The sequence below is a fragment of the Ochotona princeps genome, chromosome 14, assembly GCF_030435755.1.
Source record: "Ochotona princeps isolate mOchPri1 chromosome 14, mOchPri1.hap1, whole genome shotgun sequence".
In the NCBI taxonomy this organism is placed as follows: domain Eukaryota; kingdom Metazoa; phylum Chordata; class Mammalia; order Lagomorpha; family Ochotonidae; genus Ochotona; species Ochotona princeps.
In genome coordinates this window covers 58,417,071-58,705,428 of record NC_080845.1, presented here as the reverse complement: position 1 = coordinate 58,705,428, position 288,358 = coordinate 58,417,071, and the positions used below count along the sequence as shown (strand labels likewise).

The window sequence follows — 288,358 nt, the reverse complement described above, 5'->3', positions numbered from 1 at the left end:
GCTTGAGGCATGAATGAATAGGAATTTTAGTCCATTAAATAAAAATTTTAAAGTAAGTTAAAAAGTAAGCAGAGAGAGAGAAAGAGAGATCTTTCACCCACTGATTCACTCCTCAAATGATTGCAATAGCTGGGGCTATACTAAGCTGAAGCAAGAAGCATGGAACTCCATCTTGGAGTCCCACATAAGCAGCAGGAGTCCAGTTACATGGGCCTTCACCTCCTGCTGTCCCAGCTGAACCAGCAAGGAAGTTGAACAAAATGGAGCAGTTGGGATCTGAACTGGTAAGATGATGGAATTGAAAGCAGCAGCTTAACCCACCACATGCCAGACCTTCTTATTATTTTTCCCCTACCTTGTCTCTAGACTTGTTAAATCTTCTTTTTCCTTATGGTGGAAGATTTTGTTAACAATTTGCAATAATTCTTTTATAGCACAGACATTTACAGCTATACATTTCTAAGTACTTGTTTATATTTATTTCATAAGTGTGAACGTCTTTGTGTTGATTCAGTTGAAAGTATTTTCCAATTTCCCTTTTGATTTACCGTTTGACACCCACATCCCACATCATGCTACGTGTGTTGGATTCCTCAGCTGGCCCCTAACATCACTCCCTGACAATGCAGATACTGGAAGGCACCAGTGATGGTTCGAGAACAGGCTGCAATGTGGGAGGCATGGATCTCATTCTCAGCTCCCAGCTTCAGCCCTGGCCATTACATGCAATTGGTTGAGTGACGTGTTGAATACAAACACTGTGAGAGTGTGCGTGTGTATGTGTGTACGCGTGCACACACGCACACTCCTCAAACAAAAATCTTACTGATAGTTGTATTTATGAAGATCATTTTGTTTCTTCTTTTGTATATGCCTCCTGTTATTATTGCTAATTCCATCTTTGTACCTAAATAGCAGTAAGCTAATGATCTATAGAAACATTACTGCCTTGTAATTCTAATCCCTCCCCACTTTCTACCATATTTTTTATTTTTGTAAACATCTCTTTGAGTTATAAACCCAGAAATAATTATTGTGTGATTAATGTTTTACAATCTCTGTGATTTCTCCAGCCCAGTCAGCTTCGTCTTCACACACTTCCTTGGTGCTACTATGGGAAAACACGTGAAAACACATAGCCTATACACTACATTTCTATATGATATAGACATAACCATACATGGTATAATTATTATTGTATGGAACCAGAAATATACACACTTATGCTATTTTATAATTATGCAAGTACTTTTACCAGTACCTTTTGTTTGCTCATGTGCTTCAGAATTAAAGTTCAGAGATACTCAATTCAAAATATATACATATATGTATATTTATTTGCTTTACTTGAAAGTCAGAATTACGGAGAGAGTTGGGAAAGGGACAATGAGAGATCTTTTATTCCCTGGTTCACCCTCCAAATGGCTGCAGCAGCTAGAGTTGGGCTGATCCAAAGCTGGGAGCCGAGAGCTTTTTGGATCTCCCACGTGGGTGCAGGGCACTCAAGGCCTTGGGCCCTGCACCACAGCTTCCCCAAGCCGTTAGCAGGGAGCTGGATCAGAAGTGGAGCAGCTGGGATTAGAACACATGCCCATTTGGGATGCAGGTGTCACAGACAGAGGATCCGCCTAGACTGAAAGTTACCTGATTTAAACCTGAAGAACTTCTTTTGACTTTCTTGTAAGATAAAATCTGCTAGCAACAACTTCTTTCTTTTTTTCAGTCTTGGAAATTTTTTCTCTTCTTTTATTTCTAAGTAGTCACTTTACCAAACACAAATTTTTTTTTTGAAGATTTATTTATTTTTATTGGAGAGGCAGATACACAGAGAGGAACAGAGACAGAGAGGAAGATCTTCTGTCTGATGATTCACCCCATTCCCCTCTCTCCCAAGCAGTAGCAACGGCCAGAGCCCAGCAGATCCAAAGCCAGGAGCCAGGAGCTTCCTCTGGACCTCCCACATGGGTGCAGGGTCCCAAGGCTTTGAGCCGTCCTCGACTGCTTTCCCAGGCCACAAGCAGGGAGCTGGATGGAAAATGAGCAGTCGGGACACAAACTGGTGTCCTTATGGGATATTGAAGTTGGCTGGTGGAGGATTAGCCAGTTGAGCCATTTGTACTGACCCTTGAAAGTTAGATTTTACACTGGAAAATTTTAAAATCTTTAAATCCAAAGATTTATGCTTTCACTATGTTAATGTTTCTCATTCATGTTTGATTTCTTCCTCTACAGAGAGGGTAAAGTGTTTGGGAGTGTTTTTCCTTGAGAACTGTTAACATATTGTGCCCTGTCCTTGGACATTTATTCTTCCTGCAGAGAACTCAACACTGAGTCTTAAGGGGTTTGCCTTTGTAAGTTTTGAATCATTTTTCTCTTGCTACATTTAACATTTTCTCTATGTTTTTGAAATCCAACATTTCTATTGTGATGTGTCTGTGATTATCTGTATGGATTTAAGCATTTTTGAATCTGTAGTTTCCTGAAGATGTAGATTATTGGTGTTGTGTGTGTGTGTGTGTGTGTGTGTGTGTGTTGTATTATTTGGATTTATTTGAAAGTCAGAGTTGCAGAGAAGGAGAGCAGAGAGCGAGAGAGCAGAGCACAAGAACTCTTCCATCCCCTGGTGTACTCCTAAGTGGTTGCAATGGCTGATGATGCCTCAGGCAGCATCCGGGAGCCAGGAGCTTCTTCCAGGTCTCCCACATGAGTGGCAGGGACCCAAACACTTGGGTCATTTTCCATTGCTTTTCCCAGACCTTTGGGAGGGTGTTGGATTGGAAGTAGAGCAGCCAGGACATGAACTAATTTCCACATGCAATGCCAGCATTTTAAGTCACTTCTTTGTTCACTATACCATAAATTACTGTTTGTTTGGGTTTTTTTTCTAGTGTATTTGAAAGCCCTCAGGAATTCATGTCTTGAAAACAACCTCCTCCCCTCCCTCCCTCTCTTTCTCTCTGTCTCGTTCTCTCACCTCCACATCTCCCTCTCTCTCTTTCTCGCCGTGTGTATGTTGTAGTACTCCTACAATGCATTTGTTGGTACACTTCTTGATGTCCCACAGTTCTCTTAGATTTTCTTCGTTTTTTCTCCTTGTTTGTTCTTTGGTTTCAGAATAACTTTGATCTATCTTGAAGCTTACTTGCTCCTCATATACTACTGAACCTATCCCCTGACTCTCTATTTTGACTACTACACTTTTCAACAACAGAATCTCCATTCTGCTCTTTGTTTATAATATGCACATTTTATTCATATCCTCTTTTTCATGTAGAATTGCTGTGATACCTTCTTGACCCTTTAATAATGGTTTTGTTTAGTTTCGTAAGTGTAAGTATAATGTCTACCTTGGCATCTTTTATGATAAATCTAACATCACTCTCACAGGTAGTTTTCGCTGCCTACTTTCGTTTCAATGTGTGAGTCACACATTCCAGTGTGTGTATGCCTTTTAATATTTTGATTGGAAACAGAACACTTTGTCTAATACATTGCAGCAACTCTGGGTAGTGCTGATCCTCCAGGGCCTGTCAGTGCTGTTTGCTTGTTTATGTGACTTGATGTATTATTTCAGTGATGTTATAACACTACTGCCTCCTCCCTGAACACACACAGTATTAAGCCTCTGATGTTGCTCTTCAGGGAGTTTCAGCTTTGAGTATGCTAATAGTCACCCTGCGGTGACAGTGGTTTTGCTAGGGCTGGCTTCCTCTGATCACACTCAGCTGATTTCTAGCTGACAGGTTTGTTAATAACTCCCTGGGGCACAAGATGCTCTGCAAACTAATCCATTTGAACTCTCCTTTGAAGGAAGAGTTTCCAAGGTCACTGTTTTATGTGCTGGTACCAAGAGGGCTCTTCCCACCTGTGCGTTTACCTGTTTCCTCTTGAAAAGGAGTGGAGCTATGGTTCAGCCTGGCTCTTGAACCTTTTCCTCGTTCTCTATCACCATAATTCTCATGGTTCCGGGCAGCACTGTTAAACTTCTCCTCCACCTGTTGCAAATGAAGGCAGCTTCTTGGGGAAGAGATTAGGAGATAATCTGTTTTATGGCCTGCTTCTCCTTTCCAGGCGAGAGTTCTCCAAAGCTGAGAGAGCGGGCAGTGCTACTCTTCCAGTGGTATCCTTGCTCTAAGATGCTTGGACTGGACAGAGGGTGAGGAGGAAATCATTCTTGACTCACCTCTGCTGATGTGGAGCAGCAGCCTGTGAGCAGGGGCAAGAATGAGCTGGCTTCAGATATTCTTAACATGCTTCACGCCAAATACAGCCTCTGCTCCACCAGTTGCAGCGAGATGAGGTGAGAGCCCTCATCTCCTAGTGGCACTTACCCAGAGCTTAGGAAGGGGCCAAGTGAGCAGCAGAGGAACAAGCAGAAACATTCAAATCACTGAATTGATTGTGGTGATGATATAATAGGTTTACCCAATATGTTGAAATGTAACAAAAACGTATGTCACCCATGGTAGGTCAATAACACCTCAACAAAAGTTGGTCAAAGTGGTTCTAATGTAAGGAGGTAGTATGGGAAAATCTCATATTACAAAATGAAGGGGAAAGAAAAACAAGGAACTAGGTCAGATGTTTTCCAGTCCTATCTCTAGATAGGAATCAAGGCAGAATGCCTGACAGAGTATGGCATTCCTTGCACCTGCCATGCTGTTTGCTGAGTAAACGTTTCTTCATCCCCTGGAAAGTTTACTTTCATCCCAGTCATTGCTTCCTGGCTCAGTTTCTCAGTAACTTAACACTCTCCAGCCCAATCAGAGTAAACACCCTTCCATCACAACAGGAAGTCCTACTGCTGGAGGACCGTGAATCATTCAGCGCATTTTCCTTACGTTGCCTCAACCATAATAATGAAGAGTGCTGACCCATCACACAGAAACAGAGATGGCAATCACACTTAGTTCCTTAAATTCTTTCCTATCTGCTCATCTCAAAATGCAGGTAACAGGTTCCATACCCCTTCTGTATGCTGTTTTATTATTATTACTATTGTGAAACATTACCAAGCAACCATTGATTTGACAGGAAATCCTATTAACCAATAAGTATTCTAAGATTTGCCTCCTACTAGATTTTCGTTCTACATTCTTGTAACTTTCTCAGCTGGATGGGCCTAATGCCCAGCCCCATTATCATAATAGCCATCATTTCAGATCATTTCAGGAACACCACGCATATCACACATATTTGACATGCATCAGCAGCAAACCTCACAGCTGCCCTCACACATATTAATTATTCACCATTTTACAGATGTGAAAACTGATGGCCAGAGAGATTACATGGATTGCTCTAAGCCTCTCAGTGAGTAACAAGTTTCCATCTGACTCCCTAAACCTGTGTCATTCTTGTCTGATCTCTGACCATCAGGTTTTCTCTTGCTGTTGCCCTAGTCCAGAGCTTTTCTTCTCTTCCTTTCACAGTCTCTAAATTCTACTCCTATCTTCTAAACAAATCCTTTTCCAACAGCCCCGAGCTCCAGCTCATCCAAGGATACCTCGCCAATTCCTTGACCGTGAAGAGACAGCAAGGAACAAGCAGAAAAGGGTGAAGAGAGCTAGACAGGAGGGTCCCCAAATAAAGTCATTAGAAACATAACAAGGAGCAAAAGGATGGAGAGAACACTTTAAGAAAAAGAAAACGAAAATTTTCTTCCCCTGCCTTTTAAAATGCTGCAACCTGATCTCATTTTCAAGAGCAGGTGTGGACTGCAAGGTATGGAGAAGATTCTCCTTCGTCCACAAGTGTTACCAGCAGGACCAAGTCCAGGTTTTGTAGGGCACCTTCTGATCTGCTTAACTTCTTCCTCATATATTTCCAGAGTTTCTAATTTCTGTGAATTTTATTAAATAAGCTAAAAATAATTTATAGCATGTCTATCACAATTTCAGAACATGATCTTCATCTACAAGCATGTGATTCACAACACTAGATAAAACCCACTCTCCACCAGCTCATTTCAGAAGACAGCGTGATGGTTTATTTTAGTCATCAGCTTGACTGCATTAGGGATTCCTACAAACTTGGAAAAATTATTAGGATGCCTCTATGAATGGCTCTCAGATGAGACAAATACGTGAATCTTAATGGATCCATTGGGAAAACCTGACCTCCATGTGGGCAGAAACCATCAACTAACTGAAGACCTAGGAAGAATAAACACGAAAGTATGATTGGCCTGTTTCTGAGAGCTGAGAAATTCCTGTCTCTTGCCTTGGGCATCAGAACTCTAGGGGACTCCAGCAGCCCATAGAAAAGTAAAGCAATTTCCTAGAAACCTTCACATATTTGTATAGACACGCCCTTGGATTCTGTCTCTATAGGACCTGGGCTAACACAAACAGAATCCAATAGGGCCTCAGAACCTGAGCAAGGTTGAACAAGTGTCTCTGCTCTATGCTTGTCCTCTCATCTAGGCCAGTAGGGGATATGGAGTGCCTCATCAGAGGACGGAAAGTAGAAAAGGTTGGGCAAGTCTCCAGGACAAGCTTTGTATCCGATGTCTGGGTCTGTGGATGCACATTGAGGTGGGTTTGGTCAGCCAATAAGCCTTGAAGAGATTTTGCAGTCTTGGTTTAATGAAGCCAACAGTGTCTCAGAACTATCAAGCCCACTCAAGTAATACCCGGGGAACATTCTCTCCACTTCTGGGTCTCTAAAGCATCACCAAATGACTGTCCCCCATCTCTAGGTGCTGATGTAGTTTGGCAGCAAGGAGCAGCTCCCTCCTCTTTCCCCTCTACAGACACAGGAAGAAAAAAAAAAGAACTGAAACATTTGTCCCACCCACCTTCCTCCATACCTCAATCTTCCCCAACTGATTCAGAGGCCCACATGGGCATGCATCCATCTCAACCATATAAACAGCATTAAAAATAAAAATTAAAAAAAGTGCTTTTAAATGGAAATAAATTAACTATGCCCTATTATTTCTTTTAGGTAGCAAACTATTTAGGGACATGAGCATTCTTGAAAATGGTTTTATCTCCCAAATCTGAAGGAAGTCAACAAAACTCTCTAGAAATGATGGTGGTGTTTTATGCCTTGCTTGTGGTGACGGTTGCACAGCTGCATGCAATTGTCTTCACATTGTACACTCCAGGTCTGTGCCTGGCACTGCCATAAATTCTACCTCATTATGGTGGATTTGAAGAAAGAAGGAAGGAGAGAGGGGAAAAGAGAGGAAGGGGAAAATAAACCAGATAAGAAAATGTGTGTGTAAACTCTACTGTGGCAGACATCCTAGTTCCTGTTTGAAGTGCTTCCATGAGTGAACCATACAGGGATTCAGCAGCACTGGCAGCTGCAAATGCCACCTGACTCTTGCCTGTGGCCCAGCAGGTGGCGAAGCAGTTACTATGAGAAAGCAATGACGTCCGTCTGCCCAGAGAAGATGATGCTGTTGCTACTTAGTGGAAATGGCAGGAGGAGATCTAGGATGCAGGCAATTCAGTGGACCTCTCTCTTTCAGTGCTTTTGTGTTAGTATTGGTGCCAGACAAGCCGCTGCAGCCAATTGGACTTTGAGAGAAAGTGGGTAGAGGGGGTATATTGTGCTGGACAGGAAAAGTAAAGATGCCCAGGTGAGAACCAGTCAAAATCTGCTTTTTAAGAAATCTTTTAGAGACCTAGCATTACGACCCAATGCTAAAACCCTCACTTTGCAACTGCTGGGATCGCATATAAACTTGGAAGAAGCTCCTGGCTTCAAATTGGTTCAGCTCCAGGCAATGCAGTCATTTGGGGAGTGAACTAGGGGCTGGAACATCTTTCTGTCTCTCTAAGTGAATAATACCTGCAAGATGACTCACTTGCACAGAGTGTAGAATAAAAATGGCAAGGATCTTCCCACAATCTTCCTGGTGCCTTTTTTCTATTCTGGTATAAACTTGTTCTGTGTTGTTCAATGTCTCCATTCTTGCTTCCACTCCTCCATCCTTGTGAGTCAGCACTTCCTTGGGAGTCAGCTAAGCAAGGGATGTGTCCCCCTGAGGACTTTCCCAATCTCTCTCCTACACCTGCAGAAGCTATAACTTGAGACAGTATTAGAGAATGCTTCAAACCTGTGTCTTTCAAAATACCATTTTTCATGGTGGTGTGTTATAAAATGGCACAGGCTGTGGCACTCACATAAGCATTGGCATGGAGCCATGTGTTTCGAGGCTACATGACACACTTTGCAAAGAATTCCTAGACTGCTTGTTGACTATTTCATGTAGGTGGACAACACAGTCATACCACTGCCGCATCTTCTGTTTGTGCATGTAAGATCTACGTGTTTCCCACGTGGAGGACCCAAGCGAAGCTCCAGGCTCCTGGCTTCAGCCTGGCCAGCCCCAGACATGTCAGCCATTTGAGGAGTGAACTGGCAGACGAAAGATTCTTTCTCTGTCTCTCTTCTCTCTCTCTCTCCATAACACTGTCTTTCAAATAAATGAAAAATAAAAATCTCTTTTAAAAAGATCTGCGCATCTTATGACAAGTAAATTCTGAAAACGGCTGATAGGAGAAGGGAGGGAGGGGAAAAACAAGAGGGAGGAAGAGAGAGGGCGTGAGGGAGGAACAATCCTCTATGGTGTAGCTTCTTTCTATTTTGCAATTCTTAAATATTCATGTATATTTAATTTCATAAACACATTAGAGGAAGCATTGACCATAGGCTATTCAACTAGAAAAAGATGAATGTGAATATGTAATAGCAGGCCAACTAATTTAAATAAAAGTACCAAGTGGAAACTCTGAGCATATAATAAAGCATGTGGCAAAATGACACTTTTTTGTGTTATTTCATCATCTGGTAGCTAGTTCCAGAGGATAATTGGTAAAATGTTCAGTAGTCGGTTGTTAAGGGGAAAGAAAGCCTGCTGTTTCATTTAAGTGGAGAGAGTAGGAAAATGAGAAAGAGAGGAGAGAGAGAAGAAGAAGAAAAGAGAAGAGAATAAGGGAGAGGAGAAAGGGGCAAAGGGAAGGGGAGGGGAGGGAAGAGGAGGGGAGGGCAGGCGAGGGGAGGGGAGGGAAGGGGAGGGGAGGGGAGGCGAGGGGAGGGGAGGGGAGAGAAGGGACACAGAAAAAGTCATACACATAAGCTAATTTTACCTCATCAGCTATTTTATTGAAGAACTAAGATGAACTCGGCACTCCTCTGCCTAACAGTTCCAGCCCCCCTAGCAGAATACACCACAAGGGGCTGATTGCCAGACATGCTCCTGGAAGACCAGTGTGGCATTTTCACAGTGCTTTCTGAATAACTTCTTTTCTTTCTAAAGAAAACTGAAAAACCAGATGAAAAAAGTTTGATTTCCTTAATTTAAGATGATATGATGTTATGTATAACATGTTATGTTTTGAATGTTATATTTTGTGTATAAACTAAAATTGAAGTATAGGTGAGGTGGTCACAGAAGGTGGCTGGGAACTCGCATTTATCTTTAACATATTGGTTACTCATTACTATGTCAATTAATTCCATAATGATGTAAATTTTTGCTGATGGTATGTTGGAGCTTTCAATTGACTGGGATGATACTCTGCTGGCTCTGTCTTCAGACCAGAGAGGGTATACCTAAGAAGCCGTTGAACTTGACTGGACAATAAGATGCTGGACTCTATGTTTGGTATACGCTTGCAATGGGGGAATCTCAACTGAACTTGAGCTGTGGTTATGCAACAAGGTGGAGGAATCCACCATGGTGGGAGGGTTTGGGGAGGGGTGGGAGAACCCAAGTATCTATGTAACTGTGTCACATAATACAATGTAATTACTGAAGTTAAATAATAAATAATTAAAAAAAAAGAAAAAAAGAAAAAAGTTTGATTTCCTTAAGACTGCCTCTCAGTCTCTGTTTATAACATCAAACACTATTGTTCATGATTGTTTATGGTTCCTGTTCACACTCAGTTCAGAGGAGCTTGATGAACTTGGATATTCTGCGTGAATACCATAAGCTTCATCCCCAGGTTCTGCAAAGTCAGTGACCTACTAAGCAGAGGGGGAGTGGGAGGGTGTGGTTTTTTTTTTTACTATTTATTTATTTTTTATTGGAAAGCCAGAAACACAGAGAGGAGGAGAGACAGAGAAGATCTTGCATCCAATCATTCACTCCTGAAGTGACCGCAATGGCCGGTGCTGCGCTGATCCAAAGCCAGGAACTTCTTTCAGGTCTCCCACACGGGTGCAGGGTCCCAAAGTCTTAGACCATTCTCAACTGCCTTCCCAGGCCACAAGCAGGGAGCTGGATGAAAAGCAGGGCCACCAGGATTAGAACCGGCATCCATATGGGATCCTGGTGCATGCAAGGTGAGGACTTTAGCCACTAGGCTACAGTGCCAGACCTTGTTTGTTCTCCTTAGAAAACCTCATTGGTGTCCAAAAAAAAAAAGGCTTCTGTTTCTGTCTTCTCTTGAGATCCAGCAGAAAGAAAGCAAAGAAACCAACTTCTTCCTGCCTTGTCAAAATCTTACTATTCTGGGTACCAAGTAATTCTCTTGGCTACCCTGGTATCCCAGTATCTTTGTGAAATCCCTTGGATTTTGCACCCCACAGGTCATGTTCTCGTTCACCTCACAGTTGAGCTCAGCCTCCCTGGTGATGACACTCCAGATTTGACACATCATCTGCTTCTCACATCAAAAGGAGTTGTATGCTGTGTGATAACAATTAGCATAGGGAGCATGTATTCTGCATCGCTGACTGGCTAACCTTATAAACAAAAGAGGTTGATTTCGCTCACAGTTTTGAACATTGAAACTCCAATCAGTGAAGGATCAACTCCGGCAAGGCCTATAGCAGATAGCAGGAATCAGACTGAACGCAGGGGAGATCCCATTTCAGAGCAGGTAGACGGAGAGCTAAGCTAGGTCAGGCTCAGACCCTTGTCACAGCTCACACTAGGGAGCTTGTGCTCTCATGACCTGCTGGTGGGTCTCACCTCCTAAGGCTCCATTGGCTCCCAGAGCACCACTCAGGGAACCTCATCTCCTACACATCCAAACCACAGCAGGTAGACTGCATGGGCAAACATTCAGGTAGCCTACTTGGAAGTGGGTATGATGCCAGCTAAGCCTCTTATGGCAATCCAGCCCAGCTGGCACTTGGTGAGACCCTTAGCAGAGGCCAGAGAAGCAATAGCCCACTCCTGACCCACAGGTAGTGTGGGACAATAACCAAGTGTCGAATTAAGCTGCTCCATTCAGGGCGATTCATTCAAGTGTAGACAATACAACAGTCTCCAGGATGTTTCTTGGGAGGATCTCTCTTCCCATCTTATCATCAGGAAATGTGATACTCAGCAGGTGCAAGATGCCAAGGAGGTGATGCTGGCCTCAGGCTTCCCTTCACTGTGTCATTCCCAAGTGACTCTCCCTGTTAGGGTGTTAAATATGCCTACTCATATTTCATAGGTGATAGGCTCATCTTGTTCAAGTGCTTTTCCAGGAAAAAAACATAAGAGGCAATTCCTGAACCTTATGGTTCCAAAGCACCTGAATTCATCCTTCATACTCGCTTGAATTCTGATTCGAAATAAAGTTCTGGGTAACAAATGATTTTTGCCTTAAAACATCGAACATCTTATTTGATTTTAAGAAGTCTGATGTCACTTTGAATCACATCCCTTCAAAGAGGATATTCTTTTCTCCCTTACATTTTGCATTGAGAATTTCTAGAAATTTCTTTTTTCCGTGGTGCTCAGAAATCTATTGAGGATGTGTTCCACATGGGATCATTTCCCATTCACCACACTCTGGGATCCACAAGTCTTTCAGCCTCAGGACTCATACCCCACAGCCTAAGGATCTGCTTCAGTTACATTTCTTTATCTATAGATATGTATCATTATATTCTGTTGAATTTCTCTCTATATTCTTTCTGAAAATTCTATAGATTGATTTTCCGTATCTCTTTGATTCCCAAATGTTTTTCTTCTTTTTACTCTTAGTCTCATTTGATGCTGTCCAAACCTAGAGAAACTTTTTAAAAACAATAGTCCTTCTGTGTTTTGTCACATTTTAACAGCATTTTGCACTTGTTATCTTGATTCGGCATTTTCTAAATCTCTTTAAATTTGTAATCGAGGAGAGTCTAAATGTTTCCTTCATTTCTCTTTGCATTCCACTGTCCATTTTTCTCTTGTTTATCTTAGCTGTATCCATTTTTAAAGTTTTGTTTATATATTTGAAAGGCAGAGTGACTGAGAGGGAGGAACAGAGAAAGGACAGAGAGTGGGGAGGGAGAGACTCTTCCATCTTCTGATTCACTCCTTAAGTGCCTACCACAGCCGGGATTGGCAAAGAGTGAAATCAGGAGCCAGGAGCTCTATTTGGCTCTCACCCACAGGTGGCAGGGACCCAAGAGCACATGCCACAATCTGCTGCTTCCCAGGCCTAAGGAGGAAGCTGGCCTGGAAGTAGGAGGGGAGTCAGTGCCCAGCATTCCAAGCAGCAGCTTAGCCTACAGCATCACAGCCGCTGCCCTGGCCCTGCTCATTTTGTGAGCACTGGGCTCTTTTCAATTCCCAGTTGATCTTTGATTTCTGGTTTCCAGTTAAGCCAGACCACCAGGGTGGCTGCTGTGGTCTTCTGTGTTGTTGAGTACATTCACCTGTTTGTCACGAGCATCAACACGGAATGGGAATTCTTGTTAGGTGCTCTGGCCAGGAGGGACATCACAGAGCACATGGACCAGCAAACTTTATGGTGAGTAAGCAGATAAGTACGCAGCCTCCAGACTGTCAAGCTTGTAAATGGCACAATGAGAAAGGTTCAGAGCACAAAGTCTCACACAAGAATGCAACACATTTCCCCCCAAGGTGCCTAAGCATAATTTCTTTAAAATATAGTCTTCCATTCTTTTCCAGGAATTAGCACCCTCTCTGGTTTTATTCTTGCCGATGAAAAATAAGTTAGAGCCAATACTGTGGGGCAGCTTGTTAAATCATGGCTTGAAATACCAGTATTCCCTAAGGACCAGTTCCAAGTCCCAGTTGTTCCACTTCTGATCCAGCTCCCTGCCAATATATCTGGAAGACAATGAAAGATAATCCAAGTACTTGAACTCCTGCTGATGACATGGGAGACTTGATGCAGTTCCAGAACAATTTTAGGGATTCTCAAAACCAAACTCTGACTGTAAGAAGCATGGCTCTCTTAGGCTTTTGTCATCCAACTCCAAACCATTTCTACTGATTTGGCTACGTGATCCTGAGCCACTAAATGGACACCTAAGGATTGGAGGAGGAAGAAAACAGTCTCTCAGCCTCTTCCTCCTGAATGATGTGATCTGTTTCACTAAATGCAGATCACTGAAGTTTTTCCAACACATGGCTCAGAAATACTACAACCAGCTGGCCTGGAGCCCCTGTTTGGAAATCTAGGTTCCAAATATACGCGATTCCTCCTTGGAGATCCTAAGCTCTAATAGGTTTAAATTCTTTCCTTTATTTCCTTGGTCCTGTGGTACAGGCTGTTTCTTGCCAAGGCTATTTCTAGGATACTGAGACTTCTCTTTACATCCTTTCAGGTACTTGGCAACCATGTATAGTTCTACAAGACAGGCCTACATGATCTTTTAAATACCATTGTGGGGCCCTGATGAAAGAAGCAATGGGACAAAGACTCAAGTAGCATTGCCTCTAAAGTGTGGAAGTGGAAGAAGTGAAACAGTAGACTAACTGAGCTATGAATTTTCAAGCCACACGTATTACTGATTTCAGATATTTTACTTGATGTACAGAACTGAAATGGTGGGTCATGTGACTCAAATAGACAGAAAGTTGTGAATCAAAGCCAGGAGGCAGCATGTTGTCTGGAAGGGACTTCAGGAGCTTAGGAGCATGAGGGTCCCTGGATAGTGAATTTTGGCCTGGTAAAGTGAAGAAGAGGAATACGGAGAGGTGCTTTTAGCCTATGAACAGAATTCACTGCTGGAGCAGGCCAGGAAATGATTAAGCCACAGCTATGGAGTTACAGTGGAGATGGAAATGAAGATGTTTATTTTATTTTATGTTTCTTAAGATTTGTTTTTTTTTAATTTGAAAGGAAGATTTATAGGAAAGGGGAGAAAAAGAGAGACAGAGAGGGGCAGGGGGAGGGACACTGAGGTCTTCCATCTGCTGGCTCACTACCCAAATGACTGCAATGGCCAGAGCTCAGCTGATCCTAAGCCAGGAGTCAGTAGCTTCTTCTGGATCTCCTACATGTGTTCTGGGTCCCAAGAATTGGAGCCATTAGCCACTGCTTTCTCAGGCCATGTGCAGGGAGCTGAAGCGGAAGTGGAGTAGCCAGAACTGGAACCAGTGCCCCTATGGGATTTGGTCAGTGCAGGGAGAGGATTTGCCTGACAAGAAGCCAACTTTTTTTAAACAAACAAGAAAAGATTTATTTATTTGAAAGCTAGAGTTAGAGAGACGTCTTCCACCTGCTTGCCACTTCCCAAGTGACCACAATGGCTGCAACTGGGCAGGTCTGAAGTCAAGAGCCAGGAGCTTCTTCTGAGTCTCCCACGTGGGGCAGATCACTTTTTGAGGTGTATTAATAAGGAATTGGATCAAAAGTGGGGCAGCTGAGACTAGAACTGGTACCCATATGTGATAATGGTGCCAGCTATACCACAGTACTGGCCTTGGGGGATGAGGGTCGGGGAACATATGAAGATTTCTAAAGACAAGGAGATGGTTCTACATATCTATTGCTGCATACTGAGTAGTAAAAAATGAACAACCAATTTATTATATTTCATAGTTTTGTGCATCAAGAATCAAGAGACGGGTGGGCATTTGGTGCAGTCACTAAGCCATCACTTAGGACACCCGTACCCTTCCATGGAGCTCCTGGGTTCAAGTCCCAACTTTGCTCTCCGTTCTGGCTTCCTGCTTAGAGACACCTGGGAAGGCGGTGGCAACGGCTCAAGTACTTGGGTTCCTGCTACCCAGCTGCGGGACCCACTTTGAATTTCCAGCTTCTTGTTTGCATATGATCCAGCCCCTGATGTTGTGGGTAGTTGGGAAGGAACCAATAAATAAGAGCTCCTTTACATATGGAAATGAAAATTAAAAAAAAAATATTCAAGCAGGATTAGTGGACAGTCCCTCTGTTCCATGTGTCAGTGGCTTAATCATTCTCCAAATGTAACTGATCTAGACTGAATGCATGGGACAGCATCTTTCATGTGCTTGTTGCCTTGTTTTGCAATGGCTGTGCTCATTTGGGCCCCTCTTGCTCTCTACAGTCCCAGAGCCCCATGTATTGTCTCCTCCAAGTTAGGCACACAGGAGAGTTCCAAGCCATCAGACACCAAGGCAAAAGACACAGTCCTGTTTAAGCTCAGTGCTGGCCCTGGCATCACATCATCTCCTCTGCACTTGATGGCTCAGGGCAGTCATAGAACATTCCACATTCTAGAAGGAGGGGAAACAGAAAACAGTTTTTGATGGGAAGGATACCAAAGAATGGTTGTCTTTAGTCTACCACAGACATTCCATAAGACATTAGCTCTCCCAGATAAAGGGTGGAAGGCACTAGACCAAGGACTCAGCAGGCAAAGTTGGCAACAAATGAAAGGGAGTAAGCCAAAGCCACATTGAGTGCAGAGTGGTGAACCTGGTGGCACAACCTCTGTGGTTCACCAATGCTTGGATCTGTGGTCACCTACAGTACAACTTTTAGTGCTAGGAGGCTGACTTCTGCGAATTGGATTTCACAGATGGCCCCATTGCTTGGATTATGGATACAAGTGAGATTCTTCCTAGTGTATGTCCTAGTCACCAAAGCAGGGAAGGTGCAATCAAATGATACTGGCAAACAAGGTTATAGGGAAAGGGGACTTCTGCGCCTGAGCTATGCAGGCCCACCTCAGCCTCATGCATGTGAAAGGCCCGTTGCAGCCATGGCTTTGCTCAGACTCCACATTGCCAATTCCTAAAGCCCAGAAACATGGAGGTGGAGAGGCACGTGCAGCAACCCTAGCAGCCAGAGCTTCCTGATTCCAGCCATGCCGGTGTCTCCTTCTGCTCAGCATTTACAGAAGTGACATCCTGCTGGCCACTCTCATAATCACTGTCGCATTTCCCACCAGCAGGTAGTTCTGAGAATTTGCGGAATAATTTCTAAAGACACACTCCAAAACTTGCTCCTCCTGTAGCTTAAAGTTCTTGGAATTTCCCTCACCAAGTACTGAAGAATCAGCCTAGGAAGAAGGGCTGTGGCTCAAGGGTCAAGAAGAATCACACACCATCATGTGCCCCTTAATGATGGAGTGATTCTGAGAACTGCTTGTTAGGTGACATTGTCATTGTGTGAATGTTACACAGGGCACTTGCAGAGTCCCTCAAAGCAGTCTCTTAATGCAGTCAAGTTGTGGTTAATAGAAGATGGATGAGGCTCTTGCCAGCATAATTCAACAGAATGCTTTGCAGTTTTTTTCTTTTATAAGTGGAAGGAGAACATTCTAAAATAATGATAAAAGTATAGTACAGAAAATACATAGCAGTCAACAGTCATTTATTATCGTGATCAAATATCTACAATTGTGTGTGCTAAGCTTGTATCCCATTGGCAACATGTAGGTGTGTTCACGTCAGAGTCGCCACCCACACATGGGTAATGTGTCCTATGATAGGAGTTTTTAGCTTTATTACAATCTTGTGGGGCCACTCTCATTTATGTGGTCTGTCATTGATCAGAACGTCACTGAACGGCTCAGGACTGTACCATATTCCCCCTGTACCATTTGGGCATGAGAGAACAAAGAGTTCCTATTTAAATGCAAAGCTTCTGGTAAGAACCACATTGTTCTTAACAAACCAACCCTCCAGCAAATAACAACTGAAGCATAACAGAAACTTCGTACAAAATATGAAAGCCGCTACTGAGAATCAGCAGTTACTGGAAGGCAGATCCTTGGAACTAGGGGTCAGAACTGGGTGTGTTCCCATTTGTTCTGATGTCAGTCTGAGTATAATACTTCAGGTATACAACGGACTGGATAAAATTCTAATCAAAGAAGTCTATAGCTTCATAAGCTTTCAAAACAAGAAGACAGACTTCAGAAATCACAGCAGCTAGGGCAAAGGGGGAACCCGAGGAAAGGAGAAAATCACAGTGGGGTGACTATAACAGGTTACATATTAACCTGTTATGCATTCTATGAATAACTAGAAGAGAGGAAGTGGAAAGCTCCAAACATAAAGGAAAGAAAAGGAAATGGAAATGCTAATTACTCTGATTAGATCAGCACACTGACTTTGATGGCTTTTGAGTCTACACCCATGAACCACCACTCCACTGAAACTATAGCCCCTTTCTGGGTCCAGCCCATATCCAAACACCAGTTCCAGTCCCAGCTACTCCATTTCTGATCCAGCTTCATGTTGGTCTTCATGTTGAGGGGAATGCACAGTAACAGAAAGGAAGTATAGCTCCTGCACTCTAGCTTGCATAAGTCAACTTTCTGTGACTACGACTAAATACCAGAGGCAGCCTAACCTCATAAAGAGAAAAGGTGTTTTCAGCTCACGGTTTTGGGAATTCAAGTCTAAAGAGCAGGAGACATCATCAACTGGGTGTCTAATTAAGATGGAGGATGGCAATAGCAGGGCACAGGTAGAGGAAGGACTACATGCTGAGCTAAGAAGCCAACTGGGAAGCTGGGCCCCTTGAACAACCTGAAGACTCTGACTAGAACCCACCTCCCAAACAGGACTTTTTGGTTAAGTCTAAAGGTCTGAATGAGCTCAGGAGTCAAGTCACATCCAAGCCATAAGATAGTTCAACTACTACTTCTGCTCAGGCTATACACATTGATTCCAAACATCCTTCAGGCCATGGTTGTCTCCGACTATGTTTCTGAGCCACCCTAGCACGTCACATACAACCCTGCTCTCTCTCTCTTTTCTCTTTCTTCTGGTAAAATTCAAAACCTAAAGCCCACAACAGCAGCCCAGTGTTATTCTCTACACTGGGGAGAGGGTGACGCCATGGTGCAAAGTGAGCATTGGAGTCCAACTAGGGTTAGTAGGGAGCGTGGTGAATGAGTCAGTAGAGCAGCCTTCGTGAAGCAGGAGGAGCCTTTCCCGGCCCTGGTGCTCAAGCGGATCTGGTGCAGGAGTTGGAGCACAGGTAAAGAAAAGAGTCCCTATAAGGAAGGGCAAGTGTTGTAAACTGAGTTGTCCTTGAAATGTTTGTGTTGAAGCCATCCTTCTTGGTACCACAGACTGTGCTGCAGTTGTGTGCCTAGAGAGAGGCAAGTTCCTATTGTGTCTGAGAGGAAATGTCCTCCAGTCAGCCAGGGGAGAAAGGGCGGTGGGTACAGGAGGCAGGGTTGGATCTCTTGTCAATCTTGCCTAGAAAACCCTATGAGAAAGGACTGTGAGCATCCTAAGTCACAGCCTACAGAAGAATGGCAGGAGAACCAGGACCAGATGTTGGTTGCCACGGGATTTCTCACCTCAAGGAGGGAGTCAGAAACTCCAAGATTTCCCCCAGGGCCCTATCAGAGAAAGAACCCTAGAGTTAAGTGACTCATTTAATGCCACAGCAGGGTAATACCACAGAATTAATGTCCCATTGGGTCAAGTTTAAGTTCCACACATGGCAAAAGAGAATATAGTAGCTCCTCTCCTGGAAGATGAGATTAGGTCTGGCAGAAATTCTAACAGTCTATCAGGTGGAAGTATGTGTCTTTGTCTCAGAAAGGATATTCTGATTTCTGGAAGGAATATCCTAAGAGTATGAATAATTAGGAAAGTCATGGGACCTGATCAAGGTCTCCAAGGGCAGGGAAAAATTGCCATTCCTCTCCCAAACCCACTACACACCGATATGAAGTAAAGTACAGATGTCAAGAGGAGGCCAAAGTTGAACTGTATTTATATTTGTCAAATCTAATGAGGGTTTTTATTTGTAGATTATAGGAAAATAGACTAGTGGAGCACAGAGGCCACCCAGTCATTTACTAGGTGGATGCTCTTGTGAGAGAAAGCCAAAGAATTCTTTCTGGGAGGAAGAAGTAACTAGAGAAGTGACATCTGCTCAGGAGAAGGTGGTCCCATGGCCAGCTCTTCCCAGATTTGAGCAAGCATCTGAGTCCTGCCCAGAAAAATTAAAGAGAGTTCTGGAAGGTTTCATGAGTCTGCAAGGATGGTGTTCCTCAGGGTCAAAACCAAAGCATTGGCTGATGGGGAAGCAAGGATCCTTGTCCCATAATTTGTGTCAAAACGTTCCAGGAGATACTGAAGGATCTGGGCCATGGAACGGATGAGAGAAGGGATACTGAATGTGGTAGCTTAGTAATAAGAGTCTCAACCTGTGACAAGGGATCATGCTGATGTACTGGAAGCACTGGGGTGTACATTTTTAACTATAAAGTAGAGATTGATTAAAGTATTGTCAAAAAACATTCTAACAAATAGATCATGCCTGATTTCATCTGGCCATAAAGAAGCATTGTGGCTGCATGTGGGCAAAAAGGGAATGTGGCCCCAGGAAACCTGACAGGCTTTGGAAGATGTGGACACTGGCACCGGGCTCATCAAGGCCCTGCCTGCATTTAGGTGGAGAGCCAAGACAGGGTTAGCAGAATTAATGACTGTCTGCTGAAATGGGAGTTCTTTCATTTGGCAAATCAATAATTACAATCACACTGGGGAAATTAAGCAGAGAAAATTATATCACATCAATGTTGCTACCAGATTCATGCCAACAGATAACAAATCAGGAATTCCCCAGTGGTTATAAATACACCACACACACTGCACACTTGCAAAGGAATGTGAATATGCACAGGATTGGCTTGTACCAACTAGAACATGTGTGCAAACTGATTGCACAAGGGTGGCTGCTGTAACAGCAACAGAAGCCATGAGATTTTCAGCAATGTGTGTTTAGGGGGGGTTGTGTTTTCATGTGTGTGCATCAGGGGTTTCCAGGGAAAGCATTCCTCTACACTCTCTCCAAGAATTCAAAGCACTGCATGGAAAAGCTGGAAGAGAGGAGCTGGAAGGTTCCAAACAGAAAGAAAAGTGAAGCAAACAGAAATGCCAATTGCTAGGTTTGATCCAATTATACCGCAGCACTGTACTCCATAAAAACGAACAAGTGTTATCCAGGAATCAAAAGGCTGTTTTTGAATTTCAGAAATGTTATTTAATGCGTAAAATGAGCAATGAACAATTCTGGAAATGTGAAGCCAGCTTTAAAGACTGATTCACATAGCTGGGCAGAAGCACTCCTGGCCACAGACCCCCTGTGTCCATCTGTTCCCTCCCTGCTGCTGCTGGCCCTCTGGTCCTCCATGACTCTTTTGTTGTGCCAACTCCTGCCCTCTAGACTCCAGTCAACTTCACTCATGGACAGTTTTGAGCCCTAATGGTGAAGTTAAAGCTGAGGAATAAATATTCTCGTACATTCTGGACACATTCAACTAGCTGAAAATTACCTCTCTAGTTATTACCCCTCTATGCCACATTTATATATTTTTATTTTTATTTTTTTTACTTATCTAACAGAACAGAGCAGGAGAGTTTCCATTCATTCATTCACTCCTCAAATCCCTGCGATGACTGGGGCAGAGCTAGTGTGAAAGCAACAGCCAAGGACACAATCCAACCCTCCCGCCTGCTTGGCTTGGCCCTTGAGTCATCACCACTGCCTTCCTGGTATGCATTCACAGACTGCTGGATTTGGGACTGGAGCCATGACTTGAGCCCAGGCACTCTGATGAGAAAGCTGAGAGCATTGCAGTTAGCATCCTGACAACCCCTCTGCCAAATACCTTCCCTGTATATTTTAAACTATTCGTATACTTATTTCTGCTGTTCATGCGCTAATTTCATAGGAAAAAGGGACAAACTGGGAGAGACTCTTAGTCCGTTTTCAGTTGCTCCAACAAAATATCTGAGGTTCAGAACTTAACAAAAAACAAGTTAAAAGCCTTCAGAAAAGAAAAATCCCAGTTGGAAAGCCCACCTGGCTGGCTTCTAGTGAGACACTCATGGTTATGGCATCACAGTGTCAAGAGCATGTGCAGAAGGGAGAGTGTCCTTGGCCAGACAAGAGCCAAGAAGCTGGAGAGCAGGAGGGATTAGCTTCACTCTTCCATAGCAACTCGCTCTTGGGAGAAGTAGTCAGAGAACTACTTCAGACCCTTCTCGAGGAAGAGTCCCCAGTGATCTTCCCTCTTCCTGCTGGGCCCCACCCCCTCCCAACATCATCACACTGGAGCTAAAACATACAACGTGTGACCCCTTTAGGGAGCAAATCACATTCAAATCACAGCAGAGAGGTGAGGGTTGTTCACAAGGTGACATGTTGCTGAGTTGGGGGACATGGTGCATACCAGTGCTTTGGACACCAGCTGCACCCCATTCCCCAACCTCTTCCTGTTCCTGCTTCCTCCATGCCCTGCTTGCTCAATCTGTGTCCCCTGCATACCCTCCACAGGTGACCACCGATGCATGAAGATTCGGTGAGGGTTTCTCCATCTGCATCTCCATATACTTTTACGGAGTTTGTACCAGAATTAGAAGCATGCTGGGTTCTGGGGCGGAACTTACATTGACAGCCTTGAGCAAAATGGAAGGATGTAGGAAATTAACGTTTGGTGCACAAGGGTGGAAACAGGCTGTAGTCAACTCAGTTATGTCAGCCAAGAGAGTGTACCCAATCCCATGCTTTCTTCTTTCCTCACCTGGCTGTCAAATGGACTTCAAACCATCAGGCCTGTGAGATAATGAGCCAGCTAGGCATGTGGGAAAGCCCCCTGACCCGCACACAAGCATGATGTATGGAAACCAAAACTTCTCTAGAAGAAGCACAAGAGGAGAGAACCACCAGTGTCCAGAACTTCCTGCAGGCATGCAATTAGGAAGACAACATTAAGAAGTCAGGCAAGGCAGCAGAGTGACCCCAAAGAACTGCACTAGTGAAAAATTTTCAATAGACTTGTGTTTTGCTGAGCTGATTATGGAACTTTGGGACCAGAACTGGACAGGCTCATGAAACAGAGGTATCCCTGGGACACGTTTCTCTCCAGATACAAACAGAGCAGTTACTTAGATCTCCAAAAACCCCATGCAGAAATCTGTCTTCATTGTGAGGTATTGCAAGGGGGGCACAGCACTCAGTCCAACCATTGTGTTTGGAGGTGGGGTCTTTGGGAGTTAATGACATCATGAGGATGGAGACCCTTCTAGTGCATGCTCTTTTACTGATCCACTCTGTGGTGGTACTGGTTATTTTTGCTTGACCCAACAGGAAAGCCTTCACCGGATACCACACTGATGTGTGTGTTATATATGTGTGTGTGGACTTCCAGACCACAACTAAACTCCTGTTCTTCCTATGCCTCCCAGGCTGCGCTATCGGTCAGAGTAACAGAAATCAGAATAAGACAGGAGTATCGTGTTCCTGCTTCGTTTTCCATGGGTTGCAATCTGCTGCTGAAGGAGCAAATGTAGCTTCCTTCCTGCTTGCTACCAGCACAGAGGGTACTGCCCACCCTTTGAGAGGTACAGCAACAAATGCAGCTTCCTTCCTGCTTGCTACCAGCACAGAGGGTACTGCCCACCCTTTGAGAGGTACAGCTGCAGGATCTCGGTTCTGTCAAGTGAAGAGCAGACCATTTTATACCCGGACCTCACTCGGTCTGCTCCATCATTCTGTAGACACACATCTCTGATTTTGAAACCATCCTCCTTAAAGGAAAGTCCTCATCCTACCCACATCCAAATCCTTGGAATCTCCTCAAAATCCCTCCCAGGGTGGATCTACTTGCCAACTACCCTTCTAAGTTTTCTTGAATTGGTTAGATTAATTGTCCTCCATTGGCAAGTTTTCTTTTCCTGAACAATGAGCTTCTGCCCCAAAAATTTCATCAGTGATCTGTAGTCAGCATGTCAACCTTAGGTTCCACCATCCCCTTACTCTTCCCCTACACAAATCACCAGTGTAGAAACATTGTGGCCTTGAGGAACCCAGGCTGCCTGAGATGTTATGAACTGCATCTGCCAAGGCTTTATTTCCAGGCTAATCAAGTAGATCAACTAAGATCTCCTGGACACCAGGCTCCAAGTGTCAGCAGTTTGCAAAGTCCTGAGTTTTCATCTTTTTTTTCTCCTTTTTTAAGCTGAGCCCCCTCGTGTGGAGTCTTTTCAAGAAAGGCCAAAGTATATTAAAGAGAGGGTGGGGACACTGAGCTGGTATGTTTGAGCCAGCTGACACATGATGCAATCTTCCAAAGGTTCAGGTGACTGCACTTCCGTATGGAGAGAGGTCCAACAACTAGCAAAAATACAAGAGCTCGTGCATGGCACAAGTTAGGTGAAATGGGACATTTTTGGACCCAAAGCAACCCCACAAAAGCAGAAGAAAATCATGTCTTTAGAGTCTCCCCAAATTCCCTTTTAATCTTCTACTCCTGTTATTACATTTTTATGTAACAGTTAGTTTATCACAAAACAACGGAGGAAGGAGAAAGAAGCAAAAAAGGTTGAGCATCTGTTACGTTAGAGTAAAAAAGCATCATAAACAACAGATGTTCTGCAGCATCACCTGGCAGAGGCTACAGGGAACCTCAAGCCACTCAGCATTGTCACAGAGTGGTGGTGCAGAGACAGCTGCAGATCACCCAGGGATGGGAGTCTGGGGACATATTGCAATAGGGGAACAGAGGGCATGGTTGACAGTTATAGAATGACTTCAGGGGGCTTACAAGGACTTGGCTTTTCAGGTAAGACAGGGTGATTTAGAAAGGAAAACCCACAGATCATGTCCAGGTCATGCCAAGGCATCTTCCCACATGGGACACCTGGGTTGGGCTGGGTGGCATTGCCCGCTGCTTGCTGCTGCACACAAAAGCTGGAGCAGGGCAGGGTGGGGTAGAGGGAAAAACCTGGCAGGGCTAGGCTATAGTACCCACAGGTGAGTGTCAGGGTAGTGGGTGGACCATGGCAGGCTGGGCTACAGCACCCACCAGAACGTGAGAACCAGAGCTGGGGGGCTGATTTTGTAGAGGGTTTGTGGGTTCATCTCTGTGGGAGTTCAACACCTACCATTTGCACGAGAGCTGGGGTTGGTGACGGGCTATGCCAGGCATGACTATAGAATTCACACTCACAGGAGCCAGAGCTGGGCCAGTCTCAACATCAGCTGGCACACACAAAAACTGGGTCTGAGGGTGGGCCAGGCTGGACTAGGCTATAGCATCTGTTGGCACATGCAAAGGCCAGGACTGAGGATGGATCATGACAGATTGGACCACAGCATTTGCCAGCACGTGTGAGATTCAGGGCTGGGATCTGGTCTGGTTGGGAAACCTGGAGAATTGCCCTGCTAGACTGTAGCTCCCACTGGTCAGCATGACAGCAGGAGGTCGGGTCAGGCAAAGTAGGCATGTGTATGGGATGGATCTGGGGCTAAATTAGGCAGGACTAAGCCACAGCACCTACTGGCACACATGAGAACCAGGACAGAGTGTGTGCCACATCTTAGGCTACAGAACCCTCTGGTTCACATGAGGGCAACGCTTTGGGGCATGCCAGGCAGGGTTAGGCCATAGCACCCACTGGCAAGAGCTAGGACAGACAAGGTAAGGCTGCAGAACCAGTCAGTTTGCATGAGAGATGGGGCTGTAGGTGGAACTGACCATGCAGCTGCATTTACCAGCATGTGCACTGGTTGGTGCAGGTGATAGACCAAACCTAACTGGCAGTAGCTGGCACACAAATGTCAAGTCTTAGGACACCCCAGGCAAGGTTTCTTGGGGGACTCCCAAGTTAGGCCACTGAACTCAAACCTGGCCTCAGGGAAAATCCCAAGACATGTGGTGCAACTTTGGAGTGCATTTATTGGGACTGAACTCCCACAGATGCTGACACCCGTGCACATACACAGATACACATGAAAGACACAAGAGCCAGCTCCTCTGAGCCAACAGAGGATGCCTGGTACCTTATCAGAAGATGGAAAGCAGAACAGGTTAAACAATTTTCCTGGCAAGGTTTGCAGCAAATTTCTAGGTCTGTGGCTACTCAGAAGTAGGTCTGGTCAGTCAATAGGGTCAAGACTGATTTTCTCAACCCTGCTGCAATGATGCTGACAATGTCTCCGAAGTCACACGACCACTCAAGTAACACCCTCAGAACATTGCTCACCACATCACATTCCCTATGGTGACATTAAGTGCTTGTCTTCACCTCAGGCACCCCATCCTAATGACACATTTACCTTACTCAGCTTCCTCCACACTTCAACTCTCTCCACCCTAATCAGAGGCCCACATGTGTATGCATCTTTGTCAACTATGTGAACCATATTAAAAATAAAATTTTAAAAAGGAACAGAAAGATCAAAGAATACACATATTATGGAAAAATAATGGATTTCAAATATTTTCAAATCCTTATAAGTTTACTTACAAATCCTCATATGTATTTATTTACTTCTGCTTACATTTGTCTGAATTTGTTTTATTTGAGAGGGAGAGAAAGAAAAAGAAAGAGTGCTCTTATCCGCTGGTTTACTCGCCAAATTCCTACAATGGCAGAAAAGGGCTGGGAATGAAGCCAGGAGCAGAGAATGGCCTCCCAGTATCCCACAGAGGCCGCAGAAGCTCAGCTGCTGGGGACATTACAGCTGTCGCCCAAGGCTTGCATTGGTAGGAAGCCTAGAGTCAGACCCTGGAGCCAGAAATCAAACCCTCGTGGTCTGACAAGGGAGCAGGCAGTTTAAATACAAAGCTTAATACATAATCCCTGTACTTACACTGAGCATTAATTCTTAAATATTACTTTCTATGATAAAGATATTACTGAACCCATCTTACAAATGGAGAATGTATAGTTCAGATTTGTAGTAACTTTTTAAAGATGCTGTATCTTCTACTACATAGAGATAGGGTTAGAATGTAGATCAATCTGACTTCAGAAAGACACTGGTTTGAGATATGAATTAATTCATCTGAGAAAGAGTAAAATCTAACCTTGAGCCCTGAACTCTGACAAGCTCCATGGGGCTAGAGGAGACAGTTCATGTACCGTCATGTGGAACTTACAATTTAGCTGAGGAGAGAAAATTAGTAAACATGAATGAATCAGCATGAACCCAAGTTGGTGTATAATTAGGAATTAAATTACATGGGACGTGGTAAAGGGCTCTAGGAGTTAGAGAGGAGCGTCAATGAAACTGGACTCATGATGATACTCAGAAGTGAGTTAAGATTCTATCAGCAGAAACAATAGGAGTGAGTTTCTGGTTCCAGGCAAAATGGAGTAAAAACATTCTATCCAATCCATCCTGCTCATTATAACTGAAATCTCTGATGGAAATTTAAGATGCAAATATCAGAAGATTTCAAAACATGTAGAAAAGAGATGGCCTAGGGACCTCAAGACTTCAAAGAGAACTTGATAGTGAGTTCCTTAGCAGGGAACCGGGGTAGTGCGCAGCTTCTTATATACTCTGACCTGACTATGACACTAGCTTGCAACCCATGATTACCAACAGGAAAGGCCTCCCCAAAAAATCCCCAAGGAAAGTTTCTTATCTGTAGTCAAAGACTAGAATCGAAGTATCCCTGGAAAATGGAACCACAGTGCCTTTTATCTGCTCTAATCAGGCAGACACTGAAAAGAAGTCACATCTTCCCCTAGCCGAACTAGGCCTGTGGAGGCTTTGTGGGTTGTCCAGCATTCCCTTTTCCCTGCCCGAGCAAAAGATGCCTCCCTCTCCCTCACCTCCAGGTGCTGTGGAGTTGACAGAGGAGAGTTCTGTTGGTCATTTCAAGGGAGTACGTATCAGCACACTCTGTCCATCAGCAAAGGCATGGGCACCTACACCTGTGGCTGAGCCCCAGAACCAACGGTGAAGAGCCAAGCTGATGCTTCCCCACTCTAAGAACTGCATTCTCCCATTTTTTTTCATTACTATAGCAAACCACTTGAAATTGGGAACATTATAAAGAAATAAGGTATACTGAAGTCCCAAAACGCAACTGGTGGCCCTATTTGTTCAGTGTCAGGTACAAATATGATGGTGGATACTGCTGTAGCTAGAGTGCAAGAACAACCGTATAGTGAGACAAGAAGCCGGAAAGTGGGAGAAGGAACCTTTAGCAACAACCCATTCTCATGGGAACTCACCGAGGTCCCCTGAGAGCCATATTAACACCTCACATGACCACATTAACATCTTTACACCGGGTCTTATCTGCATGGTTCTACTACCTCAACACATCACACTGAGGAACAAGTTTCACGTGAGGGACAATTTCCAAATCATAGCAAGGAACACATGCCAGGTGGAGTCATTTCAACACTTCCCAACAGACACAGTGGCCCCAGACTAGGATGTGGAGCACTGTCAAATACCCTGTCTTGGGGCCCAGCGCGTTAGCCTAGCGGCTAAAGTCCTTGCCTTGAACGTGCTGGGATCCTATATGGGCACCGATTCTAATCCCGGCAGCTCCTCTTCCCATCCAGCTCCCTGCTTGTGGCCTGGGAAAGCAGTCGAGGACAGCCCAAAGCCTTTGGTCCCTGCACCCGTGTGGGAGATCCGGAGGAGGTTCCTGGCTCCTGCCTGCAGATCGACGCAGCACCAGCCATTGTGGTCTTTTGGAGAGTGAATCATTGGATATAAGATCTTTTTCTCTGTCTCACCTCCTCTCTGTATATCTGACTTTGCAATAAAATAAATAGATCTCGGGTAGTCTAACTCTATAACTCTAACAAGACAGATGTCAACAGTTTAGGTGAACAGTTTTAGGAGGGGTGTGCAGAGAAATCTTCAATACCCCAGGGAAGAGTAACTAATCTTTGTGTCCCACCCAGTGAGGTATAAGTACATCATCGCTGACCATTTCCTATCTGATTCTAAGCTTTCCTTGTGTTCTCTGTCTATCTATTCTAGATTGTTTGTTTGTTTGTTTGTTTGTTTTGAGGGGTTGTTGGAGCGATCCTGATGGTCACTAGCCAGGTTCAGCAAAATCATGCTTCAACGCTATAAACTGCTAAATACTGAGATTAAAATAGAAATGAGACAGCTGAATAGTGATCTATAGCCATTTTAAGGTGTATAGAACCCGGTTGTATATAAACTAATAATTGAAATGTCAATGAAGAAGTCACAGGATGTGGTTCAGAACTTGCATTCTTTTTTTTCTCATTTAAAATTTATTTTTTTAACATATATTTTTATTGCATTTCCTTTTTTAAAAAATTAATTACATTGCATTATGTGATACATTTTTTATGCACTGCATTCTTTTTTTCTTTTTTTTTTTTAACATATTGGTTACTCAATACCATGTCAATTAATTCCATAATTTTATAAATTGTTACCGATGTCATATCCGGGCTTTTAATTGATCAGGATGATACTCTGCCAGCTCTACCTTCAGACCAGAAATGGTCTCTCCAAGAAACCGTTGAACTTATCTGGACAATAAGATGCTGGACTTTATGCTTGGTAGATGCTTGCAATGAAAGAATCTCAACTGAATTTGAGCTGTGGTTATGCAACAAGGTGGAGGAATCCACCATGGGGGGGGGTTGGGGAGGGGTTGGGGGGAATCCCAGTGCCTATAAATCTGTCCCACATAATGCAATGCAATCAATAAAAAGAAAAAAAAAAGAAGAGAAGACCAGAATTATGCATTTCTATGAAACACAGAATGAGACAAAAATAAACAAAATGCAATCATTTTATACTAAAAAAAATATCTTTAATAAAAATACCCTGTCCTGCAGTAAGTGGACAACAACAAAAAGATGGAACATGATAAGGGGAAACCACAGAGAAAAGGAACTAATGAATGATATAGTGTGATCTGGGGATGAAATCCTATTCATAACCCTCAAGCAGACCACACGTGAAATGACTTTAAAACGTGAACTGTCTAAGTAAGGAATGCTGCTCAGGCTCCAAATTCCCTCCAGGAAGCACACAAATGGATAGCCTAGAACAGCACTGTAAACACTTGAAGTTACATTGTCATTTCAACCCCATCCCACAGAACTGACCTGGGATGGGCTTTCCAAATACAAACAGATTGGCTGCCTGACTAAATGGAAAACTTAAATGGGAACCAAAGTCCCATAGCATAATACCCAGACTGTAGAATGTAACCCATGTTTACATATCATACCTCAAACCTCAACTTGAATAAGAAATGACCAGAAACAAACAGTAAGACAACACTGATGATAAAAGATCAATATTTGAAAGCAGTGATCAGAAAAATACTTCCAGAATGCAATCACACTCTACAAACTATCAGAAAAATAAAATCTCAGAAAATGCAAGGTGTAAGAAAGATTCAAGTGGGAAATTGAAAACAGAATAACTAAATGTTAAGTCTGATTGGATAGGCTTACTAGCAGAAAGAGGTATCAGCAGAAAGAATAAGTAGGTGGAAGTATATATATCATTAGAAATTATCTAACCAATGAGAGAAAGTGGAGTGAAAAACTAAATCGGAACTCAGAGCTTTGAGACAATAACTAAGTCTAACTTTCGTGCCATGGAATTTCCAGAAGTGTAAGGTTAAAAAAATCTTTGAAAAAGTAGTTCATTAGATTCCTAGACTTGATGGAAAATCTGATCCAAAAATTCAACGAATTGGAGAAACTTTAATTAAAATAAATCCAAAGAAATCCATATCCAAATACATCATAGTCAATTTTTCAAAATATAAGACAGTGTCTTAAAAGCACCCAGAGATCATGAAACATGTCGTGAATCATCATGATTTGAATATGTCTGAATTAAAAATAAAATAGAGGAAATCAGAACATTTTCAAAATCAGGCAGACACTGCAAAAAAAAATAATAAAAAACTGCAGGACAATACCCATGATGAACATGGGTGGCTGGGAACTCGCATTTACTTTTAACATATTGGTTACTCATTACTATGTCAATTAATTTCATAATGATGTAAATTTTTGCTGATGGTATGTTGGAGCTTTCAATTGACTGGGATGATACTCTGCTGGCTCTGTCTTCAGACCAGAGAGGGTATACCTAAGAAGCCGTTGAACTTGACTGGACAATAAGATGCTGGACTCTATGTTTGGTATACGCTTGCAATGGGGAAATCTCAACTGAACTTGAGCTGTGGTTATGCAACAAGATGGAGGAATCCACCATGGTGGGAGGGTTTGGGGAGGGGTGGGGAGAACCCAAGTATCTATGTAACTGTGTCACATAATACAATGTAATTAATGAAGTTAAATAATAAATAATTAAAAAAAAACATACATATAATAAAATACTTGCAAACTGCATTTCACAGTATATGAAAGGAGCCCATATCCTGACCAAGTGGGAATGGTCCCAGCAATACAAGATGGTCCAACATGACAAATGAGTTAGTGTGACACACATTTCCAAAAGGAAAGAGAAACCACACTGCCATCTCCGAGGAAGCAGAAAAAGCACTCGATCGAAATTCAGCATCAGTGCATGCTTAAAACTCTCAGCTAAACAGATGTGAAAGCTTTTTAACTCAATACAGTAAGGGTCATATATAGAAAGCCCATAGCTAATAAAATAAGCAACCAGGGAAAAGCTAAAACATTTCCCTGAGTCTGGAACAAAGCAAGGATGACCACTGTCACCACTTCTCTCAACGTAGTATTGGCAACTCTCACCAGGGAAAATTGGCCAGGGAAAAACAAATCTAATTTAAGAAGTTAAATTGCTTCTGTCTGCAGATGACACGATCATAATCTGCTAGAACTAATAAATGAATTCACTAAAGTTATAGGATACGCAATCAATATGTGAAGATTAATAATGTTCCTATTCACAATGAAATGTAAATGAAGGGAATCAAGAAAATGATCATATTCATAATAGCAACAAAAAGAATAAGACACACAAGAATAATCTGAATCAAAGATGTAAAAAATTCCTGCATTAAGAATTACAAAACATTGATGAAGCAATGTAAAGACAGCATAGACAAGTGGGAAGACATGCCCTGTTCATGAATTGAAAGAGATGAAATTGTTAAAATGTATATATATCGAAAGCAACCTACAGATTAAATGAACACTATTAAAATCCCAGTGGGGCCCAGTGTGGTAGCATAGTGACCAAACTCTTTACCTTGAATGTGCCAGAATCCTATATGGACACCTGTTCTAATCCCGGCGGCCGTGCTTCCCATCCAGCTCCCTGCCTGTGGCCTGGGAAAGCAGAAAAAGATGGCCCAAAGATTTAGGACCCTTCACCTGCATGGGAAAACTGGAAGAGGCTCCTGGCTCCTGGCTTCAGATAAGCTCAGCTCCGGATGTTGCAGTCACTTGGGGAGTGAATCATCACACAGAAGATCTTCCTCTCTGTCTCTCCTCCTCCTATCTGTATATCTGCCTTTAAAAGAAAAAAATCCCAGTGACTTCAACAAAAATGAAAAAAGCCCTAAAATTCTTATGAAAACCCTAAAATCCCCAACCATTAGTGAATGATCATATAAAATTCTTTCATTGGGCCCGGCGGCGTGGCCTAGCGGCTAAAGTCCTCGCCTTGAAAGCCCCGGGATCCCATATGGGCGCCGGTTCTAATCCTGGCAGCTCCACTTCCCATCCAGCTCCCTGCTTGTGGCCTGGGAAAGCAGTCGAGGACGGCCCAAAGCCTTGGGACCCTGCACCTGTGTGGGAGACCTGGAAGAGGTTCCTGGTTCCCGGCTTCGGATCGGCGCGCACTGGCCCATTGCGGCTCACTTGGGGAGTGAATCATTGGACGGAAGATCATCCTCTCTGTCTCTCCTCCTCTGTGTATATCTGACTTTGTAATAAAATGAATAAATCTTTAGAAAAAAATTCCTTCAAATAAAAATAGAATTGCTCTTTTTAAAAAATTATTTCTTTTTATTGGAAAGACAGAACAGATTTAAGGAGAGAAGAAAGAGAAAGATCTTCCATCTGCTGCACTGAGCCGATGTGAAGCCAGGGGCTTCTTCCAGGTCTCCCATGCAGGTGAAGGATCCCAAGGCTTTGGGCCATCCTCCACTGCCCTCCCAGGACACAACCGGGTAGCTGGAAGAGAAGTAGAGCAGCTGGGACACAAACTGGGGCCCATACAGGACATCAGCACATTCAAGACAAGGATTTACCGCTGGGCCATTGTGCCAGGCCCCAAAATAGAATTCTTATGTGATGTTTCAGTTTTACTAAGTATGTATTTAAAGAAAATTAAATCAAGATTTTGAATAATATGACTACAATTAAGAATACATTATTACATACTTGAAGTTTGCTAAGGTAAATCTTCAATGTTCCTAGTTAAAAGAAAACTGAGAATATTAATATGTTAATTTGCTTATTTCCATATGTAAATAAATACATACAATAGCACCAAATTATATACCTTAAATATATACAAAACTTGATTGTAGAATATGCATCAATTACAAATATTGGCAAAAATTAAAATTTACTGCTATAAATAGTTCGAAAGAACAAAAATATTTTTTAAAAAATCACATAATCTAGATTGATTATGAGAATCCATTAACATAAAATGGTAGCATGATGTTCAAGGGCTGAAGCAAAAGAACAGTAAACCTATTATCATATTCCCTTAAGATTATTTTAAGATTATCATAAGATAAACTTACATTAAGATAGTCTTGGATAAAATAAGGCTTAGGGAATTTGTGGTAAACAGACATAATCTAAAAGACTTACCAGAGAAAGAAAGGCTACAAGTAGAAAAGTTAAAAAAAATAAACACCAACAGAAAAATAAATATTCTGTTAAAATTAATGGGTTTTTCTTCTTAACGTAAAATTATGTTTGATGATATAAAACAAGAAATTGTATTATTATGTGATATGATTCTTAATGGCTGAGAAGTAGTATCTGAGAACATTGTCTTATAAGATGCAGCTAAATTAGGGTCTTAAATGTTGATTAGGTTTTACATTTCACTCAAAGTGGTAAAACATTGATAATAGGAGAGTACGCTATATGTTAGTATGGATATTTTAATCCCTAGAGTAGATATACACATTACACAAATATAAACATTAAAAACTATTGGTGAACCATGCTGAAATACTAAAAATGTTCACATCACTCAAAGAAAGTTAGAAAAGGAGAAATAGTGTAGTGAAAACCAGAGAAAACACACAGAGAATCCAGAATATCCAACCTAAATTCCAACCTAGCATAATTCCTCTAAATGCAAATGGTCTAAACTTCTTAAGTAGAAGGCAAAGATTTTTGATGATGGATTAAGTTCAAAAGTCTGCCAGCAATCTGCTATCTACAACAAACTTGTTTCAAACATGGCTACATAGGTACATTAAAAGAAAAGGTAACGATGCCTACCCTGCCAATACTAATAGAAGTAGAGGTGTGTGTGTTTGTGTCACACCAAGTAGCAATCAAAGCAATTAAAGTTATCTGGTGTTACAAAGGGTGTTACATAATAATACAAGAGCTACTTACCAAGAAAATACAACCATTCTAAAACAAGAGTTTCACAGCACATGAATCAAATAATCCTGAAAACAGAAATGGACAAGTCCACGCTGGTGTGGTGTTACAGCAGGCTGCAAAGGCAGTATCCCATATGGACTCGATTTTGTGTCCCAGCTGCTCCACTGCTGATCCAGGTCTCCGCTTATGGTCTGGGAAAGTAGCAGAGGATGAACCAAGTGCTTGGACTCTTGCACCCATATGAGAGACTTGGGGGAAGCTTCTAGATCGCAGCTTCAGATTAGCTCTGCTCTGGCCATTGCAGCCTTTTGGGGAGTGCAACAATAGAAGGAACATCTCTGTCTCTCCTCTCTTTGTGATAATCTGCCTTTCAAATAAAAGTAAGCAAGTCTTTAAAAAAAAAAAAGAGCTGGACAAATCCACAGTTGCAAGTGGGAGCTTCAATACAGCTTCAATACCTGTTACTAAGAGATACAATATCTAGACAAAATCATCAAGGCTATAAAATAATTGAATAATGATCAACTAATGAGATCTAATATATATCCTGGGCCACAGAATAAAATTAAACACACTTAGAAAAAAACCAAGGGCAGGAGTTTAGCATAGTAGTTAAGCGTGTTTGAGCAGCCTGTACTTCATAGCACAGACCTGGTTCAAACCTTCGATTCTCCGTTTCCCATTCAGCTTCCTGCTACTGTGCATTCTGGTGAAGCAGTGAATGATGCTCCAAGTGCCTGCGCCCCTGTTACATGTTGGAAAGAACCAGACTGAATTCTGAGCTCCTATTTTTGACTTGGCCTGCCCTTGGTTATTGTGGGTGTTTAGGGAGTGAGCCAAGTAATGGAAGATCTGCCTGTGTTTCTGTCTCCTTGCATCTCTAGGCCTTTAAATTAAATGAAAATAAGTAAAGAAGAAATATAAAAGAGAAATTCTTTTGACAGAGGGTTAAGAGGAAGGAAGGAAGGAAGGAAGGGAAAAAAGGAAGCAGAGGGGGCATCTTTGGGATCTGAGATTGTTGGTGAAAGTTTTCAAAAATGTACAGCAATAACAGCATTAGTTCTACATCATCTTTTCTAGGAGACAGAAAAGAAAACCTCCCAATTAATTTTTAAAGACCAACATCACAAAAGCTAGAGAAATTTTTAAAAAAGAAGAAGACAACCTTCCAATGTCCCTTGGGGTGGTGGCACAAAAATCTCCAACAAAATATTTTTGCATTTATAAGTAGTTCATGTAAGTGGATAGAGAAATAATATATAGTAAAAGGATAATATATTATAACCAAATGATTTTTCCAGGCATGCAATGTTACTTTCATGTTTAAAAATCAATAAATACAATGTGCCATATCAAATAAGTACGGAACAAAAATCATGGGTTTTGTAAGATTTATTTTATTTATTTGAAAGTGTGAGTTACAGAGAGGGGAAGATAAAGAGAAATCATCCATCTACTGGTTCACTCACCAAATTGCCACAATGGCCAGGACCAGCTGGGTCAAAGCACAGTGTCAGAAGCTCCAGCCAGGTGTCCTCTGTGGGTGCAGGGTCCCTCAGACTTGGGCATCTTCCTTTGCTTTCTCAGGTGCATTAATAACAAACTGTATTGTAAACAGAGCAGCTGAATCTGGAACCAGTGCCTATATAGGATACTGGCATTGCAGTTGTACACTTAATCTGTTATGCCACAAAGTAGGCTGCACAAGTCATGGGTTTTTCTAAAAAGCACCTAACTTCAACATCTATGCATGCAAGTAGCAGCTTGGTTAATTTAAAAGTTAATGCTTTCTTTCTAAGACTAGGAATGAAATGAAGATGTGTATCTTTATCGCTTCTGTTTTCTGTAATGCCAACGTCCTAGTTAATGAAATAAAGCAAGAAAAGGAAATAAATAGCATACAGATTAGGAAAAAGCAAACAAACTGTTCCTGTTGACATGTAACATGATTGTCAACATAGAAAGTCTGAAGGAGACTTCCCCTAAATCTCTTAAAAACTAATAAGCATGTTTAGCAATAGGGAAGGATAGAAAACCAATGCAAAAATCAGCCAGATGACTATTTATCAGTAATCACTTTTTGGAAACTGAAATTTAACACACAGTTCAATTTACAACCATGGCAAAATGTGAAATACTTTATCATAAGTTTCACAAAGCAAATACACAAGCTGTGTGCAGGCAAGCACAAAATGCAATGAAAGAAATCAGAGTCAGTCATGATGGCTTTCCCCTTTGTTTCTCCCCTTACCCTAGGAACAACAAGAAGAAACAGCAAATTTGGAATCTTTCAATTCACCCAGTTTTCCCTAAACCTTGATTCTTCCCAGCATAATCAACCATGTAGTCATGATTTTAAAAAGATAAATAAATGAAATAAATAATTTTTTTAAAAAAAAGAAAGAAATCAGAGTCGATCTCCATCCAGTGAGTCACTCACGGTGCTTACAAACGGAAAGACTTGAAGCGGTCAAGATGCTGCTGCTCCACAAACTGACCTGTAGTTTTAGTTCAATTATTAGCAAACTCCAAGCAGTATGCTTTGCTAGATTTTGCTAGGCCAATTCAAAATTTATGTGAAAAGACAAAGCAAAGCCTTGAGCAGTTCAAACAATTTTGAAAAAGAGCCTAGTTTGGAGGAATTACACTATCCCATTTAAGACAATCCACAGCTCCATCAGTTAAGATGATACGGACAGAAAGATGGATACATAAAGCAGTGAGACAGAAAGGAGTCCTAACACAGACCCACACGGGCAAAACCAACAGAATTTTTGACAAAGATGCAAAGTGGGAAGGGTTTTCCCAATAAATGGTATTGACACCACTGAGCATTCTTACAGTCAAGAAAAATGAACCTCAGTGTGACTTCACATATTAGGAATAAATTAACTCAAATGTTAATTTATTAAAGAGATACGAAGTAGAATCAGTGATACAAAATAAAATGTAAAAAAAATATGGAAGGAACTATAACCTACAGATAGAACACACACGATCAGAAGTCCAATTCATTTAAAAATGACAGCATGAAAACTTTAAATGTTTGCTCTGTGAACGACAGCACCAAGACAATGAAAAAGGAGATCTGTATTCCTCTGAGGACAATGAATTCATCTACAGTGTAGACAGCTGGGTGTCCACAGCTCATGAGTTTAGCTCTCTTCCTAACGTGGGCAAAGGTGTATTAATCTTACTCTCGGTTCTTGTTTTATACAAAGACAAGGATTCTAAGTGTAAGGTGATGAAAGTTAGTTACAATAAAATCTACTCAAAAGCTGAGAAGTGAACATCCATGCATGTGTGAGCTTGGGTTGTCCCACATGAAGAAATACCTGCTCTGAGTAGGCTAGAAGATTGCCCAAAGGGAGGGAAGAGAGAGGCTGTTTGGGCAGCACTTTCAGCCATGGTGCCCAGAGAGAGAGAGAGAGAGAGAGAGAGATAGAGAGAGAGAGAGAGAGAGACCACTCCCCCTAGTGTCAGGCCTCCTTTACGAGGTAAGGGGTGGTGGCTCTGCAGACATGAAGCCACCTGGGAATTATATGACATCTCCATGAGTTCCGTGTGGAGTTCAATGCCCATAGTTGCATCACATTCTGCTCCCCCACCTATCCTGAGTCCCAGATGAAGCCAGTGCATCTTGGAAACATGGGCATTTTGATTGACAAGTAGGAGGATGGATTTTCATTGGAGGTGGGGCAACTTGCCGGTAGTTCCACCTTGCTGCGACGCTGACTGCTTATTTACTGCACATCACTCAAACCCTTTTGAATAGATGATCTGCTGTTCTCCCACCCCAGAAAGGAAACCAGGAGCTGGAATGTCAGGAATCGTCACACACTAGGGATGGGGGCAGGGTTTTTGGTTGGTTTGTTTCCCCTCCATCCACATACCATGTCTTCAAACCATTCAGGAGGCTGCTTAGGAGTAGGAGACCAAGGGGATGTGATGTTCACACCAGGATCCCCTTAAGAATAGACAGGAACACTGTTGATCACTCCACCAGTACAAGGGGCATGAGCAGGATTACTGGGACAAACATAGATACAGACCAGCTCTCGCAATTAGCACCTGTTCTGACAAGGTGTGGCTACCGCTGATGTCATCATTCTGCTGGTGGCAAAAAGCCAGTGTTCTCCAGCTTCAGGAACCAAGAACCAGCTCCTCTCCACTCCTGAGCTGCTCTTGTCTGAGCAGTGGGGCTCTTTGCACCTGTGGAAAGAATAACAGTGTCCTTGTCATTCCAGACGGTAAGCAAACAGCGCGTGCTAAGGGTGGAAAGCAAGTGGGATTGCATCAGACTCTGAAGAGTTGCTGTTTTCAGGTACTGGGTGGGGCTGGACACCTGCTGCCCAACCCAGCAGGACAGCTAAGGAGCCCTCGGGAGGAATTAGCAGATGACGCACAGCCCTGGGGTAATACGGGATGATGATGGAGCACTAGAGCTCCAGAGAATTTGCAGACAGGAGGGGATTTGTTAGCTTCACAAGAGACACAGGCTGTGTCAAAACCTACCTGCAGGGCTGGTACCCAGACCCAGGCCAGCCTGCCTAATGATGTCAGTGGTAGTGGAGTGAGAGTGGACAGTGTAGCGGGGGCTCCCCACCAGGCAGGGGCTGCTGCATGAAAGAGGCTTAGCAACAGGTAACACACACAGGAGCAGCCTTTTCCTGCCCTGTTTGTTGATCACGACTCCCCAACAATGAGACAGCCCCCCTCGAACCTTCTCCCTGGTCACGGGACCATTTTCTGTCTGGTACACGTTCTCACCCTACGCCTGAGGACCAAAGTTCCTTTCCCAGAGAGTGTCCAATGGCAACAATTTCCAAACCATAAACTCACTGCCATCAGTAGGAAACAATGATGGATTAAAAATGCTATCTGCCCTCCTTGGCTGCAGATCCAACTGTGGGTGGAAAAATCCAGAAACAAACAAAATATTTCCTCTGTAATAGACATGTGCAGACTTTTTTCTTGTCACGGCTCCCTAAACAAAACCATCCAACCAGTGACATGGCATTGACATTATGGGTAATCCAGAGATTACTTGGAGCGCACAGGATCGGAGCTGAAGTAGCCAGGACTCAAACCAGTGCCCATACAGCATGCTGGGATCACAGCTCGTGATGTAGCTGGTTAAACTACTGCCTGTGATCCCAGCATGCTGTATGGGCACTGGTTTGAGTCCTGGCTACTTCAGCTCCGATCCAGCTCTCTGACAATGGTTTGGGAAAAGTAGCAGAAGATGGCCCAAGTTTTGGACCCTTGCACCTACATGGCATCTCAAAGAAGGCTTTTCCAGTTCAAGTTTCCTAACACTGGGAAAGGCACACTCCCTTGTCACTCATCTGCAGTTCTGGTCATTGACCTTCTGTGGATTAAGCCACTGAAAAGGCAAGCGGGAGGAGAAGGGAGTAATGCTATTGTGTGGGCAAACAGGTGACCAAAGTTCATAGGAAACAGCGTTAACCTCTGGGGCGTGGCCAGCCCACGCGTCCGCTCTGAGCAGAAGGAGGTGAGGATGACGGGCCGCGCCCACTCCCACCCTAGCAGCACCTGGTAGTTTGACTTCTGCAGAGCTACCCCAGGAAGTTTATGGTCTCTTTCGGGTGAGAACGTTCTTTATTGACGTTCCGAACACACGAGAAGTACTCGGCTTAGCATTAAGTCCCTGGTGGAGTAACAGATGTCTTTATACTTTAATTCCTGTGCATTCAATGAATATTCATATGCATCAGAATAGACCAGTTTGGCTCCAACGGGACTCTGCGATGTCTCTGTCAACAAACAGAAAGAGGCTCAATTGTGCCAAAAGTTTAAGGACTCTGTTAACACACGCTAACCAAAGCCCTCCTTCAGCTGAGAGTGGAAGAGCGAAACAGCTTTGCTATGACCAAGAAGGTGGCCAAGGCACACCTCTCTGTTGCACTCAGGGAAGAAATCACACATTTTGCTGCACACCAAGAACATGATGTGAAAGTGGTGGCCAGATTCTTTGGACCTTCTGACAGGATAAGGCCTGCAGGGGATCTCAGGAAGGCTCTGCCTGGTACTTTGTGGTGAAGACTTGGCCCAAGAGCAAAGCATAGCAGACTGAATGGACGGGAGAAACACATACAGTGAAAACTTTCCATACATCTGTTCAACACATTTGGAGTCTTATACCATGTCCCCTCAAATTAGCTTTCGAACGCTCCAGACCCCAAAGCTGTTTCTTCGCCTGGGCCACAGAGTCAAGATCTACTGATTTCGTGCCAATGTGTGTGTTCTCTGAATGGCTTTGAGAATCAATCACTCAACCTCAATTTGAACCATGCTCCTTGATGTGGACCAGCTTTGCAAGTTAGTCCATCTGTTAACGATTTATTTGGAAAACAGAACAAAATTCAACTTGAATTGTGTTGGCTAATTACTACATCGGTCATTATTTTCATAGTATGGTTAATAGGAAAGGGACTTCCAAAAGTTCATGGAAAATGAATCAAAACTCTATTTTGGTATAAAAACTTTTAAAATTAGTTAACAGTTTTTTATCTATACATTTTTATCTATACATTTTTCATGAACTTGTCCAATATTCCTCATAGGAGTGAATCAGAAACTTTCGTACACAAAAATAAATGCATCTCTTATTTCCAGTTTTCAAGAACTTTAAAAAGTACCTTGTATGTTCCAGCCAAACTCAACAATTTTCAGATGTTCCAACACAACAAATTCTCAAAACCAGAGAAATGCTTTCACAGTTCAACTGAACTGTCAAAACCTCATTTCCAGACTTTAGACAAACTTAAAGAGCTCATGTGAATTATGATCATGTATAATGTTATCAGATTTTATATATGATGCACCATGTGCTGTATTGCTATGACTTAGAACTACATGGTGTGTGTGATATATTGTGTTTTATGGCTGTTATATGTAACAGATTATATTTCATATTACAGGATTGGGCAAACCTTATCTTAAAGGGAAAGAGTAGACAGTTTAGGTCAAAAGGCTGTACAGTCCATATTGCAACTTCCCAACTTGTAGCAAAAGTAGACAATATGTAAATGAGTGGGCATGGGTTGAATCATGGGTTTATATTGGACTCATGGGTCATAATTTGCCAGTCCCTGATACACATCATTTGCAAGATATCACACTCCGTTATACACCACACATTATACGATATGGCTACACACTGAAATTTAGAAGGGTTTTGAATGTGTAGACCTGAGAGTCCTTGTATAGCAGGGACTTGAGGAGGCATCTGAGATAGTGAAGACAGTAATAGCTATAGAATCCAAACAGTGACATTGCATCTGAACGTACTTGAAAATGGATATTGAAAGCCTGGTTGGACCTGTTGACACTTACGTTACAAGTCAGCAGGCACTACATTCTGGGTCCTTAGGGAATTGAGTCCTGGCTCCTCTTGGCAGGAGCTGCTGTCTCAGCCCGGGGGCCCACACACACTCCATGCAATGTTTCTGTTTCCATCACCTCCCGCACTGGGTTTCTCAGCAACCCAATAGACAAAGGCTCCACTACATCCTGTGCGTAGGTAGCATTGTTGACATTTAATGGGACCTTTTCACTTCTAAAGCTTCCTCGTTGTGACAAAACAGTCTTCCTTGATCTTTTTTAATTAGAAAGATTTCATCTACTGATTTGCTTGCCCAAATGCTCACCATGGTCCCTGGCTGGGGCTGAAACTGGGAGCTGGAAACTCAATCCAGGTCTCCCAGGTAGGTGGGAGCCTTTACTGCTGTCTCCTGGATATGCACTGACAAGAAGCTCGAACTGAGATCCAGCACCAGGAATGGAAGGCAGGGCACTATGATATGGGCCATAGGCATGTCAACTCTCGCTGCAAACCTAGTTCTCAGGCCTCCTTGATTGTCAGTTGTTTTTCACGAGATGGAGGTCCCAGGGTGTTCCGGTCCCTCGGAGATTTCTCATTAGATGGTACTGTAAAAATTTGCTATACTCTGGTACTTCTATAGGGTTCCATGGACTTCATAGGTGAATTTCCTGGTCCAACATTGAATCTCACAACCCCAAAAGTGAAGAAAGTATATATACAAGTGTACATGAAGGGGAAATGTCACCATCAGTACGTTTGTTATAATAAGGGTAAGCAGGGGGAAGTGAGGAAAGACAGACAACATGAAAAACAAGAGCAGATTCTGGGAAACCTTTGACTCCGGCTCAGTTTAAAGGATGATGGGAAGCTTGGAAGAAAAATGAGCACGGAGGGTGACAGAACTGGCATCCAGGGAGACTGTCCAAGATTACAAAACAAAGCGTAATAGAAGCAAATATGAAACTCCCTACATGGACCCAAGATGAAAATGGCACAGAAAGAAAAAGAAAATGGCACAGATAAGACCAAAGATATGAAAACAGGGAAAAGCAAAAACAGTCACCCAGAGCCAATGTGCCTGTGGAGACTTTTAATGAAACTGCCACCTCTACATTCATGACGGTGGTGCCTACGTATGCACACACACCCTCCAAACTCCTGTTCCCTGTCATGGCCCATTTGTAGGGCTCCTCCAGGGCTTCAAGTGCTTCTTACCCACGGAGATTATGGCAATGCCACAAACCATGTGCAAAACAGAGAGCAGAAACAGGTCCAATATACAAGAGCAAGTGTAGGGTCCAGTGTTTCTCAAAGCAGCAGCTAAAATATAGTGGAAGCACAGACCATGACAAAATCCCAAGGAGCCAAGTGAATGAAGGCTGGGATGGGCTGACAGCACAGGTTAGCTGCTGTTGATTGAGCTGAATCAGCTCTACCATCTCTTCCAGTTCCAAGCCCTATAATATGTAAGCTAAAACTGCAGCCCCACACAGGTCGACTTCATCAGAAAATTTAGGACACAGAATCTAAATCATCTTAATTCCTTATCCACATACTGAAGATAGATCCTGCCTGCAGCCCCTCCTGCAGTGAAGGCAACAGTCACCACATTTGATGATCTACTCTGGACTTAGAGAAAGACAGGGAGCAATGAAAGCTCTTGGGTTACATCACTGGCTCCACAGCACCCTCCCTCTACGGGTTAAGGAGCTCCCCACCCTGATATCATCCTTAGATTAATCTTTCCATCTGCTTCTCTGCACCCTCTTCACCCCCACCCCAAAGGCGCCAAGAATCGGTGTGCTCTGGAAAGTCCCAGCCAAGTTGTAAAACTGGCAGACACCTCAATTTCCTCATGTCTAAGAGGAAGCAAATACCCCTGCCTCTTCCACCTCCTCTGTTTGTTAGGGAGATCATGTGGTTTAACATAAGTAAAACCGTTTCAAAAACTGTTTAGCAGCTACTTAGTAAAAGCTTCTAAGTCGCATATGTCTCCATACTAGTGCACTTCCCAAACATGACCTTCTAATTCCCCCAAAATCTCCTATATTAAAATATCATTCATCTTTGACATACGAGGAAACTGAGTCACAGAACTTATAAAAATGGCAGCAACAGGATTTAAATGCAGCTCTTTAGCACCAAACCCTGTGTTCATTTTGCACTTTTCACACTGCCTGCCTGCTTCACTATCATTATTATCACCTTTGTACGAAGCAGGGAAGGCTTTCTGGAGAAAGCTGGATGAACAGACCCAGGCTGCAGCACTCAAATGTGGAGCTCTTCTGTCTTCAGGGAAACCTGCCCAAGCACTGAGGGGGTGAGGGCTGCATGATCACAGCACATGGGCTGCTGTGAGAGATAGAGACACACATACTCCCCTTCAAGCTGAAGGCAGGCTGGGTGTCAGAATGGTAAAACATCATCTTGACAGTTGTAAAAGGCTGGAAGGATTTAATTACACTGATGTGTATCTGCTGGAAGCGTTCCCAGACATGCACGCACTCCATCAGCATTCTGCAGCCAAATTAATCAACAGATTGTTATCAAGACACAAATCTGCTTGCGAAGATATTTTTGTGAAGTTGAATTCCACAAAGAGAAACACTTGTTAATGTAAAAGAAAGATGTAAAAATACAGGAGACCCTGAAGGCTTGGCAGTCCCCAGAATCACTGCAAAAGAAGATTAATCATTTCAACTACGTGTGAATTCTGGAATCTCAGGATTAGGGTCAGATTCTTTTCCACCTGTGGAGGCTGTTGTAGCACAGACCTAGGGCAGTGTTGACTGAGTCTGCCATGCTGCTCTGGGAATCATCATTCTAAATGCTGCCAATATGGATGGCATTTTTATGAAACACAAGAAACAAGGTGGAGACTCTAGTTGGCAGTCACTGTCTCGGGGAAAGGTTTGGTGACCCCACCGGTCACACGGGGGTCATTCCCTTCTTTCCCACCACCATCCAAGGAAGTGATCTAGTTAGACTCACTTGATAAGGAGGTCACTTCACATTCCCTCTAACGTCCTTCAAACCCGAGGGGTTGGTCAAACAACACTGCCCTTTACTGCGTCCATCCTTCTACCCCTGTGTATTTTTTTAAGAAAATTTAAGTTTCAGTTTTTTGAAAGGCAAATTTACAGAAACAGAGAGGGAAAGAGAGAGACGATGCATTCCCTGGTTACTCCCCAAAGAGTCACAATGCCTGGGGCGGGCTGAAGGCAGGAGTGAGGAGCTTCATCCGGATCACCCACATAGCTGCAGAGACCCAAGCGCTTGTGCCATCTCCTGCTGCTTTCCCAGGCACATTAGTGGGGAGCTGGATTTGAAATGACGCCAGTGTTGGCAGTAGTGGTTTAACTAGTTATGCCGTAACACCAGCTCATTGTCTCTGTCTCTTAAACCAGGTAAATATGCTCTATTACTTTGGAAATATCAAAGCAATGAAGGTTCTATAGAATTGTGTCATAAAAAAAACACAAAATAGAAAGAATCATATATGCCTGTAATGATATGTAAATTAGCTCCTTGGCCTAATTTAGATTTTATTTTATTGTATTTGTAATGTTACCTATTTTGATTCTTTCTTGGTGTTTTCTCCCCTTCTCAAATTCTCTTTAACTGGAGACTTTTGACCTATTCCTAAGTGTGTTTTATTATAAACAATGTAGTGCTGTTTAACACTTTGAAAAGTATTTACTTGAGAGGCAAAGAGAGAGGAGGAGAGAAAAATCTTCCATCCCTAAATGGCCACAATGGCTGGAGCTGAGCCGATCTGAAACCAGGAACCAAAAGACTCTTCTGGGTCTCCCACATGAGTGCAAGGTTCCAAGACTTGGGCCGTACTCCACTGCTTTCCCAGGACATAAGTAGGGAGGTAGCTGGATGAGAAGTGGAGCAGCTGGGCACGAATCAGTGCCCATATCAGATGTTGGCACAGGTAAGCAGAGGATTAAACAGTTGAGGTAACACACCAATCCACATGTTTTAAATTATCTAATTATTTCAGATATATATATATCTGATATATATACACATATATTTTTATATATGTATATAGCTAAGTGGTAGATAGAGATATGATAGATAGATAGATAGATAGATAGATAGATAGATAGATAGATAGAATGATAGACAGAATGATATGGAGAAAGAGAACTCCAATCCACTGGTCACTCCCCAAATCCCCTCAATAATCATGGTTGAACCAGACCAAAGCTTAAAGCTAGGAATTCGGGTTCCCACATGAGCAGCAGGACCCAAGTACTGGGTCATCTTTGCTGTCTCTCTGAGTGCGCATTAACAGTCAGGTCAGCTGGATTCATACAAAGACACCCAGATATGAGATGCAGGAGCCCAAGTGCTGTCATAACTGCTAGGCCAGCTGCCTGCCTGCCCCTGCTCATTTTAAATCCTCTCTAGATGACTTGCAATAACAACACAGTGTAAACAGTTTTTGGAAAACTCAGTACACATTTAGTGTACAAATAATGTTTTCCCAAGCTGCATTTGGCTGAATCCATGGCTTTGGAACCTGCAGACATGGGGACTATGTGTTTATACACATGTTTTACTGCCAATTTTTATGATAGAAGTTTAAATTACAGCCTCATTTCTTAAAATTCAAGCTTCACTTAAATTGCTACCACTCTATATTTGTAAGTGTCTGTAGAATATGTAACTTGGCTTTGCTATGGTTTTAATCTGCACAATATCGTAGTATCTGGATACACCACATTGTGTGTATCCAAGCAACTGCTGAGCAAAGGGTATTAAGATGGTTTGGATTCTGGACAATTAGAAACAATGCTGCAATTAGCTTCCTCCTCCATGTGTGTTGACACTCTTGCCAGAGAAGTTCTACGGGATGAACTTCCAGACTTCACTGCATCCAAAGGCCACGGTGTTTATATTTACAGCTATTGCCAGATTGCCAACCAAATAGTAGCGCTGCCCATGAACTTGCCTCAGAAGCTGCACATAGGCTCAGCCACCTTGATAACTGTTGTATGACATCTCAAGGTTTTCATTTCATTGATTATTGTGAACTGAGTTTCTTCTCCTTTATTGTTTGACATTTTCATTTCTTCTTGTCTATTTCCTTGGTCTATTTTTAATGCACATTCTTTTCCTCATTAGTAGGCACATTTAATGTATTATTCATCACTGTGTTCTAAATATATGTTCCAAATTTGTCATGGGTCTTGTTTTAATTATGGTGTAACTTGCAGAATAAAAATTCACTTATCAATCTCTTATCTTTTCCTTTAGGCATCTGAATTGTATATCATGCTTAGAAAGATTCTTTCCACCTGAATATACTAAAAACATTCTACAATCTATGCCACTAATACTTGGAATTTTAGTTCTCGAATCCTTCTGTAGCTTTCTTGTGTTTGACTTGATGTAGAGATCTACCTTGTTTTATTTCTGCTTCCCATTTTTCCAATTAAATCATCCATGCTTTTCCACATTTGAAATGCCGCTTTGGTCACATCCGAAATTTACATATTTAATCATTTGAATTTTGGACTCTGTTTTGTAACATTCACTCATTGGTTTCTATCATTACCAAGCTTATAGTATTAATATGCTATTTTGAAACTTTTAAACATCGCTGCTCATGAGAAGTTGCAGAAATGGTCCAGAAACGTCCCTGGGCCTATCTCCAGTTTCTCCAAATGGTCACTTACATCATACATCATCCAAGTATAAGATCAAAGCAAGAAAACATCGTACATGGTATGTGTGTGGTTCAGTGTCATTTTGTGTAAGTTTAATCATTATCCCCATCTATACTAACCCCAATGCTAACTTCTGGAAACTACTAACGCGTTTGCCAGCTCCATAATTTTTTATTTCGAGAATACTGTATGTGTGAAATCATACAACATGTTCCCTTTTGACAATTACTTTCACTTGTTATAATACGGCTGTTAAGATCCATTTGAGTACAACATGTATTTACAGTGTGTATATAGTATATATATCCACAATTCTCTTTTTCTTTGCTAAGTAGTATCTCATGAACATCATACCATAGCTTGCTTTACCCTTTTGTTCATTGAGAACACTGTGATTGTCTCTCACCATTTGACTAACACAAATGAATCTCTGAACAGTGGCTTGTAAGTCTCTGTGAGGACAGGACACAGGTGTTCTGAGCTCAGGTGACAGGTGGCAGGCATAGGGTACATTTCACACTTCGTGTTTTTAAGAAGCTGATAAATTACTCTCCAGACTGTCATTTTATACTCACGACAGTGTATGAGAGATCCACTTTCCTGTTTGGTCACTAGCACTTAGACTCCTCATAATTTTTATGTTTTTGTCAGCCTAGTAAATATATAGTGATGTCCCAGTGTAACATTGAATGTTTTTCAAGTGCCTATTTGCCAACTGCGCATCCTCTTGCCTTTTCTCCATCTCCTGATTGCTTTGTTTTGCTTTTAATAGCGGTTTCTGATCACCTCCCTTTTTATTCTAGCTGTGAGCTCTGTCATATATTTGATTTAAAGATATTTTATTGCAGCTTGGTTTTCCTTTCCATTTTCTAGAAGAGTCTTTAACAGAACAAGTTTTGACTTTTGACTAAGCCTAATTTAGCAACCTTTTCTTCCTTTGGAACGTGCTTTTGGTGTTGTAACTAAAAATGCTTCATCAAGCCCTTATAGGTCCAAAAGATTTTCAACCTCACCTTTTCTCCTAAAATGAAGTTAGTTTCTAAATCTTTGATCCACCTTGAGTGAAATTTTGCATGTGATGTGATGTTTAGGTCACCTTTATTTTTTCTTCTCTTTTGCCTGTGGACATCTAAATGCAGAAAAGTTTATCTTTTTTCCATACAGTCACTTTCTCTCAATTCCATCAAAATGCAATTGACTCTACTTCTGGATTTACATGTGGATCCATGATTCCAGTCTGCTGATCTTTGTGTGTTTCAATTTCCTAGTCCAATATAGCATTAACCCCGGAAGTAACCAAGTTAGTGATTGCTCTCACTTTATTCTTCTTCCTCAGAGTCGTTTTAGATATCCTAGTTCATCTGTCCTTCCATATACACTTTAGAATAATCTTGTCTATATCTAGAAAATAATCCTTCTAGGATTCTACAGAAATCGTGTTAAGTCTGTATATCAATTTGGGAAGAACTGACATCCTTATTACATACAGTCTCCCAATCTATGAACCCAGACTATTTATCTACTAGCTTGGGTCTTCCATCAGTATTTGATAGCATTCAGTACATAAGTTTACTTAGAGTCACAGCCCAATGTTTTATTAGTCTTGGAATCATTGTAAAGCATGTAGGACTTTAAATTTTGGCTTCAACACATTCATCACTAGGGAATAGACGTGAACTGACTACCGTATGCCTATCTTATGTCCAACAGCCTGGCTTAACTTGTGTATTAGTTTTTACTGTTGGCTTTTCTCTTTTGTCTGTTTGGTTTTGCATTTTTCCCTGGGATTTTCTATGTAGACCACATTCTCATTTGCAAAGAAGAGCAGCTAGGTGTCTTCTGATCTACATTATTTGCGTTTCCTCTTTTTGTTTAGTATAGGGCCTACAACTCCCAATATTATGTTTGATGCAGAATGGAAAAAGACATGTTTGTCTTGTTTCCAGTCATAGATGACATTCAAAATTCTTTGCATCAAAATAGTCATATTATTTAATTACAGTTTCCATGAACTTTTAAAAAGTTATCATGCTAGCTGTTAGTTTTTGGTAATGTCTTTTGTCAAGTTGAGAAAATTTGAGGCATTTTCTGGGCATATTTGAAATAATGAATGAGTATGAAATTTTTCAAAGCTTTTTCCTCATCAGTGGATATGAGCATGAGATTTTCTTCCTTCTTTAACTTGAAAACATAGTGGATTTGATTGACTTGTTATTATTGAACAAGCCTTCCACACTTTGGACATGGTATCTAATTTTCGATGAGTTCTATTCATTAATATTTCATCTAGAAATTTTGCATCACCATGAGAATATTTGCTACAATTATCCCCTCTCTTCCTTTCTCCCTCCCTGCCATCTGCACTTCCTCCTCCTCCACTTTCTTCTGCTGCTTCTTTGTTTTTTCCATACTGCCAGTGTCTGGTTTGGATAACAGGGTAATACCAGTTTCATAGAATAAAACGAAAGTATTCTTTCTCCTCTGCTTTCTGGAAAATCTGGCATAGTATTGATAATAATTCTTCTTTAAACAGTTGATAAAATTCTCCATAAATAATGACTATATCTAGGCATCAGCACATTGGTGTAGCATGCTAATCCTCTGCCTACAACACATGCATACCATATGGGTGCCAAGAAAAGTGCTGGCTGCTCTACTTCCAATCCAGTTCCCTACTTGTAGCCTGGGAAAGCAGTGAAGAATGATTCAAGCCCTTGGAACTCTGGACCAAATTCAGAGACCCAAAATAAATTCCTGGCTCCCAGCTTTAGATCAGCCAGTCTCTGGTTCTTTTGGCCATTTGGGGAGTGAACCAGCAGATGGAAGGTCTTTGTTTCTCTCTCTCTCTCTCTCTCTCTGTGTGTTTCTCCTCCCCTGCCCTCTGTAACTCTGACTTTCAAGTAAAATAAGCCTTTAAAATTTTTTGTCTGGGCCTAGAGATTTCTTTTTTGAAGGCATATAATTACAAACTCAATTGTATTGCTTTTTTAATGGAAATTTAAACATTCCTTTTAGGGGAACTGTAACAGTTAATTTTAAAAAATGTATCTTATGTATTGGTTTGGCAGGAAGAATAACAAGGGGTGGAGGAGAGGAAAACAGCTCTTCATCTGCTAGTTAACTCCCCAAATGGCCACAAAGGCCCAGGCCGAAGACAGGAGCTGGAAGCTCCACCAAGGTCTCCTATATGGGTGTCAGGGGCCCAAGCACTTCAGCTGCCATCTGTTGCCTTCCTAGGTGCTATAGTAGGGAGCTGGATGGGAGACAAGGTAGGCACAATTTTAACCAGCAGTGGTCTTACATGGGATGCCAGCATTCAAGTGCCAATTTAATGTGCTGTGCAAACAACGTTGGCCCCAGGAATTTACACCTTGTGGCAACAACCCATTCCATCATGGTAGTCTTATATATTTACATGGAGCTGTTCATGGTATCCCCTTGTTGTCTGTCTTTCTCATGTCTGCAGGATCTGCCATGATGGTCTCCATTTCATGTTTAACATCAGCATACTTTGTGCCTTGTTTTTTTGATTTTTACCTTGTCAAAAGCAGTCTTCTACTTTATTAGCTTTCTGTATTGATTTTCTGTTTACAATTTCATTGATTTCTGTTTCATACCACTTTCTAGTTATCTGCATTCTGTCTCAGATAATTTTCCAGTTATCTTTCTTTTGTTGATTTCTGGTGTAATCTTACGATGGTCAGAACACGTACTCAATATGAGTGCAACTATTTCAATTCATCTGTGCTTACTTTATGGCTTAAAAGTGATCCTTCTTGGTACATAGTCTGTGTGATGCTGAAAACAATGTTCCTCCTGTTGTTGGACGAAACACTCTGTAAACATCAACTGGCTCCTCTTGGCTGATGGCATTACTGAGTTCTTTTGTGTTGTTACCCTTTACTGTTTTTTTTTTCAATCATTGAAGAAGTATTGATTTTTAAACTTTATTTGATAGACAGCAAGCTCATCTGTCTATCAAGCTCACTTTGCAAATGCCAACCATGTACTTGATTCAAAATGAAGCCGGGAGCTGAGAACCCAGTGCAGGACTCCCAAGTGGGTATCAGAGGCCCAAGCGCTTGACCCATCACCTGCTGCCTTTCCGGGTGTGCATTTGCAGGAAGTTGCAAGATAACTGGGACCTGAACCAGGCACTCCAATATGGGATGTAGGTGTCCTAAGCAGTATCTTACCCCACACGCCTGCCCCACTGTTACTTTGCAGGTAATTTTCATAGGCATTACATTAATGAGGGCTAGTTTTTAAATCATGGCAAGTGCGTATTATTATAAAACTGTGCATAAATGTCAAGGTATTTTGCAATAAGTGTATCTTTTGATTTACTTTCCCACAGAATTTTAAATTTAATGTGTTTATTTCTTTATTTCAGATGAGGGAGTGAGACAGACAGACAGCAGCATTCCCATCTGCTCATTGACTCTCCAAATGTCTGTAAGTGCTGGGATTGGACTGAGCTGATGCTGGAAGTTGCAAATACAGTCCAGGTCTTTCAACTTCAAGAGCCTTCATTGCTGCCTCTCAGGATTTGCATTAGCAGAAGCTGTAGTCAGGAGCAGGTCCAGTTATTGAAACCAGGCAGTCTGATATGGGATGAATATCTCTTAACCAGTGTCTTTTCCACTAAACCAGTTGCTTTCCCCATCCACCAACGACTTCTAAATATCCTCTTTGTGCACAGTTTAGCAAAGTCTACTGGTTCTTCTAGTTAAAGTGAAATGCAGACACTTATGTGTCTTTACACCCCTTAACATCCAAACTTTAGAATATAATTGTTTTCAATATTGTCTTTAAATGCATTGAGGACCACATTCTACAGTGTTATGATTTTATTTCAGCCACCAAATATAATTTAGAAACTCAAAAAGAAAGGGGAAAGTCTATTGTCTTTCTGTATTTTCACTCTTATCATGTTTTTACTTCCTTCCTGAGGCTCTGAGATTCTTCATCTTTCAGTTCAGAAAATTCCCACTAGCCATTCTTTTCAGGGAGGTCTTCTGGCAACAAGCCCTCTACTTTCCTCCATCTGAAACCAAAAGAACTCCACATTAATTCCTGAAAAAAATATCTTTGCTGCATTTAGAGTTATGAACTGCAAAGAGTTTTCTTTTAGCTCATTGAAAAAATGTTGTGTGACTTGCTGTGGGTCTCCGTTCTAAAAAGAAATGCAGTCATTCAAATGTCCCATGGAGGGATGCGTCATTTCCCCAAGACGTTGTCTTTTTGTGTTTTCACCTTTGATTCTGCTGTGCCCTTGAGTGAGTTTCCTTGGATCCATCATGTTGGCACTTGTTCATTGGCCCCACTTCTCCCTCTCTGCCTTCCCTGTCACTCTACAATGTCAGTTGTGGCCCATTGTTGGGCTCCTGAGGATAGAAATTGAGGCTCCCTACTCAACTTCCCATGAGTGTGGAGGTAGAAACACAGGCTCTTCTGCAGTGTTTGCTGGGTTAAGGAAGGAATTGAAAGTTTCCTGTACCGCTGGACCGCTCCTTTCCTGCCCCTCCATCCTGAGGGTGTAGGCTCTCAGAGGAAATTTCTGTCCAATGTTTCTGGAATGTCCAGCTGAAGGTACAGAACATGCAGGAGACTGCACACCTGAGAATTCACCGCCCAGTCATTCCTTGGGTCCCAGGGCCCAAAGCAGTCTGACTCGTTCTCTGCCGATGACCATACTCTAATATTTTTCTCTTGTACAGTTTCTACAGTGTTCAGCTGTACTTACTGGAAGTAAAATGGAAACGTGCACCTACTCTATTGCTCAGAATTAGAAATCTGTGCAGCACATTTCACCTCTGATAAGAAAAAGATACCACTATCTGCGGCTAGTGCAATGGTCCGACTGGCTAATCCTCCACCTGCCAGCACCCACGTAGGCACCTGTTTGTGTTCTCACTGCTCCGCTTCCTATCCAGCTCCCTGTTTGTGGCTTGGGAAAACAGCTGAGGATGGCCCAAAGCCTTGGGACCCTGCAACTGGAAGAAGCTCCTGGCTCCACGCTTCAGATCAGCTGTAGCAACCACTTGGGGAGTGAACCAGCAGATGGGAGCTCTTTCTCTGTTCTCGGTCTCTCTCTCTCTCTATTATTCGGCCTTCCCAACAAAAATAAAATAAATCTTTTTTTTAAAGAAACTGATACTTTTCAAAACCATGTTGACTGTTTTTGTTTTTTTCTTTTAAGAATGCTTGGGCTTAAAATTACTAGTCTCTTTCATCATTCCCATAGGGAATACATTAAACAAGAGGTAACTCATGTCACAACCAAGTTGCAAATAATCCCTGGTCTCACGTCAGAGATGAAAGTTCTCAAGGAAACCCTTCAGCCTTGGGTCCCAGTGAAGAGTTCAAGCACAGAGGCCTTGCATTTCACACATCGTCAAGTTCTGCCTCCAGCTGCCTCCACCAGCTGATTGGGGTGATGGACTGAGGCGGGCACTGTGCTTGCTAGTACATATAGGAACCTGGTGTGGGAACACCTCAAAGTTTCTTTGGAGATCCCTTCAGTTGAAATGGAGGAATCAGAACATTAACCAAGAAAAGATGGAAGATGGAGTAGATCAATCAACCACCTCAGCTATATGTTGGCAGCGAAACACTGGACAAGGGGAGACTCTATGATGGACTATGTCAATCAGTGGACTCTGCACCAGTCTCATCGTACCTGGATTGTGGCTGATGATATGTTGGAGCTTTTAATTGATCGGGATGATACTCTGCTGGCTCTGTCTTCAGACCAGAGAGGGTATACCTAAGAAGCCGTTGAACTTGACTGGACAAAAAGATGCTGGACTCTATGTTTGGTATATGCGGCTCTGTCTTCAGACCAGAGAGGGTATACCTAAGAAGCCGTTGAACTTGACTGGACAATAAGATGCTGGACTCTATGTTTGGTATATGCTTGCAATGAGGGAATCCCGACTGAACTTGAACTGTGGTTATGCAACAAGGTGGAAGAACGCACCATGGGGGGGGGGAGGGTTTGGGGAGGGGTGAGAAGAATCCCAGTACCTATGAAACTGTGTCACATAATACAATGTAATTAATGAATAGATTTTAAAAAAAATACAGAGAAGCAGAGAAACATTTTTACAAATGGAGCAAACTGGAACTTCCTGATTGCAGTACATGTCTGTGTTTGTTTTCCCCCAGTAACAGAAATATAGCAAATCTCTCAACACAGAAAGTTATCCTGCACTTCCTGGGCTCCCAGGAGCAATGTTTTCTTTCACTTGCCTTTTCTACAATAATGTGACAGCAGGAAGAAGGAGGTGGTGGTATTAAAACAAGCAACTATGACTGCAAGTTGCAGAAGGCACAGTTTTGGACAGACATCAGAATCAAGAATTTCTGGCCTGGAGAGAAACGTTTATGGAAGAGAGTTATGATGTGACGTAAGCCACAGCAAAATTGGAAAAAGGAGATGTATTTCAGGCAAGGTATGCTTTTTAAATCCAATAAAGAACATGCAGGCTTTGTAAGTAGCAACCTCCTTCTGGTCACAAGTACCATCCATGGACTTGGCTGGATCACTGTTCCTCTCTCCTCCACACTCAGTCTCAGGCATCCAGGACTGTTAGGAACCTGCACACAAGTGCTGTGCAACCCCTGGCTGGGGCGCTGCACACCAACATGTAATATGGCCCAGCTTCACCATGGCTAATTCTGTCTCTTTTTGTTTAAAGATCAAATGCAAGCATGCCAAGAAGAGTTTTCTTTTTCCCTTACTGGAAGCAGATAAAAGGACATGCTAGGGTGCTGGGGAGGCATCTCTTGTGATTCAATTACTCTGAGCCGGGGACAATGGGCTTTCTTCTGAAGGAGTACATTGCGTACAGAAAGGCATTCACTTACTGGTAAAGGCATTTAATGAAATGTGACTGGTCAAGCTCCCTAAGCTTCAAGAGAACATTTGCTAGTTTTTCAAATTCAGACTTCTTTTTGCATCAGCATTCTGCGGAAAGACATTTGCGTAATAGAGTGTTCTGGGTTGAACTGTATCTTCCCGCACCCTCTTTCCAAACCCATGCACTGAAGTCCTAGACCCTGACGCCTCAGAATAGGACTCTTCAGAAGACAGAAAGGTGCTGTGCGAAGCTCATGATTGTGAGGATGCAACAAACCCAACATGACTGGCAGCCTATTGCTAGACAAGATGAAAGGCCTGACATACACACACGTGGGGACACATGAAAAAGACAACATCTAAAAGCCAAGGAGAGAGGAACTTACCCTGCCAAACCCTGACCTTAGACCACAATAGCACAGATGTGTTGTTGCGGCCATCATGTCTGTGACGTTTCTTTAGCAACCAGAACTAATACATGGAGCTCTAGCCCCTTGATGACGCAGCTGCAAATACTTGGCTGGATGAATCTAAGTGAAAGACAAATGAGCTGGAAAGCAGCCATTTGGGCAGCCTCAGCTCAGACAGCACGGAGAAGTGACCATACTAAGCCACTTCACCGCTGCTGTGCTTAAAACACTTGGAGGACACCTCCTGTGCTGGAGGGTGAATTCCATCTCCTGCTGCTGGTTCTCAGAGCCTGAGGCACCTCCCTGCTTCTTTCTGCAGACTCATCCTCTTGTACACTATGACTACCGTCACCCACTTATTTTCCCACAGGTCCTCCATGGTTGGTCCTGTTTGTACCTTGCACCCTGCCTAATACAGTCCCAAACCAAGCCCTGCAGGAGGCCTTGCTACTTTCTATCCTTTCTGGGGACCAGACAGCTAGCCTACCTCTTCTTGTCCCTAGATCCAAGTACCTTCTCGTAACATGTCTCCTACAACTGTGCTTGTTTGGCTCACTGCCCCTATTGATGCTATAAGCTGCAGAAAGAGCCTCCGGAGACGGGGTGAGCGTGCTGCGTTGCTTGCTTCTAGCAGTTGCCTGGCTCTGCATTAAAGTCACACCTACAACATGTTTGATGAATAGGAAAACATGGGCCAGGAGTGTCTGCATGCAAGCAGAAACGCCATGAAGTCAAATGTTTTTACGTTCTACCCTGTAACTATACTGCCCCACCCTGGAGTTTTAAGATAATTTCTTGTCATGCCAAAATAGGCATCTAGGAAAGGTCTCTTGAAGTGAAATGACATATAGTTTTTTCTCTGAAGGTGCAGTCATTTTAGTCTATGAAACAAACTAGCAATGAATAGATGAACGGGGGGCGGGCAGAAGCTTACACATTGACCAACAGACAGAAACCGAGGGAGTCATGCACAAAGTGTGAGACTCAGAAAAAGGACCAGCCAACAAAATTTAAGCAGCATTTTAAAGCAAAAGAGTTTTTTGAAAAATCAAGCTTAGAGCTGCTAGGGAGGACAGGGATGAAGAAGTGGAGGATGTCCAATGAAACTGTTAAATGTGGGCCCGGCATGATAGCGTAATGGCTAAGTCCTCGCCTTGCACATGCTGGGATCTTATATGGGCACTGTTTCTAATCCCGGCAGCTCCATTTCCCATCCAGCTCCCTGCTTGTGGCCTGGGAAGCAGTCAAGGATGGCCCAAAGCCTTGGGACCCTGCACCCATGTGGGAGACCTGGAGGAAGTTTCTGGCTCCTGGCTTCGGATCAGCGCAGCACCAGCCGTTGCAGTCACTTGAGGAGTGAATCATCGGACGGAAGATCTTCCTCTCTGTCTCTCCTCCTCTCTATATATCTGCCTTTTCAATAAAAATAAATAAATCTTTTTTTAAAAAAAAAGAAACTGTTAAATACATCTTGACAACAGGATGCTGGACTTTACCATTGTCTATACCTACGGTGTCATGATATACTTACCTAACAGAATGATGGAGTTGTGACTGTTGCTGAAGGACTATACTATTGTAATAATTTAGGGGGAAATAACAGAGGGGATTGGTGGGGAGTGGAGGGGTAAATCCCTGTGCCTGTGGAACCATATCATGGAAACTAAAAAATAAACAGCACAACAAAGTGATGTTACAAGTTATGGAAGAGTGAGGGGAGAAAAACACAGTGAAGCCAGGCTGTCGTTTATGCATACACAGGCACAGGCATGAGGAAAGTGCTTGTGGCCAAGGCACTGGCCCTCCAGGCTCCCCAGCAGAGGCCCCTTCCTGGGCAGCGAGGGGCATCTTAGATATAACAGCTTCTGCCTGTGCCTGCTCTTTGCCTCTCTAACAGAAGCCAATCTCCCACCCTCCACCCCCAAGAGGCACCGCTTTCCAGAACTATTTCTGCGTCTGCAGCCTCTTAGAATAACTACCCTGAAATACTATAAAAATGGTACATTTTGGAGTGGCCTATTTTGGGGTCCCTCGGGAGAAATGAGGTCCGTATATCCTTTGGGTTGCATTACTAAACTCAGCTGAAATTTTAAACCGTCAACATTCACCAAGCACTTTCTAATTATGAACTGAACGCTTGTCACGCAGTCCCTCTAATGTGCCTCATCAGTAGCATGTTTACTGAGGCAAAAACAGGCTCCATGAAAAAGGGGTGCTAGGACCCCGATTCTGTGACGGAAGTGACTTGGAGTTTGCCTGTGGCAGAGCCTGCAGGTGTAGAACGTGTCTGAAGGGGAACAGACGCTGCAGACGTTGGGTCCAGTGAGCAAGACGCCAGCTAAAAAGCCCGCAGCCTGAATTAGAGTGCTTGGATTGGACTCCCTGCTCTGGCTCCCGGAAGGCAAGTGCTGATGACTCAAGTGTGTATTTGTGAGGGATCTGTATGGACTTTCTACCTCCCAGCTTTGGCTTGGACTAGCCCCAGCTATTGCAGGCATATGAGGGTTAGCCAATGGACAGAAGCACGCTCTCTCTCTCTCCTCAAATTCCACAACAACAACAACAAACACGGCTGTACACACACACACACACACACACACACACACACAAAGGTTTAAAGTCATCTCAACATCATCTAGATGATTTGGCAACTAAGTTATAAATAGCCAGTAGTTTGGGTCCTCGCCTTGCACGTGTTGGAGCCCCATATGGGAGCCAGCCCTAATCTCGACAGCTCCACTTCCCATCCAGCTCCCTGCTTGTGGCCTGGGAAAGCAGTCGAGGACAGCCCAAAGCCTTAGGACCCTGCACCTGATGGGAGACCTGGAGGAAGTTCCTGGCTCCTGGCTTCAGATCAGCACAGCACCGACCATTCTGGTCATTTGGAGAGTGGAGTGAATCACTGGATAGAAGATCTTTTTCTCTGTCTCTCCTCCTCTTGGTATATCTGACATTGCAATAAAATAAATAAATCTTTTTTTTTAAAGATTTTTGTATTGAAAGGTGGATATATAGAGAGGAGGAGAAACAGAGAGAAAGATCTTCCGTACGATGGCTCACTCCCCAAGTGACTGCAATGGCTGGAGCTGAGCCAATCCGAAGCCAGGAGCCAGAAGCTCTTCTGGGTCTTCCACGCGGGTGCAGGGTCCCAAGGCTTTGGGCCATCCTCGACTGCTTCCCAGGCCACAAGCAGGGAGCTGGATGGGAAACGGGGCCGCTGGGATTAGAACCGGCGCCCATATGGGATCCCAGGCGTGCAAGGCGAGAACTTTAATCACTATGCTATCACGCCGGGCCAAAATAAATAAATTTTTAAAAATAAATAAATAGCAGTGGTCTCATATGTTAGTAATTAACGCAAAGTATATCTCCTATATGTTTGATGAAGACTTCATGGCAGGAGGCCTTTAACTTCCCATCTAGCAAGCTAATCACAAAGTTCTGCCTCGATAAATATCTCTTCAGCATGCAAATGACAACCTGTGGTTTTCTAACAAGGAAAATTAGTGTCATTCAATTCGTAGTGTCTCATTCAATATTTCATTATGACCCTGTGTTAGCTTCTGGCATACATATGGATCTCATGAAAGAAAGACTGTCTCCTGCTAAATTTCTAAATTTACTAGAACTGACTAACTGAGGTTATGTGATGCTGAAGAGCCAGTGAATGAGTCTTCCTTGAGGCCCACGTGTCCTGAACTGCAGGATCAGGAAAGGGGAGGTCACTGGCTTTCATTTGCTCTTGGCAAGCAGGCACTGCCTAGGGCGTTTCCCCCTAAAAGCCTTTTGGCCATGCTGAAGTCACCTTGCCCACAGAAACCAGAGTTTGAACTTGTTAAGCTGGGAGCTGGCATGGTGGTTCAACAGAGTAATCCTCCACCTACAAGTATTGGCATCCCATACGGGTACCAGTTCGTGTCCTGGTTGCTCCACTTCCTTACCAGTTCCTGGGAAAGTAGCAGAGGATAGCTCAAGTTCATGGGACCCTGCAATCATGTGGGAGACACGGAAGAAACTCCTGGATTCTACCTTTGGGTCAGCTCAGCACCTGCTGTTGTGGTTATTTGGGGAGTAAACCAGCAGAGGGAAAATCTTCCTCTCAGTCGCTCTTCTTTGTAAATCTTCCTTTCCAGTAAAAACCAATAAATCTTTAAAAAATATCTTGTCATTCTGACGTTGATGTACAATAGAACAATCTGCTTGGCTTATCATGTGTAGTTGGCTCCCATTGCACGGACTTTTCCTAGGTTGGGCCTTTCAAATGCCATCGAAACGACCTACATCAGCAGGGTGTTATGCTGCTCAGACCACCTGCCCTTACTTCTACAGCAAACAGCAGCCCCCCTCTGCACCTGCCCGCAACAGCAGGAACAGCGCGGTTCCCCAGCTCACACTCTTCAAATGCCCTGCTCATTCTAATGGCGGAGAAAACCGAGAACAAGCAACAGCCGCCAGAGAACTCCAAGCAAATGTTGGCCCTCTGAGGGCTTGATGGTGGCAAAAGGGGCTGGCTTAGGAACCTGGTGAGAGCAGCCTCCGGGGAAGAAGCCAAAGCCAGAGCTGCTCCAACCCCGGCTCTCTTGGGAAGAGTTGGACTAAGGGGGCCCTGCTTCCTCCTCTTCGCGAGTCGCATAATAATAGCACCGCCCAAGAGGATGCTGGAAGATGAAAGCTGTGAAGGTAGTCACGGACGTCGCCGAGTGCGCCAGTTCCCTTCCTGGCGTACCCTTCTTCCCCAGGCAGAGAGCAGATCGGGACATGAAAAGCCTTTCAGTTTTTCCTATTTTCCTCCCAGTGATTAGCGCGGAAGGCTCTAAATCGCTATTAGAAATTAAGCATGTGCAAGCACTTCTCTTCATGCTCAATAATTCACAGATGAAGAATCGGCCATAATGCGACCACCCATCTGTGTTAATCGTGAGAAAACACGCTCGGCGCAGAGCTGAGGACGCCGGGAGTAAACACGCACAGGCGTGAGGCGCAGAGGCAAAGCCGGCGCGACAGGAGCTCGAGCGCCGCCTCCAGCCCGCAAAGGCACCAACTAAGCCCGGGGAGGGAAATGCCTCCTTAAGTCCCCTGAGTCGCTTTCCTTGTGACTTAAAACAACACACTTGGATTGTCTCTGATTTCCTGGCTCTATGGAGTCCTGTGGGTAGGGTCTCACAGGATGGATTCAGGATGTTCCCAAGGGTTGGCAGGTCCCCTTCGGGCTTCTCTGGGGAAGGTCCCTTGGGGGTCGAGGGTCAATGATACAGAGGGTTGTGTCCCTATGTCTGTGGGATGAGTGGCAGAGAAGGGAACTGGGGTGCAGACAGCAAGAGCCCAGTGTAACAGACCCTGGGCGTGGGAGTGGCATCCCTTCAGGCGCTCAAGCAAGCCTCAGATCCTGCCCTCACCCACAGATGGTGCAGGTGATACGACACAATGAGTCCTGGGATGTGGGGAGGGTAAAGGAAGCCAGTTTTTTATCACATCTAATTTCTGAAACAGACCATGAGAAAAGGGAAAAACTGAGCAATTGTTTTCCAACTGTACCTTATTTCAGTAGAACTAATCCAAGATGCGCTATACATCTCGCCCAAAACATTCCCCTGTCTCCAAGAAACTGAGTACCTTGTTACTGTGTTTGGCTGGCTACTGAGGGGCACCCTCTCACATTAGTCCATGAGATAAAGGCTGGTCCCCAAAATGGCCCCACTGGGAACTGGTGGAATTCTTAGGCACTGAGACCTCTTGACAGGGTCATTAGGTCGCTGGGGGTGTGACTTCGAAAGGTAGTTTCTGTGGGACCTCTCAAATGGACTGTTATGATAGTACTTGACCTTATCGACTCTGCTTTCTCCCTCACCATGGGGTCTTCCCTGCAGACACGCTCCTGTATCCACTCGGTGAGCCCCCACGCCCAAGCCAAAGCCTGAATCATTCTGTTTGAACTTGTTAACAAGCCTCTCTTTGCTTTATAAGTATACTGTCTCTGGCTTTTCACTGTAGCAACAACAACAATACTAATACAATTACTGGGGAATTCAGAAGTTCACCTAGTTAGACATGATTACATGCCCAGTTAAATGTTAGGGAGTTCTAAGAGCAGGCATTTGGCACGGAGGTTAAGATGTTGCTTGAAATACCTGCATTGCATATTGGAGATCTGGGTTCAAATCCAGTTCCACAACTGATTTCAATTTCCAGCAGGTGATGTCTCAGGTATTTGGGTCCCTGCCACCCATACAGGAATCTGGTATGAGTTCTGTGTTCCTGGCTTTGGCCTGACCCAACTCCAGCTATTCCAAATATTTGAGATTGTTGCACTGAGTGATGGCATCTCTCAATCTCTCTCTCATTACTGTCTCCTTCTCTCTTTCTGGCTTTCAAACAATTTTAGAAAAATGAAATAAACATGTATCATGTCATTCATAATGATATATACATGACAAATACTGGAATTTTAAGACTTATGATTCCATATTTTACATAGTAAGAAAATTCTAATTTTGTAGATAAATATAAACTGTTTATCAATCAAATATTTGCTTCTTGGAAGGTGAGCCTGCACTATCACAGTTCCTCCTGAGCTTGCTGCCAGGCGTGAGAGCCAACAGCTCTGCCTATGTGGCCTCATATGCACCAGTCCCTTGTGAGGTCCTGCTGTCCTTCCCATCTGCTTTCTTCCCAGCTCTCCAAAGGCCTGAATTAGAAGGATGGTTGCAGTGGGAGAAGAAGGAATTGTTTGGGAATTCTGCCAATGGAATCAGAGAGAGAGAACCATCTCCTGGTTCATTCCCTAAGGCGCTGCAGTGACTGAGGCTGGGCCACGCTGAAGGCAAGCACCTAGAACTCCATCAGACTCTCCCAGGGGCACGGCTGGGACCTGAGCATCCGGGCCATCTTCTACTTGTTTCCTAAGTGCATTAGCATGAAACTGGATCAAGACCTGTAACGGCTGCAGCTCACAAGCACACTCAGTGAGAGAAGGATGCCAGTCAGATCATCAACACAGAGTGTACCACTTACTCCCCTTGGGCCAAGCTTATATCTGAATTCTCTCAGTTCGTCTGCTTGACTTCCTTGGATATATCCCCCTGGGAACAACAGAGTGGCCAGCGGCTCTGTCGTCCACTCATCGGCCCCTCGGTGCCAGCTCATCCTGGGCCAAGGCTTAGAAAGTCATCCACATGCTTGAAGGCTCTAGGCTGTGTTTCTAGCACAAAGCTCTAGCAGGAACATCAAAGGTTTGTTGCCATCTCCAACCGACTACCAACAGACATCCCTCTATGCCTGGCTTCCCTGGGGGGAGAGGTGGGGAATGGAAAATACTTGGGGAGTGTAAGAGCTGGGAAAATCAGAGATATGGATGCAAGGTGTTTTATCTGCTTTGATTGTTGTCCGTGATTAGGGAGCAAGGAGGGAGAGAATGAAGGCAGAGCACTCCCGTTCCCTGGCTGATTCCCTCAATGCCAGCAGCAGCTCAAGGCTGGGTCAGGGGAAACCACAAGTGGCAAGAGACGGGGGAAACCACAAGTGGCAAGAGACAGGTTACTTGGGCCATCAGTGCTGTTCTCCAGGGTCTGCATTAATAAGAAACTGGCGTCAGGAGTCAAGGCAGGGAATTCAACCCAGTGGTTCTGGTGTGTGACATGGGCATCTTAATCACCAGGCAAAGTGCCTGCCCCTGTTCTCCATTACAATGAACAAAACAGCTGGAGTTGGGTATTTTATAACAATGAATGTATTCTTGGCTGACAACTCCAGAGAACAGAAAGTCCAAGAGGGGAAAATGTGTCAGCTCCGCTCTTTCTTACAGTCTCCAATGTCCTCCTTCGAGTCCCAACCTCCTTGCCTCCCAAAGGCCCCATCTCCCATATCAGTGGGATAGGAATGCAGGAATGAACAGAGTATCTCAAGAGGGGGCTGCTGAAAAACCACCTATGCTGTTTCTTTCCCTCCCCCTGTCTCCCATCCTGGGATGCTCTCCACCACCTTGAACTTCTGGCAGCAAGTTGGCCATGACCAGAGGCAACCCCTTGCCCTGGGGTTAGAACTGTGAGCCAAAGTGCACATCTCTTCAATGTAACTTCCCTACTCCAAAAAAGAATGAGTCCTCTTGGCCCCAAATGAGTGAGGAACGTCTTGTCTGTAGCTCCAGCAGCCAATCCAGGCTTTCAAGGCAGAAACCCTCACAGAAAGTTCTGGAAATTCCACACTTCCTGCGCCCAGCTCAGGGACCCCAAGATAGATGGCAGGTCCCTTTTGGCTTCTTCAGTTGCCTCAATTCCTTCTCAGAAAACAGAACCTGCACATACCAGCCGATGCTCCGCCAAGCAGTACTTTTCCTCCAGTTTCTGCTTTTATTATTTCCACTCTCTAGACTACCCTTGTTTTACTGCTTCAGCAAGGCCAACTTTTAAAAAATTCCACCATGGGATCCTCCCATCACCCCCTGAAATAGCTTTAGAAAATTGGAGCAGTTACACTTAAAACTAGATTTCAAAAACCTGAGAACTAAAGATAATAATAATTCTCACGGTGTGGGGGAGATACTTGTTTTAAGTCTTTGCTTATCGGGGGGGGGACTTTTTTTTTAAAAGATTTATTTATTTTTATTACAAAGTCAGATACACAGAGAGGAGGAGAGACAGAGAGGAAGATCCTCCATTCGGTGATTCACTCCCCAAGTGAGCACAACGGCCAGTGCTGTGCCGATCCAAAGCCAGGAGCCAGGAACTTCCTCCAGGTCTCCCACATGTGAGTGCAGGGTCCCAAGGCTTTGGGCCGTCTTTGACTGCTTTCCCAGGCCACAAGCAGGGAGCTGGATGGGAAGTGGAGCTGCCAGGATTAGAACCGGCACCCATATGGGATCCCGGGGCTTTCAAGGGGAGGACTTTAGCCGCTAGGCCATGCCACCGGGCCCTGGGGGGGACTTTTTAATCTAAGATATTCATCCATCCTCAGTATGCAAGTTCACCCTTTTCTTAGGTTTCCTCCCTTTGGGACGTTGTGTTTGGCCAGTCTTGCCTTCTAAAATTATCTTTTTGGAGCAGGTTGTGCGATGCCTGGGTGATGCCCAGCGCCAGCTGCTGATTTCGGCTTTGTGCTAACTGCAGGTCCTGGAGACAGCAGTTGACGACCCAAATGACTGAGCCCTTGCCACTCACGTGGGAGACCCAGACTGGATTCAGTCCTCTGGCAAGTGATTGCATTTGGGGGAGCACTCTGCCTCTCTGTCTTCCAAGTATAAAATAAATAAGCCAACAACAACAAGAAAACGTATTTATAAATTAAATTATAAATAATTAATAATTATGAATAAAATTACTAAATCCCTAAAAGGTTCCTCCTCTCTAGAATATTGTGGTTAATGAGATCTTTATTACTTGGGGCATACTGAGACAAAATTATGAAGCATCATAATAAATGTTACAATAAACTTAACGGAGTGTGATATATGGCATTTTAATAGCATACTCTTTCCATCTGGGTTCTTCAAAAACTATTTTGCCTCATTTTTCAAAGGCTCCCTACTTTGAAGGTAAAATTCCATTTTTAGCGAGTGTGTGGGTTTCCAGCTAAATTAACATTAGGTAATTGGCAAAGGGAAAATAAATTAGGTCCAGATCTCCTGAAATACAAAGTGAAACCAGCCAGGGTAACCCCACTGGGGACCTGGAGATGAAGCTCAGTGATGGAAACATCTCGGCTTTAGGAGCCTCAGGGACTGCCCCACAGCCCCTGCAGGAGCTTCAGTTGGACGTGGCCGTGAGTCAAGCTGAGTGACACCATCACCCCAGGTCAAGTCCTGATGGGAGCTGTGCCCACAGGGGCGACACACGACAGGAGCACAGTGAAAAAATCTCTGCTCCCCGGCAGCCAGAGACTCCAGGTCTCCCTGTGTCTCATGCCAGCAAGGAGTTCCTAGATGCCCCACGCAGATCTGTGCCATGTCCCAGTCCACAAAACCAACCATTGTCCTGTTTGCCAGGACCACACACTCCCAGGTGGAACTGGCAAGTGATACTGCAGACAGCCTGCCCGTGAGTGGCACATGCACCATGCACCATGCACCATGCACCATGCACCATGCACCCACTCCTGTCGCCACTCCCAGATGCCAAAATGTCTCTGCTTCTCCCTGAATGACACTTGGGGTTGCCTGATTCTCCTGGGACTCAGTTTCCCCAGCTGAGATGAGGGCGCAGTGCCGCCTCCCTGTGGGGTTTGAGGACTCCCTCAGTGCTTGCTGTGTGTTCCTGTTCACTGGCGCACACCAGACCTACTTGATCCTTCCTCTGGTGGTGCTAGAGACGGGAAAGACAGGTCAAACCTGGGCAGTCGCACGCAGGCTAGAGATGAGCCCTTTTTGAAATACTTATTGGACATTGGTATGACTACTTAGATATTCTGCCTATTTTCAAAAATTGGCATTGTGTCTCATTTTTGCTGTTGAGTTGGGCAAGTTCTACATTTGAATATAAACCTCTTAATAGACACATGGTTTGCAAATATTTCCTCTCATTCTATAGTAATCCTTTCACTGTTTCCTTTACTCTGTAGAAATTTTTTCATTTATTATAATCCCATTTGTTTATTTTGCATTGTGTTGCCTCTGATTTTTTTGTGCCATATCCAAAAATTCCTTAAGAAAATCAATGTCAAGACAATTTTTCTACATTTTTCTTCTAGGAGTTTTATGGTTCCAGGTTTTGCATTTAGAATATCAATGTACCTTGAGTTGATTTTAGGACATGGTGTAATAATACAATAGTCTGATTTAATTTTTCTGCAGATGTATGTAAAGTTTTTAGCACCTACATTAGAGAGAGTATTTTATCCCTATTATGTATTCTGGCACCCTTGTCAAAATTGGTCTATTGCATATGCATGAGTTCATTTCTGGACTCTTCGTTATACTCTAGTGGACTACATTTGTGGGTCTTGTCTTTCTGCCAGTGTAATACTGCTTGGAATCTATATTACAAAGTTCTTATTCAAGAATGTTTTGGTTATTTTAGGCATGTTGTGGTTCTGTATATTTTTCCCCATTTCTGTGAAAAATGCTATTGGAACTTGAATAAGGATTTTCTATGAGTCTTCAGATCATTTTGTGTAATGTAGACATTTTAACAATGTTGGTATCTCCAGTCAGTGTTATATTTTTGATCTGTCTTCTTTAATTTTTTAAGGTTTATTTTATAGAAGGGCAGACAGCAAGGAAGATTTTCCATCCGCTGATTCATTCCCCAAGTGATCTAAATGGCTGGAACGGACTCCTTTTGCAGCCAGGAGCCAAGAACTTCTTCCTGGTCTCCCACATGGGTGCAGGATCCCAAGACCTTGGGCCAGCCTCTACTGCTTTCCAGGCCACAAGCAGGGAACTGGATGGGAAGTGGAACAACTGGACATGAACTGGTGCCCATATAGGATCCTGGTTCATGCAAGACAAGGATTTGGTCACTAGGCTACTGTGCCAGACCCTGCAATTTCTTTAGTAAATGCCAATTATTCAGGATACAAATTTCTCACCTCATTAATTACATTTACTCATAAATAGTTAGTGCTTTTAATGCTATTGTAGAAGAATTTACTTTCTTAGTTTTTTTTTTCAAATACTTTTAGTGTGTAGGCACACAACTGACTTTTGTATGTTAACTTTGAATCCTGCAACTTGCTTGAACTCACCTTCTGTTTCCTTTTCTTGCCTAATTGCTCTGGCTGCAATTTCTAGCACCATTTTGAACAGCAGTGGTAACAACAATACTCTTGGAAAGAAGCTTCCAACTATTCAGCATTGAATACAACATTAGCTGTGAGCTTGTTATTTCTACTTTCATGATGTTTAAGTAAATTCCTTCTATGCCTAATTTTCTTCATTGTCCTTAAGATTTCTGTCCTTCATTCTGTTCGTGTATACTACATCTATCAATTTGCATATATTGCACCATCCTTGAAAAATACGAATGAATCCCAATGAATTATAGTGTGTGATCCTTTCAATGCACTATTAAATTAAAGTTGCTAGTATTTTCTTGAAGATTTTTTTAATCTATGTTTGTCAGATACATTGGCACATAGGTTTGGTGCGTCTGTGTGTATCTTCTGTTGCTTTTTGTTGTTTGTTGTTTTCTTACTGTGTTCTTATCTGGGTTTAGTATGGAGATAATGCTGAAATATAAAGTCAATTTAAAAGTATTTCCTCCTCTACAACCTTTTTGGAAAGTTTTGACAGGGTTTGGCATGAGTTATTTAAATATTTTATGAAAGTATTCATCCATGAAACCATCTGTTTTGGGGCTTTTCTGCAATAGAAGACATTCTCTTGTTTCAACAGTATTCTTAGTTGCTATTGATTTTGTTTTGTTTTTTCATGCTTAAGTTTTAGTAGGTGATAAGAGAATATTTAAAAAATATTCCAATACTGGACCCAGCATGGTAGCCTAGTGGCTAAAGTCCCTGCCTTGCATGTGCCAGGATACCTTATGGGCGCCGGTTCTAATCCCGGCAGCTCCACTTCCCATCCAGCTCCCTGCTTGTGGCCTGGGAAAGCAGTCGAGGATGGCCCAAAGCCTTTGGACCCTGCACTCACATGGAAGACCCGGTAGAGGCTCCGGGCTCCTGGGTTTGGATTGGCACGGTTCTAGCCCATTGTGGATGCTTGGGGAGTGAATCAGTGGACAGAAGATCTTCCTCTCTGTCTCTCCTCCACATTGTATATATGACTTTCCAATAAAACCAATAAACCTTAAAAAAATATATTCTAGTGCTTTGATCCTCCCTACACACATAGTTTTTGCTATTAAGGTCAACTTCATATAATTTTATACTGTGTATCCTTTAATTTATTCAAGTATAGCTATACTTAATAATTTTGTGCAGTGCTTGATATAACTAAAAATGTAATTAAACTATAGATTTATTTTGGCACATTTTGCAATCTATGCATTGTTTTTTCATAAAGGGCATTTTTCACTACTCATATGCCTGAATCTGAAAAATTTATTTACAATAAAATAAAGTTTTCATTTTGTGTTCCAAGGAAATATGTCTAAGACGTTATCCATTTCTCTTTGATTACACATTTTTGGCATAAAATTTTTATCTGTATATATCTATATCTATGTATATATATAATTTTTCATGATACAGTTCCGTAGGCACAGGGATTCCACCTTCCATCCCCCCTCCACTATTTTCCACCATATTACTACAGCAGTATAGTCCTTCAACAATAGCCACAAGCCCAACATTCCGCTATCTAAGTTTATTATGGCATTGTAGTCACAGACCATGGTAGAAAGACTAGTATACTATTGTCAAGTCATATTTAACAATTTTATTGAGAGTCCTCTTTTTATTCAGGAGTAGAGATGCATAGTGCAAACTATCTTCTCTTCCTGGTATCTTGACATACAACCATTTGTAGTGGTCTCTCTGGCTCTTCGCGTTTTAGTGGTATCAGTTGTTAATGCCTCCTCTTTTTAAAAGTATTTATTTGAGTTCTCTCTTTTTCCTGGGAGCTCTGGCTAAAGATTTGACAATTTTATCTTTTTGAAAAATCAATTTAGTTATGTTGATCTTTTCAATTATTAATCTAATCTCTAACTGATGTTGTTCTATATTATTGATTCCCTTTAATATTATGGCTAATTGGGGTTTTTTTTAGGTCTTTGAGGGCTATAAAGTTAGATGGTTTAAAGTCTTTACTTTTCTTAATGGAGGGATTTATGCCATGGATTTTCCTCTTAGAACTGCTTTACCTGCATCTCATCCACTTCAGCATGTTGTATTTCTATTTCTATTATTTCAAATTAATCTTTTTTTGTTTCTCTTTTGAGTTATTCTTTGACCCACTGGTTACTTAAGAGAGCATCGTTACATTTTGTATATTTGTATAGTTTCCATTTTTGTATTACTGATTTCCAGTTTCCTAACAAAACGCACATAGAGTACACTGAATTTCAGTCTTATTCAGTGTGTTGAGACTTGTTCTATGGCCTAATAGAAGATTGACCTTAGCAATGTAGAGGTTATTATTGTGGGGTAGAATGTTCTATAGATGTCTGTTAGGTCAATTCAGTTTATAAAGTCTTATTAATGTTCACTGTTTATTGATTCTCTGGTTGACTTACTCATAGTTGGAAGTTGAGGTGCTTTTTTTAAGATTTATTTTTGATTTTATTGCAAAATCAGATATATAGAGAGAAGGAGAGACAGAGAGGAAGATCTTCTGTCTGATGATTCACTCCCCAAGTGACCACAATGGCTGGGGCTGAGCCAATCCAAACCCAGGAGCCAGAAGCCTCTTCCGGGTCTCCCACGTGGGTGCAGGGTCCCAAGGCTTTGGGGTGTCCTCGACTGCTTTCTCAGTCCATAAGCAGGAAACTGGATGGGAAGTGGGGCCACAGGAATTAGAACCGTATAGAATCCCAGCATGTTCAAGGCAAGGACTTCAGCCGCTAGGTTATCATGCTGGGCACAAAAGTGGGGTTTTAAAGTCCTGCACTATTGTTACTTCATTTTCACCCTTCAGTCATGTTGAACTGTTCTATATGTTTATATGCCAAATGCTGAGTGCACTTCTGTGCAGCTGAAAACTGAATTCTAATCTTCTTCCCTACTGCACCAGTTACCATTGATTGAAATCTGTCTCCACCGCTTTCACCACTGGTGGCTTTGGCAGCAGATCAATGTAAATCCCAGGTAGCACCAACACCCAGCCTGCACTCCTACTGGCAATCCTACTTTGCAATCTAAATGAGGACTACTACAGAGATGTTTCACTTGCTGGGGAAGTTACCTGGAAAATCTCCATACTTTACTTGAATGTCATTTACACTGGGTTTTTCCTTTTTTTAAAAGTTTTCTTTTTTTTTAAGATGTATTCATTTTTATTGCAAAGTCAGATATACAGAGAGGAAGAGAGACAGAGAGAAAAATCTTCCATCTGATGATTTACTCCCTTAAGTGGCCACAACAGCTGGAGCTGTGCCGATCAGAACCCATTAGCTTCTTCCAGGTCTCCCACATGAGTGCAGGATCCCAAGGCTTTGGGTCATTCTCGACTGCCTTCCCAGGCCACAAGCAGGGAGCTGGATGGGAAGCAGGGCCACTGGGATTAGAACTGGCACCCATATAGGATCCTGACTGTGGAAGTGGAGGACTTTAGTCACTAGGCTACCATACCTGGCCTGCTTCATTTTCTTTTTATTTGAAGAGCAGAGTTACAAAGAGTTCTTCCATTCTTTGGTTGACACCCAATGGCTACAATAGCTAGAGCTGAGATGATCCAGAGCCAGGAGCCAGGAGTTTCAACCAGGTCTCCCAAGTGGGTGCAGGTGCTCAAGGACGTGAGTCATCTGCCACTGCTTTCCCAGGCATCAGCAGGGAGCTGAATCAGAAGCAGAACAGCCAGATATGAACCAGCACTCATGGGATGCTGGTGCCACAGGCAGAGGCTTAGCCTGTCTATTTTGCCATGGAAACAGACCCCAAGTTTATTTTTGTAAAGATTTATTTATTTATTTGAAATGTAGAGAAGATAGAGAGAGGAGAGATGGAGAGAGAGACTATCTGCTGGTTCACTCTAAATGGCCATAAAAGGCACATGTGGCCCAGGCTAAAGCCAGAGTCCAGAATTCCATTCCTCAGGGGTGACAGGGACCCAGGCAGCTGGGCCACCTTCTGCTGCTTTCACAGGTGCGTTAGTAGGGAGCTGGATTGAAAGCAGAGTGGCCAGAACTCAAAATGGTGCTCTGATATGGGATGCTGGAATAAAGCAGGTGGTTTACGCACTGTGTCACAGCACCAGTGCTCAGGCTTATTTTCAACAGTGCACGCAGGATGAACATGCAGTGAGCATGGCCCAGTTCTCATCTAGGCATTTGAACTCAAACCATAACAAAGATCTGTAGCCGCAATGTCTTGTGTGTGACCCTTCGTGTCTTGGCTACACTTGAGGCCAACTGAGAGGAGAAGAGGGAGTTTGTGGTGAGTACAAAACTTTGTTCCCCTTGTCTTGATGTGTTGGTATAGAGCTTGGAGAATTCCGTGTGGCTTACAGAAAAGCAAGGCGGTCTCACAAAAGGTGGAACACAGAGACAGGAAATGGTGAGCCCAACCACGATGACACAACGAAGATGAGGTGGAAGACTGCCACGGCCATCACCCGTCCAACGTGCTGCCGGGCCAGATGTGCTGTGCCCCAGCTTTGTGCTTAAGAATGCTCCCTGTCACATTACAACCACAAAGATGGAGAAACAGTCCAGATGCTCGAAAACCCTACAGGCAAATTGTATTTATGAAAAGTCCATTTTGAGGATTTTAAGAGGAGAAAAGCAGTTAGTGAACAAGGAACTGTGGTCCTTGAAGCAAAAGGAGGCGTGTGTGTGCATGTATATATGGAATGTGCATGCTTCATGTGTACATGACAGTATTTATGATTATATGTATATGGAGCTGGCATGTGTGTGCATGTGGTATATTTGTGGGTTTTGTGTGCTGTGTGTGGTATTGTGAAACGCAATGTATATTTAGCGTGTGGTGTGTCCATAGTGTGTGTATGTGTGAATATGTGTGGTGTTCGTGTTTGGTATATGGTTTGTGCACAGTAAACTGTGTGGTGTATGAGAGATGTGTGTGCATGGTACATGGTATGTGTATGTATGAGTTTGCTTGCGCATATGAGTACATATGGTATTGAGTATGTATGTATGCATGGTGTGTACTGCGTATGTGAGTGTATGTGTTATGTGCATGCAAGGTTGTGTGTAAGCGGGTAGGGTGTGTGGTGTGTGGCACGCTCTGGCTCTGGCAGATGTGCGGGCGAAGCAGAAGCACCCCAGGCTGTTCCTTCTCTTGATTTCATCCTCCCGTTTTCTGGGACACATCCTTAAAACGCATCTTAGGGAGGACCAGGGTGAGATCAGTGTCCTGAATCCTGGCCGCCTCCTCTCCTGACCTGGACTGCAGAGTGTTCAGACACAGGTCGGCAGCTCTGGGAACACGGCACTGCAACCCAGTCCGAACTGAAACACCCCGCTCCACAAATCCACAGCCTGAACGTCACTAACCCACTGTCCAGTCCACAGTTCCTTATGGACCTCCCGCCCTACGAAGGGAGGATCTGAGCCAAGGGTCCCCATTTCCAACCATGCACCTTCCCAGGTGGCAGGAACCCCACCCCCATCCCTAACCATGCTCTGGGCTCCCTCCCCGGGCATCTCAGCACCCATACTTCCCCACTGACTTATCTTGGTGCCCTCTGTAAGTTTGTACCCCTGCTGCTCTGACTTTCATTTTGCCTAGAAGCTAACATCATTTTTAGGGGCAGGAGAGAGAGAACTCGGTGAATGAATGAGCTTTCCAGTGGCATCTCCCAGAGTCCCTTCTCTTTAATCTGGAGAAGTGTGAACTGATGGCGTCAGGAAACCCTCCCCCGCCAAGGGCTGGGAACTTCTGCATTGAAGAGCAATTCACACTCCGGAGCACCTCATTTTGCAACACTAGTCCAGCACGTCCCTCTCTCCCATGCTGACAGCCTCACGAAGTGGAACCTTGCTTTGCGTGAATGAAGTTCCTAAGCAGTATGTGTGATCTATGCCTTTTATGCACATTTCTTTCTACTTGAAGGAGCGGGGTAGGACGGGGGAAGCCATTGCTGGGCTCAGGAACAGAAACAACTTTGAGGACACTTATCTAGATGATTCTCAAAAATGACATGTTTTCTAGAGACATATCTGGTAATCAAATGAAGAGGCCTCCAAGACTAATTAAACTGCTCACTCAGGCCAAAGAGTCTCCCTGAACTGACTAAATTTTCTTCAACGAACTGAGCATCACGATGTTGTAGACTGTATGAAGAACTTCCAAAAGTTCATGGGTGGGGCTAGCATTACTGTGCATACAGCAGGGCCAAGCAGGGCTGGGGTGCCAGTATCCCAAATTGGAGTGACAGTTACTGTGCTAAATGCTCCACTTTTGATCCAGCTCCCTGTGACAGGTGCATGGACCCTTGGCAGCTGTCTTGGCCTGGTGCAGTCCTGGCTGATGTGGCCACTGGGGTAGTGAACCAGCAGATAGATCTCTCTCTCTCTCTCTCTGTCTCTCTCTCTCTTTCATTGTGTCTTTCAAATAAATAAGCCCTTTTTCTCAAAAACAAACAGCACTATAAGTTTACTTTGTTGCAACAAATGCATAGTTTTTCCCCTCAATTTGTCTTTTCAAGGACTATATAGATTTCAAAACATTTTTGCACCAAGTGAAGTTGCCTTTTAACCCCCATGCCCTGCGTGTGTCTATGGAGTGCTTGTTGTATCCACTTAGCAAGCTGAGACTGGCATCTGTCATCCAAATTAATCTAATAATTTCACATTGGATCAGCTTGGAGAATATCTGGTGGGGATTTCCACAGCCCAATCTTAATGTTGCCTGTTGGCATTTGGGAGAGAGCATTTCACTCCCAATTAAGCCCATAAGTGGATTCAAAACAGAGCTTTCCCAATAAACACGCTAGTTCTCTTGTACATATTGGGAAGAGATTTTTTTTAACTTGCTGAATTATTCTAGCCAAAAAAAATATTATCTAAGGGACAATCAGGTTAATGACATTTATTCAAAGACTACAATATGTGCAGTGAATTTGCATGTTGATAACCCCTCCCCCAACATAAAGCCAGCCCTTATCAGGTCATTTCCTCTCATAAAATAAACATGACCAGTTGCATCTTATGGGAAAGAAACTTAATGTTGGAGTTATGCTAATGAAATCCACACTGAACACTATTTTAAGCAACTAGAAGTTCATGCTTATTGGATCATAGGCAAAACTTGAACATTTACCATGAATGTAAAGGAAAGAAGAGGGTAAAAGCATTGTTGGCCATCGGTCTTGCAGGGCTAGATTCCACAGCCGCATGTCAGACCCCACCAGAGAGGAACGGCGGCAGTGAGCTGTCCCTACATTTCTGTTGGCAGGAGCCTGTGGACACCATGGACAGGCTAAATCTCGAAGGGGAGGATAGGACAGACAATATTCAGACCATTTTCCAAGAAGTTTGAAGCAGTATGTGCTTTTCACAGAGCCATGTGCTTTGTGTGCGCATTATACAGCAGAGCCATGTAGGTCACAGGTGGTTCTCTAGACCCAAACAGAGAGGGGCAACAGGCAGGTGCAGGTGGGGAAGAGGATAGGGGACAGGTGAGGAGAGGTCAACTGTAGATGGGTAAAAGCTAGACAGAAGTAGGGAGGATACACGTATATAGGGAGAGCAGGTGGGAGTGTGGGAAGAACAGGTAGGTGCAAGGTCAGGAAGGGGTGGGGGGAGAGGAACATGGGTGAGAAGAAGGCAGGTGAAGTGGAGAGGGGAGAGCATCCTTGGAGACAAGCAGCAGATCTTTGGATTTTTGGAGAGGACAGCGTCTGTTGGGGCTCAGAAGACAGAGCGGTGAAGGATCTACTGTGAACCCCCAGTGACGAGGATCCCTCCGGCCATCTCCTGCACTTACTTGGCTCCTCATCCTGCATGCTCTCCCAAGGCCAGCTAGAGAAAGCGGCATCCCTCACCCCCAAGCCTTGCCCTAGTACCTGCCGCAAAAGCCTCCAAATATCCAACAATGTGCCCCCACCTCTCTGAATAAGAGTGAGTCCCAGGGGAGTTCTCTAATCTGCCAGGTCTGATAGTAAGATCCCAGGACGCCAATTCCAGAGGGTGTCCTGCACCCCCAGTACTGGGAGGAAAGAACGCCGCACAGAGAAGCCAGACCGAAGTTACTGTATTACCTCCTCTACCCCAACACCTACCTGTCTCTTACCATTGCATCCATCCTCTTCGTCATATTCCTTTTCTTTTTTCTCTCTTTTTAAGAAATGTATTTATTTTATGATGCAACTCCACAAGCTTAGGGATTTCCCCTCCCCTTTCCCAAACTCTCCCTTCCCACACTCTGATTTCCCCTATAATTTTACAAGAGTGTACACCTTCAAAAACAGTCATAAGTCCATCATATTGCTATTTTTCAGTGTATCCTGACATTGTAGGTATAGACAATGGTAGAATGTCCAGCATCCTATTGTCAAGATGTATGTAACAGTTTCACTGGGAGTCCATCTTTGATTTGGGAGTAGAGATACATACTGTTATGTGTCTTCACTTCCCGATATGTCAGGCTCTATCATACAGATCCTCTAGATAACTATAGACACATGCATGCTTACCTATATACCTATTGATACTGTATTTTACATGAAGGTTGCCTTATATCAGAGAACATAGGACATCTGTCCTTTTGCGATTGGCTTATTTCACTTAGCATAATGGTCCCTAGTTGGGACCATTTCGTTGCAAATGGTAGCATTTCATTGTTTTTAAAGGCTGAGTAGTATTCCATGGAGTAGATGTACCACAGTTACTTTATCCACTCCTCTTTCCACAGGCATCTGGTTTGTCTCCATATCTTCACCATTGCAGATTTTGCTGCTGTAAATATATAAAAGATCCCTTTCTCATATGCATATTTCTTACTTTTGGGGGGGGTATATTCCCAAAAGTGGGATAGCTAGGTCATATGGCAGGTCAATTTTCAGTTCTCTTAATATTCTTCATACTAACAATAGTGGTTGTACTAGCCTGCACCCCCACCGACAGTGAAGGAAGGTATCTTTCTCTGCACATCCACCTGCCTCTTGTCATTGCATCCACTTTTTTGGTCAAATTCTATTTCTACACTGCTGTTGCTGCTTGATGCAACTTAAAGAAAAAGAAAAGAAAAAAAGAATCATTCCAGTGCTGTTGCTGTAAGGCTGAGGGTTAAGCCATCCTCTATGTCACTGGCATCCTACATTAGAGCACCATTGTGAGTCCTGGGCCTCTGCTAATGCTGCTGGGAAAGCAGCAGCAGGTGACCAAGTGTTTGAGTTCCTCCCACCTACATGGGAAACTCTGATGGAGTGCCTTGTCATTGGCTTTAGTGTGGCCTAGCCCTGGGTACTGTACCAATCTGGGGAGGGAATCAGCAGATATAAGCATTCCTCCTCTCTCTCTCTCTCTCTCTCTCTCTCTCTCTTTCTCTCTCTCTTTCTCTTCCTCTCCCACCCTCCCTTCCCGCCTCTCTTTTTGCTCTGCCTTTCTACTAAATAAATCAATCTTTTTTTAAATGAATGATTGCCATTTATATTCTTTTTTTTTAAGATTTATTTTTATTACAAAGTTAGATATACAGAGAGGAGAAGAGACAGAGAGGAAGATCTTCCTTCCAATGATTCACTCCCCAAGTGAGCCGCAACGGGCTGGTGCTGCGCCGATCTGAATCCAGGAGCCAGGAACCTCTTCCAGGTCTCCCACATGGGTGCAGTGTCCCAATACATTGGGCCGTCCTCGACTGCTTTCCCAGGCCACAAGCAGGGAGCTGGATGGGAAGTGGAGCGGCCGGGATTAGAACCGGCGCCCATATAGGATCCCCGCATGTTCAAGGCGAGGACTGTAGCCGCTAGGTCACCGCGCCGGGCCCTGTAATGGATCTTGTTTAACGTATTTCATATAGAAAGTGAGGAAGGCATCTTGTGTTTATTAGCACAGAACACAGCCCACAGCAAGTGCCAGACAAACATTCCTTGAATTACCATCTGAACATGTAAATGAAGGGCCTTCAGTGAGAATTAACCAATAATTTACAGGATTTGCTCTACAACTTAAATCCTTTCATGTAAGTGACATTTTCCTTTGGATAGTCTTAAAAGTAGATGATCCTCAGTCCCAGTGTGGTAAAATAGTGGCTAAAACCCTTGCCTTGTACACACCAGGATCCCATATGGGCATTGGCAACCCGGCTTCCCATCCAGCTCCCTGCTTGTGGCCTGGGAAAGCAGTCAAGGACGGCCCAGAGGTTTGGGACCTTGCACTCATGTGGGAGACCTGGAAGAAGCTTCTGGCTCCTGGCTTCTTATCAGCTCAGCTCCAACCATTGTGGCTGCTTGGGGAGTGAACCAGTGGACAGAAGACCTTCTTCTCTGTCTTTCCTCCTCTCTGTATATCTGACTGTCCAATTAAAAATAAATAAACCTTTTTTAAAAACCACGTAGATGATTTTTGCTTTACCCCCACTAATTAGACTTCATAGATGTAGGTAAATAGACAGATGGTTGATAGATACATGTATTATAGATGTCAGATGATAGGAATATAATAGATAGGTTATAGATGCTGAACAGATGACAGCCAGAAGGGAGAGTTCACAGTCTGGGACTGACAGGTGCAAAAATCTTTCTGAGGGGATGGCTGTGTTCTCAAGTTACAGTTGGCATGAAGACTGAACATTTCTCAAATGTATTCCAGATCCTTGGTGAGAGGTATTTGAAAAAAAATTTTTTTTTGTTGTTTTATTTACTTGAAAGAATAACAGAGAAGGCAGGAAAAAGAGAGAGAGAGATCTTACATCTTGTGGTTCATTCCTCAAATGACTGAAACAGCAGGGATTGGGGTCTGGCTGAATTTAAGAGGCCAAAACTCCATCTGGGTCTTCCCTGTGTGTGACAGGGACCCACCTGCGTGGGCCATCTTCTGCTGCCTTCCCAGGCGCATTAGCAAGGAGCGTGATGGGAAGCCAAGTAGCCTGGACTTGGCTTGGTGCTCAGATATGGGATGCTGGCATTGTAGCAGCTGTGCCACAACACCAGCCCAACTTAGTGCGAATTTTATGTAAATACGTAATGGCAGAAGAAAGCTATGAAGACATCAGTGCTGACCATGTCTTTTGTAACACAGCCAGTGACCAAGGACCCCAACCAGTCAAGACGGCCACCTACAGGGATAGGACTCAGAACCGGCAGCTTGCTAAAAATGCCATGCAGGATTCTGGGCTAAGTGAGAGGGTGCAGCGAGCAGAAGTCAAACCGAATTGTGGCCAGACTGGCAAAGGCCTTTCCTTGCATCTCTGAGGGCCAACTCTCCCTGCCCTGTGATGGTCACCCAGGCTGTGAGTGCAGGTGAATGGAGGGCCCTGGTGGACGCTGCAGCCTTGACAGTGGTGGTCAGGGGGCAATAGTATCTTAGTTTCTTGGCCCCTGTAGTGTAATTTGAATGAGCTCAATGTGATGATGATTTTTTTTTTTTTTTGAGACAGAGGTGCTCCTATTTATTTATTTATTATAATCTTACTTAGTTGATTAGGGTACAAAGGGTCAAGGGCTACAGGAAAGTGGGTAAGACCATTGTTTCCACACTAATATCATCATTTCCCCCCGCCCCCGTATCTGGGGTCAGGCGAGAAACAAAGGGAGAAGCCCCACCCAGCCTCCCACCCATCATAGGTTCCCGATGTGGGGCATGCTTTGAGGATCCTGCTCATGCAGTTTTGGTAGTGCAACAGGTCTGAATTGCTGCCAGTCTTGCTGTTCCAATCACAATGAAATCTCTTCAGAATCCACTGGCTGACATAGTCTCTTCATGGTTGGGGCTCTGAGATCAGCAGTTCAGTTGGAGGGATCTCCAAAGAAATTTCCTCTGAGGTGATCCCAGACCTGATTCTTGTATGCGCTTCCCAGTACAGGGTCTGGCACCGTCCGTCGCCACAATCAGCTTATGCACATGCTGGTCATGGCAATTGCTGGGTCAGTTCTGTTTCCAGCCCTGTCTTCTATGAGAACCGATGGGTGGTGCAGTCCAGCCCAATCCTGCCCACTTCATACTCAGCCCTCATGCAAACCAGTGGGAGTTGCAGCCTAGTTGGGGCGACTTCCCATAACCCCCACCAAGCCTGCCCCCTACCCCGGTTCCCAAGCATGCAAGTATGTACCGCAGACTTGTTCATTCTGTCCCATTTAGCTCTTGTACATGTCAACGGGCATTGAAGTCTAGTTCAACCCAACCAACCCTACTATCCAGCCCATATACATACTGGAGGGTGCCTTTCTGTCTAGCCACTCCTTCCCCTGTCCTGGTTTTCGTGCTTTCAGTGGGAGTGGTAACCCAAGAGGGAGGTGCCCATTATTTCCCTACTAGGCCATTCCAATTCCTGTATTATGCACTCTCCAGGTGATTCTGGAGTTTAACTTGACAGATTTAGTCCCCAGTGCCAGCTCTGCCATCTGATGCTGCGGCCAAGCCCAACCAACCCTCACCCACTCTAATTTTTGCTTGCACCAGTTAGAATAGTCAGCCCAACCTGACTTTTCCCTGATCTAGCTCTCATGAGGCCCACAGGTATTGTAGCCCTCCCTGCCTGGTCTGGTCTGTGCCCATCCCACCTCACATTCTCCAATGGGAGTGGTTGTCTAGCAGGGAAGCCCAAATTCCCCCTGCCGGCTTTGCTCCCTCCCTCCCTGGTTCTCACGTGTGCTGTTTGGGTGCTGTGGCCACATCTGGTATGGCTCACCCCACCTTGGCATTCTGTAATGTGCACTGGTTTGTGTCACGACCCACACTCTATTCTGGTGCTTGGATTCGTCAGCAGGTGAGTGGACTAGTTCAGCCTGGTCTGCCCCTCACCTATGCCAAATGTATGCTGGTGAGTATCTTTCTCTGGCCTGGACTGAGTTGCTCCCTATCGTGGTTCTTGTGCTCACCTCAGTGACTGTGTCCTGACAGAGGAGTTTCTCAAGCTCCTCCATCAGAACCTATCCCTGTGCCAGATCTTGCATGTACTGATGGGCACAGCCCTCATTGCTGGCCTTCAATCCATTTTGGTACTTATTGTTGGATGTTTCAGCCCAGCCAAGGCTTGTCCATACCCAGACACTGCTCACACATGGCTCAGCAGCGGCAGAGACCCAGCCTAGTCCGTCCTACATCTACCCAGGTTCTCCAGAGCACCAGATGGTGCTGGCGTCTAGCCCGGTTAGGTGCACCCAGACCCAGTTCACACTTGTGCCAAGGGAGATTCTAGCCATATCCAGACCAGAATGCATGCCTCACTCCGACTGCTGCATCCTCCCGTGGGAATCCCAACCCAGCAAGGGTGTACTCTCATAGCTCCCCAACCGTGTCTATTCCCAGTCCTAGATTACAAACATGCCAGTGGTTACTCTGACCCAGTTGGCCCAGCCCCTCACCTGTCTCAACCTTTGCCTTCAATGCTGTGGCCTAGCATCCCTGGCTCATGCATACCAGTTGATGTAAGAGCCTAGTTTGGCATGAACTGTGCTCCATCCTGATTTCTGTTCTTCCTTGTGAGTTGAGGTTTGCTCAGCTCTGCCCAGTTTGCCCCCTTCCAGTTGCAGCTCAGCCCATCCTATTTAGGATGCACTTTCAGGTGCTGCTGCCTTGACCTGCCCAGACTGTTGTCGGTTCCTTTACCCATAAGTGATGGCAGGTTCCATGGTCACACCTAGCTTAGCCCATCACCACCCCAGCCCGCAAGCTAACCAGTGGGACTTATATTTCCACAGGATTGGGCCCACACTTCCCTGACAGAATCTACCCCCAGACCTGGTTCTCTCACCTGCTGGTTAGGGTATTGACCCTGCCAAGTGTGACCCATCCACTGTTCCACCACCCTGTCAGGTACTGGTACCTAACCCTGCCAGACAGGGCCCCATCCATAGCTTTGGTGTGGACTGGTGTGTGGCAGTTAGTGATGCTCTGTGCTAACAGCTCATCTCAAGTTTCCCATTTGGGCTGGTGAATCAGTCTGACCCAAATAAATCTTATAGATTCTCCCCTCCAAACCACCAGGTCTCAGTCCCCACACTTAGCAGAAAGTTCCATGACCCTGTTGCTGGGAATTCCACCATGAGGATTCCACCATGAGAAGGAGGTGATCACCATATAAAAATGCAGGGAAGGGGGGCAGACAAAAAAAACCCTAAAAAAATGAGAGTCATGTTGAGCAGCCAGAGAAGGCCAAGGATGGACAGACAGTGCTGGCCATGCCCTGTGGAGCAGACAGGACTGCTCAGCCTGGAGAAGGCCCTGAGGTAAGTGGAGGGCATCCTCCTTCCTCCCTGGGTGTCTGTCACCTGTCCAGACATGTTCCCACCTGCTCCCTGCCCTGTATTTGCGCAGGGCCCATGGGAAGTGACCCCAGACCCAGGGGCCTGGGTTCACTCAGCACCGTTGCCATCCTGGGGTTAATGTAGTGGCCATCCTCTAGGAGGAGGATGTTCCAGAGGAACAGTTGCCTCTGCCTGGCTCTGCCCGCCCTCCCTCCTCGCCAGCCAGGGCTTTCCCCTGGGCAATTAATTTACCTCTCTGCTTCCGGACATCATCTTGCACCAAAAACTCCGAAAGCAAATGAGAGTGCAAAGCAGCAAGCATGACTTAAAGATGCTGATTTGGCTTTTTCAAGTCAAGCCTTAGTGTTCATCCTCGTGTTCCCTGGCTCCTTTCCTGGGCAGTTATAGGTGCACAGCTGGGGGACACATCACAGCATGTCATGGTAGCATTCTGTACTGGCAGAGCCTATGGAAAACACTAAGAGAGCTCAATGGGCCAACAGCTTACACTCCACACCTCACACTGCAACAAGTCCACTTCTAAGGCCGATGCTGTGGCTTAGTAGGTAAAGACACCAGCATTCCATGTGGACTCCGATTCATGTCTCAGCTACTCCCTTTCTGATCTAGATACTTTCTAATATATCTGAGGAGAATAGCAAAAGATGGAACAATTACCTGGGCCCTACTACCCACATGGAAGTCCTAGATGAAGCTCCTGGGCTCTGGCTTCAGCCTGACTCAGCGCTACCCATTTCAGCCACCTGGGGAGTAAACTGGCAGATAGAAGACTTTCTGTGTCTCTCTCGTTTTCTGTGTGGCTCTTTGGGATAAATAAATAAATCTTTTTTTAAAAAAAGATAAGAACACTTCTAGGAATGTTCCCAAAAGACACATGTCTGCCTGTTATGAAACATGTGTGTTTTGTACTAACAGTGCTTGCGACAGCAGTGGAGAGAAGCCAGGCCATGGTTGGCTTAAACCATGCGTGGTGTATCCCCACCAAGGAACATTATGGAACCCAGAGCTCCCATCCAATGATGAGTTGAGATGGCCAGGAAGCACCGCTCAGTGACAAAAGCCAGGCCACAAATCACCTGAAGCCAAGGCGACATTTGTGTGAAAACATTGGGTGTTCCAGAGGGACCCGTATTTACTTGCACACACCCAAGGGAAGCCAGAGACAGCGACAATGAGCTGAAATGTGCCAGTGGACCAAGGACGGCTGGACTTCCACTCAGTGTCCTAGAGCCTCAGGAACGGGTGGACTATTTGATAATTAGCTGAAGATCAACTGGAAGGGAATCCAGTGCTGGACACCCCTGGTGGTCCCTGTCTGAACGTCTGCACGCTGGGCTTCAGGTGCTTTGCAGCCAGCATTGGGCAAAGCCAACTCCAGCTTCTCTCTCTCCCTCAGTAATTGCTGTATGTCAGGAGCAAGTCAGTGAGTTAAGAGCAGGCAGGAAGTGTGGTGGGCAAGGATGAGGTTGTTTAAGAGTGATGGGACGGGCCCAGCGGCGTGGCCTAGCGGCTAAAGTCCTCGCCTTGAATGCCCCGGGATCCCATATGGGCGCCGGTTCTAATCCCGGCAGCTCCACTTCCCATCCAGCTCCCTGCTTGTGGCCTGGGAAAGCAGTCGAGGACGGCCCAATGCCTTGGGACCCTGCACCCGCGTGGGAGACCCGGAAGAGGTTCCAGGTTCCTGGCTTCAGATCGGCGCAGCACCGGCTGTTGCGGCTCACTTGGGGAGAGAATCATCGGATGGAAGATCTTCCTCTCTGTCTCTCCTCCTCTCTGTATATCTGACTTTGTAATAAACTGAATAAATCTTTAAAAAAAAAAAAAACAGTGATGGGGATGGGAGAGGAAGAGTTCACCCTAGAGTCCATGTGTGCCAGGCTTCAGCGGCTAATGCAGACACACCACTTGGGAGCAAGCTGCCTTTGACACCAACCCTGTTTTCGAAGTTCATCTCAAAAAGATTCTAGGGGCTGGAGATATGATATCGTACCTCTGACTGTGATGCCAGCATTCCACATGGATGCCAGTTTGAGTCCCATCTGCTTTATTTCCAATTCAGCTTATGGCCTGGAAAATGAGCAGATGCTGACCCGATTCTTAAGGCCCTGTGCCCATATGGGAGCCTTGCACGAAGCTCCAGGCTTTGTATCAGTGCAACTTTGGCTATCACGGGAGTGAACCAGTGAGTGGAAGATCTCCCTGTCTCTACTTTTCTCAGTAAGTCTGCTTTTCAAATAATAAATAAATAAATCATAAAAAGTGGTTTGAAATCTTCCAGTAAGAAACATGCACACAGAACTTAGTCTTGTGTGAAAATTGTTTCAAATGCAGTTAGAAAACCAGCAAGTGTCCAAAAATGGCTAGCAACACTGAATGGCAAAGTTGGGATAAACCTCTTATGGAAGCACTACGGGCTTTTCCTCAGGTGGCTAGAAGCTGCTGTGGTTAAGGAGGTTTAGTTTCATCCCCTAAATTAGTACCGAAAGCCAGATTCAGTGTTCTCATCGACTGGTTTTCACGACGATCATTAATCAGAAAACATAAGGATTGCAAAAGGCATCTGCGGCTTCCTGGGATTAGATTAAAACTCAATGACCTAGAGGCACACCTGGAGTCGCGGTTAGGGCTCTGCATGAGTCCTGGCTCCACTTTCAACTCCAGTCTTCTGGTAATGTGCGCCCTGGGAACCAGCAGGCACTAGCTTGAGTAGTTGGGTCCTTGTGGCCCACACGGGAGACTCATTGCATCTCTGACTCCCAGCTTTGTCCTGACTTAGGCCCAGGTGTTAAGGGCATTTGGGCAGAGAAGTAGCACACAGATCTTTGTGTCTGCTTTTCACTAAGTGAATAAAACAAACAAGCAAACTTAAATTCCTCAATTCCATGGGACTCAGAAGCTGTGAAAGCCCCAGTTCTGTGGTGTGAAGGGGGACAGATGTGCTATGAGTGACATTTACCTGAAACATGCAACTTTGCTTCTCATGGATTGTTCTGGAGCATCTAGAATGTCTCAGGCAAAGTCACGGGCTCCAATTGCAGGGGTTTTAGAAACTCAATCATCTTCTAAGGATGCACCACAGTTGTACCATGAGAACAAGCACTGACAAACAGATGTTATATTTAGCCAAAAAAAGAAATCCCCCAAACCCAAGTCTCCACTGCATTAAAAACACCTTGCAGGGTTTTTCTGCATGACCCCAGCAGTGGCAGCCCTGCGGTGGTGCGCTCCATGGCCAAGAGCACCGCATTCTCACTGGGGCCCAGCCCCGGGCAGGTGAAGCCACGGAGAATGGCCGTCCTGATGTTGTCTGTGGGGAAGGCAGCCAAAGCACTATTTCCCATTTTTCACTCTCAGATCACAACACAGCAGTTAAACCACCAGGTGGACCAAATTAGAGATGAATTGAAGTTCCTCTTTCACATCAGTGGAAATGAGAAGTCACGCCATTGATGCCTGAGCTCCTTCCATATGTAAACTGGGCCACACGGGCTGGGACAGGGTCTCAGGGTCTCCGAGGCAGGCTCCGAACCCCTGCCCCAGGCACATGACTTCAGCATGCCCGTAGAAGCATAGATTCTCCGTGAATGGATGAGTTAGTCTGTGAGCGGTGCCCTGCTGAGTGAGTGGTGGCGGGGACAGGACACCCTGCTTAAGCACACATCTTGTATTGCAGGAAGCTGCCCTGGCACTGGAGCATTCTCACACCTTCCTTATCCCCAGAGAAAGATGTCCTTATCTCTGAAGACAGAAAAATCCCAACAAGTGGGTTTAGCCATATCCTTAAGTCATTACCATCTGGTCACACATCTTTATTCAACCACCTTTCTGCACCTACCTGCTTTTCATCAAACTTAGCAGCCAAATGGGCACTTTTGGGGCTGGTGCTGCGGCACAGGCCGCTAAGTTGCAGCCTAAGACACTAACATGCTCTATCTGGAGTGTAGTTGTGTCTTGGCTGGTCTGCTCCTAATCCAGCTCCCAGATACCGTTCCTGGAAAACCATCTAAGAATGACCTAATCCCTGGCTCTTGGTCATCTGGGGACTGACGCAGCAGCTGAAAGCTCCTTCCCTCTGTCTATCACTCTGCCTTTTAAACAAACACATACACCTTTGGTAAATGTGTCAGCTTCCCTGCTTCTTTGGGTTTTCATTTGCAAAGGTTTCCGTAATACAAAACTTATTAAATCATTGCAATGCTTTCCCCTGGCTTATTTCACACAGAGGCTCAGCCACAGCCCTTTGCAGTAAGTGAGCAATGATAGCTGTTTCAAGAATAAATCTCAAGTTCAAGGTGCCAGATAGGGTCAGCTTGGTGACTACTGTGGTTTACTTCGGAGGTGGCTTAAGTGTGTCTCCCAAAAGGTCACCGGTTGTTAAGCTTGAGCCCTAAGTGTGACAGGCTTGAGGTGATAAGGCCAAGAGAGCATCGTTAGGTCATTGGGGGCCTTCGGAAGGGATGCGTGTACAAAGTGGCGTAAAACAGCAAGTGCAGCTCCTACACGGCCTGCCATGACGTCCCTCTCAGAGCCAAGCTCACGCTGACGCTAACCCCTGCTCATTCAGCACTGCTGTTCTGTACTGAGTGCCCAACTTCGGCCTGGCACCTAAGATCCACTCCAGCCATGGGGCCTGACCATTAAAAGCATGCCTCTGCTTGGCTAGGTTCTCACCCCGACTCAGCACAGGTCACACAACCCCAGGGGTCCCACAGGTCTCCCCATAGTGCAAGTACCTCAACAGGGTGTTTCACTTTGTGTAGTGACGCCAGTGCGTGGTATTCATCACCTTTCAGGCTGGGCTGCTCCGCTGCAAAATGTGTCTGAAGAGGCCAAAGTGCTCTGTCTTGAGTTGAGGTCACCAGCAACTTAGACACCTGCTAGAGATGCACGTCTGGGACCCCCCCCTCCCCATCCCACTCCAGCCCTGCTGAATCACGCAGGAGCAGGGAGGGCAGTACTGCTTCTGCCAGGCCCTGTGAGAGGTGCTGACACAGGTTAACTACCTGCCGCTCTGCCTGGCAAACTTACTGTCAGCCTTACCTGGCCATATTCCAGCAAACATGGAATACCAGGGGGAAAGATGCTGGCTGGGTTGGCCAGGGCCATTTTCTGGCTGGCACAAGGACCTTTAAGCCTCACTCAGGTCATGGCTGTAGGGGTGGCCCCTCCTCCAGCCTGGCTGGCTATAGTGCAGATGAATTCAGGCAGCCACAGGGTGTGGTCTCCCTCCCCACCCCTTAGCCTTGTTCTCGGGCCATGGAAAGCACCAGGATCCAGGTTCAAACATGTCAGGGGTCCTCGGGACTTTAAGAAGGGGTGTGTACCAAGTTCAAAGTCAGCTTCACATCCATAGTGAGTTCACACTTGCAATCTTCGCAAGGTGAAACAAGGGAACACATTTCCATCATTTGCTCTGTCACTAGGGCGCCCAGATGAGCAGGGAGTCACGTGGATGCTCAGTGAACCTCCTGAATACATCTCTGTCCCCGGGCGACGTCTTGGCGTCGCCCAGCCAGCTGCTAGGACGGCCTCGTGGCCCCACAACCCGCCAGAGACGACTGAATGTTTTGTTTCACTTTATTGGCCGTGCCAGCTGTGGGGTTTACAAACAGGATGGAGGAATGGCACAGGGTACTGACAGCGCACCTGTGGGGCTTGTGTCCAGGCTCTGAAATGAACGGACCTCACTTACATGTGGTGCTGAGACAAAACAAGCATCCCAACACGGAGAGTGTAAACAGTTAAATTACTCAGTCATTATCATAGAGCAAAACATTTCCGTGAAAAATGGCATACAAAGGAAAACAACATATAAATTACATTGCAGGTCTGTACACGATTCTTAAAAAAAAAAAAACAATAACAACAGTGTGTTCTATACAATATTGCTTCCTCTAAACCCAAGAAACACTTTTCCCTTGATTTCCAGCAAAGTGGGCAAAACAGATATAGTATAATTAAAACCCTTTCACAAAAATACAAAACGGTGTCAGTTTCTTTGAAGGCACATTGTCTTCTTCCTACGGGGATGGCTCCTTTCTCTCTCGGGAGCCTAGCAGGTGGCAGTGTCCTGTTCCCGATCATCTTTGGCAGCTGAGGGGAGACTGTTGTGGGCAAGGAGGCAGGCAGCAGAGAAGCCAGCAGGTTCGGTGCCGAGACTCAGAGGGCCAGGCATCTGCTGGCTGCTCTAAGCAGGCCCATTGGCCCAGTCTCAGAATATTCAATCCATACACAATATGGAGTGAAGATGCCACTCATCATCTTGCAAAGCATTTGCTGCTCAGACCCAAGAAGCTGCCAGGTTCAACACAAGTGGTGGTGGTGGTATGGACGAGTACCACGCAGCCTGCTTCCCAAGAGGTCCAAGGCCGGCCCCTGGCCTGGCGTAAGCATGACCTGCTGATTGAAACGGTCTCCAGACAAGCACGGCCACAGCAGCTCAGAGGGGACAGGAAAGGACGGGTGCAGTTCACACCGTCCAGCCTGCACGCCAGCCCACAGTTCTTGGGCTTGGGACTGCTGCGTCTGGTCTTCCCAGAGGCAGACGAGGTCTCCGTCAGGGCCCCTTCAGGCTTCCAGCTGGACCTGGGCTTCGTCCATCTGCACAGTGTCGTTGTCTCCCAGGAGCTCAGTCTCTGGGACAGAGCCTTCCTCCTCCTCCTCCTCAGCCTCCAGCACGGGGCTCTGGGCCACATCTTCTGGAACATTCTGTGTGTCCTCCGTGCCCTCTGAGAGCAGGGCCGCTCTGTCAGCCACAGATGTGTTGGAGGGGGCTGTGGTGACATAGCCTGTGCTGGTGGAGCCGCTGCCACTGTGGTGTGAGCTGGGCTTGGGGACCATCTGTGGGGGCACTTGCTGTGGTGCCATCTGCATGGGAATCTGAACTGGGTAGAAGTTGGGCAGGTAGGCGCCATAGGCGGGCACGGGCTGGTAGCCATTGACAGGGATGTAGAGCTGGGGCGGGGGCACCATGGGTCTGATCTGGCCCTTCATGGGGATGAGCTGGGGCTGCGGGAAGGGCTGGGCTTTCTGCTTGGGCCCCAGGTAGCGAGCGTTGCTCACGTTGCTTACGGGGCTGGTGCTCAGAGAGCTGGTCTGTGTGGTGTTGCTGGCCCCCGAGGTCTGCGCCGAGCTGTGGTAGCCGGAGACATTGCCCCAGGCACGCAGCCGGCTGTGGATGTCCTTGAAACGGGGCCTCCGGCTGGGGAACTCATTCCAACACTCAATCATGAGGGCGTACACCCAGGCCGGGCAGTCATCTGGGCAGGGCAGCACCTGCCGGTTCCGAATCATCTCCACCACGTCCTGGTTAGAGTAGCCGCAGTAAGGCTGCAGGCCGTAGCTGAAGACTTCCCACAGGACCACGCCGTAGGACCAGATATCCGAGTCAACAGAGAACTTGCCGTACATGATGGCCTCAGGGGACATCCAGCGGATGGGCAGCAGCGAGTTGCCCATCAGTTTGTAGTAGTCGGCGGAGTACACCTCGCGGAAGAGGCCCAAGTCTGAGATCTTCACAGCCAGTTTGTCGTACACGAGCACATTGCGAGTGGCCAGGTCCTTGTGCACCACGTGATGGCTGGACAGATACTCCATGCCCGCGGCGATCTGTGCCACGACATGCACAAAGTCGGGGGGCTCCAAGGCAGACTTGACCGTGCGGTCATCGTCGGTGCTGCCCACGTCCGAGTGCGGTGAGCGCATTACCAAGAACTCATGCAGGTCGCCGTGCGGGCAGTAGTTGAAGATCATGCTTAAGGGCTGCTCCTTGGTCACCACACCCAGCAGGCAGACCACATTGGGGTGCTGCAGCCGCGCCCGCAGCATGGCTTCCAGCCGGAACTCCTCCCGCAGCGGCCCCTCTGCCTTGTCCTTCAGTGTCTTGATGGCCACTGCCTGGGTCTGCTCCCCTGGGGTGGCCCCGAACAGGTGGCCCTTGTACACCTTGCCGAAACGGTCCTCGCCCAGTTCCTCCATGAACCTCACTGTGGACAAGCTGATCTCCTTGAGTTTGGCCTGCAGAGAATGAAAAGCCACAATGAAGCCTTTGTCAATCACGACACTGGGACAGGAGCGGGGCAGTGGGAGGCCCAGGGGCCTCGTGTGCCATCCCTGGGACGGAATTACAGGGAACCCACTGGCCTTGTCATTCCTCCCATCATATGCAGCTCTGATAAAGCTTACACAGGCACTGAGGCTTAAAGGCTGCCTCCCATCTGGAACGTTCCAGGAGTCCCAACTAGGCTAAAAATCCACCCCCATCAGAATGTAGCCAAGATCCCTGGAGACTTCCTCCCTATGTCATGCTTGCATACAGCCAAGCCTGGGAGCCAGCTGTTCTAAGAGTCACTCTGGCCTGTGGCCCTTCACTGCCTTATTGCATGAGCCTACATCACAGACAGCATTCTGATGTACCTGCCCTGTAGTGCCTTACCCACAACACATTGCCTTGCCCCATTTAGTCATTTGTCCCCTAGCCTCCTCCCTGCTTGACTCAGTTCTCAGCCACATGCAGAGGTCACAGCACACACTCTGGACCTCAGCCACACCTGTTTCCGAGTGGTCACCCGGGCCTTCTCTCCTGGAGCCCCTGACTGGCCTGCTCCCCCTTGGCATGCGGGTAGGTGCTGCACCCTTGCTGGTCAGGCCCTTCCCACAGCACATAGGCCACTCTTCCCTGGTCCAGGAGCCCAGGGAGCGAGTCTCTGTGCCCATCCCAGGAGACTCTCGAAAGCCACATGGGAATGACATTGCACCAAGGCCTGCAAGGAACTCAAACACTCTTGTACAGATGCTTTGCGCCTCGTTTTCTGCCATATTTCAGTGTGCCATAAAACCCTATTGTTTGAGAATTCTTACACCAGGGCCATCCTTCCCTCCACCTACTTTAAAGTTTTTCCCTAAAGAACTACACAAAACATACCCAGGCTGACCGGAAACCAGCCCTAGAGAGCAAGTCCCAGGCCCTCAGATGGGAGGGTCGTCCTGCTGGGGGCAGGGATGAGCACGCCTGCCTGCCATTCACTCTGGAAGGACACCCGCCCAGGTATCTTTTAGCAGAGCCACTACAAGGCCAAGGGCAGCTGAAAAAGATTCATGTGTTTCTCAGGGAGGAAACAAAGAGAGTTGGGGTCACAGGGCAGCAAGCGCTTCCCTAGAACACGCCAGGCGGGGCACCTGCTTGTGCTGGTTGATGAGGGGCATCTCCATGTCCTGGCTGGGCGAGGCCATCAGCTGGCGGCGCTGTGGGGCGGATGTGGAAGCCTTCTGCTTATTCCGGCACATGCAGACCAGAAAGAAGAGGCAGGCGATGACCAACGGGATGGCGATGCTCGGGACCAGGATGTACAGGATGCCCATCTTGCTGCTGTCCCGGGGACCTGTGGCAGTGAGATGCAGACTCGTGAATTTTCAGAAAACACTGCCCCACTGATTCCTTCTGCCATCCTCAAGTTCTGCACCTGCCCCCTCCGCACCTCCATCTCAAGTCTCAAAGCGCAGGTGGGGATAGGACACAACACACAATGGGACCCAGTGGTGTCCCGACCCTTAACAAAGGTTAACGCACCAAGAGTATACACCCTACTGCAGACAGGTGCAACACAACCCCAAACTGGAACATGTCAGAAGACACAGCATCCAGACACTATGGGAAAATGAGTGTTCTGGCGCCAGTGTTGTGGTGCAGAGCGCTGCACTGCTGCCAGTGAAGCTGGCATTCCGTATCAGAGGCTCAGGCCTTGCTGCTCTGCTTCTGATCCAGCCCCCTGCTAGCGTCCCTGGGAAAGTAGGGCAAGATGGCTCAAGAGCTTGGCCCATCAACAGAGGATTGGATAAGAAAGCTATGGTTCATCTACTCCATGGAATACTACTCAGCTATTAAAAAAAACAAAATGCAGTTCTTTGTGGCCAAATGGGCCAAACTGGAAACCATAATGCTAAGGGAAATGAGCCAATCCCAAAAGGTTAAATACCACATGTTTGCCTTAATTTGATATGATGTTATGTATAACAAGTTATGTTATGAATGTTATATGTTGTGTATAAACCAAAATTGAAATGTCAATGAGGTGGTCACAGAAGGTGGATAAGAAATCGCATTTACTTTTACCATATTGGTTACTCATTACTATGTCAATTAATTCCATAATGATGTAAATTTTTGCTGATGGTATGTTGGAGCTTTTAATTGATTGGGATGATACTCTGCTGGCTCTGTCTTCAGACCAGAGAGGGTATACCTAAGAAGCCGTTGAACTTGACTAGACAATAAGATGCTGGACTCTATGTTTGGTATATGCTTGCAATGGGGGAATCTCAACTGAACTTGAACTGTGGTTATGCAACAAGGTGGAGGAATCCACCATGGTGGGAGGGTTTGGGGAGGGGTGGGGAGAATCCCAGTACCTATGAAACTGTGTCACATAATACAATGTAATTAATGAATTTAAAATAAAATTAAAAAAAAAAAAAAAAAAAAAAAGAGCTTGGGCCCCTGCCACGCATGGGGGAGCTCCTGGCTTCTGGCTTTGGATTGGTCCAGTCCTGGCTGTTGTGGCCATTTGGGCAGTGAACCAGTGAATGGAAGATCTTTCTGTCTGTGTGTCTTTCATTCTGCTTTTCAAGCAGTTAAACCTTAAAGAACGCGTTGATCTGTCTTCCCAGCTCCTGACAAGCAGGTGTGATGCAGCGGCGAGACCCAACCCCTGTCCTTGGGTAGCGAACCTTGCTGCAGAGATTAGAAAAACTGTTTTTCCTTGTGGGACATTTCAGTGTTTCCCACCACATTTCCATATAATGACAACACGTTCTTTCAAGAAAATTTAAAACATACTGGATGTTAAGAAACACTGGTGCTGCGAATATTCAGTAACAGGGAGCCAGGCAGGATTCTTGAGCAGCGAGATGCACCAACGCTCCAGCTTCCAGCCCTGGCTCCTTTAGCTTCGGAAGAGTGAAAAGCAACGCTCTGTCTCCCTCTGCAGGATGCATGGGGAAGCACATGAGCCATCCTGGGGAAGCAGGCTACCCCCACTCGGAAGCCACTTCATCGGAGGAGCAGGTGACATTTCAGGAGTTGACCCCAGGCCTAGGCCCCAGGAGGGGCCACTTTCCCATGTCCCTTGGGAACCAAACACAAGAGCTGTTTTTTTTTAACCCCAGGTCCTGCTGGCCTTGGTACGCTGCTGTCTGGAAGCACACAAGGAACTTCTGGGCAGCGTGCCCTCTAAGCGTACATGGCTCTAGTGCCCCCTTGGCGGAAGTACACATCCACTGTGCCAGACCGAGTCTGCCTCCTCTATGCCCTCTCCATCCCCACTCCGGTAAGCGCACCGGATATAGCCACGTGCGAAACAGCGCCACCAGCAGCTTTCCCCAGAGTTTTTCCCCAGCAGTTTCCCCAGCAGTTTCCCCAGATGTGGCTCTTAGCTCCAAATAATGCCACATCTGGAGCTGCAGGGAAATGACACATACCAGCTGGAGCACCCCTGCAGGGAGAAGGTGGGCGGGGGGGGGGGGCTGCAAAACCCTGGGAAGAGGAGTCAGGTGCGTAGGAAGCTGTGCCTGCCCCACCTGCTCTGGCCTGACCCCACCGCAGCCCACTGCCTCCACTCTCAGCCCAGCCGTGGGCATCTGCTGACAGTAGCTGGTGAGCCACCCAGGACATAGCTGCTAGGTTCTCAGCATCCCCTCCACTCCCTGGCACCTGTGACATGGCAGGGCACTTGGGAGGAACAGGCGAGGGCTCAGCATATGTTCTCACTCTACCAAGCCTGGGGGTGGGCAGTGAGATGTGAGGTGAAGCTCCGAGGACCGTGTTTCACCCACAGTGGGCAGCCCTGGGCGATGTTCGAGGAAGAATAAGGTGCTCACTGGACAGCCCAGGGCACAGGCAAAGGATCAAAACACAAACCAGTCACCGTGGGGTGGCCAATCGGTACCCACATAATGACTAACACACCTTTGAGGACCAAGTATGGCTATATCTAAAACAAGCAACCACAGCAGGGAGATGGGATGGCCAATGTCCTGCTCCGCGCTGCACCGGGATGTGCCTGGAGCTGCAGTCTCAGGTCGCCCGCCAGGACAGGACATATGCATCACAAGTACACACAACACTCAATGCTTAAAAAAAGAGAGAGAATACATACTACACGAGGGTACGTCACACAGTTCCATGCGTACGTTTTTATTCTGCGTAAAGCACCAGGGGCCTTCCATCTGGCCTCCGGGGTTCCGGCAGTAGGCGTGGCCCCCTCCGAGCTCTGGGAAGTCGGTGCTGGACAGGTGGTGGCTGTGGGGGTGCTGCAGGGCCCAAGGCTGGCACTGGTGCCCTGACTTGGTGGTGCTGGCAGTTCCTCTGTAGTCGGCCCCTGAGCCGTTGTAACATTGATGGTCTGAGAGAAAAAGAGAGAGAGAGGTGTTGGGAAACCCTCCAAAACTGGGGAAAATGGCCCCGCTCGCTCTGGAGGTTCAGGGCTCATCATCCTTCAACAACTTTAGAAATGAACAACGAAATCCCAGTGCCCACATGGCACCTGAGCTGAACAATCTAAAAGGCCGTGTGACTTTGTATCACTCCCAACAGAGGCAGCGCTGAGTCATGCCTTCATAAAAGCCCAGGATATGGGAAAAGAAGCCTGTCCCACGTTGACTCCAGGGGCAGCTGCAGGCACAGCTTGGGATGTCCAGGGCCCACCTGCCTGTGTAGAGTCCGCTCCCTCCCACCCCAGAGCCAGGGCGGGCACTCACAGTGGCCCAGCCTCTCGGCAGGAATGCCAATGCGCATGCAGTTGGCAGCGTCGGGGCTGTCGGGCAGCGGCAGGGCCTCGCACTTGGGCAGCTGCAGGCGCATGAGGATGAGCGGGTTGGAGCGCGCGATGGTGTACTCCTGGCGGCACAGGTCGCTCTCCAGCACCTCACACTCGTCGCGGCACAGCTCCCGCGGCTTGGGCGCCCGCGAGCGCGCGTCGCACAGCGGGAACACAAAATGGCAGAAGGATGGGATGGCGAACTGTGAGCACTGGTCCGACAGGTGCGTGGACGTGCCGATCATGGTGAAGGCCGCTAAGGGGATGAGAAAGGCATGTGTGAGGGGTCCCTGACCTCACCCGCAGCCCCCAGTACCATACAGGGCGGCAGGAAGGAGGTGTCCTATCACCCCACCTCACTTCAGTACATCCTGTCATCTGCCTCCACCCAGGACTGTGCCCTAGGAGTCCCCGGCAGCCCTGTACCCAACTCCAAGTCCCCAGTGCCAGCTGAGCTCTCTAACCTACAGACAGCCCATTCTGCAGCCCAGCCCCATACCTGCATCCTATCCTTGCCACACATCTTGCACTGCCAGCTGTGAGCTCCAACAGTTTCCTGGTGATCCAACGCTGCCCACACCGAACCTTTCTATTCTGAACCCCCACACCCTGATGCCCCATTCACATCCATACATCCAGCACCCACAATTTCCAAATTCTCTTTCTCCTTCCCCCCTTTCCCTGAACCCCAACCCCTTTGCTCCTCGCCAGAGACCCTCCGCCAGCTGTCCTCACACTGCCCTGGAAAAAGTCCTCTGGAGAGGCCCTAGGGTGCCCACCCACCAGCTGCCTTGATTTCAGCCGACTCTGGAAACTCCTGAGTTTGTGGATTCCCTTGCACACAACAGAAGCAGAACAAGCCCTCAGCTGCCCCAGAACAGGAACATCCCCATGTCTCCCGCCAGCTTCCCTTCCTACGGATGAGCTTTGAGTTGGTTCTGCCAGCAAGCCAGTCTGCAGCGTCTCGAGCTGCCAACATCCGGGAGGAAAGCAGGACCAGAGCAGCCCCATGGCTCAGCCCAGGCGTGTGCGGGGGCACAGGCAAGCGGGCCACGCAGGGCAGGAGAAAGGGCCACTGAAATTCTCACCCTGACAGGCGGCTGGAAGGAAGTGGAAGACAGGGCGGGTTCTCAACTGGACATGCACCATGGAGCAGAGGGAGGAGGAGGAGGGCGAGAGTGCTGTGACAGAGAGCCGTGGCAGGAGGAGCTGCTACAGCCAGTGGTCAGCTTGCTTCTTAAGGTCAGAGGCCAGAGGACGGAGAGCGCTGCCAACACCCCAGCTGGCAGGAAGGAGGAGCACAAGAACAGGCTGGGCCACTGCACAGGACAGTGCCAACCAAGGAGGGCATTGGTCATCTCTGGGCCCACTATCCCACTTTTGCTGGTCAAAGACCTCTGCCTGCACACCACGCCCAAGCGTATCCTCCAACAGAGGCAGAAATCTGAGATTTTCATCTAGGCGTGCAGTTTTCCCAAGTCTCCACTTGCTGGGTTAGGTATGGCCGGCAGGTGGCGCTGCTGGCGCCCTTTTCTTCCTGGGAAACACCCAGGAGCTCAGCTGCCCTGTCCTGTCCTGAACTTCATGATATTCAGTTATGTGATGTTTCTGGGCCTCCTCTCTTATCTGTACAACAATGTGCTGAGATGTTACACCTGGAGTCCTCACGGAGCCTATCAAACAGCCCCAAATGTCACATGGTTGCAGTGGCTAGGTGCAGGGGGCACTGCTCAGCCTGTGTCCTGGCACCATCTTCACGTTGACTTCACTGCTCTGGGTCCATTTGTCAATGTCAAGATTGAGGAACAGAGAAGGTACGACATAGCAGTGGTAAGGCAGGCCATCACATAGGTCGCCCAAGACCCCAGGTGGGGAAAGCCAGATCGGTCCTTCTTCCTACACCCCTGCTCCTTGATGGCTGAACTGGTCAGAGCTGGACCAGGACAAGGTTAGGAGCCAGGAACATCTTGTGGGTCTCCCAGGTAAATGACAGGCACCCAATAGGTGGCCACGTTCCAGTGTCTCTCCCAGGCCATGATCAGGGAGCTGAAGTGGAAGTGGGGCAGCCAGGAGTTGACTCAGCATCCATTTGGGATGTTGGTGCTACTGGCAGTGGCTTTACCACCTACACCAAAACACTGACTCCTGTGTTCTTTGATGAAGCAAGCAGTGTCTGCAGCAAGGCTGAACGTTGCGCCCCTAACTCACTTCCATCCTGTAGGGTGTGGATGCAGGCATAGCAGCGCTTCCCTTCCATGCTGGGAAACAGAACTGTTTCCCATTAGGGCTGTTTGTTTTTAAATTTTTGCATAGATGTAACGAGATACCTTGGGGTTGGGGCCCAAGTCTAAACATGAAATGCATGCGTGTTTTATGTACAGCCTACACACACAACCTGAAAGTCATTTCACGCCATATTTTAAACCACTTTGTGCATGAAACAAAGTCTGCAAACGCTGAACCCTCAGAGGTCAGGAGTGGAATTTGTCCATGCAGCACCACGTCCACACTTACGAAGCTTCAGATTTTCGTGGCTTGCAGACCTTGGAAAGTGACGTCAGGGAGGCTGGGCCTGCACTGGGCGAGCAGGTGTGATGTTCCTTGCACACACGTCCCTGCATTTTGGAGTCAAAAAGCTTTGGCAAGTACTGCTTCCAATGGCACAGAAAGCCTCTTTCCAGTGAGAGATACTAACATTTTCAAAAAGAACGTGTCCATTAGACCAGGATGGGGCCTTTGGTTCCTCTGCATCTCACTCACGCCTTTCCAGTTCACTGTGGCCATGTGCCCTGGCCACAGGGGCCAACCATAACTGTGTCTGCATTCTTTACACACTGGAACAGCCAGGATTCAGACACACAGTGAGTTCCTGCCCTGTGCCCTCGTCTCTCCCTTAACAGGGCTGGCTTTGCTTCCAGGACCACCTCTCCCATGGGACAACGCAGCAAGTCCTGACATCAGAGACCGTTGGTGATTCTAGTGGACTGCAAAGGCCATGAGCTCCCAGGACAGCCCCATCAGAGAGACGTGCGGGATCGTGTGTGTGTGTGTGTGTGTGTGTGTGTGTGTGTGTCCATGGGAAAGTAGAGCTACAAGAAGGAAGGCTTTGTAAGACTCTGTCCATATGCATGGTCTTCCTTCTTTAGGGCAACTCCAGCAGAAGTGATGTGTTACAGGCTGTTAGCCCGCATGTCCTAAAAAAGCTGAGGATGAGCGCCAACTACCAACATGGGTTTGTGTCTCCAGTGACCTGTCCTGTTTCTCAGACCCCCGGGGGCACCTGGAGATGTGACTCTGCTGTCTGGAAACTGAGGACTAATACGGTCATGTTCCTGGCAACGTCTTGTCCACCAATGGAGAAGTGGCTTCTCCAGAAAGCCACTCCCCCAAAGAGCTAGCATTAGGCCTCTGAACTTTAGCACGTGACATGGCGCAGAGTGAGGAGGTGCAGAACACAAGAGAAGTCAGGTACAGGAAGAATGACTGACCTAGGACAGGAGGCCCAGTGATGCAGTGAGGAACATGGCTGCTTTGGTCAAATGGAGAATGTAGCCTGCATTTCTCGATTTAAACACATGAGCTGTGGGCACTTGAGGCCACACGGGACAGCAATGAGAACCGCCTGTGGAAGCCAGTCTCTGTCTATGACAAGAGGGCTCAAGGACAGACTTGCTGGGCACTAACCGATGAACACACAGATGTAGCGCCAAGTGTCTGCTTGTGTGCGTACCGTCCCACGGAAGGGCCCGCCTCTTACCTGTGATTCGGTTTTCAATCTCTCCCTGCATCTGCAGAGAGTCCACATAAATGGTCCTGTTCCCGATGAAGCGCGCACAGGCGATGCCCCGGTAAGGCTGGCAGAAGCCGTCCTCGTGGTAGTCATCCCTGGACAAACACAGGCTGTGAGTACACTGGGCCACGGCCAAGAGCTCTTCTCAACCCGCCAACTCTGACTACCAACAGGAGCTGAAACTCTGAAACCTATCCAAAATCCTGCATACAGACGTTTGCAGTAGCTCTGACAAACCATCACTGACAAACCTGCAGGAACTGCCGTACCCCTCCACGGGTTCACGCGTAAACCTTGGTGTGGCCCTGCTCTGCAGCCCTCGTAGAAATGACAGCATGTGACAAAAAGAGATGGGTGAGACTCAGACGCACTGCCAAGTGAAGAACACCAGGCTGAAAGGTGACCAGCTGCAGGAGGCTAACTCTGGACACAGGAAATGCATCAACAGGTGCAGGAGTCCAGGGAGGGACAGGTCCAACCCAGAGCATTGTTGTGGCAATGACGATGAGGTGGTGGGTGCACATGACCACACGTGGATCCAAACCCACAGATCCTAACGGAAATCACTAACTATGTGTGAGAGGCTTGCCAACTGCACCCAAGACGAGGCCAGTGGAACAGGGAGGACTGGGCAGCAGGGCATGAGAGTTGCCTGTGCCTTCCACTCAGTCTGGCAATCTGAAAGTACTCTAACAGGAAAGTCTGTTTCTTTTTTTTTTTTTAATACAACTTGTATTTTGAGGGGAGTATGGGTTAGGCCCGAGGGTGGCCAGCTGACAAGCACATGCAGACACAGTACTTGTGTCAACGCACAAGACACAGACGTCAAACCCTGAACACTCCGGTCTGGCCCTGAGCTACCCCGGATGCCTGAGAGTGCCCCTCTGCCAACTGTCCCTGTTGCTACCCAAGGCTTTCAGGCACGCCATGACCAGCCAGATGGTGTGCTCCATTATGAAAACACAGGAGAGAACTCCGAAGAGAAAAGCAGTAAGTATAGTGGCCTCAAAGGCACTGCAGGCACACGCTACGGCCCAGAGCCCTCCCAGAATCTGCAAGCGCGGAAACATGATTACACACATGACATGTGATCTCAAGGCTGCTGTGCGGACGGCCAGAGCCGTCTGCCTTTCAGCCCCAAGAGGGAGGCCCCAGGTGGCAGCATGCTCTCTCCTTGGCCTGCACTGCAACTTTCCCAGTCCAGCAAGGACAGTCTGCACTGAGGTGAACGGGACTGTCTCCACCACCTCCCCGGGTCAGAGGCCATGCCAGCTTCTTTTCTGCACCATCTGTGAAATCCACCTTGTGAGAACCCCAGTGCATTTGAACGTGACCCTCAGGATCCTGCAAGTGCAGTCTAGGCAGCTTGCTATTTGGGGATGCCCAAATCCTGGGCAGAATTTGGTAGCTCGTTTTCTACCAACTCTGGAACTGAGTCTATAAGCCTGAGAACACGTATCTTCCTCCCTATGTGAATTCAGACCATCCCCAGATGAGACCTGCATTGTGCTCAAGTTACCCAATGGGATTTGATCTCAGAAGGGCTGGGGCTGGACAATGGCAGGAGTTGGCAGCAGATACAAGCTCCCTCCTCCAGCCACCTCTGGCTGCACCCTCCCCCTCCTCAGGTGTCACCAGGAGTGGCATGCCCTTCTCTCATCCTCAGTAGCCATCCTTCCTTTGTGTCAAGAGCTCCTTAAACACAGTCTGGACAGGTCAGTGTTTGTGCTCACAACGCCACCCCAGCCCATCACCTCTATCGTCTTGCTACATGGCTGGGCTAACATCAGCTATGTCCGAGCAGGCTAGTCAGTTCGGTCCTTTGGGGACCCATAAGAATAACCTCTCCACCAGAGGCAAGGCCAGAAAGGCTGGACCCTGACTGTGGGCCTCAGGTACACACAGGGTGGGGTGGAGGAGACTACAGAGGAGCAGGAAGGGGAGCAGGGAAGCACCACACCTCCTGCAGGTGCATCCGTGTCTCTGGGCCTCCAGCTTCTCCTGAATTTCTTCTGAACTTTGACAAAACAGCTGGGAATTACCTCTGAAAATCAAACAGAATTTTTTTTTTCCTTTAACTGGCACATTTTGAGACATCTGAAGAGTCCCAGAGCTGGAGAACATCTGTGACATGAGTCACTGGGAGAGGCCAAGGAAGAGGCCAAGACAGAATCTGGCATATACAAAAATGCCCTCAGCCACACAAGCGAAACGGACCGACTCCCACATGGTCATCATCAACATCATGGAAACTCAACTCGAGCGTCTTCTGCCCTCCGAGTGCTGCAGGCACAGGTCCGGGGTCTCAGGACTCGAGGAGGAAGAACCGCCCACACCGAGAAGTTACTGTCCAGGAGGGGAGAGAGGCGACTATGATACTGAGTTAAAGAAAGCACCTAGAAGAGACTGGAAGGTGGGGAGGAATCAGAGGAAGGACCCCTCCCTGCTGTGACAGTGCTCCTCACATGGGCCTGAGAAGACGGTGTGCAGGTCCACAGCCCTCTCCGACAGGGAACATGGGGGTGTCATCAACAGATAGTCACACGATACGAAACAAGGGAGGAATCCATGGGCACACACGATACGAAACAAGGGCTCTCATGCAGTTGAAAAATTCAAATCCAGATAAAGATTGTGTCAGAAGTTAGCATTTTTCCCCATTTATTTTTGTTAAAAAGTAGTAAAACTATTTCCCAAACTATTATTTTGCTTTAAAGATTTATTTTTATTGGAAGGTCTGATATACAAAGAGGAGGAAAGACAGAGAGGAAGATCTTCCATTTACTGATTCACTCCCCAAGCAACCAAAACGGCCAGAGCTATGCTGATCTGAAGCAAGGAACCTGGAGCCTCTTCCAGGTCTCCCATGTGGGTGCAGGGTCCCAAGTCCTTGGGCCATCCTGGATTGCTTTCCCAGGCCACAAGCAGGGAGCTGGATGGGAAGTGGGGCCACCAGGATTAGAACCAATGCCCATATGGGATCCCGGCGCGTGCAAGGCAAGGACTTTAGCTGCTAGGCTACCACACAGGGCCCTCTCTAACTATTCTTAGCAGGGGAAGGCCTGGTGGCTTGAGTGAAGCAGAGGGAACTAAATCTTTCCTTGGCAGGAGACAGAGCAAGAGGACCAAGAACAAATCAAGCACATTTCCATCCAGCCAAAAACTAAGCTTCTAGAAACTAGAGGTGCTGTCATAGAGGTGTCTCGTATGCTGCCATTACAAACCTCAGCGCTCTGTACAAAGAGAACATCTACAGTACGAGCCACAATGTCCAGGATATAATAAAAATTACCAGACAGGCAAAGAAACAGGAAACTACAGCGTGTGACCCAGATGTTAACGCAGCAGGCCAGGAGTGTCAAAGACTGGAGTAAACAAAACATGGCGAGAGTGAAAGGAAGACTCGGGGGTAGGGGGATTGTAGCAGAGCTGGGAACGCTAAACTAAGAACCAAATGGAAAGCTCGGAAGTGAAACAGACCCCGTCTGGAATGAAACACCCATGAAATGGTATTGACAACAGATTGGATAAATGGGGCAGGGGGGAAAGGATCTGTGAATCTGAAGACTGGTCAAGAGAAAATTTCCAAGAAGCAGCGAAGGCAGATTAAAAAAAAAAAAATCATCGAAGCTTTAGTGACTTGCTAGAAAGTTGGATCAGGGAATCTCAGTTTCCCAGAATCGAGATTAGAGGGGGAGAGAACCAGGAAAATGGCTGAAGAAAATGGCTGTTTTCCATACCATTTGCAAATAAGGTTAAGACAACAGTCACACAATGAGTAAGGAATGTTAGTGAATTAAAAAAAGGACAGGACAAATGCAACAGAAGCCGCGCCTATGCACACCATAGTCAACCTGCTGGAAACGGACACGCAGAAAAGGTGCAAGATAAGAAGAAATACGGCTGACCTCCTGTAGGAATCAAAGCGTAACAGAAGACACGAAATGACAGCTCCACGCCGCCAGAGAAAACTGCCAACTGGAATTCTACGTTAGTAAAAACATCTTTCATATGAAAAGGCCATATTAAATATAAAGTCTTGGTTGAGAGGTACTAAGACATGGTTAGATGGAAGGGGTTCTGGTGCTCTCCAGGGCTCACAGCCCATTGCTAGCTCATGAAGAACTAGAAGAGAGGTGCTCCAAGACTCCAAATGCAATTACAAGCAGATTGCAACGCTCGGTACTCTGATTTGATCAGCAAACACTGTGTACATTTACCGAAATACCACACCGAACCTCCTAACCGTACAATCATTGTTAACAATATGTTAATAGTTAAGGGGATGCTAACTAACCCAGTTTAATCATTACACATTTTATATACATATCGAACTCTCACACTGTTTCCCCATTATATAGGTATAATTATGTACACACACAAAAAAAGGCATTCTGTTAAAATACACTTAATATCAGGGCCTGAAAACTAGGTGGACAAAAATACACAGAGAATGGAATCGAAAATTCCACAATTCTAATTGGAAATTTTTAATATCTGTCCCCAAGCAATCAACGGAAGCATGGAAGAGAAGTCAGCAAAGCAAGAGGAGGACAGACACCCACCAGCCACCACTCTGACCTCACGGGCACCTGCAAAACAACACTGCCAATACAGGCAGGACACACATCCTCAGTGCCCATGGGATGCTCGTCGGAACGGGCTGAGTGCCCAGCCACCAAACACAGCACAACACATGAAAATAACGGGAACCGTACATCTCTGACCACATGACACTAGCTTAGAAATCTACAGGGTCAGTGATGTGGCTCAGGGCATTAAACTGCTTATTACAGGGACAGCATCCCATCACAGAGTGTTGGTTCAAGTCCTGGCCACTCCACTGCGGAGCAAGCTCCCTGCTAATGTGCCTAGAATGGCCCGAGGACTCGGGTCTTTGCCGTCGATGTGGGAGACCTGGACAGGGTCCCTGCTCCTTGCTTCAACATGAGCCAGGCTGGGCTGTGTGGACATGTGTGGAGTGACAATACTTCTCTGCCTGCCTCCTCTCCCTCTAGTCATCACGCTTTTCAAATATATTATTTTTTTTCAAAAAGGAAATCCATAACAAAAGGATATTTAGAAACTGGTCAACTATTTAGAATTAAGTAACATCCATTTGAATAACCTACAGGTTCAAGAAGAAAATGTAAAATATAATTACATGGTATTTTAAATTGACCATGAAAAGCATAACACACAAACCCTGAGAACATCAGATACCGAGAAATCTGTGGCAAGCAGCCAAAAATTGTAATGAAAGAGGAATTTATAGCTTTATATTCTTAAACTAGAAAACACATCTGGAGTAGTTAGAAAGACAAGCCAATCAAGCCTGAAGTAAGGAAAGGAAAAGAGCAAAGATGTAAGAAAATCTCAATAAGCTAAAAGATGTTACAGTAGAAACATGAATAACACCAAAACCCCACTCTTCAAAAACTTAATATAATTGCTGACATGTAGAAAAATTAATAAGAAAAACACACATTATCGATATCAGGAATGCACAAGGGAATATCGCAAAGACTCCATGGGTGCTAAAAGATAATAGAAATACCCACAGTGGACACGTAAACACAGATCCAATGACTGAAAATAATAACAGGTCCCTTGCAAGACATGAAACTTGAAGCGGCATTTAAAAAAACGGGGGGGGGGGTTTCTAAAATAAAGTTCTAACTCAAATAAGAGGAACTGGTGAATGCCATCAAATATCCAAGGGCAAAATACCATTAATTTTTGCAGAAAATAAAGGACACCTCTAACTCCGTTTATGGGCCAGCATAGCTCTGATGGCAATATCTAACAAGACCTTCACAAGACCAGCATGTCCCATGATCAAAGAAGCGGCATCCTCCTCAAAACTTAGCAGACAGAATCCAGAAGAAGGAGCATGCCGACTGCTGTTTTTTAAATGCATAATGGACCACATGGAGTTAGCTTCAGGAATACAGGGTCACTTAAGTATTCAAAAGTAATTACTGAAAACTGAGACAGAGGAAGGACAGAACTATCTGTTGCTACACAAAGAGCAGCTGACAGAAGTCAATATTCATTCATTATGAAGATTGTAAAGAAAGTAGTGAGAAAGCTCAATTTAATGCAGAGACCTACGATGAATACTTCCATTTCCCCCCAAAAGTGGAAACAAAACAGATGCCACCTCCTGCTGTTTATCCAAGATTGCTATGGGAACCCTAACCACCACACTGAAGGAAACGGCAAGGGGATGAGTTGACACAACAATAGAAGACACCGGCTGATGAATGATGGAGGGTGACAGTCAGATGCCGGATAGAGCAATGACATTCAGTTTAGAAAGGAAGAAATAAAACCGTCTTTACTCACAGATGGTACCACAATTTACACAGGAAATGCTAAGAAGAAAAAGAAAGTTCTGAGAAACATGCATATTTAAGAACTATTGAGCCAAATATTGATTTAGAAAGGCCACAGAAAAGGCCAAAATATAAGAACTATATTTCTACTGGTGAGCAACAATTAGCAAAGGAAACTTTGAAAATATATAATTTGCAGTTCCATTAAAATGCATGAAAGACCAGTCAAGTTCAGAGACAAAACGTAGAACACTGGTTTACCAAGGCTGGGAGAATGCAAAAATGGGGAGTTAGTATTAACAACGTTCTGAAGGTGAGAAAGGTTCTGGCGATGTTCGAAGAATAAAGTGATACACTTAGAAACACTACTGCACTAGGCATCTGAGAATGTTTAAAATACTTAGAAATAAGCATAAAGGGTACACAAGACTTCCACATTTAAAACACTGCAGAAAGAAATAAAAATAAACCCTAATTACATAGACATACATACCGTATTCTTAGATTGGAACACACCAGAGTTTTGAGATGAGATGTCTTCCAAAGTGCAATACCACCCCCACCAAAAATGCTATAAGATTTCTCCATAAATTACTTTTAATTACTAAAAGAAAAAAAAATAACTGTCATGAGAAAGTGGGTTTTAATCAAATGAGTAAACTTAATATCACTGTTATGGGGTAACTGAAATCTTGGACTTCAGAATGTAATACTCCCAGAAGGAAACTGAGGTATTATTTCAGTCCAAAACGCAATGCCAGAGTATAATCACATGTTTAGACGAATCTTAAGCATAGCTACCCTCCATTTATGAAAAAATTCCAAACTCACAAAATGTCAAGGAACTAACTGTTTTAGATCAAAGGAGACCACACCACCATGGTTGGGGTCCTCTAGGGGGGAAGGGAGAGAGGACTAAAGAATATTATCAGAACAACCAAAGAAACTACAGTAAGAATGTAAGACATATATCCTCAATGTGAAGCTGTTGTTACATGAGAGAAAATAAACTTATCTTAGGCAACACACGTGGAAAAATCACAGGGCCACAGGATGTCATGACTGTAAACAGCTCTCGAGTGATTGAGAAATGGTTTCTAATATGCATAAAGGAGTTACAAATCAATTCTGCAAGCAGACAAAATCCATCAATAGGAATAAAGAGGATTCGGGATTACTTTTTGCTGTTAGTGATCTTTTTCATAAGCTTATCATTACAAAATCAGAAGTTTAACAAACTTTCAGTAGGCACTCTCACAGGAACTGACAAAGTTGATTCTTCGATTCACGTGCATGAAAAGGCATTAGAACAGCCAAAACATTAAGAAAAAAAGAACAAAGATGGAAGACTTACATCACCCAACTGTCAGACTCCACTCAGTGTAAGGAGTACCAGGGTGCAGGAAGAGATCAGTGGGACACGACAGAGAACCTCAGCATACCAAGTGATCAACCAAGGGGTCTGATTGAGGGGGCAGGAAAGTATTGTCAAAATGAAATCAGAACAACTGGATATTTGCACGGAAGTAAAAATGAAGTCAAACCCATAACTCACACTAGCCACACGAATGATTTCTGGGATGGATCACAGACTAAAACATGAAACCCAGTTTATAACACTTCCAGAAACAAACATAAGAGAAAATCACTGTAACACTGGGGCTGGTAAGGCTCTCACAGACATGATGCACAAAAGAAAAAATGATATCTAGAACTTATCAAAATGAAAATTCTCTGCCCATCAAGAATCAATACTAAAAAGACACAAAGGTACACCATAGGCTACAAGAACATGTACGCTTGACAAAGGACCCACACACACACAACATATTTTTAAAGCTCCTGTAACTCAAAAACACAAACCACATACACACTCACACACTGGAAAAAATACTAAGAGTGGTTCTGAAGGGGTGATCTCCTTTTCAGTGGTCAAGAAAATACAAACTAAACCATGTGGCCAATTCTAAGGCCAGGTCTGTGTAAGGTGACCAGAGGCTGAGAAAGCTTGTTGATCTGAAGGTAGAAGTTCACTGGCAAGCCAATCTTCTTCTCCCATGCGGTGCTCAGGTAGCTGGTAAGCCAGACCTTCCCCTTCTGAAGGTCCCTGTTTCCCTGGGTGACTCTGCCAGCTGGTGTGCGCAAAGCTCTCCTTGCGTAACAGGGCATGTGAGCTGAAGCGCTGCAAATGGGGCTCAAAAGAAAAGGCTTGGTGGCAGCTCTGACCGTGTTGCTGCAAAGTTGGTACTGTCGCTATTTGCAGTTGTAAATACAGATGTCCCTCAGCCTCTGCTTGGGGTATATCCTGATAAATCCATCATAAGTAGAAAATGCATTGAACCCCTATAACCTTATAGCCTTAGCCTGGCCAACCTTAGGTTGTACTGAAAACTCTTACATTAGCCTGTGGTTGTGCAATATCATCTAAGACATAGCTTCTTTATAATACAAGGGTTGAATATTTATGTGGTGTATTGAGTAATACAATGAACACACAAAGCAGAGAGATGACTGTATACACTGTCATGCAGCCGAGAAATCCTATACAGAACCTTAGTGAGTCAGGACCATTCATCTGTGTCATAATACTTGTGTGGTCTGAATTAAGGAGATGTGTGGGTTTATTAATCTCTAATGACTTGGTCAGTGAATGTTTATTTGGTCATTTATTGCTTGTTTCATGTAATCTTAAAATTGATTACATGTCTATATTTTACTCCAGCTCTGCACATAGAGGATTTAAAGAAAGTTCCAGAAAATGGGATCTATTGTAAGAAAGATGTCATTGAGAAAAGCCTAGGTCTGCTTTCCTCCTCCTTTTAGGTCTACTCGAGTTGAACTTGATCAGATCAGCGTCTAACTACTTTAACATCAACGCATATGTCAGCCTTCTGTCTGGGAGAGTTCGGGTATCAACAGAAATGCAGCTGAAGTCAGCTTTAATTATCAGCTTGGTGGTTGGCAGGTTCAAGTTTTTCTGATGGTGCCGTTTTTACTGTAATTAGGATAAAGTTGGAACCAGACTACGATAATTCCCTCAAAATAGCAATGGAAGAACTGGGAGGAGGAAGACAGCCAAGCTATGTTCTGACACGCCCAGTGTGAGTCATCCATTTTGAGATACTCATTAAGGGGTGAGTGTGTGGGTCTGGAGATGAGGAGTTAAGTCAGACCTAGAAGTGGAGCTTCCAGATCACGAGTACCCAGGTGCAGAATGGTGATCTTCAGCGTGAACTGATGTTTGTCAAGTCAAAAACAGGAATGTTCAGGATACAGCCCCAAGAAAGGTGTTCTTCCAGGAACCAATAGATAACGACAGAAATTTGTCCCAGGGAACAGTGTTTTTTTCTTAAAGCAACTGTTTGTTTGCAGCATGCAGTGCATGCATGCACATGCGGGCCAGGAAACTGGTCCAAGACAACAGGAAAGATGGATGAAGGGCTTGGGAGCACCCCCATCCTGCCCTGCTACCCCACAGGCATTAATGTGGGTGGATCCACAATCAGGAAAATGAGCCAATTTTTAAAAGAGTAGGAAAAAAAACACCCACATATGAAGTGTGAGCCACGTAGCCTAGCAAGAATCCCCTGGCATGACCCAAACTGCCACCTGAGTAAGCTGTAATAACCCCTGTCTTTGAACCTACATCTGCAGTGGAACCTCCTTTTCTTAAAGCTTTTGTTCTCAATACACACACCCTCCTTTCCCCCAACGTAGCAGCAGTGGAACAAGAAGTCAGGCTCTAAACACAGTAAATCCCTTAGCCTGCACCGCGCCAACACACACGACCGAGGCTGGGTGCCCAGCAGGTGCCCACATGTGTGAGCTTGTGTGGGCAGGGGCCCAGAGAAAACAGGGATAAGTAAGCGGAGCCACACACACTCCTGCTTCGGGCTCTGGTGCTGTGTACAGGAAACCAAGCCAAGTCACAGTCTCAAAGCCACACATAATGGACAGGACATGCTGGTGCGTCAACAGTGACTCAATGGGAACCGTTATCTGTTTTCTAAGGAAACAGCCCCAGAGAGAAATCATGGGAAAAGCTAAGGTGGTTCAAGCCACAAATGCAATGAATTTGTGGATTACTGCTACAAATTCATGGATTAAATTCCAGAGATCGCATAAACAACCTCTAGAAAGGAGGCGGCAGAAGGTCAGTCTATTCAAACACGGTCAGTCAACTAGGAAGAGAAAAACCAGAGCCGCAGAAACAGGATCCCTACTGCATGGGGCCCTGCCTGCTAAGTGGCTGCTCAAAGAATGTTCTGGTGCAAAAACGTCTTCTGCTAGGAAGTAGGGTGAGAGTCACCACAGGTAGAGGTGAAGTAGAAGAAAATGGGACATACTGGTCAAGGGCACAACAGTTCAATCAGGCAGGAGGAATAGAACAAAAAAGAAAATCTACTGCATAGAACTATCTACTTGCAAATCATGAACATAGATTAAAGGGTGTGTCACTAAATGACATATAAGTGTGGCGATACCTATGTTAGCCTTCCTGATAAAGCTATAGGAAAGTGCACAACAGGACTCAAGAAGTTTACAGGAAACTGGAATTAAACATTTTTTTGAATTACAAACTCCGTTTCTTACTAGAAGCTCCATCAAGTTCAAGACACTTTTGCAACCGAGCCCAATCCTTATAGAACTGAAGGTCCTGGAAATCTAACCGTGTCTGTGATGTCTATTGTTACATAGGAAAATGGGAGACCATATATATATATATTATATATATATATATATATATTATATATATACACATAGACATATATATATTTAAGATCAGAAAACACAAAGAAATCAGAAAAATCCAAGTCAGGGCTCTGAGGCACAGAAACTCTCACAAAATTGCCTTTGTTGGATGAAAAAGAACACTCATGGTGCAAAAGGATTCTCTGGAGAATCTTTCTTGGGAGTTGCTCTTGCTGAAGCTTTGAGCTTCTGAAAGCACCCTCCAGGCAAGCTACATGCCATCGTTTCTTGGCTCCCCAGAAAGTCAACAAACAAAATACCTTGGGCATCAACCAAAACTGTGTCCAGGATCTTTATTCCTGACAGGTTTGCATATGCTACGACCAGACCTCTCCCCCTCTTGATAACCACTGCTTTGGTCGTGTTCAGTCTTCAGGAGATCCCGCTGGCAAAGCCATGCTTCATGCTTGACATGCTGCTGACAATTCTTTTGAATGAATGGTTCAGGCTATCAGCACCATTAGTTTACAATTTACGTTGAGTGCACTGCTCCTGTTTGTGGCTACAGGATCAACAATGTTAGCACTAAGCGGAAAGTCTGATTGTGCATTCACACTGTGCAACCTGACCCAGTTGGAATATTGTTTCCACTGTCAATTGCTGATAGTCTTCAATTAGGGCACGAACAAGACATTTTCCTCATAGGCTAGTTCAATACTATGGGCTTTCTCTTTAGCATATCCTTGTCTTCAAACACATTATCTTGTCACTATCCCCATAACCTTTTCATCACACATCAGTGATTTACTCATTTGCCACTTAAGCTTTATCATTGATTTGCTGTTTATTCCTGTTTCAATTTTAGGAGAATTTATATAGCACCGATAGGGGATCTTTTCAAAAGAATGTTTTATCCTTTTCTTTGTGCCTCAACATACATCCTGTTTACACAGGCTGTTACAAGTCAGCACAATTTTATTTAACTGCAAAACTACTTTGAAATGCATGCAATTTTTTCACATATTTTCCTGGAACTCTTGAAGACATTTCCTACAGTCAATATGTGGAGGCTGCACTGTGGTGTAGTGAGTTAATCCACCACTTGGGACACTTGTTTTGATCTAGCTCTCTGCTAATGTGCCTGGACCATGGCTCCAACACCTGGGACCCTGTCGCCTGTGTGGGAGACCTTGATGCAATTTTGAGCTCTGGGTTTGGCCTGGCCCAGCCATTGTTGTTGTGGTATTTGGGAAAGTGAATCCTCATCATTCTGCTTTACAAATAAATAAACAAATAGATGTTCTTACAGAAAACAAAAACTGTTACGAGGAGTATTTATATACTCTCACTACAAAAATGGTAAGCATGTGAGATAATACATATATGTTCTTTCCCAATTAAGCTATTCTTCTACATATAAATCATGTTACAATAAATATCATAAATGGACATTTTGGATAACAAAATACCATATGCACAGCAGTGGTCTCATTGGTCTTAATGGAGTTGGAAAGTGTCTACTGCCTGGTGATATAGCACAACGCCTTTCTTGTTGGTACTGATGCTGATGTAAGCAAACCCACTGCTAGTCATATAAAAGTATAGCACACAGCATGTGGTAAGGATAATAAATGCTGCACTATTAGTGTATTTATTTTACCATACTTTAAATCATTATTTTACAGTATATTTCTTCTGCTTGCTAACACATACACACACACCAAGAATGCTTACACGGACAGGCATCTGACCTAGCTGTTAAATTCCTAATGGCTCCTATCAGAGTACTTGGTTCAAGTCCCAGCTCTGTTCCCAATTGCAGCATCCTGCTAAGGTTGACCCTGCGAGGTAGAAGTGATGGCTCAAAGTGCTTGGTCTCCTGCCATCTACCTGGCGGAGCTGGACGAAGGTCTGGTCTCCTGGCTTTGGTCTGGCCCTGTCCTTATTGTTGTAGGAATCTAGGTACTGAACTAGTAGATGGAGACTGAACTGACACTTTCTCTCTCTGCTTTTCAAGTAGATTAAAAATAGAAATAATCAACTTTTAAAAATCACTTGAGTTGGTGCATGTACACAAGAATAGCTAAATTTAAAAATAACTGGTGACATCAAACGCTGGCAAATCCAACTCTGCTTTTAGACCAGAGATGGTCTCCCCAAGAAACTGTTGAATTGATCTGGACAATAAGATGCTGGACTCTATGCATGGTACATGCTTACAATGAAGGAAACAAGACTGGATTTGAACTGTAATACTGCAATAAGGTGGAGTCATCCACCATGGGGGGAGGGCACGGGGAGGGGTTGGGGGAACCTCAGAGCCTGTGAAACAGTGTCATAAAATGAAATGTAATAGAAAAAAATGTTGGCAAATCAGGTTGGCAAGTACTGCTTGTGGAAGAACGAGGACTTGGAATTTTCATATAAAATTAGGCAAGAAAACTCCATCCCAGTATTGCCAGTTAGGTGACACAGAAGTAAAAGCAGATGTCCACCAAACACCTGAATGAGAATATCCACAGCAGCTTTGCTCACAACGTTTGGAAGTTAGTGTGGTGTTCGTCAGCAGCAGACTGGATAATCCACTATACGGTTCATATGATGGAATACTATTCAGCAATCAATGTCTACTGACCCTGGTACCACTTAAAGTGAGCCTCAAAAGCATCACGTCAAGACAGGGAAGCTGCATTTAAGTGGCAGCAATGCACTACAGGATTTCATTTCTATGACATTCTACAACAGGTCAAACTGGTCCATGGTGCAAAACACTCTGAATAGGGATACCAGAATGGGAGGGGAGTTGTCTAGGAAGTAACATGGTGGAATTTTCTGGCATCATGCATGTCCTCTGCCTGGCTGGAGGATGAGAGTGCAGACATTTACACAGTTTCTGGACATTATCTGTAGCACGCTTAATATCTGTGAATTTCATTGTATGAAATTTTATCCCAGAAAGAAGAAGCAAGTTAAAAAAACAGATGCGAAACTCTAGTTAATGAGATTCATGATGAAGTATTTCAGGATAAATGTAAAACTATAGCTGCAATCTACTAAGACATGAACAAAAAATGAGAGATGGATTGATCGACAGACAGATGGGAAGACAAGTGATAAACTTACACAGTAAAGTGAAATGAGAGGATTGGCTGTTCCCCCATAAAATTCCGTCTACTTCCTAATTTGATTGCAGTTTTCTACAGAAAAATGTTATAAAAGCAATGCCTTAAAACATGAAGAAACTGTCTCTTAATAGAAAAATTTAGCCTTGGTCTTAAGATCTTAATTCTCACAGAGTTACTTAAAAATTTCATTCCAATTAAAATAGCATAATTTCTCAATGAAACCATGTTTTTTTTTTTAACAAGACACAGCATGCAAAACTCATGGATTACTAGAAAACATAAAAGCTTAATTTCTGCATGGCCAAAAAAAGGACTTCAATAATTACTAAGAAACGAACAAGACAAAGTGGGGACACGGAGGCAAAGGTGACACGGAGGTAATTGACAAAGAGGACACATGAGGCCAAGACCCTGTACCAGTACGCCCAGCCTGGTCAACAGAGGGAAGACATGGAAGCAAACATCCACGGGTGTGACACAAACTAACCTCGCTACAAGTCAACCCACGGGAGCCAAGGAGAGACAGTGCTGCTGGTGCTGTGGCACAAGAGTCACCTGTGAGCATCCCTTTGACAGGACTGACTATGTAGAGCCAATCCTGGGACCCTGCGTGTTTTCCACTTCACACTGCATGCTAGAGAAATTCATGCACAGGGCTCAGAGCAGTGAAGACATTAACAGAACCAAGGAGAAAGAAAGTCCAGGACATTTAAAACATACCAGAAGATCTCCAAGAATGTCGCAAATACTATCACTGAGCATGTTCAAAAGTAAATCAAAGCGAAGATAGAGGAGGGAAAAAAAAAGGTGGAAGCTGGGATTGAAACGATGAGTTTACAAAGTGGGCACCGCACTCAGTAGTCCACGTACCATCTCACAGTGCCTCAGTTTGACTCTTGGCTCTAACTTCTAATTCCGGCTTCCTGTAAACGTGCATTCTTGGAGTGGCAGAAATCACCCAAGTCCCTGCCACCAGGGAGGAGACCTGGCTGAACTCACCAATTCTGCTTGGGCCTGCACCTGGTGCCATGGTGTGGCGGTGGAGGGAGGCACTTGGGAAGTGAACCAATAGATGAGAGCTCTATCATGAATTTCAAAGTTATTTTTGCCCCCAAATAAACTCATACTTTAAATTCCATTTTCTTTACATTCTTATTTTCCATTTGACACTTTTGCAGGTACAGGGCTTCTTCACCCTCCCCTCCCCAGTGTGCCCTGTATTCTACGATAATCCAGTCGTTCAGCTGTAGTTTTGACTTCAGTGCTCTGCTCTTTGCGTGTGTCATGACACTGTAGGTATGAGCAAGGGAAGAGAGTCTAGTATTTTGCTGGCTGGGTATATTTAGCGGTTTTATTGGGGGACTACTTCTGTTGAGGGGTAGAGATACATACTGTGGATCTTTGATTCCTGGAACTTTGGTCTCCAATACATCCTTTGTTTGTGTGATTATAAGTATGTACTTATTTATCTTCATATATTTCATGTTGTATTTTTTTAAAGATTGATTTTATTTTTATTGGAAAGTCAGATATACAGAGAGGAAGATCTTCCACCTGATGATTCACTTCTCAAGTGGCTACAACTGCTGGAGTTGAGCCAATCTGAAGCCAGGAGACAGGAGCTTTGTCCAGGTCTCCTGCATGGGTGCAGGGTGCAAAGGTGTTGGACCATCCTCGACTGCTTTCCCAGGCCAAGCAGGGAGCTGGATGGGAAGCGAGGCTGCTGGAACACGAACTGGTGCCCATATGGGATCCTGGCGTGTGCAACGCAAGGACTTTAGCCACTAGGCTACTGCACTGGGCACTCATGTTGTATTGTGGATGAACGATGTCTTATATCAAAGCGAACATATGATATTTGTCCTTTCTGGATTGGCTTATTTCACTGAGCATAACGGGTCTCTAGTTGGGAACACTTTGCTGCAACTAATTTTTCCACAAACTTTTAAAAAGTGTCTTTTAATTCATTTATTAACACTTGTACGGATTTGAAAAGGAGACGTGGAGAGAGAGAGAGACAGAAACACTTCCACATGCCAGTTCACTCAGCAAACACCCACAACAACCACGGCCGAGCCAGGTGAGGCGATGGGTCTCCTGCACAGCTGAGAGTGACTTGAGTGCTTGCATGGGCTTTGGCTACCTATCAGGATACACAAGAGCCCAGGACACCAGCTTCCTATCCAGCTTCCTGCTAATGTGCCCAGGAAAGCAGGAGATGGCTCAGGTGTTTGGGCCCCAGCCCCCCCAGAGGAAGCTCCTTGCTCCTGGCATCAGCCTGCCCCAGCCCAGGCACCTGAGGCCATCAGGGCAGTAAACAGGATGGATGTTTTCTCTCCATCTCTCCCTCACGCTCTCTGTTAACTCTGACTTGCAAATCAATAAAGTAATTTTGAAAAAAGCAGAACCGTAGCCATCAGAAAAGGAGAATGGATACTTACTGGAAGTTATGATTTGGGCTGTGTGTCGGACCTAGAAAAGATACAACAACAACAACAACAAAATAGCTGTTAATATTCCATGACATGGAAGACAACTCTTCAAATCAAATCAATAGTAAACAAGGCTGCGTGCCAGGAATTCATCTGGGGAAGGGGGTGGCTCAGAGCCCAGGCTCTGTCCCTGCTCGCGATGCTGGAGGCACTGTTGGGAGTCTTTGCTGCCCATTCTGTCTGTATCTCTTTCTCCTCATCCATATGCGCAGAATTTGTTTTACGAATCAGTGATTAGACAGTGCAGCCTTGGATACCCAGCTCAGAGCTTCCATTGCCTGGAACTTTCTTATGGGAGGAATGAAAGAGTCACATTCCTTTTCCGCCATTGAACTCCTCTGCCACATAGGACAAGCACAAAGTCCAGAACCGTCCCCATGCTGCATCAACTCCTCCATCCTCCAGCTGGGCCAGGTATACACAGGGCAGACAGGAGTTTACAGAGAACTACAAGTTGGCTTGGTCCTGCACAGGTGTGTCCACAAGACCAACCACAAGCCACTGTACCTGGCATCTGGGAGTAGAGTCCGCCTCCCCATCCATACACCTGACTTCCTGAAAAACAAATGACATTCCCCTGCTCACCTGTGTGTCTGGGGTTACTGTCTCTACCCCACGATTACAGCCTGTTCCTTCTATGCTTATCTTCTCCTATGACTAGTAATCAGGTAAGTCAAGTCGGGACTGGGCGCATGTGGGGTGGGGGTTTCACAATCTCCTTCCATGCGGATCTGGGTATGCTCTCCCTGTTTCAACTCACCGAGGCGCACGTACAGGACCCCCGTGGCGGTAATGGTCTTCACCCCGTTGGTGGCCACGCACTGGTAGTAGCCCGTATCAGTGGTGTCCAGGTCCTGGATGCGAAGCCGAGAGCCGTATTCCGTCTTGCGGATGATGATGCGTCGTGGTTCCTGCACCACGGGGGCGTCATTCTTCAGCCATCGCACATTGGGGGGCGGGTTCCCTACCACCTTGCAGTGCAGAATCGCTGTCTGGCCTTGGACGATGGTGATGTTGTTGACGGGCTCCAGGAAATTCAGAAAGTAACCTGTCAGGAAGAGGGCCACAAAAGAGAGTCAGCCAGGGTGGGAGGGAAGGCTGCCTGGGGACCCTTTGATGTGCGACTCGGGCAGGAGACTTCAATTGTTCCTCACGTACACGCACACATGAGGACAGTTGATTCTTGAGAATCACAGCCGTTGCGCCACATCCTAGCTTGCTACAGTGAACAGCCAATTGGTGAATACCGACAATTCATCCCACGGGAAACACCGAGTTAGGGCTACTCTGGCCCCATCGCCTCAGGGATGAAGACACAACATGTATTATGTGTGTCCCTGTTTGAAGATACTACACTAAATATACAAGGATACTTTCAAAAGTTCAGGGATAATAAATCGTAAAAAGCTGAAATCTGGAGCGGGCCATCCGGCGTAGTGGCTGAGATGGCTGCTTCCTATAGGGTGTTTGGCTTTGAGTCCCAGCTCCATTCCCAATCCAGCCTCCTGTTACACAGGAAGACAGCAGAACATAGATTAACGGATCAGGTCCCTGCCATCTGCACTGAGCTCCTGGCTCTCAGCTTTGGCCCGGCCCAGGACTGGCTGTTGCAAGCATCTGGGTGGTGAATCAGTAGAATCACTAGAGGAGGTTCTTTCTGTCTCTGTCTCTCTCGTCAAATACATAGTAAAAAATAAACTTGAAGTCCATGCATCATTCTTCACAACGTACATTTCCCACGTATGTTGTGAAGAGCCCTCTGAAACCCAGCTCACAAGGGCAGTGTCAGTCACACTCAGGGAGGCCCCCCACACCTGCAGCTTCTATGGAAGGCACACCACAGCCTTTGTGCACTCAGGATCACAGACGGCACTTCAGCACTTCTCCTGGCAGAGGCAGGGGTGGGGTGTTTTAAAAGAGAAATCACCAACAAAATCACAAAAGTGGGACACATAAGCAAAGAGCACTCATTCCAAGCAGGAGTTGACCCTTGAAAGTTGAGTGTGGCCTTGTTCTACCCACTCTGCGGATGGGCACATGGGGGACTCCAAACATTCACTGCTTTGGGCATGTCAGTCAAACACCACGAAATCATGAGTATTGATTTGTGGCTTACAGCTAGATATTAACTATACCGGGTGAACTTGCAACTATACAGATAATGAGATGGAACTGTACTTGTCCTTCCAAACACTACATTGAGCCAGGACTGGGCACTATAACATAAATTCCACACCTGATGAAGTACAAAGCCACAACAACCAAAATACAAGAAGAAAATGCGTGGCAAAACATGGACACCCCCAAGCATGTATGCATGTGTGCACTAGTCAGACAGCTATTAGAATTCTGTGCAGTTGTATTTGTGTAACAGAAACTTTGTAGTTTGATGTACTTAATTTCAGGTTCTCATCAAGTCCTTTGGTCCTCAGGTCGGTATGTAGCAACACCTCTATCTAGAAGATCATTTTGTGTGGTATTATGACAGCCTCCACAGGGCACCTTTAATTATCACTGCTTTGCTCTTATCACATTGGTATCTTTATGCTTTATGATTGACATTATATATGAGTTTTATAACAGGCACACGGTTTTACCTGGCAATTTGTGAATCTCTGTATTAATCTATGAGCTTTTTAACTGGAAAGTTAATTTTAATGTTTTATGTTTCCTTCCCTATTTTCTATCAATTATTATTACTTTTTATATTTGTTTCTCCCCCTCCGGCTTGAGAAGTTACTTTTAGTGGTTACCTTAGCTACTTTTTTTTTTTTTTTTTATATAATCCATTTTATTGTATTGTTGTTGACAATCTTTACATAGTTAACTATAGTTGAAGGAAAATCAAGAAAGAGAAGGAAAAAAAAAAAAAAAAAAAAAAAGGTTCAGGGGGATAGGGAGGTGGGCCCGGCGGCGTGGCCTAGCGGCTAAAGTCCTCGCCTTGAAAGCCCCGGGATCCCATATGGGCGCCGGTTCTAATCCCGGCAGCTCCACTTCCCATCCAGCTCCCTGCTTGTGGCCTGGGAAAGCAGTCGAGGACGGCCCAAAGCTTTGGGACACTGCACCCGCGTGGGAGACCCAAAGAGGTTCCAGGTTCCCGGCTTTGGATCGGCGCGCATCGGCCCGTTGCGGCTCACTTGGGGAGTGGATCATCGGACGGAAGATCTTCCTCTCTGTCTCTCCTCCTCTGTGTATATCTGGCTGTAATAAAAAATGAATAAATCTTTAAAAAAAAAAAAAAAAATTCTAACCTTAGCTACTTTTTATGGAAAATATTTCCAACTTGATAAGGACTCCCAAATGCAAGAATCTTGAATTTCTGTTTGTTGCAATCACACAGAGAGAGAGTCTTCTGAATGAACACTGTCCAGTTCTTAGCTGCACTGCACGGTCAATCCTCAATGGCCACTGTTGCTACATTTCACCTTCACAGTTTATTTAGATGTCATTTACCAAGTTCTTTCCTCACCAACACTTCCTGCTCCTTCTTCAACTAAGTTCATCCCGAATCAAACTCATTTCTTAAGTAAAAGACGGAGATTTTAAACACTCGGGCCTGACCTAAAAATACCTACAGCTAAAACAAAAAAATAGCATTTTTATACTCCAATAATGATCTCTCAGAAAGTAAATCAAGAAATTCCATCCTCAAAAGCTACTACAAGAAAAAATTAAATATTTAGGAATAAATTTAGCCCAAGAAGTAAAATATCTCTACAATGAAAATTATAAAACTTGAATGAAGGAAACCCTTAAGAACATTTAAAAAAAAGAAGAAGAAAAGCTATTCCTTGCCCACAAATGGTAAGAATTAATATTAATGTCTACTTTACCTAAAGGAATCCATAGATTCAATGCAGTCCCTATGAAAATGCCAATGATATTATTTACAGAATCCTATAAAAAAAGAATTCTAAAGTTGATATGGAAGCACAAACTACCCAGAATAGACAAAGCAACCCTGAGCAAAAAGAATCAAACTGAAGACACCACAATACTTAATATCAAGGCGTACTACAGATACTACAGAGCTCTAGTAAAGAGAGGGACTGCACACATAGGGAGAACAAGATTGGATCCCTATCACCACAGAATCACAAAAATCAATGCAATAGCCCCGACCACCACAGTCACTCAAGCAGATGGAATCTCTTTCTCTCCTTGTGTAACTTTTTCAAATAAATAATAAGTAAATATTTTTAAAATCTCAGCTACTCAAACAATCCAACACCAAAAAAAAACTCAACCTGTTATGAAATGAGAAAAATGACTTCAATGAACTATTCCCAAAAGAAGAAATACAAACAGCCAACAAATCCACAGAAATATGTGTGTACGTGTATACACTTATGTATGTTCAGTATCACAAGCCATAAGGCAAATGCAAATGAAAAATCCACAATGAATTATCACCTCAACCTAGACAGAATGGCTAAAATCCAAAAGACAGAGAGAGAAGCAAATCTTGGCAAGGATGTAAAGAAAGGGCAACATTTATATACTGTTGGTTGGAATATAACAATGCAGCCACTATAGAAAGGGTATGGTGTTTTCTCAAGACTGCCATATGATCCAGCAATCCCACTCCAAGGTATAAACTCAGAAAACATGAACTTCTGACACCAAAGGGATGCCTGAACCATTGTGTTTACAGCATCGCTGTTCACAGTGGATGACACATGGAATCAACCACATTCCTGTCAGCAGCTAAACAGATCAAGAAAACACAATATTCATACACAACGGAATATAATTCAGCTGTAAATAAAAATCATTTGAAGCAAAATGATTGCAACTAGAGGACATCATCTTCAATCTGAACATAGAGTGCTGATTACTAGAGATTGAGAGAGGTAGGAGGAATTTAAAAACAAGGATTTGGGATTTAAAAGGAATGTAGATGTAGTTCACTAACCGAGACAAAATGCTAATGTGAAATGCTAATTAGGAAAATGGAGCAAGGGTATATAGTTATTCATGGAGTACTACCTCATAATTTTTTTGTATTATAAATAATAATAAATTAAAAAATTAAAAGATCTGTGGCTTTCACACTTGAATGCTAGTTTAGTTGGGTATAGAATTCTAGACTGGAAGTTACACTGTGGTCCTCTGGCTTTTGTGGTTATTACGGGAAAGTCCTGCCAGTTGTCGATCTTATGCAGGCAATATGAACTTGCCCTCTTGGTCTGTTTTAGTATTTTCCCTGTCTTTGTCGTGACATCATCAGCTGTGAATGAGATCTGTGCCTTGCTTCCAGCAATTTTGTAAAATTTCCTCAGAGTGTCTTGCAAGGTGTTTCCTCTCCTCTGTTCTCCTGAAAATCTCCTTCTAGATATATGCTGGTCTTCTCTCCAGAAGTCCTCCGTGCTCTTTGCCTAAGTTTTCATTCTCTGGCCCCCCTCGTGTTCAGCCGTGCACCCCTTACTCTGTAACCTGTCCGTCAAGCATCTCATTTCCCAGACTCCCTTCCACAGGCATCACTGGCTTTTTCTCTGTGCAATTTCTGCATCCTCTTGGATCTTTAACCTTCAAGCTTTGCTTTTCATTGACCCTCTACTCCTCTCCTAGTGATCTGTGTAATTTCTCATTGTCAAGCTAGTTTTTTTCTGGGAATTTCTGGAAGACTGGGTTCCTGCCACAGGCAGTACCAAATTTTGTTTTTAGCTTTCTGGCTTGGGATTTCCCACCACATGCTGATAATGCAAATCCTGTCTCCAGGGATGTGAATCCAAACTTGACTTTTCATGGGAAATCTCTCTAGGCTTCCTACTGCAAGCCTGGGTGGAAGCAATTTTATCTCCTGTGTGCTCTGTCTCTTATGTCTCCTTACTTTGTTTGGAAGTCTCACCTACAATGCATCAGTCCCATAGAACCTACTGGTTTGGCGCTGCAACTCCAGGCTCTGGCAGTGAAGCTGGGTCAAGGACCCATCACAGAGACGATACTTCACAGAACTTAGGTTAGGGTTCAGGAAGTGTATACTCCTTATTTTTCCCTAAAGCTGAGCATGATTTTATGATAACCCCTTACTTCCCCTGAGTGAAGGAAATGTACAATTCCAAATGCAATCATAATTTTAAAGTATTTATTTCATGGTATTTCAATCACTGTTCTACTATTATACATTCTCTTTCTCTCTTTCTTTTGAAGTTTCATTTATTTGAAAGCCAGAGCGCGAAAGAGACGTTCTGCCTGTACTCATCTACTCCCCCCAAAACCTACAATAGTCACGGATGGGTCAGGCGGAAGCCAGTAGTTTGGAACTCAGTCTGGGTCTCCCACACATTTGGCAGAGACCCTGAGTACTTGAGCTATCATCTGCTGCCTTTTATGGTGTGAATCACCAGGCAGCTGCACTCAGAACCCCAGGCACTCCAACATGGCACGTGGGTGTCCCAGTAGGTATCTTAAGCACTGTAGCGCATGCCTAACCCTTGAACACTGTCTTGACCATAGAATCCGTCTTCCAGCAGCTGGTCTGATAAAGCACTGGAGGACCTGATATTTGAATCAGCCCTTTGGCTGTCATGTCCACATCTGGTTGCTCTTCTCTTTGCGCTGGAGCCTACATGGGGAGCCACACCTGTGCTGCACCAGCTTTCACGGACAGTGAGTGTATGCCCACATCATCTTCAGGACCCACCTCTCTCTCAGACACACCTTCCTTGAGGACCCAGGAAAAGCAGGCTACGCTCCCAGGTTGCAGACTGAGTGGGTGACTTTAACTGTCCTCTGCCATCGCAGCCAAGCTATCACTTACAATGCTGCTTGCCTTTATTCCCAGCAACTCGGTACTTCTCCATCTCTCTTGCCAGTTCATGTACACAATTACATCTGCTCTAAATACTTTGCTGAGCACACGTGTACAATTTACGAAGGACGGTTGTCAGCCTGATTTGATCCACTGTGTTCTCTGCCATCCCTGCCCCAGACGCCAAAAATGGAAGCTAGCAAGAGCTCGGCAGAGCAAGCACAATCCGCCTTTTCTCCCTGGGTGTTTAATTTACAGCAGTCATTTAACCTCTCTTGGCTTCCTTTCCCTCCTGCGCAAAATATGGGGTTTGTACTAACCATTTTCTGAGCTCCCCACTGGCTCACACACACACAAAATTCCTTTGGAGCTGCCTGAACTGCTCCAGACACAATTTAACGAGCTAAAAGGAGCCAGGCACGGCTGACCGAGCATTCGGGTAAGTTGGACGCAGCCAGCACTTTGCACAGTGGTACAAAGTGGAGAACAGTAGTCTGCCCTTTTAATTTATCCAAGTGAGCTACATTTCACAATCACAGTGCAACTGTAACAAAGGTGCAAGGGGTTCGAGTCTCCAGTACCCAGGCAGCGCCACGCAGTCCTAAGTTTTGGCTGGCGGTGCCAAGTGCACAGCATTCAAAGGCCTGAAGGTCAGAGCAGAATCCTTCACCCTGCTTCACAGTCACAGGTTCATCAATGATCAATGATTTGAATTCCAACTCACCCTCCCAACACGGTCAACTGACTTCAGGGTTTGAGCAAGGTTGGGCCACACTAGTGGGCTTTGAAGGGAGGCAGAGAAAGCCCATGTGCCAGGATCATGAGGTCACAATGCTTTGACAGGTGGGAAAGAAAACAGACACATTTCATGGGAGGGTGAAAAAGGAGACCCAGAGAACTGTATTGGGGGAGGAACTATAACAGATCAGTCAGTTTGTGGCACCAAGCAGGGGACACTTCACTTGCACTCTCCTGCTGAGCTGCCCCGTGGGCTGCAGGCAGCACCTCAGTCCTGCCTCCCCTTCCTGCCCTATGCCCAAGCATGCCCAGTTCTGTGGGGTGGCACAACCTTCCTGACCATCAATCATTCCATTTCAGTGAAGCCTTGGGAACCCAGGTCTTCTTGGTGTTGACTGGCTTATCTCCCTGCTCCCCATCCTCTGCCCCTCTCCTGACCAGCCCTTGTCTACTCAGAGGGCACAGGCAATGAGCCCCAGGGTGGGCAGGGACCTGGCCTCTTTCTCCCCCACTCCACTGCTGAGGTTGCCCACACAGGAGCCAAACTACACTACATTCCCTAAAAACACCACCAAGTCCCCCTCGTGGCTATCTGATAAACCACAGTGATACTTCTCTGTCTACTCGCTGTTGTTTAAATGAGGAGACTCTCTAGGAGCATGTTCAGTCCATCCCACAGCAAGGACACACTCTTCGGTGTTCTGTGCCTGGGACCACAGGATGTGGACAGAGTACATCTCACACTCTGATCTGTATCCTGGGAGTATATTCTAGAGTGTACCCCTCCATCCCCATTCAAGCACATGGATACCAAGATGAAGGCTGTCTGGAGCTCACTCAGGCCACACAACTAGCCACACACAACCTTCCCGGAAGCACCAGAAGACTGACCTTCACTGTGCCCATCTTGAAGGTTAGGAACTCACGCTCTCAATCACAGAGCTAGACTTAGAGCTGCCAATGTGGCCAGGAATCTTTGTCCACCCTCTGCGAGGTTAGACTTGGGGATCTGCAGTCTAGATGAAACCTACAGGACACTGTGACACACACACACACACACATACACACACACATACCCCAAGAACTTCAGAATAAACCAGAAACACACGTAGCATATTTGCCAATTAGTTTGCATGGCCAACATGAACTGATAAACGGACACTCAGTAAACAGAACAACAAGGGCTGTTTCTGTGGCCACACAACAGACTGCTTTTCGCATGGCTCCACGCCAACGCCTGTTACACACGGGAGGGTAGCTTGGTAAATAGCAGGCAAGCAGGGCAGAGGCACTGCGCTCTGGCCATTTAGCACCCACTGGCCATCACCTGCAGGAGCTCTCCCTCGGGCTTCCACATGGGCCAGGAGCAGTTCTTCTCCCTGGCCAAGAGACACAGCAGCTGTGTCTATGTTGGCCAAGCCAGAACACAGGAGGCCACCGGAGAAACAGGAATAGCATCACCCCGCCCGGTGCTGAGAAATTCTCCCCACGTCCCACAACATTCCAAAGAACTGATTTTACAAAACCGGGCTATATTCCACAGGCAGTTAAAACAGTCTTGGAACAAAAGAGCAAGTGGTTTGTAGGCCAAACATAAGCTTTGTAAGTAATTGAATGATAGTCGTTAAACATGTATGTATACACATTGCATGTTGAACATAACAGGGAACAAACAAGCTCACCAAACACCCATTCACTGGTGAACCCAGGGCTACAGCCAGAGTCCTGAAGCCAGCATCAGTCCTAACAACACCTTGGCATACGGATATGACCCTTTGCATTCATTCTCTCTCTCTCTCTCTCTCTCTCTCTATCTCTCTCGCCCTCTCTTCTCTCTCTCGCCCCCCCTCTCTCACTCTTCTCTCTCCACTACCAACTATAGTCATTTTTCAGTGTCTGTGGGGGTTGCTTCCAAAGCTTCCTGCAGACACCACAATCCCTGGGCATCAAGTTCCTTATAGACAATGGAGCAGGGTTGGTCTTTCACCCGTAGGCATCTACATTACTTATAACACTCAGCACAATTCAAGTCTACATCATACTGTTTAGGGAATAACAAGAACAAAACTGTGTTCGAGTTTAGTACCGACACAGTGCTTTTTCCCAAATATTTTCAATCCCAAGTGTATTGAACCCGCAGATGTGAAACTCACAGGCGCAGACGTTTGAATGCACATGCTAAACACCGGCCCAGTCTTTATAATCTGTTCTACGATTCTGTTTGCTGAGGCCCAAGTATTAAGCTGTCCAGTTACTGACGGTCAGCCAGGTCATCTGGTCAGTGGAAATGTCCTTGATTTTACAGCTGTATGCATATCACACATGGTAACTGGGTCACAGAAATTGCTATGGCAGTGCCTTCAGTTGCTAATTCTTTGTATATTTGATTTCAGCCATATGCGGCCAACCCGTGACACTCTCAACAGTGCTTTGAACAGAAAGTGCAGGGATCAGGAGTCTGGTGTTGCCAGGCAATTCCTTCCACTTCCCAAGGGTGAAAGGAAGTAAGTTTACATCCCTTTGGGACAAGAGATATCACTCAAAAAAGCAGTCAAGTCACTCCACAGAGATAGAGGTTAGAGAGGGAAAGAGAGCGGCTTGAAGGACTTTGAATTCTTGTCCCCAAAGGGTGCTGGGATCCTGGTGCTTACAGACTGGCAGATCCACCAATAATCATGACTGTGACCTTCACATATGGCAGGTCAGCAGGCACCGCTTTTGGGTGCTTACCGTGTGCAAAGCCAGGCCTTGCACCCCAGCCACAGGCAGGTGGTGAACATCCATCTTGGGTCTGGGCCCAAGCAGAACGACGCTCAAAACCTGGCCCCAGGCATGCTGCAGCCACAATGCATTCAAGCCTGTGTTCTGGCCAAGCCCAGGTCAGAAGTGCGGCACCCACCACATGGCCATGCATTCTGGGCTTTTTCACTTTCAGAAGGTTGCATGCATGTGTACACACACACACACACACACACATACTATTTCTGCAGTCAGTGTTGCTGTGCCCTGAGAAGGCCAAGGCAAGCTTCCAACCCCTGATTGAAACTCTCCTAGGTACCAGGAATGCACTGAAGCACACATGGTTTTTAACCCAAGCACTTTTGAGTCAACAAACGCAGAAAGCAATCAGACCCCAAGTAAACAACTCTTTAGTGAGCATCCTATTTTAAGCTTGACTTACTACTCACATTCTCCAAAAGGGAGGTCACAGAACACTACCCAAGGCATCGAATCAGATTCAGAAGTGTCTGGAGCTGCTGAAGGGCTGGGAATAAAAACACCCACTGAACTGCAGTCTACAGCCATTGTTTCACCTCCACAGGCAAATGCACCTTCCTAGAGAATCATAATGAACACTGTAGCCATGCCTACCTCATTGGGCTTATTCAGGATCACGCCATTAAAAGATCACCTGTCACTCACCACTTTCTGTCCCAGGCCCTCTTGCACAAGGAAGCCCATGTGCTCCACCTGGGTCACAAGTCTGTATTTCCCCAAGGGATATCAAAGTTCATGAAAAGCCAACATGGGATGGATCAATTAATCTGGTCCTTCTGCTTCTCCTTCATCACACCCCACAGCTGCCAGAGCCAACTCCTCACAGCATGGGTCCCAGCCTCAGGCCTCTTGACTTCAACAACCGGTAACAAACACAGGCTTCTCCAGGGACCCAAAGAGCCGTGAGTACCTTAGACCGGGGGCTATGAGGCTGGACCATTCTACATCTATGTTGCCTCTCATGGAATACTCTAGCTAGCATGATATTAGGCCTGAATTCTTTAATTTTGAAGCACTTAAAGAACCACGCACGGCTGAGCAGCACAGTGCTAGCCCCTGCAGAGCTCCGACCCCTACCACCAGCCCTCCAGGTCCTGCCTGTCTAGCTCAGACCTTTGCACAGCCTGGGACACACTTTCTTCTCACCTTCACCAATGTCTTCTCCAGATTTCAGCAGAACACTCTGTTCCCCTTCCTCCTCTGGCTCCCTGCCAAGCATGCCTCTTCCTGCTGGCTATTTATTCACCAGGGATTCAAATTTTATAATAACTTGGCTCTCCCCAGTCCTGCAAACCCCACAAGGACAGTCCCCTCCGACTGTCACTGCATCCTAGGATCTCACACAGACTCCAGTACAGGGGCAGCCAGTGGGCCATTGCACTGTGCGCTGGAACAGATGTTAGGATTGTAAACATCCAAACTGTCTGCCCATCTCAGTGCTACTAGCTTTGGAGGCTGACATTTTAAAGGTAGTCACCTGTTGTATTAGAGAATGCTTAAACTGAGCATAATCAATTCCTTTAAGAAACCACTGTGGATCTGAACATTTTTTCCACAAGAAAGGCAGTGGCAGTTCTGACAGTTGGGGGTTATGTCAACATCTCTCTCCCTCTACTGCCTACCATAAATTGAAGCCCTAACCCCCAGGGTCATGGTGTTTGTAGGTGGGGCCTATGGAAGGTGATTAGGGTTAGAGGAGGTCTTGATTAGGATGAGGCCCTATTTATAAGAACACAATGGAAGATCATGTTGTTGCCCTGCAAGAATGCAGTGAGAAGGTGCTGTCTGCCGGCCTGGAGGAGAACCTCACTACAGCCCGACCACTCCTGACTACACCAGCATCTTGATCTGGAGCATGCATTCTCCAGGACAGGGAAAACCAACATCTGTTGCTTTAGCCGATCAGCCTGTGGGTTCTGTTGGGCAGCTGAGCTGATTGAGACCATCTAAAGCGACACAGTGACAGTGTGCAAGGTGGAAAAGGAACCGCTTGCTCAAGGCTGAGCACCTTGTGCTGTCAACTCCACAAATCTCTGAAGCCCGTGGCATGCACCAACTGAGCCAAGCTCTGATGGCAGAACCCCTGGGAAAGGCTGCAGCAATGGGGCAGAAGAACCTGCTCCTTGGTGTGCCAGAGTGGAGGTGGTGTTAGCCCACCTCTGCGCCATGTCAAGAAAAGTAGGTCGAGGAGCAGACATCTGCCAGCAGACCTTTGTGATCAAGACAGGAATGCAGCCCCTAAGGCTCCTTTCAGGTTCCCTGAGCATCCCAAAGCCCCTTTCACCCAGTACCATCTGCCCATACACCAGCTCCCTGCTCTTTCACCTCCCACCTGCCAGCTTCCCACCAGTCCCTAAAGACCCTAGGAATCAAACCAACAGAGGACTCCAGGTAGGCATGGCACACACCCATCAACAGAGGGAACATGGAATTAAGGCACCTTTCTCACCCCCACTCCCCACCCCCTTAAGGTCCACGGCCCAGTCGGGAGGACTATCAGCAAAATCAACTGTGTGCATGTCTATAGGCCCTTGTGAACACACTAGATAGGCATTGCCCTTTCACACTAACCTTTCAGAGTTGGCATAGGGCCATCCTGGCCCTCCAGTGGTCCCAAAGGGTCAACTGGATCCGGCACCTCCAATTCACCTGGGGAAAGAACAGAGGACACAGAGTAAAGCCAAAGTTTTACTTCAGGGGACTCCCATTTGTTTCTCAGGCGAAGCCCACGGTTTTCTAGCAAAACTGCCTGCTGTTTATAGCAAATACAGAGGGAAAAAAACATCACAGAAACTTCTAGTGGACTCGTATGGTGTCAAATTGGATAGAACAGTATAAAAGAGACGTTCAGCCCAAAAATGTACTTCAAACAGTTCATAGGAAATACAGTCAGTAGGTGTTTAGTTCAACACATAAAATATTGAAAACCACAATACACATTCTCCATGGACTTTTGGAAGACCCCTTGCTTCCAAACACAACAGATGCAGGTGTCTCAATGCAGGGACAGGTCCAGGAATCCTGAATTAATCTTGAGTGTCATCAAAAGAAGGGAAAGAGTCGTTAACTACAGCTCTTCTGCAGCTGGCTCCAACTGCTGGCCTCTAGGATGAGGCCCCACTCATTAAAGAATAAATTTGGAACTGGAAAACTTCTTAAGAAACTTATTCTCCCAAAGCCGGCAGTAGCAGCCAAGTGTGGATCCACCTCATCACCGTCAAACACACTTGCTCATCTTTACACAATAGCAATCCATTCTCCCCACAGCCCAGATGTGCACAACTATCCACTCCATGGGGACGGTGAAATAAGTCAGCCGGAGCAACACACCCCAGAACACCCAAACACCAAGAGCAAGCACAGATGGTGGTTTGCTCCAGGCTGAACACTCAGCTTTAAATAGGGCACAAAGTCATGCCACCCTCTGTTCCCAAGTCACAGGAAAAGATGGGCAAGGAAGGCTGACTACCCAGGAAACTGCCTGGGGTCTTCACACGAGCCCCTCCGTATCCTCACCAACCCCTTTCTCATTGATTCCTGTGTCCAGAGTTTCCAAGGATCTTGCCCCGATATGGTCCCATGGATGGGTAGAGGTGGGCAACTGGGAATGGTGAAGTCAGGGATGATGGAACAAGACCTACCCTGCATGAATCTGGTTCATGACATCAAAAGACCATTAGCGGGGTGCATAAACAACAGAATATTACTCAGCCTTACCAGGGAAGAAAACAGGCCAGTGCTGTTGGTGCATTGTGAACTGAGGCTTGCCATGCGTGCATCCCACATATTAGACAGCCAATCTGAATTCCCAGGGAAGGCTGACAATGTTGCCACCAAAACTGGTATGGGCCTGGCACGACACATAGTTAGTTAAGCCACTGCTTGTGGTGCCTGCATCCCTACAGAAGCAATGGTTCCAGTCCTGACTTCATCTGTGTTTTTGATAGAGTTTCCTGCTAATGTACTCCGGAGGCACTGAATGACGGCCCAATTCCTTGGCTTCCTGGCACCCTCATGGGATACCCAGATGGAGTTCTAAGTCCTGGCTTTGTCCTGGTGCAACCTGATTGTTGTGAATATCTGGGGGGTGAACCAGAAGATGGAAGACTCCCCTCCTCTCTGTGTAGCTTTCAAATAAACAAATATATTTAAAAACTCATCCAGAGAGCTGCCTAAACCATGCAAGGCAGATGGTGGGGTTTTGTGGAATCATTAAAGATCTCAGTTTGAGCTTGAAATTTTAAATGGGCATGTTCCACATGCTATCACTCAGCACTGTTTAAATGTAGAGAGGCCTCAGGAAATAACACGCACTTAAGATACATACATACATACACACACACAGTGAAGAGGCATAAAAATTATTAACTGCTTAGAAATTGACAAATGGTGTGAAACAGTCAAATAAATATACACCCCAAAGAAAAATAAGCTGCACCAGCCCAATCCCGCTGTGGCTCTTCTCGGCTGCTTTCCAACGCAGACCTGTTCACATGTGGGTAAGCAGAGTCCTCACAGAGCAGAAGGCCCAGGAGAGCAGGAGCGCCACAGCCTTGCACGCCCATACTCCACCAGCATCTGGGGAACCATAGGCAATGTCCAAGTAGCAGTGATCTTTCTGAGGATTGCGGTGGTTCAGTATACATGGGGGATTTGCTGCTGTGAAATTATTTTGCCTGCTGAACAACACAACGTATGAAACTCACACTCAGGAAAATGAGTAACACGTGAAGTTGTTCCTGTAATTGACATCGGAAGCCTTACTGGTCTCGAGAACTAGATCTGAGACAGCAAAAGACCAGTAGTGCATTTCTTTTGTTCATGAAATATGGCTGTGGCAAGGGGACCTCCAAAGAGTCAGGAAAAAGGATGTGAAAATACAGATACATTTTGGCACAAAAGTCTGATGAAGCTGGTGGTATGGTGCAGCAACTTAAGCTGCTACCTGAGAAGTTGGCATCAATTACTGCAGCACTGGTTTCTGTCCCAAAATGCTCTACTTCCAATTCAGCTATCTGTTGACATCGCTGAGAAGGTGTCAGATAACGGCCTGAGGACTCAGGTCCCTGCCACCCACACTGGAGAGCTGGACGGAGTTTCTGGCCCAGCCCTGGCCACTGCAGTCATTTAGAGAATACACTAGTGGAGGGAAGATTCATTCTCTCTCTGCTAACTTGGATAACTGGGTCCCTCACAGCGTGTGGGAGACCTGATCGTGTTCCCAGCTTCCGGCTTTGGCCTGGCCAAGTGTGCCTGCTGCAGATACACGGAGCGTGAACCGGGATAGGAATTTTCTGTGCTGTTTGTCTCTCTACCTCTCCAAAGAACAAACTGTAAAAAGTTTTTGAAATGTCACCTTCCAATAGCACACGCAGATTAGGCAAAGAATATCCTCATGTTAGATACTGTCATCTTCAAACATCAAAAAGCAAAACACGATAGCGAAGCTGGGCAGGAGGGCTGTTTCCAGGACCCCCATAGACACCAAAACCTGTGAGTGCAAAGTCTACTGTGCGGTCTAGCTCCATCACAGACAAGAAAGTTAACAAGAAACGTGGTGTATGTCAGGTTTGATACTCTCTATGGTCTCGGATACCCACTAGGGATTCTGCAGCATATTCTTCCCTGGATAAGGGAGCCCCGGGGCACAGTGGTTCTTTATCCTCAAGCCTGTTTGGTTTTTACTTGGTGTGGGCACCTTTCCACGCCAGCTCCTTCTGGGCCCACTGGTGAAGTCAGGCCTTTGTCCTCATTGGCTAGGAGAGCTCCAGAATAGCCAGGGATGCCTCCTGCACCCGGTCACAGCAAAGTTTCTGCAAAGACCTGTGCCTGCACTAATGCCTCAGAACTTCATTATTTTTCTTTGGAAAAAAGGACTCCAGTCACCGTGCGGGTGAACATGCTAACACGTATCCCGACCCCGTCCGTTAAGAGCAGCAGATGTGTGGCGTGCACTGCACTCCGGGCTTTTACTCACTGCACGTGAGTAACCTTACTGCGCAAACACACACGGAATGACAAGGTCAGGCCACCAGGAAGCTCAAGCCTTGGGCAGCACTGTCAGAAAGTTTACAAGGTTCTTGCAAATTCTTGACCGTTTAAAGAGAGGACAGCATTTAATATGAAATAAAAAAAATTAAGTATGGGTGGTTTCAATAAAATGAAACATGAAAGGTTTCATCTGTGTCAAAAATAGACTTTCTATGTGCGGGGCGCAGGGGAGGGGTGGGGTGGGGGGCGTGGAGAAAGGGTGGGGTGGGAGCAGCAGGGGAGGGGTGGGGTGGGAGGTGCGGAGAAAGGGTGGGGTGGGGGCACAGGCACCACTGTGACACAAGTTGGGCCTCAGACCGCAACACTGGCATCTGTATGAGCAACAGGTCTCAGTCCTGTCTGTTACATTTCAATCCAGCCTCTGGTGCATCTGGGAAACCAGTGGAAGATGGTCCAAGTGCTTGGGTCCCTACAGCACTGAGGGAAGTCTAGATGCGATTCCAGCATGGCCCAGCCCCTGCCATTTAGAAGGTGATCCAGCAGATGGGAGATCATTCCTCCCCACCAGCACATTTCAGACGTTGACACGTGGGAGAAATTGGGTAGAAGGGTTATCCCACTCTCCTATAAATCTGAAATTATTTTAAAGTAAAAAGCTTCCTGGGAGACAATTATCCGTTCCACATTGTTCAATTGCTTTACCCAAATCACAGCTGAAGAATAGTTGTAGGATAGCCCTGCCTTGGTAACAATTAACAGTCTTCAAGGCACAAGCATTGGGAATGGTGCCAAAGCCAAGCATGGATGCAACCATATGAACAGAATACAACCCAGGTTCACTGGATTGAATGTGGGTTATTCAGAGTCATGCTGCATGCCGATGAAGACGTAGAAGGGAAAACACTTCAGAGAACCATGGGGTGTTAGATGGATCCTACTTTAACTGTCATAGGTGTGATAATATTAGCCCTTAGAAGAAACGTATGGCATGCTATTGGAAGTACTTTAGAGCACCCTGCATAGGTGGAAAGGATTCCCTGTGGATACAGATAGTGCTTCTTAGCAGTGTGAGATTTACACCTGGGGCCTGCAGCAGCTGGAGGCAGCCACTCAAATGCACACACATTTTTAATAACTTGACACTGCAGACTCATCAGGGGAAACTCTTCTGCGACCCTGCTCTCCATATGAACCTGTAATGTGGCATCTTGACTTACGACAGCAATACGCTATGAGAACTACGTGTCTGCAAACCGCAAGTGTGTCTGTTCTGGTTCCTGGGCTCTCAAGGGAATAATTTCTCTTATCATCATCAGCAGAGACAACTATTCATCAACAATGTCCTAATGATGTTCAACCTGTGTGCCCTTGGAGTCCGTGATGTGTCCTGGCTTTCATTTGCATTTCTTTTCAACAATGTTTTCTTATTCAGAGTTCTCAGTCCATTCATCTCCTTTACCTGTTTATCTGAATCAGCATGCTTATTGAGAGGCAATTAGAGCCAGTCTCCAGAGTATTCCCACAGCTTCAAAGCAGTCTCCTTTTAATTAGCGAGGGTATGGAATTCACCAAAGCCTGGAGTTCTTGGATGTGGTATTCCTTGTGAAAAGTGCTAATTTCCAGGAGTTGAGAAAGAAAGCAGTTGCTTTAACCTACCAGGGGGGCCTCTGTGCACACAGGAGCCTCCTACAGAGTAAGCTGGGTTTTTTTCCTTTTTTTAAGATTTTTAAATTTTTATTACAGAGTCTGATATACAGAGAGGAGGAGAGACAGAGAGGAAGATCTTCCGTCCGATGATTCACTCCCCAAGTGAGCCGCAACGGCTGGTGCTGCGCCGATCCAAAGCCAGGAGCCAGAAACTTCCTCTTCCGGGTCTCCCACCTGGGTGTAGGGTCCCAAGGCTTTGGGTGTCATTGACTGCTTTCCCAGGCCACAAGCAGGGAGCTGGATGGGAAGTGGAGCTGCCGGGATTAGAACCGGCGCCCATATGGGATCCTGGTGCGTTCAAAGCGAGGGCTTTAGCCGCTAGGCCACTGCACCCGGCCCAGGGCAAGCTGGCTTTGACGCCGATCTGCACTGCACATCCACCTGCCTGCTGGTAAGTGGAGACAGCACTCAAGCATTCCACAACAGGGGCTACCCTCCTCAACACATCAAGTCAAAAGGCAACTGTGAGGCAAGAAGTCCAACAGCCATGGGGCAGAAATAGAGGTAAGCAGTGAAAACCCTCCCCCAAGTGAGCCCCCACCCCGTCCGGGAAGGGAGCTGGCAAAACTACCATAATAAAAAGACTCTCCATCCTGCTGCTGGGTGATGGCTTCTTAAAGCACTGTACTGTCTGTTTTAACTGCTAGCTACAAAAAAAGCTGTCTAGCATTCTAGTGAGGTAGCTGGGATCTAACTGGCAGCATACTCTGAACAATATGTCGGTTTTCACTTTTGCTTTTTCTATCCCCTGGTTCTGCATGACTTGAAGGGCTGGTCTAATTCTGCTTTGGAAACACGAAGTAAAACTCAGCAACTGTGCAAATGCAATCACCGCATGCCTCATCAACTCGACCTCTTTTGATTCCACTTTTGTAGCAAGAGTATCAAATTCTCCATGAAGTCCTTGCGCTAGCCCTACTTGCTCCAATGCCACCTTGCTACAGCGTGTTCTTACCTTCTGCTGCTAACAGGGCCCCCAGAACCTCAACAAAAATCACAGTCAGGAGCCAGGGGAGCATTTGCCTGAAGGGGAAGAGATACAGGCGGGTGAATTGGGGGCTTTCACAGCCCTTCTCTTTCTCAATATCTACAGCTCCTGGAGCCAACTGCAGCAGGACTGGCAAGGCTGGGCGGCCAGCACCGCACAGCCCCCTCTGTCCCCTCCCCACATGCAATTGGGAAGGTGAGAGCCCAAGCCCTTCATTGTGGCAGCAGGGCCTGGAGTCTGCTTTCCCGAACATGACTGCTTGTTTCTGCCCCGAAACTGGCAACAACAGAGCAAACCAATGCCAGTTAGATCCTCTGAATTTTTGTGCCTCTCCCGCTGGCTAAACAGCATATTATTTCCATATATACAAAAGGGTGGCTTTTCCACCTTGAAGCGCTGGGAATTTTCTAGTTAAGGGGGAAGGTTGCCTTTTAAGCCCTTAAATGGCTTTCATTACCACTCCAAGGTAATGAAAGAAGGCACCCCTTTTATTTTGAATCTTAGGGCTAGGGTTGTACCCTGAGGGCGCAGGCCCTGCTGAGGGCATTTGGGGCTGGCACAGATATCTCAAGGTGGAGACGGTGAAATCCCAGGGTGTGGTTCTGATTGCTTGGAATCTACTCCTCTCCTCCCAGATGCCCGACCTGCTGGCAGGTGCAGACAGCCTTCCCTGACCCCAGAGAATACATGGGGGTAAAAGGTCTGACAGAATCCAGGGCAGTAGCAGTGACATCTTTAAGGTGGCTGCTGCATTAGTTGCCTGGGGCTGACATAACACAGATCTTGAGGGGCTTACAGGGTTCTGGGAACAGGAAGTTCCACATGAAGAAGCGGGCAGGGCTAGCTCCTCCTGGGCTGTAATGCATGTACTCTCCTAACTGACTTGTAGATGCCACTATGTCTTCCTGTGTCTTGGAGCCGCCTTTTCCCTCTGCGTATGTATGTGTACATATCTCCCCTTCTCCTAGGACTCTGGTCACACCCTGGTGACCTCACTGTAACTTGGTCACACTATGAAAGTCCCCAACACAATAGACACAATGCTGTACAGGAAAGGTGGTGTCATGTAGCTCCCAGATGCCTTCATAATCAATGTTGGCTTGAAGAGAAGGCTGGCAGAATGGGTGATGTGGACAAAGGACAGGAGTCCCACAATTCGACAGCCCAGATGCCAGAAAGAAGTGCCTGTGACTCACTCACGGTCCCTGCTGCTCTGATGCCAGCGTCCTCCAGGAAGAGCCCCACCTGTGTCCAAGTGCCAACAGCTGCCAGCTGACATGTGGTGTGTCCGCCTTCCTGTGGGTCCATCCCTCCAGGGGTCTCCGGCTGGCCACCTCCCAGGCCTCAAACTCCTGCCCAATGTGACTGGCAGCCTTCTCAAGCTGAAAATCTTTGTTCTCAAAATATGCATAGCAGCATATATGCCTCTGAAGCCCAGAGGGTACCCCAAGGACAAATATGGATGCAGCCAGCCTCCTATGGCTCACAGGACCCTGCCACAGTACTTCTCTCTCTCTTTCAAACATTTGCTTTATATATTTAAAAATCAAAGTTACAGGGAGTGAGCGAGTGAGAGACAGGAATCTTTCGTCTGATCATTCACTATCCACATGGCTGCAATGACCAGGCTGGGCCAGGTGGAAGCCAGGAGCCAGAAGTTTCATCTATCTACCATATAGGTGCAAGGGTCAAGCACTAGGGCCATCCTTCCCTCCCTTCCAGGCCATTAACAAGGAGTCAGATCAGAAGTGGAGGAGCTGGGACTCAAACTGGAATCCATATGGGATGCTGATGTCACAGCTTAGCTACCACGGCAGCCTTGGCACTGCCCACTTAATGCCGACATCTTCTTAATGGCCTCTTCCTCAGTGCTTGGTTCTCCTGCCTCAGCCTCCCCGCAAGCCCCGCCCCACCCCCTCACCAGTTCTCTCAATAAAGAAGCTCTTCTTCCTTCCTTCTCAGTCCTTGACCTCCAGATAACCTGGCTGAGATGACCTCACAGCACCCGCGTCTCCCAAGCTATCTTTCCAGAATGGAGTGCTCTCTGATAGCTAATGGAATGTTCTCACCCAGCTGCTGGCCCCGCTGCTGGCACGGATAAGAGGCAAACCACACTAGGTGTGCCCACGCATGAATCCCCTTCCTCTACCTGCCTGCTTCCTGTGGTCTGCCCAACCTCATCAGTGCTGACTCCACAGATGCTGGCTCTATCTTCAACACCTGTCTCTCATACCCCATATCCAATCCATCAGGGAATGCTATTTGCCTCTTTTCCAAAATGCATCCAGCCCTTTCTGTCCAGTACCCTGGTCCCTACTGCCCCCAGCTCTGCAGGACACAACTGTGGCTCACACAGGTAGACCTCCTCAAGTTCACGGCACTCGATCCTATTTGCTCTCCGTAGGGAAGGCCAACAAGCCTCTCACAGGATTCAAACCTACCACCTGCTGCAGTGGTTCAAGGGCACAAGGCAGTCTCTAGAGGGCTCCACTCAAACCAAGTTCCAAGAACAGTGAAGTCACTGCAGCACCCTGGGGGAGGGGGAAGGGCTTGAGAGCTATGGGGCCAGGCCTGGCAAGCAGAACGCTGAGGTTATTGCTCGACAGGTGGGTGTGTGTATGATGTCAGAATTAATGAAACTTGGAACTGGTGCAGTTGCATAGCAAGCTAATTTTCTGCTTGACGTACCATATAAGGGTGCCAATTCAAGTCCTGGTTGCTCTACTCCATCCATCATCCTGCTTATGGCTTCGGAAAGCAGCGGAGGATGGCGCAAGTCCTTAGGACCCTGCACCCATATGGGATACCTGGAAGAAGCTCCTGGTTCCTGGCTTCCGACTGGCTCAGCTCCAGTCATTGCAGCCATTTGGGGAGCAAATCAGTGGATAGAATCTTTCTTTGTCTCTCCCTTTCTCTGTGTAACTGAATCTTGGGTAAAATAAATAAATCTTTTAATAAAATTCACAAACCTAAATTAGGAATGCATGTACATTTTCTGCATGTCTATCAAATGCTACTGCCTTGAGGCAGGTCCAGTTGAAAATGCCAAATGCCTCCCGCTGCCTATGTGCACAGAGTCCTCCCCTACAACTCCTTACCCACACCTCTGTGCGCTTTCCTCCTGCACATTCTCAGAGTCTCTTTCTCTGCACAGAGCAGGAGGTTTGTTCACAGCCCGTTCTCTAGTACCTGGAGCATGGCGCCAGGACTGCCCAGGGAGTGAGAGAATGACTGAATAAATGCTTCTGAACTCAGCAGCTTCCAGTATCTTCCCTCCTACTCAGAGAACAAGACAGAGCCCTTCTCTGGCTCCTACACACACACACACACACACACACACACACACCCCACACACACACACACACACCCCCCACACCCACACACACACACACACACCCACACCCACACCCACACACCCACCCCCCCACACACACACACATACACACACACATACACACCCACCCCCACACACACACACATACACACCCACATACACACACACACACACACACACACACACATACACACCCACATACACACACACACACACACACACACACACATACACACCCACCCACACACACACCCACCCACACACCCACCCACACCCACACACACCCCCACCCCCCCCCCCCACACACACACACACCCACACACACACACACACACACACACACGATGCAGACAGTACTTTCTGCATATACACACTGTACTTCCAGGTCTGCACTCTCTCTCCATGTATTTCTCTTTGGGATCCAATCCTGGCCCTTCCCCTTTTGGAGTTGGCACCTGTTCCTCCCTCCTCTCCCACCTCTGGCTCAAGCATGACTGCCCCAAACACCTAAGATCTCTCGGCCCGCTCACACCCTGCTTTCTTTTTGATTGCATTTCTCTCGGGGCACAGCACGTGTGCCTGTGTGTGTGAGAGAGCAAGATCTATGCACACACACCTCTTCATGCTCTGCCTTACCCCAGAAAGTGTGTGTACTGTAACCACTGGCCAGAGTGCAGCAGATACTGGGTAGATCCCTGCGGAATCAACAACCATCGATGGTGATGGGAACTATCACACTTCGCAGCTCCTAGTTTGAAAGCTGCAGTTCAGACTCAACGCTTGCTCCTGGTGTGGGACAGCAATGGAAGATGCTATAATAAAGAGCCCCTACATCACAGGATCCCCAAATCACCAGAGAGTACCAACGTGCTCTACCGCTCTCACATCTGGGATCCCTCAATCCCCTGACTACACCCACTTCTAAAGGTGTGTGGACACCTCCCAAAGAATAAACGGAAGCTGCCAACCTTACAACTCCACCACAAGCTCTCGACTTTAAATCTGCACACACATACATGCACGGCCGCCGCGCAGACATGGGTGTATCTCCAGTGCACTTCACTCACAGTGAAGCCCGGCACTCAGGAAACTCCACCTCCACAGCGGCAGGTGAACATGCATCCTCCTCTACAATAAAAATGCAGTCAAGACAGCTGAGACTGACAATATTGCCACTGTGGGAATTAACCAGAGCTGTGGAATGAGGGCGAAATCATCTACCAAAGGAAGCTTGGCACACAGTGGCTCTGTGAAAAGGAACCTGGGCCACTTCCGTTGCCCTCCCTCCTGGTTCAGCAGTCTGGCAGTCAGAGAGTTGCAGCTCTTGGGGCTCTGGAAGAAGTGCCAGCCCCACGGTCAGTCAATATCTTGTCTGTACTTGCAGCACCCGGGGAAATCTCTAGATTTGACTCAGAGAGCTCAACTGAGGCCGGGGAGAAATTTGGGGTGGGGGGGTAGATATCCCAGGGGCATCACCAAAACCACAACAAACTGCTATAACATCTCAGATGCCTATTGCTGTGGCTGGCTGCAAGTGTGGGAACCCTAAGCCCACAGAGAACCTGTGAGGAGCATTCTAGGAGCCAGGAAACTTCCAAAGCTCTGATCTGTTTTCAGGATTGACCGTGCACAAGCAGAAGGTGCCCTTAGCTCATGTCCAAGTGAGTGGGACTCTGCGATCAGTATGCGAAAGCCAAGGTTGTCTCAGAGCAACCGAGGTCCCACCCAGACGCCCTCAGCACAAGGCACATGAGCCAAGAGTGGAAAGAAATCTTCAGAGACAATTGCACACTGGCTCAGAAGGGACACCCCCCCCCCCAAGGAATTCAGGTTGAGAATAAGAATTAAAAATAAAATAAAATAAAAATAATATACATACATACATACATACATACACACACACACACATAGCAAAGAATTCACAGGTCACGCCTGATAGCAAATACAGAAACCACAGGATTGGTAACGGAAAGCTAGTAAAAAAAGGAAGAATTACAAGAACAACACCCTCCAGTACTAAAACGGGATTAAACTTTGCAGGGCGCAGCATTTTGCTCCCTGTACGGTTATAACATCATTATCTAGCATGACCATTTTTAGCAGAGTAACGAGAAACACAAGGGAGCAGGGAGGTAAGCCACCCACATAGGAGTAAAAAATAAACAGCCATCAGAAAATGACCCCCAATGCGCCGTGATTTTGGACTTCATACAAAGATTCTGAATAAGCTATTTATACAGGTCCCAATAACTGTAGAAGGGATATCTAAGGAAATAATGGAAATGATAACAGCCAACAGCGAACACCAATAGAGAGACTACAGGAATCAAATGGAAATGCTAGAGCTGAAAGTGGAATAACTCGGACTCCCCAAATGCGTCCCACAGGGAAGAGGTGGCAGAAGAAAGAAATCGGTGAACCAGAAGACTGAGCAATAGAGATTATCCAGGTTGAGGAGAGTGAGAACAGAACGATGAAAACATGTCGGGGAGTACCAGCACATAGACATGAGCAGGAGAAAGGGAAAAAAAGCGTGAAGGAACCATCATCAAAACCCTCCCAAATCTGATGGGAATGTGCATTGCCACAGTCACGTTCCTCAAAAAACTAGAACCAGAACGACCCTGTGCTCCAAGAATCCCCATTCCTGGGAATGTATACAAAGAAATCCATATGTCCGCGAAACGTCTGCTCGGCCGTGTTTACCGCAGGTCTGTTTACACTAGTCAAGACCCGGAATCCAGCAGAGTGCTTGTGAGGGATGGACGGACAAAGAAAACGTGGCATATATACACAACACCATGTTACTTAGCCTTAAGCAAGGATGAGATCCTGTCATGTGTGACAATATGCATGTGCCTGGAGGACAGTCTGTTAAGGGAAATTATCCAGGCACAGAAAGACTAATACCCACGCCCTCACAAGGAAGCTGAATGTGCTGATATCAAAGATGTAGTTAGAGAGGGCTGGTGCAGTGGCCAGCGGCTAAAGTCCTCGCCTTGAACACACCAGGATCCCATATGGGCACCGATTCTAATCCCGGTGGTCCCGTTTCCCATCCAACTCCCTGCTTGTGGCCTGGGAAAGCAGTCAGTGACACCCAAAGCCCTGGGACCCTACACCCAGGTGGGAGACCCGGAAGAGGAAGTTTCTGGCACCTGGCTTCAAACCGGCTCAGCTCTGGCCATTGCAGCCACTTGGGGAGTGAATCAACGGGTGGAAGCTCTTCCTCTCTGTCTCTCCTCCTCTCTGTATATCTGTCTTTTCAATAAAAATAAATCCAATTTTCTTTTTAAAAAGATGTAGGGAAAAGGATACTGCTCACCAGATGCTGGGAGAAGAGTGCCTGGGGAACAGAAAGAAGCTGGTTAATGGGTACAAAATGACCACTAGCTGAGACAATTCTGTAGAGAGAGTGCAACGAATACTTCATTGCATTTCAAAATAACTAAAAGAGAAGGATTTTGAATATTCCTAAGACAAAGAACAATCCACATTTGAGGCAGCTGCACGCTCACTCCCTGGTTTAATCACACACATTGTATAAGCCTGTACCCACATATCGGCCTATACCTTATACATATGTACAATTATGTATAAAATAAAATGAAAACACTATATCTGATAAAAGCATTAATAGACACACTGAAGAAAAACAAGGCACTCCAAGCAGGATATACCTCAAGGTATTCACCTTAAGCAAAAGCAAAGCGCTAAAGAATCAGGCCGAATCGTGCAAGCAACAAGGGCGGTGACTCATTGCGCTGGCACAGGACTGCAAGCTGGCTTCTGATCAGAACTCCGCCACAGGACACACTCCCTGTGCTGAGAGAAGAGGCTCAACCAAGACTCTGTACCAAGCCCAACATGCTTCAGAAATGAAGACATCAGGGTATTCCTTGGTAAACAAAACATGAGAAAAGCCGTCTTTAGCAACTGCATTGCAAGAAACAGACCAGAAGCACAGCACAAAAGGAAAGGATATCAACAGACATTCTAATTCACACAAAGCAAGAGAAACAAGAGCAGCCTAAAGGTAAGTGTACAATTACCCGAGCATAAAGACAATGACTATGGAGTTAGCACAAAAGACAGGATAAATATTGGAGGGCAGCGAAGCAACTCTATATTGACTTGTTTTTTTTTTTGTTTGTTTGTTTGTTTTTTGTAAGATCTATTTTATTGTAAAGTCAGATATACAGAGAAGAGAGACAGAGAGGAAGATCTTCCATCTGTTGATTACTCTCCAAGTGGCCACAAAGGCTGAAGCTGAGCCAATCTGAAGCCAGGAGCCAGGAGCCAGGAGCCTCTTCCAGGTCTCCCACCCACACAGCGCACTGGGTCCCAAGGCTTTGGGCTGTCCTCAACTGCTTTCCCAGGGTACAAACAGGGAGCTGGATGGAAGCAGGGCCGCCGGGATTAGAACTGGCGCCGATATGGGATCCCAGCGTGTACAAGGCGAGGACTTTAGCTGCTAGGCCACCGCACCCAGCCCTGACTTGTTTTAAGATGAATGCATTAATGACACCTGAATCACAAAGCTATTTGGTAGACTTAGAACTCGTGATGCAGTTCAAAGGAGATGCAGAGTAAAGAAAACGTCCAGCACTAAAGCTTGTGCATACTATCAAACTATAAAACGAAGGTGGGACTATTCAGAAAACAGTTTGCATCTACCTATCTAACTATCAATGTGTGTGTGTGTGTGTGTGTGTGTGTGTGTGTGTGTGTGTGTGTGTGTGTGTGTTGGATCTGGGTTTAAGTTCCAGCTCTTCTCCATGTCCAATTCCTGCTCATGCGCGCCCTGGGAGGCAGCAGATGGTAGCTCGAGTGGTTGGGCCCCTGCCACCCACATGGGTGAGGTGCAGCTCTAGCTGTTGGGGGCAGTTAGTGAGTGAATCAGGAGACAAGAGAGTCTCTCCTTCTCCCTCTCAAATAAATATTATTTTTAAAGTCGCTGAAAATGGAATTAAAAGACACACTAATTAGTTTGGTGCAAACCATGAAAGCCATCATTTTTCAGAACGTGCTTTCTCCAGGAGCCTTCAAAAGGACCCTGGTAAATGTGCAGTTCAACTCTTCCTCTACATCACAATAAATCTGTTTTTACTTCACTCATCCAGAAGTTCAAAATACTCTCGGGTGTGTGTGCAAGTGCACACACACACACACACACACACAGATCATAAGGAGATTTTGTAAGTATACAAAGAACATTTATTGCATAAAATGAGTCAGAAATATGGAGACAGAAAGGATACTTACACATACAGAAAACAAGTATCAATATGGTTCAAGTAAAGCTTAACTGTGTTAGTAATTGAATTAATAGTAAACAGATAAAATGACAAATCAAAACACAAAGCTTGGGAAAACAGACTGGAAAAATTAATCAAACGTTCTCATAAGCTGTTCCCTTCAAAGTTAGAAATTTGGGATACTTAGGACACTGCTTGGAATGTCTGTAGCCCCATTCCAGAATGTTTGTTTCAAGCTCAACTCTGTCCCGGAATCCAAGGGAGGTAGTAGCTGATGGCTTCAGTAGCTGGGGTAGGGAGACCCACGTGGAGACCTGAGTTGAGGTCTCAGCTCCTGGCTCCAGCCAGGCCCAGCCCCAGCTGCTCTGGGTACTTGGGGCAGTGAATCAGCAGCTAGGACATCTCTGTCTGTCTCTCTTGGCCTTTCAAATAAGCAAATCTGTGGAAGCTGAAACCAATCCCCATGAGTGATACACTTCAGATTCAAAGCAACACATCACATGAGAAGATCCAGTACCATGAAGAAGGTTTCCAGTAGGAAACAAAACATGGAGAATGAGGGGAAATGTGTGGCTGGAAACAAAGAGTATGTCGTGATGATAAAAGAATCATGTTGCCATGCCTGAGAAACGTGTAACACCTAAAACAAAGCCCTGGGACACAAGAAGCAGAAATTGCTGGAAATGAAGGAAGAGGTGGATAATTCCACAGCAACAACTGGAAACACCAGCAGTCCACTTTGAAAGGGAAAGAGTTTGGGCATTTGTCAGAATCACTTTAACACAATTAAACACTTGCTGTTCAACACCCCTGCCTCCAAAATCTAGCTTACTTTTTAAAATAAACAACTAAAACAGGAGAAAGTATCTTGGAAAGAATGGGATTAAAGATTCCTTAGTTTTCAAATAATGGTAAAATCTCAACAAATCGTATAATTTTAAAAAAACCTATCACACACAAAAAAAATGCTCCACCTGGCTGCAACTGTGGTTTTTTCAACAGGAGGATAGCGTCTTCATCTGTTAGCAGTCATGTCTGAATTTCTTCCACCCATCCCCTAACACCTTAGAAATCACTCTATGTTGTTTGATTTCTACAATATGAAGAACAACACTTTAGCGAAAATACAAGCATGGGTATTTGAAGGTGACATTACTGTAGGTTAAATGCTGACCATAGCAGAGCAATTTAAGCCACTGCTAGACAGGTATCAGAAAATGTTTCACTGTTAACTATGAAGCTTTTTGGGGGGGAGAGGGGGCTATTAACTAATTCCTTTGTCATGTTACCTTGAAGCATCTCCTTAAAAGAAGAGAATGCATTGAAAGAATTAAGTTAGCAATCATATCATCAGGCACTTCTTATTTTCCTGTCCTCCTACAAAACAGGCCATTTTTCAATTCATTGTTTGACCCTAAGGGAGACTCGTAAACTCATAAATCATGGTTGATTCCAAGCTTTTCTTTGAGGCCTTTTTATTTTCACAGCCAGAAGCACTAAACTCATCGATCATGGCATTGTGACATGGGTACTCAGCTCGGCGTGGATGTGCCTGTTTCTGTAGGCTGCAGGTGGGCTCCCGTTCGGCATTTAAAGCATTTTTGCCCCCATCAGCTTCTCACTCATCACGCCTAAGTCACACACAGGCTCACTCACAGCCCAGGAAGCACGCAGAGCCCCTGCTGCAGTCACAAGGGGCTAGTTCTAGAGGCAATGCAGGCAGACTCAGAGCAAAGAACCAAGGCTGGAGGCCTGCTGAAGCCTGGGATCCCTGAAACACCAGAGCTGCACATGCAGGGTCCGCACTGGCCAGGACTCATGCAGAACTGAACCACGCCTGAATCAAATCGTCCATGCTATCTCTGCAAATTCTTGTGAAACCACTTTCTCCCTTTCGATATGTGTCCTCCCAGACCTACTCAAAGGGGTGACTGAGGTCTCCAAGTTTAGTGCAGCCAGTTACAGGCTTGCTGAAACATGGTGGGGGGCCAGTACCCAGGGCTTACAGAGTGGGCAGGCACCATGAGCTCCTTTCCTTGAGGGTCATGAGTTTACAGAGGGGGCTGTTTCCCCAAGCAGATGTGTAAAGGGCTGACACCTTGGTGTGCGCGATGCTGGAGAGGGAAGAAGGAAGACTCTAGGCAGAGCAAACTGGCCCCAGTGGCATGTCCAAAGACAGAACTCTTTCTTCTGGGAGATGGGGATGGATAGAGTGTGCAGGCTGGAAAAGAAGCTCTAAACACAGACACCAGACTCAACAGAAGTCGGTCTCTCACCCCCAACCTCCCTCTCCTCCGTTCCATGTTTCGTCCTGTGCCTCAGGGGCCTGTGTGGGATAGAGGAAGCTGTTATGGAGTCCTTTCCAGCTTCTTCTACCAGGTGTTCTCACTCTTTCCAGAAGGAGTCTCTCCTCTCCATACACCATGTATCCTTACCAAGTCTTGGTGCCCAAGTGCACACCTGGGGCTCATGGTTACATTCTAAATGAAGAGTGTAGGGAGGAGACCTTGGCTTGGTGGGGACCATACACTGGGTGCTGGCCAGGGCCAGCCCTCAAAACTGGTCCCCTCCCCCCTGTGGAGTCTCCCCCCTTTTGAGCCTGACTTTCCGAAGTCAGGAAGAGGAACCTGGGACTTTGCCGGCGGTTGGCCCTCCTGAGTGTGCATGTGCGGAAGGTGGGGCTTGGGGTTTCCATGCATATTCCACTTACGCATATTTATTATGTATTGAAATGGAATTTCATCATTGGTAAGGTCAAACCTATGCAGCAAGGCCAGCTCCCTAGTCAGAGGTGGCAGCAACAATATGATGGCTGAGTAGGGTGAGCCCCACGACAGCCAGAAGCACCTACTCTTTGGAGGACGCACAGCACCTACACCCAGGTTGGGAGCATGTCTGCGGCCTCACCTCACAGAGTTGCTGAGCTCATCATCCTAAAAAGGCAAACAGAAAATAGAAAGCCACTGAACCACACACCCCGCCTAGACAAGAAAGAAAAGCAGCTAGCCAGCAGCTGGATGCCTCCAAGCCAGGCCCAACAGGTGTCCAAATCCAAAGGGCAGGCAGCCACTGGGGCCTCACACCCTGGTCCAGCTGGTGTGCTGTTTGGTTATGTGCCACAGTCAAGTTCACAGCCTGCAAACACGCCACTCCTCCACACTGTCCCTGAAATGGGCCTCGGCCCTGTTTCAAATATTTACCCGCACACATGCCAAGCCTAGCACCATGTGGACTTCAGGGAGAGAAGGTCTGAAAAACAAAAACCACTCACTCGGCAGAGGGGGGAGGACCCTTCCTGAATGCCTGGTTCTGTTACTGTGGAAGATTGCTACACAGAATGGCCCATCCTAGCTTTGTTTTTAACAACTCAAAGTGTGAGTTTAATTAATCACCTCTCCATAGCTGCCTCCCCACACACCCTCTCCTGTCCCAAATTTCCTCTGTCTTGTCACATTTTCTCAACCTGCTACTCTATCCAACCAGGTGGATGGGTGCTTGGCTCTGAATCTTCATTTTACTGATGGATCCTTGTCATTATACAATGGGTGAAGTCGGTACACTTTTCTCCTGCTCCTAGGTCTTAGGTCCGTTGTGACACTCTGATGGCAGCTTGGTGAGAAGGAACTGCCTTGGAAACGCTGCAGTCCAGGATGCGACTCCATAGGGGGAGAGGCTCCCCAGGAGCCTGGAACATGTTCTTCACTTAGGCTGCTTTGAGTCAGGATCAGCCGAAGTCACGGTCTGTAGCACAGGGTGATAAGCACAGCCCAAAAAGACTCAGGTCCCCAAGGGCTTTGGACCCCCAAGAGAGCCATGCCAGCTGCCTACTCAGGAAAGACAGGCCCTCAAGAACTGGAGGGCACAGCCAAAGGAGCCACTCTGAGAACTCAAGACCCCGAGGTTGTGTCAAATCATGTGGGAAAGATGGAGTCTGACAAAACCCAAGGGTAGCAGGGGAACTGTGATCTCTACAAGCTCCCCAGGCAAGCTCACATGTTGACAGCTAGACTGCGGCCAGCTCATGGGAAAAGGTAGATGCTGCTGAACTTGTGTGATGGACATTTGTTCCAACTGACATGGTGCCCTTGTATTCCATGAGCCCTCCCACCGATTAAATGTGACCCAACACTAAAGAGCTGTGACCTTTCCACATGTGACGGGCAGACATCACTTGCATTGAAACACAGAACATACAGGCTCGGCTAATGGCAGGGAGAGGACAGGCAGCCCAGACAGTGTTGGCAGCATAGTAGGACAGACTTCCCAGAGGAAAATTGCCAAAATTTGAGGGATTCACAAAGGTACACAGCCCATGACCCAACAATTCCATAGGAGAGGAATATACTCTACAAAATGAATTCAATCAACTCATGAATTCATCGAGTTCATATGAAATGCTGGGTCAAACAGTTTTCATGGCCGCTTTGCATTTCCATTGACTGTTGTGATTTGGTGGATAAACATACATATGGATCTGTTATCTTAAACACATTAGTACATGCAACAGGCTCACAACCAAAAACACTCTTCTGCATTCTCTTTGTGTGTGTGTGTGTGTGTGTGTGTGTGTGTGTGTGAGAGAGAGAGAGAGAGAGAGAGAGAGAGAGAAACAGCTTTTCCTTTTGGGGAAAATACAGCTCCACAGTATATCACCTTTGGAAAATGGCACCAATCACTTAATATCATGCCTGTGAAAACCACTTCACTTGGTGCCTGAGGAAATAACTCATTTCTTTCCTTTAAAAAAAATATTCTTTTTTTTTTTTTGGAAAGTCAGATATATAGAGAGAAGAGACAGAGAGGAAGATCTTCTGTCCACTGATCTACTCCCCAAGTGGCCACAACGGCCGGAACTGAGTTGATCCGAAGCCAGGAGCTTCTTCCAGGTCTCCCACGTGGGTGCAGAGTCCCAAGGCTTTGGGCCGTCCTTGATTGCTTCCCCAGGCCACAACAGGCAGGGAGCTGGATGGGAAGTGAGACTGCTGGAACAGGAACTTGTGCCCATATGGGATCCCAGACATGCAAGGCAAGGACTTCAGCCACTTGGCTACTGTGCTGGGCCCATCATTCCTCTTTCTTTCAGAAGATCATTTACGTGGGTACACTGTGTGTTTATTCATTCATCCACCGAGGGACATCTGTGCTTTTTCCAGTTTTGGGCTATTGCAAATAAAGCTGCTAAGAACATAAAAACATCTGCAGACAGAGTATTGTGTGAACCTAAGGCTGCTTTTCCTGGGCAACAGCCAGGAGTGCACTCTACTACTGCAATCAAGGCCAGCTCGTCAGTCTTCCCACTGTAAAAAGCACACAGACACCAAAGAGATTCGGTGAAGTGACTCTAGCAGCGTGGGGTAGAACCCAGGATTCAGCATTTATAACAGCCCCTCTCCTCCCCCTCATGGCCAAGTTGCTGATCCAAAGGCCTCAAGTCCAGCTTCTGGGAAGAAGAGCCGAGCCTCAGCATGTCCATTTGGGTTTTGGGTGGTGAGGGTAAGACTGGCAGCCACCAGAAGGCCCTCTGATTGGTTGGTGTAACCTATCATCCATTAGTCTGTTTTTCATTTGGAAAATTTTAGGAGAGACTTGCACTTGGCCTCCTTAAAGGCCAAACTGCCCACTCAAATGAGTAATGCCCAAGGGAGCCATGCAGGTATTTAGTCTTAACTGGGGGTAGAAAGGGACTAGTTTTAGAAGCACCACAGTTTATAGCCCAAGGATTTAAGGGCAACACTTCCTCCACACAGCCAGAGTTTCTGCAAAGACCATTTACGTACGGACAACTTCAACTACAGAACTCAGCAAAGAGAAGGAAAGTGGACAAGTTGGGAGCGAGGTGAGGCTTACAAGACTCAAAACCAGCAAGAGCAATGCCTTTTTGCTTCTGCCCAGAGGAAGTGGTCCACATCCAGCCTGAATCAGTGCAATGCACTGAGAAAATCAAGGCAGGATGAATGTGGTAGTGAGAATCACTAGAGAAGTAAAGGAATTGTCACAGCACCTGTGCAGAAAGAAGGTGAACGCCTGTGAGGGCCACACAGGTGCCTTCAGAAAAGTGGAAGGAACTGGCCCAAGCACGGGCAAGGGATGTGAACAGACACTTCTCCAAGGATGACTCACACACGCAGCTAACAAGAGATCCTCCCCACCATGAATCACTAGGGAAATAAATGCAAATCAAAACCGCAGAGACACAGCACCTTGCAACCATCAGGATGGCTATAAAAATGGGAAATGGTGATGAGGGGAAGCAATCAGATGCCTTGCACAATGCTGGCGGGAATGCAATGAAAATGGTGTGGGCTGTAGTGGCCAAGAGTATGAAGGATCCTCAAAAATGTGAAAGCACAGCCAGGTGTGCCCACACACAGTGGAATGGATAAGCAGAGAATGATCTGTAAAGACAATGGAATGTGGTGCAGTCTGCTGGGGGCAAATATCCACCCTCTCCCACACTTGGGCTGCAATGTAATAGCATCGGGAAATAAGACCTGCAGGAGCTAATTAGAACAGGACAGGCTAATCGTTCCACATGAGAGCCAGTTTAAGTCCTAGCTCTGCCACCTGTGACCCAGCTCGCTGCTAGTGGCCTAGAAAAGCAGTAGAGCATGGCCCAAGACCTTGGGTCTCGGCAGCCATACGGAAGATCCCCAGAGGAGGCTCTTGGCTCCCAGCTTCGGACCAGCCCAGCTCTGACCATTGTGGCCACTTGGGAATTGAACCAGTGCATGGAAGATCTCTGTCTTGTCTTCTGCTGTAGGAGGACACAGCAAAAAGCCCTGGCCAGAGGCTGGCACCTGGATACTGTACTTCGCAGCCTTTGGAACTGGGAAACCAATGAACTTCTTTTCACCCTACACTCTCCAGCCACATAGTGCTCTTAACAGCAGCGTTCAACAGACAGACATGGCCTTAGAAAGCAAGGAAATGCTGTCAGGTGCTACAGCGTGGCTGAACCTGGAGGACATGACACCAGGTAGAGGGGGCCAGTCACAGAACATTAAACACTGTGTCACCACCATCACAGACACAGGAAACAGAACAAGTAGGAGTTACAATTTAATGGATAAAACATCGTAGTTCTGAAGATGAAAAGAGTCTGGCAGACTGCTCCCGGAACCCTACAAAACTGCACATCTAGAAATGGCTAAGGTGCTAACAGGAGACGACTCTAGTGTTTGGACCCTGCCACCCATGAGGGGAACCCATAAGGAGCATTCCTAGCAAGACCAAGGAGAACTCTACCTCCAGAACAGTTGCTCACTGTAGGTTCAGAAACATTCTGACATGACCCAAATCATTAGGAAGAATGCATAGGCACAGCACAATTTCTCCCACTGGGTCTCATGGGTTTCTGCCACTCAGAAACATGCAGGTACCCTAAAGTGAAGAAAGTTTCCCTTGCACTTGAGAACCTCAAATCTTTCCCACCTTCATGATGGGAGTCCCACACAACCAACAGTGTCTTTCCAAGGCCCTAAAGCATCCTCTTCCTGCCTCCCCTCCTTAGAGAGTGCTCCTTTATGTCCACATACAAATGATTTATTCGGTGAGGTGTCCACATGGAGTCGGTTAGCTCACGACCAGCCAGTCCACAGTTCAGGCTCCTTTGGGGCCATTTCCTAACCTGCTGCCATTATAGCTACCTGATGGGGCACGTCAGGATATAAGAGGGCACAGGAACACAAGGCTTTTACGTTTTCTCTTATTTCCATTTGTTCACAAATACCCTCTGCACTCTGCACCCACTGGCTCCAAATTGGAGGGCTAAAATAGCTACAGGTTGAAAACGCTCCAAGCAGACATCCTATCTGTACTTAATATGGACAGCATCATGACACCCTAAGCAGTACAATGAAGCAGCCATTTCCATAGGACTTGCACTGCAGCAGGTGTTCTAAGCAATCCAGGGGACTGGAGGCACATTATATGACAATAACGCACCTGTTCTATCAAGTGCATGAGGTAATGGTGGACTTGGCATCTGTCAGGGGCCAGGAACCAACCCCTCCATGGTTACTGAGGGACACTGCAGCAACATTCATTTTCACAGTCATTCTCTGACAAAAGCAGTGATTTTAAACAACTTGCTTAAAAAATATATTTTTTTCAATTCAAAAAGTAGCAATGCTACTTCAAAGTTCTCTACAGCCCCATTGATGAGTCACCAACAGATCCTGGCTCCCTTACCCCAGAGACAGAGCGAGGGAGAGGAGGCAAGGCTGCAGGGTGAGCACTGGGCCTGCCTCCCAGCTGTGCAAGGGATGACCAAGTAGGAAGACTCTGGGCCAAAACCAGGTCCTGGTCAGTGGCCAGCACTAGCTAGCATGAGTCATTTCCACAGTTCATGGCCGTGTAACAACAGTCCTCGGCAGGTCTCCTGGGACTGTCTGGGCAGTGGGAGCAAGCAAACAGGGCAGGCATCCTCAGCGCGGTGTGCATATGGAAGGGCTGGGCTCTCACGCCTGGCCACAGCTTCCAGCTCTACTGTGGGGCATCCAAGGGCTCCTAAGAGTGTCACCACAACAGGAATAATCTTCAGTGGCCTGGCCAAGGAATCAAATGTACATGTGCAATAAAAAGAGGTGGATTAATTTGTGGCAGTTTGGTAAAACTGTGTGGTATGCATACAGAGTGACATGCTGCTCAGTCACATAGACCAGCTCCCAGTAACACTGCCCCCCACCTCCTGGGAGGGGGAAACGCAGTTAGCACCCCACCCTTCACAATGACTCACAGCAAGGAGGCAGTCATGGAGACCTGTGGCCCTGCACCAGGCCAAGCCAGCATCCTGATCTACAGAAATGAAACACTTTCCACTGGGTCAGACCACAGCACCCTGAACAGGACTAGCAGTCTCCCATTCTTGCCCTTCCCCGGAGTCTTCACAGTGATGTGATCCACTGCCTCGTGCAAACAGTTCTGACACCCCTAGGAGATCTACACCACCAACAGGAGATGCCGTCAGCCAGCACCATCTCAGAAGCCACTTCTAAGGCCAGAGCACCTACGGGATTGACAGGTGTGGCTTTGCATTTTGCTCAAGGAGACGTCTGCACAAGTATTAGCTGCTTGTATACATGATCACCTGATTCCACAGGCAGGGGCCTGAACATACCAGCTGCCTGGCACCTATGGGCTCTGTGCGAGTGAGGGGCCTTGAGCTACGCAGTCGGTTGGGGTGGGAGGCAGACATGCAGCCAGGGCAGATGACAACCCCCATCCCCCGAGGCAACACTCCAGTGAATTCTGCCTCCAACAAGACAGCCACACAGGATCCCTGTCCAGTTACTCCCATCAGGGATTTTACTCAAGACCTAAAAAAAAAAAAAGGATGCCAGCTGGGATTACTGGACACTGCCCTAGCAGTCTGACTGGTGCCACCACATGACAATGGAGAGATTATACTGGCCTGTGCCTCCAGTACTGGGACATTCCAGATGCAGCCCACAGTTGCTGGGTACCCCTGAAATGCGCTGTTTGCCCAGGGCCTTGGCAATGACCTCATGTTCCTGGGAGGAAAAGGCATGTAGGAGAGAGTATGGCTGCTTCAAGCTGCTCAGAGGCAGGTGGCCTAGCATGACCAAGTGCCACCTGGCACAGGAGAAGAACAGTGGCCACCTCCTTTAGAGCCCTCTCACAAGTGTGGTGCAGTGGAACCGGTGAACCAGTGGATAGAAGTGTGGTGGCGTGCAAGGAGGAGGCAGTCCAGGGCCTGGGTTCACAGGCCATCTGCTGAGTCAGAAAGGAACAGGGAGGAGAGACGAAGACGGCAGAGGCAGAACAGGAGCCTGGGGGCTCCAGTCGAAAAGACCCATGGGTGCAGACAGGCTAGAGTTAGATGGAGAGAAAGGGTGGGATGGTAAGGTTTAAGTTAGCAAGAGAGGGAGGGAGGAAAGGAGAGAGCAGCCAGATGCTGCTGTGGCTTAAATGTGGCTTGTCCTCACCGAACTCAGGTGAAGGCGTGGTCCCCAAGGAGGCAGTGCGGTGAGAGGCTGGGGCTTTTAAGACAAGATCAACGCTTGCCTTGCCGGAGCGAGTTCTCACTCTCCGGAGGCCAGGTTAATTACTACTAAACGGGGTGGCCATACTATAGGCCAGCACCTGGGCTCGATTCCTCCCACATCCCTGCTCTGCCAACCTAGCCCACCTGCTCCCCCTGTGCAAGCTCCCACCATGCACCATCATCGCCACCAGAAGCTAACACATGCCAGAGCCATGTTCCTGGATTCGAAAGCTGTCAGCCAAATACATTCGCCTTAAATCAATCACCCAGGCTCAACTATTCTATTCTAGAAAGAAAAAAAAACAGACCAGTATGTAGGTTTCCAACAAAAACAGGGCAACCTATGGCAGGAGGTCTAAGCAGAGATGCCTGGCCCTATGGGAGCCGGGAACTGCAGGCTGGTCCCTCTACACTATTTCCCAGAACGTCAAGGGAAGAGAGCTCCAGGCAAGTACTGATGGAGGCAGAACTGGCAAGCACAAGATTTCTACTCCTTGACCATCCCACATACCAGCTCCTCGGGCAAGAGGAACAAGGCAGGGAGGTTCAACTCTGACCCCTATAAGGGACTAAGCTCCTGTGGTCTAATTAGGAATTGCTCCATATCCCAGAGAGGAACAATGAACAGGTGAAAGCAGAGGCAGCATCAGCTACATATCCAGGCATCGTGTGACTTAGGAAGTACATTGCCAAGTACAATCTGCTGCACAGTTGTCATCAGCTCAAGAAAGCAAGGCAGCCATGTCCAGCCCATGGGAAGAAGGACCTCCCCAGCGGGATCCCTGAGCCTGCCTTCAGGGATCAGATTCCAGCCCGTGAAATGTGAGATGATGACACTCTGAAGAGAGGGCCAGGCATTGGGCCTGCTGGCCAAGACACTATCTGGAAGGAAGCCAGTGGCCCACATCAGAGAACCTGGGTCCGGTTTCTGGCTCTGACTCCTGGTTCTTGGGTGATTCCAGCTCCCTGCGGATACAGACTCTGGGAGCAGTGATGATGGTTCCAGGAGCGGGAGACTCGGATCGAGTTCCTGGCTCTGGCCTCAGCACAGCCCTGGCCTCTATGGGCATTTAAAGGGTGACCTAATGGAGAGAAGCTTCCCCTGCCCCTCTGCCCGTTAAATAAACACGAGTCTATGAACAACAGAGAAAAGCACAACACGCCTGATGGCTTGTTTTCCCAGAACCATCGTGACGTGTAATAAATTACCATCTCGATAACAAATTTTCAGTCAAACCATGGACATCTAACTTTAACTCAAACATCTTCTCCTTACCCTTTAATAGGTCAGGTTGGACACACATAAAGTCTACATAATTGGTCGCTTTGTATTCACAAGGTCTACATCCAAGGATACTACCAATCACAGATTAAAATATTTGAAAAGAAAAAATAAAAACATTGCGAGGTGGTGTTGTGGCATAGCACTTAAGTCACAGCCTGAGATGCTGGCATCTGATATGGGGACCAGTTCAAGTCCCAGCTGCTCCACTTCCAATCTAGCTCCTGCTAATGCAGGAAGATAGTCCAAGTACTTGGGTTCCTGGGCTCCTTGTAGGAGACCCGGATGACATTCCAGCTCCTGGCTTCAGCCTGGCCCATCCCTGGCTACTGTGGCCATTTGGGGAGCAAACCAAGAGATGGAAGATTTCTCTTTCCTCTCTCTCTGCATGTGTGCATAATTCTGCCTTTCAGACAAGTAAACCTTTTTTTGAAAGTTTCATTTTGCTGATACGTATTGTGTATTTATACTTCTAGAGGTGTGTTTGTACTGTATGCCTGTTGTCTTCTTGTCACTGTTCCCTAAACAATACAGTGTAGCAACTATTACTGGTACATGATTTGGTTTAAGGATTACAAGTAACCTAGAGACGATTTAAAGAATACAACAGAACTGTGTGAGTTCCCTGCAAATACAGTCCCATTTAAGGAACCTGAGTGTCTGCAGATCATGGCATCTGCAGGGGTCCTGGAACCAACGGACAACCTGGTGGGAGTTTGTGGTTTGAAACTGTCATCACTTTCCCTCTCACAGTTGACTCGGCTTTACAAAATTGTTTCCTCATTACACGAATATCACATACTTGCTATAGATGCAAACAAAATTTAAAAATATAAGAGAGTGAAAAGCTCCTGAGAGAGCATCAGGAAGTCAACATTGCTGATTTTTTAACTGTATCCTGATACGCAGCATGGTGCCAGATTTCTACCAGCTGATTAAAATGGGTGAGTCTAATAACTATCAGAATTAACTAAACGAGTGACACAATTCACCTACATACACCTCCCCTTCTCCTTGGAACACAACTGCATTCCAAACGAGTAACCGTGTGGTGCTGGTGAGCACCCTTCTGTTCCTTCCTCCACAGAATGCCAAGCCTTCTTCCAACAGCAGCACAACAGTCCAGGGCATAAAGGCACCTGATACCTGGGCACGACGCTAGGCTCTGACTCTGTTTCCACTTGCGTTGTTGTTGTTTTTCTGCTGTAAACAGGGTTACCATAGGCCTGCATTCTAGCTGATTTTCTGCTGCAATAAGGGAACACCACAAACTGGGTCACTTGAGTTGTGAAGTCCAAGGGCACACACGGGCCCGGCACCTGATGAGGGCTTTGTGCTGTGTACAGTATGACATCCACGAAAGGACGAACACCAGTAAGAAACAGCAGCCTCCCCACTAACCCCCGCATTTCCTAATAAACCCTCTCCACATAACTGACCTAGTCCTGCAAGGATCACAGCCACCGGTTCACTGCCTGACCCCTTCCTGCTCCCCTTACCCCATGCCGCTGCCCTGGGGATGAAGTTTCCAGCAGGTGAATTCAGGGAACACATTCAGAACAGCAGCAACACTGGTGATGTGACCATCTGATAAGGGACTTGAATAAAGCCCCATCTGCTCACAGCACAGTGTTTCTACAACCGGGGCACCTGTACACATTCCCCGACAGCTGCCCTGCATGAGACAGATGGGGACAGGTGCCACTGACTCCGATGGCTCAGGCTGCAGCGGCTCTTTCCTCCAGAGAACCACAGTGCACAGATTACTGCAACACAGCACAGCAGCAAACACTCGGAGAAACAGGGGCTGGCTCAGAGACTGGGGCACCAGCTCTCTGATGGGTGGAGAAATGGAAGCACATGGCCACACCCACTCATTTATTCCTACCTTCCACCGGCCCACCTGCTAGCTACCTCCCCGTGTTAGGTAGTGATATGGGAAAAGTAAGAGATGCCAGCTGTCCTTCCAGTGCACCTGGGCTCACATAGCAGGGACCATGGGATCCCAGGGGTCTTTGGGAATCGGGAGCGTCCTACTCCTGAGGGTGCCTGGCATCTTTGTTCAGCCTACTAAGAAAGCTAACCCCTGGCGTTTTTATATTATTGACTGCATTAAGGTTTCTTTTCTTCCTTTCTTTCTTTTCCTCCTTTCTTTCTTTTCCTTGAAAGATATAAAGAGAGACAAACAGAACTTTCATCTGCTGGTTCACTCCCCACATGTCCAGAACAACCGTGTCAGAGCCAGGACCTGGGACTCGGGAGTTGAAACTCAATCTGGATCTTGCATGTGTGCGGAGAGGACCAAGGGCTTGAGCCATCACTGCTACCTCCCAAGGTGCAAGTGAGCAGGAAGCTGCAGAAGGCAGCAGAGTTGGGAGCTGGGTGTAAGACCCAGCCCAGGTGGCCTAGGAGGGAGGCTGAGAGTGGTGGCTAAGGCCGCACCAGGAGAAGGCAGCTTCCTCCTTGGCCAGCAGTCCAGCAGTACAGATCCACTGGGTCGAAGGGAGCCTATGACACTCTAGAAGGCACATTCCTTTTCCCCAACCCCCACCTCTACTGCACCCTAATAAAAACAACCCCTCAAGTCCCCTGGCGCAACTTTCCTGGTCTGCTGTCTGTAGCATTACAGTGAACCTCACCCGAGAGCACTCCCAATAAAGCTCGTTTTAAGCTGAAGTCTATTTTGTGGGGATTTCTGGTTCCGAACATGACCTCCAACCTTACACTTAGCCTGGGCTACATACATGACACATGATGCCTGGATCTCAAGTGTTTTCACTGCTGAGCCAAACCCCCTGTTGTTTTCTCTCATTTTTGGAGTTTTGATGCATGGCCTTGCTGATCCCTGAGAGACAGCCCCTCCCAGGACTGGGAGAATTCCTATAGACACTAAAGGATTCCTCCCCATCCTATCAGGAAATCCCAAGGCCCATTGCCAATACTTCCTGTATCGTGTTCTCAAGGGCAGGGCCATTACACCCAGGGCCAGGGGTGAGACCACCAGGGGTAGTCCCTACACCCGGAATCCCGTGAGATTACTCAGACTAGCCCTCCCTAGGTCTGCTGAGCCCACTCATTCCACCTGGCTCCAAGTCCACCCTGAAGGCTCTGGCCTGGCCTTTCCCCTTGCACCCTCTGCCCCTCCCCCTGGCAGATCCTGGTGCCTCCTGCAGGCGCTCTGCAGGGCCAGCCTCATGCTCCTAAGGCCTGTGAGCACAGCCCTTCTTCATAATGTCTGTGTGTCGCAAACAAATCTAGGGCCCCTAGTAGCATGAGGTCAGTATTTCTCAAGAGATTCCTGTGTACTCCAAGCACCCGAGCCGGGCCTCTTTCAACATTCCATCCCGTGAATTTCTTCCCTCCTGCTGCAACCTCTGCATTTATGTCAGCTTCATCTGCATGCGCTTATAGGAAATCCTAGCTTGGGACTCCTGGAAGCGGAGACTCAGAAGAAAAGGAGCACATTCAGCCAGCAGCTAGCTGACACCAACCCAGTCCTTCCAACGTAGCTCAAACGAGTCATCTCGAAGCACACTCCTTGTACTGCCACAATGCACAGGACATCTAGCGAGGAGGGACACTCGGATAAGCCCTGCAAGCTAAGCCACAGAAACCAACATGAAATGCTTCCAAACTGAAGGTAGGACACAGCACCTCCAAGGGGCAGCCATGCACACGTGTGTGGCCTATCCCAGGCATATGTGTGTGGCCAGTCATCACCACATACTGCGTGCGGCCTCTGCCCAAGACTTGGCTGGAAGCCAGAAATGTGTGAACGGTGCCATTGGTGGGGAGAAACCCAGTAATCCTTCACACCCGGGTGAGTGTCTGTCTCTCTCCACACTGTCCCTCTCTGCTTGTAAAAATACTTAATTTTACAGGTCTGCAGCTAGTTCCCACTTTACCTAGAAATTCGAAGAAGCTGTCATTATACTGCCCTGCCACCAAGGCAAAACCCAGCAGGTGGGTGTGTGGGCAGCACCCCAGCACCTTCTTGTGTCCTAAAAGCCTCAGGCAAGCAGCTGAACCCCTGCCTGTGGGCACAACCTGGCATTCCCCTACAGGTGTGCTCACCACCAGCATTTGTCATTTTCATGTTTTATGATTTGTAACAGACTAGCCAGAGGACTTGATACAAAATTATCCACCGCCCTCCCAAACCTCTCTTCCAGCATGCCCAGGAATCACCTACACCACATGTTTTTTCCCTTTGGCCAAAAGAATAAAGCCCTTCTGACAGGTGCTGCCCCCTCAAGATGAAAGAGAACAGAGGTGGCCTCCTGGCACAGGGACAAAACACACATAAACGAAGCGTCGGCTCTTGCCATTCATATCATTCACACCCCACACGCCACGAGGGCTTACAAATTACAGCTGCCGGTGCTTGCCCATAACCCAAACTCTGGCTGCACCGAACGCTTGCTTGTCGGAGAGTATTTACACTCACGGCAACGCAGGGCACATTATGCGTCCCCGTTGTTTCAACACTGCTCCATTGTGTGAGGCAGCGGCGTCTGGGTCAGGAGGGTTTTGCAGTCTGCAGGACAGCACTCAGAACCCGTGCTGAGAAAGCAGCCGAGGGAACTGGCCCAGGAGAGACAGGCTGGGGTGGGGTGCCAGAGAGGACCTTTGTGTACTGTAAACAGGCCCATGCAGTGCTGTAGGACGGCTGCCTTACCACACTCTGGAGGAACCACACAGCAGGCGCCTGACCCCTACACAGCCACTCAGACCATTGAGCCCAGAGCAGCCTTCTGGAAGATTCCACCATACCTAGTGCTCTTCACTCAAATCCAGAAAAAAGCTCCCCAGGTCCACCAGAATCCCACACAACAACGCCCAGTAACTGTCTTGTGTCTTGGGAAGATGCAATGTCTCCATGCCAGAGTCCAGAGAAGGCCCTCAGACACCAAAAAGACGCAAAATGCACCAGGCCAAGGCAGAGGTGGCAGAATACAAGAGGCCCAGGGCCTGTGAGGGCACCACGGTGCTGAGCAATGCTTCTGCACAGAGGACAGTCTCCTGTGCCAGGGGACATCTAGGAAGAAAAGCAAGTTCAGATGATGTCAGGCATCTTGCCACCCCACAGGGGAACAACCACGCTCTGTCTGTCACCTGCCCTGAGAGCATTCTTATTTCTCATCATGTGCCCTGGCCTCCATCCTTCTCCCGGTGCCCTCTGTGGCGAGGACGGAGGTCATCTTGCCAGAGGGGCTGCGACATGACACATACCCTTGGAAGCTAGTTGCCATGGTGACTGCCAGGGCTGCCGGCATGCAACCACTTTTGGACAGAGGGCAGAATGGCAGCGGAACTGCAAGCAGAACACAGAAGCAAACCAGATGTAAAGAAACATCCCCTGGCACAAACACACAGGCTGAGAAGGCCAGCCTTTTTCTCTCTCAGAAATGTATGCCTTCTCTCAGCAATTCAAACAGGAAGGCAGCACCATGACACTCCTCTAAGTTCTCCTCTGAGATAGCAAAACGACAGGGCTCCTGTCTTTCAAGCCACCCTTGTTAGCACGAGCATCCCATGATCATAGCACCAGGTCAGGTCCAGACTGCTCTGCTTCCAATCCAGCTCCCTGCTAACATGCCTTGGAAAACAGCCAAGGTGACCTCAGCACTCCTGCGGGAGTCCCTGAGGGAATTCCAGGCCCCTGGCTTTACTTAGCCTTGGCCAGGTCCTGGGTGCTGTGGCCTTTGAGGACATGAGTCAATACAATAAGTGATCTCGGCCTTTGTCTCTGCCTCTCTGTCACTCTGCCTTTCAAACACAGAAATAAATCTGTGTTTTAAAAAGGCAAAACAGAAAAGGAGCTCTGCTAACAATTGGTCATACAGGCAGCCCTTCTTCTCGCTGGGATCCACACTGCAAATTCAAGGAGCCTCATACCAAAAACGATGGAGAGGGGGAAATGTCATATGGTCGCTGATGTATAGTAGGCAGCTAAGCCAACCTCAGCTGTAGTGGTACTGACCGGGCACAACATCCACTAAACAACACAGCATAACATCTAATTACACAGGATTTCCATTGCATTAGGTATTATAAACAATCCGGAGTGGATTCAAAGTATACGAGAGGATTTGTCCTATGTAAATAACCATGCCGTTTTATATAAGGGCACTTCAAATTGTTTGTGGAAAATGGATTACAACGATAAGCCTATTTTGGTGCCAAGAAAAAAAGAAGTGAAATCCATGCTTAGGAAAGAATTTTCAAAATTTCATGGAAAGTGTGTGCTTTTAAAAAACTATGCATGGGTTTCAAAACTTGGGGCACCCAAATAGTTACATTTTCCCCTAAGCTTCTCTAAGTACTGTGGTGTAAGAGGTTTAAGCAAGCTCAGATGTTCTGGGGCACCCCTTTTCCATCACATCTTACGGCCCTCTTGCCCAGGCCCTGGCCAAGTGCCTAATACCAGCCACGGCTCAGAACTGTGCCTGGAACCACCTGCTTAGAAAGCGAGGCACAGTAGCTGAATAGGCAGGATTGGAGAACACAAGCCGTTTGATTCTTCCCATGAATTGTGAAGGTCGGCTTATATACTAGGATTCAGAAAGACGTCACAGGGATACCGATTATATTTCCAGAAGGAAATCCAATAATGTCAATGACCCTTTTCAATAACACATGACACACACTGCAGTTTTAAATGATCTATGGCTCCCAAAGTACCATAATACAGGTTCACAGTGTATATAAAATGTTCTCTTACGATCGGTTATTGCAGAACAGTATAGCTTCCTCTTGGTAGCCAAGAAACCACAGGCATTTTTTTTTTCATAATAAAAGTTATCACATGGTTTGAGACAATAAACCTTAAAGGCAATTAGAATACATGGGTCCAAGAACAGCGCTTAAAAGAGAGCATTAAATATTTACAGGTAACACAAGTGGTACAAGACCAACTCATGCCATGGAGCTGCTTCTGCTTTTGACAGGCTCACGGTAAGTTACAGGATTTTCACTAATCCTCAAATAAACAGCGTCAATGCTGTTTGTAATTCAGAAATTGCCTGCCGGCAATCAAGGGCAATTTTTGATGAAGAATGTGACAGCGTGTCAGCTGTCAGCCCAAGAGACATGGTGGGTGGGGCTGATGGCTTGCAAACTGAAATAATTTGCTGGGACGCTAAGGAAACCAAAGAGAGGTGCCTCTAACGGATCAGGAGCTCATCAGACCCCGGGCAACACCCAGAGGCCTGGAGATGGCCACCATGGGGGCCCGGCTGCCCTAGGGTTTGCTGGAAGCCCCGTTCGGATAATTTCTGTGGGCTGTCCTCTGAGTGTGCTCCTTGCCTCTCCCAGGGCCTTGGCCTTCTCCACCACAGACACCCCTTAAACATAAGGTAGCGCTGTCCCCACTCCACTCTCTTAGGGCAGACACCCAGTGGCATCGTCTTCTGGTTCACCTCCTGGTCTGGTGGTAATCAATCATCATGTTGCACTCACTCCCCTGATTGCTCTGAAACCAACCTCACCATCTCCCTCTCCAGCCACCTCCCACCTCCTCTGGCTTCCCTCAGGCCTCCTGCCCAGGCCCTGTACATTTTATCACTTATAAGCACACGGCCAGAGAGATCTCTTCAAAAGATTCATCAGGTCTTGCCACTCTCTGGCCTAAAACCCTCCAAGTCATCTCCCTGCTCAGTTGGGGTCATGCTCCAAATCCTTATAATGGATTATAAAGAGCCCCTGCTCACCAGCCAGGATGACCTCCTGCTGGGCAAGTTCCACCAAAGACCCTTTGGCCTCCAGTCACGGACATTGGGGCTGGCCATTCTGTACCGTTGGCCCATATTCCTGCTTCCTTCCCTTCCCAGACAGGCCTTTCATGTCCACCTTCCTGGCATGACCATCCATCTCCTGTTACTTACTGTCTTCATCCCCCGCTGGTACCCACAATCTCCTCTCATTTGCTTTGTGTTCACTGTCCCTGCTCCCCCTAGAAATGACTGGTTCTGCTTCCGGGCAAATGACACAACAGTTTATTAAGTCTGGATATCATCTGCCTCCCAAAAAACCTATTCCTGAATCCTGAGTGTAGGTAACAGTGCTGACAGGTGTGGGGCTTGCCACGGTCAGTCGGTTTGTCAGGAGGGATGAATGCACTGCTCTCAGGACTGAATCAGCCGTCTCGAGCATAGCCTGTTACAAGCTAGTCCACGCCTCCTGGGTTGCCCTGCAGACGCGCCTGCACGCTCCTCCACTTTCTGCAGTCAGCGGGGCAGAACAAGGCAGATGCCAGTACTATGCACTAAGACGTCCCAGCCTCCTGATGCCTGAGCTAAAACAAGCCTCCACCTTCTATGAACACCATGGCCTTAAGTGTTCCGTCATAGAACACAGGCCAGGACGCAATGCATGGGATATTGAAATGAGATAGAGCAGCAAGGGAGCAGAGGGTGGGAAAGATCATCCCTGGTCATTTATTACTGGACTTAAGATTCATTTACTTGAAAGGCAGAGTTACAGAAAGAGAGGGAGGGACAGAGATCGTCCATCTGCTGGTTTCACTCCCTCATATGACCACAACAGCTAGAACTGAGCCAGGTGGTAGCTAGGAGCTTCATCTGGGTCTCCCACGTGCGTTACAGGGGCAGAAGCACTTGGGCCATCTTCCCCTGCTTTTCCCAATGCAGCAGGGAGCTGCATTGGCAGTGCAACAGCCAGGACTCAAACTGGTGCTCATTAAGGAAGACACCTTCATTGCAGGGGACAGCTTTATCGGATACACCAGAGTGCCATTTATTATTGGTTTTGAGCCTAACTTTCAAAACAAAGGACCTGCACCCATGTGGGAGACCAGAAAGAAGCTTCTTGCTCCTAGTTTCAAGTTGGTTCAGTTCTGTCCACTGCAGCCAACTTGGGGAGTGAACCAGCAATTGGAAGATCTTTCTGTTTCTCTCCTTCTTTCTATAAACCTCACATTCCAACTTAAAAAAAAAAAAAATAGGGTTAGACACAAGCAAGTTGCACTATTTTCAGCTGACATTTTCTCAAATCTCCAAATGGAACCAAGTGTCTGAAAAGGCACATTTTAACTGATTCAGCGTGCTTTTAAATTACTTTTAAGTCACCCAGCATTTCTGGAGAGACAGGTATTCTTGGCGGGTGTGGGAGGGGGTCTGCTTTGCCATGGTGCTGCCTGCCTTCCAGGTGCTTCGTGCCACTGTGGGCCCTAAAGCAGGTGACAGGCAGTGTGGACATCTGGGTCAGGTCTCACACCCAAAGTCTCAGGGCTGGCAAGGTATTTGACCTCATTTCTGCAATGCACAGTGTTAATCAGGAGGCTGGCTGGAATCCAGTTGTGAGGGCAGAACCAACGTGCCCTAGCCCAAGCCCTTTCTAGGACACAACTTCTATCATGACCAGAGCACATGGCTGCACCTTGACCAGTACTAGCGCTGTGGGTCAGTGCAGATAAGCCAGGGTGGGCTCAGGCATGTGACTGTCTGAGCAGTGACTTTCTCTCCCTCCCACAAGGAGCCAGAGATGGTCCCGAAAGGGCCACCATCATCTAGGTACCCACATCCTGAAACATCCTGCATGAGTACCAGCCATGGAAACAGCAAACACTGCCACCCCCATCTGCCAACCACCCACAAGATGAGGAGGGCTCCTAGATCCACCACTACCCACAGGGTCATCTTGACAAGATGAGATCCCATCTGGTATCCACGGAAACGGAAGGCAAGTCAAGGCTGGGTTTAATGACCCTGATTAAGATTTGCTTGGGGAGGAGAACGAGCAAAATGGAAAACAAAGGCCGAGCTAGTTGCAAAGGGGAGAGAAGGGGGCAGGGAAGCTGCTCAACATTTGAGCGGCTTTGGCTTTTGTTTACAGCTATTCCAGAGGATCTTAAAATGATCAGGTGGGGGAGGAAGCAGTCCCACAAGCTGAGGTCCACCATACCACTGACGACGCATTTCCTCTTTTCTGGGGCCAGAGTGGCGGTCCCAGGACCCCTGCTTTTCTAAGCCCTGTGTTTGTTTTTGTAGTTTCTGCCAAACCAAATCAGTTCTGCTTATGGCAACTTTGGAGAATCATGGCCCACTTGCACGCTCTCGGAATTTGACTTCTTTCCAAGAACTCAGAGAAACATTTACACAGGTTTCACATGCCTGGTGCTCAACTCCTCTAATTACTCAAATCTGTGTCACAGAGCTGCCAATTAGTGACTTGGGAGATGACAGATTTCCGTTCTTTAATATGCATGGCTAAATTCCTTTCTTTTCTTCAAGAAACACTACAAGGCATAGCCCTGTTTCAGGAGCTCTGATAAGTTTTAACTGGAGCAAAACGCCACAGGCATTTTATCCACTTCTTTGGACTCCCCTGATGACCACCACCTTCCACACAGTGTGGCCAGCCCTGCCCCACAGAACCAGCTCAGCACCTGCAGGCTGAGACGCGCAGCTCCAACAGCGATGCTCCACAACTGGGCCATTCTGAACAGAGCCTTCTGGAGTTGGGAGAGGAGGCAATAGGCTGCAGGGAATGCCACTGTGGCTATAAAAGAACATCAGCGGGCTGCGCAGTAAGCCTGGCACTGCATCCACAAAAACAGAGCGGACTTGACAAAGCTCAGTGTCAGTTGCAGTAGGCTCTGATGCACAGACACCAGCAGATCAGAGAACGGGCCACCCAGAGCACCTGGCCCCAGAAGCAAAGGAGACAAAGCACCTCAATCACTCCATGCACTCGCTCCCCAGGCCCTCAAGCTGGACCCCACCAGTGGCTGCCACTGAATGGCCATCAGTTCCTGCCTCCTGCAGGCACTCCACTCTTCTCTGGATGTTATGCATTCATCTCTGTTCCTGAATGGCTCCCTGTTTTCCATTCCATGATTAGTACATCCTCCTAATAGCATTCTGTCCAATCAGTCCCCAAGGAGAACATACCACTGCCTCTGGCCCAACCTGGCAGGATTAAGCTTCAGGAATATGTTCACAGCTGGGAAAATTGCCTGTGGCCCTAGAACGAGTCCCCCTGCCGCCATGAGACTGGTTGAAAACCGCAGGAGCCACAGCTTGGAGGAGGTGTGATGCGTCAGCCCAGGGCAGGATTCTCATAGCACTAGAACAGACAGCTTACACTGCAGATGCCTCCAGCACAGCTGTCTGACCCTACCTGCTCACTCAGCTACAACTGTCATCCCCAGGCTCCCTGCAGAGCAGAGTTGTTACTATGCAAAAGAGAACTGGCTTACCCGGACAGGAGGCAAGACAGCAGGCTGAGAGTGTGCTGTGTCTGCACCTGTCTGGGCCTGTGCACAACTGATTGCGAGAGGGAAGGAGCCAGCCCGAAGGTCAGAAACAGAGTAGCCCCTCACAGCGGGCTAGGATCTGCAATCAACACACCAGAGCTATCATTGGGGCCTTTTTTCTTAACCTAAAAATTAACCTCAATGCTGCGTTTTCCATGACATATCCATGTCATACACTTTTAAATCCACTTCTTACCCCAGAATAATCTTGAGTTATAATAAACGCAATGTTTGGGAAGACGGCTATTTCTCTGGCAGCTCCACACCATTTACACATGCACACAGGCACACACACACTTCCATGGATACACAAGACACAACAGCTTACACATGCACACAGGCACACACCTCTAACAGACACATATAGATAGACGTGAACTTACATACATACATACACCCACACCTCACTCTTACACACACAGACTAGTAAGAAATGCACACCTCACACACGCACTAACACACTGCACTCACCTTTCAGACACTTCCCACAATCATACACAGATACAGTCACAAACTCACATAGATTCACACCCACATTTCACATGCATGCATTCACAGACACACACAGATACACACTGACTTGCACAAACACCTCATACGCAGCTGCACACGTACACACACACACACACGTACGCACACACAAGCATCTCTCTCACTCATGGGGCAAGCAGCAAGCACAGGTGGCACAGAACAGGAAGGAAAGACGCACCAGCTGAGGTCACCGGGGATAGCGAGACAAACGCAGACCATGCTAATTCTCCAACAGATCCAGCCTGCGTCCTTCAGCCCGTCCAAGTGTCTAAATGATCACAAACGCTATATAGATGGGTGGACCCCAAGCCAGATCCTCGACTGGGCTCTGGGGACAGAAGGAAGGTGAGCATCAAGTCACCCTCAGAGGGCACCTATGTAAGAACTGCACTGCTCTGATGTGCTGGGAGGTCATAACCCACAAAAGCAAGCTAACGGATCTGGGGTGGGGGAGTATCAGGACTTCACAACATTCCCAAACGTCTTAACAACAACAACAACAACCAAAAAAAAAAAAAAAAAAAAAAAGCCCACAAAATAGGTGTATAGGGAGAAAAGAGAAAAACAAGACAAGACATAACAACTGTTAAATCCGAGCAAAGAGGTTTTAAGTATTTGCTGCTGACAACAAAACCCACAGATGCTGGGATCGGTTACATGAAGCAGTGCAGAGTTTGCTGAAACCTACACACATCCTCCTAAATATTTAGCTCCTACGGTATAAATGCGATGTAAGTTACTGTTCTATAGTATTGCTTAGGAGAAATTGACAAGAATAAAAGGTTTCTACACATTCAGTACAGGCCCAATTTTTTTTTTCCAGTCTTCCAATCCATGGCTGGTTGAATCTGCTGGTGCAGAACTGGTGTTTTACAGAGGAACAACTGTATATGGAAAACTTTCCTATCTTTCATGTGACACTCAGGGAAAACACCCACAGAGCTCCAGATGCATGAGGTTTTCAACCTGCAGTTCCCTGAAATCCAGTCCGTCCCGGACTCCCTTGTGGTTCCTCTAACATCTCACGGTTTGCTGCTATCCTCTGTAGTTTCACCTTGACAAGCCTGCTGTCTGAGAAAGTCAGCTGTCTTCATGATTCCCTTTCCTGCCATACCACAATACCCAAGGCTGGGTTACTTATAATGAACAGAAACTTGTGTGGCTCACAGTTCTACAAGCATGTTGCTAGCACGTGGACAGGGCCTCGGCAGAAGGCAGACGGGCAAGGGAAAAAAACAAGAGCAAAGGATTGAATTTGAAGCCTCAAGCCCTGTTACAACTGGCATCAATCTGTTCAAGAGAGCAGAGCTATTCTGACCCAATCAGCCCCCCAGTTAGGCCCTCTCCTCACAACACTGCCTTGGGGCTGAAACCTCCAACATGTGAATTTTAGGAACACATAGGGTCCACAGCATAGATTTCTTTCTCAATGAGCTGTTCTGGTTTACGGCACTGCAACATCGAAGATAAGAGTTCCATCTATGGAGGACTGCTGAAGTCACAAAACTCCAAGTCACCAGCATGATCACACTGCCAGAGAGAGATTCCTAGAGATGATGATCTGAATCTCCAACAGGTGAACAAATGCCAGAAAGTGCAAGAATGCAATGGAGGTGAGCATTGCATCTGTGTTCCTCAGGTTAAGGCCTCAAGGTTCCCTGCCCACATGCACTGTCACTCTGGCTCTGGAGGATCCCTCCCCCCATCGCCCCACCCCCCCCCCGCTGCGCTCGTGACCCTCTCCCACCCAGACAATGGGCTCTGGACTGCAGCACCAAAGAGCACCCCAGGGACTCGTCAGCACCAGTTCCTTAGCCAGACAGAGCCTGAACAGAGCATGTGCCATAGCCAGGCCCTCCTCCCTGCGGGATACGGTGCCTTCAAGCCTTCAGGCCGTCTGTAGTAACAGCAAACACATTAACAGGAAGAGGAAGGAAAGGGAGAAAGCCTTCCAGCTCATTCGCCAAAAATGCAGTGGGTAACAAAGAAGTATAAAATGCAACCGAATCCCCATCCCTGTAACTTACAAAGGTTCACGGCAGACACAGCTGGCAGCGCCCGAGGGGCTTGCCCGTGAGGCAGCTGTCCTTGGGCCCTGGTGTGTGACACCCCAGTTTCCTTGATGAGAAACAGGGCATGGGGGCGGGGTGGGGAGTGACACATGCAATTCTCACCAGACAGGACAGGGATCCGGCTTGCTCTGGAGCAAGCATGTGTTTGCAATTAGGAAGCAGCCCGCCTTGCAGCCGGGGAGGGTGCAGCATGGCCTGGTGCCTGGCCTATTTCCTTCTTTGCCAAAACCAGCCCTCCCCCACCCAGACTATCACCCAGTGACCAACACTGACCACTGGGCATTGCGGCCCAACAGCCTGTAGAAAATGAAAGGAGGGGAAAGTGAGCATGCAGGACTTGCAGGCCGCAGGACTGTGTGTTTTTCTGTGGCTTTAAAGAAGCCAATAACAAACAACACATGTCTTTCAGACACAAGGAAAACACACACACATCTGGTTTCACCATTGGCAACCAGGCTATGGCGCACAGAAGCCCTGAAAAGTCAGTCCCTACCTACACACAAAAGAGAGCATCAATAATGGGGTAGGGTTTGCCCTAGCCAGACGTGAAACTTAAACTCTTCCTGCTACCCCAGGCTGGCCACTCTCCTATAACAGGGGAGACTGTTTCTGGAAGCAGGAGGCCAGCAGCATCAGGTCGTTCTCCATCTGAGGTCTGGGTACCGGTAGGTCTCACTGGTGATTGAGTCACCTCCTAAGCCCCCATGACTGAAAGGGAACATGCCTGGGAGCATCCAACATGATACCTAGGTGGAGAGCAGACAGGTGGCTGGTAAAAAAATACCAACTCCCCATCCCCCAACTGCAGGATCCTGGATGTCCCCAGGGAGAGAGGGGCACCCACCAAGGAATCAGGCAGCAGGGGTGCCAAGCCAGCACTCTCTCTATTTTTAAAAGTCACGAGGATCTTGAATCAGCTCTGGGTGACTCTTAACTGCAGAAGGCAGTGAAAGGGCGGCTCAGGTTGCTGAGCAATGGGGCAGGGCAGCTGTGGGCAAGGACGGCCAGCGACGAAGCCTCCATTTAACCAAGCCACAGACAGAATCCTCAGACGGTCTGCCTTCCCACAAACTGCTGACTTGGGCAAACACTCTTGGCTGTGGAGCAAGGCAAAGAAAGAGGTGTTCCTTCCGTGACAGCACAAACCAACACAAAGCTTGACTGCTGGCTAAGATGAGCCTTGATCCAGGAGTCTGGGGTCCTCTGGCTTGTGGCCTTAGAAACTGGATCAGCACACAGGAAGACAGACACACAGGGTGGCTCTGTCTCAGACGACTGATAAAAACAACTGCTTTTTGAGTAGGGAATGTGGCCGTCTCACACTGTTGGCGTCATTTTGTGCTTCAGTCAACAGTCCAGGCTCCCTGGACACAAATCCAGAAGAATGACCTTCTGGACCTTGGTTTTCATACCTGTAAAATGGGGGAATTACATCTTCTCATCTCATGACGACTATAACATACAGCAGGACCCAGCAGGCATGCCACCTGTATTCAAATATCTTACTTTTGTAGCTACATGTCCCTTGACACACTCCAGGACCCCATGTCTTAATTCATCGTAGTTCTAAGCTTCCCATATTTTACATTCTATGCTTTAATCAGAGTGTTCCCTCATTACAAAAAAAAAAAAATCCAGAGTATGGTTAAATTTCCTGAGTCTGACATTGTACAAGTTTAACATGTTAGGCAGAAATCAGTGGAGAAATCTTGCGTTCCATGACTGAACTTGTGTAAATGTGAATCATCAATAATATGTGCTTTTATGCTGGTACTTTGAAAAGGGGGAGACTGGGGTCTTTTTGTTGTTGTTGTTCTAATTATCAATACAGGACAGTTTTTGTACACAATTTAGGACACACATTGAAGGAAAAAGTTATAAAGCATAAGGAAGGGACAAAGTCACCTAACAAGTGACTTTTTACCCAGTAAAAATCACTACTACAATCTCACTGATCTTTTTTCTGACTACCCAGACCACAAGATGACACTATTAAAAAAATTGTAGAAAATGTAATTAAAAGATAAGTTTAGAGGCCGGCATCATGGCATAGTCGGCTAAGTTTCCGCCTTTTGCACTGGCATTCATATGGGTGCAAGCTTGAGTTCCAGCTGTTCCACTTCAGATCCAGTCCTCTGCTTAAGGCCTAGGAAAGCAGTGGAGGATGGTCCAAGTCCTTGGGTCCCTGTACCCCTAGGTCATTAGCAGGGGGATGAATTGGAAATGGAGCACCAGGACTCAAGCTGGTACCCATTTGAGATTCTGGAATCACAGGCTGTGGGTTAACCTGACAGACCATAATGCCAGTCCCTACTGACTTTGCTTTTAAGGTACACACAATCCATTAGGTCTCCACTTTGTTTTGATTTCACATCTTAATATGTTGGCAAGACTTCCAGAGAAATCTCAAGAGAGGCTTCATTAATTGGTCTTGATATTAACAGGAATATGTAGGTTATGCCATTAATGTTTATTCTGAGTTTGGCACAGGTATTAATTAGTATTATACAAAGCCATCCTTTTACTGCTAGTTTCCTATGATTTTTCCTTTCAGCAGAAATGGGTAATTAGACATTAGAAGGTAAGCACAAGCTGAGAGTCGGGGAGAATTCTGTTCCATTTCCAAATGGTTTCAAGGTGTAGGTAAAATTTGCTGACCAGGTGTCATGATGATCTCCTCTGAACAAACCAAATGGCCAGGGCAGCACCTCCCACGCACTGAGCCAGCAGGAGAGCAATGGGCACTCTACATTGTTCTGGGGAAAGTGCAGGTGCAGCTGTCTGTCTTTAAAAACAGGCATGGCATATAAGGCAGCAACGTGGGTATAATCTGTGAACATTTCCATATTACCTGGAACAGGGAAGAGAGAGTTTTAAACAATTATAGTAGAGAGCAAGCAAAGGAAGGCAGGCCACTGACGCCTTCTTACCAACAAGAGCAGGGATCACAGACGGCTCATTAAGAAGAACCAATTCATATCAACTTGGCAGCCATAAAAATGATGCATACCTACAACCAAATAAATATAACATAAAGCACATAAATGAGCCGTCGTTAGCCAATCTACTGATGTAGAGGGCAGGCCCTTTTTGTTTTTGAGTAGAGGTCTATTAGTTTCTTCATAACTCATGGAAACTGCCTAATCTGTGACCTCGTATGATTTTAACATGAAATGGTTTTCTTCACCTCTGAATTTGAAACCCAAATGCTCATTCTGTATTTATCTGTTTGAAGAGCAGAGTGACAGACAAAACAGGGTGGGGATAGACAAAGAGATCTCCCATCAGCTTTCTCACTAGCACATCTACCTGCTCATTCACTCCCCAAATGGCCGCAATGGCCAGGGCTGGCACAGGCGAAAGTTAGGAACCTAGAACGCCATCCATCCTGATCTCCCATGTGGGTAGCAGGAACCCAAGTTCTTGGCCATCTTCCCTTGCTTTCCCAGGCACATTGGCAGGGAGTTGGTTCAGAAGCAGAGCAGCCTGGCTTTGAACTGGCACTCCCGTTTGGGATACCTGCATTGCAAACGGCTGCTTAATCCACTGCGCCACAAAGCTGGCTCCCAAAATCCTGATACATTTTCAACAGAAATAATTTTTAATAAGTTTTCCCCATTCTGCCCTGCTTTTACAATATGTATGCATATGTTAAGCCTGAACTCAGCCTGGCAGGAGTCCATACGAATTGTCCCGACATTTAACTTCACTCACATGTGGAATCTCCCAGGACCACAAGGCCTCTTCCTCCCACTTCAGCACACAAGCAGTAGGGCTGCACTCAGAGAACCAGGAGAAGCCAATGTTGGAAAGATCCATGTTTAAGTCCAAACAAAAACATGACGGTGCTTCAGGAAATGGACTCCATCTATCCAAGACAATGACCCCAACATAAAAAATAAGTGCAACATTTTTGAAGGCCTTCTCAAAGGATGCAAGTTCCCAGTGAAGACCCTTATGACTTGCAAGCTCAGCAAAATGCTGTTAACGCCTGAAACCAAGAAAGGTGTGGTTGGTCTGTGTGCACACCAAGTTTACCAGAAAGTTACATCTTAGTGGCGGCTTTGGGCTCCCATGGGGATCAAGATAAACACAGCTCCAATAAAACTCCATAGCACAGGCCTTGTTCAAGAGAGACCACTTTATAATGTGACTGAGCTCCCCGCCAGGAAATGATTGCCTTTCCAGTGCTGTGCAGGAATGCATTCTGCCTGACATCTCTAAGTGGAAACGTCACTGTGGGTGGGGCAGAGGGGCCTGAGCCTGGAGGGGTCTGACAACAGTCCCCCACCCCTCAAGATAGAACAATGTCCAAAGCCAAATGGTCTCTGGAGATTTCACAGGCTGCTCCTGGCTGGAAGCAGCAAGAGCAGCACTCTTGCTCTGCATGCAACTAGCCATCTCCCTCCCCTTTTTCCGCCAGTGCAGAGCAAAGCTGTCTGATAAAGGAAGCTAAGCTCTGCTTCATTTCACCAAACACGCTAGGTCAGCCCTGAACAACCTGGGCTCCTCTATCCTAACCATGCTCTCATTTCACTGACTTCCTTAAAAATTGTGTGCAATCTCGCCATGATGGTGGCATTCCTGGGTTTCAGCTTCCATAGCTCTTGCCTCTTGACACACGCTGACCCCAACGCACACTGACCTCACAGCAGCAGCAGCCGTGAGTCACCGGTTACACTCTGAGGTCAGTGTTGGAACAGGTCTCTCTCCATCGCCATTTCTGCACTCAAAAAGGCTCCCAGCTCCCTGCAGTGGATGGAGGAACCAACGGACTCCACAGGGCATCTCTGGAGAAGATCCTTAACTGAAAGGTACACAAAGTCCCTCCAAGGAGGCCAGAAGTGGTGAAGGTAACGGCCTCAGGTGACAGCACCTCCAACTACAAGCAGCAGAAGGCCACACTTGCAAGGCTTAAGGGCCGAAAGGTGGAGGAAAACCAGAACTACACTGTGAGGACCCCCCAGAGACCTTCCCCAACAAACCACAAAACCACTCTCCTCTAGGCATCCCCCTTCCCCTCCCAAATTACCCGCAGCGCTTGTCCACTGCACTCCAGCAATGCTTCTGTGAGCATCCTTTCCCTGCTCTCCTGTCTTTCAACTTCTTGAACAGGGTTTAGTTTCATTTGTTTTTTACACAAGAACTCACACACAATTTGGCAATGAAATCCCCCTGTGCTCTGGCCCACAGTGTCGCTGGCAGCTGGCTGGTTTCTCTTTGCACTGTTGCGTGGCTCTCCACGGACTGTAAAGGACTTAGCATACCTTGGTGGTATACAACAGACAGGATCACCAGCAGTGCTGCTACTACCAGCCTTGATCTGGTCTGTTTGCATGCCACCCCAATCCCATCCCAGGGATAACACTACTGATTACCAACTCCTGTCCCTCCCTGGGCGTGGGAGACACACAGGCTGACATAAGGTCTTACGGGAGTAGTGGAGTTGTTATAGGCTCCTTAACTTCAGGGTGAGTTTCAGATCACCTTGGACCCTATTTTCGGCCAATCTATCCCATTATGAACAAGGCCCTAAACAGTCAGGCCAAGGAATAAGACCACTGTGCATGTGAAGGTAGCTCACTTGACAGTCCCTTCTGGTTTGAGAGTTAACTCTAGGACAAGCAGCCACCTGAGCAAAGACTGCCCTACTGTGTGCTCACTGAGTCCCTATGATGTGCTCCGACACATCTCACAAAGGCCTACATCATAACAGTGATTTTTTTTAAAAGATTTATTTAGTTTTTTATTGGAAAGGCAGATTTACAGAGAGGAGGAGAGACAAAGAGAAAGATATTCCATCCACTGGTTCAAGTCCCAAGTGGTCACAACAGTCAGAGCTGCGCCAATCCAAAGCCAGGAGCCCAGAGTCTCTTCTAGGTCTCCCACGTGGGTGCAGGGTCCCAAGGCTTTGGGCTATCCCCAACTGCTTTCCCAGGCCACAAGCAGGAAGCTGGATGGGAAGTGTAGCAGCTGGGCTTAGAACCAGTGCTGATATGGGATCCCAGTGGATGCAAGGCAAGGACTTTAGCCACTAGATTACCACAACAAGCCCCATAACAGTGATTCTTAATCTTGGCCTTCTTTTAAAACTAACAGAGGACACTTCAAAAACAAACAAAACAAAATGACAACAATAACAAAAAAACCTCACACATTCAGGATGTGTTTTCAGCAGCTGAGATGTTATTTGGAATGCTCACATCACATCTTGAAGTTTTCTAAATTTCAGTCCCGGTCCTGCTCCCGGTTCTAGCTTCCCCCAAATGGAGGAGGTAGATGGCTCAGCACTTGGGTCCCTGTCATTCACCTGGGAGACCCAGGTTAAGTTCCTGGATCCCAGCTTCAGCTTGGACCTGCTGTGGCTGTTGCTGACGATGAGGAGAAATGAACCAGTGGGTGACACTTCCCGCTCTCCAGCACTATGTGTCTCTCTGTGCCTTTCAAATGTGAATAATTAATAATTGTAAGAAACACACACACACACTGTTGGGCCATTTGCTAGACTAACAAAATTGGCATCTCTGGACACAACAGCCAGGTATCAGCACCTGAGAATGTTCAGAAGGGGAGGACATGAAAGCAACCTGCCGCCTGGGGTTCTAGCCCCCGGCCTGATGAGTCTTGGTCTGTGAAGGCTTACTATACTAACTGCTGGGAATTTTCACCTTTTGTCAAAGGGATAGAGTGTTCTTGCTTCCAGAGGAACAAGGGTGCCATCATTTAACAGTGTTAAATTTGGGAACCCTCAGAAGACAACGGAATGTATATCAAAAGGAAAATCACTTAAAAAGCTCACTTCAGATAAAAAAGTTATTGTGTATGACTTATATTTGCTATTAAATATTTCCTTAAGAATGTCTGTTCTGCATCGTTTGCTGGTCTTAAAACAAAAAGCCATGTAATGAGATCACCTCTCTCCATGTAACGACACCAAAAATTAAAGTAGTAAAAATAAAAAGATCACCAAATATTATGAGCTGCAAGTTAACTTGGAGAGAGGAAAGAGTGAAGTCATAACTGCATTAAACCAGCCCACCTCTCCCTGTGCATTTTACGGAAAGGAAGAGATCTTATGGGCTTTGAGGGAAGGGGCCAATCAATCAAAAAGGCAACCTTCTGACTCATCGACTCCTACGAGAAGCCTCAAAGCCTTCTCATAAATTCTTCATTTCCCAGTTGTCTCCTTTTGGAGATGTTTAGAGTGTTTTGGAAGGAGAAGAAAGTGCCACTTGCTCAGCGTCCTCAAATCATTTGGCAGGTAGGAAAACATGTTTAAAAATCACCATTCTAGGTTCAACCTATTTTCACCATCCCTTGCTTTGTTTTTCCTGCAAATTTACAAGTAAGAGAATAAGAGATGTAGATTAAAAAGCCATGTGCCCAAGAGTTCCAACTGAAATACATAAAGACAAAAATTCTCAAATTATGGTTTTCACCACAGAAATACCACCTTACAGACATTTTGTAGGAAAAGACAGGAATTACCCAGACTCCCTCTACACTCACCAAATAGGTTTCATTTTTGCATGTTGACATCAAGCTTTTTACTGCCTTGTCCTGGAGTTTATTTTGGGATTTATGGTTTACTGAGCAGTAAAAATCTTTACCATATTCCTTAACCTGGGCATACCTTAGATGTGCAGTTCTCCCTCTGGATCCTGAAAGCTGAGGTCACTGCAACTCACAGAAGTGGGAAAAATGACTCCTTTGAAATGTTCGACTTTGCCTGGGTAACTCATAAAAGTGCAGCAAGCCAGGCCACGCAAGGCCATCATGGGGCAGAGGGAGTGAACTGAACCACCATGTCTGTGACTGCAGAGAGGCCCAGACTGCCCAGAGAGACAGGGTCAGCACCAGGCCCGTTGCTCCCTGTTGACAGACGGCCCAAGCCTGGGGAAAGGAAAAGTATCTTCACTCATTCAGGCTGCAAGTTACATGGGTGGTAAGGCAGTGAGCACTCTCCTGGCCACTCGGTACCCACTGCGCAGGTCCCACCTGGCAGCAGCCCTCTATTCTCCAGCATGTGGCACCTGTTCAGAAGATGCACACGGATCCTTTCAAGATCAAACCCCACCGTTCCCCATTCGGACACCCATCTGCTGTTCCCAAAGGCTTCCCGGTGGACCTCAGCTGGGCTCTGGCCTCTGTGGAGGAGAAGGGACCTTGGTGAGGATAGAAACTGCCAAGAATGTACTCCATGGGACCTCGACTGCTAGGAACTTCTGAGAAAGCAGATCTGGCACCTGAGTCTGAGCATTTCGCCCAGGACAAGCACCTCAGGATGTTTACCCAAGCAAGTGCACTCTCCTGGAGTTTCAAACAAAAGAACACAAAGAAGATGAAAAGGTACTCCGACACACAGTACAAGCTGACGGCTCCAGACCCGGAAGACAAGGTTTCTTTATGAATTCCAAGGGGGGGAAGAAACCCAAATAACTCTTCCAGGCAGGGAGTGCAAAGTGACATCAAAACACAAGTGCTTAGAGCATGAGCTACACAGGGGACGGGGCCCTGTGTGCCGCATCCACAAATGTGGACGGATGGTCAGGAAACTGACCAGCAACAAGATGGCAGGCTCAGGGGCAAGGCTGCAAAATCCCCACTGACCCCTGCTGCTGTTTGACAGACATGTGGTGTGTGATTTTATGCATGCTGTGTGGCAGGTGGCAAATGCACATGATGTGCGTGTGTAGTGTGTATGTGGTATAAATGCAAATGTGCAGTGTGAATTATGTGGCATGCTATTTGCAGTATGTGAGTGGGTGTGTTATGAGTTGCTGTCTTTGGTATCTGGTGTGTGGTATGTGTGGTGTTTGCGTGTTGTGTATGGTATGTGACGAGTGAGTAGTGTGGGGAGTATTTGGGGGGAGTATTATATGTGTAGTGTAGTATGTGACTTGTGCTGGCTGTGGCATGTGTGTGCTATGGTGTGGCATGATACACGGGGTGTGGTGTGTAAACTGGTGTGTGGTATGGTGCTGAGTTGGTGTGCCGTATATGGGATGTGTGGGTAGAATAGGTATGATGTGTGAATTTGTGTACATGGTATGTAGGGGTGTAAATGTTTGTGGTATATTACTGGCTGGTGCTTGGGTATATGAGTGTGTGTGAGATGATGTGCCAGGTGAACACAGCTTAATTTACATTAGAAATGGTCTGTGCCTGTGTGTGGTGCAATGTGTAATGTGTATAAGCTGGTGTGTAGGATGTAGATGTGTGATCTGTGAGTTGGTGTGCATGGTGTGTGCAGTATGAAAGCATGTTGTGTGTGTGTGGTGTGGTATGAGTGGGTGTGTGATCTGAGAGGTGTGAGTCAGTGCACATAGTGTATGTGGTGTGACAGTGTGTGGTGTAGTGTGAGTTGGGTGTGGTGTGGGCATGTCTATTGGTGGTGGGACATATCAGGAGCATAAGCAGGCAGAAGCCAGCTCTCTGGGTTGACACCTGGAGGTGGAGATAAATTTACTATTGTCCCCCATTCTCATCTGGTTTGTGGTTTAGGGCATGGCATCAAGAGCAGTTCTTCCATCTACCGTCCTGCTGCCTAGCATGCCCTCAGTCCATGGTCTTTATCCTTCATCCTTGGAGCTCAGAAATCTTGTTTCCTCCCACAAGCAAGATCATCCTGCCGCACAGAGCATGCACACCACACACCAATTCACACTGCCTTCTCGGAACAGCAGGACCCCAAGCTCTCACTGTGCTTTGCTGGGCCAATGGACTCTGGGGAGGCTCTTGCATGGGTGGGGACGGTTAGCATACACACAGCCAGTTGCATAGTGCTGCATTAGGGTGACCTCAGTACAATGCCACAACAGCCCAGGGTAATGTGAATCCACTCCTTTTTCTATTCCAAACCTGCTCATTTTATGAATGAGGAAACCCTAGGACAAGAGCAGGCACACTCCCCAAGTGCATATTCCAGGCATGATCACCACACTAAATTACCTCCAGCAATTCCTTATCCACAAAAACCCAAAACCCAAAAGACAGAAGCAATGTCTAATGGCGTCTTCCGGTTTAAATGCCAGTCTGCTCCCTTCCTGCAGAGCTGGGGTCCCTGAGGGGGCTGGGTCCCCAGTGTGGGTCTGGGTCAGGGGTTCAGTAAGCTTCTACTGGATGGTAGCTGTGTCCCTGGTCCTCAAAAGCATTTTCACCATGTCCTTCCAGACACTATTTGCCACATGCACAGTAACTAAGAAAGGCAGATGCACCAACATGCACAACAGTTGGAGGCAGTGACAGCATCCAATTCCACAGGATACCCTCTCTTTTCAACCCTCTCCCAGGGAGTCTTGGGGCACCTGGAGCTCACATGTTCATTGGGACTCCTCAATACGGACTGGAGCTGCAATACACAGCCTGTGAGTGGCTTGACCCTGCAGCTCTGCTTCAACCTTATGCCAGGCAGGTGGATGCATCAGATTCTGTTTTATATGAATAAAATACTACAGCTGTGCTGCAAAAGGGTAATGATTAACACAGCATTTGGAAGACCTTCAAATCATTAAAGGCAAGCGGGACACATGCTGACATACTATATTGAAATACAGCACAGAACGCACCCCCACTGGTGGGCTGATCCCAGCCAGGTCCCTGGCTCTGTGTCCATCCCTGGATCACAGATGCTCTGTAATGTTCAGTACACACAGCAGGAGGGTGGGACTCTGTCTGCAAGGGAGACTTGGGACCCTGTGGGTACTCACTCCCAAGGTCACAATTTAGCCAGTCAGTCCCCTGGCTCCGGGGTCCCTGCAAAATTGGGCATTGTCTAGAGCTTGACCATGACTGTGAAAACTTAGAGCAGAACTCTTTTTAAACTACGCATTTTTTTATTTGCCATGCGAGTACACCTGTGCCTCTCCTCCCCCATTAAGCAAGTCTGAATTTTTCTTTCCAGAAGCATTTTTATCCCCTTTCTGGCAACACAGCTCCTTCAAGAAATGCAGCTCTCCCTTAGCAGCAGGAGCAGAAGGGAGGTTGGGTTCCTGACATCAATCTCCTACTTTCCTGAGAGAACTGGAATTTCCCTCAAATGCTGTGACAGTTTCCCTATCCATACTTGCTGGTTCACACTCAGTCATGACCCTGACTCTGAAATTCACATAGCCATGGGTGCTCCACATACACGGATATACCTGAAGCCACAGGTAATAAATCACTGTGGGATCCAGGGGCAGGCAGTATTGGTGGTCACCTTTCTCCTCTCCCACACTGGCCTGGCAAGTCCTAACTCCTGTATCAGCCACTCCTCAAACCCCAAGAACCACAGAGGACCAGGGCTGGATGGACAACTCTGGGGCCCAGCACAGAGGCAAGAGAATTCAATGCGATTGGACTTCACTGGGGGAGGCAGGACATTCTGCACTGAATCAGGCATAGCATGGGGGTTGTAAGCATGAGGCTCAGACTTGAAAGATGCTTCCTGCATCTTATTAGGGTCAGTCCGGCTTTACCCCACCCAGCTGCAGATACAGGAGAGAAAATGCAATCCGTCAATTCAGCACTGAGTCCCAAACCCATTCATTTCTCCAAAAGATCTCAGGAAGGCCGTGTCATCTCCCCGCGATAACACCCGATAGCTCTGCACACTGTGGGGAGCGGGGTGCTAAAGGCACTCCGGGATTGAGAGGCGAATTCCCGGCCTGCACCGGCATAAGTGTATGAACAAGAACAGGAAGGAAGAAAAGCAGCAGAGAGGAGAACAAGGAACAGGATTTTATTTATAAATGGTTTTAGCCCTAAGAGGCAGGTCAGCCCGTAGAGGTGGTGAAATACCCCATAGAGGCGGGATACAGCCCACTGAGGCGGGACAGCCCTAAGAGGTGGTGAAACAGCCCAAAGAGAAGGATTTCAGCCCTAACAGGCGGTGATTTCTTGTTTGTGAGAGGCGGCATAGCCATTGGCAGCGACTACTCATAAGATGGACCTGTGAACTAGATGATAGGAAGAGACTCCCGAATCCCAAGAAGGCAGGACCTATGACACCCCTAAAACAGCAGGAAGTAGCTACAGAAGATATGATTCTATGCTCCTCAGCAACTCTTAGAATTGGGGTTGGGAAGTCTCTAAGGAAATCAGGCAGCTAGTTCAGGGTCTTGAACTTGGCACCCACTAACCCTGGAAAGGACCTTAACACTCCGTGGCCATAAAGGTGGTCGAAATCAACCCCTGAAAATCATCATTCTCAGCAAAAAATAAAAAGGGGGGAGATGTGGGGAGCAGGGTGCTGAAGCCACTCTGGGACTGGTAGGGGCCATTGCAAGATGGCAGCTGGCCCAGGGCCAGGAGGCAGAGCTGGTCTCACCAGCAGGTAAACAGGAAGCCACAGGGATAGGCTAATGCCCTCGCTGTGATTACTGGCCTATCACGTAGCACCAAGTGGACCCACGGGGAGAAGTGATCGGTGGAGAACTACATAAAAGTAGCTGGTAAAAGCTAGGCACGGACAACAGGGGATAACGACAGACGGACGGACTGGGACGACGAAGGACGGACAGACAGACGACGATGACGAGAAAGACTGGGGGCGACAAGGAGAAAGACTGGGGAAAGAACGACGGATGAAATGGGAAGAACGGGGCAGCAGAGCGGGGAAGAAGGGTTTCGATCTTCGAGTGGACAGATTAAGGTGTACAGGGAGGAAGAGCGGCAAAGAGGGATACAGACAGAAGCAGTAAAAGCAGTACGGACAGACAGGGACAAGAACGGAGAAATGGAGCAGAAAGTACGGGAAGAAATACGGGAGGAAGGGTGCCGGAGAGAAGAAGCGGGGAGGAAAGCTTAGACCGATGGGAACAGGAGCAGCGGAGAGAAGGTTTTAAACGCAGCCGTTTCTGGCAGTGAAGGGGTCCAGTTGCGGTTCCGGCTTTTCCCGGACCCTCGTGCCTCGTGGTTTTAGTGTCACCGCTGCTGAGCAGCAGCGACAGCACACAACTGTATGTGGTGGGTCCTCCGCTGGCTTGTCTTTGAGGAAAGTCAGTATGCAAAGCTGCATCAAGCTGAGACCTTGTCAGCTGGAGAGGCTCCATTTTATAAAACTCTCAGTTCAAAAAAAACCACAGCCAGCCTCTGCACTGGTCCCAGCCCGCGCCAAGGTCGGCTGCCAGCCCTGGCTGTCCACACATCTCGCCTCCGTTCGCCACCTCCCTGCAGACCAGGCCTTTCAACAGCCACTCTCTGGCACTAACGGCCTTCCACAAACTCCTTCTTAGGCGCGTTTTCATCCCTGTAGAGGGCCCATGTATGGGAGGGGCCGCTTGGCTTTGAGCTGCACGCGTTTCAGTGCGCTGCCCTGAGCCAGCGGCATAAATCAGAACCTGCTTTAGGATTTCAGGGCAGAGGAAATGGTTCTCCCTGCGAAGCTCCCTACCGTTTCTTAAAGTGATTATTTTGATTTAAACCGCTGCCTGTGGCTAGGCTGCTAGCTACCAGCTTCAGGCCGTTTGTCCTGGAGTCCAGAGCACAAAGAAACACTGTGTGCGAGTTCCCAGTGGGGGTGGGGGGAGCTTGTCCAGGCCAGCAGCCACCACGGTGGGCTCGGAACTCTCTCTCCACAGACTAGTGCTTGTTCCTCACCAGAGGACGATCTTCCAAACTCAAAGACACCACTTACTCCCTAGCAACAGCCGTTATCCGAGCTGCGCTTCTGTTCAAGATCTTCCAGCTGTGAGTTCTCCCCTGGCTGGGAGAGTACTTGGGGGTAGGAGTGGCTAGGGAGGACAATACAATCCAGTCCATGGCAAAGTCTAGACTCCATAGTGCAAGACTTGGCTTCAAGTAAAGGAGACTGCAGGTCACCTTACACATTCACCCAGATGGAAATCTGCAGGTCCTCCCCTGGGTCCCGCTTCCAGCCCCAGTACAGAGAAGATGCTGTTGTCCTCCTAGGTCAGGAGCTACCAGAACACACAGCCAGGGACGTTGCGGACATTTTGGAGGCAAAAGGGCTGCACAAAGTTAACTATGTTCCATGAATCTCAGCCTGACCCCGGGGGCCTTTGTGTTTCTGTGGGACAAGGCTGGGATGGGGAATAATTACTGCCTTTTCCACACACCTGTCCTAATTTAATTTAAAGAGAAGCTTTCATGGCTCACTAAACAGCACAAGGCAAAAATACATCCAGGAAACGGTTGAATGGTACAACTCCTATCAAAAATAGGGAATGCTACAGTGGTCTGCTGGGGTCCAAGGCTGGGCCCTTGCTCTCCTCTGCCCACCCCAAAATATCCAGGGCTGGTTCAACAGACACTTTCAGACTAAGCCTTCAGTCCGATGACATGAAAACCTAGTGACCTCTGGTCACCAACCCCACCTCCCACACCAATATCCTTGTGTCAGTCAGGAACTGAGCAGCTCAGAGACCAGCCAGGGCTAAGGCCATACATGGGCTACTCTATGATCTGTCGATGCATATAAAGGCAGGTGGCAGAAAAGTGCCCCTCTGGGACAGACAGAATCACAGGGCATGGCATGAAGACAAGGAGCAGAGAGGACATCATCAGGAGCAGCAGGTGCCAAGGCCCTGAGACACAACTGGCATGGGTGGCGAAGACAGGAGAGTAAATCCAGGTCGGAAGCCCTTGCCCAAACCACGATTCAACAGAGCGATGAGGTCCAGGGCTCAGCACCAGCAAGCTTGGCAAGCGGCAGGAACAGGCTAGGGGCTGGGAAGAACCTGGAGGAGTTGTCCAAGTTATTACAGAATCCCTGACCCCTGGGGAGGTCACTGTCCCCTTCTCCTGGACCCCTTCCTTGGGCTCAGAAAGCACCGTAGACTCGTACCTGTGCTAACGAATAGAGAACAGGCTCTCGCCTCGAGTTGGGCCTTGGAGTTCGGGACCTGCTAACTGCTAAGTCTGAATATCCCCTTGCTCCAATGCATAACACATGAAAGGCCAGTCCCCTTGACCCTGCTGAGAAACACAAATATTCCCCCAGAAAGGGCTTCCTAACCCCGGTGTCCCCCACACAGGGAGACCTCAGGTTGCCAGAAGGAACCCTTGTACAGCAAGGAGTCAGTGTGAACACGCACAGGACCTCACAATACTCAGCCCCTCAACTCTCCATTAAGAGCTGTTTTTCTCATTTCTAGGTGCAATGTGCCAGAGCCAGGATTGGTGGTCAGGCCCAGAATGCCCACTAACCAGGGACTGCATACTGCTCAAGTAATCTCGGCCACCAAACAGGGTACTAGATCCCCAGAGTGTGAGTTGGGCTGGGAGGGGTTAGGGCATCTTTGGAAGGAAAGGCCGGGACTTGCTGTCCTGGTCAGGAAGGCCCCAGGAGGCCCCAGAACTCCCACAGGCAGCCCCACCAGGTACTGTCCAGATGCCTGCAAATGCAACACAGACAAGCCATGAGCAGAAACCTGATTTTTATCACAGGCTCTTTTTGGGCAGGCAGTAATGTGAAAACACCCACCACATGGGGCATCAAACTAATGACACTCATCTCCTCGTGCTGACGTCAGAGATGTGGTTTCTGGAAAATAAAGGCAAGGAAATGTATTGGTTTGGTACTATTTCTTTAAATATTCATTTATTCTTATTGGGAAGGCAGATTTACAGAGAGAAGGAGAGAGAAAAAGAGCTTCCATCCGCTGGTTCACTCCCCAAGTAGCCACAACAGCCAGAGTTGAGCGCATCTGAAGCCAGGAACCTGAAATTTCTTCCGGGTCTCCCACGCAGATGCAGGGTCCCAAGACTCTTGAGTCAACTTCTATTGCTTTCTAAGGCAACAAGCTGACCAGGCAGCAGAGCAGCTGGGACAAGAACTGGCACATGTATGAGATTCCAGTGCATGCAAGGCAAGGATTTAGCCACTGGGTCATTGTGCCGGGGCCCGGTGTGATTTCTTGATTTCTAGTTCTAAAAGCACAAGCCTGCTGGTTCCAATTGGTTCTTATTGGCTGACATTCAATCAGCCAATAAGAATTCCTCCTTGCTACCCAAAGGTCAGGAGTAAGCAGAGGGTGTCATTAACGAAGTTGGGAAGCGGGGACAGTGTATAAGGGCCCTTGAAAATGATTGCCAAAATCAGATTAAAAAAAAAAAAAAACCTTAGAAACAAAGGCTTAGCATAGGGGTGGGCATGTGGCCTAGAACTTAAGATGCCATATCCCACAAGAGAGCACTGCTTTGATGGGATATGCGGCTCTGGCTCCTAAGTCTAGGAGGCAGCAGTAATGACTCAAGTACTGCCACACATAAGGGACACTTGGATGGCCTTCTGGCTCGTGGCTTCAGCTCTCGAGCTTCAACCTCTCTCTTCCCCATCCCCATAGGGTTTTTTTTGGGGGGGAGGTAATATTCATTTTCTAAAAATGCTTTTAAAGACTCATCATACACATAACATTCAACCACTCTGGGACCCAAAGAAATCCATCCTTTCCTTCTACTTTCCTCCAGCATTTTTATTTACTTTTTTTTTAGATTTATTAATTTTTATTGCAAAGTCAGATTTACAGAGAGGAGGAGAGACAGAGAGGGGAATCTGTCTGTTGAGTCACTCCCCAAGTGACTGCAACGGCTGGAGCTGAGCCGATCTGAGGCCAGGAGCCAGGAGACCCTTTCAGGTCTCCTAAGAGAGTGCAGGGTCCCGTTCTTGACTGCTTTCCCAGGCCACAAGCAGGGAGCTGAATGGGAAGCAGGGCTGCTGGGATTAGAACCGGCGCCCATATGGGATCCTGGTGCATTCAAGGTGAGGACTTCAGCCGCTAGGCCATTGCGTCTCCAACATTTGTAGATTCCTGGCCTCCTGTCCCTGTTTTAGTTGCATTAGCCTCCTCTGGCTGCCAGAAACAATGCCTTAAACCAACATGCTTAAAGCCAGATGAACATGTTTCCTAAGAGCTTGGCAGTGTACAATGGTGGGCAGACTGGCCCCCTGAGGAGACTCTGGAGAGGCCCTTCCTTGCCTCCTCAGCTGCTGGTTCTGCCTGGCCACACGACCCCTGGCTCCCTTCATTTGTTTTGTCCGCATCACCTTTTTTTGCTCTCCCACATTCCTTTCCTGGAATCCACGGTTACACAGGGTCCAGGCCAGGCTCATCCCACCCAAGTCCCTTCAGCCATGTTAAGCCATGCAGCCACTGGTTCACAGAAAGAGGATGCAAACCCCTCTGTAGATCCACTATTGTGTTTCCCACACCGTTAGGAAACACACAGGTTTAAGGAGTCTGCTAAGGGCTGCTGGGGGTACCTGGCTTAATAAGTCACACCACTGCCCGAGGCACCCTCATCCCATTTCAGTGTGCTGATCTGAGTCCCAGTTGTCTTGCTTCCAATCCAGCCCCTTGTTAATGCGTCTGGGAAAACAGCAGATGACGGCCCAAGTGCTTGGTCTCTTGCCAATTTCATGGGACAGCAGGATGGAGTTCCAGGCTCTTGGCTCTACCTGGCCAAGCCCCAGTTACTGCAATCATTTGGGCAATGACCCAGCACATACAGGGTCTCTCTCTCTCTCCCTCTCTTATTCAGCCTTTTTGGGGGATAATGACCCAGCAAATACATCTGTCTCTCTCTGCCTCTCTCTCAAACAAAAATAAACAAGTAGAAAGTTCCAGAAATAAATAATTCACAAGTTTTAAGCTGTGTGCCCTTCTGAGCAGCATGCTGAAATTCCATTCCGTCTTGCTCTGCCCCACCCTGGGTCCATCAGTCCTTGGTCGGGCGTATCTGTGCTGTCTACTCCACCTACACAGGGGTCTGCCAGTAGCCCTGTTGGCTATCCGATCGACCGTTCTGGTATCACAGGACCTGTGTTCAAATGGCTTTTATTTTACTCAATAACGGCTTTAAACCATAAAAGTAGCAATGCTGACAGTTTGAGTTTCAGGCTATAATTTTTCTATCGTGACTGCTGTTGATTTTTCCTATGTCCAATTTATAAATTAGACTTTACCATAGTTATGCATATAGGAGAAAAAAACACAGCACGTATAGGTGTCTGTAGCCCCTTTAGGTCAGGCGTCCACTGAGGGTCCTGGGTCATAAGCCCTGTGGGGAGGGGAGATGGCTGCTCAGTATTTTAAGAGGCTGAGGTGGTCTGGCAGAAACCCGAGAATTACCACTGTGTCTCCACTGCCCCCAAGAACACTGCCACGCAGCAGAAGGTTAGTAAGAAGGGGTCTCAGACCTACACAAACTGGTCAGTGCTTACCTGTGGAGGCTCAGAATAAGCCCTTCGCAGCCATGCTACTGCTCAAAGTGAAATCTGAATTGCAAAGTACCACTCAATTAGCATTGCCGCCAGCTACTTCATTTTGGACAAGCCAACAGGGAACCAAGGAGGACTTCTGTTATACAAACCATGCTATTCCATTAGTCAGTCTAACATCCAATTAGCAGATATGCCGCCAACAGTGTAGCATTCACAGACAAAAACACTTAAACAACTTATGTGACAAGCGATATGACTAAAAATCTTAGAACCATAGATTCAGGATAATGAAACCGAATATAAGTCTTGAAAGAATAATTCCATTTCTTTTTAAAAGATGTCTTAACCTTAAGTCAAATGATCATCACTCATCCCTATCCCGAAGTGCTCACCCTTTCTGCCAGGTAGGAGCCAGGCTGGTTGTTAGCATTAGTGCCAATGGTCCCAGACCGCAAGACCAGTGTAAATCAAGGAAGCCCCTACAGAGTATTAACTGAATCATCCTGGCGCGCAACAAGAAAGCAGCATGAGCCTGAACAACTCCATCCTAGCACCTGTTCTGGCGCTCTGACAGTAATCCTGTGAGTGGGCAGGTATTTGCTCTAACGTGGGGAGGGCTCACTGCTACAGCTGTGAACCACCACTTGGCACAAAGCGGTGACCTCCATTCTCAGAGTGTCCTGGGCCAAGTGAGTGACTAAGAGACATAAGGGACACTCAAGATCATCTGCCCTGGCTTGTCAGAGGGTCACTTTTGCCCTGCCGGGTAACAGTACAGACCATAGTCTTTCACAGGGACGGCCCAACAGGTGTAGGAGAGTAGGACAGGGCATGGGGAGATGTGGAAGCAGAGGACCTGAGACTCTCTCTGGGATCCTCCATCACCGATAAAGGCAGGGGCAGCCTCAGGCCTAGTCCCCCAGAAAGGCGGCTGCACCCACATCTGACAGCTCCCGGCCACCACAGCGGACCCATTCTGGGGCTCTGGGTTCCAGGAGCCACTGCTGGGTTGTAGGGGTGGAAATTTAAAGCCTCCAGGAAATCCCGGAGTGGTTACTACACAATGGCTCAACAACAACAAAAAGGAACTATAAGAACAGGGAACTGACCTGGTTCTATGAATACACAAGTGAGGGTGACAGAATGCATGTCTACTAAGTTGTCCCTCCTAAATCCCTAGGTTGGATTCCCACCCCCAGGACTTCAGAATGTGACCGTATTTGGAGACAGGGCCTTTGAAGAGATGAGTGAAGGAAGAGGAAGTGACGAGGGTGAGTTCTAACCCGACATCTGGCATTTCCTTAAAAGCAGAAAAACACAGACACACTCAGCAGTTGGCCACACAGAGACACAGAGAGAAGGCTGCATCAATGGAGAGGACTTGGGAAACATCAACCCAGCCCACACCTGACCTTCTCCAGAACGGTGAGAAAACAGGTGTGCTGCTAAAGCTGACTGGTCCAGGCGCTGTGTCACAGTGGCCTGAGCTGGCTCACTCAGTGCCCTCACCTGAAAGAACATAAAGGCTGTGTTCCCCAGAAGGACACCACCCCACCCCCAAGCTAGGCACGAGCAACAACCAGAGGCCTCAGAGAGGACTTCAGTGATGAATCCATGCACTGAAAGGAAGCTGGCATTCCACCTGCCAGCTCAGCCACCACCATCCTAGACGATGGACATTGCTTTTACATCCACAGTGGCCCACGTGCATCCAGAGTCACCCTACTAGCAAATAGTACAGACCCTCCAGACCAGTGCCCACTCCGGCCTCCTGAGTCAGCCCCTTCGAGGAGCCATTACACATTCTTTTGTGCTGTGTGGCAGAACTGGGTCTCCAAGCGCTGCCTGCCCTCCCTGCGGTCTATCCTCCCTTCAGCATTTCCACACCCCAACCCTTGTCCAATGCTGCACGTCCAAGCATTTGTAAACACCACTTGTGTAACACAAACAACCTCCACAAGCAACAACAATGAGGGAGGCTTCTCCCCTTTGCAGAGAGAGCTCCCAGAGCTGGCCTTAATGGAGGCTTTTGACCGCAGGACTGGGACGGGGGATTTACACAACCTTGCTTTTATGAGTTACTGCGACCTGCACCGCTGAGGGCTCAAGTGGACCAGAAACTCGCTTTGTAAAAACACTGGCGCGGGTCATGTTCAGCAGCGGGAGACTCGCAGGCACCATGAGGAAGGGCCTTTATAAATCCAGGCCTGTGTGTTCAGCCACTTCCCAGCTGCTTAGCAGCCGCCTGTTTCACAGGCTCTCCAGGGCAGGACCCAAGCCCGGGAGGGGGGCTCTAGCCTGCTGTCATCCTGGGGGCAGGCTGGCAGGGGCAGCGACTTCCTCTATGGGAGCCTAAATTCCCTCCCCAAGCAGCGCAGCTCACAGCAGCTCCGTCTCCAGAGAGGGGTGGGAGCGACAGGGCGGCCCTTGTTTCCCGCAGGTTCCACAATCTGGTTTTCATTGAATGGAGTTTTTAGTGCTCTCCCACCACATTCTTCTTTAATTATGATAAAAGAGAGTAATTTAATCAAGCATAAATCCTGTTGAAATGAACAGGAGAAACTAAAAGGGGTTAACTTGGAGAAGGGAGGGGAGCCTCACCCACAGGTCTTGATTTAGGAGGAAAGTGGCGTGAGGCCGCCAGGCCCAGCAAATAAAAACCAAGGCTGCTCCCACCCAGGCTCAAGTCCTACTCCTGCACTGCACGAAGAAAACAAAGAAGGATCTGCTTGACTGAGGCACTTGGAACAAAGTTCACCAACTGTCCCTGGGGCAGGACTGGCGCTCTGCAGCCTCCAACCTGGTCCCTCCGTCCCACACTGAGAACTGACCAGCGAGACGGCTGTGACCAAGAGGTCAACAAAAAGGTGTGAGCGCACACATAGCACAGGCACAGGTAACATGTGCACACACACACGCACATGCATGTGCACAGTCCACATTTGCACAAGCATGCATGCTCATTGGCATACATGCATACACTGTAGACATTCATTGTGTGAAAACATGCACACAGGAACACATGTGCAGAAACAGACATACACATATCCCACAGAGCAGGAGTTCCCAAAGCACGATGACCAACACCACAGCCCACAGCACCCAGGAACTCTTGAGAAATCCAGAAGCTCATGCCCACCCAAGATCTGCAGACTCAAATCCTTAAGAGGTGGGGCCGGGCAATTTGTCCCTAATAAGCTCTCAGGCTAAAGTTTGAGAACCGCTGCTCACTAGAGCGTATCTTACACACATGGCTTAAAAATGTTCTTTTTTTATTACTCTGGTTCCTAATCAGTAATAATAACAAGACAGCCCTAGTTCTCAGGACATGGGAGCCGAAGTACTAACTCAATCAACCCGGTCACTCTCCACCAGGACTCTGAGCAAGTCCAATTAGACATCAGAAAACCAGAACGCACGCAGGCTAAATCACTTGCCCCGTTCCTGCAGCTAATGAGCGGCAGGACCAGGACGGAGAGCAAGCCTTCAGAGTCTACCCCTCCTAAACCCGCAGGCGTCCCCGGAAGCCTGGCCCTGAGCAAGGTGATCACCGTGGAGGAATGCTGAAGTACAGGCCTCAGGAGACAGTAAGACCAACTAGAGCCAAGACCAGGGCCCGGCTTAGCTTAGTCAAGTCTCTACTCCTGGTGACCAGCAGAGGTGAGCCCCACCATGCAAACACTGTGGACATTTGCAGGGATTCAGCCCTTCAGGGAGATAGCTCTCCAAAGGCTCTCTCCCTGGGGGAAAAGGGCCAGGTGTGTGAGAACAACCAGGTGCACCCCTCCACTTGGTAGGACCATGGCTAAGAAAGCCACCCCTACCTGCTCCAGACAGGGCGGGGCTCTTTCTTGAGCAAGTACCAAAAAAACGCCAATTGAGATGATCTTAGGAAGGCACAGGAAAAACAAACAAAACAGGAGATCTCTGGTGAAGGGCTCGGGTCCCAGATCCTCCTCACTGGGGACTTAACAGAATGAGAGTCAGTGACTAGCCGGAAGGGACCTTCTCCATGTGGGAGACAGGGAATGGCAGAGGATGGAGCTGTGAGGGACATGGAGTTCTTTCAGAGAGTGGGGACCCCCTTCCAAGAGGGGCCTTCAGAAACACTCAGCAATGCGTTGATGGTGAAGGTGATGAAAGAGACCAAGGCCAAGCCACGCTGTCTCCAACTCTCCAGGCACACAGAGGAATCTTCTCACCAACATGGGAGTAGGAAGCAGCCCAGGCTGGGAGAGCCATCAGCCCATCCGTGTGACAGCAGGTGACCACGACGCACCGTGCAGGACAGTTCTGCACGGCTGCATGTGACCTTTTGGCCAACAGTGGGCCTCATCCCTGAGAGTGGTCCCCTCCAATCAACCACAGCATTGAGTGCCACGGCAGCTACCTAAGTCTGCATGAGTGCACTCTGTGATGTTCACACAGCAAGAAAATCACCTAAGGACACCCTCATAGACCACACCCATGTTGTGCAGTGATGCACGGCTATGTAGCAAAACCCTAGCGCAGAAACTCAACTACGTTTCTTTCTTTTTGTAAAATTTTTTAATCGAAAAATGTAGAGTAACAGAAAGAGGGAGAGACAAAGAGAGAGCTCTCCCATCCACTTGTTCATTCACCAGATGGCTGCACTGGCTACAGCTGACTGAGGCCAAAGCCAGGAGCCTAAGCCCTGTTTTTACCCGGGTCACCTAGGTGACTGGCAGTGGCCCAAGCACCTGAGCCATCTTCACCTGCTTTCTTGGTGCCATGAGCAAGGAGGTGGCTCAGACGTGAGGAGCAAGCCAAGACTCAAACCGGTGCTCATACGGGATACAGTCAACATAGGTAGGCAGTTTAACCTGCCACACTACAACAGCAACCCCAGCTGTGTTTCTATCCTCAGGTAACGAACAGTGTGGCCCACGTGAACTCAGGAAATCAATCAGATCAGAAAAAATGCAACACCTAGAAACTGATTTACTCCTCCCCTAAAGCACAAAGCTTAACACTCTGAAAGCTACGAAACATTGCTGAAAGAAATCAAAGATCCACATAAATGGAATACCCTATTCTCATGGATAAAAAGTCTTAATATTGCTAACATGGCAATACTTCTCCAATGGTTCCACAGGTTCAACACAACACCTAACACGATCACAGCTCGTTTTTCTCTCCTTTGTTTTCTCCCACAATGCACACGGACCACGACAGCCCAAACAATCCTAAAAGACCGATGCCGGAGAACAGACACCACCCAGGAATCAATGGCGCAGCGCTGCAGAGCAAAGCCACTCAGATCAAGGGCACGGAACCGAAAGGCCACGGGTTCTTGACAAGGATTCCACAATAATTCTATAAAAGCAAATATTATCTTTTTAACAAGTGGTGCTGGAGTAACTGGACATTCACATACGCAAGGCTGAAGCTGGGCCTCTTCCTCACAAAATACACAAATACCAAAATCAATACGGAGAAAACTACAGAGTCAAAACTACTAACCAGAGTATAAATAAAATCTGTAGGACTTTGAATTAAATAATGACTTCTAAAACACGATGTCAAAGACAACAGTGCAACAAAAGTACATTAAAGTAGACTGGGACCATTCTAAAGACTTCTATGTCTCTACGGACATCATAAAGAAAATGAGTTAGAAGCACGGGGAAATGGTGCAAAAAGATGGCTTAACTTCACAGCAGAGCGCAGGTGAGACAGAAGGTGAGTTAGGAGGAGTACTTGCAGTGCCGCCTCTTCCATGCCAGCGTCCTGGAGACCCGGCTCTGCTCCCACATGCTGGGCTCCAGCTAATGCACATGCTGGGAGGCAGCAGGTGGTGGCTACTGAGAAGGAGGTCCTGCCACCCACGCGGGGGACCTGGGTGGGGTTCTTGGTGCCTGTTTTCAGCCTGCCCCAATCTCAGCTTTGATGTTGTAGGTATTTGGTATGTGAAACAACAGATGAAACGATACTGTCTCTCCATTTCAAATAAATGAAGTAGATGCTAAGTAAGAATGACAACACAACCACGAAATGGGAAAAATATTCGTGAATGCAATGCTTGATGTGGGAGCTGTATGAACATTTTATTAACAACACTGCTACAGACTGAAGGGAGCCCTTCAAAATGTGAAGTTCAAACTGCAGAAGTGGAGTCTCCAGGAAGTGAGTGGGAGAATTCTGCATCCTCTGGTTCACTCCTCAAATAGCCACAATGGCCAAAACTAGGTCAGTCCAAAACCAGGAGTTTCATCTGAATTTCCTATGTGGATGGCAGGGACCCAAATACTTGGGCGATTTTCCAATCCTTTTCCTAAGAGTGTTAGCAAGGAGCAGCACTGGCCAGCACTGCAGGCAGCAGCTTCACCCGCTGTGCCATGACACTGTCCTCCTGCTTACTCCCCAGTCCTGATTGCCTTCTGGCCAAATGATGCCCCCATGCCAACACTCACAGGAAAACTGGACCACAGCTCACAGAGGGCAGGAAGCCTGGACTACGAAAATTCCTAGAATGCAGACACCTGCAAATGAGCTGGTCACATTGCCAGTGAGAATACCCTCACACAGTTTGTCCTTCCAGACCTAATCCCAAGATCTCCTGCTTGCCACATCCGCAAGCCCCAGAGGAGGATTCAGTGAGGATGGAATGCTCGTAGACAATCCACTTGAAAAATGGCTCATGTTCGCAGCAGAGCACAGATAAAACAGAAAACCACCCATCAATCTGAACGCACCATGTGTTTCATTGATGCTGCTGTTCCACGCCCCGTTACACCTTCCATCTGCCTGCTCGCAAGATAAAGCCTTATTATATCAATGTCACCCAAGAGCCGCTTCTCATGGAAAGCCTAGGTGCCCACACTTCCCTCCTGGCCAGGAACTTTGTGGCTGCAGAATGCTCTCTTCAGCACCAAAGTCCTCAACAGGGTCCCTTCTCTATAATCTGCAAAATCCTCCTGCGAAAGCCAAGGCTAAACCTCTGTTTCAGTACGTTTTTCAAGTGTGGTAATTCTACACAGCAATAAAGGGCTTAAGGGATCTCCACAAGTTCTTTCACCGGACAACAATGGAAGAACCCACAAGAAGGTATCCCCTGGCTTAAGGCTATCAAGGGATGCTGTACACACTTCCAACCGGCAGGTGACACTGCCCCAACCACTCGGCCATCTTTAAGAAAACATTCCCCAGATCAGAGACTCAAGGAGTCAAGTGGCTCAACTGTGTTTTCTTTTCAAGTCAAAACAATGAGGTTTAATAACTTTAACTCTGCTTCTTTTTAGAACTGAGGACTATCAGAGCACCCTGATGGAGACCTCTCAGAAGCAGACAGCAGAAAGCAGGTGGCTCGAAGGCCTGGGAAAGCACGGAAGCCAGATATTGGTACAAAGTCGTAGACAGACAGGAGGGATGTGTCTTAGCAGCCTGCAGGCTGGCTGCACTTAGTAATCACACTCTATAACTTTCAAAACCGGACTAGCACTGGAGAGTAGCAGGTAAGACCATTACAGGGTCAATGCAATATAACCTAGGGGCTAAACCCTGGCCTCACATGTGCTGGGATCCCATACCAGCCCCAGTTCATTTTCCCGGCTGCTCCACTTCCCATCCAGCTCCCTGCTTGTGGCCTGGGAAAGCAGTCAAGGACTAACCAAAGCCTTGGGACCCTGCACCCTCATTGGAGAAAGCTCCTGGGTCCTGGCTTCGGATCAGCTCAGCTCTGGGTGTTGCAGCTACTTGGTGAGTGAGCCAGCACATGGAAGATCTTTCTGTCTCTCCTTCTCTCTGCCTTTCCAATAAAGATAAATAAGGCTTTATAAAAAAATAAAAAGACCATCATGCACTGATATCTCACATGGCTGCTGGTTCAAGTCCTGGCTGCTCGAAATTCTAATCCAGTTTCCTGCTTAATGTGTCTGGGAAAGTAGCAGAGAATGTCCTCAAGTCCTCTGACACCTGCACCACATGGAAGACCCAAAAGAAGCTCTAGGCTTATGGTTTTGGACTGGTCCAGCTGCACCCACTGCAATCATTTGGGGATTAAACCAGCAGAAGGAAGAGCTCTCGTTTCTCTCTCTCTCTCTCTCTCTCTCTCTCTCTCTCTCTCTCTCTCTCTCTCTCTAACTCTGCCTTTCAAGTAAATGAATAAATCCTTAGGAAAAAAATTTCAAAATTGCTAAAATAGACTTAATATTCTCATCACAAAAAATACATTGCTACAGTGACAGGCAGAGTAATTAGTTTGATATAATCCTGCAATAACTTATACCTAGATCAAAACATCCCGGTGCACCACAACAATGCACACAATTATTATGTGTTGATTAAATATAATAAACCGGGTGCATGCAATGCTTAGAAGGCAAACTGACGGGTCCAGGAATAGTCGTTGACTTTTTTTTTTTAAGTTTGTTCTTGTTGTTGTTGTTGTTAGGATGGACATAACAACTCTAAGTTCTTTTTACATGTTGGAGCTGCAGCCAGAAGTCCTGGATGACGACTTTTGCTTGATTCCTTTAAAACTGGAAATTATAAGTTAGATATTCCTAAAGAAAGTGCCAGAAGAAGACAAGCCACTAGCCCTTCTGGCCTCCTCTGCTCTCTCACTTTGCATGTTGGGTGATGGTCGTGCTTGAATTTGGCCATAGTGACGTACGTCTCTCCAGTCGCTCTTCGCTCTGCCAGGCTCCTGTTCATCTGCTGAAGCTGTGCCCCCTCCCTGCTCATTCCCTACCTTCTGCACCTTCATAGCCATAGCCAGGACTTCGCGTTCTGGATCTGTTTTCCTCCCCACCTGCTTTCCCCTGCTCTTGAGGTTCAGTGGAGAGCTGAGTGGAATCTCAGCATAGCAGAGCACTGGTAAGACAGGATCTCAAGCTGGAATCCCAGGCCTTCCCACTGGATCCATCAGAGAACTGGGGTGACAAGGCCATGTCACTGTTCCTGAAGCTGGAGAGTCAGGAGAATACCAAAAGTCACAGCTGACACCTGCTCACCTTGAACAGCCATAAATTAGCAGAAACATTTAAATAACACCTTGGGTAAATTTCTGGAGCTTGACTACAGACTGTCGTGAGAATGAGAGGTTCCTAGGAGTCACAGTCTTAGCAGGCACACATATTTTCATGTGTGCAACCTCCAGGAGCTCAACAGGTGGTGAAGAACTGTATAAGCTCCCCTTTCCCTCTGACAGAGCGAGAATAATCGTTGTGAGGGACTGATGCTGTGATGTGGTACGCTAAGCCTCTGCCTGAGGTACCAGCCTTTTGTGTGGGCACTGGTTCATCTCCCAGTTCCTTCACTTCCAATCCAGCATGCTGTTTATCATCTGGCAAGACAGTGGAGAATGACTAAAGTCCTTGGACCCCTGTACCCCCATGGGAGACCTGGAAGAACCTCCTGACTCCTGGCTCCTGGCTTCATGCTGCTGCAGCCATTTGGGAAGATCTTTCACTCTGTTCTCCTTTCTGTAAATCTTCCCTTAAAATAAAAATCAATAAAGCTTTAAAAAAAAAGGAAGGCAAACTGGAGAAGGGAAGAAGAGGTATTTCATTTTTAAAATCATACCATGGGTAGGAGGGGCAGCGTTGTGGCATCCTGTATGGAAGCTGGTTCAAGTCCCGTCTGCTTATTTTCTGGTCCAGCTCCTTGCTAATGTGTGTCGAAGGTCAGTGGAAAACAGCCCAAGTACCCTGACCCCTGCACCCACACTGGAGAGCTGGATGGAGTTCCAGGCTCCCAGTGTCAGCTTCGCCCAACTCAGTCACTGTGTCCATCCAAGGAGTCAATCAGAAGATGGGAGATCTCAATGCTCGGGTTTCTCTCTCACTCCCTCTCCCCACAACATCCCTCACTATTTCCCTGTTTCCCTATAATACTGCCTTTCAAATAAATGAATAAAAATCTTAGGAACCCACACCCATTCCACATAACCAAATGCAGTAAGATAAATACCTGCTCTATGCAAAAAAGAAGTAATCTTTGTGTAGATTAACCCCTCCATCATTCCTAAAAACATGACAGAAGGGCATGATCAAATCTCACTTCCAAAATACAGGCTCAGGCCTCCCTTGAGGGCTCAGTGGCTAAAATCCTTGCCTTGTACACCCTGGGATCCCACATGGGCTCCAGTTTGTGTCCTAGCTCCTCCACTGCTCATTTGACTCCCTGCGTGTGGCCTGGAAAAGCAGTGAGAGGTGGATCAAGGCTTTGAGACCCTGCACCCACAAGGTAGACCTGGAAGAAACTCAAGTCTTCGGATCATCTTAGGTCTGGCCATTGCAGTGACGTGGATGGAAGATCTTGCTCTCTGTCTCTCCTTGTCTCTGTAAACCTGACTTGACAGAAAGACAGACAGACAGAAAGAAAAGAAAAGCTCATATCATAAGTTTATTTCCAATGAGGAATTACAATATTGTGGGCTAAAATTCTAATCTGTCATTTGATTGCAAGCCTGGATAATGGAAGGGAGCTGTGAGAAAACACTGTTTTCTTTTTTTAGGGCTAGTAATACCAGCATCACATATTAGAGGGTCACTTCCAGTCTGTAACTAGATCCAACACCCCACTAATGCTCCTGGGAAAGCAGCAGAAGGTGTCGTAAGTACTTAGGTCCCTACAAGCCACATGGGAGAGCTAGAGTTCCTGACCCCTGACTTTAGCCTAGCCCAGCCCTGACAATTGTACTACTTGAGAAGTGATCTTTTCATCTGGCTCTGGTGCGTTTCTCTCTCTCTCTCTCTCTCTCTCTCTCTCTCTCTCTCTCTCTCTCTCTCTTCCTCCCTCTCTGGCATTCTACCTTTTAAAACAGCAAATAAATCAATCTTGGGGATGACAGGGTGGCTTAGTAAACGAATCCTCTACCTGTGGTGCTGACATTCCAAATGGGTTCTGGTTCAAATTCCAACTGCAACATTTCAAATCCAGCTTCCCACTTATGGCCTGGAAAAACAGCAGAGGATGGTTCAAGGCCTTGGGCCCCTGCACCTGCGTGGGAGACTTGGAAGAAGTTCCAGGCTCCTGGTTTTAGATTGGATCAGATCCAGCTGTTGCAGCCATTTGGGCAGTGAACTAATGGATGGGAGAGCTCTCTCCTTGTGTTTAAATCTTTCAGATAAAAAAATTAAATAAAGGGTCCGGCACAGTACCCTAGAGGCTAAAGTCCTTGCCTTGAACGCGCCTGGATTCCATATGGTCACTGGTTCGTGTCTCAGCTGCTCCACTTCCCATCCAGCTCCCTGCTTGTGACCTGGGAAAGCAGTCGAGGATGGCCCAAAGCCTTGGGACCTTGCACCCATGTGGGAGACCCAGAAGTTGCTCCTGGCTTCTGGCTTCAGATCAGCTCAGCACCAGCTGTTGTGGCCACTTGGAGAGTGAATTATCAGACGGAAGATCTTCTTCTCTGTCTCTCCTCCTCTCTGTATGTATCTCTGACTTTCCAATAAAAAAAAATCTTAAAATAACAACAAAGTAAAATAAAAAACACAAATCTTTTAAATTAAAAAAAACTTTTAAAATAAATAAATGTTAAGAAACACATCCATCCGCCCCTATCAACTTGTGAAAGAAGGGACTGACTTTGATCACAGTTGCCCATGATGTTCAGCAGGGTCCCACCTCCAGAAACTCTGAAAACAAAAGACGCTTTCTCCAAACTGCTCCAGAGGACAGGTCTGTATCAGAGGAAATTACCCACATTTCGCAATCCATGCTAAAGATGTGGCCACTTCCTGAGTTATCTAAATCCAAACACTCCAGGCAGCTGTAGCGCACAGCAGTGCTGCCTCTACCAGCCTTCGGCAAAGGAAGAGTCGGAGCTGCTCATGCCAAAGCCACATGTGCCAACTGTGCACACGTGTGAGCCAGCAGCTCTACACAGCAGCACAGCCTCTCCCGGCTGCTAACACTGATGGGGATCACAATTAGAGCAGCGCTCACTTAACTTTCCTTTAAAAAGGGTGTCGGTGTGTGCTGTGAGACCAGGCAAACGATGAACAGTAAAGACTGATTTCTTACAAGACTGAAGGCTGAAGAGTCCAAAGCCCACATCTGCCAAGGATCTTCTGGGTTCTTCATGCCATGGCAGGAGGTGGAAAAACAAGAAAGCATGAAGGAAGGAGACAGACTGAATGGGATGCCAGCTAAACTCATTCTCAGGCTCTCACTCCTTGGGCAACAACACGAGCCCACTCAACAGAACCATCAAGAGCTAATTATCAGAGTGAGTGTTGTGGTGCAGCAGCTTAAGCAACACCAGCATCCCATATGGGTCCCAGTTCAAGTCCTGGCTGTTCCACTTCCAATCTAGCTCCCTGTTAATGCACCTGGGAAAGCAACACAAGAGCACAGTATGTTCCAAATGCTTGGGATATTACCACCCACATGGGAGACCTGGAGGAAGCTCCTGATTCTTGGCTATGGCTGGCCCAACCTTAGCCATTTGTGGTCATTTGGGGAATGAGCCAGCAAATAGGCTCGCGCTCTCTCTCTCTCTCTTTCTCTCTCTCTCTCTCTCTCTCTCTCTCTCTCTCTCCATATATATATATATATACACACACACACACACACACATATATCTCGCACTCCCTGCCTCTCTAACTCTGCCTTTCAAATACATAGATAATAAGGCAGAAGGAAGCTGATCGGCTCTTCAAGGTCCCTTCAGTCAACACTTTTGCTTTGGAGATTCACTCCCAAGGCTTCAACTTGGACACATTCAGCTTGTGACAGGATCACTCGGTCATAGTGGCCTAGTGGCCATGTGTTCTTAAGATCTGTTTATTTTTAGTGGAAAGGCAGATTTACAGAAAGAAGGAGAGACAGAAAAAAAAACCATCTGTCTGCTGGTTTACTCCCCAAGTGGCCACACTGGCTGGAGCTGAGCCGATCCGAAGCCACATTTCAAGCGGCCATTCGCTGTGTGAGGCTACTGGAATGTACCCAGATAGAGACTTGTTCCATCATTCATGAAAGTCCTACAGGACTGAACGAACAAGGGAAACTCATACACCACTGTGTGCACATTTCTTGGCTCACAGGAAAAATAAACCAGATAAGATCTTGATACAATTTGAACTGCGCAAATTTCCCTCAAACTGGAGTGGATGCCATTGTGCTTTGAGGCAAAATGAGAAACACGAGGTTCCAACTACTATCTCTGAACAACACTCTGCCAGGCTGCCGGCTGTGGACACCCCGGGACAGGCACACTCTGCCCTTCTGTCCCCTAAAGGCAGGTGTGCAGCCCGGGGTGAATAAAGGAGCAGCCACGCGAGAGGTCCCGGGGTCCCCACACCAGAAGCGAATACCACCCAAGACCCACAGGAGGGCTCAGTGCAGAAGAGGGTTTCCAGGAATGAAGCCTTCTGGCTCTGCTAAAGCAGTGTGAGATGAGGGTTCAACCCCAGGGAAGCAGCCCGGGCACATGTCTTTCCTTCCTCACCCTCTTGCACCCCAGCCCCCTGGCAGTGCTAAGGAAGCACTGGTGAAGGTGGCAACAGATGCCTGCCGGGGTCAGGGTCAAACTCCACAGCATCTTCCAGTAGGATCTGTCCCACTGGTACCTGGGCATGAGCATAAGTGCTGCACTTCCAAGCCAGCTCCCTGCTACTGTGCCTAGGAAAGCAAGTGAAGGTGGTCCAAGAACTGGGCCCCTGCACCCGCTTGGGAGAGCTCAGTGGAGCTCCTGGCTTGGGCCTGGTCCAGGCCTGATCATCGAATCCGAGGATGGAAGAATCTTTCTGCCCTCCTCTGTCTGGAACTTGTCTTTCAAATACATATTTTTTTAAAAGGTAAATACTGGCAGACTAGGGGAACTAAACCTCTAGTTTTAGGGCTAGAGGCCTGAAACAAAAGGCCCAGAGAACACAAAAGTGCTACGGAGATAGTGTGGAGGGGAAAAACTCGGAGAAGTGGCCCCTTGGAGTTGTTTCTCATCTCCTAAGACCACCCATGAACAACGCAAGTGTGGATCTACCTCAAAACAGATGTAGAGAATAAGGCAGCAAAACAGAATGCCAGCCAGGTCCCAGGCTGGCCACAGTGTGGCACACATATGGGGCCGATTCCAATCACACCACAAGGGCTTCACAAGCAGGACTGACCTGCAAGCCCCAAGCAGAGCCTGCTTAGAACTTGTGGCTTGACGGGAACACAGGACCTGCCTGCTGAACAACAGCATTTCTCCACGGGGTGAAGGAAGAGGGAGAGGCTCACAACTCAAATGCAGAGCTCACTCTGCAACACAATCCACAACCAATCAACAGGGTAGGAACCAGGGAAACCTGAGAGACTGTAAGAGGTCACTGAGGTTGCAATTAAAGGACAAAGCCCGCCATGCAAGTGATATAAAAATGCTGCAATGATGAAGGGACAGCACTATGAAAACACAAAGTTGTCCTGGCTCAGCAAAAGATAAAATGGACATTTCAAAATGAAAACATACAATACCCGGAAAAAAAGCCTCAGCAGACAAAACCAGGGTAATAAAGGGATGACACTGAAGTAAGTCTCAGTAAAAATTAGAGAATCAAACTTCAACCAAAGACCAAGAACCGGACCCAGCATTGTGGCACAGGGAGTTAAACCACCACACCAGTGCCCATATCAAAATACTAGCTCAACTTCCGGCTTCTCCATTTCTGATCTAGCTTCCTGCCAATGTGCCTAGAAAGGCAATGCAAAATGGTCCAGAGTTTTGAGTCCCTCTCACCTGCTTGGGAGACTTGGGTGAAGTTCCAGGCTCCTGGTTTCGGGGTGGCTATGCCTGTTGTGTACATTTGGGGAAAGAATCCGTAAACAAAGATCCTGCACCAGGATCCCATATGGGTGCTGCTTCATGCCCAGTAGCCCACTTCTCATCCAGCTCCCTGCTTGTGGCCTGGGAAAGCAGTCGAGGACGCCCAAAGCCTTGGCACCCTGCACCCACGTGGGAGACCTGGAGGAAGCTCTGGACTACTTGCTTCAAGTCGGCTCGGCTCCTTTCCATTGCAGCCGCTTGAGGAGTGAATCAGTGGATGGAAGATCCTCCTCTCTGTCTCTCCTCCTCTCTGTATATCTGATTTTCCAATAAAAAGAAAATAAATCTGAAAAAAAAGAATTCTGCTGCATGCCAAACACAGATTTAGATAGCCATACAAAATAAACTCCATAAAACTCCAAAAAGTTAAGCCCAAAGAAATTTATACTTAAATCCAAAATAAGCAAATCGAAAGCAAAGAAAAAGTCCTGAAAAGCATCAGGAAAGCAACAAATTATTTTGGGAGGTAAAACTATTTTAATGACTGCATATTCCCCATTAAAAATAATGGAAGCCAGAAGGATGTGGAACAGAATACTTAAAATGCTCAAAGAAACAGACTATCCACCCAGAACTCTAGACCCAAGGAAAACATCGTTAAATGAAGAGGGTGACATCACTCCCAAACGAAGGAAAGCTAATAGAGATCACTGCTGGCGGACTGGCAGTAAAAGTCTTGCGAAGGAAGTGTTCCATACAAAAGGGAGTTAATAGAAAGGGAACTTGACTCATCAGGAATGAAAGAACAAAAACAGAGACCTGGAACTCTCAATCACCACTGTCAGGCACACCTCCTGGAAGCTGGGCCGTTTCTTACAAGTTAAACATGCACTTAGGTCACCCAGCAGTTCTAGTCCAAGGACTTCCCTGCTCATATAACGCTACATGCATTTTAAAGCAGCTCATGTATAATTGCCCTTAAACTGGATGAATGAATACCAAAACTGTGCTTCATTCATACAATTGAATACCTACCAGTAACAAAAGGGAACAAATTATTGACACCCGTAGTGACTTGAGTGCATGACGGAGGCAGCGTATTGAATGAAAAAAGTAAACAAGCTCAAAAAATGAAATACTATACGATTCCCCTCTGTGACATTCTTAAAAGATAAAGTTCTGGGTGGTGGATCCAGACCCGTAGTTCCCAAGGCTCACAGCAGGGGACGGATGACCATAAAGGGGAAGGGGAAGGAAATTTGGAAGGACATGAGAAGGGTTCTGCATCCTGATTTTGGTGGTAGCAGCTCACATTTAGCTACATTTGTGTTCAATTCATGGAACTGTACACAAAACAATCAACTTCTGGGAGCAGATGTTTAGACTCACAGTTAAGAGGACTGTGCCCCACCCTAGGATGTCTGGGTTCAATTCGGTCTCCGGCTGCTGTCTCCAGCTGCCTGCTGAACTCTGGGGGACAATGGGCAGTAGTGGGGTTCAAGTATTTGGCCTACTGCTACTCACAAAAGAAACTGGAATGGAGTTCTTTGGCTTCTGGCTCCAATCCCAGCCCAGTCCAGGCCACTGTGGACACGTGGGTAGTAACCCAAGAGGTAGGAGTTGTCTGTCCATCTGTCTCTGTTTGTCTCACAAATAATTTTTATTTAAAAAAAAATCAATATGGGGCCTGGCAGGAAAGGTCAGTGGCTAAATCCTTGCCTTGATGCACTGGGATCCCATATGGGCACTGGTTGCTCTTGGAACCAGTTCCAAGTTGCTCCATGTCCCATCCAGCTCCCTGTCTGTGGCCTGGCAAAATGGTGGAGGATGATCAAAGCCTAGGAACCCTGCACCTGCATGGGAGACCTGAAGGAACTGCCTAGCTCCTGGCTTCAGATCAGCTCAGCTCCAGCCTTTGCAGCCACTTTGGAAGTAAACCAGAAGACAGAAGATCTTTCTTTCTGTCTCTCCTTCTCTTTGAAAATATTCCTTTCCAATAAATGTAAGAAAATCTTTAAAAACCTACATATGTACATATAATAGATATTAGGAACTTTTCAAGAAGAAAAAGAACTAAACATTCATAGCAGTTGCCTGAGTCAAGTACCCTGTTCATTTGAGTCCATTTCTTGAGATACTGAGAAACAGTGGGCAACCCACAGCCCAGAGGCAAATGTAACCCTTCGTTCTGAGAGCTAGAAATGGTTTTTGCAACTTTCAATGGTTGGAAACAACACTGAAAAGATGATGTAGCTAGAAGTAGTATGTCTACAACAAAGTTTTTGTGCGTCTTATTTTTTTTTAAAGATTTATTTGTTTTCATTACAAAGTCTGATATACAGAGAGGAGGAGATATAGAGAGGAAGATCTTCTGTTCCATGATTCACTCCCCAAGTGACCACAACGGCCGGTGCTGTGCCCATTCGGAGCCAGGAGCCAGGAACCTCTTCCGGGTCTCCCACACAGGTGCAGGGTCCCGAAGCTTTGGGCCATCCTTGACTGCCTTCCCAGGCCACAAACAGGGAGCTGAATGGGAAGTGGAGCTGCTGGGATTAGAACCGGCGCCCGTATGGGATCCTGGCACATTCAAGGCGAGGACTTTAGCCGCTAGGCCACGCCACCGGGCCCGTGCATCTTATTTTTGATGCATTATCCGTGAGTGCTTTTATGCAGGACAGAGGTCAATGGTAGTAAGAGAAAACAGGACCCACCAAGTCAAAAGTACTACCTTGTCCTTTAGGCAAAAGGTTTGCCAACCCCCATCTGTGTTATGATTCACATAAATTTAGTCCTTAAATGTGAAAACAATGACTGAGCCCAACTGCTCAAACAACACAACATCATAACCTGCATAAAGCTTCCCTTTTGTTTTTTTTTTGTTTTTTTTTTTAAGGATTTGTTTCTTTTTATTGGAAAAGCAAATCAGATTTACAGAAAAAAAGGAGAGAGAGAAAGAGACAAAGAGCAATCTCCTATCTGCTGGTTCACTCTCCAGATGGCCACAATGGCCAGAGCTGAGTCAATCCAAAGCCAGGAGCTTCCTCTGGGTATCCCAAGAGGGTCCCAAGGCTTTGGGCCATCCTCTACTGCCCTGCCCAGCTACAAGCAGGGAGAGTTGGATAGGAAGTAGAGCATCAGGGGCATGAACCAGCGCCCATATGGAATCCCGGCACCTGCAAAATGAAGATTCAACTATTGATACATCGCACCAAGCTCTAATGCTTCCATTTTAAAACCAAGGAATTTTGCACAGAGCAGAAGGGGAGGGTGCGCAGGCTACCCGCGGCCAAAGCAACAGGTGGATAACCAGGTCTAGTCTTGCATATTAACTTTTTTATGGAGTACCTCCATAAAGTAAAGGCTATATCCACCGTTAAGGTCAGGATATGATCTGAGTGTCCCCCAAGGCCTCATATGTTGAAACTGAACCACCACTATGAGCTATTAAGATGTAAATTTCATCCAACTGCTGTGTTTAAAGGTCCAGCTTTTGGGAGGTGATTAGGATTGAGTAAGGTTACTTGAGTGCAGCCCACACATCCTGATATTGGTGGGTTCCTAGCAAGAGGGAGCAGGACCAGAGGGGACACACGCGTGTGCTCGCTGTCTCTCACCATGCGTTGGGTTGCACCACCCCAGGACTCTGCCAGCATGAAGGCCACCACCAGAACTGCACCTGATCTTGCTCCAGAACCATCCGCCGAAATGAAGCTCCTTTCTTTGTAACTCAGTGTGTCCGTAGCACTGCGTCTTTAGCAACAGCCTATCAGAAGGATATATCATTCATCAACTCTCTCACCCTACATCATCATAAACATCAGCCATTCAGTCCCATCTCACTTTTAGAAAAACAATGATGCATTTTTATGGTGAGGCGAGCAACTCAGGATCAAAAACAACTTTTAATATATCAAAGATACATATGCTACAAGTGCAGATATTAGAAGCAAGAACCTTCCTATTTCAACAAAAACTGCATTGTGTCACGTGACCTACAAGCACCCCACACTGCAGTCAGGGCACCAACTACAAAGGAGAGCCTGTGCGAATGTGTACAATATTTCTATACACCTGGGGAAAATATTTATTCTAGGGACACTTACAAGGTCAAGAAATGTCCAGACATGATCAGCCTTCAGTTTCTGGAATGCCATTAGCAGAGTTGACATGAAGTCCAAACACTATGGCAAAGAACCACTAAAGATCAACACTAAAAACAGTATCCATCAGAGAGCTCTCCCAAGGAGAGAGGCACAAGCAGCCAGGCTGGTAGGCTCTCGCAGTCAAAGAAACCTCGGTTATTCAAGCAGGCCCACAGGTGTCTACCGTCTCCAGACCTGCAAAAGGACAGGGTGGGATGGTCTGCCACTTTCAGTCCGACATGCAGCTTTCCCGGATGTCTCCTCTGTTTACACACTGGTCTCTCCACTGTGCAGACCAGTTGTCTCATTCATACGTGTGTATATATATACCTACATACATACACATGCATATATATACACACACACATATAATTCTGTGTTCGTCTTCCTCTATCCAAACTATCATCTATCCCTCGCTTTTTCTTCTCTTCTCCATCCCTACCGTCTGTCGCCTGTCACGCACCACAGAACACACAATGGATAAAAGCTGGAGGGGTGAATAAATAGCTCAACCACAAACAAGTGCCTTATAATGTGCCTTATAATACGTGAAATGCATGAATGAGGATTTCAATGGGATTTGTTTTTGATTCTAAAAACCTCGTGACTGGATATCACTTTCCAAAAAAAGGCTGCAGTGGTATTTCCTATCTCACACACACTTCCACAAAGTGTCCTTGTCATTCCCTTGGCAAGCTCTGAGGTCAGTTTCCCCACAACCCTGCATGAAAGCAGAACACAGAACAGAGAAGACACAACCCAGTGCTGGTTCTGAACGGAGCCTGGAACTGCCCAGGTTCTGCCCCCTACCCTTGAAACACTCACTCGGGGGAGGCCTTCTTGGAGTCTGCCAGAGACTGAGGGGCAACCGCCACCAGCTAAAGCCAACAGTAAGTATCAGCCGACAGCCCTGTAGGGCGCCATCTTGGACGTTCAGTGCCGCCGAGTCTTCCGATTGGCTGCAGTCCTCGCTGGCATCTACGCAAGAGACCTCATGCCAAAGTCCTACTGCTCACATGCTGTGGCTAGGATGTTTGAGTGTAGCCACTGAAAGCTCGTGTGCTGGAACCTTGGTCTCCAGTGTGGCAGGGTCTACTGAGAGGTGACAGGCCATGGCAGCACCACCTTCATAAATGGATTAACATTGCCTTGGGAGTTCTAGCTCTTGTTCTGAGAAAGCTGCCTGTTCAAAAAGTCTGGCACCTGCCCTGAGTCTCCCACTTTCCGTTTCATCACGAGATCTCTTGCACTCACTCTTGCCATTGTGACGTCATGTGGCATCACGAGGCTCTCACCAGAGCTAGGCAGATGCCAGCACCACCAAGCTCTTGAACCTCCAGAAACACAAATAAAATAAACCTCTTTTCTAGGTGCTCTGGCAGTTCCAATCCAGCTCCATGAAAATGCACCTGAGAAGGCAGCAGAAGATGGCCAAAGTCCTGGGCCCCTGCAACCCACACGGGTGACCAGGATGGAGTTTCGGTCTCCCAGCTTTGTTCTAACTCAGACTTGGCTGTTGGCAGCTATTTGAGGAGTGAATGAGCAGACTGAAGATCTCTCCCTCCTCCTCTGCCTCCCCTCCTCCTCCTAACCTTACAAACAAATAAATATTTTTTATAAAGAATGTTATGCCCTCATTTGCTTTTCTTTCTAGGAAACAGTATAAAAGAGATTTCACACTTTTGCTAACACTGAACTGAGTCAGTCCATGGAGAATAGATATTTTTCCACCCGTGGGCCTCAGATAAAGGCACAGTTTATCCTGCAACCTACTTGTTATTTTAGTTATGAAGTAACTACATCATTCAAAATGAGTTGCAATTCCTCCTGACCAAAGTCCACATTCCCCAAGATTTCCCAACTCTCCAGTGACTTGTCCTCTCCGTCCAGCGAGGCCTTGACGAGGCAGCAGGCTGTATTCATGCAGCCAAAAATCAGCTCTGATCTTGCCGGCACAGATTTCTGAAAGCTCACTAAGAAGTTAACTCTTCTTTTACCTCTGTATTTCCCAACTCTGCCTCTGCGGATTGTGTGTTTAAAGTCCAATGTTTAAGTATTTCTTATGCTATATAGACAGGGCCTTCATAAAGTTCACAGAACAGGGGATTTCCAAAATTTTCGTACCAAAGCAAATTTCCTTCTAAGTCCATGAACTTTATGAGATACCCTGGTCTTCCATATTGCAGCCATCACTAATGACTGCTAAAACACAGAGCTCCAGAGGCTGAGCTAGAAATACAGCATGAGGCAGCAGGAGAACCCTGCCTGGCAGGTCTTCGGCATAAATTACAAAGGCGAGGCTTACAGCCAAAGGAACTGCGCACTCTGTGAGACAAGTGGGACCCTGTCGGCCCTTGACACACAGAAAAAGTGAAGGCAGTTTGGCGTGTTCTGCATAAAACTAAGAAACTCAGCCCATGCAGGGCCACAGGCCAAAGAGTCCCCATTGACTTTTGCATGATTCACGTTTTTGACAGGGAAAGAACACTTTGATATACTTTTTCTGGGGTTCTTAAAAGTTGATGGAGACTCAACTAGTTAGTTTTATCATCACCACCACCACCACCAACACCACCACTGTCATCATCACATTTTCCTTCAGTTGCGACAGTTTTGCGCTAAGGCCTGTCTCCAACAATGTCTTCCAGCATTGTGGCCCAGCTCACGCTTCTGGGTGAAATAGCACAAAGGCTGGACCCTTTCCCCACAGCCACATCACTTTTGCTTCTTTGTGCGACTGCACACCAGCTCACATACTACTGTCTCTATGTGACTGTCCCCTATCTACCACTTAGAAGCTCCTGCTGGCAAGAGCATTCAGAGCCACCAAAGAGTGCCCCACATGCAACAGGGCCTCCTCTGTTGCAATCCCATGGATCCAAGGAGGTACACGCCCCACCCCCCCAGTAACATACCATCCCCAACTCAGCTATATATATGGCTGGTTGACAGCACTGTAATTTATCCAGCCCCAGAGCAGCCGTGTCTCAGTCCAAAAGCCACATTCTACATCCAGCTTCTCCATAAAGGGATGCCTTCAGGGGAACATTTTCCTCCCTTGAACATTTCAAGCTGTAAATTACCTTTGACAAATTAACTCTCACTTCCTCCCAGAGATAAATTTCAGAAGGAGAGCATCTTGGTGAGCACAGGAAAGGGGCCCACGACTGGTGGCCTGGCTGGAACTGTGGGGGGAGTCAGGCTGTGCCTGATCCCACATAAGACACGTGGCTTCATCACGCGGTCTCTGCCCAGAGAAAATCAAGTCAGGGCATGAGAAAGGCTGAACAGCTCCTGGAGGGCGGCTGCCAAGGGCTCCCTTCCCAGAGAGCCCTCGTTTCCTCCCACTCTGCTTTGTTGCACGAAGGCTCCAGTCAAGCCAAGCCTAACCAAGGTCCACTCAAGCTCCTGAGGTCCCAAGAGGGTCTTCGGCCTTGGTGAGACACAATGTGCATCCAAGTTAGGTCCATGCTTCCCAGGGCTCAGCCACACTGGGAGACTAACAACAACCAAAAAACATACCGAGGAATTTGAACTGAAGCATCATTGTACTTTGGTATGGAAAAAAACAAAAACACTGAAATCCACTCACGACTTTTCCTAATGGTCATATTTCATGAACCTTTTTTTTTTTAAATTTTCTTATTGGAAAGTCAGATATACAGAGAGGAAGAGAGACAGAGAGAAAGATCTTCCATCCACTGATTAACTCCCCAAGTGACTGCATCAGCTGGAACTGAGTTGATCCGAAGCCAGGAGCCCACAACCTCTTCCAGGTCTCCCACATGGGTGCAGGGTCCCAAGAATTTGAGCCGTCCTCGACTGCTTTCCCAGGTCGCAAACAGGGAGCTGGATGTGAAGCTGGGTAGCCAGAATTAGAACCAGTGTCCATATGGAATCCGGGCACGTTCAAGCCACTAGGCTACCACGCCAGGCCCATGAACCATTTTACAAATGTATGCAACATTTATTTTATGGATTTCTAAGAATGGATTCCCATCTGCTTGTTCACTCCCCATATAACTGTAACTGGGCCAAAGCCAGAAGTCCAGAATTCAATCCACGCCTCCCACGTGGGTGGCAGGAATCCAGTGACTTGAGCCATTACTGCTGCCTCCCAAGGTCTGCATTAGCAAGAAGCTGGCACTGGTAGTGGAGCTGGGACTCAAAATCAGACATTCCAATGTCGGACAAAGGAATCTTTTTTTTTTTCATCATTATATGATCATTTAATTTATTCCTCAAAATAAAAATAGTCTATTAACTAGTAATATGTATGGACAAATATTTTTTTAATTATTTTTTATTAATTATTATGCATTATGTGACAGTTTCATAGGCTCTGGGAATGCCCCCACCCCTCCCCATGGACAAAGGAATCTTAATTGGCATCATAAACTAAGCCTAATTCCTATCCTATATGAGCTTTATATTAAAAAGGGGGGGATATACTATTTATTTGAAAGGCAACATTAGAGAAAGAGACAGAGAGAGGTCTTCCATCAACTGGGTCACTCTCCAAACAACTACAACAGCTGGGGTGAGGCCAGGCCAAAGCCAGGAACCTCTAGGTCTCCCATGTGGGTACAGGTGCCCAAGCACATGATCCATCTTTCACTGCTTCCCAGGCCACATTAGCAGGAGATTGAATCAGAAATGGAGCAGCCGGGTCTTGAACTGGTGCCCATATGGGATGTCAGCACTGCAGATAGAGGCTTAATCCATTAGGCCACAACACCAGCCCCTCCATGAGCCTTTGGATGGTCCCTCATATCTGTTTCAAGCTAGTTTGTCCCAACTTCACATAATATAATAAATCATGAAATTAAATAATACTTACATACAGGTGGAGTTCCACATCCACAAGTTCAATCACCCACAGAATGGAAACATTGGGGGAGTGGCGGGGAATTCTGTCTGTACTGAGCAAGTAACATTTTTTTTCTTGTCCTGAATACTTAAATAGTGCAGCATAACAACTGTTTACGACACTAACACCACAATAGGTATTACATATAGTCTAAAGAGTATTTAAAGTATACAATAGCCTTATGTGGATTCTATGCAAAAAGCATACTGGTCTATTTAGGGGATCTGTAAATTCTGGTATCAAAAGGAGGACCTGTGCAGATACCGAGGGACATATGAGCAAATGTGAGTAAGGAAAAAGTTCTGCCTAGGGAAACTAAGTTGGTTTTGAAAGGACTCACTTTTTTTAAAAGTGAGTTTAGAATGCAGAAACAAAACTGCAAAGGATGAGGGAAACATTCTGACCTCAGTGTGCTTCAGAAGTTTCTTCTACTTTTCACTTTGAAAGCAACACAAACCAAAGCCCCATCTCCCCGCAAGCCATGTAATCAGGTGTGAGAGAGAAGACAACCTTCTTCTCAGAAGAGTCTCACACAGGTCAGCTGACACCAAAAGACTGGTGAATTCATGAACAGCCATGTGATCTAAGTCGAACAAAATGATTACTAGCGAAAGGTATCATTTCATGACCAGTTTTTAAAAAGACATAGTTACTCCAACCAATTACAGACATGAACAAGCAGACTTCAACTTCAATTTCAATGTACATTGTTGGGAACAAAAGGACCCAAGAGGGATGGGAGTTTGGCACAACAGTTAAGACATCACGCAGGGGCACTGGCCCCCATCTCAGAGCTCAGCTCCAATTCCCATTCCAGCTTCCTGCTAATGCACAGCCTGGGAGGCAACAGGTCATGGCTCCCATGGCTGTGTCCTTGTCACTCCTGCATTCTGCTTTTGGCCTGGCCCAGCCCCAGCTGTTGCAAACATTCAGCAAATTAGCCACCGAGTTAGGCGTTCCCTCTTTGTCTCTGTACCCATGTCTCCTAGGTAAAAACTACATATCTGAATATACTTAGCAAGTGCTTTCACATTTTTGTTTATTTTCTAAACAGACAAGTATCTCATACATCAATAATCTTATGTCAAACAGGGAATGGACACAGAGATGTCAGCTGACAGAGCTAGAGCAATGCAAATGCTTTAGAAAGAATCTGTAAGAACCCGAAAGGAACTCACAGTTTAGTTCTATTTTTAAAAGCCAGCAGAGAATAGGAAAATGTCTATTGAAATACTTCTTCAATTATTATAACCACTGGTAAAAAAAAAAAAATGCTGACTTAACCACATATTTTTCTTTTTTTTCATTTCTAAAAGCCCCACAAAATGATAAGAATGAAAGAAAATGAGGAACCAACCCACAACCACACAAAGAAAAAAAGAGCGGTCAGAGAAGGCGAGTTCTACCAAAGAAAAGAGGTCAAGAGACAGGAGGCACAGCAAGCCAGGGAATCCACCACACGGGATCACGGAGGGTTTAACTCAAGAGCAAAACATGGTTGAAGTGCGAGGGTTCAAGGGGTAGCTGCAAAAACATCCGGAACCCAGGAACCCCAAGTTCATCAAAGAGAAATATGGGAGCAGAAACACGGGGTGAACAATGGATCTGTCGATGGACATGAGAAGAGCAGGCTGGGCTCATGGGCCTTTCTTAGCCTCCACCTGCCCTTACCGGGGCAACAGGATGTGAGCGGTCCTTCAAAACTACACAGACAGGAACACCCTTTGAGGACTTTCGAAAGTTCCTGAAAAGTGCCTATTTTAAAACACCTATGCATGGATTTCATTTTTTTTACCCAAATTAATTTATTCTTAATTCCATTTCTCTTCCTATCCTGGGTCATCACACAGCCAGCTTGCAACACAGCACCTGAAGTTTATCATGCACACAGGCCTCTGACGCTGTACCCGTTACCTCAACAAAAGACAAACCAAGAGCCATCAGCCACTTGCACAAAGTCCCTAACAAGAAAACAAGGTGACAGGTAAGACAACAAATCATTCCAGAAAAATTAAAGATAATTCAGGAGCCAAAACACAGAAAAGTAAACCTTTGGAGTCATTCAAACAGGCACTGCACTCTTAAAAAAAAAAAAAATCAGAATACAATGTAAAAGGAATAAGTAGAAAAGAAGCATTGGAAAGTTAAAACACAGTGCCAACATTACGAGAAAAATTCAAATTCAGAGCTGAAACATAAAGCCGAAATATCACAGGAGGAAATACTTTCAGGGAAAAAAAATGAGATGAAAGGTTATTATTTTTTTTTAATTATTTATTATTTTACTTCATTAATTACATTGTATTATGTGACACAAAGGTTATTATTTTTAAAGGCATGCAAAGAACATCCCTAAACTGCAAGACACAAGAGTTCATATTCAAAGAGCCAGGCCAGGTCTCAGAACAAAGGACACACACATTTCCCTCACTGCTGTGCCTTTTCAAATACCCGGCAGATGGAACACCCTAAGACCTCTCCAAGCCAAAGCAGAATCAACAGAAAAGGAACCGGGATCCTCTACGGAGCTGTAGATCTATCAGAAGGTAGTGCAAGCCACAAGGTGGCCCTCCAAAACCCGAGATTTGTCTAAGAATGATACCCTGCCAAACGACCAAGCATGAGCCTGCGGAACTTACAAGGACTCAGGAAACATACCCCTTTCTATACCATTTCTAAATATATTTTGCTTTCTTTTCACAGCCTCCATTCACTCTGCTTCCAGCCTCACACAACACCACACACTCCCAGGAAGATGAGGAAGTTCTGGTATATGTCCTATGGACCTAGCGTGGGACACAGGCCCATCTCTAAGCCACGTGCCCAACTTTGGTAGGAAGGAGTCAGAAAGACATAAGAACGACCTACCCAGGGCAGAACAGAACTCTGTCACAACAAAAGGAGCAACAAGGTCAAAGATAAATGTTGTTGGGAGAAAAAGGGGAGATGTTCCTACAAAGCGAAAACACACTACCTGGATGTGGCCCAGAACCGGGTTTTTAGCAAACTTATTAAGTGTTGACTGATGACAACTGCTAACAGAGGATTCTGAGGAAGCACCACTGAGGACATTATCCAATCCCTTTAAATACCAGTTCTTCCTGTTCTACCTGGCTGCAGGCAGGTGTCGACTGATAACACAGCAGGGGGCACGGGGAACCATACAAGCCGCCGCCTGGGTGAAGGGCTTTCAGGCTTATAATTAGATAGCATTTGTAAATTGTTGCAGAACTCCCCTGGAAGAAAGGCTATAAATAACTCAGGGTATTATTATGCCCCAAAGATAATCAATTATTTTCTCATCAAAAGCAGGCCAGCAAAGACAGATTCCAAGGGTGAGGATCTCATAATTTGCTTAAGTCACCAGCTTTAACAACCTTTCTAGAGTGTTTACAACTTCAGTGGGGCCCACTAACTCCAGTTTCTTCTAACACATGAAAGACTTACAGCACCTGAGAGATCCTCTTATTTCTAGCAAAAAAAAAAAAAAGGAGTAACACTTAAATGGAGCATGTGCATTAAATTCATTTTTTTTATTAACATGCCAACCATCCCGTATCAGAGTGCCTGGGTTTGAAATTCAACTTGGCTCCTGAACCCAGCTTCCAGACAACGACCCTGGAGGTAGCAGTGATGGCTCAAGGACTGAGCAGGAGACATGGTTTGAGTTCCTGGCTCCCTGCTTTGGCCATGGGGAAATGATGAGCATTTAGAGAATAAGCCAGCAGATTTTTTTCTGAGAAAAAAAAAAGTAGAATAAAGAGTTTAGATTGTTTTTACCATAACCAAATGATAAATATTGAATGGCATAGATAAGTTCACCCAGATTTGAATACTGCACAATGTTACAAGTATATATGTGTAAAACCACACGAGACCACCCCCCAGATATGTAGTACGTAGTAGTTTAAAATAAACCACTGCTTGGGGCAGGTACTGTGGTTTGGGTTTTTTTTAATATTTATTTATTTTTATTACAAAGTCAGATATACAGACAGGAGGAGAGACAGAGAGGAAGATCTTCCGTCCAAAGATTCACTCCCCAAGTGAGCGCAACGGGCCGATGCTACGCCAATCCAAAGCCAGGAACCAGGAACCTCCTCCAGGTCTCCCACAGGGTCCCAAAGCTCTGGGCCATCTTTGACTGCTTTCCCAGGCCACGAGCAGGGAACTGAATGGGAAGTGGAGTGCCGGAATTAGAACCAGCGCCCATATGGGATCCCGGTGCGTTCAAGGTGAGGACTTTAGCTGCTAGGCCACGCCGCCGGGCCCGGTACTGTGGTTTAATAGGTAAAATCTCCACCTTTGGTGCTGGCATCCCATATGGGCTCAGGTTGAAGTCCCAGTTGCTCTGCTTCTGATCCAGCTCAGTGTGCCTGGGAAAGCAGAAAAAGATGGGCTCTGCCCTTGGGCCCGCACACCCACCTTAGACACCAAGAAGATGCTACTACCTCTTGGCTCTGGCTTCAGAAGACAGCACCGGCTGCTGAGTACCTTGGAAACGTCTCTCTCTCTCTGTAACTGCCTTTCAAATTACTAACAAAAAAACTTAAAACCAAGAAGCCACTGGGCTCGGCAGCGTGGCCTAGTGGCTAAGGCCTTGATCCCATATGGCTGCTGGTTCTAATCCCGGCAGCTCCACTTCCTCTCTATCTCTCCTCCTCTCAGTATATCTGACTTTGTAATAAAAATAAAATAAATCTTAAAAAAAAAAAAAAAAAAAAAAAAACCAAGAAGCCACAGTGCTTGGGTTTGTATAAATATACTCTAAAATGTTCACAAACACCTCAAGTCCCCCCAGTAACACAATTCTTGTTGATATACTCCTGTTAACGACATGACTACACACATGAATGTGTGCATGTGTGAGCGTATACTCAGAAGGGTCAAGGGAAATAAATTAAAAGGTAATTTACATTTTCTGCAAACTATGAAATACTCTTGTGAGTGTATGTGAATAACACACACACACACACACACGCACGCGCGCACGTGCACGCGAAACAACATTCAAAAAAAGTCACAAAAGAAAGAACCACAGGGCCTTCTTCCATTCTGGTTCTTAACCACTCATCTTTTGGCCTGCACGATTACCGAGTTTGATTTTCCTTAAGACTTATGACTTCACAGCATGACCACTAAGAAACAGATCCTAGGGAAAGCCTGAGATGACCAAAGCCTTGGCCTGGCCGGCTAAATACAGACACCATGAGTGTGTACACAGCTCCATTCCTTCAGACAAAAGCCCCCAAGAATCTACTTCCACCCCTAGAAAGCCCCTATTTCTTCCTAAAATCAGAACTCCTTCACCTCCCACTTCTGTAAACTCTCAAGAATGTTAAGGATGTAGACACTTCTTAAAATGTTTCATCATAGTAGAAGTCACCCAGGCAGGTGTTTCCCACAATAAAAAGCTTAGTTAATCACTGTTCTAGTGGCAGTTACATGGCATAGTGGTTAAGCTGCCACTTGGGAAACTTATATCCCATATCAGAATGCATGGTTTCAAGTCCTGGCCCCAGTTCTAACCCAGCTTCCTGACAGTACTCACCCTAAGCGGCAGCAGGTGATGGTTCAAGTAGCTGGGCCCGTCCACCCACGTGTGTTCTGGCTCAGCTTGGCCCAGTCCAGGCTGTACGGGCGGATCGGAAAGTGAGCCAGTAGATAAAGGATTTCTTTCTGTTTGTGGGCATCTTTCTGCCTTTTAATTAAAAAAAAAAAAATGTTTTTAAAGTGTAATTTTGTGATGGACTGAACTGTATTTCTTAAAATGTGTTAGGTTGGAGAAGTACCAGCCCAAATCACTTCTAGTGATTTATGTCTGGAGACAGGAGCTTCATGAGAGGGGAAATTAACTTAAAATGCATGAGCAAAGGCTGATCATGGGGAAATCCAGGGACAAGACAGCAGCTCCCAGCCCAGGAGGGGTACTTTAGTTGATTACCTATAACGCCTAACACAGTGGGAATGCTGCATAACTGGTTGTTACCCTGTGTTGTCCAGGGAATAATGACATGTTCGGTACAGGGGCGATTTCTTCTCTGAAGGTTTTTCATCCATGATTGCTTGGCTGAATTTGCAGTTGTGGAACCTGCTGACGCAGAGGCCCCCCAGCCTCCTTCTTTTGTGACGGTGAGTCATCTCCAGTGGTGTAATTATAGATCATTTCTGTTGTCATTTTTTATACCGTTTTCCTTCTAAGGCCTGTCAACAGGTGAAAAATACAGGACAGGGTCTAGGTGCCTCGTTAGGGAAGGTCGAAAGCAAAGAGCAGCACACACATGGCCCCAGAACTGTCTTCAAGATAAATGACAGATACCTTCATATGGCTGAATGCGTGGGAGATATCAGGAGGGTTCATGCACAGCAGATCACCGGAAAGGACAAAGAAAAAGACCAGGAGGCCCACTCCTTGAGACAATCTGTATGGTGAGAACTAACCCACTCCGAGAGACCAGCATTAATCCCTTCCCAAAGATAGTGTTCAGTCCCTAATCACTTCTTCATACCATCACAATGGGGACCTTGCTTTCAAAATGTAAATATTTAGGAGGACAAATCATATCTTAAACTATAGCAAGGGCAGTGGCCTCTCAAATTGGTCAATGTGTACAAAGGGACTGGAGGGTTCCATATGGGACCGCCTCTCTTCACCATATCCAGGGAGAAGAAACCAGGCCCTCCCAGCATCTTGACCCACAGAACTAGCCCATGATAAGGCCTATGGCACTGTGAGATGTTCTTCAACCAACCATGAGAGGCAATGAGTATGTCAGGTGAACAAAACAGGCTGTAAAAAACACATCACTGGGCCCAGCACGGTAGCCTCTCCTTGCATGCTCCAGGATCCCATATGGGTGCCGGTTCTAATCCAGCTCCCTGCTTGTGACCTGGGAAAGTAGTCAAGGATGGCTCAAAGCCTTGGGACCCTGCACCCATGTAGTAGACCCGGAAGAAGCTCCTGGATCCTGGCTCTGGCTTTGGGTCAGCTCAGCTCCAGCCATTGTGGCCACTTGGGGAATGAATCAGTGGACAGAAGATTTTCCTCTCTGTCTCTGCTCCCTTCTTTATATCTGACTTTTCAACTAAAAAAAAAATATTAAAAATAGTTTTATATTTATATATACTATATCATATAAACACATATTTTATATATTTATATATTTATTAAGTATATATAATTTTTTTAAAAGAACACATCACAAGGCTCCATTCACATACAGGCACAAAACTAAGCAATGACTGGAGGTGGCTACAGGTTCAACTGCATCCCTTTGAGACTCAGATCTCAAAGTGTAACTATTGGAAATTAGCGTTTGTAAGGAAGACCCTGATTCCACATGACTGGTGTCCTTATAAGAGATCAGGGCACAGATATGCTCAGAGCGATGGCCATGTGAAGAAAGAATACAGCCCCCACCAGCCCAGGTGGAGCCATCTGGGCCCAAACCTTGAATCTGCACTTCTAGCCTCCGGAACCATGAAACAATAAAGGTCTGTTGCTTAAGCCATTCCCCTGTGGCACTTTGTTATGCAAGCCCTTGTTCTATGGCACAACTACAGAAAATAAGTAAGAGGATGATTAAACAAAGTGGAGGACAATCATTCCTTTGGAAGACAATGAGACTCAGAAGTTTCCCAAGAACTGGAAAGGAGGCGTAATTTCTCAAACTGGGGAAGAGTAACCTGGCTAGTGTCTCTTGCTTTTCTTCACATTGCCCCTCTACTTCATTGCTAACTCTTGTGATGCTGATGGACAAAAGGGAGAGAGAGCTAGACCTCTGTAACCGTCCTGTCCTACAGGGTGTCCACCAGACACATGCGGTTCTTTCAGTTTCAATGAACTAAAATCAAACAATAGAACCGGAAATTCAGTTCTTCCCTCACACCTGTCATATTTCCAAGGCTCAAAAAGCCACATAAGGCTGAAGGCCACTGATTGGAACACAACAGATACAGAATGTCTACCGGAAGTTGCTATTCCACACCATGAGACAGCTGAGGTCTAGGATCCTTTCACTGCAAATACGAAACATACTCCTCTTTCCCTGCAGCTCACAGCTGGCAGCCCACTGCCACCTCCTAGCATCTTGGCTGCTGGAAGCCACTGAGTCACTCCCTACAGGCCCTTGCTAGAGCTTAAATCCCCACCCAAGTACCTTCTGCTTATTTCACCTATAGTTTGAGTATGGCTTATCCACTCCGAAACCAGTCTTGGAGTTCATTCCCATTATTAGGCATTAACCCAGCTGCGGTGTTCCAAGATGGTGTGAAGACCTGGTGGCTCTGAAACAAGAGAGAGGAAGACCGAGAAAGACACCAACACATCCACGTGTACTTTCCGTCTCTCACTTTGGGACTCCGCCAGCAGGAAGGCCACCACCAGACATCTTGAACCAAAAATGAACCAAAATCAAACTCTTCTCTGTATAGCTTACCCAATCTGTGTGTTATCAGCAACAGAAAATGGTCTAATATCCCTCCAAATGTCCTATCCACCCCAAAGGGTCTCTCACTCACTGAACCCAGACCCTTTCCCAGCAGGAGCTCCATCTGGAAGTGAAGGCTCAGCAGATGTCGTGCCAATGCAGTTCTTAGCAGGGCAGACCTGTGTCACCATGGTCATGACACAGCCAGTGAGGAGGCCACTGGAGCACAAGCCAGAGAGAGACAGAAAGCAAATCATCCCATCATCCAGCTCAAACCTGTCACTCACAGAATGGATGGACACTGCCGGGCCAGCAAAGGGAATCTGTAAGGGAAGTTAAGGTACTGTAAGGCACTCGAGTAACAATCCTTTTCTTGTGGGTGTCTGCACTCTGCCCGTCATGTCAGGAGGTTCAGCGATCAGTCGCTCATTCAACACCATCTAATCAAACCCAACTCACTTGTGCATGAGGTGCCTTCTGCTGAAAATCACCCAGACACAGGCAGGAGCATGGTACCATGCCAGAGAAGACATTCAGCCAGGCCTAGAACAATATGGACAGGCAGATGCCCCTGAGTCAGGTGGGTCCCAGCCTTGTGATCCCAGTCCCATTCAGGGATCTGTGAGGGAATTCAGGCATGATTTACCCAGCTGGTCCACACACAAGAATAATAATAATAATGACTTCCTCTCCACACATCCTTGATTGCCTTAAAGACAAGCAAACAAAAGGCAGGGCTTCCAGGTACAAATAGTCTGGTGTCTTCCTGTTCCCTTCCCAAGCATTGTTTTCCTAAGATCATTCTGAATACTGTCAGACGATTAATGTTGATGGGTTTTATCTAACGCATCTCCTTGGGTTGCCCTCCGGCTGTTAAACACATCCAAAATCGTTCCCACTCACTGAACACAATACACCCCAATCTCCAGCTTGGCAAAACTTTTAAGTCTTTTTTTCTTATAGATAGAGAATGTTAGTATACAATCTGGATAGATACGAACATGCACTGAACGAAGTCCAAACAGCCTCTAGACCAATATTTTTTTTTTCAGATCATATTTTCTAAATTAAGTCATCAGCTTCCTGGATTGAGATGGTGACTAATGGGCTGGGGAGACAGTTTCGTTGCCTTACCTCAGCATTTTCTGTGACCAAAGCTCACCAGTCTTGCACTCCAAAAGCTAGCAAACCTTTGGGCTCAGGAGGCCAAGGCCTGACAGTTCTCCAAACCCAACACCTAACACCAGCATCTCTGTTTTCCCCGTCTTGACGGACAGTCCCCTCAAAGCATTGGGTTTTGCACCTGGATGCTCTACCATTTGTCAATCAAACCTGTAGGGAAGACAACTCAATTTCCCAAAGACAGCATGCCCTGCAGCTGGTCCAGAGAGGGAGAACAAAAGCCAGCGGCCAACAAAGGGCAGAGGGCGCCAGAAAAGGCACCAAACAGGCACCTCGGTAAAGCTTGGGGGGCGGGAGAGTGATCCATCATTCTGAAACCCCGCGGGCTGCAACTCTTGCACAGCTATGACTGACTCGGCCTGAATTCTTAGCACATCACTTTCATCCCTCCCACAGGGAGGTGGCAACAGGGTGAGCGAAGGCTCCGGATGGGCCAGAACGGACAGGGCATGTGACTCCCACGCCAGGACAGACCTTAAAGGAGGGGGCCAAATGCCCGCGTGAGAAGTGGACGCGAAGGGATGTGGCTCCTCATCAAAATGCAACTCCAAAGAGAACCTGGAAACTGCAGGGAGCTCTTGTGCAAGGCCACTTCCCCGGGGGCCTGGGTCTTTCTCCTGGGACAGGCTGCTTTGATGCACCGCAATCAGCTCTTGATTGGTTAAACAAAAAAAAAAGTAAAAATCACGAAATGAACAGGGCGATGTGAACACAGGAAACAGCTGTGCCTGTGAGATACATAAAAAGTTGACAGATTAAACAGTAAGTAGCTTTGGAGCAACTGAGCCTTGAGAGATCAGGGAGAAAAAACAGGGCGTGAACAAACCACTGGTGGATCCACACAGGGCTCGCTCTATCCCTCCTCTCCACCTCACGGGAGCTGGAAGGTCCCCTAATAAACTCTCTGGGTGAGTCTTGCCCCGGCATGTTGAGTTGTGGCTGACCTAGGCTGGCCTGACAGCATAGGCCAACAAGGCGCTGATATCTACTTACACCTGGGGACACTGTCCGTGTTCACACTGCAGGCACTGTCTACACCAAGAACTGTGTCCGTTCTGTGGTCTAAATCTATCACGCAGCCTGTCTAGTTACTGCAAAGCAGTCTACAATCGCTGCCTTTGCCTCTCCTGTCTCCTCCCCTCTCTTCCTTTCTCCCCAGCCGCTTCCGGCCCCACCAGGAGATCCCCACCACCCCCATACACACACACTGCTACTCTGGAAATACAAACTGAATTCCTTTCCCAGGATGAGGTTTCTCCTTAAGAAAACCAGGTTTTCTAGCTGGGGGTGGGGGTGGAGGTGGGGGTGGCAAGGGTGTAATTGCACAGCTCCGGGTGTCCTAGCAGCAGGGAGATTAGCAGATGAAAGGGGAAGATACCATTACCTGCTGGGGCATCTTTCTTCTCACTTCAAGGGTCATGAACCCATCCCCTCCCACTGAGCAGCCAGAGGAGAAAATGGCTGGCCAAGAAGAGTTTATAAAACAGACCCAGAGGCAGTTCCCCCGCACTTGCAGAGATGGCCTCTCTCTGGCTTCTCCAGGGCTGCTCAGACTCTGTTCAAGAATCCAAACCGCTCGGAGCTTCTCTGGCTCCCAGGCCAAACACACAAAGACAAAGATGACAGGACCCTGGGGCAGAAGGGCAGAGCAAAAGCAGTAAGCTTTGTTCTGGGTGACCAACTCCCATTCTGGGCACTGAGAGAGAAAAATCCTTTAGAGTTACACCTCTAAAGCCAATTATTTGAAAGTTTTAGGACCTATTTATATTTTCCAGGTGTGGAAATATTTTGAGTATTTCAGATACACTGTGAGAAAGTGAACAAGTAATAACATACCAGGCAAGGAGAAGCCTCCTGGGGGTACCCATAATCTTGACTTCATCTCAGCATGGCACCACCTTACATTACATACCCCAAGGCAATACACAAGAAGGCCCTGCACTGCACGGGGTTATTACCATTACATGCAGGTGACCAAGCCCTATGCATCCTCTTACAACTTGCATTTCCAAGTCAGTGCCAACAGGGAACTCCACTCAGCAAACATCTCACAGTAGTAACCCATTCTCATACTAGACACCGGAGCTATCTGCAACTTTTGAGAATTCTCTACTCAAGTGAAGGGCTCTCTGTTAAACGCTTGGAAGTTGTACTGTACAAGGTAAGAGAGGACAATTTCCCTTTTCCAGCTGTTGCTCAATTTCCCAGGAACATGCGTGAACAGGGCGTATCCAGCAAGCTCCCCCAACAGTTTATTTCTACAACACATTTTTACCAACACTTGATACTGGCAGACTTCAGCATTTTGGATGAATCTAATGGGTACAAAGTGATACCGCTGGCAACTCTAACTCGCATCTCCCAGGTCATGAGTCTTTCAAGGTTTTTCCTAGTGAACCATCTACATATGCTTTTATGACCCACTTATTTAGAGAAGAGTTGAAGGGCTGGAGCTGTGGCTTAGTAGATAAGGCCACTGCCTGCGAAGCCATATTGGCAGACCGCTCCCATATGGGTGCCAACTGCTCCACTTCAGATTCAGCTCTCTTCCAATGCACCATGGAAAACACAGAAGATGGCCCAAGGGCTTAAACCCCTACATCCACATGGGAGACCCAGAGGAAGCTCCTGGGTCCTAACTTCGGTCTGACCCACCCCTAGTCCTTGCAAACATTTGGGAAGAGAGCCAGCAGGTGGAAGATCATTCTCTCTCTCTCTCTCTCTCTCTCTCTCTCTCTCTCTCTCTCTCTCTCTCTCTCTCCCCCTCTGTGTCTCCCTTTCTTCTCTGTAACTCTGCCTCTCCAATAAATCAAACAAACCTCTAGTAAATAAACAGTGCACAGCTGAGGTTTCAGACATAAAGGTATAAGCACTTCAAACTATATGGAAAGGAAACAGCCCATGTTAAAAATAAGGGATGGAGGGTAAATGGCCAGGTAGTAGTTAGGTTAAGAGCCTCCCGGAGAAGACCCATCCATCTGAGCTCTCAAGATGTTCCTTGGACTCTTTCTAAGCAGAATGTCCCTGTCCTACCCTGCACAAGCAAGGCAGGGTCTGGACGGTCTGGGTGCAGAAATTATTGTGTCTCACCCCTACCCATGCATCCTCAGGGACTCTGCTCTCAGAGGCCAATCAGATCATGCTCTTTGCTCAAACGATGGAATGAAACGTGTATCCGTGCACGCAACGACAGACAGGGCGGTAAGCAGACTCGCTGAGTAAGGAGGAATCGAATCGTCAGCCACCAGGAAGGCGCTGGCCAGGCTCTGGGGTTTCTGGCTGGCCCCGACCAGGGACTGCTCCAGTGACAGGACCCCTGCTCCCCACTGCAGGCAGCTCAGCGGATGTTCTTTCCCCACTTGCTCATGGCTATGGCTCTGTGGGTATTTACTTTTTTTTTAACTTGGCTTTCTCACCCAGTTTTGAGCAACTCTGGAAAATCACGATCACAGAATAACCTCGTTTGGAAGAGAGATCATGCAATAAAATAGAAAAGGGTGTCTCAACACCTCACATCAAAGCCAGCAAAATACTGTATCCTGACCACTCTGCAATGAGACTGGCAGGATGACATCCTGGTCCCAGGATGCTCATGGAATCCTAAATTGGAAGCAGCCTACAGAGCTGGTGGGCCCCACTCCCATCCCTAAGGTGGTATGAAAAGGCAGGGGATGGAGAAAGTGAGGCCCAGGACCCACAGAACACAACTTCCCAACTCCAATCCAGATCAGATGCCCAGGCAGACATGCAGCAGAGGTCCCTGCTGGAATCTGTGAAGGCTGCCCCACGCAGTACTGAGTGGAAATGTCCTCATCCACAGCTGGTGACCACATGGCTCTTACTAGATGCCCGAGTATCAATTGTCATCATGCAAGCATAGGACTGAGCACTAGAGCCACTGACCCTCCTTCTGTGGTCAGGGACAGATCCCTACCTCTGGGACCTCTACAGAGTCATCCATGGCCTCCACTATTCCAGGGTATGCTAGCAGACACCTGCAGTCCCTTCCAGCTAGGGCAATCGGCAATCATGAAAACTGCCAAAGCCAACAGCAAACACTAAACAGCACATATCACAAAAAAAAAACTAGAAACAAGGGACTGGGTTTCAGAAAATCAGGGTGCAGCTTTTTAACCCCCTTTGAGCACCCGTCACTGCAAAGAGGTTTCATAGATGCCCCTCACAGGAAACCCCACCCAGATGAGCAAAGCTTCTGGAACAATCCTGGGTCAAGTACAGCACAGATGTAAAAGTCGGTGGTGGGGAGTTCACACTCCAGAGTTCCATGGGGACTTGTACCCTGCTCCCCATTTATGCCACTTGTACACAGGGATGCTTTGGTTCACCCCGAATCTTGAAGGACACTGTTCTCCTGGCCTCTTGTTCTGATGTGTGACTACAACTTATGGACACAGCTGAGCTTTCAAGGCATCAACCATCAGACAGCTTGCAAGGTCACTCTCACACTGGCCCCATTCACAGGATTCTGAAAAGGTGTCCCCTCTAGGTAAGCAGCCACTTGTCTCACCTATTTGGGGATAAACATCACAATTCCATGCTTGACACATATCCTCTAAGATCCGCCTCTGAGGGAAAATGCTAGCACCAGGTTTTAAGAAGATAATGACTTCCACAGTTCTAGAACAAGCTTCCCTCCGCCTGTCCATTCAGCTCCCTCAAGATGTCCACGGAGGAGGGCCACTGACATGCCATAGAGGATGAAGCTGTTGCCTGGCACCTGGGACTATGGCATCCCACAACGGAGTGCCAGTTCAAGTCCCAGTTGCTCTGTCTCTGATCCAGTTCCTGATAATCTGCCTGGGAGGGCAGAGAAAAATGATCCAAGTACTACTGTACTTACCATCCATGTGGGAAATCCCCGGATGGAGTTCCTGGCTCCTGGCTTTGGCTTGATCCAGCCCCTGGATGTTATGACCGTTTGGGAAATGAACCAGTTGATGAAAGATCTCTCCCCCCACACCTCCGCACTCTCTGTTACTCTCGAGCTGGATCTCTAAATGAAAGATGTCCTCAGGAAAATCAGAGATCATGCACTCAAAGACATCTTGACTGTAGAAGATTGCTCCACAGGATACAACAGTAATCCCCTCCCACCCAGCTCCTTCTCCACTTGCGGGGTGGGGAGATTCACTAAGTGCACCTATCACAGCAAGCCTACATGCTTAGTCTCTTAGGAGCACTTCTTCAAACGTTTTGTTCGATTCTCCATCTGAAGTTTACTTCATAAATGGCGAGGATAGAGCAACCCTCTCTACTCCCAGGGAATCTACAACAGCTTGGTGTCTTAGTACACTTAGTGTATATTCAAGCACTGTACTGCTGGGTGTCTGGCCTCCTTTCTGGCTTCTGGTTAACGGGCATGAGTTACGTAATGCATCTTAGACTGATGGCTGTAAGAGCAGACATTGATTCTCAGGTGGCTTGCACACTCTGAGCCAGAGATCAAGGTATGGGTGTGTGTCAGTTTGGTTCCTGCTGGGGCCTCTCTCTTTGGCAGGTGGACAGCCTCTCCTCTGTGCTTTCACATGGCAGTCTCCCTTCATGAATGTGCCCTAAACACTTCTTCAAGGGACAATAGTCATGTCAGATTAGAGTTCACCTCAATTTACCTCCCTCACTTCAGTGAAGGTCCTGCCTCAAAACACGGCCACACTCTGAAGTGCTGGGGTTTGGGATTCCGGAGCTCAGGCAGGAGATAATTCAGCCCGTACCAACACCAGACCATACTAACGACCAGAACCTTGAGTTAGTACTATGGCATCAACATCCTCAGCAAAACTCATGTTGGAATTTCCTCTCCCTCGGGAGGAGTTTAGATGTTCAGGTCAGCTATGGTGTCTGGGGGTGAGATCTGTGGGCACTGATTAAGGCTAACTGAGGCCATCAAGAGTGGGCCCTACATCAGTGGTCTGTAGCTTCCTAAGAGGATGAGGAAGAGACCCGAGCAGGGACACTCTCTGGTCAAACGACTCTGCGAAGGTCCCCCCAGCAGCTACAGCATGCACAATCACGCATGGCACACGTCTTTATTCTTCATTAATCACCCAGTATGTGGTATTCAGAACAGCGACAGAAAGAACCAGGCCAACAATGCTTTGATTTCTAGGAAGATAACTAACCCTACCCGGTTCTCGTTCATTTTTAAAACAGCATTGGCTGTCCTAACTCAAGATGAATTTTAAAGTTGGCTTGTTGAGTTTCATGAAAACATTATTTGGCATCCTGACTAAAAAAAGCATAGTAATGACACTTTATAGTAATATCACATAATAATAACACTTTAACCTGGCTCTTCCTCAGCAAGCTCATCCCTCCACCTGGATCTTTTTGGTTCCTTTGGGTAAAGTTTGTGGTTTCCTTCTCATACATGCTGCATGATTACAATATACTATCCACTTCCCAAATGCTCATCACAGCCAACATTCTAGTAGAAGTCTATCTGGATTTCCGACACGGGTAGCAGGTACGCAAGTGCTTGGGCCAACACCTGCTCCCTTCCCAAGATGTTTAACCGAAGAAAGCTGGACTCCAGACTCAAAGCCAGATACTCTGCTTTGGAATGCGGGGGCCCTAAACATTATCTAACCACTGCACTACCCACCCATCCTTACATTTTATGCCTGTTTTTTTTCCTAATAAGTGACTCTTGTGCATCAGAAAGGCACTGAGTTTGTGGCATGTTTGGCCATCTTGCTATACCAGTTTTTCTTAATTCTCAATCTTAGTTGAAACTCTCTTGAGTTTCCCAGGTCAACATTTATTCTAGCTACCAACAATGAAAGCTTTCTCAGATCTTGCCTAATTATCATGTTGGCTGGGAGTTGCAGAACAGCATCCTATAGCAGACACCTGAAGTGTAGTATTCACTGCAGCTTCCTGGAAGACTCCTTTTATCTCGTTAATTAAGCCTACTTGCCTCTCCAAAAAAAAAATACCACAGGCAAAGTGAAAAGTCCACTACCTTCGGCCATGGGGGATCTGCTCAGACCCCTCACTACAGGGGCAATACTGAGTCAGAGGCCCAGAAGCACCCCCCTGGACTCCTTCTCCATAGTGGTGTGGAGCCCACCCGTCCCACAAGCAGGGTCACCCTTGACTGCTTTTGCCCAGTGGTGTTGGCTTGAGGATTCCCTGACATCTTGACTGCTGCTTCCTCCAGCTTTCCCCTTCTCTCAGGGTCAGGCCTCATGGCAGCCTGGCAACTCTCCTAGTCTCCCTGTCCCATCTTGTTGTTCACAGTCATTCCCCTAATTAGCATCTTGCACATCTATATCTTGCTTTGGGGTCAACTTCTCAAGCAGACCCAAATGCACACCATGCACAGGTAGCAGACACCTTCACTGCAGGCTGCTTACTCTCCCTCCCAAACTTGTCCCCAGTCCACCACTGACCAGTTCCCTCTGCTCTACCCGGCCAGTCTACGACATCATCCTCTCGCCTTATCACCCTCAGTTTGTCACATCTTAACATTTCTTCATTTTTATATGAAAAGAAGAGTTACTCAAAGAGAAGGAAAGAGAGGTAGAGAGAGAGAGAGAGAGATCTACCATCCACTAGTTCAAAGCTAAGCTGATCCAAAGCCAAGAGCCTAGAATTTCTTCCAGATCTCCCATGTTGGTGCAGAGGCCCAAGGACTTGGGCCATCTTCTGCTGACTACCCAAAAATTCTACCCTTTGGAGTTCTTTCAGAATACTCAACTATTCCATTGCCTTTTTTATAAAGATGTATGTGACAGACAGAAAAATATCTTTTGCTTGCTGGTTCACTCTCAACATTTTCACCAAAACCAGGGCTGGGCCAGGCCAAAGTTAGAACCCAGAAAGTAAGAACTCTCCCACACTGATGGTAGAAACTCAACTACTGGAGCCATGACCTCCCACAGTGTGCAGCAGCAGGAAGCTAGAATGAGAAACAGAGCTGAGATTCAAACCCAGGATCTCCAATGTGGGATGCAGGAATCCCCACCAGCTTCTCAGTGGATACACCAAATGCCCATCCTCTCAATTCTTTCTGCATGGAAAACTGCTCTTGTGTGTAGGACAGGCAACACCAACTGCTAGCAAGCATGTGGAGCAGCAAGAACCCTCCTTCATTGCTAGTGAGGATGCAAACCGGCACAACCACTCAGAAAGACAGTTTCAGGGCTCCCTAGAAAAGTAAACACACTTACCCTAATGATATTTACCCAAAGAAATTAAAAACTCATGTCCTTACTAAAACCAACACCTACCCCTTCAACTGTCAAGACCTGGAAACAACTAAAGCATCCTTCAGTAGGTAAATAGACACTGAGATAAATGCAATTAGTAGCATATATAATCTGGGCTGGAAAGAAACAAGCTGTCAAGCTACTCCCACTGGAGAGTGTGAGCTGGGATGAGGGCAGACCAGACTGGACAGGGCTACAACACCTGTGGGCCTCATGGGGACTAGATCAGAAAAAAGCCAGGCTGGGCTGATTATTCCTACTGGTGCAAGCATAAAATACAGTGGGTGAGGGTTGGTTGGGCTTGGCCACAGCATCACTTGGCACAACCTGACACTGGGGGCTAATTCTGTCAAGTTCACTGCAGAACCACCTGAAGAGTGCATAATCCAAGAGTGGGAGTGGCCTAGAAGGGAAAGAGTGAGCACCTCCCTCTTGGGTTACCACTCCCACTGGAGGGTATGAAAGCCACCCACAGGGGCTGGGGTGGCTAGACAGAAAGGCACCCACAGCATGTGTGTGGGCTGGATAGTCAGGCTGGTTGGGTTGAACTAGGCTTCAATGCCCATGGACATGTGTGGGAGCTGAATGGGATGTGAGACAGACTAGACTAGTCTGCTGCACATACTGGCAAACCAGGATAGGGGGTAGGCCTGGTGGTGGTTACTGTGGGTCACTCCGATTAGGCTGCAGCTCCCTCTCGTTTATGTGAGGGCCAAGTGTGTGCTGGGCAGAACCAGGCTGGACTGCAACACCCATTGGTTCCAGTGCAAGACAGGGCTGGAGACAGAACTGACCCAGCAATTGCAACCACCAGCTGATTGGGGCGATGGGCTGTACAGGGCCCTGTGCTTGCTAGTACACACAAGAATCTGGTCTGGGTTCACCTCAGACAGTTTCTTCGGAGATCTCCCCAATCGAACTGCCGGACTCAGATCCCTAACCATGAAAAGACAGAAAACAGAACAAGTCAGTCAACTACCTCAGCCATATGTTGGCAGTGGAAAACTGGGCAAATGGAGACTCTGGGATGGACTGTGTCAATCAGTGGATTCTTCAGTGACCTCATCCTGCTTGGAATGGTGAGACTGGCAGCAATTCATAACTGTTGAACTGTCAAAACCACTTGAGCAAGACCCTTGGAGCATGCCCCACATCGGGGACCTGGGATGGGTGGGAGACTGGGTGGGGCTTCTCCCTTTATTTCCCCCTTTACCCCAGACACACGACAAAGACAATGTGGAAATAATAGTCTTACCCACTTTCCTGTAGCCCTCGACCTTTGTGCACTAATTACTATGTAAAGAATGTCAAAAATAAAGAAAAAAAATTTCAAAAAAAGAAACAAGCTGTCAAGCCATGAGAAGAGGAGAAAACTTAGGTACATATTACGGAGTTAAAGAACACAAAAGAAAACATGAGTCCAACTAGATGACACTCTGGAAAAGGCACAGAGCTCAGGGAGACAAAGGGAGGAACACGGGGAGCACAGAGGGGCTTTAGGACAGGCAACCAGTCTACGTAATCCCTCACAGCAGCAAACAGTTGTCATCACCACTGTGTCCAAACTCAAAGAACGTACACTCAAAATAAAGGATAGACTTCAGGTAACCATGATATGCAGGTCCACTTTCTGCAATGGACTTACCACACTGCTGGACGATGTTGACCACAGGAGCCGCTGTTTGTGGATGCAAGGCTATGTGGGAAATCTCTGCACCTGCCTCTCAATTGTGAACCTACAACCACTCTGCAAAATAAGGTTTATTTAAAATAAAAACCCAATACTTTTCTGAATTAATGACTCAGGCATTTGGTGATACAGGGAAATACACGTCTCTTCACATCAACCCCATTCAGATCATTCCCCAACAGTCACCAGGGGACACTGAGATGGTTCAACTTATCAGCAAAACATTAGGTCATTCAAAATCACTTAATACCACCCACACAGGTTCCATCTTTGACAATGCTAAAGTGTAATGTTGTAAGAAAAATTAAGCTCCAACAAGCTCCAAGTGACAGTTCGATCCATTATTGGAAAAGCTTTCTGCAATCTGTCTTCCTTCTCCCAGTACAGAAATTCAATCAGTTCATATCCTGTTGTATAGATGAACTGCTCAAATGATCAGTCATAGATCATCCAACAAGACTTGCCAGTGCTGCTACAGTGGGCATATTCATAGCCCTAATTCAGTCTAAGAACTTTCTGGATGCATTCTTGGGTCCCCTGCCTGCCACAGTGATATCCTCATCCAGTTTATCTGCAGAAATATCATCTTAAAAACAAAACCCACTCCCCTCCGATCTCCACTCTTCCTTGTAAGGTGATCAAATTCAGATTTCTCCCCTCACTTCTAGAAGCTCTAACAAAACCTGGACTCCATACAGCCAATAGAAGGGCAGATGGGGCTTTTCCTGACTTGGTCTCCAGTGCCTACCCACTTCAGTGTGTTTCTCCCTAGATCTCTCTGCTTCTGGTTCCCATTAGAGCAACTGCCTCATCTGATACCAGGAACACAGACTGACCTCCCCCTTCCCCTTCAAGTTTAAACCTATAAAAGTGTATGGGAGAAATGTTCGCATACACGCGTATGTTGTAATCCCTTTTAAAATTACTTTTGAGGGTACTTTTTTTTTTCTTTTGGACTTAGAACTGATTAAACAAAACAATATTCTGTCCAAACCTGCATTTTTCTTATTACTTTCTAATCATTTTACCACCAACATAAAGGCCTGTTCTTTTCCAACACTGGGCTCTTTAATCATTCCTGACAGGCCTCTGCTTTCCGCTTGGTTGGGTCTCAGCAAACACCGTTGGGCTCCACTGCCCTGGGCTGCTCTGCTAACATCCTCTCCTCTGAGTAACCCAGCTCATTTGGAGAGCAAGTGAGAGCAGAGGGGAAGGAGAAGAAGGCCTGTGCACCTCAGGAGAGTGGCTGGGGGTACCCCACACACTAAGGGTCCACGCCCATCCCAACTTGGCACTGTAGCCAAGGCTACGCACTCTCATTCTAAGTGCAGGGCTGGCAGTAGTGTTCAAGTCCCATTAGACATGCTAGACTAGCTGCTTGATAATAGGAGCAATTAAAAACACACTGCGTAATTTTCAATCGGAATTCAATTACAGCCTTTGTTTGTGGTCCAAACAACCCCACAGGGGAACCAGGATAGACATTCCCATCCCACGTGTGCAGAAGGTGAGAGAAGTGAGGTCTCCTGGCGCTTTCTCCTCCAAGGCGCTGCCAAGGGGTATGGGGGCGATCACAGGGCATACATCACCTTATAACAGGATGGTAATTTTCAGTTAGTACATGCTTCTGGAGGAACTCATTCGATAAGAATCCAAAGTCACACTGAGTAGGGCCAATAAGCAGGATTTAGAAAGTGTGAGAAAAAAAACCCCAAAGCTGTGGAGTCCAAATTGGTGGTGGTGGGGTGTTGAGCGTGAGGCCCAGAGGGGACAGATGACAGGCTTCCCGGCTGGGAGGTGGGTTTTGGGCTAGGCATTCACTGATGCACACCCTAGAAGAGACCTGGAGTTGGGACTGGGGAGGAAAGATCACTCACAATCCCATTTTTCCTTCCTTTTTTTTTTTTTAGAGAGGTATTAATTTATTTGAAAGTCAGAGTTAGAGAGAGAGAGAAGGAGAGACAGAGAACTCTTCCATACACTGGCTCATTCCTCAAGCAGTCACAACAGCCAGACCTTCATCCAGGTCTCCCTCATGGGTGCAGAGGCCCAAGAACTTGGGTCATCTTTTGCAATTTTCCCAGGTCAATGGTAGGAAGCTGGATCAGAAGGTGAGAAGTTGGGACAGAACTGGAGCCCGCATGAAATGCCTGTGTCACATGCAGAGGCTTTGTCTGCTACACCATGGCACCAGACCCCCACTTTTCTAACAAAAACAGTCAATTCCAGGGACGGGTGAGGCTGGAGTCTGGAGGCAGACCCGGCTAGAAACCCAGGAGCAAGTTCACGGCTGCTGGGGCTGCCAGTCTCTCAGCAGGTGTTGGTGCGCAGCCCAGAGGAAGCTGGGTGGGAGGCCTCTTACCTACTTACAGAGCAGCAGGGACAGGTCCTGGAGTTCAGCACCCACTCAGGCACTGACTGAGTGCAGGGTCCCAGGAACATTTCCTTTCGGGACTCCATTCTCCTTTATCTGATGGGGCCCTGAACCTGTGACCCCTGTGTGCTGGCATGTGAATGCCCTCCAGGTTAGTGAGGTGCACTGCTGGTGTAAATGGGGGTGTCTAAGACACCTGGAAATCAGTCTGCTTTGGAGCAGAGCTGCAGGGAGAGTGGGGTGCAAGTCAACTCTGGGGAGTGGCCAATGCATCCACTGTAATTGTGTTCCTCAGTGTGAACCAAAATCTGCCTGTAGCTACCTGACCACCTCAACTCTACCACTTCCTCTCTCATACACACATGCATACCACCCCTACCACACGCATGCACACACATCAACACACATGTATACAAGCAAAGAATACATAAAGATACATAAAGATACATGTACCTTTGCATACACATGTATGCATCCGCACACTCTGCATGCACTTATACATACATGCACACGTGTACCCTTACCAAGAAATAACACACATGCACAAAGGCACGAGCATGTGTCCTCATGCAGCACACACACACTATATGGGGCCACACATCAACACATTTATATGCACCTGAATGCCAGGAAACGGCACAGAAGCATATTCAAGCAGGTAATACACAAACGTGCACAAGCACACATTCTACACACATGCAAATGTGTACACATCTCTCACTGCACACATACATGCCTAGATAGACAGAATACACATGTGCACACGCACATGTGCAAAAGCACAAACCAGCACCCACACCAGGAGAAGAATAGAAGAATTATGTTTGTAAAAGAACAAAATCTATACCTGACCTGCGAATGTAGCTCTGATAATGTAGTCAAACATTAATCCAGAAGTACCTAGAGACCAAGAGCCTTAAACCAACTAGATGCCCTCAACTCAAAGATTAGAGAGGGTAGGCGTAACACACACACACACACACACACACACACACACACTCGTTGTCTGCCTTGTGTTCCAGATAAGCCACAGAACAATATCTGCCTTTATCCCACAGCTAGTGGGCCTATGATAAGGCACTGAGTGCTAGGAGCTAGGTGGTTGTTCCCACATGGAACAGCCCCAAATCTGCACCTCCTGTGGCTTGGAGACCAGGCCTGGAGCAGCAGGCCTTCCAGGGGAGTCTTCAGCCAGAGTCAGAATCAAAAGTCCAGTGGAGGAAGCAACACTCACAGACCTGGGTCCCAGAGACAGGCCCCCCACCCCCAGTGCCGGTGAAGTGAAGGACTGAGAGGCACCACAGCTAGCACTCAGCCAACAAAGGCAGGCCAGCTCGTCTGACCAGCAGGAGAGGGGCTGGGGTCAGCCGGCCCTGCTGTGCCATGGAGCAGCCACAGGGTGGAGGGGACACAACCACGCAATGACCTAGGCCCTCCCCGTCTGTAGCATCTGAAAGTGCCACCCTCTATCTGGGGCATCAGTGAGAAGCAAGGCCTGGTGGGATGGATTAGAGGTACACCTGTGATTTTTTAAATGCCAGAGGCAGAAAAGGAAGAAACTTGGAAAACAACAGGCACGCAGAACAAAGAAAGCTGCCAAGAGACCTGGAACAGGATCCCACGAGAGACCCGTGGCTGCTCTGGCTGCGCAGTTCTCCCAGATAGCACAGTGAGCAGCAAAGGGATGGGGAAAAGGTCAGCTGAAGCTGCGGGGTCTCAGGCTCTGGAGAAACCAAGAAGGCCCCTCTCACCACACTGCCTTCCCTGTCATTCGGCATGTATGTCCACAAACATCCCTCCAATTGGTCAGGACCCATTTCGCACTTCAATTCTACAAAAATTGAAGGGAACCTGACACACACACACACACCTGCCTGGAAGAAAACACAATCAAGCCAGGAATGCCCATCTGCTTTCACGAGGGGAATCCGCTATTAATTAAAGAACAACGAAGACACAAAGCTCTTGGCATTAAAAACTGCATTGTTTCACCAAGTACTAGACTGAAAAAGTCCTTTTCTGGACAGATTAAGAAATAAAACCTTGGGGTTTTTAATATATACAACCTTCCCAGGTACAAATTAAGCTGCCCGGGAGCCCCTCTGCCTGCTGATCCTGCTGAGTCTTCTGTAAGGAAAAAGAAGCTCCACTCCACCTGCCGCTCCATCATGCAGGTTCCTTGACGAGAGCTCTGAGCCCATTCCATCACTCATCATAAGGAAAGAAGAGTCTCATAGAATTGTTTGGCTTGGCAGTCCAACTACATCCATCTGAAATACAAACAGTACTATAAATACCCATGGTATAAGTTACAGCGAATATTTAATATATACATTCTGCTATGCCTCAGTATCTGCCGGAGACAGGTTCCAAGGACTTCCAGCCCCAAGAGACTGGACTCAAGGATGCTGAGATTCCTCAAGAAAACAGCATAAGATTTGCACATCATCCTGACCACTTTAAGTCATCTCCTGATTACTCATAACCATAGTTACACTGTAGCATTTAGGAGAAAGCTGTAAACAAGGCCATCCCCTTGTTTGGCACAGCTGGTTTATTTTTTCTGAATTTTTTTTTTTAGTCTACACTTGGCTGAACTCATGAATTTAGAAGCACGGAGAGCTTGAAGACACTATGTCAAGTGAAAGTGGCATGGCAAAAGATATTCCATTTATACTCATTTGGAGTTGCCCATAGTAGTCACAGTCATAGAAACAAGAAGTAGAATGGGGGTGCCAGGGGCTGAGGAGGGAGGCAACAGGGAGTTGCAGTTCAAGGGGCAGAATCAAGGGTTTGGGAAGATGGAGCAAGTGCTGGAAGAAGCTGATGGTAATGGCACAACAATGAATGTGCTTGGCACCAACAAAGCTGCCTACTGACACACAAGATGATAAACGTTATGATCCATGTCTTGTATCCTAACAAAAGGGGAAATTTTCTTCTACCGTAAGACAACAAAAAGCCAAAAAAAGACTCCGTTCAAGTTGGAAGGTACAGAAAATTCAGACTTGACACAGGCAAAGACAGTAACAGGTGCAGGAGATCCGTCAGTAACAATGCTGTCACTCCATCTTGGAGTGTTGGCCAAGCCCCAAGCCACTCTGTTTCCAATCCAGCTCTCCACTCACATGTCTGAGAAAACAGCAAAAGATGGCCCAAGTACGTGGGCCACTGCCACCCACATGGAAGACCCAGAAGAGCTCCTAGTCCCTAGCTTTGGGCTGGCCCAGATTTGGCTATTGGGACCATTTAGGAAATAAACTAGCAGATAGAAGGCCTCTCTCTCTCTCTCTCTCTCTCTCTCTCTCTCTCTCTCTCTCTGGTTTTCAAATAAGTAAATAAGCAAATATTCTCTAAACAGAGACAGAGTAATATTTCCCTGCTCCTCTGCTGGATGGGCATGGGCAGACTCTATGGCCCACCAAGAACAAGCAGAACAGGTGTGTCTGGGAGTGTCTCACACTCCGTTCTTGACTGGCTCAGTCCCGGTCTCCCCCCCTCCAAAGCCAGGAAAGCGTGGCTTGTTGTGTGGGTCTTCCCATCACCTGCACTCACTCACCCATTCCCACTACACAAGACCATCCCCCTACCCCAGAACACACAAACATCAGAATCACTCAAGGAAGCCAATTTCTAGCTTTTTTTTTTCTCAAGCCAAAAACGCAGCCCACATTCTCTGCCTCCAAAGGCCTGCACAGAGTATCGGAAAGGCAGACACTTGTAAAACAAACATCCCGAACCTCAATATTTTCTGGAAAGACAACAATAAAGACTTTTTCTTAAACCGAGTCTTAGAGGCAGCAAATGAGCTCATCACCCACAGCCAGGTCTCGCCACGGCCTCGGCATCCCAGCAACAACCTGCCCCATCCCACAGGGCACTCGAGCGACGCTGCCCCATCCCACAGGGCACTCGAGTGACGCTGCCCGCCACCAATGAGAGCAACAGCCTCCTCAGCAGGTTTACCAGGAGCTCATAAAGATGCCTGAGACTCGGGCTGCCTAAGAAGGCTAAAGCAATAAAATGCTCCCTCTTATTTTATATATTTAAAGGGACACTACTGCATTCTCGAGACAAAACCCGACTGACTTCCAAACACAGGATCAGTAGACATTGAAGTATTTTTAAAGGGCAGAGGTTTCAGATGTTCAAAAGGCCAACAAGCAGTGACGCCCTCCGAGGAAAGTGGGACAGTCGCCCAGACATGTCTGGGACACCCATTCTAAGCCGAAGTCAGAGCTAGCATCATAAACTATGAAAGGATCCTAGGGCCAGGAGGTCTCTCACATGAACCCCAGAGCTGTCCTCACTTCTCTGTCACTGACAGGATCCCTGCAAGCTCCTGAGACCACCAAGAGGGCACTGCACCCCTCTCAAGGGAGACCCAGAAGGCTACAGAAAAGGGTCTAGTCCACAAAGGGAGGAGTGGCCTAGAGGGACAGGGGCTGTCCTCCTCCAGCAGCCCCCGCAGAAGCAAACGGTAGGACTGAAAGGAAAACATCACCCCATCAGAAAAGTCACAGTCACAAACCTTCTGCTTCCCTCCAGGGGGACAGCAACAACAGAGAGCCAAATGTGCAGCAAGGGAATGGAGTTCAAGCTTTCGACTCATTCCTGGGGCCTTACTGTATGACCTCACAGCAGGACAGAGTAGCACCCACACCACCACCAGGAGGCATCAGGGCAGAAGGCGAACAGACGCTCTAGGGCATTTTCAGGTTCAGGCTGCCCACTCAGAGGGCTCCTTAGTCAACAAGGCAAAGCTGCTCCTCACCCATTGCCTACAGCCGAAGGTTGCACAACATGTGTGCTTTTGCACATGCATGCACATATGTGGACACCACATATGTGCTGTACACCAACATGCACTCACCACACACATTACACACACTGTCACATATGTCACACATGCCACATACACACCAAATACATACCATATATATACAGCACACCTACCTCATCACACGGACAGCCTGCTCCCCCCACACCACACACACACAACATATACACTCCAGAATCTTCTAAGAGCACACACCCTCTCCACACCTGAATTAGGTGTGGAGGGCAAAAGATTGGCCAGTCAGAAGAGAAAATGCAAAGGCCGCAGCTGAAACAATGAAAGTCTAGGAGGGAAGCAGGGAGCAGAGAGGCATATTTCTTTTTACTTTTTTAAGAACTAAGAGTAGTGGCTTTCCTGGGAAATTCTAGAGCCCAACAGAAGATTGCATATTAAAGAAAATTTAGAAAATTACAGACTATGTCTGTGCACAACTCAGAATTGCTGGTTCTCAGAAACTATTATTAATGAAGAGGTAAAAACACTGCTTATTTGAAGAGAATTCTTTGGGGGTGGGGTGTGGAAGCAGTAATAATTGCTGAACAGGCATAGCAAAGCAAAACTCAGAGGGAGTGCTTTGAAACCACACCAAAACCCCAACCCTGAAGCTCCTGGGGCTGGGGAAGGGCCTGAGTCCTTGCAGGAGGTGGAGATGGGTTCACAGCAGAGTCCCAGCACACACCCAGGCAGCCCAGCTCGCTCTGCAGGGGCTGGAGACAGAGGAGACCTGAGAGTCCACACAGAGCTGGACATGTCTGCAGCTCGTCCCTGGTGCCCAGTTGGGGTGGCTCCAACCACAAACTGCTAGTGCATGTGGAAAATTCAAGCCAGACCCACAGGGTCCTTGCACACCAGTCCTTGTGCGTTTAGGGAAAAGAAGCCCTCAGCCATGACTCCGCCATCCATACCACACTGAATTCAGGGCAGCTTTCCCCTGGCACTTGGTCACAAGGCAACCACCAACATCACCAAGGCTCCACAGCCCAGCGACTCGGCAGCCTGGTAGAAGATGTCCTGAGGGCCCGATGCCGTAGCCTAGTGGCTGGAGTTCTCACCTTGCATGCACTGGGATTCCATGTGGGCGCCGGTTCTAGTCCTAGCAGCCCTGCTTCCGATCCAGCTCCCTGCCTGTGACCTTGGAGGGCAGTCGAGGAAGGCCCAAGGCCTTGGGATCCTGTGCAAGACCCAGAAGAAGCTCCTGACTCCTGGCTTTGGATCGGCGCAGCTCTGGCCGTTGAGGTCACTTGGAGAGTGAACCAACCGATGGAAGATCCTCTCTGTCTCTCGTCCTCTCTGTATATCTGACTTTCCAATAAAAATATTTATTTAAAAAAATATATATATCGGGCCCGGCAGCGTGGCCTAGCGGCTAAAGTCCTCGCCTTGAACGCCTGGGATCCCATATGGGCGCCAGTTCTAATCCCGGCAGCTCCGCTTCCCATCCAGCTCCCTGCTTGTGGCCTGGGAAAGCAGTCGAGGACGGCCCAAGGCTTTGGGACCCTGCGCCCGCGTGGGAGACCTGGAAGAGGTTCTGGGTTCCCGGCTTCGGATCGGCGCGCACCGGCCGTTGCGGCTCACTTGGGAGTGAATCATCGGACGGAAGATCTTCCTCTCTGTCTCTCCTCCTCTCTGTATATCTGACTTTGTGATAAAATAAATAAATCTTTAAAGTAAATATATATATATATCCTCATGGGCTGGGATGAGGGCAGACCAGACTGGACAGGGCTACAACACCTGTGGGCCTCATGGGGACTAGATCAGAAAAAAGCCAGGCTGGGCTGATTGTTCCTACTGGTGCAAGCATAAAATACAGTGGGTGAGGGTTGGTTGGGCTTGGCCACAGCATCACTTGGCACAACCTGACACTGGGGGCTAATTCTGTCAAGTTCACTGCAGAACCACCTGAAGAGTGCATAATTCAGGAGTGGGAGTGGCCTAGAAGGGAAAGAGTGGGCTCCTCCCTCTTGGGTTACCACTCCCACTGGAGGGCATGAAAGCCACCCACAGGGGCTGGGGTGGCTAGACAGAAAGGCACCCACAGCATGTGTGTGGGCTGGATAGTCAGGCTGGTTGGGTTGAACTAGGCTTCAATGCCCATGGACAAGTGTGAGAGCTGAATGGGATGTGAGACAGACTAGACTAGTCTGCTGCACATACTGGCAAACCAGGATAGGGGGTAGGCCTGGTGGTGGTTACTGTGGGTCACTCCGATTAGGCTGCAGCTCCCTCTCGTTTATGTGAGGGCCAAGTGTGTGCTGGGCAGAACCAGGCTGGACTGCAACACCCATTGGTTCCAGTGCAAGACAGGGCTGGAGACAGAACTGACCCAGCAATTGCAACCACCAGCTGATTGGGGCGATGGGCTGTACAGGGCCCTGTGCTTGCTAGTACACACAAGAATCTGGTCTGGGTTCACCTCAGACAGTTTCTTCGGAGATCTCCCCAATCGAACTGCCGGACTCAGATCCCTAACCATGAAAAGACAGAAAACAGAACAAGTCAGTCAACTACCTCAGCCATATGTTGGCAGTGGAAAACTGGGCAAATGGAGACTCTGGGATGGACTGTGTCAATCAGTGGATTCTTCAGCGACCTCATCCTGCTTGGAATGGTGAGACTGGCAGCAATTCATAACTGTTGAACTATCAAAACCACTTGAGCAAGACCCTTGGAGCATGCCCCACATCGGGGACCTGGGATGGGTGGGAGACTGGGTGGGGCTTCTCCCTTTATTTCCCCCTTTACCCCAGACACACGACAAAGACAATGTGGAAATAATCGTCTTACCCACTTTCCTGTAGCCCTTGACCTTTGTGCACTAATTACTATGTAAAGAATGTCAAAAATAAAGAAAAAAAGTAAATCTTAAAAAAAAAGAAAATATACATACATATATCCTGAACATCCCAGGCTTCAACATCCCAACAGGCATCTCTTCCACTCTCAGTCCTTCAAGAAGGGATTTACACAGTGGCACAGTATGTTTAATAGCTGCCTGCGACACAAGCATCCCACATGAATTGTAAATGCAAGTCTGGCTACTGCACTTCCAACCCAGATCCCTGCTAATACATCTGAGACACAGCAGAGAATGGCCCAAGTTCTTGGGCCCCCACATTCACGAGGGAGACCTGCATGCAGTTGCTGGATCCTGGCTTCACTCTGGCCCAACTCCAGCAGTTGCAACCAATCAGTGAGTGAGCCAGTTGATGGAAGATTCTCTCTCTCTCTCTCTCTCTCTCTCTCTCTCTCTTTCTCTCTTTACTCACTCTCTAACTGCTTTTCAAGGAAAATAAATACATCTAAAGAAAATTCCTTCAGTGTCTCCATTATGTTGTTACTGGTCTCCTCCCGAAATCATGGTGAGGACTAAGTGAATGTCTTGTCCTGCAGCTAATCCTTCTGGTTGCAATTTAGAAAAGTGCCAATTTGTGTCCTTCAGCTAATTCTTTTGATTGTATTTTAGAAAAGTGCCAATTGGCAATGACCAGCGCTGGGACCCACAAGCTGTCCATCTCAGAGACAGAGATACACCATGGACGGGAAAAGCTCCCACCTTCGGGAGCTTGGAGCTTTCACACTTGGTTTCTCTCCAAGGAGGAAACACACATCCTGACATTGGCCACTTCACCCCTTGTAAGTAGACCATTCAGGGGCATGGGGGACACTCACAGTGCTGTGCAAGCACCAACACACTACCGTCCATCCCCTGAGTTCTTTTCATTTCTTAAAACTGAAACTATTTCTGCAAAAACATCAAGCCTCCTGCTGCTTTTCATAAATTCAAAGGGGTAGAATTACACCACAACACCAAGTGCACAAAGGGAGAAATCTGCAGGATTTTTCTTCAGTTGCTCACATCAACTGCCTCTTCCCCCCAAGTCACCCCTCCCAGAAACAACCTGGTGGCTGGGCGACATCCCTGGGGATGCAAGATCTGACACCTGTGGGCAGGTGCTTCCACACACAAGCAGGTGCAGAGGCCTGGTCCCCCACTCCATCAGGGAGATGAATGAACCAAAACTCCTGTCTACTCAGCACAGGGAAGCCGTCAAACCCCATTTCTTTAATGACACTCCCCACATTATCGGTACAGTGGGATTCTGCACAACGAAAAACCAGGAAATAAGTAAAGGGAAGCCCAGAAAGAATGGAACAGAGTCAGTTAAGTCATCACCCAACAAAGGCCCACTCTGAGCTGCTGTTCTCAGAGCCTCCAAAGCCATGGAACCACTGTCCACTCTGCACCGGCTACACAAGGAGCAGCTTCCTTACCTCCCAAGATCGCTCCTCCAGTTCCAGATCCACACACACACAAATCATTTGGCCAGGCTGCCCCTGGGAGAATCCAGACAAAGGGGAAAGAAGAGAGAGTCAGGGAGACACTCAGGTTTGTGACAACTGCAGTGGGAAATGACTGCCTTGGAGACTGCAACTGTCACAGTGCAAACACCTGGAAGCTGGGTAAGCCAGCATCGCTCTGGAGCTACCAGTGACTTCACAGTAACATCAGAGGTCAGGGTCACGAAGGCAACTCACATGGTGAATGTCGGTGCATCTTCTGAGGCTGTAACTGAATATACTGGGAAACTAAGGGAGAACAGAGGTTTATTCGCCTCATGGCTCAAAAGCTCAAAGTTCAAGGCAGGGTAGTTGTATCTGCTGAGGTCTTTCCCATTGGTGGGGACTCTGCAGTCCTGGGGTTCAGGGTATCTGGCAAAACTGACTAAATGTCCCAGCTCAGGTCTCTCCTCTTCCTACGAAGCCACAGGTCTGTGAGCTAAGACCGCACTCTTACCGCCTCAGTGATCCATCGGGACTGCCCACAAGTGCCGCCCTCCAACACCACAGTCCCACCATCTGACACCTCCCCGTGGGGATGAATTCTCCCTCTGAGCTTTGAGGGGAACTGCATGGGAATGCTGGCAACCCCACCCACAGCTCAAGAGGAGACGCAGGGACAGGCTTGCACTGTAGATGGGACCCTGAGGTCCTAACCTCCCCCACAGCCTCTTCAGCTCCACAGCAAACATCTCCCAGTTGCGTGAGTAGAGACCACCAGGCGAGAATTCCAAAGGCTCCTGAAAAACTGAACCAGATGATAAGTTTGCAGGGCGAGCATGGTGATGCAGAGGCTATTCCTCCGCTCTGTGCCAACAGTACCCCATATGAGCGCCAGTTTTTGTCCCAGCTGCTTTACTTCTGATCCAGCCTTCTGCTTGTGGCCTGGGAAAGCATCAGAGGATGACCCAAGGCCTTGGCACCCTGCATCCATGTGGGAGATCGAGAAGAGGCTCCTGGCTCCCAACTTCAGATCATCTCAGCTCTGGCTGTTGGAGCATTGGGGGAGTGAATCAGCAGGGAGACCTTCTCTATCTCTCTTTTTCTCTGTTAAGTTTTGTCTTTCAAAAAAATTTTTAAAAAGTTATCTGTTTTGGTGCCAAAAAAATCTGAAATCCATACAACAGGTTTTTTTCCTCCCAGAGTATACATTTTTCCATGAAATCTTTATTTCCCACCCCTCACACCTGGATTTCAAAATCTTTTACGGTAAAATTAACTTGCCTTTTAATTCTGCGTTCCACGCACCTGTTGAGGTATCCTCCCATAATCCTTATGGAAAATGCGACTTTTCAATGACTCTTTAACAGGAAGGACAAGCAGTATTAACACAAGCTAGCTTCACAAGCAACAACGTGGCACCTCCCACCAGCAAAGCACGATGTCCTAAGCATCTCATAGCTATTGAGTACTTCATTTCACACAAAATGACCAGGCCAAGAGATAGGTAGGAACTAAAGCTACTCTGAACAGGAGGAGATGTTGACACAGGATATCTATCAGGAATGCCTATTGCCATAGGAGGAAGAAACCCTCTTAGCACCAAGAGAAGGTGTTCAGCATAAACTCGGCATCTCATCGCAGTTGCTTTAACACTGACATTAAAAACAAATAAAATGAATGTCATATTGAAAAGATTACACCAAATGAACTCCTCTGAGATTATTTCAAGTACTCAACAGAGCCAACAGAAACAGCACGGAGACTTCAAGCGGAGGATGCCAATTAGGAAAAGTGACTTGAATTTCTTGAAATGTAAACACCTTATAATTTCATGATAAAAACCCATAAAGCTGACACCTTGGACAGTTAAAAAGTCTGCTGACTAGGAGGGGAAATCTCTCTGCCTGCACCCCCGGTTAGCACATGGGGGAACGTCAGGCCATCGTCAGCACTGTGCCAACAAGAGCCATTTTAGAAGAAAACCACAGCGACCCCAAACCTCTTTACTTTACAAGCCCCGGAGTCCACCGGGCCTAACACAACACACCGCTTCGCCAAAAACAACCTATAGAATTTCTTTCTGATGAAAAAATTAAAATTGCTTGCTAATTGCTTCTCCTCCCTCAGCCATCAGTCTAGGAAATTCATAGGCTGGGTGCTCTCACAGGGCTGGGGGGACAAGCAAATCCGCCATGTTAGGACTCGGGTGCTGAGGGCACACCCCACTCCACTGCTGCATCTTCGGGTGCCCTGTGTGCGGGAGGAGGGGAGTGAAGGACGAACACATGTTCCAACACAGCAACCATGTCAGTTGTAAGAAACAGCACACAGCGCTGTAACTCAGTCCGCGTCCATTTCCGAAAGCAGAAACGCTCCTCCATGTGCTGGAATGAGACTTAGCCCCACTGACTGGGAAACCAGGAATCCTGCCTGCCTCTGCTCTGGGGCCTCCAACCTACCAGCACGGGAGATCGGGCTTTTTCTTCATCTGTGGATGTCAACACTTTGAGAAAGTATCTCCTTCAAAAGAAAAGTCCCGTGCTTCTTTTTCAAATCATCTGCGATTGGGGCAGTTAAAATGCCCACGTCCTATAGCAGGGTGCCCCGCAGTGGCACATGAGGCATGAACCAGTAGATCATAACTAGGAATACCATTATTCTTATAATGACACGTCTAAATAAATGAAACAAAGGAAGGAAATCAGGCCCATGTGGGTTCCTCTCCTTGTCTACCCTCAATCCTTCCACCTGCTCTTTCGAAAATGCGCTACATTCCATGCCACGGTCAACCTGTAGTTCTTCTTGAAACTACAGTGCACCAAAACAGAAGAGTTTTTTAAAATAAGCTTCCATAAAAAAAATAAATGGGGAGAAATGACAGAATTCTAATCACAAAATGTAGAAGGGATGAAGGAATTACAGAACCACCTCTATAAAAAGTAATCATTATTATGAGTAGCAAGAAGCACAGATGGGTGGTGGGAAAAGGCAGGATGAGAAATGGGACATCTTCCCCTATCACACATGCTCACAGGCTGCCCAGTGGGGAAATCCTACAGACCCCCATCAGCTGAGTAACAAAGTGAACAGCCCCAGCAACGGACAGAGAGGATGCAGTGGACCTCTTCATGTGACATCACTTCCACTGGTGCCCAAGACTCATAATGTCCTACTCAGCTTAAGAAAACATTCAAACCAGGATAGCTGGGACTCCAATCAGCACTCCCAATGGGATGCCAGCATCTCAAGAGACAGTTTAACCTTCTGAGCCACAATGCCAGGCCCCCACCTGTTTGATTCTTACCAGTATTCTCTGCTCATGCCTGCTTGTGTGGGGGATCCGAGCCAGGATATAACCATCATATTTAGTGCATCTGTTTCCTTTTATTTCCCAACCTGTATGGGTCCTGGTCTTTCTTGACCTTGACAGTTTGGAAGATTTCTGGTCTGATATGTTGTAGTGTGCACCTCACATCCTGGGATTTCTGCTGGGGTCAGGAAGCAGCCAAGGAAAGGAAGAGACCATCTCAGAGCAGACGCAAACACTCCTGTCCCCTCTCCTCTGGCATTTCTGCGTGCCAATGTCCTGACAGCAAGCTCAACAACTGGACTGCGCTGCCCCGCCACTTCTGTTGGAGGAGGAGGAATCCAAGACACCAGACAGCTCAGAGAACGCAGAGCGTGACTGCTCCAGCAAGTGCCCCTCCAACTACTAACACCCTCTAGAGTGGAGGAGGGGAGGAGGACAGTTCACCTCCACTGGCCTTTGAGACAGAGGAGGAAAGGCAGGGAATTGGCTGATAGCGTCAGTTCTGGCAGGAGCTAGAATGTTCTGACCATCTCCTTCTCCAAGGTGTTGCACCTGTGAAGAGGAATTCTGGCACTTTTGGAGTCTTACAAAGGACCTCAGGAAACCCAGCAGCTTCTGTGCCATCCACCAAGGGATACCTGGGGCGCAGCAGGAGAAGAGAGAGGACACTCCCTTTCCCAAGAGGCTCCTTGGGCTCAGTGTAATCGGGGACTTCAGTTTCCTGTGCCACAATCACGCTGTCACCTAGAATTCCAACGTGTTCTTGCCAGAAGCCAAAAACCACTACAACGAAATCAGAATCAATCACAATGGATCTGACCAGGATTTCCAATCCCTTCAGCTCATTTCATTGGTTTTTAATCTTAATGCCACGGTTTATATGATAGAAGGATTCATATGCTAGAAACTTGCTCCACAGCAGGATGATGTTAATGGTCAGTGAGCAGGAGGCCACTAGGTGGTTGGGTGCACTGCCTGCCCCCAGGTGGGACTAAATTAGTGTCTGACTTCCAATTGACTCTCCTGCCACCAGCATGGCAGGGATGTCCTCTGAAACCATTAATACCAGGCTTCCTAAAGCCCCAAGGCTTCCTCATCCTTGGCACAGGAAACGTTCCCTACCTCCAACCCCAGAGACAAGGCACTCTTTCTTGCCGAGTCTTTAGTCCTACTCCTTCCCAGCAGGCTCCAAAATTAATTCCCCATGTTATTCAGGTGCCACTTACCTGTTTCGCATCGCCACCACCACCACCCGTTTGTTCCTCCAAGGTCATTCATTGCCTGCTGATCACTGCATTCATCCTGCTGCCTTAATTTAAGAGGAAGGCTGCAGCTCGGCTTTTTGGGGGGTCTAGCACGGATTCCAAATTCCCTCTTCAGGCAGAATCTCCTCTTGAGTCTTTTAAGCAGTCTCCTCCTTAGCACAGCTCTGTGGGTTTCTTGGTTATTAACTTTTTGGCCAAGCCAATGTATAAATTAACGCAGAGGAAAAAAAATAACACCAAAGCCAGACACGTTCGAGAAGAAGATGAAGAAGAAAAGCGATGTCAAGGAAGAGGCTGCAGTTCAGCCCCGCCTAAGGCAGGGACACTGAAACACTCTGCAAAGGGAAAGGGAGGCCCGTGTGTCATCACAGTCATGGGCGTCATGGGCAACACCCCAGAACCTTCCAAGCACCCTGGGAGCTGAAAGAAAGAGTGAGCTAGAAATGCAAAGGGCTGCCCAGGAGCTCTGGAGGCTGGCATCCAGCATCTGCCTGCCATCCCCATGGCCATCCTACAACAAGCCCAGAGTGCTTTCACTGCTAATTCCAGGCACAGGAAACAAAGCTTACAGAAACCTCTACTAAGGAGGCAGGCCAAGCACTCATGAAAGGTTCAGAAAGTCCCAAGGGCAATTTCAAAGAGCCGGACCTGGATCTCTTATAACCAAGACAATCTGCCAAAAAGGCAGACAATAGCAAGTCTCAGCAAGGATACGAAGAAGCAGGCACATTGTTGATGGGACTGCATGGTGTGAACCCGTGGAAAACGACTGGGTAGCTCCCAAAATCTTCAACATAATGCTGCTGGGTGTCTGCTCCTAGGCAAACACCCCAAAGAACTGACAGTCTGTGTCCACAACACAAACATGCATGCATGTACAGGAACGTTCAGCACAGAACTGCTCCAAACAGCCAGCAAGCAGGCACACACCACCCATCCAGTGCCACAAAATGACAGACCACATCCAAAACTAATGCCTGGGAGGATTATCATGGAGTTGAAAATTTCCAATCACCTGGGTGGCACCACAGCCATCGTAACCTCAACACTCAATGCATTGCTCACATGCAGATGGTAATACAGGGGCAAACAAATCATCATGGGCTACTCTATGCCTTCACTATACTACACTTTCCATCATGATTTTGGCATGGACTCCTTCTACTTATTTAAGAAAAAACACCGCGCAGTGTGCTGCTGGCAGCAATCTCACCAATCCTGTCTTCACCATGCCTGCTGCCCGCATCAAGAGGCCATGTGGGGTGAACGGACCTACACTGCCAAGGTTTGCTGACCCTAGATGTCTGCACAACAGCTGCCTTGCCCAATAGGGGATTTCGCAGAAGCCATCTGGTTATCTCTGCACTCAAGGGGCACAGGACTATAAAATGGGGTCTGTCTACACATCCAGTGGGATATTACCTGGCATTGAAAAAAGCAAAGCAGGATGGCCGACCCCAAAACAGCACAGGTGGACAGGAGGTGATGAGCGAGGACACTCACCTCTGAGATCTCCCTTCCCCACCCCAAACCCACAGTCAACCTAACCAAGATAAAACTCCAGCAAGACCTAACTCTGGAGTAGTACTCCTCAAAGATGGTCAAGGTCATTACAAGTTTGAGACATAGAGCCTTAGAAGCTCAATGTCCTGAGAGACCGTCCCAGGATAGAGGAAGGACACCAGGTGAAAACTAAGGAAGTCTCCACGAGGGCTGAGCTCCAATTAACCTGAATGTCCATGGGGGTTCACCACTGGAGAAAAGGTTACAGGAAAGGAAGGGTTAGTCATCAAGGAAACGGGCTATGGCGTACAAGAGCTCTCTCCGTGCTTTTTCTATAAATCCGAAACTGTTTTAAAACACAGAATTCAATTTTTTAAAAGAAATGAAGTACTGGCAAACAGGCGGGATAATATGAATGAACTCTCATGAAACTTCCATGAAAAGGGCAATTACTCAGGGCCACATAGCACATAGTTCTATTCATAAGAAATACCCAGAACAGGCAAATCTAGAGAGAGCAGACTGCTGGCCACCTGTGGATGAGGAAAGGATAGGGGGTGACTGTTTCATGGACACGGAGTTTCTTTTTGGCATGATGAAAAATGTTCTGTAATTCATAATGGTTAATAGTCACACAACACCATGAACATGCTAAAAACCTTGAGGTGTCAAGCTTTATAATCTGTGATTCATGTAAGGCTGACATTTGAAAGACAGAATCTAGCCAAGCGAAAGGTGAATCCCCTGAAACTGCTTTTACACAACCGTTTTGCAAATTAATAGACTTCAAGTTTTACAGCAGTTTTACACTTAAAAAACAGGACCAGAGAGCGTGACTTTCTCACACACGGCACCTGAGTAGCTTCTGTTGAGACAGCAGGGAGAAGCTAGTAGGAGCCACAGTCCCCAGTTCACAGTGGGACTCCTCTGCCTTTGGAATTGGACACACACACACGGACACACATCCTGCAGCACAGTCCCAGACTGAACATCACTGTCCTCAAACTACTGTGCTCCATCATTGTAGCCCTCCCTCCTCTCCCACCCTGGCAGACACTGGGCTTTGTATGATCTCCCCAGCTATGCTCCTTGCAGATGGATGTCATCCAGCACATATCCCCTGCAGGTAAGGGAGGACCACTGTCCTCCCTGCTTCTGCAGAAAGTCCCAGAACTTCTTCCAACATCAACTGAGAGGCTTTCCAGGGGCCTGGAGAGCAGTGTAATGGATGACACAGTAGATGCGTCCAATTACTGCTGTAGCCACCAGTGAGACACACGGCACAGCTGGAGACGCTTCACATCTCACATTTCACATGTCACTTGGAGATTTTTTTAATGGAAAAATACAAAAAGTCTCCTTCAATGTATAGCAAAATCTTCTTTCACTGCATTTGGCCAAAGATGAGGTGCAAAAAAGGCAAAATTCAGCACGGATCTCTCAGGTCCTGGCCAGGCCCACAGACGAAGTTTTCCACAATCCAGCCCACAGCTTTCTCCCTGCAGCCGACACCCCTGCCAAGCTCGGGATTTCACATCAGGCTCCATTGCAGAGTCCAACCTCCCAAGTAGATTAGAAAACCTTCCAGGACAAATACTATGTCATAGTTGTAGCTCTGCACACCACGGAGACAATGCCTGGCACTTACGGAGATGCTTGATAAACACGTATAATTGCCATGCACAATAATTAGGGATTTTGTGTAAGATCCCATAGCTTTCAGTCAATTGCTAAGCCACCAGAACTCTTCATCCCCCATGTAAATTGTGACATGCCTTTAATTAGTGTCACACTCTACTTTTTCTACCCATTCTTCCTTTAAACAACAAATCCTTCCAACATAAATTCATATTAAAACAAGGCCAGCTCATATGCAAAGAAGTTCAAGCAATGTCCAAATTCTTCACTACCTCTGAGCATCAGACCGCCAAAACATCAGGTTTACAATCCTGCATCTTTAGGAGGAAAAGAAAGAAGTGTAAAACCTTTACACTTAGAAGAATAAACTGGAAACCAAACACCTCCCTGATGGTAGCAGCTATGGCGTGCTCGCTCTCTCTCTCTCTCTCTCTCTCTCTCCCTCCCATCCACTTTCTTTCTCTGCCTTTCAAATAAAAATAAAGGTTTATAAAAAACATAACTAAAAAAAAAGAGAGAAAAACATAACTAAAAGAAAACTATTCTGGTGCAAAATAAGATCGTTGAAATCCATGCAATACAGAAAGTTCTTGAAAGGTAATAGAAAATACATTCTTGACAGCAAGATGAACTTAGCTTTAATACCATTTTCCATGAATTATTTAAAGTACCCACTTATTTTTAAGACCCAATTAATGCTGTAGAGCACACTGCTTATTGGAAAATTATGGAACCAGCTCAACAGCAGCCAGGTGAGCCAAGGAAAACAGCTCCTATGCACTATGTGCTCTGACACTGTGCCAACACTTGAGAGCAGTGGGTGCTGTCCCCATCCTCAGCCACATGTCTGTCCCAGGGGGGAAAGGGAGGGAAGGAAAAACACTGTCCCTTTCCTACAGAGGATCCCACCAGGTCTGGGTTGCCAAACCCGGGGTTGCTTGGGCCGCCTGCTCTGTGGGTGCTGGATCCATGAGTCCCAGGTGTGGGGAGTCCGGCGGGGTTCAGGTCGCCTGGCCCAGAACCTTGAGCCCGACTGCATAGTAGGTGCTACGTCCATGAGCCCAGGTTTCAAAGCAGCAAAAGATGGCCCAAGTACTTAGGCCCCTGCAGCCACGTAAGGGGCTTCAGACAGGACTAGCCCAGCCACTGCAGTCATTTAGAGAGTGAACCAGAGGACAGAAAATCACTGTCTCTCCTTCTCTCTCTGTAACTCCGCTTTTTAAAGAAAAATAAGCAAAAAAAAAAATTTTTTTTTAATCTGGCTAAACCAGCAAATGGAAGATCTCCCTCCACCTCTCTCTTTTCTGTGTCATTCTGCGTTTGTTATAGATAAATCCTTCTCCTTAATCCTGCTGTGTAATAAAACTACTAAGCTTTTAATTCATTTTAATTAAATAACCACATGTGGTTGGTGGCTACCTGCTAGACTGTGCAGCTGTAGCAGTCTGCTCACCCTGGGCCTCCTGATAATACCTTCCAGAAACATTCAAGATAAGAGAATTTGCAGGTGGTTAACTGAAGGCCTGGGAAGCAAAACAAAGCTGCGGAGACCAAAGGCCAAAGAAATGTGCAAATTGCTGCATCAATGCTTTCGCTTAAAACTTCATACACAAACACTGAAGCACCATGAATACATAGTATTCTTCCTTCGTAAGCATTTCCTCATTTATCTCAAGTTGACCATAGAGTTCAATATTTTTAAGCCCTGGAGGTCTTTATCCAAGGGCTTAGAAGTCTATTACACACTGCAAATATTACACAGAAGCCCACCTTAGTATGGTGTGCCTGCCCACTGTTCAGCATCTCTTTTATCTGGAAGACTCTGGGACCCTTGAGTTTCTCAGTGAGTCCAAAGATGGGGAGCGAAGGAAGAGGAAACTGGTGTCACTCCCAGGTGGCTAAAGTGCTGGGCACACCTGTCATATGCACCTCCTGTTATAAGACTCAAGCACACTAGACGTGGCTGTTATGAAATGATGTCGATCCGAAAAACAGTAATATTATTTCAACCCAAACAGCCTGTATCTCATGCAATAAGATACTGTGAAGTAACCAATGATATGAGGCAGACTGCTTATGATCTACATCAAAGAATTGGAAAACCTAATGTACTTGTAAGGCCCCATGATACTTGGAAATGGGGAGGGAGAGCAGAGAAATCTTACATCACCCTAGAAGGTGTGAGGAAGACGGGAAATATAACCTATCAAGATTATAACTGGTAACTCATAGACAACAGACTCGAATTAGCATTAGATAATAGCAAAACTACAAAGGCATATGGGGGAATCAGGAGTAATCCTAACAACCTCTTAACAGGAGGTCATACGCATAGAGCGGGGGGGGGGACCCCAGAGTGTAGCAGGCGGACAGGAGGAGGCTTTTATCCCAATCCTGAAGACTCCCAGATCCTCACCAAGGAGCACCGAGGACTACATCCCTACTGCCAAGGAGACCACGTAGAAATGGAGTGCCTTCGGAGACCAAAAACTCTGAGGTCAACCACGCCCATTTGGATCTACCACATGGGATGGAAGAAGCCCAAATCCTGCCTTGCAGGTTCCAAGGTCATCGGAACAACAACCAGGATCCCTGGGCGGTCCACAGAAACAGAAGAACAGTAAACTTCCTTCAGGACTAGGGAGAGGAGCTTTCTCTGGTCCTTGCCTGCTTCCAACTTTGGGTCCCCACCCCCTCTCGTAATAACCATCAGGAGCGCTCCAGAAACCCCTCAAAACAAACAAACAAACAAACAAACAAACAAAACTAGAATAGATAGAGAACAACAAGGAAAGCTTAGAAACAGACAGGAAACTGTCAGCGGGGATGCACTTATACCTCACTGGGTGGGACACAAAGATTAGTTACTCCTCACTGGGGTAGGGAAGATTTCTCTGCACACCCCTCCTAAACATGCTTACCTAAGCTGTTGACATATATCCTGTTAGAATTATAGAGTTAGACCACCCCAAAAACAGCCAGGTTCAGCGAAATCATGCTTCAATGCTATAAACTGCTAAAGACTAAAATTAAAATAGGCATGAGACAGCTGAATAGCAATCTAAGCCATTTCAAGGTGTATAGAATACGGTTGAATGTAAACCAAAATTGAAATGTCTATGAAGAAGTCACAGGTTGTGGTTGAGAACCTGCATTTTCCTATTAACATATTGGTTAATCAATACCATGTCAATTAATGCCATAATGCTGTAAATGGTTGGAAATATTATGTTGGGACTTTTAATTGATTGGAATGCTACTCTGCCGGCTCTACCTTCAGACCAGAGATGGTCTCACCAAGAAACCATTGAACTTACCAGGACGATAAGATGCTGGACTTTATGCTTGGTAAATACCTCCAATGAAAGAATGTCAACTGAATTTGAACTATGGAAATGCAACAAGGTGGAGCAATCCACCGTGGGGGGAGGGTTCTGGGAGGGGCGGGGGGAATCCCAGTGCATAAAAAATGTATCACATAATGCAATGTAATTAGTTTTTTTTTAAAAAAAGGAAATGCAATAAAAATATATGTTTTGAAAAAAAAAAAGACCCAAGCACACAAGGGCAGGGTGAAGTTGCACCTCCATATTTGGGGCATCTGGTTCAGGGTCCTCTTTAGGAGGGGAAAAAAAAAAAACATAATCCATGGAGGCTCAAGTTTGCTTATCAAATGGCATAGCATTTGCACATAACCTGCACATATCCTCCGACATTGTTTATAAATCCTCTCTGGAGTTTCTGTAGCAGCTCCTGTGATGGGCACATTGTGTTCATTGCCAGTAGGCTGCACTGTTCAGGAAGCAACCACAAAGGGAAGTCTGTACATGTTGCCATTTTCTGCTGGATTTGTAGTTGGCTGCGTGATGGGACAGAGAATCCATGACCATGGATGGGCTCCGTGTACATGGGGTTTTCCTTGCCCAGGATTTCTCAAGACGAGCTCCTGCCCACAGAGTGACTGTGGTCCACAATTGGTCCCTCCCGTGCTCTGGAAATCAATCTCCGGACCCTTCATTCCTTCGCATTGACCCCACGCTGCCCTAAGCTGCCTGCTGGCACTGAGGGTAAACCTTGGCCAGCAGATGCAATTCTGAGGACATTTCTAAGGTCCCTCGGCCTAGTCCATGTTGTTGAGCCAGTCAGTCTGCGTTATGACTTGGAGTGCCCTGAGTGGAGAGCAGTCCCACCTAGTTCTGGAGATTTAGAAACAGTTAAACTCCATACCCGTATTCCCCCGACATGGTCCCCCAAAGAAGAACTCTAGGATCAAACACATTGGAGAATTAGAAAAGACAACAAAAGGTAAAAGTGTAAAACTTGCACCTGTTTCCAAATGGGCACAGCCTTTGCAGACTTTCTTCTGTGAAGGAGGGGTGCTGAGGGAAGCCCACTTTGAGAAACACCACTGAAGCTCTGGGAGAAACCACGCAGGTTGAGGCTCAGCCTCTGGTCAGCATGCATTCCCCAAGATCACTTTGCAAGCACACAGGAGACACTAAGACAGCACTGTGTCAATGCGCCCAGTGGGGAACCGGGACTGCATCTCACACAAGACATCTACGCACTTTAAGGGAAGAAGGCAACAGTACAGAACAAGAGTGAGCTAAGGACACACAACTATCTACACCGGAACTTGCTTCCGGATCCCCACAGAAGTTCTTTCCAACTCAATCTACAATCCCCAGACATCTGATAGCCATCCAGGTGACAGTTTCACTCTGTGCATCTCACTGAGACACTCCGTTCCCAAAAACACTTCCACACAGCTTGGACCTAAACCACTGAGAATTCAGCAGCAAACCAAGGCAGGCACCGGAAGCTTAAAACAAAAATCTGCATTAAAACAAAAACCCTGCATCTGTCCTGAACAAGTATAGAGTTCTGTTTGTTGTCTCTTTCCCTACACAACACAGCATAACAACTGATTACTTGGCAGTTACATTGCACTAGGTATTACAAGTAATCTAGACCTGATTTAAAGAATATATTGGAGAATGTGCATACGTTATATGCCCATGACACAACACTCCTACGTAAGGGACTTAACTGAGCATCCATGGACTTAACTGAGGCATCCCATTCCTTGTGGTTACGAAGCGGTGACTTTGCAAGGGTACTTCAAAATCATTGCAGAAAACAGAATTAAAAGATAAGTGTACATGTGGTGCATACAAGGGATCTTCACGAGGTTGGCACAAAATGATTGTCATGAAAACAAGCTGCATATTCAAAACTATTTCACATCAAATAAATTCATCTTTTAATTCCACTTTCCAAGAAATTTTTGAAAAGTATCCTTGTGTATCCAGAGAGATAACAGGTGCAAAGAAAACTAAAGTGAGTCTAATTTGCTGACTGCGGTCTTAATTCCAAAGAAAAATGGATCTGGATTGGTCAATCTCTGGGAATAAATTAATGAGATTACCGAATTTCAAGAATTCACATTTTTCTAATATGCTTTTTCCTTTTCCCTTTTTTCTTCTTTTTCACTCTTCATTGGTTTCTGCCTCCTGGTCACTTGTATTCCAACAGGTTTTTTTATATAAAAGATCAAGAAAACAAATCAAATAAAAGGGAGAGGAAAATGAAGCACTGAAAATAGAACAACTTCAATACGGTGTCACAATTAAGGTCAATGCTATCCTCATAAGCATAACGGAGGAAAATCCTAATAAAACTCTTTGTTACAGTTAAAGTATGACTTTTAATTTAGAAAATTTTAATTTTTTTTGTTCAAACTTTGGAAAAGTCTTAAAAGGCGAAGACTGGCTGGACCGAAGCTACCAATAAGAAAGAATCATAACATTAAGGCCGCATATGACTTCATCAGGAGTAAAAGGGAAAACAGTTACTTTAGAATGAAGGGCAAAGGATCTGTCACAGGAACAGCAAACAGCCACAGTCCAAAAACACATGTCAAACCTAAAACAAGATCAGAGAAACAAATAATTGCACAGGAAACTCATACTGCCTACTCAGCTCTCTAACTAGGACAGGCAAAAAGCAGAAAAAGCAAAACAGAAAAGCTAAAATAATCGGTAAGATTACTTACTCTAAACTGAGTGTATCAGTCCTACTGAACATAACAAATAATTTCATTAATTGTAGGAACAATCAATCACAATTTTTTTTTATTTTTACAAAATATTTATTTAATTTTATTTGAAAGACAGAGGAAAGAAAGACCAAAAAACATAAGCAAAAATGACGATAGTGGCCAGAGTTGAGTTAATTCAAAGCCAGGAGATAGGAGCTTCTTCTGGGTTTCCCACATAGGCACAGGATCCCAAGGCATTGGGCCACCCTTCACTGCTTTCCCACGCCATCAGCAGAGAGCTACATTAGAAATGGAACAGCAGGGCATTAAGTGGCACCCATATGGGCTGCCAGTGCTGCAGGGTAGAGGGTTAGTCTACTGCACCACCATTCCAGCCACACATGTATAGCAAACATTAACCATAAGCCATTAAACATCAACTTCCTCAAAATCAGAGCACTTTTCATACAAAATGCAATGTTGCTACAAAATAACTCCTTACAAATCAGAGGATCTTTTTAACTCGTAATTCACAAAACAAATTTAAAAAGTGAGATTACAGGGGGCCCGGCGGCATGGCCTAGCGGCTAAAGTCCTCGCCTTGAAAGCCCCGGATCCCATATGGGCGCCGGTTCTAATCCCGGCAGCTCCACTTCCCATCCAGCTCCCTGCTTGTGGCCTGGGAAAGCAGTCGAGGACGGCCCAATGCATTGGGACCCTGCACCCAAATGGGAGACCTGGAAGAGGTTTCTGGTTCCCGGCTTCGGATAGGCACGCACCGGCCGTTGCGGCTCACTTGGGGAGTGAAACATCGGACGGAAGATCTTCCTCTCTGTCTCTCCTCCTCTCTGTATATCTGGCTTTCCAATAATAATAATAATAAAAAAATCTTTAAAAAAAAGTGAGATTACAGATCATTTGGGAAATACAATACTAAAGAGTCATGCAGTACATAACACGGTCTAAAAGCAGCAATTAAAGCTACATTCATCCCCAGCACAATAGCTCAGTGGCTAAAGTCTTCACCTTGAACGCGCCAGGATCCCATATGGGCGCCAGTTCTAATCCCAGCAGCTCCACTTCCCATCCAGCTCCCTGCTTATGACCGGGGAAAGCAGTCAAGGACGGCCCAAAGCCTTGGGACCCTGCAGCCGTGTGGGAGACCTGGAGGAAGTTCTTGGCTCCTGGCTTCAGATTGGTTCAGCTCCAGCCGTTGCAGCCACTTGCGGAGTGAACCATCGGACAGAAGATCTTCCTCTCTGTCTCTTCTCCTCTCTGTATATCTACCTTTCCAACAAAAAATAAATAAATCTTTAAAAGAAAAAAGCTTCATTTATAGAAAAAAGCATAGCTTCTTAATTTACCTTGTTTTGTGTAAAATTATTCTAAGGTTAATCTTGAAAAATAAATGAGACTGGGGCTCAGCAGCGTGGCCTAGTGGCTAAGGCCTTGATCCCATATGGCTGCTGGTTCTAATCCCGGCAGCTCCACTTCCTCTCTATCTCTCCTCCTATCAGTATATCTGACTTTGTAATGAAAATAAAATAAATCTTTAAAAAAAAAATGAGACTAGTCAGTAAGATTCTGAGGGAATTTGACAAACAGTTAATTCTACCAAATACTAATATTTATAAAGCTATGATAATTCAAAGTGGAACAGAAACTGAGTATCCAAGAAATAACTAAAATGAGAAATCAATGCCAAGGAAGAACACTGCTATTTAAATCATTGATAAAGAATAAGTGGCATAATAAAAAAATTTCAGAGCAACTCATTTTTCTGAGATTAAATAAGGCTGAATTTGAATTCTATGTGAAACAAAGGTTTAACTATAAATATTAAAATCACAAAAACCCTTCCAAGGGCTCGACACAACAGCCTAATAGCTAAAATTCTGACCTTGCAACTGCCAGGACCCCATGTGGACATCGGTTCATGTCCCAGCTGTTCCACTCCCCATCCAGCTCCCTGCTTGTGGCCTGGGAAAGCAGTCAAGGACGGCCCCAATTCTTGGGGCCCTGCACCTGAATGTGAGACCCAGAAGAAGAAGCTGGGTCCTGGCTTCAGATTGGCTCAGCACTGGCTGTTGTGGCCACTTGGGAAGTGAATCAGCAGTCAGAAGATTTTTCTCTCTGTCTCCTCTCTGTGGCTCTGACTTTGCAGTAAAAATAAATAAACCTTTTACAGAGACAGAGAGAGAGAAAAAAAGAGGAAGACCCGGAAATCTGGTTAAAATGTAATCTTTATTAAAAAAAAAAAAAAAATCCTTCCAAAACAATATTAAAGAAAATCTCAGAATGGCAGAAGGATTTTCATGAATGATTCCAAACTCAAAATACATAAAAGTTGGCTTAGTCATAACACATACAAAGGTATTCCACAAAGTTTGCAGAAAATGAAATTAGAAGACATTTATTTTGGTACAAGAATTTTTGAAATTCCGTGCATAATTTTTTCATAACATGCATTTTCCATGTGGCATTTTATTTAAGTACACCTGAAAATCATAAGCAAAAATCAAAGAACCACTTGAGGGGAAAAAATTCCTAAGGTCTATGACAGTCAGTCTTAGAAATATTCTTAGAAGTCAGTGAGATAATAGAGAACAACTAAAGAAAATTACGGAAAAGGTGAATAGTTATTTTTCAGGGGAGGAAAAAAAAGAAGTATACATGACTTGTGAAGAGAGATCATGAAGAAAAGTTTCAGTACAGAGAACTGCGATACCACTTCTGTTGTGCACTCTGCCTCAGGTTAGAAGACCTGATTCTCTCCAACGTCAGCTGGGACCTGGAAAAACCTGGAAAGTTCACACAGCACTGCAAATATCTAGGAGAGCAATTTTGGAAGCCTTACTAAAACTTAAAACATAAACTTGGAGAAGGAAATTTCATTTCTGGGAACTGACTCTATGACACTCACGCAAGTTTAAAAAAAAAAAAAAAGACTAGGAATGTTCCCCTACAAAACTATTTCATGCTTTCTTGTAACTTTCATATATTTATTTGAGAGGTAGGGAGATGGAAACAGCTCTCCTAAATGGCTAGGACTGGGACCAAGCGCAAACAGAATCAGGTACTCAACCCAGGCCTTCCATGTGGGCCACCAAGGCTGCCATCAGGCTCCAGAACCAAGAATTACTCCCAGGCATGCCTAGATGGGACCCAGGGCGTATTAACCAGTGCCTTAGCTGCTAGGCTAAACACCTACCACACAACTGCTTCATGTAATACATAAAAATCAGAAGTCTCTCTCCATAGAAGTCCAGTAAAATACGTTATATATACACAAATGACAGATAGTTAACAATGGTTTGAGCAACAAAATAGCCAGGCACACACTAAAATGGAAAGATTTTCAGGAACTATTGATACATGAAGCAGCCAACTTCAGCTCAGTATAAATGGTATGATTTCACAGCCTCTAAAAACAAATAAGAGAGCCAGCAATGTGGATGAACTTCAGAAACAATACGCTAAGTGAAGAAAGCCAGACACAAAAGGCCACGTGCTGCGTGCGGCCATGAAATTCCCAAAATAAGCCGACCCATCAAGACAGAAAGCAGATTAGTGGTTTCCAGGGGCTGGGGGGAACTGGAGGAGGGGTCAGGCTGCTGCAGGGGTGGGAGGTGACTGCTAAGGCGGAGGGGGTGTTCTGGGGGGGCTCGTGCTAACGTTACAGACCACAGAGTAGTAAGGATGCCTGCCTGAGAGAGTAAGCAACTCAATGCTACTGAATTGGCTAACTGTATGTTAAGGGAGTTTTACCAGTTTTTGGTTTGTTTGTTTTTAAGCTGAGCACTTTGCAGGCATCAGGGGCCCTGAGCTAGATGCTGTATGTGCCATCAACTCACTAATTTTCTTTTGTGATTGGCACATAATACTTACGCAGCCAGGGATCATGTTGTGACTGATGTCATATTAGGTTAATGAATCCCTCAGTTCATCAGGATACCCATCGCCTTCACCTTTATCATTTCTTCACGCTGAGGACACTCAGCCCTGACGTCCGGCTGTTTGGCGATTGGTGTAATGCATCACCGCTAACCTGATCTCCCAACGTGCCAGGGGAACTCACTCCTCCCATCTGGCGGCTGCGGCCCTGGACGCATGGACCATCGTCTTCCCATCCTCCTCCGCCTCACCACCGTTTCATTAAAAATAGACAAAGGAGAGGCACAGACAGTCTGCAGGCCCAGAAAATGTCTGGAATGCATCACGGAGGCTGGGGGTGGGTGCAGGTGCTGCCTGCGAAGAGGTGAGAGGCGCAGTCACCTCAGCTTCCGCCCCTCTTCGCTGGCCTCAGTTTCCTGTCTTAAGCCATCAGCTTGCGTTCTCGATGTTCTCCTTTGGTTTGCTTTGTCTTGATGTTGACTTACTTGAGCACTAGGTCTACCACCGTGACACAGCCAGAGCAGACGTTTGGATCACACTTTGTGCTAGGTGGGACCTAACAGACAACATGGAGTACTATTTTGTGAGGATTTTCACATCATTTTTTTTTTTAATAAACTCCTTCAGCCATAAATAAGTGACCAGCCCAAACTATATCGCCTCCTCGCTGTCGCAGGAACTGTTCCCCTCCCCACCCCTCACTCCAACCTCACCACACCCTGACACCCACTACCCACTGCGTAGGGCGGTGGGGAGATGGGTCTAACCAATTAGGAAGAGCACACCTAATTCAGAAGGGCAGCTTAACAACATCCACTCTTGATTTCTCCTCTTTCTTGAGCTTTTGGTTGGCTTGACTTTTGGAACAATGTTCCTGCGCTGAGCATGAAGCTGTAGTATGGGACACCAGCATCACCTGTCAGACAGCCTGTTCTGCCCCACTTCTGACCTGCTTCTTGCTAATGCGCCAGGGAAAGCACAGGACCATGGCCCAAGTGCTTAGGCCCCTGCCACTCACATGGAGGCCTCAGAGTCCCTAAGCCGGCTTCACTCTGGCCCAGACCTGGGTCTTGGCCATCTGGGGACTGAATTAGTCAATGAAAGATCTCTCTCTCCTCTCTCTCTGTCGCCCTGACTTTCAAATATATAAGTAAATAAAGCTTTAGTTAACTTGACTTTTAGAACCCCCTAGAAATGTGCAGTTAGTCAAATGGAAGAAATCTGACATCCTCCTTTTTAAAATTACCATTATTTTCTTAGAAAACAAATGGGTTCAAAGATCAGAATAATAGTACACACAGAAAAGTGAACTGTATCTGTTTTGTGAACATTAATACAAAATTTCAGGCCTGGTGTGGTAGCCTAGTGGCTAAAGTCTTCATTTTGCATGCACTGGGATTCCATACGGGCACTAGTTCTAATCCCAGAGGCCCATTTCCTACTCAGCTCCCTGCTTGGGCCTGGCAAAGCAGTCGAGGACAGCCCAAAGCCTCGCACCTGCATGGAAACCTGGAAGAAGCTCCTGGTTCCTGGTTTCGGATTATCGCAGCTCCAACCATGGCAGCTGCTTGGGGAGTGAATAATCAGATGGAAAATCTTCCTCTCTATCTCTCCTCCTCTCTATATATCTGACTTTCCAATAAAAATAAAATAGATCGAGGCCCAGCACGATAGCGTAGTGGTTAAAGTCCTTGCCTTGAATGTGCCGGGATCCCATGTGGGTGCCAGTTCTAATCCCGGCAGCCCCACTTCCCATCCAGCTCCCTGCCTGTGGCCTGAGAAAGCAGTGGAAGATGGCCCAAAGCCTTGGGACCCTGCACCCGTGTGGGAGACCTGGAAGAAGCTCCTGGCTTCAGATCAGCTCAGCACCAGCCATTGCGGTCACTTGGGGAGTGAACCAGCAGACAGAAGATCTTCCTCTCTGTCTCTCCTCTCTGTGTATATCTGCCTTTCCAATAAAAATAAAATAAATCTTTCAAAATAAAATAGATCTTTAAAAAAAGAAAAAAAATGAATTTATAAATAAATAAATACAACCTGTCACTGGTCACTAATTCAAGTAAAACAGTGAGTTTTCCTTCTTTGCAAAAGATGACAATCATGTTATTTTCAAATGTCTAATTTAAGATGATGGCAGGAATTTTGCGCACAGCAACAAACTGGAATAGGGTGGCCATTCCTCACTGGAAAAAGTTTAAATTCAAAATGCTCTAAAATCCCAACTTTTTGAGCACAGGCATAACACTCACAACAAGTTTGGGATTTGGGGTTTTCAGATTAGAGATGATCAACCAATAGAATCTATGCAAATATTCCAAAATCCAAAACTTCCCAAATCTAAAACAGTTTTGGCCTCAAACATTTCAGATAATGAATATTCAGCTTATAGGAATAAAAAAAAAAGCTAGCTGAATCTTGAGAACTATTATAGCCAATTTTTTTTTTTTTGGAGAGACAACCCGTCCACTGGTTCACTTCCCGAAATCCCCCCTAAAAGACCTGCTTCAACCAAAGTTGGGAGATGGGAATGCAATCCCAGTCACTCCTGTTGGTGGCAGGGACACGTTCCTTCAGCCATCCCCTCTGCTTCCCAACATCAACACACACAGGAAGTTGGACTCAGCAGCCAGAGCCAGGACTCAAGCCCAGGTCCTCTGATGCACGTTGCAGGAATCCCCAGTGGCACCCTCAACACAAGGCCAACAACGGTTACATACTTGACAAGACTGTTAGTATAACCAGAAAGCTCTGCATGGCACTTCAGCCCAAAGCATCCACTAGGTTCCTTTCTTTGAAATGCCATCTTCCAGTCTCAAGGCCCCAGTGGCCACCTGGGTCCACATGGACACCTCTACATATGCTCATCGCCATTTCAGGCACTTCACACCAGCTGCCTCTCTGAGTAACACCCTGCACCTGCCCTGGGGATCTCACACAGACTGGCGATGAAGACCACTGCCCAGCCTGTCTCTGAAGCTACCCCTGGGCTTTGGTCTACCGGTTTCCACTAACTGAAGGAGCCTTGGAATCCAAAGGCCATACCTTCCAGAAGCTTCTTTGCTGTCAAGCTCTCCAGGGGCCCAGCCAGGTGGCAGCTCCTTCCCCTACCCCATTTGGTTCTCCCAGCGCCTTCCACCCAGCCTCCACTTCCAGGAGTCCAATCTGCCTCCCACTTCAAAGGGCTTCCAGGTCCTATATAAATCACACACACTGACAGCCTCCACAATCCCAGCAGCCACGAGGATGTTTGCTTTGGTTGGCTTTTGTTTTTGCCCGGGGGCCCTTAGAAGGGAAACAAGGGCTGGGCATCACAGCAGGTTCGATCCTCAGGGTCCCTGAGCAGCTGCCCTCCTCCCACCTCCCACCCCTGCAGAGTCACCTCTTGGTCTAGCAGGCAGAAACCATGCATCTCAGTCATAGCCCACCAACCGGACAGCTCACTGTCCTTCTTTACAGGTAAACATCTGGATACAGACAGAACTGACCGGTGACCCCCCTGCCCCGCAAAGAGGCACCCCACAAGCCCTATGGGCTGGTTGTACACAAAGACAAGTGCTCTGGGAGGGCACAGCTACGCTCTACTGCCAGATCTCACCCATGTGAGGTGGCAGGGACCTACTGTTCTATAATATACAAGCTGTCCACAGCCAGGCTCAGCCTGGGGATCTGCCCTGCACCCCTGCCCAATCCTCCGCAACCCCTGATTCCTGATTACTGCACTGGCCAGTGCTGGGGACCACAGCCAGACACAGCACCTCACAGCTCACTGCAAGGAGAAGGGTGTCAATGGGCAGCTTTTTCTCCAGTAAATTCCTGTGCAGGAAGTCTAAGAGGGCACTCATTTGGTCAACAGCTTGCAAGGAACACGCGAGGTCTGCTGCCAGGATCTGAACATACGAAGTACATCAACAACTTCCTGAAGAAAATGGAATTAAAAGATAAAGCATGTTTTCATACAAAGTTCAAAGCCCATGAACAGTTTTTCTATAATACACATTTCCCACAGAGTCTTTGAAGACTCCTTCTTTGGATGGATTTCAAGAATTCTGTGCAGATGCTGGCTCTGTGGTACAGCCACTTAAGCCACCACCTACAATGTCAGCATCCCAGTCCAAGTCCCATCTGCCTGGCCTCCAGTCCAGCTCCCTGCTACCACACCTGGTAAGGCAGCAGCAGACCCACTACTTGTACCCCCACATCTACATGGGAGACCTGGACGGACTTTCAACTCCTTGTTTCAATCCAAGGTCAGCCCTGACCACTACTGAAGTGGTCACTTAGCATTTAGGGAGTGACACCAACGCATAGAAGAATCTCTCTCTCTCTCTCTCTGACTTTCAAATAAATAAATCTTGAAAACAAAAACTTTCTGCACCAAAATAAACATCTTTTAGTTCCATTTCCCATGAACTTTGTGAAGTCCTCCTGTACTTCTTAAGCTCCTCCAAGCTCTTGTGTTAGAAACTCAGCCTCCAGATTCCTACATGGACAGTGTCTGGAGAGAGAGGCTGTGTGAAGTGCTCATGGGGTGGAGCTGCCAGGACGGCATCAGTGCCTTTTTTTTTTTTTAAGATTTAGTTTATTTTTATTGGAAAGTTAGATATACGGAGAGGAAGATCTTCTGTCCGATGATTCATTCCCCAAGTGGCTGCAACAGCTGGAGCTGCGCAGATCCGAAGCCAGGAGCCAGAAGCATCTTCCGGGCCTCCCATGCAGACACAGGGTTGCAAGGCTTTGGGCCATTCTCCACTGCCTTCCCAGGTCACAAGCAGGGAGCTGGATGGGAAGCAAGGCCACCGAGACTAGAACCGGCCCCTATTTGGGATCCTGGTGTGTGCAAGACGAGGACTTTAGCTGCTAGGCCCCATCAATGGCTTTATAAGAAGGAGAAAGACCTGAGCTGGAGCACCAGGTGCCAGAACCATGCCCTTGACCTCCCAGCTCCAGCACTTAGAGAAATAAATCTGTCTGCATATTAACAACCCGGTCTGAGTACTTTGTTATAACAACAGAAAACAGACCCAGCTGGCTGCCACAACAAAGCATCCCAGAAGACCGGGCGACGGGGGCTGAGCTTCCTCAGCGTCTCACAGACCTGAATGGGCAGAGATGGTCTCTTCCAACAGGTGAGAGAGTTGTCCCATGACAGCTGTCTTCTCCCTGAGTCTCTGCCACCTCCCATACCATCTTCCGGCCACAGCTGCGATTTACCCTTCTGAGGAGGGCACAGGCCATGTGATCTCATTTTATCAATTCTGTAAAGACCCTTTGTCCAAATGAGGCTGCCTTCAGAGGTATTGGGAGTTCAGCTTTCCAAACACTTCTTTTAGGGAAAGACACATTTGACCCATTAGCATATATTTCTATTAGAAAGTCAGGGGCAGGCCTACACGCAAGTCCAGGCTCTCCTTCGGAGTCCAACTGCCTGTTCACGCCCACCCCGGGAGGAAACAGGTGCCGGCTTGAGTAGCTGAATCACTGTCACCCACCTGGAAGGCCCAAATTTAGTTTCTGGCTCTTCTACTAAGTCCAGCACAGACTAACTGCAGGCATTTGGGTCTCTCTCTTCCTTTCAAATTAAAATTTAAGTGAAAACAATTAACCTCCATTTTTTAAGATCCATTGAATATTTAAAAGGCAGACAAAGGAGAGAGAGAGAGAGAGAGATCTTCCATCCTCTGGTTCACTCCTCAAATGGTGGCAACAGCTGGTGCTCATCTACGCTGAAACCAAGAGCCTAAAACTCCATCAGGCTCCCCGATGTGCTTGACAAGACCACAGCACCTAGGCCAGCTGCCACTGCCTTCCCAGACACGTTAGCTGGGAATTGGAATAAAAGTGCAGCAGCCGAGACTTGAAACAGTGCTCCAATACAGGATGCCCGGGTTACACGGCTGACTTAACCCACTGTACACACCAGCCAGGAACCTCCATTTCAACAACCACAGAAACCTGAAACTATGTCGAAAGACAAAACTGCACTTCCACCTCAGTATCGCTGTACATGTCCATGTTTGACAGTAGTTTCAAAATGTCAAGAAAATTCTGATTCTCAGGTAAAACTATTTCCATTGTGATATTTGCCCTTTTTCAGGGTCTGCCTTATTTTACTAAGTAGAATGGTCTCAAATTGCAAAAAGACAGGATTTCATTTTTTCATAGCCAATATATAGAGTACAAAGTTTTAAAATACATATTTGAAAGAAATTAACATCTTGGGATTTAATTATCACCTATATCCATTGTCTATATTCCTGTTGAACAGCGTGCTCTTTCTACCTGTTAATCTCTTCATATAGCGGAACACTACGTCCATGATTCTAAGGTAAATTAACAATATGTTATAACAGAGCTAGGAAACAGGCCAGGGTGTTAGCTTAACAACCTAATCCTCCACCAGCAGCGCCGACATCCCATATGGGCACCAGTTTGTGTACCAGCTGCTCCACTTCAGATCCAGTTCCCTGCTGATGAAGCTGGGAAAGCATCAGACAGTGGCCCAAATACTTGGCCCCTGTACCCACATGGAGGAACTGGAAGAAGCCCCTGGCTCCCGACTTCCGACCAACCCAGCCCCAGTTCTGGCCTTTGCAAGCCATCTGGGGAATGAAGCCGTGCACAGAGGATCTCAACCTCCTCTCTCTGTCTCTCCCTCCGTGTTTCACTCTCTCTGTGTGTAACTCTGACATTCAAGTAAAATAAATAAATCGTTTCTAAAAAGTTAGAAAAAGCAGGAGGGAGGAACAGGGAAATATCACTGCATTCTTAGAATTTTATCTATGAACTCCTTCCAACCTGTTCTCTTTATACAAACAGAAAAACGTATAAAATTTAAAAATTATTTTCCAACCAGATTAAAAAAAATTTCAATCACTCTCAGTGTCAACTGGGGATTCTAAGATTAACCACAGGCAGCAACAACTTCAGCTCATACTGAACAATCCAACTCAGAGATGCCCAGAGAGATCCTGGCCTGGCAAGGCGCAAACCTGGCCAAAGATTTTCACTGTAATTTTTAAAAATGTTAAATACGTTAATATGGAATCAGATAAAATATTTGGAAAGCACAATGATGTCCCTCAGGGGCTGCGTGAAAACCTAAAAACCTCGCCCAGCCCAGATTCCTGCAGAGTCAACCTCCCACTTTTCTAACTCTTCTCAGAACTTCAGAAACAGAGGCGCACCCCTGGGACGGGCACAACCCATGGTCTACCCAAAAATCCAACTCCCCACCTCTGGCCCCGCCTTCCTCTCTGATCAGAGCTGGACAAGCCAAGTGTTTACACAAAGCAAGGAAAAGAGCAGCAGAACAGGAGAGGCACTGACCCTGCCAGCAACCCCTCCTTAACTACAGTCCCAGCCCTCGGTGTCCACAGGGGCAGCTCCAGAACCTTGAAGGATAGTGAATGCTCAAGTCCTTTACAACACAAGACATGAACTTACAGAGCAGAATTTAGATCACCCCTAGATCAACTATAATACTCAACACGATGCCTACACATCACTTTAATCACATGGAAATTTCAAGTGATGGTTGTTGGAAACTTCTGGAGATTTTTTTTTCCAAATATTTTCCATCTGCGGTTGGTTGAATCTGCAGATGCAGGAGGCTAACTACATTCCAATTTGTAGAGATAAATGTCTTCCCCAAGGACTTAACGAAAGAATTCAATAAAGAAATTACTAGCACAGAAAGCTCAAACACACCAAATACTGACTCTTACTACATAAAGCTACAGAGACAGAGAAAGCTTCCATCCACTGGTTCACTCCCCAGATGGCCACAACAACCTGGGCTGGGCCAGGGCACAGCTAGGAACTTGGAACTCTGGGCCTCCCACGTGGGTGTCCAGGGTCCAAGGACTTGGCCCATCGTCCATTTCTTTCTCAGCCACATTTGCAGGGAGCTGGACCAGAAGCAAAGCTGGGAGTCAAAGTCGCACTCTGACAGCAGACACTCCTATTACCAGCGACAGTTTCACTGGCTGCACAACAGCACTGGCCTCTAGACAAGGTCTTTTGGATCACACATATAAGCAGCCCCTTTGTTAAAATAAACAAGTAAACAGACAACTTCAGAGAGCAAGAACTCTGGGCAACCACATTGGTCTGCTGTGTGTCTATTTTAAGATCTCATCTGGAGACTGACATTTCTACACAAAGACACGAAGCAGGCGAGAGCTTTTGATCAGTCACACACAGTGCACGTTTGCCCTTCCACTTCATCTCCCCACTTAGAACTTCTCTTACCAGTTGCCTGGCCTTAGGACCTAGAGGCGTACAGATCCATGTTAACCATGTGTTATAAATAACCCCCATCCAGTAGTGGCACCATAAAGACATCCACTATGGCACACAGTGTTGGACAGCAGGATGTTTCAGTGAAACGCAGGCTGTGTGCATTTTAGATTTTTTTTCCAAGATCTATGTATTATTATTGGAAAGTCAGATTTCCAGAGAGAATGAGATACAGAAAGAAAGATCTGCCAACCGCTCCCCAAGTGGCCACAACGGCAATCTGAAGCCAGGAGTCAGGAGCTTCTTCTGGGTGCAGGGTCCCAAGGCTTTGGGCTGTCCTCGAATGCCTTCCCAGGCCACAAGCAGGGAGCTGGATCGGAAGTGGAGCAGCCGGGTTACGAATCAGTGCCCATATGAGATCCCAGCGCATGCAAGGCGAGGACTTAGGCCACTAGGCCACCACCCCAAGCCTGGCTATGTGCATTTTAAATGTGAACAATCTCACACGTTCAGAGAGCAGTCATATGCACATCCCAATGCCGTGTGGCACTGCGGTGAGCATCCTCCTTATTAACCACTTCTCAGTGGAATGTCAGATGTTTTAAAACTTTGTATTGTCTTGAATTCTAACAAAGCCCAATGTTTCTTCAGAAGTCTGCATTCTTCCTTCCACTAACTACATGAAGCTTCACCTACTAACTGGGGCATTGACCCTTTTGTTTGTGCATGCTGGGGGTCAGCCACTTTCGTTCTCCATGTTGGAAACACTCTCTGACAGTGTTGGCTTTCAGGTGGGACAGCAAAGCCTCTGCATCAACAGCAGAAAGCTGAGGATATCATTGGGAGCCGGGGTGCAGACCCTCGAAAGCTGAAATGCCCTCTTCTCTGCTTACCAAACGCTAATACTACACTCTAATACCGTGTTGGTTTGAATGAGCCTAGGATTCGGAGGGCTGTGGAAATTGATGCCGCAGGGCACTCGAATGCTGCAGGGAAACATTGGATAAAAGTGTTTGAGAATGAAAAGAGACTGGAAAGGGTAGAGCCCTCAATATATCCCCAGGTGCACTACACTCTCCGAGCATCAGAGCCACAGGGAGACCACCAGCACTGGGTCCCCGGGCCCTGCACTCAGGAATCAGTTCTGCAGAGCCTGCAGCCCACACAAATAAAAAGAAGCAGCACCTGCTAGAATTCACAGCCATCGGGGCCGACATGGTGGATCCACAGGCTAATCATCCGTCTGCAGCATCGGCATCCCCCATATGGATGCCAGTTCATGTCCCGGCTGCTCCACTTTCAATCCAGTTCCTTGCTTATGGCCAGGGAATGCAGTCAGGATGGGCCGAGTCCTTGAATTCTACATCTGGGTGGGAGACCCAGAAAAAGTACCTGGCTCCTGGCTTCAGAAAAGCTCAGCTCTAGCCATTACAGCCACTTAGGGAGTGAAACAGTAGATAAAAGATCTTTCTCTGTCTCTCCTCTTGGTACCTCTGCTTTTCCAATAAAAATAACTAAAGATTTAAAAATAAATTTTAAAAATTACAAAGGAATTTGCCCTTGCTTCCCCCCACGGTGTCGCCTAGGTAACCACGGTGATGCAGGGGACTTGGGGGACTCAGGCTAAGAGCCGCCAGAGTGGAGCAGGCCTCAGAAGTCCTGCGCATATTTGAGGCACAGGCAGGCAGGGGTGCTAGGACCCTAAGCTGGCATGCTGGTGAGGTATGTTGGTATACTGGGCTTTGGACTGGTTAACACACTTGAGTCCCAGCTGGGAGAAGGTGTGCCATCCCAGCCCATCACATGTGCCAGAGAATGGCTCTGGGGTCCTGGTGGGCGGGCAAGGCTCCAGGCTAGGATGCCACCCCACAGAAGACAGGGCTGGGGAACCCAAGCGCTCGTGGGAGCAGGGGCTGTGGATTGATCAGGGAAGGGGTTATGGGATGTTGGGCAGGCAGTAAGACCACTGAGGGAGTACGTTCCAGGTGAGGAATGACTTCTGGGGGACTTCTGCTAATAACGCCACTGTACTTGCAGGTAAGCAAGGGGGCTGAGCCTGAGCACTTTAGAAGGGGTGCGGACCCAGCAGGGCCGGACCGAACCTTAGCACTCTAACGTGAGCAGGAGCCAGGATAGAGTGTGGGTCGTGCTGGGCTAAGCTATCACATCTACTAGTTTGCATGAAAACCAGGGACGGGGGCATGTTGGGCAGGGCTAGGCTGAAGCACCTGCCAGCGAGTTAGGACTGGGGGCAGGTCAGACCAGGCTGTAGGATCTGATGGCAAAGGTCAAACTGGGTGATGGTTTATGCTGGGCTAAGTCAGTGCAATCACTGGCAAATGCAAATCTGTGGCTGGGAGCAGGCCTGGCCAGGAAGCTAAGCAGACATCCTGGTTGGCTAGTGGTTCCTGTTGGTGAGCATGAGAGCCGGAATAGCTCAGCAAACTGGGCTGGACATGGTTGCAGTATACCTTGGCATGGGTGTGAACTTTTGCTGGAGTGTGCCAGAATGGGCAGTGCCAAATGCGTGGTGGGCCAGATCGAACTGGGCCAAAGCATTTGTTGGTTTGCATAAGAGATGGGGCTGGAGACAGAACTGACCCAGTAACTGCAACCACTAGTGTGTGGTGCGTGTGTGTGTGTAGGCTAATGTGGCTCACTGACTGAGCCGAATCCCATAATGGTTAACACACACCAGAGTCAGGTCTGAGGTCACTTCAGACAAGGTTTCTTGGGAGACCCCTGCAACTGAATCTTTGGCCTCAGAATTCCAACCATGGGGAGAATCACAGGATCTGTGATCTGACTGTGGAGTGCATGTGTCAGAACTGGGAATCCTCAGGTCCTGAAGATGTTGCAATAGAAGACATGCCTAGATGCACATGGGGAATATGGCAGTCCCTTAGGGCCTGCAGAGCACATCTAATATCATAGCAGAGGATGAAGGACAGAACGAATTGGACACTCTTCCGGCCAAGCACTGACAGCAAGTGTCTGGGCAAGTGGAGACTCTAGGGTGGATTATGTCAGCCAAAGGACCTTGGAATGATTTCCTCATCCTTGGAGCAGCTAAATCAACAGCATTTTAGAACTACCAAGACCACTTGAGCAGAACCCTCAAGACATGCTCCACCATCAGGGACCCTGGGATGACCACAGATGGCCATCCCCCATCCCCAGGTTCTGATGCAGTCAGGATGCTGAGTGTGACTTTTCCCCCTCTCTCCCCCTCTCCTCAGATACAGGAAGAAGAAAAAGAAAATTGAAAACAAAACATTTCATACACTTTTTCCCTATTCCTCAACCCTTCCCACCCTAATCAGTGGTCTACATGGGCATGCATCCTTCCCAACTATAAAAACATCATCAAAAACAAAAACAAAAACAAAAAGAATTCACAGCCAGCAGGCCACAGGAGATCTTGGGTTCTGGTTGTAGGTCCAGAGAAGGAACAAAGATCCACCTTGCTTGGATCCCAGTGAGTGCGAATTGACTACAAGAAGCTATTTTCAAATGACTACGGACAATAGCAGGGCCTGGATATCAGATAAAACGCAGGGCTTATGTCATTCTCTATGACAAGAATACAATATACACTGAAGCCCCACAGGTGAAAATAAAATGGCTGTTTGGGGCCCAGGAGGTAAGCCAGGCAGGCAAAACAACACAGCACAGAACATGGCAACTATTGAAGCTGGTGAAAAAGAGATGGTACCCCTCTGAGTTCCTTCCCTCTGTCACCCTGCTGTAACACAACACCACAGACTAGATGCCTTAGAAATAACGGGTATTTATTTCTCAGCATGTTGGAGTCTACGAAGTTAAGAGTTCAAAGAACCAGCAAACCTGAGTTCTGGTGCAAGCTGCTCTCTGCTCCTCAAGTGGAGCCATGCAACCACACACACAGCAGAAGGCAGGGGGCAAAACAGCCTAGAGCCCCTCGAAACCTTGCTTATAAAATAAGAGCAATGGGGCCAGCCACATGGTATAGCAAGTTAAGTCTCCACTTGCAGCACCACCATCCATGAGCACTGGTTCGTGTCCCAGCTGCTCCACTTCCCACCCAGCTCCCTGTTCATGCACCTGGGAAAGCAGTCGAGCACGGTTCAAGTCTTTGAGCACCAGCACCCCTGTGGGAGATCCAGAAGAAGCTCCTGGCTTCAGACAGGCTCAGCTCTAGCCACTGAGGCCATTTAGACAGTGAACCAGCAGATGAAAGATTCTCTGTGTGTCACTCCTTCTCTCTGTGGAATTCTGTCTTTCAAATAAAAATAAACAGATGCTGTTTTCATTTTTATTGTTCATGACACAGTTCCTTAGGCTCAGGAATTTCCCCTTTCACCCTCCCCAGTCTCCCTCTCCTCCAACAGATCTAATCAGTGACGCCCTCCTGAGCAAAGCATGTGTTTGACTTCATTACACCTCCCAAGGCCCACTCTTCATCCAACACAATTCAGGAAGGATACATACATCCAAGCCATCACAGGTTCGCTGGACTAGCCTAGTTTTACATATATTTGAAGTTTTCTATAACTAAACTTTAAGTGAAATGTTATAGAAATCTGAAGATAGACCAAGATGTCATAATCTGGGGTCCCTCCAATTAAGTATCATGTGGCTTTGGAGGCATCTAAATCATATCCCCTCCCCAATCTTAGTCCTGTTCTTGTAACACTAATTCTGACATATTTTTTAAATGACCACTTTAGTCTTCTGAGAGGTGTCAAACTGTATCATTCACTCTAAATATTCAGTACATATATTTACAACATGTAACATTGCTTTTAAAAAATACATGTAATTGAGAGGTAAGACGGGCATACCATTCCCATCTCCTGATTCACACACCAAAATCCTTAAACAGCCAAGGCTAGAACCAGGCTGAAGCCGAGAACCAGGAATGCAACACAGGTCTCCCAGCGAGGAGCAGGACTAAGTCGACCTGGAGTCCTCCCAGGGTGTGCATCAGCAGGAAGAAGGAGCAGGACTAGCACCCCAGCACTCCACTACAGAGCCTGGGTATCCTGAACAGCTCATTAGCCACCAAGTCAAACTTGTGTGCGTTTCCCGAAAACCAAGAGATTCTCTCACACAACCTTTGCACAACTAACAAAACCAGGCAAGCTCCCTCCGACAACTCTTTTCAGCAACCTATCATCTATGTCGACCTTCCAATTGCATCAGTGGCCCCAGGAATATTCTATGACACACATTCCTCCCCACCCCCAGCATAAGGCTGGGAAGGGAATCTGCAACTGGCTTCCTGTTCCCGTAACATCCTTTTAGATGGCCCAATCTCATGGCATGGATACTCTGTTCTACAGTAGCCCAATGGTGTCAGAAAAAGCCCCTGGCTTGGGGCCTCCTGACTTTGGCTCACGGTTAGATTCAGGTTCGCATCCCTTGCTGTCACACAATCCAAGCGATGCATGCTTCTCTGGCAGGAGGGCGGACTCCTGTTCCTCCACAAGACCTCCTGCTGTCACCCTGGATAACTCAGCTAAAGTGATGCCCAGTCTCCCAAGACACAGTTTCTAACTGTCTGCTTGCAAACGAGGAGCCTGTGGGGAAATGCTTGAGACCGCAATGCAACCGGCTCCTCACTAAAAATGTTCCGTTTAATTACATCTGGCACTTCGTGACGAGTCTTGTCTAAATTAATCCAATCGCTGCTGCCAAATGTCATCTTTCCGTCTCACTTCCCAGTCACATCGGCTCTCCCACAGAAGCATCCTCTCTCCCAGGCTTCTCTCATTTATCTGCATTATAGCGATATATCCCTGTATGGGTACAACGTATCACTCAAGCAGCGTCCCCTCAAAACTTCATATCCACTCAGAACCTAAGGAATGTGAGATGAAATCATTCAGGGTTCAGCACGGGCCCTAAGACCAATGACTGGTATTCTTCAAAACAGAGAAGACACATGGAACACCCAGGAAAGAAGGCAAAAATACAGATCAGAGTGATGTGTTCCAAGGCCAAGGCAGCAGAAGCCAACAGGAACCTGAAGAGAGAAACTTCTGGAAGGGGTGTCACCAGGCCAAAACCCTGACTTTGGATTTCTGTTAAGTCACTCAGTCGACGGTACTTTACCATGTCAATCCTAGAAAACTGACATTCCTGCTCATTTACTTCTTGATGATGAATAGTATATTTCCACTGTGCTGTTCCAGAAAGCCCGTACTTGTCTTTATTTGGATATTTCAGCAGTGGTCCAAGATTTGCTCGGGGAGTTCCTTCAAGCTGGCCCCTGTGCATATGTGACCACCCCCCTCCCTTCTAAAGACTGGCTTACATCCCACCACAAGCACACGTTCCAGGCTCTGCCCGCCTCCCTACAACACTCAGAGGCTCCTACAACCCCCGTTCCCAACACTGAGCACACTCACTGCTAATGAGGTGCTAAGAAATAACTGTTGCACATAGGATGAAATGCATTCTGTACCCCGTGGGTTTCTAATTTTAACACTTACTAGAATACTTCCAAAAATCAGTGGAAAATGCAATGAAGGTAAGATGAGTTTGCTTTGGTATAAAAAAAACATGAAAGTTGTGACACAAGGGATATTCAAAAAGGTCATGGAAAGTGTGTATTATGAAAAAAACCTATGCATGGTTTTCAAAATATTTCACACCAAAATAACTCTGCCTTTTCATTCCTTTTTCCATGAACTTCTTGAACTACCCTCAACACATGAATATGAACATATGAGATGAGGAGTTTTACTGAGCCCGCCGAGTCCAACCCCTCCAGGCTCTAGCTTACCCGCCTTGGTCCCCGATTTCTACCTCCCTCCTCCAGCATTAAGAACCCTTGCTCTAACAGCATCAACAACACACCTCTCACTTTTCCTGCACCATGATTTGCACTAAGAATTTTCAGCACATCCACATCACACCACAATGAAAAACCAAGACAGCAAGGCTAATAATGTTCAAGTGGGTGTTGCTTTTTCCTGTAACCTGAGACGCAAAGTCAAAAAGCCCAGGTCCAACAGCGACCTCACCTACCTCTCTTCTCCCCGACAGTACAGTATGGGATCCACCTGCAATACCATTCTGTTTACCAACTCCCTGAAGTGCACTTTTAGCTTCCCCTCCTGTCTTGAGTCATTTACTTTCTGAGCGTGTTCCACAAGTCAAAGCCTAGAGAACCACATGAAAATAAACTAAAACTGAAAAGGAAGTGATCACAAAACAGTAGCAGCCATACCGCAAAAGCTTACTGCTGACAATACTCAACAAACAGTGAAAACGTTTTCTTACATTCATGTCATATTTTTTTAAGGATTTATTTATTTTTCTTAAAAAGGCAGATTTACCAAAAGGAAAGACAAAGATTATCCATCCGCTGTTTCACTCCCCCAGTGGCTACAACAGCCAGAGCTGCGCTGATCCGAAACCAGGATCCAGGAGTTTGTTCTAAATTTCCCACTCGGGTGCAGGTTCCCAAGGCTTTTGCTTTCCCAGGCCACAAGCAGGGAGCTGGATGGGAAGCAGAGCAGCCAGGACGTGCACCGGCATGGGCGCCCATATGGGATTCCGGCACTAACAAGGCAAGGATTGTACATCAGGTCCCAGGTCATAATAAATAAAGACAGACAGCACAGAAGCAGAGAACCATCCTCTGATTCACTCCCTAGGGCTGGGCCAGGCTTAAGCCAGGAGCCAGGAATTCGTCCACGGGGTGGGGGGGGGGGGGAGTCCCAAGTTCTTGACTCATCTTGCCTCCCAGGGTATGCATTAGCATGAAGCTAGATGGGAAGTGAAGGCCAGACTTCGATCCAGGCAATCTGAGATGGGATGTAGGTAACCAAGGGCAGGCGTGGCCCACAGTGTCAACACCACCAGTCCAGCGCTGAACCACTTTCATTCAAAATAATTCTGTCAGGTCAAACAGATGTAAAAAAAAAAAAAAAAGAAAGAAAAAGAAAAAATTAAATAATCCAAAAATCTCCAAATCAGAAAACATAAAACTGCCTGCTTGCCTAGGATATTATCTTATATATACAACAAGATGGACAAAAAAAAAAAATGCTATTTGAGGGCCAGGCACGGTAGCCCTTGAATGCACCAGGATCCCATATGGGTGCCAGTTCTAATACCGGCTGCTTCACTTCCCATCCAGCTCCCTGCTTGTGCCTGAGAAAGTAGAGGAGAATGGCCAAAGTCTTGGGACCCTGCATCCATGTTGGAGACCTGGAAGAAGCTCTCGGCTTCTGGCTCCAAGTGGCTCGTTGTAGCCACTTGGGGAGTGAATCAGAGGATGGAAGATCTTCCTCTCTCTCTCCTCCTCTCTTTATATCTGACTTTGCAATAAAAATAAATAGATCTTTTTTTAAAAAAAATGCTATTTGAGCTAATAAACAAATTTAATAAACTTGCAGGTCAGAACACCAACATGTAAAAATCATTTTTAGTTCTATAAACCAACAGTCAACAACCTGAAAAGGAAATTCAGGAAACAGTTTCCACTACAATAGCATCAAAAGAAATAAGATATTTGCAAAAGGATTTTACTGAGGTGACAGACTTATACACTGAACAGGACAAAACAATAATGAAAGAAATTAAAGATCTAAACAAATGGGAAAGATATCCCACATTTATGGACTATAAGACTTAATGCTGTCAGGCCCAGCACAATAGCAAAGCGGTTAAAGTCCTCGACTTGAATGCACCAGGATCCCTTATGGGAGCTGGTTCTAACCCTGGCAGCTCCACTTCCCATCCAGCTCCCTGCTAGTGGCCTGGGAAAGCAGTCGAGGATGGCCCAGGGCTTTGGGACACTGCACCCACGTGGGAGACCTGGAAGAGGTTTCTGGCTCCTGGTTTCGGATCAGCTCAGCCCCAGCCATTGAGGTCACTTGGGGAGTGAATCATGAGACAGAAAATCTCTGTCTCTCCTCCTCTCTGTATATCTGACTTTGCACTAAAAATGAAACACAATAAATCTTAAAAAAAAAAAAAAAAGACTTAATGCTGTCAAGATACTGACATCGCTTAATCAGCCTGATCTACACAATCAACAGGATCGTTAGCAAAAACCCCAGAAACAGAGTGTAATCTAAGACTCCACCGGCAGCGCTGGCATCCCATTGGGATGATGGTTCGTGTCTCGGCTACTCTACTTCTGATCCGGCTCCCTGTTTAAGGCCTGAGAAAGCAGCAGTCTCTGGGGTCCTTGGGTCCCTGCAGCCATGTGGGAGACCTGGCAGAAGTTCCCGTCTTCAGATCAGCCCAGCTCCAGCCACTGAGGTCATGTGGTCGGTGACCCAGCAGATGGAGGATCTCGGTGTCTCCTTCTTGGTCTGTAATTCTGCCTTTCCAATAAAAATGGAATAATCTGGAAAAATGGAAGGAAGGAAGGAAAGAGAGAGAGAGAGAGAGAGAGAGAGAGAGAGAGAGAGAGAAAGAAAGAAAGAAAGGAAGAAAGAAAGAAAGAAAAGAAAAGAAAAAGAAAGACAGAAATTAAGAGAAAAGAAAAACTCCAGAGACATTATGCCATGCCCTAAGTGGTGACTGACATTTGAACTGAGGCCAGGAAAGTGGAGGAACAGAATCTTCAATTACTTTTCAATTGAATTAATTCTAACTTTAGATGCCCACATGCGCCTTGTGGCTACTATCTTGCAAGGCACAGGTCTAGAAGGAGGAGTCTCAGCCACAATGCAGTGCTGTTCTCACTAGGCACTGTGCTAAGTATCCCCTGGGGAGGGTGTGGAAGCCATTAGGCTGGGAACACGTGGGACTAGAGCCCCGCTGCTCTCGGGACCCATCCCAGCTGCAGGCACATTCTCCCTGATAACATCTCCCAAGTGACAGAGTGCTCACTGAAGCCCATTCCAGCGCCGATTAAAGACACACACACACAAGCCACACACTTCCCGCTAGAACTTCAGACTTTCTGGAGGACCAGCGAGCTACTTAGCTGAATTAGGTTAAATTTTTCTGTAATTATTTCCTTCCCTTTGGCTTTTGATTTTTCCCCCCTTTGGTTCCTTCATTGTTAAGACTTAAAAGAAAACACTCCCCAGAAATCCCAAAAATGGTGCAAACCACACCAACACAACTCCCTATTTTTGAAATGCTTTGTGAAAATTCCCCACGTTGTTCAACCATTCCTTGGCCACTCTGTGAATACGATTTTAAACAGATTACACCCCAGACATATTTTATGACAACTGAACATGTAAGCCAAGCTGTCCCGCCCACATTTCCAACTTGGCAGGCTCCTCGGCAAAACCAGATAAATACACGCTGGAAGCAAAAAGGAGGCTGGTACAAAACCCCAGCCTGTTGCAGCCTTAGTTAACGAGCCAGGACCCTCTAGCTTGCTTGAACTTCGACTGTAGAACTCAGGAAGGGCGTACTACCCACTGACCTCCGCTGTGAAGACGGCGCTCGTGGGACAGTGCAAAACCAGAGTCCAGAGACACAGAGAATTCAAAGCCCTAGAATTCTCTCCTGAAACTGGCCACCCAGCAGGGGTGCGACCGATAGAAATCCATACCTCAACAGCAAAGCCTGCTCCTGCAATGAAAAAGTCAGGTTTGTTTACTCTGAAACCTTTCAAGCTTGGTAGGCAAGGGGTCCACTAGGTGGTCACCGCAGGGTTCCCAAAGAAGAAAACATCCAAAGGATGACTTTTTTTTTTCTTAACAAGGATCCAATGAGGAGGGACTAGGCAGAGCCAGCCCCAGGGGATCCCCCCCAGGGGAGGCACAACAAAGTGATGCCCAAGTTGAGCCCCCACCCCCACATCACTGCCCAGTAACCAGAAGAGGCCTTAGTGGGGGAAGGTTCCCAGGAAAGCAACCTGATAAACACCAAAAGGTCACTGTCCTGGAGGAGCCATTTTTAAAAGATATGCAGGCGCTAACAGGATCGCACTTTCTTGTCTCAGAAACACAGACTGGAATTACATAATTAGAACTCTCCCAGAGAAAAGACTTAACCAGGAGTACACAGATCTCCAACACTTCATCAGGCTAGCTGGTTCCTGCCCGGGAGGGAACCCAAGCCCCTTCTTTTCTCCTGGTTCCGGCTTCAAGGGTCATCACTTCCCACCCCAGCTTTCTGCAGAAAAGGAATTTATCTTCCCTACCTGCGATTCCATTCCTCTGACTTGAGAAAAACAAGATTGCCAATAAAAGACCAGGCAGTGTAAAAGTCAGACTCTGCCAGGCTTCGAAAGTCTAGGAGGTTAATGGCAGGCTAAACACTGAAGAAGCAGCAACAAGTGAACCACTGCAAATCACACAACGGAGAGGAACATACGAAGGCCAATTATGGTTGCACTTGTAATCAAGAACAGAAACAATGTTGAACAATAAAAATAGAAAAGTCTTCCCACATGGTCTCCTCAATCTTGCCATCCACTGCCACCAAAAACCACCCCTGGAAAAAAAAATGTGTTTAAAGCCGGATTGTTTGACAGGCCAACAGAGGAAGCCCAACTCCTGGGTTTTCAAACTGCAGCTTGCTTTACCAATCAGAAGCTCAGCCTCCTGATACTAGAGTTCCCCAGTGAACAGGAGAGTCTTCGGGGTTCAGACCCTGCTTATCAAGTGGATGCCAGGGATACACGTAATCTTCTTATTAAACACCAGAAAGTTTTCAAAAGTGTAGTTCTTTGCTTGGTACACAGCCTTAACAAGAAAAACATGTTGCCTTACTACATTACATCCATAAGCACATTTTTTCCCACAAAGACTTCTTATATAAGATGTTTTCATTTATTTTCCTCTTAATGGGTCATTATACACTCAGGGCCCCCTCTTTCAGGAATCTGAACCAGAAGAAAACACTACATTAACAAAATGGGGGAGGAGGACCCCCAACTCCTTCACTCCCAGCCGACCTAAGGAAGGGTCCAAGGTCCCAAATCAAATTTCTGCCTCTTTAGGGAACAGACTCTTCCCATAAAAATACATAGTAGGAATTCACAAGTCTTGAATCATGGTTTTTCCACGTTTCTACACAGTAAACTGCTTCGTGCATAAAACACACATTGCAGGGACTTCTAACAGAAACCATGCCCACAACACCCAAATCTGCAATGATAAAGTCTACCCATATTCTGAACATGATTCGTAACACATTCTTTGAGTCTTGGGTTAACCTAGCAATCCGGAAGCAAGAGAATCAAATCCCACCTCCTCCTTTACAGTTCTTATTTTTCACCTGAGAGAAAACACAAGCTCAAAGACTGAGGAAAATGGATTGCTTTGTTCAGCACACACTTCACAGCCGGCGGCTGTTTTAAGCGACACCACGGCAAACACAAGCGACTTCGCTGTTTTGGGAACAACCTCACGTTAAGCCAGGACACAGGATCCCTTCTCAAGGGTGTTGCCTCAAACCCAGAACCTCCAGCACCTTCCAGAGCCGCCTGGGCCAACTGAGGCTTTGGCGCGGAGATCAACTCTGGCTTGGCCACCGGCTCTGGCCGAATAACCCCAGGGCGAGGCAATCCCTTGGGGAGCCCCACTCCACCCCAACCTTCCAGCACTTGGACCTCCCGACTGGGAAGGTTAGGAGCAGGGCTGCACAGTCCACCGAGGTCACAAGCGACTGGCCGCAACTTAAAATGTTTACTTCTCATTTTACCCAGTTTCTCAGCGACTTACATTTTAACCCACGACGACAAGAAAGGTAAACCCCCTTTCCAAATTCAGCGACGGGGGATGTCTGACGTAATCCGCATCTGCTGAAACTAAAAGCCCCACCTCCTCTGTCCCCCAACCTCCCCCCCTCCGCTTCCTGGAGAGACTGCTCCTCTAGGGCTCGCCAGGGCTGCAGGTCTCGACACCTGGAGCGCACAGTGCGCCGCAGTACGCGAGAGGAGCCCAACGCCCCCTGCCCGCGACGGTCCCCTCGGCCCCACCTGCCCGCCGGAACGAACACTGAAGTCCCCGGCTGTGTAAGGCGCGTCTCACACATTTTTGAGACTAGAAGCGAACTTATTCGGTCTCTAATCCTCAGAGGCCAGAAGCCTTCGCTGGCCCTCGCCCTGGCCAGCGGGGTGTCCGGAATCCGGGTCCAAGCAGGGCAGGCCGGAGGTTGTTCTGGGGGTCTAGCAGGCGAAGATCAGAGCTGCCTTCCTCCACACCCAAAACGAGGCGCCCCAGCGCCCCCCTCTAAACCTCCGGGCATCCCCTCTGCGTCTGTCCTGGGTCTAGCGCGCCCTAAGGCCAAGCAGCCGAGTTCCCCGAGGGCTGTGGGTTCCCCCTCGAGGGAAAGAAAATCATGCGGGAGCCGAGTTCCACCCCTCCGGCCGAACGCCTTCCCTGGGGTCCTCAAGGGATTCATCCCCTCCCCCTCTCCAGATCGACCCCAGCCACAACAAACCGCGCTTCAGCCATCCCCAAGTGGAGAAGAGCGGAGGCTAAGAGCCAACAAAAGGAAGCCAGAGCGCGTTCAATCCAGCGGCCAGGGTGGAGGGTCAGGATCAGGGAGCTGTGGGACGCTTCACAGCCGCCGGCAGGGCAGCTTCCCCCCGGACTTCGCCCAACCAGGAAGCCCGCCGGGCATCATCCAGACCTGGGGTGGGGACCTCCAGAGCAGGCAGGGACCTCTGGGATCCTCGTGCCCAGAAAGGTTAACCTCGGAAAGGAAGGGCTCGAGTCCAAGTCCTGAGACCCAGGGCGCACAGCCTCGGATGCGGTCCGCGACCCCCGGCGCGCACACACTCAGCAGCACACTCGCTCTCCACGACCCTCAGGAAAGCCCCCGGCGAGGGGCTCCGCCGCCCGTTCCCAGCTCTGGAAACCTTTAGCCCGCCCCAAATCGCGGCTTATTAGAAGCAGCCCCGCGGCGGCCGGGGGCGCGCGGACCCGGGCGCGGGGGGCCGAGGCTGGCGCCGGGTGCGGTGCGGATGGCCCTGTCCGGCGCCCCTCACTGTGGAACGCGGGCGCCGGCGCGGCGGCCGAGACGCGGGAACCGGGGAAGTAGCGGGCGTACCTGAGATCCAGGGTACGGAGAGCAGGAACGCGACGGCCGCCCAGACGGCGGGGGCGCAGCTCGGCGTGCGCCGCGGCAGCGCCGAGCCCCAGGCCATGCCGCTGGCCGTGAGGGCCGGGCCGCCCTCCGCCTGCCGCGCTCGGGCTTCGGAGCCGCGGCACGGGACCGCACGCCACCACCCCGTTGGGGCTGCGGGTCCGCTCCTCCTTGTCCCTCGGCGCTTCCCAACTTGGTCTCCTTCGAGGATCTCGTCGGTCGCCGTGCTCCGCTGCCAGCTCAGACGTGCAGCTCCAGTCCGGCGGCGGCGCGGGCTCGCTGGGGGAGGCTCCCGGGCGCGGGCTCGGGCGTCCCGCCGGCCGCCGGGACGAGCGCGGGGGGCGGACCGCGGGCGGGCGCTCAGGAGGCAGGGTCCCTAGCTCGCCCGCCCCGATGGGCAGAGCGAGGTCGGCGCCGGCGCCCTCTGCCGGGGAGACGCGCCGGCAGCGAGCGGCGGGTGGGGAGCCGGGGGCCGCCTGTCGGTCCCAGGACTTGCTTTCTCGTCCGCCCTCCCGCCTGCGTTTCGGGCACAAAGGTGTCTCCCTGGGAGCGTCCAGGTGGACGCCGCAAAGGCTCGCGCGTAACAGGCGTCAAAACCTTCTGGGGACAGAACACAAGTCAGTAACTCCAAGCGATCCTGTGAGTCTCACCGCAGCCCACTGGAGAGCCGCCCGGTCCCAAAACCCAGCGGCAGCGGCAGGAACAGGAGAAGCTGAGGGGTTGGAAGAGGGACATAGTCAAGAAAAGAAACAGGCCAGGTTGTCACTGCTGGCGCCCTGCCAGGCCTTTGGGGACGGCCGTGTCCCCCTCTAATGTTTAGAACTGCTGGGAGAGGGGCCGCGGGAGTGCGATATTATCTAAAGTCACTGTGGCTTTGGGTTTATGTTAAAAGCAAATTGTGTAATTTTACCCATTAAAGGCAGAACACTATTTGTTCTCAGCAGAACCCCAGAACATGCAGAAGTAATTTGCTTCACTTGTAAAAGACGTTTTGAACGCAATTCAAATAGCATATTTTCTTGCTTATTCTTGGTGCGGCTCCACACATGCGAAGGTCTGCATTTGGAAGGCCTGACCCTTTTGCTTGTAATTGAGAAGTTTTCTTTGTTTTATCTCTCTTGGGAGGAAAGAATTTAGATTCTCCAGAATCCCCCCTGTTTGTCCCGTGAGGTTTATCTTTGAGTTGATCAGCAAGCCGTGCGTTGGCTGTTTTTGCGGAGTTGCTGGGGGGCGGGGGGTGTCACCACTATTCCCTGTTAATTAACGCGAATTAGGGAATTAAGGAAATTTCTGGGTTTAGGTGCTGGAGCTGGAGGCCTCTGAGCTTGTCCCACCCTCAGTCTTTGATCGCACTCTCCCAATAGCCCTCCAGCTGCCTCTAACAAGGCAAGAAGTCCGCTGACTAACTCGGAGAAGGGCCTCCCAACCTCTCTGTCCAATTTGTTCCAGGGGGGGAACACTGCCCGTAGTTCTCTCTCGCACAGAGGAGGGGCTACTGGAAAGCGGGGGAGGGGGATCCTGGGCTGCCCTGGGGAAAATTGTGATCCAACTTGGGAGACTGTTGGAAGCCCCTCTCAGAGAGCGCGTTACTGCCCACTCGGAAGTCAGGCTGAGCAGGGTTGGGGGATGTTCTCTGCTGTTGTGCTAGGACTGTCAAATGTTTCCTTCTTTGAACCTCGGTGGTGAACCCTTAAGGATGCCCACAAAATAAGTGAGACTGTAAGAGTTAGTCATGAAGCCCTCAGTTGCGGAGTTGTCCCTTCTGGATCTAGGGGGAACCAGACAGGGATTGCCAAGAAGGACTCTGTGGGCCCGCGCCTGGGACACCACTCCCCCAAGGTCACTGAGGACAAGGCTGCTGCTATGTACCCTGGAACAAGTAGCCTCGCCTCCTCTTGCTAGCTGTCTCAGGTGACTCAGTCCCCACTAACATGCCCTGAGAGTTCAGGACAAAACCAAGCATTCCCTGACCATTTCTAGGTTGGAGGTTCGAAATGTTGATTGTATTGGGGCCAGAACTGTGGTGCAACACCGCACCCACTATGGGCACCCTTTTGAGTCCTGCCTGCTTCACTTCCAATCCAGCTTCCTACTAGTGCACCTGGGAGAGCAGCAAAAGATGGCTCAAGCTCTTGGGCCCCTCTACCCATGTGGGAGACCTGGAAGAACCTCCCAACTTCTTCGCTGAAGCATTAGGGGAGTGAACCAGTGGAAGATTCTCGCTGTATTTCTCTCTCCTTCTAACTCTTCCAAATAAATAAATCTTTTTAAAAATGCTTTTAAATGTGAGTTATATTGCATAAGATTCCTTAAAACTTTTTAAAAAGGTATTTTGCCAGACCCAGCATGGTAGCCTAGCAACTAAAGTCCTCACCTTGTACGCACCCGGATCCCATATGGGCACCAGTTCTAATCCCAGCAGCCCCACTTACCATCCAGCTCCCTGCTTGTGGCCTGGACAGCCCAAAGCCTTGGGACCCTGCACCCACGTGGGAGACCTGGAAGAGGCCCCCAGCTCTGGGTTCCTGGCATCGGAATTAGTGCAGCTGTGGCCATTGCGACCACTTGGGGAGTGAATCATCGGACGAAAGATCTTCCTCTCTGTCTCTCCTCCTCTCTGTATATCTGCCTTTCCAATAAAAATAAATAAATCTTTTTTTTAAAAATCAGCAGGGCTGTCTCCCATTTGGGGGTGTGATCATCTGCCTCCAGGAACTCCTGTCGCTTGGTGTATGAGGTTTGTCAAATTCCCTCCACTGCCCGCCCTGCCTCTGTGCACCTGCTACCATTGCATTGCAGATGTGACAGGCTAACTTGTGAAAGATTGCAAGGCTTCTTCAGCCTCTCTTCAGCATCACTCATGCTAGGGGGCGCTAGCTGCTATGTGAGGTTACCCAAGGAGCCCTGTGGTTTGGTAGGGAGATTTGCCGCCCACACATCAGGCCCTGACCTACCAGGCATGTGAGTTATTTGTCTCAAGAGTACCCTCAAGCCTTGTTGAATCTTCAAATGATCTCAACCCTAGCTGGCGTCTTCCTGCAGCCTCTCCAGAGAATCTGAGCCAGTAGCATCCCACGTTAAGCTCTTCTGAACTCTTGACCCCCCCAAAAAAAGCTATGTGAAATCAGCAAAGCATGCTGTTTAACCCATCACATTTGGGGGCTAAGTGTTACACAGAAATTGATACCTAAGACAAGTAGGAAGAAATCTGTAACTCATACTTGCCTTTGGCTGTAAGCCACATTTAGCCACAATGGCTGGTGCTGAGTCAATCTGAAGCCAGGAGGCAGGAGCTTCTTCTGAGTCTCCCACGTAGGTGCAGGGTCCCAAAGCTTTGGGCAGTCCTTGACTGCTTTCCCAGGCCACTAGCAGGGAGCTGGATGGGAAGTGTAGCTGCTGGGGTTAGAACCAGCTCCCATATGGATCCTGGAGCATTCAAGGCGAGGACTTTAACCACTATGCTATCATGCTGGGCCCTGTAAGTGCACTTGATAACAGAAATTTGAGAAATGTCTGTCTGAATCTTTTGCCCAGTTTTTGATTGGGTGGCATGTCTTCTTGTTGGTGAGCTTCAGAGTTCTTTATGAAATGGGACAATTTGACCCAAGAGGCAGCCAGGGAACAAGGACAGACACACAAGGAGATGCCATGTGAAGATGTGCCTCACACTGCCTAAAAGCCAATAACGCACCAGAAGCAAGGAAAGCGAGGCCCACAGCGCACCCTTCCCTGTCTGCTGACACGGGAACCTCAGGCGTCCATTCTCCAGAGCTGTGAGACAGTGTGTCTATGTCGTCTCTGCCTCTTTAGTGCACTTAGTATGACGAAGTAGTGGAAGTACTTCATAGTCACTTTGTCCTGGCAGTGCCCAAAATTAATCAGAGCAATAACTAAAGAGCAAATGCTACTGATTATAAAGTTGTTAAACAAAATACTAGCTAGCAAAATTATCTCAACTAAACCAATACACACACACACACACACACACACACACACACACGCTCTCATCTGTCAGATCCATCAGCAGTCCCTTCATCTTCCGGTGGGTGTGACTGATGGTACAGCTGAACACCTTTTGCAGTTGCTGTCACTTCCTGAGACCAGCCTAGTCCATCCCTAACTGAATCCACCGGAGCAGTCTCTGCAGTGTGAGATCTAGTGTATCCAGCTAAACTTGGATGTTGAAACTTTAGGTGTTCAAAGCAAGCCTTGTGGAGGGAGGGTCTATCTTCTGAATTGACCAGGGTGCAGATATGACTCTGTTCTGCATATATTCTTACTTTCTTGCTTGCATTCTTTTGGGGGAATAGGTGGAATAAGATGAGTACTAGAATATGATAATTCTTAAGGGACAAATGATTTGTTGTTGGGTTCAAAATAATTTAAATGAGTGCACTGGTCAAAGAAGAAATCTCTACATAGGGTAAAAAATATTTTAATCAGTGTAGCCCAAAATAGACAGTCTATGAACACTTTATTATGTCTGTGAGAATGCAGGAAGAATGCACTAGAATGTAAATCAGTGCACAGCTTCTTTTACAAAGAAAGTTTGTAAAGATTTATTTATTTTTGTTGGAAAGGCAGATTGGATTTTACAGAAAGAAGGAAAGGCAGAGAGAAGAATCTTCCATCTGCTGGTTCACTCCCCAAGTATCTGCAACCACTGAAGTTGAACTGATCTGAAGCCAGGAGCCAGGAGCTTGTACTGGGTCTCCCATGTAGTTATAGGGTCCCAAGGATTTGGGCCGTCCTCAACTGCTTTCCCAGGCCATAAGCAGGGAGCTGGATGGGAAGTAGAGCAGCTGGGATATGAACCAGCAGCCATATGGGATTCTGGGGCATGCAAGGTAAGGATTTAGTCATTGAAACATCGCACCAGGCACTACCAAGAAAGTCTTGTTATTAAATAAAAACTATTAGCTCAATATATTATTGAGTGTAGAAGCATCGTTGTTTTACATTCTAGCACAAACTTAGGAGCTTGCAGTGCACAAATAAACAAATAGGAGGAGTGTGATATACATCTTTTTGCATATTTTTCCTGATTGATTTATCTATGTGTTTTGTTTGTTTGTTTGTTTTATTGGGAAGGCAGATTTACAGAGAGAAAGATCTCCTGTCTGCTGGTTCACTCCCCAAGCGGACACAAAGACCAGAGCTGGGTTGATCTGAAACCAGGAGCCTGGAACTTCTTCTGTGTCTCCCACACGGGTGCAGGGTCCCAAGGCTTTGGGCCGTCCATGACTGCTTTCCCACGGCACAGGAAGAGAACTGGATGAGAAGCCGGGATTAGAACCGTTGCCCATATGGGGTCCAGGTGCGAGCGAAGCAAAAACTTTAGCCACTAGGCTACCACGCAAGGTTACTCTCATTATGATTGTGAAAGTTGTCCCTATAATATGTCAATGTTTTTTCGTGTGTGTGTTTCTCAAGGATGCTATTAGGTACATAGAAGTTTATGACACTTTTATATAGTTAAGTTATGGTTTTCTCTGGTACTATGTGTGTTAAACATTGATGATGACATCATCAACTATGTTCTTCATTTCTTTAAGCAAAATAAACACCAAATTTGGTTGAAGTAGCAATGTATTCAGCCAAAAAATGTTTAACATCAAGTTTTCTTTGTATATGCTTCTTACCTCTTGTTTTCTTTCTTCCTCCTAAAGTGTATGCTTGATAGATCTTTTAATGAGGATATAACAATCCACCAGTAAATATTTAATTCTTTCCTTATTTTAGAATTATAATTTAGGTAAGTTCGGAATTGGAGATTTACTATTATATGCCTTCACCACTTTAAATGTGTAATTCCATTGCTTATGGATATTTTTGCTGTTGAGAAATTCATTATCTGATGGTCCTCTTTAGTTCATGTTAATTTATCTTTCTCTCTGATAGTATTTGAGATTTTCTCACCTGTGAGGATCTCTAGTTTTTCTATAATGTTTTCTTATTATGAATTTATTTTTACTTTTGCTCCTACGTGTTTATAGGCCTTTTCAGGTTGAAGGTTCCTGAAATCCTGTCTGAACCTTGCCTAGTTCTCACCACTGCCTCTCACTCATTCTCTACTTTCAGAGTATTTCTGGAAATATCTTTTCATATGTGAATACCTAAATTTCATAACTGCACTTTGATTTTGTGCCTATCTAGAGCTCTCTGTTGTGCGCTGTGTGTTCTAAGGGATTCTCTCCCATCTTTCAACCCTGTGACCCATATGATTAAATGTGTATTAAAAAGTTTATTTCTATCATGATGTTTGTTATTTTTAAGACCCAATCATTTTATATCTGGTTGTTTTTGCTTCACTTAGTCATGCTTTGTTTTATGAATTATTTCTTTCTCTGTGCATCTGACCGATTCAAACACACTGATTTAATATCTGGCCCGCAGCTGTATTCTCCAGTTTCCATGCTCTCATTTCTTACGCCTGTAGACTTCTCATGTTCTGAATATTTTAATATTATATTTCATTTATTTGGGATTCTAAGGTTTTCTTCCACAGTTTTCCCCTTGTGGTGCCTCATAATTTTAGTGTAAATTTGCATTAGCCTCAAAACTCTCTGGAGGATACTTGGCATGGTAGCCTAGTGACTAAAGTCCTCGCCTTGCATGCACTGGGATCCCATATGTGTGCTGGTTTGTGTCCTGGCTGCCCCACTTCCCATCCAGCTCCCTGCTTGTGGCCTGGGAAAGCAGTCGAAAACAGCCCAAAGCCTTGGTACCCTGCACCCATGTGGGAGACCCAGAAGAAGTTCCAGGCTCCTGGTTTCAGATCAGCCCAGCTCCGGTCTTTGTGTCCGGTTGGGGAGTGACCCAGTGTACAGGAGATCTTTCTCTCTGTCTCTCCTTTTCTCTGTAAATCTGACTTTCCAATAAAAAGAAATAAATCTTTTTAAAAGAACTCTCTGGATGGCATCAGTCGCCTCAAATCTTAGTGTTTTATATTGAGTTTCTAATACATAAAGATAGCACAGCTTGTGGCTCTTCCTCAGCTCATAGCACCTAGCAGACATAGGTGGTATGTGCTCATCCAGAGTCAGAGATGAGTAAACACTCTTAAGGTTGTCCTCCCAGGTCAAAAAGGGAAGATATTCTGGGCCTTTCCACCATCCAAAAGTTTCTCACTCACCACATCTTACAAAGATCCTTCACCTTGACATCTGAGGAGGTGGTTTACCTGACTTGCTCCAAAAGAGACAAAGACACAAAAGTGATTACAGCGATGTAAGATGGGATCTCGGGCAGAGGGAAGTGCTGGATGGATGCTGGGGACGTGAGGAACTGATGTGTCATTGGAGAGATGCCAAGCTGCGGGCAAACGGGCATGGAAGCTGATACCAAAACGAATGGGATATCCAGGAGAGGTGAACTGGGTGGAGGCTAGGTCCGTCGGAAAAGAGGAGATCTGAGAAATAGGAACGATTTTCCAAAAAAAATGAAAACAGTACATGAGTTACCCACACTTCAGTGTTTACAGAAGCTCCATTCACAATATCTAAGATATGGAGCCAGCTTAAATGTCCACCAGCTGGTGACTGGATAAGCAAAATGTGGTACACATACGTGGTGGGATATTACTCAGCCATGATAATGGATACAAACTTGAAACAAAAGATGCAACTGGAGGTTTTTAATGCTAAGTGAAATAAGCGAGATCCGACAAGGAAAATATCGTGTTTCTCTTACTGTGGTAATTAATATATACAAATAGATACAGTTTTAATGATTATGATTATTTTAGAATTTACTGCTCATGAAGGAACTGGACATTTTTCATTTGATAATTATTTATAGCCCTTGCTAATATTCCTACTGAGCTCTGGTCTTGCTGTTTTTTACTTGTTGAACTCTATCTAATGGAGCATAAAGTCTTTGCCCATAATATAAAATTTAAAAATGTTATCTCTTGGGCCCGGCGGCGTGGCCTAGCGGCTAAAGTCCTCGCCTTGAATGCCCCGGGATCCCATATGGGCGCCGGTTCTAATCCCGGCAGCCCCACTTCCCATCCAGCTCCCTGCTTGTGGCCTGGGAAAGCAGTTGAGAACGGCCCAATGCATTGGGACCCTGCACCCGCGTGGGAGACCCGGCTTCGGTTCCAGGTTCCCGGCTTCGGATGGGTGCGCACCGGTCCGTTGCGGCTCACTTGGGGAGTGAATCATCGGACGGAAGATCTTCCTCTCTGTCTCTCCTCCTCTGTGTATATCTGGCTGTAATAAAATGAATAAATCTTAAAAAAAAAAAAATGTTATCTCAAAAGTAGGAAAAGAGGAAAGAAAGAAAAGAAAGGAAGGAAGGAAAAGGGAGAAAGGAAGGAAATAAGAAAGGAAGAAGCAGCAAACACGGGAAAGTCAGAGGGAGATGAGGGAAGGGAAATATCGTTATATCTTAAAACTGTATCTATGAATAACATTGAATCTGTCCTTTTCATAGTAATAACATATTAACAAGACTGAGGAAATCTGTGTTATAATTATGCATTTTCTGTGGCCTTGAGAATCTAATATATTGTTAAATTCTTTTAAAGAGAAAAAATATTTTAAATTAATTTTTAAAAGAATTTTCTACAAGTTTACTGAAATCAAGAATTGAGGCAGGCGTAGTGTCAGAGGAGTGACAATAAGTGAAATGCTGAAAGCTTCCAGTGTTAAGGAAGGGGAAGGGACTGTGTAGCCTGGAAGCTGGAAAGTGATTGTGGCAAGAAGGTGGCAATAGAAGAGGCCTAAGGCTTGAGATTTCAGGCTTGGATAAAGAATGATCTGAAAGTAGCCGTGAAAGGGAAGCCGGATCTCGCCCCGGCCAGGCCCAGTGGGTAGGAGATTTCAGAGAGAAAACAGCTACTTGCTGAAGAACAGCTAGAGCAGGGATTCTGGTTAGTCCACCTGCAGG

At 46.8% G+C, this 288,358-nt stretch overlaps 1 protein-coding gene across 6 annotated transcripts; it reads right to left on the bottom strand.

Moving 5' to 3' along the window:
- Positions 1-86,254: 86,254 nt before the first annotated feature.
- Positions 86,255-279,885, bottom strand: ROR2 (receptor tyrosine kinase like orphan receptor 2). 6 transcript variants are annotated; one of them, XM_058672687.1, is made up of 10 exons: positions 204,500-204,602; positions 169,581-169,660; positions 126,775-126,852; positions 114,694-114,981; positions 113,883-113,913; positions 97,254-97,381; positions 93,438-93,752; positions 92,837-93,082; positions 89,862-90,064; positions 86,255-88,700 (listed from the first exon to the last, which is right to left on the bottom strand). In XM_058672687.1, the coding sequence occupies exons 3-10, from the start codon at positions 126,788-126,790 to the stop codon at positions 87,252-87,254; spliced, it is 2,676 nt and encodes an 891-aa protein (XP_058528670.1). In that variant the 5' UTR covers positions 126,791-126,852; positions 169,581-169,660; positions 204,500-204,602; the 3' UTR covers positions 86,255-87,251. The 6 variants fall into 6 exon arrangements, 5 of the variants coding, with proteins under 5 accessions (XP_058528670.1, XP_058528669.1, XP_058528667.1 ...); XM_058672686.1 differs by lacking the exon at positions 169,581-169,660 and adding an exon at positions 151,632-151,773 and having other exon boundaries at positions 204,500-204,587; XM_058672684.1 differs by lacking the exons at positions 169,581-169,660; positions 204,500-204,602 and adding an exon at positions 279,431-279,885.
- Positions 279,886-288,358: the final 8,473 nt, after the last annotated feature.

Bases quoted from the DNA above. Each gene is read 5' to 3' on its own strand.
- ROR2 (XM_058672684.1), bottom strand. From the start codon at position 279,527: ATGGCCTGGGGCTCGGCGCTGCCGCGGCGCACGCCGAGCTGCGCCCCC. The intron at 93,753-97,253 runs GTAAGAGGCGGG...TCATCCCCTTAG, and splicing joins GATTGAAAACCGAATCACAG to CGGCCTTCACCATGATCGGC. The intron at 93,083-93,437 runs GTGAGTGCCCGC...TTTTTCTCTCAG, and splicing joins TGCCGAGAGGCTGGGCCACT to ACCATCAATGTTACAACGGC.